Source organism: Mauremys reevesii, linkage group 10 (assembly GCF_016161935.1).
Source record: "Mauremys reevesii isolate NIE-2019 linkage group 10, ASM1616193v1, whole genome shotgun sequence".
NCBI classification, from domain to species: domain Eukaryota; kingdom Metazoa; phylum Chordata; order Testudines; family Geoemydidae; genus Mauremys; species Mauremys reevesii.
The window spans coordinates 66,423,001-66,634,617 of NC_052632.1; the positions used below are offsets into that span (position 1 = coordinate 66,423,001).

At 42.5% G+C, this 211,617-nt stretch overlaps 3 protein-coding genes and 1 non-coding gene across 5 annotated transcripts; 3 read left to right on the forward strand and 1 right to left on the reverse strand.

The window, feature by feature from the left end:
* Positions 1–3,031: 3,031 nt before the first annotated feature.
* Positions 3,032–95,057, forward strand: ABCC1 (ATP binding cassette subfamily C member 1). The gene is given in 32 exon segments (XM_039491803.1): positions 3,032–3,182; positions 39,867–40,043; positions 41,168–41,293; positions 42,684–42,821; positions 44,453–44,578; positions 50,926–50,987; positions 52,039–52,170; positions 54,463–54,690; positions 55,614–55,621; positions 55,624–55,790; positions 56,518–56,679; positions 57,570–57,662; positions 59,327–59,530; positions 62,645–62,791; positions 63,468–63,555; positions 65,731–65,800; positions 67,020–67,146; positions 70,206–70,382; positions 71,959–72,126; positions 72,907–73,084; positions 81,378–81,462; positions 82,456–82,594; positions 83,835–84,042; positions 85,028–85,338; positions 86,441–86,640; positions 87,098–87,224; positions 87,845–87,946; positions 90,190–90,336; positions 91,292–91,450; positions 92,787–92,953; positions 93,859–94,053; positions 94,946–95,057. Coding segments are annotated over 32 exon segments (4,575 nt in total). The 5' UTR covers positions 3,032–3,134; the 3' UTR covers positions 95,055–95,057.
* On the forward strand, positions 5,739–5,924 carry LOC120374168. Its single transcript, XR_005585908.1, has one exon. It is a non-coding gene; the product is annotated as a U2 spliceosomal RNA (small nuclear RNA).
* A 10,421-nt stretch (positions 95,058–105,478) lies between the features above and the next one.
* On the reverse strand, positions 105,479–153,794 carry ABCC6 (ATP binding cassette subfamily C member 6). The gene is made up of 31 exons (XM_039493082.1): positions 153,733–153,794; positions 149,017–149,193; positions 147,485–147,610; positions 146,846–146,983; positions 144,242–144,367; positions 141,364–141,425; positions 140,178–140,309; positions 139,209–139,421; positions 135,619–135,796; positions 134,948–135,109; positions 132,183–132,275; positions 131,433–131,636; positions 130,701–130,847; positions 129,470–129,557; positions 128,682–128,751; positions 126,897–127,023; positions 126,146–126,322; positions 125,534–125,701; positions 124,249–124,432; positions 123,748–123,811; positions 122,625–122,736; positions 121,200–121,407; positions 119,301–119,611; positions 117,634–117,833; positions 114,341–114,467; positions 111,755–111,856; positions 110,868–111,014; positions 108,781–108,939; positions 108,344–108,510; positions 107,526–107,720; positions 105,479–106,989 (listed from the first exon to the last, which is right to left on the reverse strand). Exons 1-31 carry the CDS (start codon positions 153,784–153,786, stop codon positions 106,881–106,883), a joined length of 4,527 nt encoding a protein of 1,508 aa, XP_039349016.1. The 5' UTR covers positions 153,787–153,794; the 3' UTR covers positions 105,479–106,880.
* A 2,875-nt stretch (positions 153,795–156,669) lies between these two features.
* On the forward strand, positions 156,670–192,390 carry LOC120373668 (nodal modulator 1). Of its 2 annotated transcripts, none has more exons than XM_039492392.1 (31): positions 156,670–156,897; positions 158,087–158,176; positions 158,814–158,859; positions 160,475–160,575; positions 161,546–161,652; positions 161,855–161,927; positions 162,545–162,697; positions 163,734–163,871; positions 167,311–167,400; positions 168,115–168,220; positions 169,005–169,155; positions 169,611–169,788; positions 171,424–171,565; positions 172,625–172,756; positions 173,554–173,690; positions 174,604–174,691; positions 175,613–175,676; positions 176,623–176,718; positions 178,725–178,934; positions 179,220–179,302; positions 180,453–180,612; positions 180,761–180,887; positions 181,808–181,921; positions 182,688–182,815; positions 183,342–183,483; positions 184,518–184,601; positions 187,009–187,119; positions 188,786–188,887; positions 189,119–189,238; positions 190,282–190,374; positions 191,217–192,390. In XM_039492392.1, exons 1-31 carry the CDS (start codon positions 156,766–156,768, stop codon positions 191,346–191,348), a joined length of 3,630 nt encoding a protein of 1,209 aa, XP_039348326.1. In that variant the 5' UTR covers positions 156,670–156,765; the 3' UTR covers positions 191,349–192,390. The 2 variants fall into 2 exon arrangements, with proteins under 2 accessions (XP_039348326.1, XP_039348327.1); XM_039492393.1 differs by lacking the exon at positions 156,670–156,897 and adding an exon at positions 157,157–157,175.
* Positions 192,391–211,617: the final 19,227 nt, after the last annotated feature.

Sequence of the window (211,617 nt, forward strand, 5' to 3'; positions counted from 1 at the left end):
TTTAAAGGGTGGGTCTGATGGTTGGTCACCTGAGGACAAGGAAGTAGGCTTCAAAAGTGATGACCAGAGAGGCTTTAAATTCTCTGGGAATTTTGAAAGTCCCCTTCCTGTTCGCTCAGCAAGGTGTGGAGTGCTCTCAGCGTGACCATGCCTCCATCAGTGTTTAGGGGGAGGAAGCTGTCCAGTCCCAACTGTGTCTAGAACAGGCATTGTGGGATGCTTCCTGGAGGCTGATCAGAGCGTTTTAATAGACCAGGGCATCCACACTGGCACCGCAACGCTCCAGCTGGGGTGCAGTAAGCTCCAGCTGCGGAGTCCGGGTGGATTACCAGGGGTGCTCCAGCTGCGGAGTCTGGGTGATCTACATGCCTTGCCAGTGTGGACACCTCAAGAGTTAAGGCGCCTGGGGCTGTTTTAATGTGCTCCAACTTGCAAGTGTAGCAAAGGGGCCTCAGACTGTACCAACTTTAGCGAAGATGGCATCTAAACAACCCATCCAAATATAATCTGGAAGATGAATGGAAATACTTTAAATTACACAAGAAAAAACAATAATGAATTTATCAAGAAACAAAATCAGAATAAGTATAGTACTAAAATAACTTCTCAGGTGTAGTAATAAAGAATCCAACTGTTGTAGGTTATTTAGCAGTATTGCAAAAAAGAAAATCCATCTATTTTGTCAAATTAGCTTGAAATTATCAGACCTATCTACCTGAATTCTCTCCCACCAAATACAATAGCACACCTGTTCCAGTTGAGAGGCTCGTGAAACAATGTACTATCAATGTCTGTGGGTTTTTTAATTAAATGTTTTGGATAAACTTTAGAACAAGAATACCATCAACTTTGGTCATTATCATTGGTATGATGACTGCCTGATGGTTAAAGGCAAATGGTCTTCATAAAATATTTTGAATCTTGAACTTGGGCTTTGAAACTAAGTTCTGTGGGTGCATCTTTGCATTGATGTTGTCTGGAGAGAAAGATGAGGAAAAGACAGATTAGGTATTATCCTTCTACTTCTGACTTCATACTAGGTTTCCCTCCCCGCTGCTTGGAAATGCCTGTCTCCTAGTAGGCAACTCCCTTTTCTTTGGAAGACCTGTCATGTCCATGAAGCATTCTGTCTATATCACCCTCCTTGTCTGTTTGTTTGTCCTGCAATGTATTGCTTTATATTGTACCCACATGTGCCTTTAGATTGTAACCTCTTCAGAAAAGGGACTATTATCTGTTCAGCATATTTTACCTATTTTACAGTGCTACTGAAAATAATAAATTACAAACTCCAGAACCTTAGCATCTTCAACTTAATCCTTATTAGTTGTCCGTATTATTAAGGTGTATATCCTTTGGGGCAGCCACCACAGGGGACACATCTAAAACCATTGTATGAGAGGATCGTAGTACACATACACATTAAGTACTACTCCATGCCCATTTTTCTGGATATCGGTCATGGTAGACGTGGAAGGGTTAAACAACTTCCAACTAGTTTTTAATATCTTAAAGAAAGAACAGGGTGCACGAAATCGGATTTAGAAATATTTAATTATATTAAGTCAGTGAAAAGTTTTACTATTTAAACATTCCATTGTAGTGGTGTGAATGGACCATTCTAGTTTTATTGTATAAAGTGAATAAACAACAAAAATTACAAGCATAATGAGCTATGTAAATTCTGATGTGAAGGAGAGCTACATATTCTAGCTTCTTATAGTCTGTTAATTCTTCTGCCTTGAGCAGCAGTAGGTGTGAGAGATCAATGTGTACTGAATGCAGTGCTGCCTCTGCCAGACTCTCAGCCCTGCTGAGGTGGAGTGTGTGTGTGTGTGTGTGTGTGTGTGTGTCTGGAGTCTATCTTGACCTTCAAACATGCTGCGTGGCACAGTAGTGTTCTATTGTCTGTGGTTATACAGTACATCTCTATTTCCCCCGAAGGGTTTTGGAGCTATCTAAGTATAAGACAAGTAAGGGGAAACCAAGATATGGTATGTGTTGCTGTTGGAGAATATGAAGATTTCTGATTAACTACAGGTAATACAAGTGGGGTTAATCTATATTCTTACACATCTCAAATTTATTTACCTTAAATCCATAAAACATTACAAGGGAAATTTTACCCATGAGAGCTTGTGCCCAAATAAATGTGAGTCTTTAAGGTGTCACCGGACTCCTGGTTGTATTTGTGGCTGTATAGTGTACATAAGGTAGCATAGAACAGTGGACATAGTGTGTGCTGTTCTACCTGGGAGCAATACTGAAGATGTTTGAGTACATAACATCTTCTTGCATTCACTATTAAAAACGTGGCAACTACAGCACTTGCTTACACTGAACATTTGGAAATGTAATGTGGAAAGTATGTGCAGATAGACGGGTTTTAGGCCAGTATTTGGTCTGTTTTGAAAAAAGTAAGGTATGCGAACTACACGGGTTCTTCATGCAGGGCCGGATCCAAATCCTGATCAAGCTACTAGAAAGACTTCCCCTAACTTCAGTGGGAAATGGCGTAGGCCCTTAATTTACTCCTTCCATCAGTTCTATTTCTCTCAGTTGAAAGTAGGGAGCACCAGCATCCTCTGACCCACTAGCTTAGGGTGGACCACCAGCAGGTGCTCTGCAAACCTCCACTGCCACGCTGCATCTAAGGGGCACTGAGGTGTCATCGACACCTGGTAAACGTACTGTATCGCTCGGTGTAGGGCGGGCTACCCTGGGGGTGTGCCCCATGGGGGGTAGTAATGAGGCCCCATAATGCTGCCTAATGAAGAGTGCATTGCTAATGGCATTTCCAGGCGGAATGAAGTCTCTTGACGCTGTAGCGGGGCGGCGCGTAGGCAGGGCAGGCACGCTACAAGCCGCACCCTAGGGAACCCTGTACCGGCCGCGTGCGCACTGCCCCCACCGGGCAGATACACCGCGGCTCCCGCAGCGCGTAGGGCGCCCCCAGCGGCCGGCCAGCGCGGCGATCTGCCGGCACAGCAGGCCCGGCATCCCCGTGACCGACGAGCCAATCAGGGAGCGTGGCAGCGGCGCGCCCGGCCGCCTTTCCCCACTTCCCTCAGCCGCCGCCGCCCGGGAAGGAGGGAGAGCGTGGAGGGGGACAGTCCCAGCCGCCGCCGCGCTCCATGGCGATCCAGGGCTTGTGCAGCGAGGGCGGCTCGGAGCCCTTCTGGGTAAGAGCGGCGCGGGGGTCTGCGGCCGCGCGTCCCTTGCCGCCGCGTGCTCTGGGGCCGGACCCAGCGCCCGGCGGGGGTCCCCCACAGGGGGGCAGGGTTCGCGCCCTCATAGAAGGGGCGCAGCCTTTCCCCCGGGTCAGGCCCTCTCTGGGAGGGTGCAGCCCCCGCTTCCCTTACAGGAAGGGAGTGCACGGGGGGGTTGCAGGGCCCCAACGGGAGCAGGTGCAGGGCCCTTGGCCCAAGAAAGGGGAGAGGCTCCCCCCACCCATCCAGCGGAAGCGTGGGGTATCAAGAGCTTGGCTGATGCCTGTTGTTGTTCCCTCGCCCTGTCAATAGTTATGTAAAGGGTTGGGGTGGTAAATGGGGTTGTGACTGATTAGTGTGCTTTTCTTGATGGCATAGGACTGTCTGCTAAACGTATTTACTCATTGCAAGATCTTGGTAATTTCACCCAGGCTAAGCCTACTTTCAGTTTAGGTAGCTCCTGGAAGGCCAAGGGCAGCTCTGGCCGCATGAGGTGGTGGTGAGTGCACTTGCATTCTCAGGCTTTGCCGGTAAAGCAGCCTGTACCATTCATCACATACATAAGGCTTATGGAATAACAAGCCCTCACCTAAGGAGATTGTGATGCCCAGAGCACATTTATTGAGTAGCTGCCTGTTCTGTGCTACCGTAATTGTGATATCTGTTAAGAGGAAAAAAGTGCTTTTAATTATTTCCTGTCTCATCGAGATTAGATTGCGTGTGTTAAGTATGTATATTAGAATGGGTGGCGCTTGGTGGTATCTCAAAAGTTAAGTAGCAAAGGTTCCTCTGTCTTTATTGCTGTGGTTTTCATGCCCCAAACTCTGATTCTCCTTCCACCTTTCTCTGTACTACTGTTTTATGTTGAAATGCACTTTCAGTCTGGATATTTGAGTAATTAGAACATGGGCTACATTCTGGTTCTCCAAATCATTACAATATGGTTGGTTACATGGTTCTCTGCTATGTATTGTTTTTTAAATATTAATATTCTGGTAGCAAGTCAGAATCGGGGCTCTATTGTGCTAAGTGTACAAACACTTATATGTACATGGTCCCTGCCCTTAAAGCTGCTGTTAATGAATTTTTCTCTGGTTTCGCTTTCATTTGGTCTCTTGATCTAATCAGACATGTACAGTTCACTTGCCTGATGTCACTTTGAATGTAATGTAAACAAAGCAACTTTGGGTGTGAATAGAAGTTTATGGGAATGTTCTCCTTTATACCGGCGATAATAAAGAAAACACTTGCTTTGTGGATCAAGTGAAGCCCTAATCCTGAATGGGGCTTTCAATTGCTACTGCAAATATAGAATCCTAGATTCTAGTGCAGGGTTTCTCAAACAGGGGTCTCTGCTTGTGTAGGGAAAGCCCCTGACGGCCATCCAGTTTGTTTACCTGATCGGCTCCCACTGGCCACGATCGCCGCTCCGGGCCAATGGGAGCTGCTGGAAGCTGGGCGGGCTGAGGGACTTACTAGCCGCCGCTTCCAGCAGCTCCCATTGGCCCAGAGCGGCGATCCGCAGCCAGTGGGAGCCTCGATCGGCCGGACCTGCGGACGGGGCAGGTAAACAAACCGGCCTGGCCTGCCAGGGGCTTTCCCTACATAAGTGGCTACCCCTGTTTGAGAAACCCCGTTCTAGTGGCACTTCAACCTATCTTTCTATGATTCCAATTTATGTGGTATCTTGTAGACTCAATAAGTATTCAGGGTACTAGCCACAAAATAGAGTGGTGTGTACATGTGGTCATTGTAATAACTGTTTCCTGCTTTGGTCAGATAAATCACAGCTTTGAATTCTCACCTTCAGTCATATAAATAGATATAACTGACATGCTTTTTGTTGAAGGTTTGTAAATAGTTAAGGGTTTACTAGTGTTGAACTTGTAGTTCATTGGGAGTTTGCAAGTTGGGAACTTGCCTTGCTTACTGAAAAACAGTTCTTGTGCAAGCTGGAGCAGTTGCTAAACCAACCTGCTTGAAGTGAGAGAGAGTTCCTGGGAAGATACACCCTTCTGAGGTAGTAATCTGTGTTACTCATCAGGTTATAATGGTAACATTAATGATTGCTGAAAATGTTACCAGTTTGCATTAAGTGCATTAGATTGTTTGTAGATGAGTTCAGAGGACTTTCTTTGGGCTGACTTGAAGTAGCTATTGAGCGTTTGCTTTTATTTCTACTTTTCCTGAAATTTTCAAGAGGTATTAAAATTGTGAGTGGGGCTTGAAAAAACCCTTCTCCCATGGCAAGTAGGAAGCTTTCCCTGGTGTGTGCCCTCAACTTCTGCAGAACATAAGTTTTCATTTAAAAAAAAGTCTCTAGTCCTTATGGTTGTGAAGGTAGCCTCCCACATGTGAGCCACTTGTGTACAATGCAGTGTGTAGGTATGGGGCATATCTTGATATATCTGCAGACATACCACTTCAGTGCCTTTTCTGCAGCTTGTAAATTTCCATTGCAGCAGAGAGTGAGTGGTGAGAAGGGTTGAGAAGCAGAGACTCAACACCCATGCCCTTGTAGTAGCTAGGAATCTACCTTGGAGCTAAGATAAAAGTGTAGTGTCTGTTCTTATCAGTTTAATATCTGATAGGTCCTTTATTTGAGGACTGTATGTTAAATTGATTTTTAAAACAAGGGGATGGAATAGGAGCTTGCTCTGTCCACCCCATGCATTGACCTGGTATTGCAGTGTCTCCAGGACCAGTGGGGAAAACAAAATATTGGCCTTTAGCTTTTGCTGTGCTTTGTTATTGCTATTGCTCTGGCTATTGGGTGTCTGGTAAAGTTTTCAAGCCCAATGCATGGATTTGATCAGAAAGGGTGGGAAAGATACTGAAGGGTATAAATTGGAGAAGTGAAGTACAATATATAGAGAATGTGGAAAGGTGGCGCTAGAATGGACAATGTAAGAAAATAAAGGGGGAGAGAAGTGGGAATGCAGGGAGAGACTAAGGAAAGAGGAAAACAGTGAAAGAAATGAAGGAAAATATATTGACTATTAAAGCAAAGAGAAGAGAAATATAACAAAAGCAAGATACATTAGTAAGTAGGGCTAAGTGACTAGAACTAAAATAAAAATCCATTAATTTCACATATTTGTCAACTCACGTATCAGCCAAATAGTATTTGAACAGATAATAAGCTGATTGGATACGTCAAGAGAGAATTTGTAAGATAAATAATTCAACAGTACTGATGAAATTTGTTTGTTCTCTAGTGGTGTTTGTCTTGCTCAATAGCTGTTCAAAAACTATTCAGCAAATACATTATCTATCAATACTGGCGATATTCAACAAATATCTTGTTTTGTTGCTCAGCTATCCAAACATTGTTACATTAGAAAAAGTTTGACATTTTTACAGTTAAGCATATACATAATAAACAGCACACAACTGTTTTGTTTAAATAGCAGGAGATGTTGTTTGGTGGCAAAGAAAGGGAGTAGCTGTAGGGGGGTATTTATCCCCCCCCATCTATTATATTTGAGCAAATAGATATTGGGTACATTTTTAGAGTTTGTTGCCTGATTTGGTTAGAAATAGGCACATGCATACAGTGTGTGAACTTTTTCTTTTTCAGGTTTGTAACTACCTGTTGACTTTTCTCATAACTTAAAATATCGCAAATGCAAAATGAAAAATTCAGTTATAGCGCTTATTTTCAGGATTGACGGGTATGCCTTTGTATCACTTTTTTTACTAATTAGTTGGGTAACATGCAATCACTTGGAGGATTTCAGACTCCCATGGTTCTTGGATTTGTTCCAAAGCATAAGTACTAGGACAAATTCTTTTTCTGCTTGGTCTTCTAAGCTGTGATCTGGTGGCCTTAATTAAAAAGGTAAAGGTTGCTTGTGATCATATCCTTTTTAGAGTTAAATTGCAGTCCTTTAAAAATTAATATTGATTTTAATGAATAATAAATTATGAATAGTTAAATATTTTTTCTTTTTGTGAATAAAGGCAGATTTCTTTATTGGTAAACTCTGCTGTTGGTATGTTTCTTTGGTGAGAATTCTGTCCATATTGTGAAATCCTTGACTTGAAAAAAATGTGCAGTCATTTCAGTATTTTTCAAAAAATACAATTGCCAGTGTGGAAAGGTTGATCCTTAGGGCTGACCATTAAAAAGAATCCTACTTGAATAGAATTTGTGGATCAGATAACTTTTTTAGGAAAAAACCTCAAAAGATTATAGGTTACATCCTTTCTGTTTGAAAACTCTGGTAAAACATGAGCCCTGTCTGTGCGCTTATCTGTTGTGAAACAGTCTGTCAAATTTTTTTCTTCAGTTCAGTTTTCACTCCCTGAAGTAAATCAACAGGTTAGGTGGCAAAGTGAGTCATGCCCCTTTTTATAAATACATTGCATCACCAAGAAACAAAAGATGTGTAATATATTTTTAAACAACATCTTTGTTCCATGGCTTTATATAAAAAAAAGTAGTTTTAAAAATGTCTTTCATACAAACAATTAGTAATAGCGATTCTGATTCTAAAGTATTTCAAACTGTATATGGAAGATCATACAACTTCTCTGAAATGTAGTCACTTCTTGGGAAGAAGAGGCTATAAGTCACTAGTGGATGCCACAAGGTATTGGAGGGGAATTTTTGTCCAAGCTGACGGATGCTCTAGAAACATGGAGATAGGTAGCTCATTACCATCTTCTTTCTTCCTGAGAATTAGAAATCCCTTGCAGTCTTCCTAACTTTGCACCATCCATTTCTGTGTGGTCACCTGCTTTTTGGATTCTTCTCATATAGAAGAACCTAATCATGCAAAGGACTATGTGCCCTCAGCTTCAGTTGACTTCAGTGGCTGCTGTGATGGGGTGTCCTCTCCACGCTTGCACTGAAAGAATTAAGGCAGGCCAGAGGGGCCAATTAGCCTATTAAGCGGCAAGCTTGGGGGAATAAAGACTCAGAGAGAAACCTTCATTAGAAGTAGCTCCCATCTGCAGGAACAGGAAGCTGACAACAGAAGGGGCTGCTGGGACAGGTTGCAGTCGGTCTCTGGGAAGAGGGAGGAGTATTTGGAGGCTGCACAGACATGTAGCTTGTAGTTGCTCCCTGGGAGGAGGGAGTGCTGAAGCTGGGAGACCCAGAGAAGGAAGGGAGAGCCAGAAGGTTAGGAAAGGGCTCGGAAATGCAGAAAGGTTCAGGGTGGATCAGACTTGCAGTGGTTCTCAGCCAGAGGTCCGGGGGCTACGAACGTGTTTCAGGGTGTCCTCCAAGTGTGGCCAACCTTAGATTCACTGGGGCCCAGGGCAAAAAGCCAAAGCCCCACTGCGTGGGACTGCAGCCCAGGGCCTTGAGGCCCAGCGCCCAAAGCGGAGGCTGAAGCCTGAGCAACTTAGCTTTGCAATGCCCCCCGTGATGTGGGGCCCTGGGCAATTGCACTGCTTGCTGCCACTTAACACTGGCTGTGGCTTTTATATGCAGAAAAACAGTTGTGGCACAAAGAACAGGAGTACTGTGGCACAGGGTTTTTGTAGCAGGTTGGGGGCGGGGGGAGAGGAGGGACTCTCGGAAAGAAAAAGGTTGAGAACCCTTGGAACCAGGAGTAGAGGGCAGGCCTGGGTTCCCCAACCAGCGACTGGGGAAGTGGCACGGGTGGGGCAGTGCATAGGAAGACTGCCTGAGCCTGTTTGGGAGAAGAGACCTCTTCTCCCCCCCCCCTCCCCTTCAGTTGAGGGGGGTGGAAACCATGATAGTGACCTAGCCTGTGGGCTGCGTAATGAAGAGGCCGAAGCAGCTCCTGGAGTGAGAGGGGGCTGCAGACAGAAAGACAGAGGTGCAGGGATGGCTTTGACCTGGTGAGCTGTTCCCCAGAATGACCAGGAGGAGGCGCCATAACGTGATGAATAGAGCACCAGTCACAGGGATATTCAGTACTCTTTGCAATAAAGCACATAGAATTCCATTTCATCTCCCTTTTGCACTTGTCTTCAGTAGCTATTTTCAGAAAATCTCTCCTCATTGCTACCCCCTGACAATAGTGTAAGACTAGGGTAGTCACTTGACGGGTATTTTCACTGCTCTGTTTTACTTCATGGTAAAAATGTCTGGGCTCTGAATACACTACTGTTGCCACCCATGAAGCTGAAATGGTGGTACAGTAGTGCAACTCTGGGAAACATCCCAAAAACACTAGTGTAGAGGATTTGTAAGTAACTGTTTCAGTTATTCATAGAATCATAGAATTCAAGATCAGAAGGGACCATTATGATCATCTAGTCTGACCTCCTGCAAGATGCAGGCCACATAAGCCGATCCACCCACTCCTAAGCAAGTGAACCCTGCCCCATGGGGGAGGAAGAAGAAAAAAAACCCAGCCACATAGCCAATCTTCCTGGAGGAAAATTCCCCCCACCCCAAATATGGCGGTCCCCGAGCAGCACATGGGGCAAGACTCTCTCTCTCAACCTCTGGAAAAAAAAATATTATATCATACCAGGATAACATTGACTAAATTATTGACTCTACTATATCATCTCCTCATCCTCCATCTTAGCTTATTTAATCTTAATCTTAAAGTCATGGAGGTCCCCCTTCCTTCACTGTTTCCCTGTTCTGTTCCCTATCTGATTCCCCTAGGAAACCTAGAAAAATTTATTGAGCAAACTGCACCTCTGATCCCTCTTGCTCTCATTGAATGCGTCCCTCGTAGGTCTCAATTCTTTATGGTTACATGTGCACAGCATGCATCAGCCTGTGTCAGTGAGTCTCATAGCGTGGGTCTACAGGCTCGTGCTTGTGTTGCAGCACTAAAAATAACTGTGTAGCCAAGACTCTGAAGCCTACGAAGGGGGGCTGAGCTTTAGATCACAAGCCTTGAACGTCTACACAGCTCCTGAGGACTGCAAGCCTGAATCTATAGACCCAGGCTCCAAGACTTGCTGTCGGGGCCCGTGCTTGCTGGTTAGACGTATCTTAACTGTCACCTGGCTCCAGATGAAATTACAGATTCTTCCATTCTGACTGTGCCCTGGGTTGCAGTCCCCTGGTACTAACTGTGATTACATCAGCAGGTCAGATTTAGGCTAACACCCAGTGGTTCTGTTCCTTCACAGAGCAATGACAGGGTTAATACAGTCGCCAGACAGACTCCTTAAAGGAAGATGTTGTTTATTTAGAACAAAAACATTTAACAGACAAGCAGATCTTAAAACAATAAAACATAATGTATGTATATCTAGCTTTTTCCTTAAGGCTGGCCCTGTGCTGGAAATGGGAAGATCCTACTTGTTTAGACTCACTCTGCCATGTCTTTTTTTTTTCTCTGTCAGTCTCCCTACATAGCGTTTGACGAGAGACCCCTTCTTCTGAAAAGCACTTTTTAAATCTTTAATGTTTGTTTGATCTCCAGGTTGCTAGTTTGGCAAACCAAACTTGCATCTTCCTTGGAGACAAGATCCTTGAAGCTAACAGCTTGTCCTGTTGTCTTTCAAGTGTATTGCTGGGGAATCCTTATCTAGATCTATTGTGTTGCTTTTGTCTACGCTAGCACTTGTGTTGGCAAAGCGTTTGTCCCACTCAGGAGTGTGAAAAAACACCCACTGAACGACACAAGTTTTGCCGGTACAAGTGCTCTTGTGCACAGCGCTTTGTCGGTGGGAGATGCTCTCCCTCCGACATAGCTACTGCTGCTCGTTGAGCTGGTTTTATGATGTCGACAGGAGAGCCCTCTTCCATTGGCATAATGCGGCTACATATTGATATAGCTGTGCCGCTGTAACCCTGTAAGTTTAAAGATGGCCTCCCTAAATGGCATAACTAAAGTTCTCTCTAACCATTGTTTAATTGCAGCTTAAATGATATTAACATATCTTTTTATCTTAATCAAGTTTATATTTCTGGCTCCTGGGAATCTGAAATCTGACTGTCCTAAGTGAGGTTTGTGGTTCAGTTGTTAGTAAATAACAAGAACTTGAGGGATGATATTACAGAAAATATTATGCATTAATAAATTGTAACTGCATTATTTTCCATGAAAGGTTGAAAGCCTGAATTGATTCTGTCAGGTTTTTAATCTTATCAGGTAGCCTACATATTCCTTGAAAATGAAGTAATAGAATCGCAAAGCTAAAATTAAAAAGTGAACATGGAAAGACAGATAATGGTGTATTGAAAAGATAGCCAGAGTCGCAAGGGTAAAGGATTACTAGAGGGACTTTAAGGTCAGTGCTAGTTGGAAGAAGAATATAGAAATATACTTTTACATGTGGTTGTATCTCCACATTTGTAACTCTGAAAACACCCTTGAAAATTGCTTTGAATACATTGGATATCTTAATGTTAAACAGTTCAGATAACTTTTACCAACAAAAAGACAGCAGATCATGAATCTTTCCCTCATAAAGACACTATTTAAGGACCTTGTTAACTAACCTGAAGGAATTTTTTTGTTATGTTGGTTTGTCACAACTTTGTCTACTCTCCATTTAAATTGGGTTAATGTGTGTTGCAGGCAGAGCTGGTAGTACCGGATAATAAGGTTATACAACACTTACCATTATGAAGCCATGTGTTTGATTGCTTTGCCAAACTTAAAATGTGTGTTGAAATTTTGCAGCTGGATGTCTGCCTCAGGCTGTGGTTTGTTTTTGTGTAGGTCCCAACATTTGCTTTCAGTTTGATCTGAGCAGTCTGAAGGCCTTTCAGGTTACAGCATTCTCTGTAGGGTATGCCTCAATAGTAAAGATGAGAGCAGCTGCAAACTGCTTCATTTTGTGGAAAATTAGGAGCCTGAGAGGAGTACTGTCAAGTTGCTGATGCAGGCTTTATTTCAGCAGTGTTTGCTTCTTTCTTAATAGAGGAATTCTGATCTAAATATCTTGGAATTTCTGCACTTTTAAGTAAGCAAGTGTCCTCCTTAATTTGCATGTTAATAATCCTTCTAAATCCTGCCAGATATTTTTCTGTACATTCAAGTAGTGTTTTAAACGGGATCAGTTTTCAGTTCATGTTCCATCTTTGAAACTTCTCCAGATCATACCTGTTCTTTATCTTCCTGTTTACTCTTTGCCTGTTTGTTATTTAACTCTTCTTTGCTCAACTACTCAGCATCTTAATTTTTACTTGTATCTAACTTAGTTTGCAGAACTCAATGTTTTTCCCTCATTTCCCCTCAGACCAAATTCCCTTTTCATAAGGGCACTGTTTCTTTCTCGCTCTCTTCCTTCAGTCAGCGTTTCAGAGCTCACAATGAATAATATAAGAAGGCAACAGATAATTTTGCTACTCATTTTATATAATTCTACACTGGAGTAAAAGGGTTACAGTACATTAAGAACTTAAAACATGCTTGGAGTGTGAATTTAATCAAGTTTCAGCTCAGTGTCATTTTTTGAAGGGTCCTGTTAAACTGAAAATCCCGTTTGATTTGAGATAGTTTTTTCTATAGTGTCATTAATTTATGAATGCAGTTTAACTTTTACTTCATAATGCAAAACAGCAGCTCCCCTTTGCTTTTAGATGTTCAATACCAGCAGTATTGTCAAAGCAGATCTAGAAGTTACTGTGCACTGTGTAGCCGCTGACCTAGCTCTGTGTGTATGGTAAGTGGGAGTTCACACAGTTGAGACAGCCTCAGTACAGTTACATTTTTAAATAGCTACTACACCTCTACCTCAATATAACGCTGTCCTCAGGAGCCAAAAAATCTTACAGCATTATAGGTGAAACTGCGTTATATCGAACTTGCTTTGATCCACCGGAGTGCACAGATCCCACCCCCCCAAGCACTGCTTTACCACGTTATGGCCGAATTCGTGTTGTGTCGCATTATATTGAGCTAGAGGTGTATGTTTAATTGCCTCCAAAATTATTGTCTCCAATTTTAGTTTAACACAGTTTAATTTTTCTTTACATTTTTGTTGTGATCTATCAAATATCATTTAAGTCAAACTATTTTACATTTTAAATCGTCTTGCATTTGGTCTGTGTGTATTGGAAGGGAAGGGTAAAAAAATTACCTCTGGCCTTCTCATGCCTGCCTCACTTTAATATTGTTTGAAAAATTAAATGGTGGATAGGGTGACTGCTAACCTGAGCCTTTCCCCAATATCTCCTCTTCTGCTTTTGCCAGGAACAATGCTGGAGTCTCAATTTATCCATCCTGAGAAGCTTTTCTGTTGGGAGGTAGAATCTGATAATTTGCTGATTTCCTAGGTTGAATTTAGGAGAGGAAAAAGGAAACATTGCTTATTTTATGTAAGGACTACTTAGGTTATTCACAGCCAAAAGTATTGCCTCTTTGATTAAAGACAGAAATTATTTCTAATTCTTCTTACTTTGGTGGGAACTTCCTGGAAATACAATATCTCTGAATATAGTGGGTCTTCCACCACAGTTTGTATTTTGAGAACTCAATCCTGTGCTGAGGACATCAGAAGCATGAAGCCTGCTAAGCAGTCATTGGGGTCACTGGATGATCACAGTGCTAAAGAAGCACTAAAGGAAGACAACGCCATTGTGAAGGAGTTAAGTGAATTCTTTGCATCCATCTTCATGGCAGAGGATGTGAGGGAGATTCCCACAGTTGAGCTATTCTTATTAGGAGACAAATCTGAGGAACTGTCTCAGATTGAGGTGTCAGTAGAGGAGGTTTTGGAACAAATTGATAAATTAAACAGTAATAAGTCACCAGGATCAGATGGTATTCACCCAAGCATTCTGAAGAAAATCAAATATGAAATTGCAGAACTACTAACTGGTATGTAACCTATTGCTTAAATCAGCTTCTGTATCAGATGACTGGAGGATAGCTAATGGAAAACCAATATTTAAAAAGACTCCAGAGGTGATCCTGGCCATTACAGGAGGGTAAACTTAACTTCAGTACCAGGCAAATTGCTTGAAACTATAGCAAAGAACAGAATGATCAGACACCTAGATGAACATGATATGTTGGAAGAGTCAAAACACAGCTTTTGTAAAGGGAAATTATGCCTCACCAATCTACTAGGGGGTCAACAAACATGCGGACAAGGGTGATCCAGTCAATATAAAATACTTGGACTTCCAGAAAGCCTTTGACAAGGCCCCATACCGAAGGCTTATAAACAAAGTAAGCATTCCTGGGATAAAAGGGAAGGTCCTCTCATGGATCAGTAACTGGTTAAAAGACAGGAAAAAGGATTGGAATAGATGTTCAGTTTTCAGAATGAAGAGAGGTGAATAGTGGTCTCCTCTGGGTATCTGCTGGGACCATAGTGCTATTCAACATATTCATAAATGATCTGGGAAAAGAGGGTAAATAGTGAGGTGGCAAAGTTTGCAGATCATACAAAGTTAGTCAAGATAGATAACTTCATAGCAGACTGTGAAGAGATACAAAGGAACTCACAAAGTGCATCACTGGGCAACAAAGTGGTCAATAAAATTCAAGGTTGATTAATGCCAAGTAATTCTTATTGTAAAACATAATCTCAATTGTATATACAAAATGATTGGGGTCTAAATAGCTATTACCACTCAAGAAAGGGATCTTGGAGTCATTGTGGATAGTTGACTGGATGTTTTCCGAGAATATGCGGTGGCAGTCAAAAAAGCTAAGTGTTAAGAACCATTAGGAAAGGGATAGATAATAAGGAAGAAAAATCATAATGCCATAAAGACGGCCCTACTTGGTCAGACCAAAGGTCCATCTAGCCCAGTATCTTGTCTTCGGACACAGGCCAATGCCACGTGCCCCAGAGGGAAGTGATCCATCCCCTGTCGTCCATTCCCAGCTTCTGGCAAACAGAGGCGCTAGGGACACCATCCCTGTCCATCCTGGCTAATAGCCATTGATGGATCTATCCTCCATGAACTTATCTAATTTTTTTTTTTTAACCTTGTTATAGTTTTGGCCTTCACAACATCCTCTGGAAAGGAGTTCCACAGGTTGATTGTGCGTTGTCTGAAGAAATACTTCCTTTTTTTTGTTTTAAACCTGCTGCCTATTAATTTCATTTAGTGATTCCCCTAGCTCTTGTGTTATGAGGAGTAAATAACACTAACTTATTTAATTTCTCCACACCAGTCATGACTTTATAGATCTTTCTTATATCACCCCTTCGTCGTCTCTTTACCAAGCTGTAAAGTCCCAGTCTTATTAATTTCTCCACATATGGCAGCCGTTCCATACCCCAGTCATTTTTGTTGCTCTTTTCTGAACCTTTTCCAATTCCAATACATCTTTTTTGGGGCGGGCAACCACATCTGCACATAGTATTCAAGATATGCGCGTACCATGGATTTATATAAAGGGAATATGATATTTTCTGTCTTATCTATCCCTTTCTTAATGATTCCCAACAGTCTGTTCACTTTTTTTGACTGCCGCTGCACATTGAGTGGATATTTTCAGAGAATTATTCACTATGACTCCAAGATCTTTCTTGAGTGGTAACAGTCAATTTAGACCCCGTAATTTTATATGTATATTTGGGATTGTTTTCCAAAGTGCATTACTTTGCATTTATCAACAGTGAATTTCATTTGCCATTTTGTTGCCTAGTAACCCAGTTTTGCCACAATAAGATTACACATTATTTAAGATGTGCGTGTACAAGTTCTGGTTGCCCCATCACAAAAAATATATATTTGAATTGGAAAAGGTACAGAGAAGGACAACAAAAATAGAGTATGGAATGGGTTTCATATGAGGATAGACTAAAGTCCAGGACTGTTCATCTTGGAAAAGAGATGATTAAAGGGAGATATGATAGAAGTCTATAAACTTGACTGGTGTGAAGAAAGTGAAGAAGGAATTATTATTTACACTTCACATAACATAAGAACCAGGGGTCAGCCAATGAAATTGAGAGGCAGCAAGTTTAAAACAAGCAAAAGGAAGTATTTCTTCACACAATAATCAACCTGTGGAACTCATTGCCAGGGAATGTTGTGAAGACCAAAAGTATAACTGGGTTCAAAAAATATTTAGATAAATTAATAGAGGATAGGTCCATCAGTGGTTATTAGATAAGATGGTCAGGGTTGGAGCCCCATGCTCTGGGTGTCCCTGAGCCTCTGATTGCCAGAAGCTGGGAGGGGTTGGGTGATGCAATAAATTCCCTGTTCTTTTTCTTCCTGCTGAAGCACCTGGTATTGGCCACTGTCAGTAAACAGGGTACTGATCTAGATGGACCACTGGTCTGACTCAGTATGGCTTCTCTTATGAGTGGGGGCTCTAAGAGTGATTAGTTGAAGTTTGCAAAGCTTCATAACAACTCTGTGAGGTAGGTGGGTATTGTTCCCATTCTTCATGTAGGGACCACTGGATAAGAGAGGGAAGGTAAATATTGCCATAAAGGAAAAATGAATGTCTTCAGTTTTTATCTTATTTAATCAGATTTCTTGGTGGATATAAATTGAAAATATTTGTTTTTGTATTTTGTAATAATTAATAGTTTAATTAGCTATGTTCAATACTAGGGTTCCAAGATAAGTGAGCTGCTCTTGGTTCATAGCAATAACCTTGTATTACTTGTAGAAATAGATAATGTCTGCCCATATCAGATAATAATGTTTGTTTAAGCAGCTATTGCACAGTGAAGCGTGTGAATGCACTCACAATAGTAGGCTGCCAATGTCAAACTTTCAGGCACAAAAACCCCTGTGGTTTAAAACAGCCATAGCAAATGCTGAATTTAAAATGTCCAAAGCAAATATGTGCACAGTACATGAAGTACACTTGGCTTTAGTCTTCTAGGAAAAATCAGTGTTTATTGTGGAATGGGCCACCCTAGTTCTGTGATTGAACCTGCTTCAATATAGCGTGGGAGGGGGAAGGGATGGACTGCACACCCCTAGCTGTTACCTACCCACCCTGTATGGGTATATGGGAACCTGTATGGGGTATTATCAAAGAATTACAACCTGATGGGGAGACTTACTCAATGTGGAGTACATCCTGAAATAAATCTTTCCCAAACTTCCTCTTTTGGCCTTCTCCCCAACCTCACCAAGCTCATAGTCAGAAGCAGACTCCCCAGAGACCATTACACACCAATGCAAAGTGGCACCAGACACTTCCATAACAGATGCAAAACCTGCAGCCATATCTCCTCAGCTATGATGATCAATACAACCCACAACACTCCTTTCAAGATCCATGGGTGTTACACATGCTTATCACAACATGTGGTGTACCTCATCCAGTGCATCAAATGCCCCAACAACTACTATGTGGATGAAACTGGACAATCACTACGCTCTCAAATGAACTCTCACAGAAAAATGACAAAAACGCCCTATTATCTGTGTGAACTTTTTTCACAAAACGATCATTCCATATCTTACCTCTCAGTCCTCGCCTTCCAAGGAAACCTGCACAACACCTTCAAAAGACGAGCCTCGGAGCTTAATTTAATAATTTTGCTAGATACCAAAAATTATGGGCTCAGTATAGATAGTGGTTTTGTTTCATTTCAACAATCTGTAACCCAGCCAACAATCTATAAATTCTTCGTCATATAACTGCAGGGGTGTTAATTGCCCACTTCATTTTGAATGCAACATGTGTCAACTCCTCATGCCTAAAAATCTCTTCCACTTTGTGTTTAGCTGTGATACTGATTACCTTTCCCAACCTGGTCATCTAGTCCAGTTCCCTGAGACAGGACTAAATATTGTTTAGACCATGCCTGACAGGTGTTTGTCTAACCTGCTCTTAAAAACCTCCAATGATGGAGATTCCATAACTTCCCTAAGTAATTTGCTCCACTGCCTAACTGCCCTTATTGTTAGGAAGTTTTTCTTAATGTCTAACCTAAATATCCCTCACTGCTATTTAAGCCCATTACTTATTGTCCTATCCTCAGTGGTTAAAGAGAACAATTTATCACCCTCCTCTTCATAACAATCTTTTACGTACTTGAAGAAATGTCATGTCCCCTTTCAGTCTTCTTTTCTCCAGACTAAACAAATCCAATTTTTTCAATCTTTCCTCATAAGTCATGTTTTCTAGACCTTGAATAATTTTGTTGATCTCCTTTGGGCATACTCCAGTTTGTTCACATTTTTTCCCGAAGTGTGGTGCCAAGAACTGGACACAGTATTCCACTTGAGGCCTTACAAGTGCTGAGTGGAGTAGAAGACTTGCATTACACTGTTGACTCAAGTTTAGTTTGTGATCCACTATAACCCCAGATCCTTTTTCCTTAGTGTTCCTTCCTAGGCATTAGGCAATGATTTCGCATTTTGTATTTGTGCAATTGATTATTCCTTTCTAAGTGTAGTACTTTGCATTTGTCCTTATTTGAATTTGAGTCTATTTATTTCAGACCATTTCTCTAGTTTGTCAAGATCATTTTGAATTCTAATCCTGTCCTCCAGAGCTTTAGCAACCCCTCCCAGCTTAGTATTGTTCACAAACTTTATAAGTGTACTCTCTATGTGATTATCCAAATCATTTATGAAGATATCGAATAGAACTGGGCCCAGGAGAGATGCCTGTGCGATCGCACTCAATATGCCCTTCCAGCTTGACTTTGAACCATTGATAATTACTGAGTACAGTTTTCCAACCAGTTGCACACTCAACTTTATACTAGTTTCTTCTAGGGTGGATATATTTTCTTAGTTTGCTTGAGAAGGTCATGGGAGACAGTATCAAAAGCCTTAGTATAGTTGAGATATACCACATCTACTACTCTTTCCCCTCTTCCTCCCCCCCCCGCCACATCCACAAGGCTTGTTACCCTGTTAAAGAAGATTAAGTGGCTTTGACATGTAGAGTCCTGAAAATCTGATTTACAGGACAGCTGCTTTATATCTGTAGACCATGTTTGCGGATCGGATGTGGATACAAATTTTGTATCCAGGCAGGGTCTATTGACATGATTTGTTATTGACTGTTGACTTCCATGTTGACAGTTACTTATCACCTTATTTTCTTCCAGGTGCTTACAAATTGATTATTTGCTCCATTATCTTTTGGGGTACCAAGGTTAAGCTGACGGGTCTAAAATTCCCTGGATTGTCTTCGTTCCCCTTTTTATAGATAGGTACTATACATGTCCTTTTCCAGTCCTCTGGGATCTCTCCTTGTCTTCCATCAGTTCTCAAAGATAATTGCTAATGGCTCAGAGGTCTCTTCAGCTGGTTCCTTAAGTATTCTAGGATGTATTTTGTCAGGCCCTGCTGACTGGAAGACATCTAACTTGTTAAAAATTATGGTACTTGTTCTTTCCCTATTTTAGCCTCAGATCCTACCCCATTTACCCTGATGTTCCCTATGTTAGTCATCTGACCACTGCTAACCTTTTTGGTTGAAAACTGAACCAAAAAAGGCATTTAACATTCTGGCCATTGCTCTGTTGTTGTCTTTCCCTTAACAATGAATAATAGGCCTACCCTGTCCTTGATCTTCCTCTTCTTGCAATGTATTTGTAAAATGTTTCTCTGTTACCTTTTATGTCCCTAGCTAGTTCAATCTTGTTTTATGTCTTGGCCTTCCTAATTTTGTCCCTGCATGCTTGTGTTAGTTTTTCTTTCTTTCTTTTTCTTTTTTACATATAACCTGACCCAGTTTCTACTTTTCTTGTATGACTCTTGAGTTTCAGGTGGTTGAAGATCTCCTGTTTAAGCCTGAGTGGTCTCTAACCATACTTACTGTCTTTCCTGCTCATTGGGCGCTCTGTGGAGTTTGAAAGCTGGTCTCTTCCACCAATAGAAGTTGGTCCTGTACCTCATCTCTCATATACTGGGACCAACAAAGCTACAACAACTCTACAATAAACTTGTTCGACATACTGGAACGATAAAAGGAGTCCTAAGCAAAAATACATGTAAATAGTAATCATACCTAGCTCTCTTCATCAGAATCATCTCCATATGCTTTATGCAGAAGGTCAGAATCATTATCCTCATTTTATAAATAGAGAAACTGAGGCACAGGTATTGAAAATTGACTTGCCAAAGGTAACCCAAGAGGCCATTGGCAGAACTGGGAATAAAACCTATGTATCCAGAGTGCTGGTCTACTTGTGTGTTGTGGGTTATGAAGGTAGACAGGTATCAAGGCAGAGGAAGAATTAGAGAGTAAAAGAGATGCATAAAGATATCTGAATGGAGAGGTACATGTACCTTTTTATAGACTAATATGTGATAGCTGTAGAGAACTCAAAGTGGAAAAAGAATTCACACTGATGTTTTCTTGACAGAATAATTGTATCAACTCATGGAGAAACTTCCTGTTCCTATTCACTTGCCTTTTTTTTTTTTTCCCCTTGACTACATAAAATTGGATTATATCCTACCGTCTTCGACCAGAAAATTTAGTAACTTGATTTTATTAAACTCTGGCTAATGTAAACAACACTGCAGATCTAGATACCACTAGTTAGTTATTGGAAACAAAAAATCATTATATGGAATGAATGGAAATATAAAACAATGGCTGCTAAAATTTGGACACTTTTTCTTGAGGGAACATAACCTGGAGATGTCGAATTTACTTTCTATATCATTATTTGGCAACATGGCTAAGTGAAATAGTAATAATAATACGCTAGTGCATTAGTAGTAATGGTCTGGAAAATGAATATTTGGTCTCAATTAGATTGTGAAAGGCAAACAGACTGGAAGAGCTAGTAATTCCACTTAATGGAGGCAATTCCTGCAAAAAGATGCCTCAAGGTTTTGTTTAATTTTAGTAATAGTAAGGTACTACTTACTTTGTACCATGGTGGTTCCTGTGTATGCTAATTTATGCTGGTTGCTTTCGTAATGTTTGATGTAAGAGGACATAAAGTAATGAGGGCACATAGAGATTGAGTTGGTGTCTCTTGTTTTTATTTGTTTTCACTTGTCTCAGTGATTTTTTTTGGTGTCATTTCGGTTCACACTTGTTTGCAGATGTCAGGGTTCCCTCCCCACTCTAAACTCTAGGGTACAGATGTGGGGTCCCGCATGAAAGACCCCCTAAGCTTATTTCTACCATCTTAGGTTAAAAATTTCGCCAAGGCACAAATTCTTCCTTGCCCTTGGACGGTGTGCTGCCGCCACCAAGTGAGTTAGACAAATATTCAGGAAAAGGACCACTTGGAGTTCCTGTTTCCCCAAAATATCCCCCCTTTTAACTCCTTTCCTGGGAAGGCTTGAGAGTAACTAAGGTGAGTACAGACCAGACCCTTGGGTTTTTTAGGACACTAAAAACCCCAATCAGATTATTAAAAAACAGAACTTTATTATAAAGAAAAGTAAAAGAAGCACCTCTATAAAATCAGGATGGAAGGTAATTTACAGGGTAATCAGATTCAAAACACAGGATTTCACCTCTAGGCAAAACTTTACAGTTACAAAAACAGGGATAAACCTCCCTCTTAGCACAGGGAAAATTCACAAGCTAAATCAAAAGATAATCTAATGCATTTCTTTGCTATTATTTACTATTTCTGTAATATTAGATGCTTAGTTCAGATATGGCTTAGGGAGATGTATTTTCCCTGACCTGGAGAGAACAAAGGAACACAAAAACCTTCCGCCACAGATTTGAAAGTATCTTCTTCCTTTATTGGTCCTTTTGGTCAGGTGCCAACCAGGTTACCTGAGCTTCTTAACCCTTTACAGGTAAAAGAGGGATTAACTCTTTACAGGTAAAGGAGGGATTTAGCTGTATGTTTATGATATGCCCCCCAAATCACAGATGGTGCTGGACAGCCTGCTCCACACTGGCTGTGATTTCTTCCAGGAGCTCTAGGAGAAAACAGAATTAATAAGACACATGCACGTCTAGATATACTACTGAGTATATAAAACCTAACAATATTTTCCACATTTCAAGGACGATTTTAACCAGTTGATTCTGGGAAACTTTCACGGGAGAGTGCATCAGCCACTTTGTGTGAAGCTCCTGAAATGTGTTGTATTTCAAAATCAAAATCTTAGAGAGCTAAACTCCACCGAAGAAGTTTTTTGTTATTGACGGTATGAAGCCACTTCAGCACAGCATGGTCGGTTTGCAGGTCGAAACGCCATCCCCCAAACATATGGGCGTAGCTTCTCCAGCACGTATACAATGGTGTAACATTCCTTTTAGCTGATTGACCAGTGGCTTTCCCTCTGTTTTTTTTTTTTTTTTGCTGAGAAACACGACAGGATGGAATTCTTGATCCAGTCCTTCATGCATTAAATCTGCTCCCACACCACACTCGGATGCATCTGTAGTTACTAGGAAAGGTTTGTCAAAGTCTGGGGCCCTTCGCACAGGGTCAGACATGAGTGTTGCTTTAAGCTGGTTAAAGGCCTTCTGGCACTCTTCAGTCCACTGATCTGCATTTGACTGTTTCTTTTTTGGTTAGGTCTGTCAGTGGGGCAGCGATTTGGCTATAGTGTACTGCTTGCTATGCCCTAACATGGGCCCTGGCTTTTAATCTGCTGGATATGCAGAAAAACAGTTGCTGTGGCACAGATGGGTTGTGGAATTTTTATAGCGGGGGATGGGGGTGAGGGCTCAGAAAGAAAAAGGTTGGGAACTCTGCTGTTACACCATTTACTTCAGCTGACCATGGAGGATCAGATGTGTCCATAAATTGTGAACAAGAACAAATACATGACATTATTTAAATAAAAAAAAAAAGGGGGGGGGAGAGAGAGAGAAAGAAAGGAGAAAGGAAGCTTTAAACAGTGTGGGGCTACCTTTAGCATAAATAAGTTTTTATAACCCCATTCTCATGACTCAGTTGTTGGTTTTTACAGTAATGAAAGCCAGAAGCAGGATCAAAGATTAGTGGGGGAAGGAAGCAAATTTAGGTTTAAATAAGGGAAAAGTTGAGAGCTATATCATCACCACACCCATCTGAGCAGCCTCAGCAGAGAAACCAAAGATTTGAGTGTGCAAAGAAATTGTTACCATAGCTCTGTCAATCTAGAGGTAGATTACTTCAGGACAGAAGTGGGGAAAGTGTAGCTTGATGCCCTTCCTCCATCTGTACTGTTTTAAGTAGAGGAGATCAGTCTTTATGGCCTTCAGTTCAAATAAGCACTTTGAAGCTCACTCCAAAAATGTATAAGGAAAAAACTTGTCTTGGCGTGGGCTCGCACTCGCGCGCGCTCTCTCTCTCTCTCTCTCTAGCTGCTGGTGCTGTGTGTGTTTAAAAAGCCTTGCTAATTCTGGCTTGTGTGAAGGTTAATCTAGGTTGCAGTGAAGTTGTTCTGGGACATGTCTCAAAAAAGCTTGCAACAAGGCCTGACCTTTTGCTTACTTTTGATGGGCTCACATTAGCATCTGTTGGAAAGAGGAGGGGAAGATAACACTGGTCTGGTAATAGATCATTTGTCACAAGAAGCTACAAAAACTTGAAGCCCTCTGTATAGTCTGACCTGAAGACTTGGTATCTTCGCTGTCACTTTAGTTACGATATCAGGGAGGCTAACACAAAAGACTGTCTTAGATGCAAAGTAATGAAGGCACAACTTAATTCCATATGTCTTTAATTGATCATGGTTTTAAAATCAAAGAGTTTCCCAGAATAATTAAAAGAAAGTCCTTTTGCTTCTAAAATATGGGTCTTAAATGACACATGAATGAAAGTGTCTCATCTAGCTGTACCATCAGACAGCAGGATGTGAGGCTGTTAAACTGTCCATAGATGGAGGATAAGTATTTATATTTTGAAAGTTTGTGTCTTTTTGTCACAATTTCCCTGAAATTAAGAACACACAATGAACCAGAGGCTTTTTGATTCTTGGATTACAATGGCTAATTTTAGTGGCATGTAAAATCATGGAAATTTGCTCTTTCTGGAACTTTTTAGGCATCTACTTCCCATTTTTTTTCAGCTTGGCTTGTTGCTCTGTTTACATTTAATTATTAGTTACTATTTCAGTGGATGCAATATTTTCTGTCACAGGAACTTTTAAATCCTTATTTCTTGGGCCCTACATCAGGATCAAAGCAGAGTACGAGGAGACCTTGATGTTTGGGATCTTCATGAAAGGAAGTATGGTCTAGTGGTCAAAGCACAAGACTAGGAGTCAGGAGATGCGTGTTCTATTCTTGGCTGTGCTGCATACTTGCTGTGTTAGCATTATGCAAGTCCGTGCTTTAGAGATCCTTTTGCTGAAAGGAGTTCTAGAAGTGTACACTTACATCTTCATTTATAATCTTCAAAATGCAATAAGGGAACCCATAAGGGTAGAGTCTGTTATAAATCTCCTGTTCCTTGGAGCACTTGTAGTGAAAGTAAACTGTAATAAACCAGATGGATTATTTTTTCTTATCTCTTGCCAAACCACATTTTATATTTCTGTTGGCGCATGGCTGATATTTATCTGTTTTCCTTAAGCATTTTAGTTTTATTTTGAAAGATATTAATGATGTCTTGTTTCTGTGTTTAGAGACACTCTGTAGTCAAGTCACAATATTCAAAAACAGTGAAAATAAACAATAGACGTCTCTAGACTTTGAGTTCAGAGTGACTCAGGAATGTGGAGGTGGATGGGATGAAGCTCATCCCTCAACACCTTCTCTCTGTCTGCGGCTCCTGAAAAATCGCACCCAACACGCCTATCAGTGACATTAGAGAATCAGCTGAAGGGCTTGCTCATAAGTAACACAGGCCTTGTCTTCGCTGACACAAAGTTGGTTTTTTGTTTTTGACGGTGAGATAACTATCACAGATTAGTTGCCTTATTACCATAAAACACTAAATGGTGACTTAGCTACCTTGCAGTAAACAGGACAAGTACCTAGGTAAGGCCAACACTGTACCCCCAACCATGGCTGACCTCACCTAGTTTTTCCTCTGGGTAAAACTACAGTGCCTTGTCTCCACTATGTTTTCAGCATGAGATGGCCAAAGTGCATTAGTTATCATGTGGCAAAAATGCATCTATTTTTATTTTTATTTTTTTTTGATCAGTGAAGACATGGTCTGAAACTCTCATGGAGGCCTAAACTTGAAACCCCCTGTGCCATTAGAGCATCACCCTATTTTTAATTACTTAAAATGAGAAACATTCATGGCAATCTCACTTGTTGGGAGCTGGCGAGTGAACAGGGAGAATTAGGTTTATCTAGGCAGGCTGTTACCAGCCTGATGAGCTGTTTGATAATTTGGTGTTAGTGTGGCACTCTGCGTGTGCGTGAGCGAGCATATGTGGAAGAAGCAATCTGCATATTTCAGAAAGAAAGGAGGGCCCTACAAAAAGTCTCTCACCATCAAATCAGCAGCTAATCAGATGGAGTGTTGGTCCACAGGTTTACTGTATGTGATCAGTGCTACAGTTCTACATAATTGATCATTAGTAATAGAATAAACAATACAGAATCTTTTGGAAATCAGGGAGCAAACTGTAGTGTTTGGGTGAATAGAATTCTTTTCTGGATGTTTTTAAAAACAAGAAGGATGCAAATTACTCCTAGCATCCGCTTCCATACCCTTCTTATACATAATATGTAGCTACAAAAATGCATTTTTAAACTGTATAAGTATCTTGAACACTTCCTCTACTTGTCTAGAAGGCAATGTCCATATGGGATAGGACTTGAAACAGAAAGTTTCAGTCTGTTGTATCAAAGGCTTTCTCTGTGTCAAGTGAGAACAAAATAAATGTCTTTTTTTTGACCAGGCATTATGGATGATGAGTCTGCAGCTGACATAAGAAACTGGTTTCTTATAACTGATGTGACCATGCATGTATCTGGCTTTTAAATTACTGACATAATTTGGGGTCTGATTTACATGTTGTGCTTTGCTGAACCCCAAACCCCTGTACTTTCCCATGAACACTTGGACATCTTCTCACAACCCAAAAGGTGTATTCTCCACCTCTGGGACCTTAACCCCCGTCCCTAGGGGTAGATTAGCATCTGATCATTTGAGTTCCATGGGGAGGATTTCCACAGAACCACTAAGGGATCTTCCTCATCTCTTTATTTTCTCCAATCTCATCCATCTCTCAGACTCTACCTTACTTTTTCCCCCCTCTACTTTTTAAAATACAGAACCTAGCTATCACAGAGTTGTGATCACCCCCAATTAAAACACACTTCATTCTATTTTCTTTATGACGTTAACATAGTTACTCTTTGCCTGGTCATTCTTGTTGACTTCCAGGAATTCCCTTCTAGTTAATCTTTAGGTTACTTCTCAGGTATCTTGAGTTCTCTTGTTCAGCTTCACTTCTGCCTTTGCCAGTACTGTCTCTAGAATCATTTGTGTTTTTTCTTTTTCTCTCTTCCTAGGTTTCATAGTCTGCCTAGAATTTTTCAGCAGTTTGTCTTTAGTTAACTACCTCTGGCGTATCCAAATGCATGTCTGAGATTTGAATTTATATTCAAAGTGACTGGAGTGTATTTTTTGCTTATTTAAAGTCTCTTACTGTATAATACTGATTTTTGGAAGCTGAGAGAGTGTTTAAGCCCCCATCAGTAGAGGATATTTGCCTTCTTGAGTGCTGCTGTAATTTCCCTCTGCTCTTTTTTCTTTTGAAGGAAGGACAGAATTCATGGAAAAATTGCAGCTTGTGGTAGCACTTCTCATGCTAGAATGCTCCAGAATGCCATTCTGGCACTTTTTTGGGGAATCAGAAAGGCCTTTATGCACTTCTGATGATTTGTCTTTACCTTTACCTTGTGGTGTGCCTGGCTGGCATGCTTTGGGCAGTGACTCGACCTGTCAGTCTGAAATCGTGTGTTCTGGCCATTCTTTTTTTAAGGACTTGAGCACTGGCTTGTGGCCTTTGAGTATGAGCTCTGAACGTTCTCTGGCTTTTTTTCATAATTAATTATTTCTGCTGCTAATCATGACATTTCACAATTAGATCTTTGGGTCTATTACAAGGCCAAGGCAGGGGAAGCACCCCCTCTATGTGCTTTCTCTGCTTTTACCTCTTCCAGAGAACTCAGATATATAAAAATTAACTATGGAGTTGTTACATCAGATTTTTACATTCCTCCTTCAGCATTTTCAAGCATTCCCTTAATTCTGATGATTTTCTCACTCCGTAAATTTAAAATTTTAAAATTAAAAATCGTGTTCAGGTAAGATGAAATGAGACACCATTGGCTTAATTCACACTATTGTCTTTAGAAATTTGAACTTCTGTCTGACATTTTAAGTAAAGCATGCAACAAGATTTTGCATGGAAGGCATGATCTAAAAAATGGCATCCTCCATGCAGTGTGACCTTTCACACACAGTCTGGAAGAAGCAATTTTGGTTTACATGTGTGTTTGGGGGCTTGATGGAATCAGATCCAGTCGGGCAACACACATTCAGTCGGGCATCTGTTGTCAAGGGCTTTCCAGTTGCAAGACTGAGAACATCCAGATCATGTTTGTTATGGCATTGAGGTCACTGCATTATAAGGTAACGGGAATTTTTGAAAGATCCTAGGGCCGTTAGGTGCCCAACTGACTTGGAATGAGGAACTTGTCTTTGTGTGTTAGTACCACACCTAGCACTGATTCTGGTGCTGCTGGAGGGAGCTAATATAATTGCTTAAGACACTTGAAAGATAATAAATCACTTTAACTTTTGTTGCAGTTTTTGTTGAATGTGAGCATTTTTAAGTGTCTATAATGACAACTGTACAAGAAAATGTGAAGGGGGGAGGGTGTGGTGGAGAGGAAAGAGCCATGGTAGTCTGTAGTGTGACATGCAGAGATTTGTGCTGCTTATGGGATGAATGTCTGTTTCTTACACATGAGTACTAGTAATGAAACAGCAGAGCCTTGGTAGGCAGCAGATATGGGTTAGCAAATTGTATGGAGTTTTTTCTCTTCTATGTCTGGGGCCTTTTCTATCAAAACATGTTAAATTTAATATCTATCCACCTGTAGCCTCTTATAATTAACCTAAACAAATAAGCACTTTAGGGCAAGGACTTTACTCTAGTTTCTAGCATCTTGCCTGATGGGATGCTGATCCTTAAGTGGGACCACTAGGTGACACTGTAATAGAAAGCCAATATTAAACCTCATGTGAATGTTCCAGCACATGGGATGGAAGCTCATGTCTTGGCCTTTCAGTCTCCCTGCTCACTTCCTCTTCTCACCATTGCTGCTGCTGCCCTTTGCACATTTGTGCTTCCCTGTCTAGTTTACTTATGACTTGTAAGCTCACGTTTTAGACACTTGTGTATAATTTTTGAAAGTGTAAATCATACACCCAAAACAACAAAACACTTAGGCTTAGAGCTAACGAAGAAAACTGAATGGGGGATTGAGTAGTGAGGATGCTGAAAACACCTGCTTGAGGCCTGGTCTACACAACAATTACATTGACCTAGCTATATCACTCAGAGATGGGAGAAATTTTGTGCCCTGGGCATGATGTCATTAGGTCTACCTAACCCCCACTGTAGACACAACTAGACTACTGGAAGAATTCTTCCAGCATCGACCTAGCTAGTGTGTCTCAGATAGGAAGATTATCTACATTGATGGAAAAACCCCTTCTGTCGACAAAGGAAGTGTCTGAACTTCAGTGGTACAGCTGCAGTATCGTAGCTGAGCTGCTGTAGGCATGGGTGAAGACTAACCATGGGTGTGTAAAGAAATGGATAATGAACTTAGATAAATGTATATTAAATAATCATGAAGTAGATATTATATATTTAATATAAGAAAATGTAAAAGGGAACTTTTCTTGTTGACACAGATTTCAAAGGTTGTGTTTTAAAAAAAAAATCTTAAAATTGGTTGGAATCTTATCTACTATGGATTCTTGGTCTGTGTAGAAAGCTGGGCAAAACAAACCAGACAATGTGATTTACTAGCCAGCTGTAGATCTCCTCCTAGGAACAGCAGACTAGGGAGGAAGGATACTGACTGAACAGAGCTAGCCAACCCGTAACTCCAAGGCCACAAAGAGTAGATAACTTAAAATAAGACAACTGTTGTAAGAAATAATGGAAAAATATGAAAGCAAATGAAAGGACAGCTAGATTGAATGAGGAGGAGGATAGCGAGGGTTTAAAAAAAGATAGAGGTACCAATTAGAGTTTTAGAAGGAATCTGTTAAAGGGATTTTGGATTAGGGGGTGTGTGAGTATATTTAGAATAGAATGTTTGAATAGTTTTAATAATCTGTGCCTATGGAGACAAGGTATAAAGGATTTGTGTTTAACAAAGGGAAGGTGAAGCAATGCAGGAACCCCCACCAGATCAGCATGGATTTGATGCTAGAAACAGCCTACCTGCCCCCAAGACAGAATCATTGATCCTGCTCTTTGTTTACTTATGTTTTATGCTTAATTAAGGTGATAAGAAAATTTTAGGACAATATGTTGTTAAAGCTTTAAACTAGTTAAGCTTAGTAGTTGGCGCAGACTCTGCGCTTCACCCAACAGGTGTCTGGAGTGGAGTTGTTCAGGAAGCGGGACTAAGGCAAGCTGTTGAACCAACCCACCAACAGTGCCAATATTCTTCAGGCAAAGGAGAGCTTTATCCAGTGTTGAAATTTATGTCTAGCTCTCAAAGCTTTTGGGTTGCAGTGTAACTGTTTCAGATCTTTGATACACTCACTTTCAGTTCAACAATACTATCATCTTCTATGCATGTGTTGGAGAGGATATAAGTATGCTGGTAGAGTGGAGTACGATGATGCTTAAATTGAGGTCTAATGCTTAAATTGGCATGGTGTTGCATAGGAATGCTGCCTTAGTTTAAAATGCCCTTTGTTTTTATTGTTCAGAATTAAACTTGAGGTATCAGAACTCAGATTTTGTGTGTGTGTGTGTAAATGTTTGTTTACAAAACACTGCATGTCCAGTTTAAACTGGCTTTAAACAGTGGTGGCTTTAGATATTTAAATCTCAATCTGTGTTCATCACAAAGATTTATCTAATGTGGAATTTCAGTAGTTTTAAAATGTTTTTTCCATTTAAGGAGCTCATGAAACACCGCATTGATAACGTACCTGGCAGCCTGCACCTCCAGAGCACTAGCTCACTTTCAAGCCTGCTGTGTGCAAGTTTAATTTTTTTCCCCTCTGACAATGGAAATCTTGAACCACAGCATATTTTTAAAAGGATTATTGACATGAGAACAGTAGGCATGTGGCTGCTCCTTTAACAGCAGCTATTGCATGCCAGGGATGAAGTCAGCCAGCTACAAAGTCAGACATAGTTTTGAATGTTTATTCCCAAAATTAGACGTTTAGGACACAACTTTCCTTAGTTTTTTTCCTCTCATCTATGGAGGCAGATTAACATTTCATAGGGCTTGTCTACACGGGCAAGTTTCTGTGCAGTAAAGCGGCTTTTTGCGCTCAAACTGCAGAATTGTACACACGGCCAAGCCATTTAGTGCACAGAAACTTCTCTGTTGCAGTGCTGCAAAAAAACCACCCTGACGAGAGTAAGGCTTTTTGCACAGAGGCTCCAGGGCTCTATTGCCAGTGTTGACACTTGATTGCTTTTTGCCCTGTAATTGGCCTCTGGAGCTGTCCCATAACGCCTCAAGTGACCGCTCTGATCATTGTTTTGAACTTGGCTGCCCTGGAGACACATACTCCTCCCCTTTCAAGCACCATTTTTGATAGCCATTGAGTGCTGTGCTGATCTGCTCCGGGACACACATATGGGGCATAAACCATTAATGTGGAATGTTCATGCTATTGAAAACAGGCAGGTGTGTGTGATAGAGAGTGCGCAGGGAAGGAGGCAGGGCTGATGTTGGGGTTTCCCCCTCTCCTTCTGCCTCAGGACTGGTTGCTTCCTGCCTCTGTCTGAACTTACAAGATGGCATGCTGACACACTGTCCCCCAAAACAGTTTTGCTTCCCCACCTCCATGCACACACACACTCCTTCCCCCCCCCCCCCCCCCTTCAGTTGAAAAGCAGCTGGCAATGTAGTAGGATGCCCATGGAACAATGGGACTGGGAAATGCTGTGCCTGCCCCATGAGGCATTGCAAACCCTTCCCAAAGCACCCTGCAGGCAGTTGCACAGTGGGGTAGCTACCACAATGCACTGCCATATGTGCTGTTGCAAGAGCTGCTAATGTAGATGCCGTCACAAGGAGCACGGTGTCGACACGCATCAGCAGTTTAATTCTAGTGTTTTAATAAGTGGTATAACTTGTGGCGCAGAAACTTGCTAGAGTAGACATACCCTTATGGCTTGGCTACACTTGTGAGTTAGTGCTCATTAAAGCAGCCCCAAGCCCACTAGCTCACTCCCCGTCCACTCTGGCAAGGCACGTAGAGCACTCTGACTCCGCAGCTAGAGCGTTCCTGGTACTCCACCTTGGCGAGAGGAATAACATTTGCTGTGCCTTGGCTACAACGCCTGGGTGTCAATGTGGATGAGGGGTTGCATTACTGCGCTCTGATCAGCTTCCAGAAATGTCCCATAATCCCCTTAAGTCAAGTGGCCACTCTTGTTGTTGTTTTGAATCACTGTAGAAATGCGGATATGCCCTTTGAAAGCTCCATTTCTGACATCCGGCTGCTTATCTGCTCCGAGACAAAGCAACCATTAGTGTGGAATACTGTGGGTGAGAGAGAGAGGTGGGGGAAAGGGGGAGGTCTGCTGCTGTCTGAACTTACAAGACAGCATGCTGACATGCTCTCAGCCCCCCAAAAAACCACTCCCTCCCACATACACACAACACACTCCCTGTTACGCTCCACCTCCCCATTTGAAAAGCACGTTGCAGTCACTTGCATGCTGAGATAGCCTCCCATAATGCACTGCTCCCAATGTCACAGCAAGTGCCGCAAATGTGGCCACGCCACTGTGCTTGAAGCGGTCAGTGTGGACAGACTGCAGTGCTTTCCCTACTGTGATCTACGAAGGCTGGTTTAACTCTACATCTGCAAGTGTAGCCATGCCCTTAGTCTTGCTGCCATCACCACCATCTTATCAGTCTAGGAAAGTTCAGACAGGAATTGCATTCAAGTGAGTTGGTATTATATGCATAGGCTTTATGGGGGAATCACCTATCAGAAGGAAGAGTTCAACACTCCATTCTGAATGGAAATACAGGACACTTCTGAGGAAATGTTTGACCCTCACCTTTTCCAAACCTTACGCAGTTCCAGGTTTGATTAGTAGTTAGTTTTTCAGTGGGTCCATGTGAATGCTGAGTACCTGGTGCCAGTTTTGTTCCTTGCAAGAGTGTTTTTTACTTAAATGGTGATTTTATTTATTTTATTGAAGCCTTTTGTGCCTGTGGAAGGAGCTATTACTTGGCCCCAAGACCTGTTTCAGTCTCCGCCTGCATATTGTGCTTGGTAACCATAGAGCTAAAAATGTAACCTCTTTTAAAACAAACTAAAGCTGAGATTCTGGAGAAATTGGTGGTAGACTTTTAAAAATCAATATATAAGCAATATTTATCTGCTGCTTTGCTGGGACATTGACATTTTATTAAAATAATACAATAAAAACAAAACCAACAGCCATCTCCAGAAAAACTGCTGCAAAATTCAGTGCCCAATGCAACCTAAAAAGTGAAGTTCCACACTAGACTTCCTTCTCCTGTGAACAATGGGTTCCTTCCGCCCCAAATTTTTCCATGGGACAATAATTTTAATTTGCAAACCACTTGCCAACAGCTTCTGTCAGAGCACTGCAATCTACGAAGTTGCTGTTTTTATGAAGTAGTAATTCAACATGCATGTGGAGCTCTTTGTTTGTTATGCTAACAAGATCTTTGGTGGTACCCGCATGTGACTTGTTTTTGAGTAGCTACTGCCTCATTGCTTTTCTGAATCCAGCAGTAGAAATGCCATTTTGTCATATTTCACCACGATTACTAACTTCATTTGTCTTTAACTTCAGTTTATACCACTAAGTTTTTTCTTTTTCTGCTACACTTTTCCTGACTTTCTTAGAGTCTTGATTTGTACTAAGGATGTGAAACTATGAAACTGACATGGACTGCAGGAGGTATAGATATTTTTTTTATTGCCCAACTAATCTAAATGTGTTGAATTTAAATCAGCTTCTTGCTTTCTTTTCATCCTCTTCTCCACATTATTAAATTCTCATGCTGTATTGCTCCCGTCCTCGCACCCAAGCCTTTAGCTGGCGGTATTGCAGCACTCGTTCACCCTCAAACCACAGTGATGATCTAGTATTAGTGAGGAAACTAGACTAGACTTACTGTCCCGGTTGAACCTCCCAAGTACTGGATGTCCCCAGTGATGTTATGGAGCCGTCCTTTTGCTCAGCTTTTTTAAAACTGGCCTCTGTATTAAGGACTTTCCTGATTTTTGTGGCCGGGAAAAGCCTTCAGGAGTGAAGAAGAAACAAATTGGGGTTTCCTTATTTCACAAATGTAAAGTGTTAAGATTTTCCCATAATCCACTATGCTTTGTTACACTTGTCTGCTTAGTTCCTCATTTTCCTGACTCCTCTGTGCCTTTTGCCCTATCTTTTTCTAAATCTTTTATTTTGCCTGTCTTGTATTTTCTTTCTCAACCAAACTGATTACAAGGGTTTTTTAATAGCCATATCCCTGTTGGATAATTCTCTGAAAATACTTTCATTTTCTCCCTCACTGTGGGCATGACGTCAATGGGAGTCTACGGGCTTTGAATCCAGCCTTGGAAAATGCATTGCTATTACAGTTGATAACTTCTAGTAGCAGTCTAGCTCTTTTCTGAACCGTCTTGTCTTGCCTACGCCTTTGCTTGACTCTCACCAACTGTATTTATCGCTAAAGTGGTGTTTACTTGTGAGATGTTCTGGGGATCACCCAACCAGTAAGGAGTTCTGTCTCTGCGTGCCATGTAACTGTAGGTGCCCTTTACTCTGCAGCTTTAGTTCAGAGTCCTGACACCAGTTGGCCGTCCACAAATGCAAGGTCTCACCCTGGTTTCCACCAGCTCAGTGACTCCTTGCAGGGTGACACTGACAGTCCCGCTGTTCAGAGTCTCCCCAAATCCGTCTCCCCAGGTTGTTAATTACCAGACAATTGAACATTTCCCATCTGGTCGTCACCCCCGAAAGCATGAAACCAGCCCCACAGACACCAGCTTTCTTTGGCGTGCGTACTCTGCTCAGTTTGCACACCAGAGACTGCTTGGGATATAAATAAACAAAAGGTTTATTTAATAGCAAAATCTGATTCAAAGGCAGAATAGTAAGGAAAACAAACATAAAGATGCAACCTTAGGCTTTACATCTCTATACTGGAGAAAATCCCTTTCTAATACAAGTTACCGATTGCCGTGGAACAGTTTTCCATCATAACCCCCTATCCTAGAGGAGATTGAGCACTTCAGAGGCAGCCCCCACCAAGTGAGTGTCCCTCAATTTCTGGATGAAGACCTCAGTTTCAAGCTCACTTTTTAAAAAGAGCTTTTTCCTTTTTTCCCTTCTCTCTCAGGTGGTGATTCATGCTTGTTCAGAGTGGGATATTTTAGCTATCCTGTCTATCTCTTTCCACTCACTCTAATGGCCCATCATTTGTCTACTCCTGGTTTGTATGATGCTAGGTGCTTGGAACTAGTCTCGTCTGGCTAGGGAGGCAGCCTGCCCTGCTTGACTGCACCACAAGTTTTAAGCACAGTTTTCTGTATACACAAACACATGCATTAATAATCAGTGTGTATACGTCTCATAATGACCAAGTTCAGACTAGTACAAGTTAATAAAATATCTTACTTGATATATTTTTATAGTAGAATAATGCAGTACACAATAAGTTGGTGTAGCTCAGGGGTTCTCAAACGGGGGTCGGAACCCCGCAGGGCGTCGCGAGGTTATTACATGGGAGGTTTGCGAGCTGTCAGCCTCCACCCCAAACCTTGCCCTGCATCCAGCATTTGTAATGGTGTTAAATATATAAAAAAGTGTTTTTAATTTATAAGGGGGGTTGCACTTAGAGGCTTGCTATGTGAAAGGGGTCACCAGTACAAAAGTTTGAAAACTACTGGTTTAGCTGCCTAGTTTTTGGGGGATGCACCCCCTGTTCTCTCCTTGGAGTCTCTGGGCTCTGATTGTCATACCTTGTATCCTTCTGCAAGGTATTTTGAGGTACAGCTATATGAAAGACAAATGAAAATATAAAGGTCAGTTGAACTGAAAATTACATGTATGATTTCAGGGTAACCTCCTGCCAGTTTATACAGCAATAATGCGTAGAGCACTTCTCTCTGTCTGTTCAGGGACATAGTAACAGTACAATGATTGGCTGCTAAGAAACCACTTTCCCAGTATGTTTTGTGGCAGGAGAAAGGTCAGATTTGTACAGATTATACCTCCCTCCTTTTTTGTCCCTCCACGTCATATAGTTGAGTATTGGTTTCAGAAATTGTGTTATTGAGGCATGAAGTAGATGTCAATGTCAGTTTTACATACTTAATCCTTAATTATGTAATTAATTCATGTAAATGTAATTTACATAATTCTTAATTAAACATACCCTTAATTAAAGTAGTTTATGTATGACACGTGCACAGAGAGCACTTCTAGAACTGAAGGGGTTTTCAGTAGAACCCCTATTTTACAGACTAATTGGGAACTGAAGAGTTGATAAAATGGAACATCTCAAAATTACAGTAAGCATGATGTGCAAGTGGTAGTCTAGTGCACTGCATCACTTTATTCTTGTCCTTTGAACCACCGCAAAGCGACTTCCAATACACAGAAGGCTTAAGAATGTGAAGGGATGTTGACTTGTCGTTCATCGGCATCACATAATAAAAGTGGTAGGTTTTATTTTTCCCCACTGGGAAAATGGTTTGTATAACTGATCACATGTGAGGTTGATGTTCATAATATCAGGTGCTGCTGTAACTGTGTCAGCTGTTATAAGGTCTGTAAATTGCTATCCAGTTTAATGAGAGATATTCTCTTGACTGTTGTATGGGGAGCAGCAAAATTGAAATCTTTAAAGCAGGAAACGATTGTGTAGTGGCGAAATGTAAGCATGACTAAGCTGAAAATCCTAATGGTATGCAGTGTAATTGTAGCCATGTCGGTCCCAGGATATTAAAAAGACAAGGTGGGTGAGGTAATACCTCTAATTGGACCAATGTCTGTTGGTGAGAGAGAAACTTTTAAGCCACGTAGACCTGAAGAGCTCTGTGTGGCTTGAAAGCTTGTCTCTCTCACCAACACACATTTCTCCAATAAAAGATATAATCCAGATGGGGTCCTTCAGGGATAAGGGAATGTGTAAGCATGCTAGCTCAATGACTTTCACGTATAGCAACTGCATTCTCATTATAGCTTCTGCAGAATCATCAAAGGAGTTGTTTGACTCAGTGGTGCAGGGAGATCTCTTAACACACACATACACACACTGGAAATATAATTAGGGATTCAGGTTTTCCAGTGTTGAGATTTTACTTATTGTCAAAACAACGAGGAGTCCTTGTGGCACCTTAGTCTCTAAGGTGCCACAAGGACTCCTCCTTGATTTTGCTGATACAGACTAACACGGCTACCATTCTGATACTTACTGTCAGTGCCTGTTCTTTTCAGATACTTCCTAGGAAAATCTTTGTTTTGTTTATGTATTTGATCAGAAACCTTTTATTTCACTGCTAACAAGATATAATTTTTTTTTAATTGTTTTATTACTTGTATCCTATAGTCCTGCTGTGTGACAGCCAAACATATCACTTACTTTGTGTAACCAAGAACTGAACCCTGAAAAAAACAAAATCTTGCAGGCTCTGACTTACAGCAGACAACATGAAAAGGGTACAAATGTTGAATGTCTTTCAAAAGAGCCTTGCTTCCTTCTGCTCTCTCTCTCTCCAGCTCCATGCTTGGTTTGTTGGTTTTTTTTGTTTGTTTGTCTTTTTTAAACACTAGTTCCTGAAGAATTAGGATAATTGTTTTTGGTTTAAACTGGAATACCTCTATGCTTCATTGGGTTCCCCCCCCCCCCCCCCCCCGTAGAACACTTCCTGGAGGAGTTGAAAGTTCATAAAACAGCAATATAATATGTGACACGGCACTTAAAATGATAGAAACTAGAACACTGTCAACCTGATATCTAGCTAGTCTAAAAAAGATTAACTAAAAATATTTCCAAGGTTACATCAGCCTGTTTTCCTTCTGCCAACTTTTGTGACTGTGCAACCAAGTTTTCTTATCTTTCAGAATGTATTTATAAATTACTGTCTGTCTGCGAGACACCTGTGTGGATAGGGAAGAATTTCAAGGTGGTAGTGTGGGCTGTTGGATAGAGGCCTGGGATTCTGGAGGGCTGAATTCTGTTCCCAGCTTTGCCAGTAGATTGCTTGGTGGCCTTGGGCAGGTCACTTCACCTCCCTGTGCCTCAGTTTCTCCATATTTTAGGAAGGAGGTAAAGTGCTTTGAAATTTACAGATAAAATGCTATGCGTTGTTATTGAATGAGACTATAGTTACTTACTTTCTACACAATGCTGTAAAATGTGAAGTCAACAGAAAAAAGTGTTTTTCTCTAAACATTAGTTGTAATAATCTTAAGTGTTAAGTTTATTTCACACATCTGATTTTTTTTTTTTTAATTGACTATGGTCCTTAAAACTCTAGAGGGCAAGTGTCTTTTACTGTAGCATACTCTGCTTTACTTTTGGCATAAGCATTTTTATCCTGCTATATCATTCTATATATGGAAAAAAAATCAATTTTCTAAACAGGAAGTAACTGGTCTCTTCAAATATTTGAAGAGAAACTATTTGCTGCTGAACTACATCCTATTTTCAGTTTTATAATGCTAATGTAGCTATTTACTATCCCAATACTTGATTTTGATTAAAATTATATTCTCATCTCGGTAGTGATAATCATGTATGATTTCCTGCATTGTAGTCTCTTTTCCTTAATTCAAACTAATGAGTTCTCCTGGGATAGGATTTCCTTTGGTAGTGAGTACGTGTCGCTGTATATAGCTTTGTGGCCAGTAATGGAAATGGTGATTATACTTCAGATACTGTGATAGTCAGTATTCTTTTGGCTTCTGTACATGATAGCTTTAGATTAGACTTGGTTTATGCACCATGTTCAGAGCATAGGAAAAGTAACATCAAAGTGCACAACAGAACTTTTAGCACACTGTAGCAGCCATGTAGTAGCCACCTGAGACATTACTATGTGGCAAGCTAGCACACTGTCGATTAACACTCTGGCTTGTGTCCCATGTGGACAAACTCTTTTATGTATGTCTACACTGCGAAATTAGGTTGAATTTATAGAAGTCAGTTTTTTAGAAATCATTTTTATACAGTAGATTGTGTGTCCCCACACAAAATGCTCTAAGTGCATTAAGTCGGCAGACTGCGTCCACAGTACCGAGGCTAGTGTCAACTTCCGGAGTGTTGCACTGTGGGTAGCTATCCCACAGTTCCCACAATCTCTGCTGCCCATTGGAATTCTGGGTTGAGATCCCAATGCCCGATGGGGCAAAAACTGTGTCTTGGGTGGTTCTGGGTACATGTTGTCGGGCCCCCTGCTCCCTCCCTCTGTGAAAGCGACGGCAGACAATCGTTTCGCACCTTTTTTTCCTGGGTTACCTGAGCAGATGCCACACCATGGCAAGCATGGAGCCCGCTCAGCTCATCATCACCGTACATCTCCTGGGTGCTAGCATACGTGGGACTGCATTGCTACACAGCAGCACCTCATTGCCTTTTGGCAGCAGACAGTGCATTACGATTGGTAGCCATCATCGTCGTATTCCTGGGTGCTCTTTTAGTTGACCTTGGTGAGGTTGGTCAGGGGCACCTGGGCAGACATGGGAGTGACTCAGTCATCTTCCCGAGTATCCAGGAGATGACGATGGCTAGCAATTGTACTGCACTGTCTGCTGCCAGCCTAAGATGTAAAAGATAGATGGAGTGGATCAAAATAAGAAATTGACCTGGCAATGTGCACATCATGCCGATAAGCTCTGCATGGTCACCTGTGCTGATCAGCTCGCCACGCTGTCCAAACAGGAAACGAAATTCAAAAGTTCGCAGGCCTTTTCCTGTCTACCTGGCCAGTGCATCTGAGTTGAATGCTGTCCAGAGCGGTCACAATGGAGCACTCTGGAGGCCAATACCGTCGAATTGCATCCACACTACCCTAAATTCGACCTGGCACGGCTGATTTCAGCACTAATCCCCTCGTCGGAGGTGGAGTAAAGAAATTGATTTAAAGAGCCCTCTAAGTCGGAAAAAAGGGCTTCGTTGTGTGGGCGGATCCAGGCTTAAATCAAAGTAATGCTGCTAAATTTGACCTAAAATCGTAGTGTAGACCAGGCATCAGATACATCAAGTTTGATTCTCCTCCTGTTTAGAAATTGTCAGCTTCATAGCGGGAGCAGGAATCACGCCAAAAGGGGAAGGCTCTTCCCCCTTAGTTGTGCAGATTATCTTGGTGAATTCTCAAGGATTGAGAGAATTTTCATGCTATTTAATGATGCCTCGTGAAGCTGGCTTTACAACAGCACTTTCAAGATTTCTTCTTTAATCTTGGATTTTTAATCTTTACATATCTTTTTCACACTAAATATTAAGTAACATTTCTGAAACAGGTGTAATGGGGACAGGAAACTGCAGCATTTTTCTGCAGAGATACTTTTAAAATAACTAGTTAGTGAAGTTAAAGGTCTCAGTATGCCAGTTGAGTGAGAAGATGGCTGTTGTGAAACCAGCACAGAGAACAATTACCTGTTTTTGGTTGGTTGGTTTGGGCTGGGCTGGTTTTGGGTTTTTTGTTTTTGTTTTGTGTGGTGAATTTTGCTTTTTCATTCACTACTTATCCATTTTGTTTCCTCAGGATTGGAACCTGACCTGGCACACAGAAAATCCAGATTTCACGAAGTGCTTTCAGAACACCATCCTTGTCTGGGTGCCTTGCATTTACCTGTGGGTTTGCTTCCCAATATACTTCCTGTACCTCCGTCATCATGACAGGGGCTATATCCAAATGTCACATCTCAACAAAGCCAAAACAGTAAGTGACTTTTACTTCAGAGTCTGTGCCATGTATTTGGATTTTTTTGGTTTTATTTTCAAATACACCTCTACCTCGATATAACGTGACCCGATATAACACTTATTCAGATATAACGTGGTAAAGTAGTGCTCCGCAGGGCGGGACTGCGCACTCCGGTGGATCAAAGTAAGTTCGATGTAACGCGGTTTCACCTATAACACGGTAAGATTTTTTGGCTCCTGAGAACAGTACTATATCAAGGTAGAGGTGTGTATACTAAATTGACTTTTTGTGTTTTTAAATGGTTTAACTCCATGAAATGTTTGTATTGGGATGGGATCCATACATACGATTCACTTGAATTTAATTTCCAAGTATTATGCTGTCATGTCAATGGGCTGCCTGAGAATAAGTTTGTCAGGTGTAAAAAAGCACATATCCTTCAAGGTCCTTGCGTGTGTGCTGATACATGTTACTGGCCCTTGAATACAGCCCCCACAGCGTGCCCTGTGCCTCGAAGTTGGGAAGTACCACATTGTGTTGGCCAACTGGATCCTGAAGCTTCAACCCTAGAAATGAAAGGATTTTATTAAACTAATCAGGTTTTTGACCATCTCTTAAAGTATGTGAAATAGTCTCTCTTTTTAGAATAATTGTATGCATCCTGTTCCATTTCTCTTGACCAACTGGCATTTAACAATCTTTTAACAGAGTTTGTTCCTCTGTAAAACAAGCAAGAGCCTTTGAGAGGAGTTGTGGTACTTTAATGTGTATTTTTGAGGATTTCTGCCCAGTTTATAAACCTTCAATTTAAGAGTTTCTTCCAGCCTAAATTGAGATATACGCCAATCTTTTCTTCATAAAATGTTAGTGTGTGATATGATATTTAGAATAAATTTGAACTATATAACACAATCTAAAATTCTCTCTCTTCATCGGGAACCTACAGAGAGAGATTATCTTTTTACCTCATGTACTACGTATGTTGTATACAGTTGGACTAATTTTAATTGCCTAATAGGACCACACACATGGGGCAATTGCATTGGACTGTGTATGTATTAATTTGTTGTACCAAAAGACGTTTTGTTACACATGGTAAGAGTTCACTTTCAATATTTATTCATACTTTTATGTTCCAGGCCTTGGGCGTACTATTGTGGATAATCTGCTGGGCAGATCTTTTCTACTCTTTCTGGGAAAGAAGTCAAAATATTTTCCGACCTCCAGTTTTTGTCATTAGCCCTACAGTTTTGGGCATAACAATGGTAAGTATAAATCATTCTACTCAGAGTCCTTCTGTGATACAAAAACTCGACCACTAATCTATCTTTCTCAACTGTACATATTGCCTTTTTTGTGGCTGCTTAGCATTTTCATTCCATTAGGTACAATAATCATTTACAGATTTCACTTGCTGCGGAACTGAAATGCTGATTTTTTTATTTATGTCAAGCACACTTTGTGCTGAAAACTGCATATCAGCATGTTGAGACGCATACAGGCTAGTTCTAAGACATCTACATTTCTTTGGAGGTTAGAGGTTCCATTTAGTCATGCACATGCTTGAGAACTTGATTTAATTCTGTGGACCAGTAACTCCTAAATAGAAGTTCTTAAAACCATAAAATAAGTCAAGAGTTGCCAACATTACTGAATTTTAAAAACAAAACTTCAAATTGTATGCGTATTTGTAAAGACCCTTGAGTTCTCTGGGTCTGAGTGAACTACATGTGGTGTTTATGCTCAAACTCTTGACGCTGTGATGGAAAGTGTTAAAAGTTAGTTTTCTGTGGACTAGGTGCTAGATGTCCCAGACTGCCTGCCTGCTGGGAAGTGTAGGTACTATCCTGTTAGCTTTTCTTAAAAGCTGCCTACATTGTTCTTCTTCAGGAAAACCTCTCTTCAGTAATCAGCAAGTTGATTTTTTTTTTTTTTTCTTCAGCCCAGGTTAGAAGTAATACAAACTTAAAACCCAGTTAAAACAACACACTTGAAAAGAATAACCCAGGCCCATACCTGACCATAATTTCATGCAAGGTTAATGATGTGACTAAAATGAGAACCCCTGGACCCATTGTAAACGTGCTTTATGCCACATGAGGGCTACATGAGTTTCCTAAAATGTACAAAAGTTCTTCTAAATAGAGCGTGGAAATGGAAAAGACAAACATAAATCACATCTGTTAGTGTCACTTTATTTTAAAAAGTGTGAAAGAGATGATTATTTAAAGATGAACTCTTGCTAAGTCAGCTTTCAAGTGCTTAGCCCTGGGAAATCCCTTGGAAAGGTTAAAAATCTTCAAATTAGACATGGCTGTTAGTTGATTTGTGACACCCCCTCCCCCCTTTTCCCCCCTTAAGGAGGCTTTGAACATATTTTGTCTGGTGCTCTGCTTTTCCCCTCTCTGTATTGTGCTTTTTAAACTGATGCCCTTTGGAGTAGGAACTAGCTTCCAGTTATGTTTGTTGTTTTTGTACAGGACCGAAGACATTGAGACATAGTTGGAACTTCTGGGTGATACTGGAATAGAAACACTAAAACATGGTTTGGGATAGACATGCTTGTGCTTCGTATATTGCGCTTGCTTTGTGTATCATTTTATTTTTTAACCTTTATGAACATAACCTGCTTATGCTATCTTTTTATCTGTCTAGTTGCTCGCCACATTTTTAATACAATTTGAGCGAATGAAAGGAGTCCAGTCTTCAGGCGTAATGTTGATTTTCTGGTTCACTGCACTGTTGTGTGCCACAATAATTTTCAGGTCCAAAATACTGCACGCCTTAAACCTGGTAAGTGATTACTTTTCAATTGAGGTGAGTTAAGTGCTGCAATAGCAGGGGCTACTTGTTTAATGATTTAATCTGTAGTGCCCACCAGTGCTGCTTAAGACATTGAGTGAGTTGATGATCCATTAAATGTACCTTCATTCCTGAGCTTTTAAGGGCCGTTAAGTCCATGCTTTGTTTACTTTTTATTTAGTTTTCCATGTTTGAAACTAATCAAAGGTTTGATGGTCTTATAAATGTTGGCAAGGAAGTTTAAAAGCAAAACAGTTTTACTGGAACGTCTAGAAACATTCAAAACCTATTTGAATAGAATGAAGGAATGTATGGTTACATCTGAAACAATGCAGGCTAAAGTTTAGTTCTTTTTCCTGTTGATTATACAGAGGATTTCCTGAAGCACTTGCTTTGATGGTCGCTCTGTTTCATACGCCCATTTGGTCAAAGTGTTACCTTGTATAGTTAGACTATTTTGAATCTCGCTGGGGTTGGGCTTTTAATAAAGAAGTTACCCTTGGCTAATTCATTAAATTGTAGCACTGGCTGAAAATGGAATGTAACTTTCTTGAAAAAGTTTCTCAACTTTGTGAGGTTTTTGGAAAACTTTTGACTGGCGCCTATTAAATTGGTATTGGGTTTAGTAGTGGCCCTGTGCTTTCTTCAGCCTAAGTTGTCTCTACTTTCTTTGAGAGTGTTGGATTGAGCTGTTTTGTGCACAAGCATAGGAAGAGGAGGCTGTGGTGTCTGAACACAGCATCGTGTAGTGGACTAATTTTTAATCCGGGCTCTGACACTTTCTTCTCCTGCGGGCTTGGCCAAATCACTTACTACTATGCCATGAAACCTCTGGTGACTTGATCCTTGCTTTAAACTGGAGTGAATTGCACAGGTGCAGGTCATGGCTTAAATACCACATGTGTACTAGGGAATTGTACGTGTGGCTACACCAGTGGCTGAAAACTCCAGTGTAGACAAGGCCTTGGAAGAAAAAGAGTGAGAAGCTCAGGAACTCTGTTTGTGGTGTCCTCAGATTAACCTGGTGCAAAAAAGCTCCCCGCTTCTCCTCCACAAAGATGAAACTGTTTCTCCTGTAATGTTTTGCATAGATATGGAGAGACAAGGTGGATGAGGTAATATCTTTTATTGGCCCACCTTCTGTTGGTGAGAGAGAGGCAAGCTTTTGAGCTTTACACAGGTCACCTGAAGAAGAGCTCTGTATAAGCTTGAAAGTGTGTGTGTGTGTGTGTGTGTGTGTGTGTGTGTTTCTCTCGCCCCCAATCTCCCAACAAAAGTTGGGCCTGTAAAAGATATTACCTCAACCACCGTGTCCCTCTAATATCCTGGGACCGACATGGTTATAACAACAGAGCATTGCATAGAGATGGCCAGACATTCTGTTTTATCCAGGCGAGTCCTAGAATGTTGTCAGCAATGCATTTAGCCTAGAATGCCCAATACTCTCCTGAGGAATGCTTGCTGCACAGAACCCACCTTTTGCTTGGTTGATAAGAATATTTACTTCTTCTGATGCTTGGATACTTATTTCCAAATAAAGGCATTTGGTACATGGTCACTTGTTGTACATTAAGCAGTTGCTTTACATCTTCTAACCAGAATATCAAATCTTTTTTTTTTAGGGTGCTGAAGTTGATGTATTTCGTTACGTTACCTTCTACAGCTACTTCGTCCTGGTGCTAATACAGCTTATACTGTCCTGCTTCCCAGAACGACCGCCTCTGTTTTCTGAAACCGTTAATGATCCTGTAAGTGTTCAATAATGTTTCTACCCAGGAGGAATAGACTGGAATTTAAAGTGTCCTACCTGTAATACTGTTTACAGTGAGTCATTGGGCCTGATTTTGGAAGATGTTGATTAATTCAATTCCCATTGAATTAAACTGCAGTAGAAGGCACTTGCTGTTCACTATTGAGTTGATTTGTGAGTGAGGGCATTTGACACCATGCAGGATTAGGTCCACAGCATGCAAAGATTAGATGGATTTTTGTAAACCATGTCAAAAGTTTGAGACAGGCTGGTGGTGGTGATGGCTAAATGGGAGGAGACTGCTTTAGCTATCCTGGAACATGGATGGTAGAGGTAATATTTTTTTCTGGTAGGCACCGGGTTTGATTCTAAGAAAAATACTGCATTGACACAGCTGCTGTGGTGTAAAGGTTTATTTACTTTTTATCTTTTGTATGATAAGCCTGCATTCTGCCTACAGGAGATAAATATTCTACAACGATGTGTAAAATGAGGTAGGTGAATATAGGCGATGAATGTATTTGCATCTGTTGCAGCACATAAATTGAAAGATTCCTCAGTTTAAAATGTCACACCTCCATGGAAAGAGTAGATAAATATAGTTGGGGTGGTCTGTACTTTTTTTAACTCTACCCAGCGCTTGCTTTTTGTTACTTGAACAACAGTTTCACGTATGTTTAACTCTGAGTCTAACTCTACATGTCAGCTACGCAAAATGGATTTTCAATGATAAAAGAGCATTTTCTTCCTTTTGCTGCCCTGGTTTTGGCAGCACTTTATGTGGTGACTCTGAAGATATAGGCCTACTTGAGAGAGGGAGGAGGTAGGTTACTGTGTGGCTCCAGCTACTGGAGACTGTTATGTGTTTGTAAAGTGGAAATACTACGGGCCTCTTCTGTGAATGGAAGTGCTGCAGTCCTTGAGCTGGTAATGGCTGATGTAGTACGTCTGAAATTGGTGAAAGAAGGAATTGATATCACAGCTTACTATTTTAGTTGCAAACTACAGCAGTTGCCATCTTTAAAAGTTGCCATTTACCAGGTTACCACAATTACTTTTTATTTTAAATGCAGGGTGTAACTGGTATCTCAGGTACCACCCTTGGCAAGTGCCGACTTCATATGTCTTGATGGGGGACATGCTGCTGATCTTTTGAGGTCTCCTAAGCAGACCAGCTATCCAGGTCTTTTAGTCACTGTGACCACTTCAGAAAAAGAGATCAGGATAGAGTAATACAGGTGGATTAAATGTCTGTTGCCATTAGGTTTTGTAAAAGGCTGAAATTGTAGCACTAGATGGTGAGCATGAATTGTGTCTAACCGAAGGACTAAATGCCATCATTTTGTTCTCTTGTCAACTTGAATATCTGACAGACTGTGCTTTGGAATTGTGGAAATATTTTCTTCTCTGCTTTGGTCACAGTTGTCGTGTATAATACTTTCAAAATCTTTTCTCATAATCCAAGCACTTTAAGAATGTACATGGTAATTAGTGTGCAATAGGTGTTAAAACGTAAACCTATTTTTAAAGACGATTCTCTTTTTGAAATACTGTAATGCATTGTGCATATAAGTAAATCACTTCCATCTTTATACAATATGTATTTCTAACTGTCCAGCATTCATTGAAGGGAAAGGTTCGTAAGTCCGTTGAATAATTGACAATACTGAAATTGGAAGATATCTGTAAGCATGTGTAGTGGTCCCTTGCTCTCAAATGGGGGAGGGAGATGACTCTGCTTCACTACAAGCAGACAGTAAGTCACAGTTTGTAGGGGAAACACTGCCCCTTTGGGAGGGGCAGAGCCACAAGCACCCTTTCTGTCTGGGGCCAACGGTAATTAAGTCTATAAGGGAGCTTCAGCTCGCTGGGCAGGGCACACACTAGACAAAGCAGTCTGGGGTCTGGCGTTCTGGCTCCAGTGAACAGACGAACACAGGCCTCTTGAGCCTCAGGTGGGGAGGATGCCACTCCAGATGTGGGGTGGCAGCGGGTAGGGGGACATGGTCCCAGCCCAGGGCCCTAACAGTGGCAGAGTGTTCCGCCCCGGGTCAGCCTGGATCCACCTGCAACACACTGACTCACACTCCAGCAGCAGAACCGTACCAGATTATGGTTCCCCTGGGCTAATTCCTACTGCAGTCTGGGTGTCGGGCTCTGCAGTCCAAAGTCCTCTGTCTCCTTGGGGGTACTCAGCCACCGGCAGTCCCCACAGCTCCTAGGGGCATTCATCTGACAATGGTCCTGGTAGCTCCTCAGGGCACTCTTCTGTCTCCTCCGGCTGCAGGGCACAATTCCACTCGGGGCCTAGTTCAGGATCCTGTTTGCGTTGTCTGCTCCCTCCGGTGCTTCAGCACCAAATGAGTGCCGGGGCTCTCCTTTTATACTTCCTGTCCTACCCTGTGACTTCTGGTGAGGGGGCGGGGCAGAGTGGATTTAGTTCCGCCTACCAGGGGGAGTGTAGTGGTCCCTCACGCTCCTGCTCGGTGGAAGGCCACTCTGCCTCACTACAGCATGGATAGCAAAGTTTCTTATAAAATATTTAGCTGGTGAAACGTTGGAATTGATTTTGCTATATGTTTGGTCTTACAGAAAAGTCACTCTGCTACATTTCTGTGTTTGTATAAATATTTGTCATTTGGAAATATATAAAAAGACCTGAAGCTAGCTTTTTGGTTTTTTTGGTGGGGTGAGGTGCATATTTATTAGAAAAACTCAGTTGACTACTGAGCATTTTTACATACCTTGTTCTAATCGTTGATTTATACCTCTCTGTTCTATTTGGCGGCAGAAGGCTAATTTTTAAAATTGGATATAATTTAAGACTTCAGAGACACATGTGGGTTTCTCCAGTAGTCTGTGACTAGTTTAGTTTCCTCCCTGTTTGTGTTAATAGTATACAACAGAGCCTTGCCAGTTAAGACTAATGGTTGAGAGTGTGGGCCCAATCCTGCAAATTGCTGAGTGCCTTAGCTCCCATTGGCCTCAGTGAGAGCACTGAGCAGTCTGAGGTCCTAGTACTTCATGCACAGAATTGGGTTCTGTGAACAAGCTTGGAATTTGGAGGTGGGGGGGAGAGGGGGGATGCAAGGGTAGCACATACAATCACAAATGAACTCTGGAAATCCATTTAACAATTGAAATTTAGTTGTTACAGTGCTTGTATATTATGTAGTACAGTGGCTCTCAAAAGTTGGCAACCTGAGGACCCCCTTTTTGATTTAAAATTTTGCACGGACCCCGAAGAACCCTGTTCAGCTCCAGGCCCCACCCCCACTCCACCTCTTCCCGCCCTGCTCTTCCCTGCCTCTTTCTGCCCCCTCCCTCCCAGTGCCTCCTGTACACCGCAGAACAGCTCTTCTGCAGCGTTCAGGAGGCACTGGGAGGGAGGGGGAGGAGTTGATCATCGGGGCTGGCAGACCTCCTGGAGTAGTTTGAGAAACTCTGCTATAGTAGCAAGTTATCCACCCATTGTAACAGTCCTTGGGGGTGCTTTATATAATTCATAATGCATCATCTGCTCTCACAGCCTGGAATGGTTTTGAATTTAATACTAAATATGAAAAAATGTTTTAGGGCTACTAATTTCATCAATACTCGAATGTTTATATTGTGTTCTAGACTTTTCTCTCTACAAATCAAGTTCAGCACTTGATAGCAGGAGACCTTGTTAGCTGTCTAATGCAGAACTTCCACTTACACGTTAGGCTAAGATTTTATCATGGACATTTTTAGTAAAAGTCACAGACAGGTCACGGGCAATAAAGAAAAATTCACAGAAGCTGTGACCTGTCTGTGACTTTTACTAAAAATATCCATGAGAAAATGAAAAGGGACTGGGCATCAGCAGAGTGGCTGGAAACTCAGGGGCTCCCACAACCCCATGTGGGCTCAGAGCTCTGGGGTCCCCCTGCCAGCAGCAGCGAATGGGAGCTGCAGAGTCCCCCTTCCCCAGCAGTGGGAGGGCTGCTAGAATCCCTCTTGCCCATGCTCCTCCACTCCCCCCTTGTGTGGCATCTGGGGGCTGCAGGGGTCCCCCTGCCCCTCCCCTGTGGTAGCTGGGGGCGGCAGAGATCCCCCTGAGCGCCCTGCAGCCCACTGCCTCAGGTGGTGGGGGAACCTTACAGCTCCCTGTCACTGTGGGAGGCAGCAGGACCCTGAAGCTGCCAGAGCTGAAGTCACAGAGGTCTCTGGAAGTCACGGTGACTTCTGCGACCTCCGTGACACAACCGTGGTCTTACATATAAGTAGACTGCAGAGATACACAGAGAAAATCTGATACTTTCTATATGCTTCCTTTAAAACTGCCCTTTTTCCAGGAATGCAGAGTGCTTCAATTGCTTGCAAGTATCATTGTTTTTGATCTGGCAAAGTGCTAGAAGTGTTTAATACTTGGGAACTGTCGAGTTCCTTATCCCTCCCCCAAATGCTGTCTGTTTCATACATAAATATGCTATTTTATATTTCTGTCTGTGTGCTTCTTAACAGTATTAATTTTTCCTGTGTTAACTTCAATAGATTACCCCCCCCACCCCCAAAGGTTAGCTGCTCAGTCATTTGAAAGGGAGAAGAAATGCAGTTCTGTTTCATGCTACTTTGTTCTAACATTTTTAGAATTCAATTTAATGGAAAAGTTAGTGAAACAAACATGAGACAAATATTAATCCTGAAAAAATTCAACTCCTGTATTTTTACATCATCTCTGTAATGGTGACAGATGACTTCGTAGCTGAAAGTGCATGAGCTGCTCTAATTTTATAATACACGTATAATATAATTTTATAATTATGGTTATTAGTTACATGCGCCAGAGGAGTGGCGGACTGTGCATTCTTGATACGCTGATGCTTGTGTGTGTGTGTGGGGGGGGGGGAATAGAGGGAGGGGAGTGTATAATCTCCTCTTGAATCTTGCACTGAATCCACAATATTGCCTTTGAAATTCTTCCAAGATTCCTTTTTAACTTAATCCAATTTTTTTATAAAAAACTAGCGAGGGCTAATGTTACACTTAATATAAACGGATAGAAAACCCAAACTAGGAATCTGGTGCTGACTTTGTGATGAGTTAGAGAGTGGAGACCAGCATAACTCCAATTGTGATATTTCTATTTGGAATTTGCATATGTGGTGTACAAGAAAACTTTCTTCATGGGTAACTTAATTTTCTCTGACCAATTGCCCTCTTTCATTCCTCAGGCTTGGGCCTTTTGGGGGCGCAAAACCATGTTCTAATGTGGTTCTCATTCTAAGAAGCCAGCCCTTCTTGTTTTCACAGACTTAATGAAAGTCTGCTAGCTACTGGAGGGCCGTGTGTGTATGCAAGTCAGAATAGTTGACTTTAAAATGGCCATCCTCCAGTGACTGCCTTAGTTTGAAAGGAGTTGATGGGTTTCAGACCACATCACCAAAATCACCATCACAAGCTGGATTGAGCAGTACCCTAGTGGATAGTCTTAGAGACTAAACTCTCAGCCCTCTAAGGGCAAATGTCAGGATTCTGTGCTGCTGGCCAGTGCTGTATGTCTTGTTGATTAAAGGCCTATAGTCTCTAGGGCAATCAGTTTTGACACCTTTTGCAAACGCTGCAACTGCTTAAACATACACTTTCTCCTTGTTTTCAATTAAATTTGCCTAATTTTTAAAATGTGTTTTTTAAAAATGGAAGCATCTAAGCACCACAATTCCATCATTCCATTGTAGGTTTTCCCTACAGCTCCACCCCGTCACCAGACTGTCTAAGCATTAGGTAGCCTGTCTTCTGCTAGTTACTGAGAAATAAAATATAAGGTTCTACTTGGTTATCTAGAGCAGGAGTTCTCAGCCTTTTTCTTTGAGACCCCCCCAACATGCTGTAAAAATTCCATGGCCCACTTGTGCTACATCCACTGTTTTTCTTCATGTAAAAGCCAGGGCTAGCATTAGTGGGTAGCAAACAGGGCAGTTGCCTGGGATCCCATGCCCCTGAAATATGTATGCGGCACCCCCACCAGGGGGCCCCAGATCCCTGGTTGAGAACCACTGGTCTAGAGGTATGTGTTGTGAAGTTAATGCAACTTCTTGATATTGTGCGAGTGTATTTTGCATTCGTCTGCATCAGTGAAATAGGGTAATGCTATTGTGCTCCATTCCAGTAAACCATTGGCATCCTTGATGTTGTGCTGTACCCTGTGAAGAATAACCTGCTTCAGAAAGGATGTTTAGGTTAAGAAAGGAAGACATAGTGGTGCTGAGGAATTCTTACAATAAAGTTATAAATTTCATAATGATAAAAGTAGTATTTTTTTTAATTGTTTCAATAGGTTTTATTTACATGACTGTCATCTTTCTCCCTCCTTTCCTTTAGAATCTCTGCCCAGAGTCTAGTGCTTCGTTCCTTTCCAAAATTACATTCTGGTGGATTACAGGGTAAGAGAATAAGTCATTGTATAATGCAGCTATCAAGTGTCAACCTATTGTGCTTTCAGAAGATACTCAAGGCTCTCCTGACCTGTGGAGTTTTACGATTGTTCAATAGACACTTAACTACAGGAAACTGATAGGTGGATAATTACTTTTATTTTCTAATGACAGGTCTCTTCAATCTCTTGAATTCTGCTGATGTTGCATATTTAGCCTCATAAACATATACCATTAAATGATGCATTTTAATGTTTGATGCATAGGAGTGGTGGAATGGAAACAAACGTATAGTATCTGTGAAGTATCAGAGGGGTAGCCGTGTTAGTCTGGTTCTGTAAAAGCAGCAAAGAATCCTGTAGCACCTTATAGACTAACAGACGTTTTGCAGCATGAGCTTTCGTGGGTGAATACCCACTTCTTGCATCCGAAGAAGTGGGTATTCATTCACGAAAGCTCATGCTGCAAAATGTCTGTTAGTCTATAAGGTGCCACAGGATTCTTTCCTGCTCTTATAGTATCTGTGTCATTTTGACTGTTGGAAGATTAGTCTATAATCTTCTTTTAAAAAATTTCTCCTGGTTATCTGTAGTTGCTTCGTTTTATTTATCTTCAACTGTGCTTCCTTGTATTGTGATCAAATCCGCTATCTCAAGCTACATGGTATCGCTATTTGGATGGGAGAGCACTAAAAGCATTATAGGTGATTAAGCAGGTGGTAACTTCTTTCTTAATCAGGACTTGGCCAGTGTCTCAGCATGGTCTTTAGGTGAAAGTATTGCCCTTTAGGTAAGAGTAAAATGAATTCTGTTGTTCAGTTTGAGTTTTAATTGCATTGCTAAATTCCAAGTGGGATAATTTCATTCTGCTTCCTAAATTCTCCATGCAGTTTCACTTAAGCATTATATTGCTATTTATCCTAATTACTGCATCTCACTTCGCAGCTGGCTGCATTTTGAGGGTGGATAAACAGTTCTCTGTGTTATGAAATTAGATATACAGGGTATAACTTGTTTTGGCACTCTCTAAAAGATGCTGATGCTGATTCTTTCCAATATAGGTTGATGATTCAGGGATATCGGCGACCATTGGAAGCTAAAGACTTGTGGTCATTAAACAAAGAGGACACATCTGAGGAGGTAGTGCAAGGTTTGGCTAAGTACTGGGAGAAAGAGTGTGCAAATACAAAAAAGTAAGTTCAGTTATGCTAACAGTTATTAATACAAAGTGGTAGCTAATAGAATATAGAAAACTTGGATGGCGTTGGTCAAGATCCATTTTAGTCAGGAAACTTTTCCTGAAATTTCATTTATGTCAAAACTGAATATAAACGGGAAACTATTTTTTTATTTTATTTATATGTAAAATAATACGCGTGAAAGTAAAATAAACCGTTAACACTGAGAAATAGTAGTGAAGTACAACCGATTGATTACACATTATGCTAGTGTGCTTTTATCCAGTTGGTTAATTCCACTTGTTATGCATATTATGAACATGTTACAGAAGTCCTTGACAATCAAAGTATCATAAAGGGCCTAATGAATCCGCTTGTCCATTAATGCCTCAAGGATACCAGTGGCTAAAATCTGAGATTTAATAATCTGAGATTATTAAAGCTCATTAGACGTTTTATTGAATAAGGATCGAGTATGGACCTCAGGATTTGCCCTTAGGTGCATGGACACGGAGGAGCAACCTTGTGAGTGTTTGTTTCTCAGCTTGCAAATGGACTACAACCTTTGCAGTATTCTATTTTTGTTTAATTTTCAACCAATGTTCATTTTGTCTACAAATTTTTCTCATACCTACGTCATCACTGAAGTGACTGGCCAGTGAAGGAAAAAGCTCTAAATTCATATGTTGTTCTCAATTTAGTTAGGTGTATAACAGGAGTGCTGGAACAGTTTGTATAGTGGTGGTGCTGAGAGCAATTGAACCAAACTATAAACAATGGAAACCACTTCAAGTCAGGGGGTGCGACAGCACCCATGGTAGATAGTATGCACAGAAACATAGTTTTGCATACAGCCTCTTCTCAAATACTGGGAAATATGGTTTGGCATACACCAGATGCATCAACTTAACTATAGTTTTGTTCTACTCATTAGGGATGATTTAGCATAATAATTATTTCTTAGGTTGTAAACCCTTAAGAACAGGAACTGTGTCTACCAACTCTATTTGTACAGTGTCTAGCACAGTGGGACCTTAATCTTGACTAGGATCTAGGGCTGCTACAGTAATATAAATAATAAACTCATGTTTGACTTTGCAACTCACATATAATTGTACACCTGAGTATTCCATAGCTGTAGGATGTGGTTTTTAGAAACATTTGTCCCAAGGAAAAAACAAACAAACTAGGCTTCTGAAGTGCTGCTCAATTAACCAGAAGCTAGTAGCTTCTGATAAACAGATCCCTCCATAACATTGTGAAACACTGGGTTACCAGTCCCAAAAGTGGCTGGTAAACTACCATCTCTGATGCAGGGACACTTGGAGCTACTGAAAGGAATGATGGCAAATATCATGATGACTGCAAATCCCTGTGGTGGTGAGTATCTAAGGGCTTGTCTGCATTACCCGCTGGATCGATGGGCAGTGATCGATTGAGCGGGGGTTGATTTATCGCATCTAGTTTAGACGCGATAAATCGACTGCCAAGCGCTCTCCCGTCGACTCTGGTACTCCCCTAGGGTGAAGGGTGGAGGCAGAGTTGACGGGAGATCGTCAGCCATCATCCAACCACTGAGAAGACACCACCCTAAGTAGATCTAAGGACGTCAACCTCAGCTACATTATTCATGTAGCTGAAGTTGCGTAACTTAGGGTTAGGTTAGGATTCCTCCCTCCCTTCCGCCCTCCCCCACCCCTAGAGTGTAGACTAGGCCTAAGGCTATGTCCACACTCATTGTGACATGTAGAGTACATGCACAATTACATGCTGCAGTGGAAAGGCTTCAGCTGTAGGGAGCTGCCAGAGCATTTCCCTGCTTGCTTCCCTGCCACTGGAGCCTTCTCTGCTGTCTCCCCTGACAGAGCCTTTCCCCATTGCTGGAGTCGTTCACTGCAGTGGGAAAGGCTCCAGCAACAGGATGTTATGCTGCTAAAAAATAAAATGTTAGACATGGGAGGCATGCCTTGGGCAAGTAGATAGTCTGTGTAGGGTATATACCCTGGGATTCAGCTGTGTGGGGCACTCTACTCTTCTGTACCCATCTAAGTTACACCTCACTTACTACACTGCTATTTAAACCCGCGATAGCTGGGCATGCAGTGTTTGTACTCTGGATGTCGCACTAAGAGTAGACATATCCTAAGCTACTCTTTCTTGGCAACTGGAGTAGACTTCTTATTTTAAGACTCTGCATTCTTATGTTCAATTTTACAGAAGACTCACTGTCATTAATTTTAAATAGCTGTCAGTGCAATTTAGTAGAATGTCCTAACGATTTAAAGAAATGTTTCTTTATTATTGTAGGCAAGCCATAAAAATGGTGTATTCACCCAAAAAGCAAATGAAATCAAGCAACTCAAATGGCGATGTGACAGAAGAAGTTGAAGCTTTGATTGTAAAACCATCTCAAAAGAACTCTGCCCCTTCTCTGTTGAAAGCGTTGTATAAAACGTTTGGACCGTACTTCCTCATGAGTTTCCTGTTTAAAGCCTGTCATGATCTTATGATGTTTTCTGGCCCGGAAATCTTAAAGTAAGACTTCCTTTAATGCCTTCTTCAGTTTCTCTATTTATACAAAATACCTAGGTAGATCTTTGATTCCTTCTCGCTATTATCATCAGGCTACTCTTCCTTTAGCTGCGACAGCTGACAAGTTGCTTCCTTTTGCACTAGTGTTTCCATGCAAATGACTTTGCTTCGCTGGTTTCCCATTTGGGATCTAGCATTCCAATTCCCTTCTGATGCTCTGAGAGTGACCTTTCTAACTCTAGGAAGGTCGGACAATGGAAGTTTAGATGCAGCAGGAAACTTGATTCATCTAAGCTAATGTTAATCTGTAACAGTTCATGGGATCACAGAAAAGGTCAAACGGCTCCTGAAGCGAAAAGTAATGCTTAAAATCAGTAGCTGAAGCAATGAAAGGGTGAGGGGAAAAGGTGTGCTCGTATAACGTAAGGGAAGAAGTGGAACGCTAAGAGGAAATGATGATGTACCTTTAGTTTCAGTGGTGATGAAACAATTCTGAGGCAGTAGCTCTGAGTCAGTGCTGTATTCTGCTCATTCTCTTTTTGAGATAGCCATGTGCCTTACTAGTGATACCTTCTAATATAGGTCATCTCGGATGTACTGACAGAAGTTTCTGAGAAAGTTTGGTAATTCAATATTCCAGATTATAGCTACGGACACTCGGGAATGGGGTCCCCCATGCTTGTGGGATAGGGAGGCGGTGTGAGGAGGGGGAGTTCGGGGGACCTCTCCAGTTACAAAGTCTGGGTAAAACTCTTGTGATGTGACTGAGGCCACACCCTAGTGTTCCTGTGTGTTTGCTATTACCAGTTTGTTGCGTTCTGTTGCGATATCCTGTGACCAATATGTCTGGAATAATCTAGTCATTGTTTGGAAATTTGATCAGCTCTGACAGTGTGCATTAACCTTGCTAAATCCTCTCTTTGCAGGTTGTTAATTAATTTGTGAATGATAAAGATGCCCCCAATTGGCAAGGCTATCTGTACACAGGGCTTCTGTTTGCATGTGCCTGTCTGCAGACTCTGATTCTCCACCAGTACTTCCATATTTGCTTTGTTACTGGAATGAGGCTTAAGACAGCTGTCATTGGTGCAGTCTATCGCAAGGTATGCATGTTTGAAATGTTATATCATCACCAGAGTAACGGTACCTCTGAAAATTGAGGCAGGGGAGCTGCAATAAAATCTTAGTGATGAACTTGAGTAAATTACATAATTTTAACTAGTTAGTACGCTTTGCCCAGGCTGGTATCTAATGGTAAACAGAATGTCAGAGACCTCCTTCAGCCCACAGCTGTAAATTAAAGATCCTTTCAGTTAAGAAGCTGCTTTTATTGATCATGTACAACAAAACCCCAACCTATTTCACATCTTATCTTGGAATGGGAACTAAACTTCCATCTGCACAGAAGTGGGACAGACGTCAGTAAAATGAGAGGATTATTAGCAACCAAGCAGGCACCAGTCTGCACAACCTCAGCCTGAAACAACCTGCAACTATTTAAAAAAGCTTTAGACTAGCTGCTCTGCAGGAGGTGAGGCAGGAAAACACATGACAAGAAGCCAGCACTCAACCCCCGGCACTAAAACCAAACAAGCCCCAAACAAAAACAACTTGCTCATGTTTTTAACCCTGATTAAAACTGTGTATTCAGGATACAGTGCTTTTTAGGCATGCAGGAAAAAAGAAGTACTGTATGTAAGAGAAGCATTGCCTGTGACCACAAATTAAACTAGAGGAAAAACCTGTTCATGCTGCAGTACGAAATAAAGGCAAATTGTGAAGCTGTTTTGCCTACTATAGTCCAGTATCTTCCTTTTTATCTACACACAGGCATTGGTTATCACAAATTCTGCAAGAAAGACGTCTACTGTTGGGGAGATTGTAAATCTAATGTCTGTGGATGCTCAGAGGTTCATGGACTTGGCTACGTATATAAACATGATTTGGTCTGCGCCTCTGCAAGTTATATTAGCATTGTATTTATTATGGCAGGTAATTATGTCATGCTTCTTGTTTTCCTGTTTAATTATGGTAAGTGAATGCAGCTAGTGGCCAGGTGTTTTCCTCTGAAGTTCAAGACTATAGATAGCTAATGTCAAACCATTGGAGAATATAGAAGAGGGGAGAGGGAGAGTGTGCTACTGCATGGAGAACCGTTGAGGGCAGTATGCTGCCACTGTGATGGAAGAGAGGGAGGCAGAGGGCTCTCAATTGCAAATCTAGCCCAAGCCTTCTCAAGTACCATGCTGGGACAAAGCCTTCTCTTAGCCATTCCCTGTGTAGAAAGTTGGTATCCTGTCAACAGCCCTTCCTCCACTCAGCAGTCTTGGGCCCCAGTGGCTGGCCAGCTAAGCAACCCTTTCATGTGCCATGTGAATTTGGGCGTCCTGTGCTTCCAGAGCACCTAGTTAACTGTTGGGACTCTGCTTACCCTGTGTCACTTGGTGGAAAAGTGGGCAAATGAAGGATCTCTTTGTTTGATTCATCATCCCAGCACCCATCATGCTGGGATAATGCCTGCTGTTTCTAGTCCAGGCACTTATCAGAAGGGCAGCCCCGGTTCTGCTTACAGCCAGGAAGCTAAGGCAGAATCTTAGAAACTCATCGTCCTATATTCTACTTTGAAAGAATAGCACCAACAAAAAGTTGAGAGGCATATGGGGAAGGACTTTGCATTTTAGCTTTGAAGAAGCAAAGATAATAATTATCTGCATATGTCCTTAGTCAAAAAAGGAGGGGGGGGAAAGGGATAGAAAAATTATATATATACATAGGGTTTAGACTACATAGAATGCTTTGATATAAGATCTTTAAAGGTGTATACTAACATTTTCTAAATAACAAGTGTGTGTGTTTATAAATGGGTTTTTTTTTTCTCTTAGAATTTAGGCCCTTCTGTCCTAGCAGGTGTGGCTGTCATGATCCTTTTGGTTCCAGTAAATGCTGTGATGGCAATGAAGACAAAAACATATCAGGTATGACACTTCATGTTTGTTTGTATGTGTATATGCTTTAAGACATGTTACTATTTTACTGTTCTATGTGACCCATTCAATTCATGAAAGTTTATGCTTACTATTCAAATTCTTGTCCTGTGTGCCAGGGTGTTTTTATAATGGGTATGTGCTCTCTGACAGTAACCTTCCCACCAGTGACTAGCAAAGCTACTGCACAGAACTCTTCCAAAATAAAAATGCACCAGTGTCCTGCAATGTTGTGTTGCAGTGTGGTTTTTTTAAGCCACATCTAAAATGCCTGAGATGATGGATAAAATGCGTGCTGTTAAGTGTTTAAACTGGCTTTTAGCTGACTCTTCTAAGAAATGTGTACACCAGAGTGTTTGGATCGAGTGTATTAATGAATTTGGGACACCTACAAGCATCCCAAAGTTAAGCTTAACAGAATTGCAGAATTACTCTTCTTATGTTTGTTGTCAGTCTGTTAACAAACCTCTTAGAATACCCACAAAACTCCTTGACTCTCTGTTTTGGTTTTCAAACTAATCAGGTCAAAGAATACAGATCCATTTGATTATGGTTATTTTTTTTTCTGTGAACTATAGTTTGAAAATTTAAGCCCAGAATACGAAATAGCTGAGATTTCCCGGGTATCAGAGTCTGGTTACTGTGCCTAAATGTTGACCCTTAATAGGGACCATTGCATTGAATCATATGACCCTGCTGCCACCCAAATAAAGTGAAACTCCTTTGCATTTTGCACTTGCATAATGCATTCATCCAAGCCTCTTCAAGTGCCCCATTCCACGGATGAAGCTTCCCCACATTCCTTTGAGGAATAGTAGATAGATATTTTCCCCATTGTATAGATGGCCTTTATAATGAAAGTAATACCTGTATAATGTACTTATAAATAAGGCACAGATGTGATATGTGACTGGCCCAAGGTGACATAATATGAGTCAGTGGCAGAGCTGAGATTAGAACTCAGAATTCCTGACTGTTTTATACTGAATCACACTTCATCCGTGCCTAGAACTGTACATCTTTTCAAAGGTTCTTTTCCTTAATTTGGAAAGGCCTCGAGGAGGAAGGAGGCTTCTGGAGTGAACATATAAATGTAGCCTCATGGTGTAGTGGGGAGAAAAATGCTCAGAAGTTTAAGTAACAAGAAGGGAAGGTAGGTTTGTTCCTGCTGCTGAATGGAAGACATGAGCTATGAGCCAACAGGAGTCTGAACAGAATGAAAAGTGTGTGGGGTGGCCAAGGGCTAGATACAAATCGTATATCATTGGTGCTCAAGAGTATAATGGGGTTACTTTTTTTTAAACTGCATTTTGTACATAAACGCATAGACTTTTTAAGGCCAGTAGGGACCATCGAGTCCCTAAACTCTACAAAGATGTCTATGACTTTATTGGTGTGAAATTGTTTTTTGCCTTTCCTCAAAACCGCCCCTAATTAGTTAAAATGTTTAATTCTGCAGTTCCGTATTTGTTGGTAAGGCGGCACTTTTGTTGTTCGCTTGCATTTGTAAGTGATCTTTCCCAATAATAATTCACCAACACAAAATATACAGTTAAGAAATTTGTATGGGCTAAATCGGTTTATTCAAACGGCTTTGTAGACATGCCAGGTATTGTGCTATGCTAATGACCTGTTTCTTTGTAATGGGATTTTAGGTAGCCCATATGAAGAGCAAAGACAACAGAATTAAGCTGATGAATGAAATTCTCAATGGGATTAAAGTGCTGAAACTTTATGCTTGGGAATTAGCCTTCAAAGAGAAAGTATTGGGGATCAGACAGGAAGAGCTGAAAGTGCTTAAAAAGTCTGCTTACCTTGCAGCAGTGTCTACATTCACTTGGGTGTGCGCTCCTTTTCTGGTAAGTAAAACAGGTTTGAAATAGTGCTTTGCTGGGTGGTAGAAGCCCAAAGAAACAGTGAGAGCGAAGTCCTGTTTTCCTGTTAGTTACTGTACTGATCTTTCACTGTTCAGAGAACTCAGTCTTGTAAACAGAACTCTATCCACCGCAAGATGTAGTTCAACAGTCAACTTTTCAGCACTTTTTTAGAAAAGTTATTTCTCTACACTTTTTTTTTTTTTTAATATTAACAACCTCCTCCAAGTTAAACATTTCCTGACTTTAAGGACTTCCCTTTACATTAACATTTATACTTTTGTAATTTTTCTGGAAAAAAATTACATTATAGAAGTGCATGCTACACAAATTCACAAGTGAGTGTTGATCAAAATGAATATTATGCATTTCCATGCCTACCACATACTATATAGAGATGTGTGGATGCCTCTTTTCTCCCACCCACACTGGTAAAGCTGATTTGGTGGAAGAGGGCTGTTCTGTAGCCTGGGATCATTCTAACTTTTTTAAAGAGATTTTGTTCCGCATTTAAATATTGTCTCTGACTATTTGTGGCTGGTTTGAATTTACACGGAAAAGGAAGAGAGGAGACAAATTGTATTAAAATTGCTTGTGGCCCTAATAGAACAAAGCGCAGTTGTTATCGTCATCTGGCAGAAGCAAACAAACCATGCCTACATTAGGGTAAAATATGTATGTTCCGTTTGAAGGTGTTTAAATGTTCTTTCCATTCATGGATTCCTTCCCTCCAAGTGCTGTTCATGTTTACATGACATTATAGGTATGAGAAAAGGCAGAAGATGCAGCATCCTGTGTAGGAAATGTCAGAAGCATTCTTTAGTGAACCTTTTTTTAAAAAAAAAAAAAAAAAGCTAAGATGGCTTTTTAAAAAGTTGATTTACTAGGTTCCTAAATACAGCTCCGCAGAGGGATTTTCCTTATTTCAATTTAGCTCTGTTGAAGCTAAGATGATTAATTTCTGTGGCCAACTCCCTAAACGCCTGGGTGTTACGAATGTTTGTCAGTGGGCCTGCTCGCATACAAGTTAAAGGGAGAGATCCCCAAGCTTCTACAAGAGCAAGATTTGACTCTTGAGGGAGGGGATATTTTATAACTTTCTCTTTCCCCAATTTTTATCAGTCAGGATAACAACTTACGAAGAACTATAGCAAGCACAAAGGATTTTCAAATTGGTTCATTTCTTTCTCATGCACCCTCTTCCTTTTTGCCCTGCTTTGTAGTTCTTCTGGCCAGGGCTCCTTATAAAATCGTTCAGTATCTGTTTCATGACACTGCTCGCTTCATTGTACCTTTTTGTGGCAGTGTGTGCTGATAACACTGTATTTTAGTATAGATTCCAGTAACATAGGAACGTGCAAACTTTCTGCCTTTAAAGTTATTGTTTGAACCCTTCTTTGTTTTTCATTCTCTCTGCAGGAGGGCTTTTTTCACTGTAGTAATCTGTCTGAATAAATGAACATATAAACAAGCTACTTTACCATGCACAGTTGAGTCAGCAAGCATAAGAAAAACAGTACATGCCTTCATAGCAGTTAAATAGGCTTTTACATAAGTTTTTAAATAGACCTCATGCAGAACTAAGAAAACCAATCCATTCACTGTGCATTAGGTAAATAACGTGGGGTTTAGTCTTGCCAATAATCTTACATTTATTTAGAACTTTCATGCCTCAAACTGGATAGCAGGTGGTGATTTTGCTGGGAAATCGTTATTGGGTCCTGCTGATATACTGAGGCACATGATTTATTATACCACTTTGGTATAAGGCATGTGGGAGTGGCTGTCAGGGAGAAGAGGAGCTAAAAGGTGACCTGAGCAGTCTTAAGGGAGGAATTTTAGTAGCAGCCATGCCTGGCTTTGTGCTAGTCTTTGTTATCTTATTGTTTTCTTTGTCGGTACATAATGCCTTGGCCATAGTGTTTTAAATGTAGTTATTGATGACCTAGTCAAGCATATCGTTTCTTTGTTAAGTATGCACACGGGTGCTGGAACAACTGGTATAGTGGGGGTGCTGAGAGCCATTGAACCAAATGGCAAAACCTGTATATGATGGAAACCGCTTCAAGCCGGAGGGTGCGGCAGCACCCTTAGCACCCCTCGTTCCAGCACCTATGTTTGCACAGTGATTCTTTTCCTGAACTGGGTGGGGTACTCAGAGACTTTAAGGTCAGAAGGGACCATTATGATCATCTAGTCTGACCTCCTGTACAACTCAGGCCACAGAATCTCGCCCACCCACTCCTGTAACAAACCCCTAACGTATGTCTGAGTTATTAACATCCTCAAATCATGGTTTAAAGATCTCAAGGTGCAGAGAATCCTCCAGCAAGTGATCCGTGCCCCATGCTGCAGAGGAAAGTGGAAAAACCTCCAGGGCCTCTGCCAATCTGCCCTGGAGGAAAATTCCTTCCTGACCCCAAATATGGCGATCAGCTAAACCCTGAGCATGTGGTCAAGACTCACCAGCCAGCACCCAGGAAAGAATTATCTGTAGTAACTCAGATCCCACCCCATCTAACTGTAGAGTTTTATTTTCTAGTATACTTAAGAACACATTTCTTAAATGATTCCTCTGCCCCCAGTTATGGAAGGTATGCTTGTGAAAACCAGGCTTGTTGGTAGCCTTCTACAAAATGTAGTGTGGGCAAGATCTAAGTCATCTTAGTTACATTAGCTGTGTGCCCACCTTCAGAGCTGTTCAGAAGTGTGGTACAGTGCAGTGGTTGTAACTAGCAGAGGGAAAAGGGGTGATTAGAAGGCAGAGGAAGCAAAAAATAAACATGCAACCTGGTACACCTGAGTTAATCAGCATATTTTCTTTTTCTGCTTTGCCATGTCTCAACTTTGTTCTGTAAAGAGAGTGAGACACTTTCTCAAAGTTTTCCAAGAGAAGCCAGCAGCTGTTGAATAACAAAACTGTTAAGACCCAGTATTTGTTTAGCAAAGATTATTTTCTTAAGAATGTTTTGGGTTTTTTTGTTTAATTGCCTTTCAGTGTGTAAATGTGGCTCTAGTTATTAGAGAAGGCATTGTCTTTGAATTTAAAAATGTAAGAGTAAAGAATACAGACCGTGATTATTCCCTCTTTGTTTTTAGGTTGCTTTATCCACCTTTGCTGTTTATGTACTGGTAGACAAGAACAATGTCTTGGATGCTCAGAAAGCTTTTGTTTCCTTAGCCTTATTCAACATCCTCAGGTTCCCACTGAATATTCTTCCTATGGTCATCAGCAGCATGGTACAGGTAAGATAATAATATTAGTGACTGATTAACTCAGTGATTATTTCTATATATAGTGGCTTTTTTGACGTCTGTGAATGCTTTAAAGCCTTACAGTCCTCTGTGCACATAGAAGTCTCTTCTCTCTACTCACCACTGAAATGCAGTCACCTTAGAAGGTAAAGTTTTTGGGTCTCTTATTCTCCTGTGTGTTTTGTCTTGGTCTGCACTTGAAAGTTACATTGACATAGCTATGTTGGTCAAGAGAGCTGTGCCAACATAACCCCCAGTAGAAGTGTAGCTACATCGATTGAATTGCTTCCATCGAGGTAGCCAATGTTGTTCAAAGAGGGGGTATTACTACACTGACAGAAAACCACCTTCCTAGGTGTAGGCTGCATTTTCACTGGAGGCAATGCCAGCGTAGGCATGCTGGTATAACCTCTCTAGCATAGATATACCCTTTGTACAGCACCTAGCACCATCAGACCCCAATCCTAGTTGTGCCCCCTGCATGTTACTGCACTACAAATAAATGCCTGTCTGTTTTTTCCACTCTGAGGAGGGGGTGGGTGAAGTGGCTTGTGGTGGCTGTAGTGGGAAGAATATACCGGATTTAACATCTAGTTAACAAAGCAAAATGAAACAGGATTTTTTATAAGCTGTGTGTAAAATAGTTTTTCAATTGTTTCATGTTTAGGCAAGTGTTTCCTTAAAGCGGCTCAGGTTATTTCTCTCGCATGAAGAGTTAGATCCAGATAGCATAATCAGAGGTTCTATCAAAGATGGTAAGTCCTTATTTTGTATAGTTTTTATTTGCTTCTAGTTAGTCGTTAATTTCCAGTGCTACAAACTATAAGCCCAATAGAGCATTTTTTGGGTGGGTTCTAAAGTGTCTTTGTGGGCCTTTGTAATACATAACTCTCACAAATTGCAAAAATTTATCTGGCAAGAGAAATCCGGGTTTTTTCAGTTCAATTTTTGTGCAATTTCTACGAGTTTTTCCCCCCCCCCTTCCCTTTTGTCTAGTATAAAATGCTCATGTCCAGTGTCAGTAAGAAACAAGGAAGGTTATTGTAATGTAAATTAACCAGCTTTAAATAGACACAGTGGACACCTTGCAGAAAAGTAGTTTTCATGTAGCAGTTAGTGTAGGTCAGAAGATAGCAAAAGCACTCCCATACAGAAAACCCATAGTCATTTTTGTGGAGAGCATCTAAACCCCACTCCTGAGGCCCAGAAAGAGTCAGCACAGTGACACATACCTCTCTTAATTTATGGAATTGCATGTAGTCATTCAACTCTGCTTTAAATACAATTAATACTGCTCCAGTCCTCCAGCCTCCCATTCTACGCAGGGACTGTCATTCATTACATTTGTGCAGTATCTAGCACAGCAGGGCCCTATCTGATAGAGATCTTTAGGTGCTGCTGCAATATAAATTTATATGTCTGTGGATTTATCACAGAACTGTAGGGTTTTGTAGAATCTTAATGCCCCATGTTGTAAAATGTGCTGCTCTTATAGCTGGTTTAAACCCTGATAAGTGATTCCCTAGTCACCCTTTTTTATAAAGGCAATACGATATTCTCGCTCTCATGCATTCAGGTGAGTTCTCCATTACTAGATCCACTTGGTTTTCCTATCGGCAGAGTTTCTTGCTATGACCATTATCTACCTTCTTCCTTTTTTTTTTTCCTTCAATTGAATCGCATGTCCGAATAGACTCCAGTTTCCTCAACTGGATTCTTTGTTGGCTTTACAGTGGTAAAAGGAGTAAATAGTGTAAAAAAAAAAAAAAAAAAAAAAAAATTCCCACCTGCTCCGCTGGGATCGGTAGATATGAAAGTGTGTCCCTCTAAAGCAGTGCTCTCCAACCTTTGTACAGCCAAGATCGCTTGTTGAATTTAAGGGCAACCCAGGATCAGTATGAGGTGCTGGCTCTGGGATGGGGCTGGGAGTTGGGGTGTAGCCTCCCATCGAGCGGCACTTACCGCAGGCAGCTCCTGGTCAGTGGTGCGGTGAGGCTAAGGCAGGCTCCCTGCCTGCCCCAGCCCCATGCCATTCCCAGAAGGGGACAATGTATCCCTTGGGGGGCGCGTGGCTCTGCGTGCTGCCCCTTTCTGCTGGCACCAGCCCCTCAGCTCCCGTTGGCCACATTTCCCGTTCCTGGCCAACGGGAGCTGCAGGGGCAGTGCTTGCAGGCAGGAGCAGCATGGCTAAGACCCCTGCCCACCCCTCTATGGGACCACGCTGGCCACTTCCCGGAGTGGTGTGGGGGTGGGGCAGACAGGGAGCCTGCCTTAGTGGCACTACCATAGATCGCGATCGACTGGGAGAGTCCCCAGGATTGATCAGTCGATCGTGATTGACTGGTTGCTGACCACTGCTCTAAAGTCTGAAAAGTGAATGTCCAATGTGGCATTGTAGGAAAAGTGCCTCTTGTTGATTTTCAGATCAAAATTGCTCTGTTTACAAGTTAGGGCTGCTTTTTCTAATGTCAGTTTTGTTAACTCAGCCTTTAGTGCTTCCTTTGAATCGTAAGTCCGAGTAGAATCCAGCTTCCTCAACTGGATTTTTTTGTTGCAGTGGTAAAAGGAGTAAATAGTAAAATCTAATTTGTTGGGAAAGGAAGCAGATTGACTCCCTATGTGTATTCAAAGTCCTGTCAGTTGCGTATCAAGGTAGTATTTTGATATACTTGCTTTTCTTGCCATACCTGTGCCATGGCCAGCAAATGATTGTAACTTGAGAATCCCAGCCCTGTTCATAGACTCAGTCAAAATGGAGCGTGAGCTATTAACGAAAACAGAGTGCTGGAGTTCTGTTACTAAAATAGCATTGGACCTGCCTCTGTGTGTGTGCCTGGATTTACTTCCCACGTACACTGCATTGTGCCATCATACAACTGTTTCCTTACTGATCTGTGTCTGAACATAATTTTTCTTTCATTATTTGCTAGCTGAAGGAAGCATTATTGTGAAGAATGCAACATTTAGTTGGTCAAGAAATGATCCTCCCTCACTGAATGAGTAAGAATTGGTATCCTAATTAGTTCTGGCCTATAATTGCACTAAATCTTTATCACTTCTTTAATTGTTTCTGTAGAGCTTGAAGTGTGTGCATCACTGCACAATAAATAAGCTCTGCTGAAATGGTATGTCTGTGCTCCAAAGAGCTTACAACCTTAAAGGAACAGCGATACAAACACATTTCACTTAGTTACAGCTAGGATGTTTCATGCTTTATAAGGTGTGTGGGTTTTGTTTTGGGGAGGGGTGGGAGAGAGACTATTGAATGGGAAGGGAGCTTTTGTATCCTCTAATTAGGAGTCTCTCTTTCAAGCATATAGGTTGGTATGAAAGAAGACAAAGTTATTAGTGGGGTAAGGAGTCAAAAGGAATAGCCAGGAGAAAATCTGGTGTAGAGCATATGCAATGGGCTAGGGTAGAGGAAGAGAATAAGAGAAGATGGAGGTAGGAGCAGAGTTCTCTGGAGGCTCAAAGTGATGAGAATAGCTTGTAGTTAGTAGAAGCTGTGAGCTACACAACTAACCAGCCCCTTTCTTGTTTTATGACTTCATCTATGGGGCTCCTTACACCTGTATATCCCCTTCCCTGCCATGCTTCAAAAGTCCTGTCAGTCCTATCCTCCAAGTCTCCCCCTTAAACATCTTGTCTATAGCCCTCTTCGTTCCAGTACTGGGGATGGGTAGGAGAGGAACCTTACAAAATCCTTGGGATGCACACAGTGCTAACCAATGCACCTGCAGGATGTTGCAGCTGAAAGCCTTCCCTTCTCCCTAGCCTCTCCCTTGTTTTTTATCATATGTTCTCTGGGACGCAGACATTGCTGGTGTTTGTAAAAAACAGTGCATATTTATAGTGCTGCATAGACAATATGAGTTAAAGCTGGTGCAAAGAGTTTCAAGAAAGGGTGAGAGTATCAGACTGGTGGGCAAGAAGGATGGTCTTGGCAGCTGCTTTTTGGAGGCCTGATCACATACTGAGACTATATGATTGTTTACGTATAGGCAGAGCTGAGCACATTCTGCATATAGAAGCTTGAATTCTCAGACTCATGTTCTTGTTAAAGAACCAATGGACTGTATTGCAATTGTCAGCAGCTATAGAGCAGGTGTTCTATTTGTATCTGGTATTTCTCTGTATTTGATACTACAATAAAATGCTCACCATTGTTTGTGTGTGGTACTGTATCAAGCAAGGCTGAACTGTGTGTGATTTATTTCAGCATTAATTTCACTGTTCCTGAAGGCTCCCTGATTGCCATTGTTGGACAGGTTGGCTGTGGAAAGTCTTCATTGTTGTCTGCCCTTCTAGGAGAGATGGACAAGAGGGAAGGATATGTGGCTGTCAAGGTAGGAAATGTCTGGATAACAGTTCTGTTGTTTGTGGGTACTTCTGAGGTGATAACACTTCCATAGCATGAGGGGGGATAAAAGCCTCTCAAATTAACAAGTTTTTTTTATGGGTGGAAATGGGGGAGGAATTGTGCTTGTGCTGCATTATGATGTACATAGAGGCCTGAAAGTGTGCATGGTGTTTAAAATTTTGTGTTTATCATAGAAATATCAGGAATATAAAATCTTGTTCCTGTTTTTGCAGGTCTTTGTGGAGGACCTAGAGAAATGATTTGGAAGCTCTCTCAGCCCTAAATTGAAAGGGAGAGGGCAGGGTTGACTCTCTTACAAAGACCTTTTTTTCCAGCTGTACATTTGTTCTTAATACAGATTTCAGTCAAAAAATCCAACGTTCTAAAATTATCTGAAAAAAAATCACTTCCCCTCTCAAAAATTATTGACTTGCATTTCCTTTGTGCCTATGATGGCGTTTTATTAATTCTGTCATCCTTTGAATCTTCCTGGAAAAACAAAGTGGGCAAGACATGAATTCTCATGTTGCAACCCCCATTCTCTTCTCTCCCTTCCCCCCCACTTTTTTTTAACAGAAAAAATAGTCAACACAAGCTATCTTTTTTTCCTTACACCCTGCTGTATGTGACGGGAAAGGGGGGAGAAATACTCCAATCTTTCATTTAGTCATTCAGCGTGACACAGGCATTTCTGAAGCATTCTTAGTCAAGATGTATGAGCCTGAATGTCTTTTTAGTAGGGCTATTGATTAATCGCAGTTAACTCCTGCAATTAACTCAAAAAAATTAATCGCGATTAAAAAAATGAAACACAATTAATCACAGTTTTAATCACACTGTTAAACAATACCAATTGAAATTTGTTAAATATTTTAGTTGTTTTTCTAAATTTTCATATATATTGTATTCTGTGTTGTAATTGAAATCAAAGTGTATCTTCTTTATTACAAATATTTGCACTGTAAAAATGATAAACAAAAGAAATTGTATTTTTCAGTTCATAGAATCAGATGGAGACCTCAGGAGGTCATCGAGTCTAACCATCTGCTCAAAGCAGGACCAACCCCAACTAAATCAAAATTCACCTTGGACAAGTACTGTAGTGCAATCTCTGTCATGAAAGTGCAATTTACAAATGTAGATTTTTGTTACATAACTGCACTCAAAACCAAAACAATGTATACTTCTACCCTGATATAACGCCACCCGATATAACATGAATTTGGATATAACACGATAAAGCAGTGCTCTGGGGGGGCGCTGCGCGCTCTGGCAGATCAAATCAAGTTCAATATAACGCCGTTTCACCTATAATGCGGTAAGATTTTTTTGGCTCCCAAGGACAGCCTTACCTTGAGGTAGAGGTGTAATACTTCAGAGCTACAAATTCACCCAGTGCTACTTCTTGTTCAGCCAATCGCTAAGACAGACAAGTTTGTTTACATTTACAGGAGATAATGCTGCCCTTCTCTTATTTACAGTGTCACCAGAAAGTGAAAGCAGACATTTGCATGGCACTTTTGTAGCCAGCATTGCAAGATATTTACATGCCAGATATGCTAAACATTTGTATGACCCTTCATGCTTCGGCCACCATTCCAGAGGAAATGCTTCCATGCTGATGTTCATTTAAAAAAAAAAATGTGTAAATTAAATTTGTGACTGATCTCCTTGTGGAGAATTGTATGTCCTCTGTTTTACCTGCATTCTGCCATATATTTCATGTTATCGCAGACTCGGATGATGACCCAGCACATGTTCTTTATGTTAAGAACACTTTCACTGCAGATTTGACAAACACAATGAAGGTATCAATGTGAGATTCCTAAAGATAGCTACAGCACTTGACCCAAGATTTAAGAATCCGAAGTGCCTTCCAAAATCTGAAAGGGATGGGGTGTGGAGCATGCTTCCAGAAGTCTTAAAAGAGCAACACTCCGATGTGAAAACTACAGAACCCGAACCACCAAAAAAGAAAATCAACCTTCTGCTGGTGGCATCTCACTCAGATAATGAAAATGAACATGCGTCGGTCTGCACTGCTTTGGATCGTCATCGAGCAGAAACCATCATCAGCATGGAAATGTCCTCTAAAATGGTGGTTGAAGCATGAAGGGACATATGAATCTTTAGAGCATCTGGCACATAAATATCTACAACTGTGCCATTAGAATGCCTGTTTTCACTTTCAGGTGACATTGTAAACAAGAAGTCGGCAGCATTATGTAAACAAACTTGTTTGTCTGAATGATTGGCTGAACAAGAAGTAGGAATGAGTGGACTTGCAGGCTTTAAAATTTTACATTGTTTTATTTTTGAATGCAGTTATTTTTGTACATAATTCTACATTTGTAAGTTCAGCTTTCATGATAGAGATTACACTACAGCACTTGTATTAGGTGAACTGAAAAATACTATTTCTTTTGGTTTTACAGTGCAAATATTTGTATTAAAAAATTATAAAGTGAGCACTGTACACTTGGTATTCTGTGCTGTAATTGAAATCAATATATTTGAAAATGTGGAAAATATCCAAAAATATTTAAATAAATGGTATTCTGTTTAACAGTGCGGTTTTTAAAAAAAAAATTAATTTTTGATATTTTTATCACGCAATGGATTTTTTTGAATCGCATGACAGCCCTACTTTTTAGCATGCACTACTTCTATAGAGCATGTGTGTTTGCATGGAGAATTCAGCAAGGTCGATGTTGGGGGAAGCATGTTCCATTTGAAGCCCATTCCCCAAAACATACTTGCAACATGATTGCTGTAGAAGAGAGGGCATGGCTAACCTGAGCTGCCACAGCCATGTGCTATTTTAGCATGAGAACTAGTGCATCTGTCTGCCTGCACTGGGAACCACGCTCTCAGCTGCACTGTAATACATACACTATCACTGTTTCCCCAATTGTACGATGGGCATCGTACATATCTTACAAGGATGTTGAATGTGATTATTGTTTGCATGGTGCTTTGAGGATGTCTGTGAGATGTTATTTAAATAGAGTGAAATACTGAATAGCTAATTTTTGTTTCTTATAGGGCTCGGTTGCTTATGTTCCTCAACAAGCCTGGATACAGAATGCAGCTCTGAAGGACAATATTAGCTTTGGGAGGGAGATGAAAGAGAGCCAGTATAAACGTGTGATTGAGGCTTGTGCACTTCTACCTGATATAGAGATTCTTCCTAGTGGAGACAGAACAGAAATAGGGGAAAAGGTATTGATACACCCCGTATCATAATGGATGTAGTCACTGGAGTTAGATACATACTTTCCATTCTAACTCTCTTTTTAGAATTGTAGAGAACTTGAAAATCTTTTTGGTAAAAATCTGTCAGGTCTCCACCTGAAGGTGAATTTTCTTTATCTTTTTATATAATATATAGTTGAGCAAAAGTGGTGCTTTTTTAATGCTAGGAAAGCTGGGGAAGAAAGCCTGTCCCCATTAGTAGATTGATGTAATTAAAAGGATTTTCATTATTATTGTTAAGCAGTCCAAGAGCTGAACCTTGACAAGCAGTATGGAAATCACCCTCGTTGCTGAATGTTTAATTTAAGTGCTGAAAAATGTAAAGACTTATGAACAGGGACTGAGATCACCTATGCAATTGGCCTGGAGACGGCTTGATGCTTCACTGGGCAGACTCTTTCCAGCAGCTGCCTCATTGGCCCCAAAGGCCCCCAGTGCCTGTACAAATCCACTTTCCAACTAAGCTAAGCTCTCATCCAGGTTCAGCCACCCCTCACCTGAAAGGAGCAGGCAGCTAGGTGAATTGGGCTGTTTGTCAATGGGGAAAACAGGAGGAGAGCCCTTGAAAAGCCGTTAACTAAGCCCCTGCACAACATGCAAAGCATACAGCGGTGGAGGGAGGGCACATGCGTGCTTTGTAAGATGCACAAAAGGAGCTCCCATACTGGTACATCCTGGGAGTGAGAGTGCCTAGGGCTCACAGTTCTGGTGGGTGCTCTAACCAAATAGCTCCAGATTGTGCAAGATTGCAGAGCCAGAGTGCCAGACCACAGAGGAGTTGTTCTGCACTTCTGTCTCTGAATAAGGCCCTTGCAAAACCTAGGGGTAGTCGTGCTCTGTCTTGGCTTGCTCTCATGATAACCCAGCTGCAAACTCATGTCTGTAGTTATATTTCAGAGTGTATTTATTAAGCATGCCATTTTTCACTTGTAATATGAAATAGCTCCTATACAATCAAGAACTCCCCTTTTCACCATGGAAACTAAATGCTTGTTTATCAGTACAACACTGAAGTGGCTTCCCAGCTTAGTAAGAAAACTAAATACAATCATGTCTAAGATGCTTTCCTTACACTGGGCAAAATGTAGGAGGTGCATTCCATTCACAGAACTCCCACTTTAATTCATAGAAAGCCTGTGAATGTAACAAGTTACAGGACATGCAGTAGAGATGATTGTATTACAGTGGTGCCAGAAGTCCCAGTCTGGAACTTCCTCTCCTCTCTCTTGTGGGAGGTGCTATAGAAACATATAGATAGATATGGTCCCTGCCACTCTATAGTGTTTCATGTGTTTAGAGGCCCGGACAGACGTTGATTAATGTCTAGATTTTTCCATACATACCAGAAAAGAAGGCGTTGGCCCGTGATTTTTAACACTATTAAGCTACTGAAATAATGTTTATTATTTGGAATGTTTATCATGAAGCTGCAGCTCCTCTAATGCCTTCACAGAAGCCTCCTATGACTTTTACCCTCCTTCACAAACTGAAACAACGTATTTTACTGTAAAACCCAGCAGCACTTTATTTCCTCCTTCTCCAGGGTGTGAATCTCTCTGGAGGACAGAAGCAGAGAGTCAGCCTTGCTCGGGCAGTTTACTGTAACACCGACGTCTATTTATTTGATGATCCTTTATCTGCTGTTGATGCCCATGTTGGGAAGCATATTTTTGAGAAAGTTATTGGACCAAAGGGAATCCTGAAAAACAAAGTAGGTATTTTTAAATGATACTTCAGATCAGGGTGACTTTTTCATGGAATGATCCTTTCTGTGATTTAAGCTTGGTTCACAAGGTTCCAAGAACTAGAAAGCTCCTTTGAAACAACTTCATCCATTTTACTTCCCGGTTATCATCATTTTTATTCCTCAATTCTATTTCCAATTGGATCTGACTTGTTACATGATCTTGTGAAAGTCACATGAAACACTGGACTTGGCTTTACTCATTTGTAAAATGGAGAAGTGATGTGAAGATGTAGTCCCAGATATTAAAAAGTATTTAGGCGTTACTCATCTCAGCATTGCAATGCCTAAACCTTATTTTCAAAAGTGACTTACGTGCTTATGTGCCTAAGTCCCAATGACTTTCAGTGAAACTTAGGTGCCTAAGTCACTTTTGAAAATGACACATGCTCCTAAGTCAGTCAGATGTTGCAATGTAGAGCAGAGCCAGAGCTTTAAAAATCTGGGCTTAGTGTTTATAAAATACTTTGAGCACCTCTGATGAAAGGTACTGTAGCATCTGTACAAAGTATTATGAGAGTGTTCAGTGACTCCAAAGGCCTAAGATGCAGGTCAGCTGGAGAAAACGACGATTAAAAAATGAGAACTAATTTTTTTGTAACAATTACCGTGTGCCTGTTGCGTGTGTTGTTATGCACATAATTAAAATCTGCTGTGTGACACTTACTGCAAGAATTTAACACTTAGTTACTGTTTAGAGAGAGCCTTGTACTCAATATATATCTATTTATATTTTTTAACATCTAGACTCGGGTTTTGGTAACCCATGGGGTCAGTTATCTGCCTCTGATGGATACAATTATAGTGATGACTGATGGTAAAATATCTGAGATGGGCTCTTACCAAGAGCTGCTAACGCAAGACGGGGCCTTTGCCGAGTTTCTTCGTACATATGCTAATGCTGATCAGGATGTGGAGAATGGAGGTAAGCTTACAAAGAAACTCCACTGAGCTAAGATGATGTGCTGCTTGCTAGTCGGTTTGTGGTAGCATGCTTCCTTGAGTGCCTTTCCTTCCCCGTGGTAGATCAAAATAGGCAGGGATCCTTGTTTCATGAAGGTATCCATGATTGGCTGGTAGAATTGAAAACCAGGTATTCAGTATTCAGCATAATAGTGAGGTCTGTTGGGCTGTAGAATAATCTCCTGTGGAAGCCCAATCGTTAATCCTTTCAGATTGTCCAATACAGCTCTGAAGTCAGTCTAAGGCTGGGCATCTGTTTACTCTAAAAAGATCTCTAAAAGTCATGGAATCTCTGACTTCTTATCCACAGGGCTGGTGAGTCCCTCACATAAACGGGACCTTATTTAATCTGAAAGCAGCTGTTCTTTTCCCAGCTCTTCCTGTTACAACACAGCTGCTTCCACACTTAGAGAACGCGGGGAATCTTTGTAACTTTCTGGTATTGCACCTTGTCTGCAAATCGTGGAAGAAGGTCCAATGCCTCCCAGTCTGATTTCTTAGAAGACCTGCTCAAATTGTTTTCTGGCTCTGTTCTCTGCATTAATGCTTGGCTGGTATGCTTGGCTGGTGTTACGCTGATATTCCCTCTGTGTGCACTTAGGATGTGTGCTTTGGCATGCACCCTCTGCTGATGCACACAAATGGCAGGTTTTGCAGGAAATGGATTGCTCCTGCTGACTTTTTGCATAATTCACACCTATCCCCTGGAGTGCTGCATGGGTGTTTGGTGCTCGACACTCCATCCTGCCTGAACATTACAGGTAGAACATGAGCAGTTCACTGAACCGCAGAATATGAATGAAGCTGTCAGAGGAGCCAGAGAACTGTACTGAATTGCTGCCTGTCCTCTCAGCCAGGAGAGAAGTGAGAATAGTATTTTGCCCTCTACCATGGGCCGGGAGAGGGAAGTGCAGTGCTTGCATCTGCCTTCTGGCAATGGGAGAGGTGAGTGGGAAGGGAATCACAGGTGGAGAGAGGCTGACAAAGAGAATGACTAGGGAACAGGGTGGAGAGTGAGGCCAGGTGAGAGGGTCTGTAAGGTAGGAAGCAGAGTTGTCCTGTTTAGCCCCTGTCCTTCCCAAGCCATAGAAAGCTATGACAGTCCCCCTCTGATTATTGGAGAAAGCAGAGCAGAATGTGCCTCCTTGGTGAGAGCTTGTATTAACATGTGTTGTAGAAGAGCTGAGCTTGTCTTCTGAATGTGCTTGTTGAATCTGCTCCACTTAGGTTTGCCAGGTGTCCGGTTTTCAACTGCAACGTCCAGTCGAAAAGGGACCCTGGCGGCTCCGGTCAGTCGCTGACTGGGCCATTAAGTCCGGTTGGCGGGGCTGTCAGGCTCCTTACCTGGCTCCGTGTGCTTCCCAGAAGTGGCAACATGTCCTTCTGGTTCCCAGGCAGAGGAATAGCCTGTGGAGCTCTGCACACTGCCCCTGCGCTGTGTGCCAGCTCTGTGGCTCCCATTGGCTGGGAACTGCAGCCAATGGCAGCTGCATGGAGGCAGCGCACACTGCGTGGAGCCACCTGGCCACCCCTAGGCCTAGGAGCCGAGAGACATGTCGCTGCTTCCAGGGAGCCCCCCAAGTTAAGCATCACCCGGAGTCTACACCCCACTACCCTCCCACTCCCCAACCTCTTGTCCTAGCCCTGAGTCCCCTCCCACATCCTGAACCCCTCCTTTCTTGCCCAAACCCAGAACCTGCATCTCCAGCCCAGAGCCTGTACCCCATCCCACACCCCAACTGCATGCCTGAGCCTGGAACCCCCCACACACTCTGCACTCCTTGGCTCCAGCGTCCAGCCCGGAGCCCCTTCCTGCACCCCAAACTCCTCATCCCAAGCCCCATCCCAGAGCCTGCACTCCAACCCCCTGCGCCAGCCCGGAGCACCCTCCTGCATCCTGAACCCCTCTTTTCTGGCCCCACCCCAGAGGCCGCAGCCCCAGCTGGAGCCCTTCCCCACCCCTGTCCCAGCCTGCTGAAAATGAATGAATGAGTGAGGGTGGGGGAGAGCGAGCGACAGAAGGAGGAGGGGGGATGCAGTGAGTGGGGAGGAGGCCTCTGAGAAGGGGCGGGACCTTGAAGGGTGTGGCAGGGGGTGTGGCAAGGGTGTTCACTTTTGTGCTATTAGAAAGTTGGCAACCCTAGCGCCACTGGACCTTTTGTAGGCACTGGCATTCTGGGAGAGGTATGGTCCTCTCAGCTCAGCGAGTTAGCCAGACTCTGAAGATCTGTCTCCTGACCCTGTCATAGGCTTCCTGTATAATCTTGGTCATATCACTTAATCTCTGTCTCAATTACCATTCTGCAAAATGGAAATATTTTCCTACTTCACTGGGAGAGCTGTGGGGCAAAGTAAGGATTGTGAGGTTCTCACCTACCACTGGGACAAGTGCCACAGAAAAGCTGTTACAATAGAAGAAATATGATTAACTTGCACACTGTATAGAATTAAAGAAATAATACTTTGGGTTTGGAAGCAGCTAGATGTACTCTTAGATAAAGGATATCTGATACGGACTTCAATGTATGAGCAGACTTCAGAGATGTCAGAGAAAAACAGAGGTCTCACTCTCAGGTTGGGTGCAGCAAGTCAGATACTTTATTTTCTCTAACAATTGCGTGGAGGGAGAGAGCAGAACAGGTCTCTCCCCAGGTAAACAATTACAGCAAGCATTTATACCTTTTGTTACATACAATAATGGGCGACAACTGCATTTTGTTTATACATATGTCCTCCTGATATCTAACACAAGGTCACAACAACTTCTCAGACAGTTCTGTCCCACTCGCCTCACACAATCCTCGCTTCTACAAATCTCCCGTTATTAAGGTTATATCTAGCCTGACTCTTGCTCACACAAGGGGACTGTTTGAATATGAAATCTCCTTCAAATCCCTGTCAGTTCTTTCTCTACTTCCACAGAGAGAAGGATTAATCTGCCTTTTTCTTTTGTAGTCTCAATAAAATTTAATACTTTGCAATTTGAACAGGTATTTATTTCCTGTAAGTTGCCTAGTTGTAGCCTTTGTCAGCTCACCTAGGTGGTTTTGTTCGCTTTTTGAAGGCTTTGTACATGTAAACATGCTTGACAAGTATGCCCTTGCTTTTGTTTGAAAGTCTTTTCCCATTGGTGTGCTGGGTATCTTGTTTTGGAAAGAAATCCAGTGTTTTGAGTATGCTGCACTTATTTGCCATGATTGCATGTAATTCTTCTTAATTACTGTGACCCAGATGAACACTGGGCACCTTTGTTGTTTACTTATGCAATGTATTATCTTAGTGTTTGACTACTATTTGCCCTTTCGTTTTGGGCAAATCTCTTTACCTCTGCTTTTATTTTTCCCTAGCCGTAAAATGGGGGTATTGCTCTCTCTATCTAGCTCACATGGACTAATTTAATTTAAAGGGGCCATATAAATGAGAAGTCTTTGCTTCTAAAGTCAAATTACTGTGTGCATCTATATCTATAGTCGCATAAGCAGACTGTATAGTCTATGGAAACTAACAAAAAGGAGTCACCACTATATTAAACAAATGTCCTAAACTCCCCCGGCCTCAGTATGCATCTCACACCTCCAAAGCTCAGTTTGGCTGCCTGTCCTCCCATGTCATCTTAATGCTATCTCAACCGTACACAGCTTTCTGTCCACCCTCCCACAGCTTTTTTCCAGTTTACCTGTTTCCTTCTCCTCTGTTGGTGCAGTCATTGGGCTATCCATTAGTCTAACCTCATCACTTGTTTCTTCCTCCCAACTTGATTTAGAATAGCATAAATGTCTTGCACTTTCAGCTGAACATATTTATGAAGGGTTCCAGCATTAACTTCTAATTTTTCTTTCTAAGTCTGGAACTACATTTGGCAGATGTGGAGGGATGGGGGGCAGCTCTCTTAGTAAACTTTCATAGCAAGTAATCATTGGATTTTTTTTTATCCCACACTTTACCATTCTCTTCTTGCTTCCATTAATATACAGCTGCAAAGAAAGGAGAAGGAGGTTTGTCACACTCTTAGCTGATAGCCCTTTTCATTTGAATTCAATTTTTGTTTGTCTTTAAACTGTTTCATCACCTTCTTCTCCCTTTCTCTCTCCTTCCGCCCCTGCCCCCCTGAATCCTGAACACAGATCCAAAGACAGGAGAAGACAAGGAAGGTTTGTGTTGGTTTGCTCAGGTGCTTTTCTGCATGTAGATAGTGGAAATAGTCAACTATGTTATAAAAGATGTGCATGGTTTTGGAAAAGTCAGTGTATACGTTTAAACTCAAAATATTCATAATAATTTACCATTCCTCCTTCACTGGCCACAGGTAACTCCTTTTTTGCCACATTGTTTTATACTCTTCGTATTAAGGCAATAGACATGGCTGCGTTTTGTTCGCTCATGTGGCTTCATCATTGGCAGCTGAAGTTTCACACTACATGAAGAATGGTGTTGGTTAGCTTCTTGCTTCACAACAGTCGAGAGAGCACATTGCTTTTTAGTACAATGCATGAAAATAGTGGCTTAAACTTCAGCATTTGGTTCCCTGGCTTTTCAGTAATAGAATGTATGACAATAGCGAATCTTCATCTATAATAATTTTAAGGTTGGACAAAATGTCCAAAAAAGCTGAACACTTTCCCTGTAGCTGTTCAAAATGTAGAGGTTTTTATACGATGTAGAAACTTTTTCCTTGTGAAACTAATATTGCCCAGTTACTAAAGTCACTTGTGGAAATTGGAAGCCACAAAAGCAATGTTCATTTTGACACTGAGAGGTTTTATTTTCTTAAATATTATATTTAAAATAAATTTTTATGGCAACTGAAAACTTGCAGAACAGTTGACTACATTCTATTGTGCAGTAGGTTTTTCACAAGATGTGATATTCCATCCCAAATGGGACTGACTCAATTGAGATCTGCCGGTGTGAGATTCAAATTAGTATTTATTGAGAAACTTGCCAAAAAAAAAATGTAATGCAAGAAAAAAAAATTCTGAAAAATTCTCCTGACTAAACCAGTTGTCCTGCAGTGTTGGATCTTCAGTCTTCACCCTTCCAGATGTTAACATCCCTTCTTAGTCCATTTCACAGTGAGGAAGATTGGTATGTTTCTAGATCTGGTGAGAGTAAACACTGTAAAAAGTCCTGAAAACTTTTACTGATAGGTTTTAAGTTTAGTTCAATGCAGCCTAATTTTTTGGCAGGGTGGGAAAACAAATATGAAAGATGGAAATCCTTAATGAATATCCCATTGACAAGGTGAGATGGGTCTTCTCTCTTAAACATCAAACCTGTCAGGAAGACAAAAATTGAGGGCCCAATCTTGCAGGTGCTTATGCATGTGAGTAGTCACATTGAATTAAACGAGACCACTAACATGCCTGAGAGTTTGCAGGATTGGTGCATTCATGATTCCTTCATTTCCTTTCTCTAATGCCTGTTTAGTGTTATAACTATACGACCTTATGATTTTAAAAGGAATTCTTCAGTGGTGATACTAAGATATGAAATAAGGATAATTGTTAGTGAGTTTGCATCCTCACTGGTATGATGCCAGGTTAATTATACTTCTGAGAGCTTTCCTTGTTTCTCAAATACTGTATTCGGCATGTGCAGAAATATTTATCGCGTACAAAATTAAATCTGACTTTGAAGAGCCGTTTGGGAGCTGCGGGCTTTTTTAATGTGGAATAAGGGTTGCCATTAAATTCAGTGTTTGCAGTTGAAGAGAATATTGAATGCTTGAAGTTCTTCATCTGGAAGTTTTCCTAAAGAAATATTGTCTGGGTAAAAACCTAAATATAGTTTCTCACTTTTAATAACTTATTTGTAAATTTCTTAGTTTTAATAGTGTGATGTTTTCATTTATACTGTTTTATTCACTGTTTGCACTTCACTCATCATGGACAATGAAACAGCACCGATCAGTTTAGCTTGTCTGAGTCTGCAGCATTAGCATGATGCGTCTGTGTTTCATTTGCAAATGCAGCAGAGAATGCCTTAAGTCAAACAGTGCAGTGGAGTTTGTTGGTTGTTCAGAAAAATAGTTCATGGAAACATTGAACATCTTTATTTTTAACAAAACAAACGTTTTTAGGTCTAAACAAATAATTGTCTCCCTGTTTAAATGCTATTTTTTTTAATAGATACAAACTGACTATTTTTGGCTGTATTCAGCCTCCTTAAGAATGTTTGTTTGTGTGCAGAATTCCTTCTGGGTTAAACACTGAACAGCTCTGCATACATGGAAACATTATTGCCCAGACTAAGAGAAGGTACCTCTTTAAGGGGAAAAAATCATTTGATTTGTGTGTGGAAAACTATGAAATATAAATGTCAGGGTCTGATAGCCACACTAGACACTGTTTCATAGAGTTTCATTAAAGTGCCTGGAGAAAGCTTTGAATTTAGTTCTTCTTGTTTATCTTTACTGTTTCACAAGCTACATAAACTTCAAATTTTGATTTGGTTTTCTAAGCATTTCGGGTTAACTTGCCTAAATGCAATACTGCCTCTTGTTAATCGAATGGATTTATATAGATGTATTAAGGGGGAACATAACACCTATTTTTTGCTTAATGTTAGATTTATAGAAAGGCCTTTCTAGTTACTCAGCCTCAGTAGCATGTACTTGATTAATTCTATTGGAAAGTTTGTTGTTGTGTGTTTTAGGGTGCTGAAGGAAAGCCAGCATTCTCCAAGTTATTCTGAACGTATCTTCTACCTTTGCACTAAAAATCCAGAAAAAGCTTTTTCTGGTGGTTTCTGGTTTGCTCTAAAATAAAAATAACTTTTTGCCTTTTTAATGAATAGTCAAGGCATGAATTTTTGAAGAGTAGAAAAAGCGTAGAGCATCCTCTAAACTAGCCATAGCATGTTCTGTGCTATGAAGTTGATGTGAGCTTCAGTGTCAAACAGATCTCATAACTCTATTTCAAACTACTAAAATTAGTGTGCATTGAGTAGGGAAAGGAGCATCATAATCTATTGTCTTTGCATTTGCTCAGTAAGATTAAGATTCAAACTAGTGCTAAAAAGTATGATTGTTGCTGTTAGTAGCTGCCGGTGTGGTGCTTTGCTTTTATTTGATGATAACAGTCGGCTGCATGTGTGTTCCCTCTGTGTGCTGCCCCAGTTCTGCGCAGATAGCTGACACAGCAGACCCCGAGAGAACCCCCCAAAGACCACAGAGTTTAGTAAGGTACGAGCCAGGTTTATTGTCAAACGAAGCACAGTAATAGTGTCCCGTAGACTTTACAAGACATACTACGAATTTGTGCCCCCTGGCAATGGACTGGCTCAGCCAGTGGCGGGACTTTCCACTGCCCCCTAGGCCAGACAAAGATGTGCACTTCAGGACCTACTTTTATACAGTTACAGGACAGATTACTTATTCCTACTGACGTATTGAAGTACAGCCCCTTTGGCCTATTAGGGTGCTATCTCCTCTTTGATCATGTCGGTTCAAACAAATCTATCCATCATGTTGTCCTTTTGACCTTGTCTTTAATATGCACCTGCCTGTTCCTTGTTATCTCTGTGGTGTGTTCTGATGCTATTTTGGCACAAGTTCCTCTTATTAGCACATGTGGATGCACCTGCTTGTAGCAGCCCTCTTCTTGCCAGCTTTTGTGAGGGAGGCCTGCCTCTGGCTCACAGCCCAGCTTTTGCTTAGCAATGCCTGGAAGTACTTTGGTTCAGGCTTCAGGCCTCAGACTGGGCCTCTGACACAAGAGTTTATGTTTCAGGGCTCAGGGCCGGCGCTTCCATTAGGCAACCTTAGGCGGTCGCCTAGGGTGCCAGGATTCGAGGGGCGGCATTTTGTGCGCTCCCCACGGGGCACGTGGGAGCTTCCGGTTCCGCTCCTGTCGTACCGCCGAAGGAGGACCTTCTGCCGATGTGCCGCGGAAAACAGCGGCAGGCAATTGAGCAGCTCAATGACTGCCGCTGTCGCCTGCGGCATTTTGGCGGAGGGTCCTTCTTCGGCGGCACGATGGGAGTGGAACCGGAAGCTCCCGCGCGCCCCATGGGGAGCGCACAAAATGCCGCCCCCCGAATTCTGCCTAGGGCGCTAGAAGCTCTGGCACCGCTCCTGTCAGGCCTTCATCTTACTACAATTGTTAAAACCTATTAGAAGTAATTACCATATAGAGTATTAATTGCTTAATTGTGTTCTCCCCTTTGGGAGCAATTTTGGTGTGCAAATATTTAACTGGGTTTTGACTGACTTCTCTAGCTGTGGCTAACTTTGTTCATTTTTGCTTTTCCTACAGATGCAAACAGCCCAACTGTGAAAGAAGGCAAGCATATGGAAAATGGTGTTCTCGCAAATGAAGCAACAGGAAAACCGATACTTAGGTGTGTAGTTGTTTCAAAGCAGAGTAGGTCAAAGTGCACTAGGGAACTGTTAGTGCACGGTAGTGGGGTCTACACGGACAGTTAGTGCGCAGCACACTAGTATGCTATACATTTACAGCCCAGTGTTCTCTGCACTTTCTCTTCACCTAGACAAGCCCTTAGTCTTTTCCTTCTGCTTTATGCTGGACAGTTTTCAGCCTACTCTTACCGTTCAAAGTACAGTATTTCTGCTCCTCATGAGAATGAGTTTCCTTAAATGATTAGAAGTCTTAAATGTCTTTTGACCTGAGCAAAGACTTGGAAAATAAAGTCTCTCTCCTTCATGCTTCCCAAAGAGAACATCTAAGGCTGTTTTGTAGTTCCATAGTGTAAGCTTTGTGCTAAGGAAGTTCACATGCCAGCAAAAATTGAATATCCCATGAAAATCTGAGCCTGTTCCACTGCATGAGTTTGCATTTTGTGGGGAGGCTTCAGTTCAGGATACCCACAAGTCAGTCCATTCCTTCTTTAAACATCATAGAGATGAATATGCCCATTTCTGGAAGTAAGTTGACTGCAAATTTTGAAGGCTGATGAGTCATGTATTTAATTTTCCAATCCTGCTGCTGATGGGAATACTCTTGAGTCCCTGCATCTGCTCAATACAAGGGCAGGATCCCGAAAGGCAGATTTTTATTTTATTTTTTTACAAAGGAATCATTCTTCCTTGTGTTTGATTGCTCAAGCAAGAACTCTTCTCTGGCTTGGCAGTCCATTGTGTACTTACTCTGAAGCATTTGTCTTCAGGTGCTAAGGAAGTGCACTCAGGCAGAGAAGAGCGGGTCGTTGGTGAATACTCACATGCATTCTCCTGTTAGGGATGTTTCTGTCTGGCTCAGCGAAGCACAGAGTAAGATTGTGTCCAGACTTGTAGATCTGGGTCACAGAAATCCATTTGCCAAGGAAACAACTGGTCCCTGTTCTGATGGCTTGCTTAAAAATATGTTTTTTCAGACAACTCAGTAACTCATCAACTTACAGTGGAGAAACAAGGAAGTCTTTGAACCAGACTAGTACAACAGAGCTTCAGAAGGCACCAGCAGAAAAGAATGCTTGGAAACTCACGGAGGCTGACACAGCAAAGACCGGGAGGGTGAGATTTCATTATTTCTTTTCATTTCCAATTTTTAGCTTATCAGAAATCCCTATGATTCAGGAGAAAATGGCATTCAAACGTGGGAGCAAAGTGACGTAGGTGCTGGAACTAGCGGTGCTGGGGTGCTGCAGCACCCCCTGGCTTGAGGAGGTTTCCATCATATCCAGGGTTTACAGTTTTGGTTCAATGGCTCACAGCCCCCCTACTATACAAATTGTTCCAGCACCCCTGCAAAGAGCAATTAACTACTTTGGGGAAGGAGGTGAACACATTTTTGAGTTGACAGACCATGTGTAACTTCATTAATTGATTGTTTCTAGACTCTGTGCTAGTAAACCTGCGTCCCAGGTTTGTTTGTAGGTGCAGGAAAGGCAGAGAGGGATGAATTGAGAGCTTCACTTACACTGGTGTGTCTGGCACTATTACCTGGCAAGCTGGAAAAAATGAGGTGAAAATTTCAGATGCTAATTATAACTCTATTGCGGTCACTTCTTGGAAAAAGGCTACAAGGTTGTGACAAGCTCTGTGACCCGAGCCACACTCTAGAGGGATTGGAATTGACAACTGGATTAAAACCAAGTTTCCACTGTCAGATCTAAGTGCTGAATCCCAGCACACCCAAGGGGTTTTGTAAGAGATCTGTGAGCTAGTACTTTGAGGGGAAAATACTTCTCTGCTGCAGTATAGATGTCAACTATTTCACTTGACTCTTTCTCTAAATGTAGCTTATAACATGAAGTCCTATCCATACGTATTGGGCAGTAACCTTGGGCTCAATTTTTCCTTTGGTTGTAGTACCCCCATCTGCCTGTGGTTGGATCCTCCTGTTAAAAGATGGTAGGATCTTATGGCTAACGCTCAGAAACAGAAATTCTATTTCTGGCTCTGCCATAAATCTCCTGTGAGCTCATGGAAGTCGCTTAATCTGTCTCGCTTTCTCCATGTGTGTAAAGGCAGCAGTGCCTAACAGCATCCCAGGGCAGTTGAGGGTCACTGAGCTAATCTTTGCAAGGCATTCTGTTAAAATGTGGCACTGGTGTTGCCAGGCATTATCTTTCTGGGACAGGACTAGTAGGTATTTTTTGTGGCCCACCATAAACATGTAAACTCTGTAACTGGTATATTGACTTCACCATCCTGTAGGTGGTGGTTTTATTTATATATCTCTATCAGTGTTCTAGGCCTTACACCTCTGGTGTAAAATGACTGGGTTTTTTTTTTTCTCTTGTATCTTTAGGTAAAGGCGACAGTGTACTGGGAATATATGAAATCCATTGGACTCTTCATCTCTTTTCTGAGCATCTTCCTTTTTATGTGTAACCATATAGCCGCTCTGGCTTCCAATTACTGGCTAAGTTTATGGACCGACGATCCCGTTATTAATGGGACTCAGCAGCACACGCACGTCCGGCTAGGAGTGTATGGAGCACTGGGAATGTCTCAAGGTTTGCCTGAAATTATCTGTTAAACTATTTTAAAACTAACTGACTGGTTCAAAATATGAAGCCAAATGTTAGAAAGATCAGTGACTTGGTGTGTCCGGCACCGTACAAAGGCTTCCTCAGGAGTTTTTTATTGCCATGAATTTTATTTTGCTTTTTATGGGAAGGTTTAAATAATGGCAATAAACTATTCAGTTAGTGAATTTAGTTTTCTTTTAACGTAAGAAACAAAGCTAGAATGCATATGGTTACGGGATCTGGAATCTTTAACCTCTGGGTGGCTGGTTCAAATCCATCCCAGGTCTGTGGTGACTGAAAGTTACTGCCATCTGATGGCTCTTTGACCTGTATGAAATGAATTGAGTCTCAATCCAGTTCCCAGTGGTCAGGAGCTGCCACCACACCTTTTGATCTTCTTTGGCAGCCTTACTGGCAGTTCTAGAGCAGCAGCCAAGGATTGCCTGATCCATGTGGACTACTAAGCTATCCTCTCACTGCTATATGGGTCCTGCCACCTCAGGATTCAGACATGCTGACAGAGTGTCCAGGAGAATCTTGCACAGTTGCTGCCTGTTAGGTCTGTTCTGTGTATAAATAGGGTTTGTCTGACCTGAAATTAAACACACAGTATCCCGCTTCTCTTCAAAATTGACACGTCCAGTCTTGCAACAAGAAATAAACAGCTTTTTAAAGTGGAGCAGTGTGTAAGCAGGCCACGTGTGCCAAATACCCTGAAATCACATGTTGAAAGGCTAACACTTCCTTCAGATGAGCGTACCTTTTTCACTGAAGAATCTTTTACCACTCAGTCTGACTAGTTCAGATCACCATCTGCCTTCTTCAGTGAGGATTGATTGATTTTGAATTTGTGTTGACTAAATTTACTATGGTTTAGATTTCATTGTTTGTTCTTTGTTTGTAATCATAATTAGGAAAAATGTTTCTACTCACTGAGGAAAAATGTTGTCAACTCTGTTTTCTCTTTCAGGTATTGCTGTGTTTGGCTACTCAATGGCTGTGTCAATAGGGGGGATATTTGCCTCACGACACCTACACGTTGGCCTGCTTCACAATGTCCTTAGGTCTCCAATGAGTTTTTTTGAACGAACACCCAGTGGGAACTTAGTGAACCGGTTCTCTAAAGAGATGGACACTATAGACTCTGTGATTCCTCAGATAATCAAAATGTTCATGGGCTCACTGTTTAACGTCATTGGGGCCTGCATCATCATTCTCTTGGCCACGCCAATAGCTGCCATCGTCATTCCACCGCTGGGACTTGTCTACTTCTTTGTGCAGGTAGGGAACGTTGGCCATTGAGCTCTCTCACCAGACTCACTCTCTCCTCTCCTTTTGTTACTTCAGTTTTAGATTTTAATGTGATTGTGACTTGAGTCCATGTTTGACTGACCATTTTCGGATACTATATGAAGTGCACTGTGCCTGGCACGCCCATCAGCTTGCTGGATTTCCAGTAGCTGAGTATTCTCTACTTTGACCATCTGAATAGGACACTGTGTCAAACCATGAATAATTTTTGCTATCATGGATCATTTAATTGTAACTACTACATAGAAGATAATGGGAATATTTTAATATAACTGAACTTAAAGAAAACCTCCTTAGGAATCTAAGGTACATTACACAGAGTATTTTTCATTCAGCACTCAAATATTGGGGAAAGAAACTCCTATAATTCAAACAATGAGTATGCTTCGGAGAGGCACAGATGTAAAAAGTGCAGGTATAGTCAGAAAAGTGAGCCTAAAACAGGGAGAGAATAGGATTGACAGCAACCTTTTTACTCTACAGTCTTGCTCTGTGTGTGTATTGTCATGTCTGCTTACTTTAGTGGCTAAAAAAGACTTCACTGCTTTACTCTGGTGATCCCTGCAGAGCCAATACAGCCCTGGGAAAGGGAATTGGCTTCTCTTTTTTTGGCTCCTGTATCAGTGCGTTTGTCTACCAAGTCCGGTTATGGGATCTTTTTTTCCCGGTGGTGGTGGCTGATCCAAAGAGAACTCAGCATGAGTCTCAGATCTCAGACTGAGCTTTCAGGACCGGCATTTGAGGGGAAAATACATCTTCCTGATGGGAGGAAATGTGATCTTCAGCCATTTGAAGATCATAAACAGGAGCACCCACAATGCTGTTTTTACCATGCTTCTTAAAAACATAGTCAGACTAGATAATCATATAGTCTCTTCTGGTTTTAAAATCCACGAATCAGTGAATTTTCATAAAAGCAAATTGGATTTCTCTAAGTGATGTGTAGTACTCTTATCCAGAGTAAAAGTCTGAGTGAGAGTTGGCTCCCTGTAGTTGTTAATAATAATTGAAGTCATGTCCAGGCTGTGCTGCACCTTTGAACTCATAGTGTTCTACTCAACTTGATTTCCAGAGATTTTATGTGGCCACCTCTCGCCAGCTGAAACGTCTTGAATCTGTCAGCCGCTCTCCAGTGTATTCTCACTTTAATGAGACCCTCTTGGGTGTCAGTGTCATTCGAGCCTTTGAGGAGCAGACGCGTTTCAAACTGCAGAGCGACTTAAAAGTGGATGAAAATCAGAAAGCGTACTTTCCCAGCATTGTTGCAAACAGGTAGATGGGCATGAGTGTTGGGTCAGCACATGGAGAGCAGTGGCATAGGGAGGGTGCAGTTCTGCAGTCCTCGCTCCATTACTCAGGTACAACCCATTGATTTCAGAGAAGGTTTTGCTCCTCCTTCACTTTCTCTTCAGATTGTTCATTTAGCTGAACTGTGGCTGTGTTGGGTACCTGAGAACCAACACGTTCAAGGTTAAAACAGGATTTTCTGCCTCTCACAGTTAGTTTCATGTGCTTCCGCACCCCATGCTTCTGGAAATGATCAGACTGCTCCAAATGTCAGTTCCCATGTCATTGGCAAAGAAGGGGATGAGTAGATGTAAATGCCTCAGTATAACCATATATTTTAAAAAACCAAAAGAGATGTGAATTTAAGCATGTTCACCCTGAATTTTTGTTTGTTTTAATCAGATATTGCTGGAAAATTGAATCACTTGTCTGTGTCTTACAGGTGGCTGGCTGTCCGGCTGGAATGTGTGGGGAACTGCATAGTCCTCTTTGCAGCGCTGTTTGCAGTGATTGCTCGCCACAGCCTCAGCCCTGGCTTAGTTGGACTCTCAGTGTCCTATTCATTGCAGGTAATATACTTCAGAAATCTTTCTGCACTTTAAGACCACATCCCAGTATCAGGATATAAATCTGTAATGGAATTAGAGTTGAGAATTGATCTGTCAACTATAGTCATAAATAGGCTTTGTCACTACAAACTGACTCCCCAAATACTTCAGGAAACTAAACAAGTCTTGGAGAGAGAACTAATTTGCGGAGCATGTGATAGGGAATATGTTTACAGATGAGATTTGAAAAGAGATTGAGTCCAGGTGGGGTGATAAAGGGCTTTCCTATGTGGGAGGGGCTGTAAGGAGAAACCTTTTGAACCAATGAAACGAAATTGTGATATGAGACACTGACTAGCAGGACAAATGGGGAGCTGCTTTAGGGGTCACGATAGTGGCCAAGTTCTGCTCTATACTTACACAGCTCCCACTGCACATGTTTATCTGAGGGTGGAACTTGGTCCCAGTTGTATTTGATAATTGTAGGAGGTGGCTCATCCCATCCCAGGTAAAGCGAAGTGCTGCGTTTAATGAGCAGATGGCGCTTTGGGTTTTCATCTCGGTATTGCATGCTAAATGTCCTTGTATATGTTGATGTCCATTTGTATTGTAAATGCTACATTTAGGAATTCTTTTTGCAGGTTACAACATACTTAAACTGGCTGGTTCGCATGACATCTGAGCTGGAAACGAACATTGTCGCTGTGGAAAGAGTCCAAGAATACTCTGAAATGGAGAAAGAGGTACATTGTGACTAGTAGGTTCTATACTTCTGTCTGAAGGTCTTCCTTGCTATTAACCAATGCTGCAGGCTTGCATTGTACAGTCATTGTCTTTCTAATGGGACAGGAGGGGGACTTTCCTTCAAATCAGTCAAGCTGCCTCCTAACTGGCTAGACTATAGTATTGGTTTCTGAACAAAAGAATTTACACTAAGGTGTTTCTTGCCATTCCTTAGTGGGCTGAATTTGCTTAGCCCTTACTGACAAAGGAATTCAGAGATACTTGTACTTGGACTTTGCTTTTTAAGAGCTAGTTGTTTTCTGCATACTTAATGCTGAGATTGCCCCTTAGTGGCAGAATGTTAACTTCGCAAGTATTTTTCTTCACTTAAAGCAGTGGTTCTTAACCTGTACTCTGCAGCCTGCACCCCTTTGGTTCTCAAAATATGTTCTCGCACCCCTTATCAAAAATCATTGAAGTAGGTCAGTTCTTTAAACCTAGATATATTTTTGTTTGTATATTACAGTAATAGTTAAAAACCCTATAATAATAAATACATAGGTTTGATGAAACAAAGTAGTTGTACTTACGTGCCAGTGCTTAATTTGTGTTTTCGATGATTTACCTTCTAAAAAAAATCTGGCATGTCTCACACTCTCAGAAAGGGCATCTCGCACCCCCAGGGGGTGTGTGCACCCCAGGTTAAGAACCGTTGACTTAAAGCATTTGTTTCCTCTATCGCTATTTGCACTTAATTTGTGGGAACCCTTTGTCTTCTGTCTAGTCCGTACCAAATTAACAAATGGAGCTATGCAAAATTCATTTTCAGTCTGATGATGACTCATGTAAACATCTTTTGGTCGTGTGTTTCTCCTCTTAACCTTCTTCCCCCACATTATTTATTTTCGGCAATGTGTTCATAGGAAGCCCAAACCCTCAAATCAAAACCCAGCCCACCCTGAGTCATGTCTAGGGTGGGGTACAAACCAGTGAGTTCCTCCTCACTCCTTTCCACTTGTGGTTCCTCCAAACTAAAATCTGTTGGAAAATTTTCCTAATTTTAAGAATGTTTTAATTGGATCTAGCAATGAACCCACTGGGAACTCTGCTTTTAATAAAACTGCTGATTAGGGTGAAAACCCTGTTCTGTTTACACACCCACTGAAGTCTGAGTCAGAACTCGTTCATGACCACCATGCAAAGTGTTCAGTGTTCTCTGTCTCAGGCAAGCTTCTTATAGTTATAAACCCGCAGTGTGTAACTGTTGCATGACCAGTTTGTCATAATATTTGCTGTCTGCAGGGCCGGTGCAAGGATGTTTCGCGCCCTAGGCGAGACTTCCACCTTGCGCCCTCCCCCATCCCCGAATCCCGGGCTTAAGCCGCTTCCCCTCCCCCTCTCCCCCCGTGGCAGCTTCCCTCCTCCACCCTGAGGTGCCCCCCACTGCGGCAGCTCCCCACCCGCTGCCCTGAGGCACCCCCCCGCCTCAGCTCACCCCTGCTCCATGCACGAGCACCCCGAACACACCGTCGCTGCTTCACTTCTCCCGCCTCCCAGGCTTGCGGCACCTAAGCTGATCGGCGCCGTAAGCCTGGGAGGCGGGAGAAGTGAAGCAGCTCACCCCTGCCCCACCTACTCCCCGAGCACGCCGTCGCTGCTTCACTTTTCCTGCCTCCCAGGCTTGCGGTGCCAAGAGAAGTGAAGCAGCCACTGCATGCTCAGGGAGGAGGCGGGGCAGGGGTGAGCTGGGGTGAGGAGTTCCCCTGCGTGCCCTCCCCGCTCTCCCCTTCCCCACATCTCCCTCCGCTTAAATGCCGGCGGCGACCCAGGCGGCCGAAGATCCAGCCGCCGCGGTCGCTGCTGAAGAAAATGGTGTCCCCCCAAATCCTAGTGCCCATAGTGACCGCCTAGGTCGCCTAAATGGTTGCACCGGCCCTGGCTGTCTGTCATTCTCACATCAACAATTGTAGAGAGACTTATTCCGGGAGGTGAGGCTTGTTTTAGTCAAGACACAATTTTTTCACAACTTTTGAGTCAAATCTTGCCCTTGATTATACCTTGTAACCTCATTGTCTTCAATGCAGCTCAATTTGCCCCTTTTTGATTTTCCAGTACAGCCCTTTTTGAAAAAGACTTCTGCCTCTCCTTCCTTATTCAACCCCTGGTGGAGCTATTTCTTCGTTTGCTTAGGCAGATGGGTCAAAAAGGGTAATAGATCTGTTAATAATGATCTAGCTGAATGGCTGGGCAATTGTTCTTTCAGGCTCCCTGGTGTATTGAGCAAACTGCTCCACCAAACAACTGGCCTCATGAAGGCAAAGTGGAGTTCAGAGGCTATGGCTTACGTTACCGTGAGGACTTGGATTTAGTTCTGAAAAACATAAACGTTACCATAAACGGAGGAGAGAAGGTAAGTAACATGGCTCGCTGTTTATACCCACGCTTCATTTTATAAGCTAGCAACCGCATGCTTCAGCTGACAATGAGATTTGAGCCCTGAGACTTTCAGCACTAAAAGGATGAGGTTCTACCATCGGAGCTAAAAGAATAAGTCCTTTAGTGGCTGGTCTTTAAGAGCCCACTACAGCTGCCAGCTAGAGAGGGACGACCTCTGCTGTGCGTTGTGGGTTACACGTGCTCACTGTTTTCCTGCGCATTTGCTCTTTTGGTGTAAAAATACAAACGAGTGTACTGGAGAATGTGTGACCTTAACCAATTTCCTTTTTTATTCAACACAAGCAAAATGAAATGGCAAATTTATGAAGTTCAAATTTCACTTACTGCTAAAAACCACATTTTTCTGACTTTTGCATCCTTTTTTATGTAGGTTAATAAAATACAGGGCAGTTTATATACATATAACCATACAAGCACAAATACAAAGAAGGCACATGGTTTTTATAACTTCCTAATCAGACCTGCAACTGAGTATTATGTTAATGAGCACAATTGTATCCTAAATTCAGGTGGAAAAACAAGATCAAAACCTAGAGCTCCACAACTTTAACTACAAAACACATACAAAAGAAAGGAACAGGTGTGATCTGAACTTTGTCAGCACTTCTCTACTACACATTTTCACCACAATTCCATTTTCCGGTCCAGAAAAGTCCCAAAACTTTTCCAGGTGCATTGGAATTTTGATGTGCCGTTTGAAGGATATTTTCATTTTCGGTATATAGGCACTATCGGTTGCTTGTGCCAACCTAGTTCTCCATTTTCTTAACATAGTTGCTTTGCACTGGGTAGATGTATGTATTACGTCTGAAACTCTGTCCACTTCAGGAGATTCTCGGTGGCACTTTGACTTTATCCTTTCCCCAGAATTATTAAATGATAACTTCTTTCTGTGTGCCTTCTAATAGGTGGGAATAGTTGGAAGAACAGGTGCTGGAAAATCCTCCCTTACTCTGGGTTTATTTCGAATCAATGAATCAGCAGAGGGAGAGATTATTATTGATGGAATTAATGTTGCAAAAATAGGGCTCCATGACCTGCGGTTCAAGATCACCATTATTCCCCAGGTAGGTGCAAAGTTCCTGCCAATACCATAATTGATTTCTTAAGGCTATTGAGGCTTTAATCAGCTGGATGCGTGTTTTATTAATATACTTTATTAGGGTCTGATTCCACACCCGGTGGTGTCAATGGGACTCTTTCCATTGACTTCAGTTGACTTTGGATCAGACTTTTGTGCCGGCTTAGGCATGTTTCCCTTGCTTTATGTAACAAGTCAAACTTGGATCTGAATTGGTTGGCTGCCATGGAGGCAGGATCCAGGGCCTTCTGAAATTACGAACTCATTTAGTTAACTCCTTATAATAGATTTCCAGTAGTCACCTAGGTCCTGATGCTGCAGATTACTCAGCATGAGTGCAGAGGTCTGACCAGGTAGTGCAGCTGGCATCATGTAGACCTTAGTGGGTTTAGGAGCCTCGAGCTCTTCTGGACCAATAGAGGGCATATATAGACTGCATATTACAGGGTGGAGACGTCTCACTGGAATTACACTGAGACTCAATAAATTTCACACTGTTTTGACAATAACTTGGCAGATCAAGTCTGGTCTCTGTGGTTCACTTATGTTTAGGAACAGTAAGAAACAACATTAATCATATGGGGATATGGCACAGGGCACTCCAGTTTTGAGGGTTTAAGATCATGTTATTGTTTTGGGCTTGATGTCTGCTTATCAAATTGCCACATGTCTGAGTCACTTCCTCACCCTAGGCTTGGTGGTCAAATGTCTTTGAATTCAGTTTTTAAAACTATTGGGTTTATAAGTTACTAGCTTTTAGTCTACAAGCTTTTCTGCCTATGTATAGTAATGCAAGAAGGAACTGGGTTTAAATAATTGCAAAAGGTGTTCTGCAATTCATCTCTCTCGGATCTGGGTAATAGGTTTGACGTTGGGATTATATTGCTTTTGTCCTTTTTTGATCATTCCATATTAGATTTCGGCTTCGCTATCACTAATTGCCATAAGAGGAAATGGAATAAGTAGATTGTAGGCATGATGCATTTACTGATGCAGCCAGTTTGGACTTTGAATCTTGTGGGAGTGTATTTTGAAGTTTGTTTTTCACATGCCGTTTTATTTGAAAAAGATGGTTTGGCATTTAAATTGAAGATGTTTCTATGTATTCTTTGGTATTGCAACTAGGCTGAGGCATTTTCCAAGCAAGAAATGAGTCACCTTTATTTAAAAATAATTAAACTCAAAAGATCTTTTGCTATAATTATTCCTTGGGTTGCTTACAAAATATACCATTTCCTTTGCCATTTAAATGAAATCTCTCTTAAACATTTGCCATATTCTTTGTATGTGGAAGTGTTGAGTACATGTTATTTTCTGACTAGGATCCAGTATTATTTTCTGGCTCTCTGCGTATGAATCTTGACCCTTTTGACAAATACTCTGATGAAGAAATTTGGACATCTTTGGAATTGGCTCACTTGAAAAATTTTGTTTCATCTCTTCCCGATAAACTTAATCATGAGTGTTCTGAAGGTGGAGAGAATCTAAGGTACAGTAAAATGCCTTATTTTTCAGTGAAAATTTACTGTTGGAGCTAAAACTTTTGACAGCATATGAGAAATATATGCTTGTATGTTCCTCCCACTTTACCTCAGACTACAGGGTCAATATTACTACTTGTGACGTGATTTGGTGCAGTACAAACATGAGAGATCCCTGACCCATGGATCTTAAAATCCATCTCAGACATCAAAACAGACCTAACAATATGAACACACATAGTTTTTATTCACTGCATAAGACCCGATTATCTTGAGGAAACAGAGAAATTGTAATGTGAAATTGCCAAACGAGACAATCAGGTGTTTTTGAAAATATTTTAAGCTTTAAGCCATGTAAGTGAAAGTACATACTTAAGAAATAGTAAGTTAAATATATTAGATTTATATTTATTGGCTTGGGCAATCGTAGGGAAAATTTTGGTTAACTTCAAGCTGCTGTAGTTGCTTATAATTTGGAGAGAAAATTGTACCTAACAAATGCAGGTTTCATAATGCAGCTGTAATATAAGTGCGATACTAATCCTAAATAAACACATTCAATCTACTGATTGTAAATTGGCCACCAAACCAGTTCAAATACAAATCTTTGTTACAGTCTGCACTGTTTAAATGCTATAGTCTGATGTACTTACATGGAAACTGTTTGTAATGTTTATCTTCCTAAAAACGAAAGCTCTTAAAAAAAAAATTACCATTAAGAAGCTGTAGTAAGACACCCTCTGTTTATAGAGAAGAAATCACAAAATTTGAAGTTAATTCCATATCTAAAGCTTGCTAGACTCTTGGCACCTAAAATTCACAAAAGATTGTGCAGGTAACAAAATTAGGATGTGAAACAAAATAAAGTTTCTTCTTGCAGTTAACTTTTTCAGGTTTTTTTTTTTTTACAAAGTGTCGGACAGCGTCAGCTGGTGTGCCTCGCTCGTGCTCTACTTCGAAAGTCCAAAATCTTGGTTTTAGATGAAGCCACAGCTGCTGTTGATCTTGAAACTGATGACCTTATACAGTCAACAATAAGGACTCAATTTGAAGACTGCACTGTTTTAACTATAGCACATCGTCTAAACACTATTATGGACTATGAAAGGTAAAGTGTTGCAAAGGGAAAATGGTCTTTAGTGTCCGTATCTTACATTGAATAGGAATCGATATTAACCAAAAATGGACACTGATCAACTTATTACAAATATTTTTTCCTTATATTTGCTAGATCTGTTATCAGCTGAAATTCATGAGTTCTTTGTGTGTGTCCGTATCGTCCGTAAGCATGCTGAGGGTCAAGTTCTGTCCTTGGTTATGTTGTGCAACCCCATTGTCCACAACCTGCTTGCACAGATGTGGCTGATGGCAGCGCTTGTTCTTACAATTGAAATGTAGATTCATAATGTTCCCTCCTTCTCTGAGTTGGGGTAGGAATCAAAACTTGATAAGCCCCTGACTCAGGTGTTTTACTCTTCCACTTTTTCTGTGACTCCTGTAATTGGATTGGGGAGCCACACTGTTGATGGGACAAAGCGGGAGAAGTGGGCATTATACCCCCACCAAACTTGCAGGGGTTCAGCACCTCTGTTAACAATCACTCAGTACTAATTCAGGCACTCCAGCCATTCGTGCAGCGGAACCCCCCCCACACACACATTTGGTTGGTGCTCCCTCTTGGGGGCATTAGCAGTATTTTTCTCCCAGCTGTCAGCGAGTTGGGGGTAGCATTTCGACTCTGAACGCTGGGTTTCCTGACTTTAGTGCTTGCTTTCACAGCCTTAATGTTACAGTAACACTGTTGCTTTGCTTAGGCAGTCTAAGCACAGAGTAAATCTGTGTATCTGCGATAGGATTAGTGAGGTCGGGGATAAATTTTGCCTTTTGTGAAAGCTCTTGCAAATAGCCTGCATTATTTCCTGGTGGCTGAGGTATTATGCTAAGATTGCTAAAATTCCAGAAAAGTCAATATTTTGACCATTTTTTTTCTTTTGTTTTAGAGTTCTAGTCCTTGATAAAGGCGAAATTGTGGAGTGTGATTCCCCAGCCAGTCTACTTCAGAAGAAAGGCATTTTCTATAGTATGGCCAAAGATTCTGGCTTGGTATAATACCAGAACTTAGCTTGTACAAGTGGGGAAGAGGGGTGGAAATTGACTGACTATACACATTGAGAGGATTTTGAGAATTCTGACTTCCTTTGTTCTGCTACTCAAACCAAACGCTTCCACCTCAGACCTGGAAAAATATAAGTTTAACATGAAGAAGATAAAAGTAACGTAAATGCAATGCCTTTTTTTTCCTTAAAGATTTATTTTGCAAGAAGTAGAAGTTCTGAATGTACTATGCTAAAGACCAAACTTAGACCTGTTTGATAGATTTGAGGCAAAAGATGAAACTGCAGTCCAAAAATGTTTGTCTTCTGAAAGCAAGAAAAATCCTTTTGAGTTGCTTATGTTCTGAAGATCCTTTTTGTTTGAAAAATCTTAGGTAGTATTTTACAATTTGTTCAGTTGAGATTTACCATTTTAAGAGCTATCTGCTGTGGGATGCACTCAGGACATTTTATGGAATAGCAATATGAGTCAACGTTTTTATTCCTTGAGAAATACTGTCCTGTACCAGGTCTTGTCTTGGCACTTATTGTATGTGGTCAGTGCTTTTATGCATCATGTTAAAGTTTTCATATGTGTTTATACTTTATAGCAGCAAGTTTTCAGAAATGTGTCCATCTCATTGATGTGAAAAAGCACAATCATCAAAACAGTCACTATAAGACCAAACTCTTGCTTGAATGCAAAAATTAATGTATTTCAATATTAAGTACCCAATTCTGTACTCTCTTCACTCAGTGGTTCTTATTTATGTGAAAAGTACCAATGGGGGGACGGGTTATTCTTCTGAGTAACAATTTGCCTGATTGAAGGCTTCAGAGTCAGTTATCATTTGGTTGTAGTATTATTGGTTATTGTATTTCACTGTCTCATATTTCATTCAGAAGCCCTGCCATATCCAGGACTGTTAGCCCTACGGAAACAACGAAACCACCTTTAGAGGCTGCTGCTGCTACTAATTCTTAACTGTTGTGCAAAATGCTCTTACTGTTCCCCAAAATATACACAGTTTTATTAATGCGTGGATCCCAGAGTAGCCTGACAGAGCTTAATTCACAATGGAGTCTAGTTCCAAGAAACTCAAGTGTTTTCTGTTTTTTACTTAGTAGGAAAAAGAAAAGAAGTTCCATACAGTCTTTTTTTATAGAAAGATTGCTGAATGACTGCAGTTTGAGTTCAGATGGACCCAGATATCTACCACTCTGGAAATGTGGACTGTTGGGAGTTTTATGTTGCCGACCTTAAAACTAGACAAGTGTCTTTTCTTAGAATAAAAGCTATTTATTTTTTTGTAAATTATGATTCTTTAAAATTCAGTAAACCTGAAAATGTCATTGGTATTTTTTGTAATGACTATAATGGAAGAACTTGGAGTAAACTTTCTTTGTTTGAAAATGATTGTCCCAATTTTTATACTCCTTTGTCATCTTTTAATGACAAAAGTGTTTGCGCCATTATTGAGAAAGGGCCTAAAGCCCGGAGAACTGTGGGATTGGCTCCCACATGTGGGTGCCCAAGATGCCCAAATGATGTTTGCTGCTCTTTTCAGGAGGCGCTATCACTGGGTAGCTGTTCCATGAAAATAACATTTTAACATTTGCAAATAAAAGTGGTTCTTCTGGTTACCAAGGGCCAACTTTTAGATTAAGGGATGTGGCTATTGATCACCAGGTGTAGCCTTCAAGGGCCTCCTGGATTTTTACCAGACCTCCCTGCTCCACAGCTGGGGAGCTGTTCTCCTGCATGGTCTGCTGGTGAATTACGCTCTAAACACACTCTGGAAATCTGTAGCATAACTAGTCATGATGGAGGGGCCGCTGGGCCAGACATGAGTGGTGTTGCCACCCCATGTGCCAGGTCACTACAATATTCGCTCAGATTTGGCCCAGCTTGCCTATCTGTCATGAGGGAGGAATGGCTGGGCCAGATCTGAGTGGAGCTGCGACCCTGTACCATTTGGAAGTAACTCTGAATCCAGGAAACCCCCAGATAACTGAAATATCTCAAAGTTCAAGAGTTGTACGGTCTGAAAGAGGTGAAGTGTGACTGGTGGGAGAGGCCCTTCACCTTAATCTTTCTGGTCCCTGTCTGTAACTTGCTCCTTATCTGCATGAGTTATAAGATCAGCATATTGCAAGCACCATTCCTTACGCCTTTCCCTCTCCAAAGTCAATTCTCTTGTACCTACATCTCAGCAGTATCTAATGACGTCACACGCTTTAAGACTTCATCACCTATTGGAGTGTCTTGCACTCCAGACCTGATGTTAATTATGACTAGAAAGGAGTGTTGTAAATGTTGAATCATACAGCACTGCTTAAAAATGACTTAAAAATAACTACATCCCATGTCATGTCTAACTTTCTCTTGTTTCCCTTTTTTGGGGTTTACCGAATGTTTTGTGTGTTGTACGCGCAAGCCTGGCCTGGGTGAAAGGTACATTTTCCCACTTCACCGCCTCTTCCTTTTGATGGTGGTTGGTAAGCAGACACAGTCCTGACATGCGGGGGTGAATTAGAGTACTGTTTATTCTGTTCCCTTGATTCTGAACGCCCCCCCGCCAACTTTTGTTTCTGTGTAATGCATACCGTGTTTGGTCTCCTCCTGTGGGACTGCTGCCTTGTAAAAGTCTCATCAAATCTCAACTCTGTTCTCTCCTGGCAGCATATAAATTCCACTACAGCCACTTCTGTTTGTTGTTTGGATCCTGTGCAAGACCTGTTGGCTCCATGGAGGAAGAGACAATCCTATATGCAGTTCTAAAAAGGCCCAGTCTTGTTGCAAAGTTATTAATGCTAACTTCTTTGGAGGGGGGGAAGGTTCTCCGTTTCTAGGGGGAGTTTTCCTATTGGTGTGCATTTTGATGGGGCTGGGAGCTCTCAATATCCCCTCTTTTTGTGGGGAGCAGGGGGAACCATCCCCTTTTGAGGCAGACGAGTCACCATATCAAGAGAAGTGCAGGATCTAGAGGATAAGTTGCCATCTGAACCAGGAGTGTCAGTCGGTATTGTGCAGTGATAAAAGACAAACCAAAATCCGAATAAAACAGAAGTTAATATCTTTAGAGGTTGGGATCCATACCTACAAGAGAAACTCAATAAAAAGACCCATAGATGTTTCTGCACTGGCTGCTCCAAGAGTGAGACGACCTACATAGAAGTAACGTTTACAATATAACCTATTGTTTCGAATTTGTCTCCTAAATCCACAGCACCTGTGCAGTGTAATAAGAAGAAAAAAAAAGAATTCCAGCTCCATGCTGCCCTGTCAAACCCCTTATAATCTTGCTTCTTAATTCCTTGACTTCTCATACACAGAACTGCAGCAGAACATGGTGGCATCTTCTGCAGAGCTGGGATTGGGGCACAACATGTGGGGGGTAGCACTTAAGTAGGGTGACCACATGTCGTGATTTTATAGGGACAGTCCTGATTGTTGGGTCTTTTTCTTATATAGGCTCCTATTACCCACCACCCCATCTCGGTTTTTCACATTTACTGTCTGGTCACCCTACACTTAAGGTATTTTTTTCTATGAATTCATGAATTCTGCTGCATGCAAGTACCCTTCTGAGTTTACACACTCTCATTATAGCATGTTAGTACTCTTATCTGTGTTCCACAACCTCAAAGCAGAATTACACACCGTAATCTCTAAAGCCCTATCATATTGCTTGCACCCTGGGTACGAACCACTGTTTATTCACTGCTTTAACAGCTGAGATCAAATGGGGGTGCTCCTGATTTGAAAGTGGGAGCAGGAGCCTTGTCCTCTGGAACTGGCTTCTCGTACAGCTCCAAGGAGTTTGCATCAGACCTTTGGGGCACATTTCAGACATTTGCTAGAAGGGATTGATGAGGTAATGTGTCAGGTGGGAGGCTTTCAGGTTGTGTTCTAAACATCTCTTGTTGGAATGGAACAATCTGTTTAGTGCAAGCTCTTGGAACATCTTTCTAGGCTTAACTAATTTAATAGAATTTAAAGCCACGAAGGATCAGCAGTTCATCTACTCTGACTTTTTGTAATATCACAGATCATCCATGCTAGCTGTCCATTCACCTTAGGATTCCTACCAAACCATCTCCAATGCATCTGTGAAATTTGTAGTTTCACATGCAGTTGATTAAAAAAATTAAAGGAATACAGTACGGGTTCTATGAACTAAGTACCAATGGCCTCTTAAATGCAAGTTTTATAGTAAGAAAACTATCTTACCTTTCAGACGCACACGATAATGTGAATGTATAGGAATAATATGAGATAGGGTCATGTTAATGCAGGCCTTTGCTCTGGCTATTTTTAGAGTTCTTGTTAACTACTAACAAGTAAACCTCAGATGAAAGCCTGAAATAAGACAAGCTTTGAAAAATAATCCTTACAGATCTTGTCTGCACACGAATCCAAAAGCATTTTGCATGTAAGTGAATGGCAATTACTTTTCATTATGATGGCTTTGTAGCTTACCCACATTTTTTTTCTGAATCATTTGTTAGTTTTGTTTGTATTTAATGTTGAAAAATTAATTCCATAGTTTGGCAAGTTACTTCAGGCTTTCAACAAGGGTTAGGAGTCTGATAAAGTCCCGTTACAGTTTCTTTTGTACTGAATCCTTGTTACAGAATAACATGCATTGCTAAAAGAAATCTTACACGTAGTGAGGGTTGACTTTTATTTCATCTATTATGTATATAGTTCATTCTAGTCCACATTTCAAAGTTACTTGGAGGTGGACTGACTTGCCCTGTTTTCCTTTGTATGTAATCCTTTTGTGTACTTCTGAGTAGAGAAAGCCACGCAGTCTCAACCCTTCAATATTTTAATTTAGGGCTTGTCTACACTGTCCTGTGGTCCGTACTGTGGAGGTGTGAATAGAAGTGTGCGCCCAAGTGCTAGGCTGTAACTGTGGGTGTGAACTAAAAAGGTTCCTAGTTCACATTGTCCTCTTCAGACAGGATTACATTTATGTGAACTTTTTAGTTTGTGCCCTCAGCATCCACAGGGGGGAGTTACTTGGGTTTTACGCATAGTCCGAACTACGGGGTAGTGTAGACACAGCCTTAGATTGTAAGCTTCTGCCATGGAATGAAGTGCATTGGGACAGAAGGGGGGGAAATTGCATTTGCCTGTGCTAAGCACAGGGGAGTCTGCAGCTCTTGTGGTGGGACCTGGCTGCTCCCTTGGTGCTGGCTCCCATCGGTCTTGCGCACTGTCCAACTACCCCATACATGTTCTCCTTTTGAAGGTGTCCTATAGTGAGATGTTTCCTACTTTTGGGTGGGCACTTTCCTATGGCATTTCCCATTAGAATTGGCCTTTTACCACTTTCATGTTTCAATGGCCTGTCAACATGGGACAATGTAAAAAATAGAAGGCCGTGCTCTTGGACCCACTGGCCTAACTGGGTTGGGGGAATGTAGCTGTTCAGTGCTAATAGGATGCCAGCCACTACCGTTTTAAGAGTCACTGAAGTCATTTTGACTGATTCTTGCCCTAAGAGGTTAGAATTGGGGTTAATGGATGGCATCGAGACCTATTTTCTGTACTTCCTAAAATACATGCAGGTATTTTGTCTATGCCTTCAGAGTGGTCTTGGCTGGTCTGAGGGGATGTTCCATATAGAACTTGGGTGGAACATTCCACACAGGAGTATAAACAAACTTGGGTTCTGATGGGCCAGTGGTGAAAGCTAATTCCAGGGACCCATGAATACCTTTGTCCCCACATTGCAGTGAGAACACCCTGCCTCCATCCTAGGAACTGTTGGCAAGTGGCTGTCTGCGGATCTCTGCTCTCAGGATGGAGTGATGAGCAAAGAGGTAGTCTGTAGTTCAGCTTTGAAGGGATCCTCTTCTTTAATTCCCATGACCGAACAGCAGCCCAGATGAAGGGTATGGCTACACTTGAGAGTTGCAGCGCTGGTGGAGGCTTTCCAGTGCTGCAATTAGTAACTGTCCACACCTGCAGGGGCACATCCAGCGCTGCAACTCCCTGGCTGCAGCACTGGCTGTACACCTGGGTTTGCTTGGGGCATAACAATCGCAGCGCTGGTGCTACAGCGCTGCTCATAAAGTGTGGCCACACACCAGCGCTGTTATTGGCCTCCAGGGTATTAGGAGATATCCCAGAATGCTTTTAACTAAATTACTCTTTGTTTTATGATGCCTCTTTGTTTTGTTGTGAACTCGGGGCTCCGGGAGCTGCTTATCTTAAAAACAAACACAGCTCCTGTTTGCTGTGATCAATCTGTAACTGACTGTGAACAATCAAATGAGATAACCCACTACCTTTCTGTGAATGAGGCAGGCAGGGGGATGAGTGTTTGCTTGAGGAGAGAAACAGCGGGGGTAGGGGTGAGAAAGGGAGTCTGTTGGAGCAGCTGCTTATCTGGTCTGCAGGCTGTTTGCAGTTAAGAGTAAGAGGTCGGGAAAATTTTCTGATTTTGCAAGGCAGGGAGCTGATACAGTGTCAGCTCAAAATCCACTCTCTCTCTCCCCCGGTCCCTGTCACACTCCACCCCACCCCCCTCTTTTGAAAAGCACGTTGCTGCCACTTGAACGCTGGGATAGCTGCCCATAATGCATCACTCCCAACAGTGCTCCCAAATGTGGCCACACTGCAGCGCTGGTAGCAGTGAGTGTGGCCACACACCAGCGCTTTTCCTACACAGCTGTACGACCAGCGCTGTAACTCCCAGCGCTGCAACTCTCAAGTGTAGCCATACCTGAAGTGTCTTACCACAGAGCAGGAGAAAGAAGCTGATGAAGCAGATTCCCCAGAAAAGCCAAAGGGTGCAGTTGGGGTCTATTTTCACTCTTGCAGATCCTGTGTGAAGTATTCAGAGCTCAATACCTGAAGAGCTCGCTCCTCATGGCACTATACGTGTGCTCTTGTTTTGCAGCCTGTATTTGAGGATGTAAGTCACGCAGGTCAGCAGGCCACAAAAAAAATTCTGTTTTAAGGAAAAGGAAGTAAAAAGGTTTTACTTTGAGACTGAGTCAAGTTCTCAAGCTTGGAGACACCGATCACACTTCTGTTTTGTGGGGATGAGTGTCAGGTCATGAGGAGCCAATCCCCACCCTGTGAGGAGTTGGAGCCATATTTGTACAGTTTATGAAAGCTGATTGATATTGTGAAATTGTATTATGAAAAAAGTTGACGAATAGGTGTCATACATAAAATATGGATCCACCATTGTTGATAGGACCCCAGATAAATACTATCCAAAAATTGTACTTAAAAACTGAGTATCTTCTCCAGACTATATTAAGCATAGTGCAGAGATCTGAAATCACCACCAGGGCCACATGAGGACTAGTACATTGGCCCGAGGGCTGCATCACTGAAACCTTTTTCATACAATGATACAAAAGTATAGTAAAAAATGAAGAGTAATAGTGTGCTATTAAAAGTCAATGTATTAACTTTTTAAAAACTGTAATGTGAAGAGGGGGTTTAATAAAATATAAACACTCAGTAATGCACCTCACTCAAATGGCAAAACACACATTTACTTTTAGAATTACTTCAGTTAAAGCCTGGCCCCACGCCTGTCCTGCCTCTTCCCACCCCTTCCCAGCCCTCATTCCAACCCATTCCCCAAATCCCTACCCTGGCTCCGCCTCCTCTCCTGAGCACACTGCGTCCCCGGTTCCTCCTGGGAAATCCTAAGCACTGGGAGGGTGGCGGAGGAGTGGGGACCTGGTGTGCTCGGGGGAGGGAGGACAGGGGCTATGGGTTGCTTGGCTGCTGGTAGAGTTGGCACCTATGGCGGGCTGCAGGAAATAACTCTGCGGGCCAAATGTGACCCACATGTTTGAGACCCCTGGCGTCGTGCTTTATCAGCGGCAACTCGTATTTTCTTATGGTTAGAGCATTCATAAAAGTCATCTCCCAGGCATAAAACACAAGTCAATTAATCCCTGAAAAAATTCCATTGGCCAGGTTGATTATGGTATGCTTTGGTCTCACCTGTCATTCCTGTCAGAAAAACTCGTATTTCAGAAATAAGCTGAACAGGTGGAATTCTAGTTGCGGATCAATACTTGGACAGCTCTGCTAAGCTTAATGCAGCCATTTAGCACAGGATTTAAATGGTCCTATAGCTGAGATTGGAATTAATCCTCATTCTCTCTGAGTAGTAACCCACAGCCAGTAGAAACCCCCAGTTGAAAGATCAACCTCTACATTTTAAACCCCCTACCTAGCAACCCCTAAAAACTCAATTCCCATGGAGGCAGGATGCACACAAATTAGGCCACCACCAATAGAATCAGCATCTTGAAAAAGGACATTGATTGTCCTCACCTGCTGGAGCATCTATAAGGCACCACAAGAATTCATCAGTTTCTGCACATCAGAGGAGATCAGATTTATAATCTCCCCAGAAAGTGAAATCTATCTTGCTGCTTTTATAATGACCAAGGACTGCAGGAAAATAACTTGTGAGGTAAAATTTAAAAAACAAAGAGCAACCCTAAATGCATTCTTCATACATCAGACTAAAGCTTTTGTGCACAGGCTACATAGCTATCCAGTGGATATCCATGGGTCATTCATTATCCTGAAGGATGAAGTGTCAGCTAGTTATGCCACTGCCGATTGTTTCTCCCTGACCCCCTTAAGCACTTCGTTGGCCAGAGCAAGAGCACAGTGGGCTAAGAGGGCAAAGGCCAAGCTATTACCTCCTGCTGCTGAATTTCTTTCTTTGTGACCACATTTCTCTTGCTGTGTTTGCAGTGCACGTCTATAGCAGAGAACAGCATATTGGATACAGAAACAGCCTTCGTAACCCTATTGTTTGAGTCCCCCATGCACTTCGCTGCAGTTTACTAAAAGTTTTATACATGTACAATGGGTGCTCACAATGCTACGAGTCCCTGTTTTCTTTTTGAGGTTTCTATAATGTAACCTGCTGGCACAATTCTTTTCCCTCCAAGTCATTTGTCTCCCTGAAGTATCCGGCTGAATTTGTCTTGCATATGGTGGATAAAGGCTTCGATGTGGACAGTGGGTATCACAGTTAAATAGGAGGGAAGCTGCTCTGTTTAACTGTTCTCAATGGCCCCAATCCAGTAAAGCACCTGCACTCCTGCTTAGCTTTAAACATATCGACTTTGAGCATGTGAGTAGTTCCACTGAACTTAAGCACATGCTTTGTAACCAAATCTTTGAAAACCTATTTCAGCAGCACAAAAATTTGGGGACAAATATCTGAGAAACAACTGGATAGTACAAAAGGGTGTCTGAATGCCATGTAGTTGACATGGAGGGATGCAGGCTCTTTCAAAAGACACTTTAAAATGGGTGTGATGTCTACTTTTGCATGATGGTAGGATTTTTTGGCAGAATATACTTTCAGCCTAGTGCCCTCGTTAAAAACAAACAAAATTACTTTCCTTGCCCTGCTTTTGAGCTGATGTTCTGCCGGGCTGCCCTCCCCTTGTTCACCCCAAATCTGGTAGTATGCAATCAATAGGTAATAGTTTGTAAGGGGCTTTGGAATCCGTGGGGGTAAAAGGCATTGTATGTTAATGTAAAAGCCTATTGTTACTCTAAAAACCCTGTTCTCCATGCTGTGCTTTTATTTTCCCCTTTGACTGTTTTCGTTTGAACAGGTGAGATTGCTATAGAAGATGGGACATTCTCTTGGTCGTCTTTGGATTCTCTGTGTCTCAGAAAGTACTTACGTGCTGTCACTTAAGGAGATCTCTCTCCCTTAGTTACAGGCAAAGAGCAGCTACTAGCAATCATGGAAGTTGTGCACCTGCATATAAATGATTTTCAGCCCAGCAAATTGTCAGGCAGATGTCAGACTTTCTTGGTAAGATTAAGAATTACAACTAGGGCCCTACTAAATTCACGGTCCATATTGGTCAATTTCATGGTCACAGAATTTTTTAAATCATACATGTCATTATTTTGGATACACTTAAATCTGAAATTTCGTGGGTGTTGTAATTGTAGGGGACCTGACCCAAAAAAAGGAGTTCTGGGGGGGTCATAAATTTATTGTAGAGGGCAGTGGTGGTACTGCTACCCTTACTTCTGTGCTGCTGCTGCCAGGACCAAGTACTGATTTTGCCCCAGATCCCTAAATAGCCCCCTCAAGGATTGAATTCACAACCCTGGGTTTAACAGGCCAATGTTCAAACCACTGAGCTATCCCTCCTGCCTGTAAACTACTCTGTAATCAGAGGAAATGTAACAATATAGCCATATCTCCAGAGCAATAAATATTCATACAATTGTTTAAGCTGAAATGGTAAATTAAGGTTGTGCTCACGAAGTATAGTCCTAGTCACACTGCAAGGCTCTGAAAGAGCTTTATTAACCTGTAAGGAAGATAATTAGTCTAAAATGTCATTGTTTATTAAATGTTAAGCAAAAATAAGCAATGCATGGAATCCAGTTTTTTGTTCTCCTGTTAATTAGGCTGTTCTGGGGTTCAGCACAGTAATACACTTAACTTTTTTATTTCTTTTAAAGAAACATTCCATTTGTGAAATCCTTTTGGTAATTCCTGGGTCACTGAAGCTATTCTAGATAGTGCTCAGCACAGAAATCTGTTCTGAAGCTGGAAAACAAAACAAAATAACTCAATTTTCAATCTCTAGATCTCTCTTAGTTATTTGCCTGAGACATCTTTCTTAGGCAAACTTTCCTTCCTGCTTTTTCACGCAACCTTCAAGCCATAATCAAATCTCAGTAGTACATAAACTGCTTTATACACTTTGTTTAACTTTTGTGTTCAATAGCTTTGAGTTCCTTATTTATGTCTAGGTAGTGGGGTTTTTTGGTTCACATCATCAGTGGGGTCATAAAATCAGGCACTTGTATTTATCTAAAAAATGGTGTTTCATCACCATGATCAATCCCTTTCCCAAAGTCTCTTCATTTTCAGCCTTTCCTTACAACTTAGACTCTTGAGACCTAGTGGTATTTTGTCCTGCTGCATCGGCCAAACCAGTCAGAATATCTGTTCTGTTTCCAAAAGTCTGGTCGCCTCTGTGATTCACTGGGTTACAAACCTGCACAGATTAAAAAAATTACAGTTGTGAAAGATGAGTTTTTATTTCATATGGGAGAGTGTTAGGTGAGCAGCTGAATCCACCTTATGGACATGTTTAAAATGACTAACATTCATTAAAATGTGCATGGGATTGAAAACACTTGTGTATTAATTTACTAATTAAAATGCTATTCATTGTCGATTAGAACATTACCTGTATAATATGATTTCTTTGGCATTCCTAGGAATCCACAGCACTCCCATAAATGTTGCAAGGTGTATTTTACCATTATTTATATTCTAAACAGAGCTGATTGGAAAGCTCAGTTACTTTGCCATAACTGCATAAGATGTGAGTACGTATTTTTTTATGCTTACTCCAGATTTCTAATGGGCTCATCTGAGTAATTGGACAGAACTGAGTTTTTGGTATTTCATTTTGAAAACAAAGCCAATTAATTTGGAGCTGCATAAAACTTTATACAGTGGTCATCACTCCGTCAAGAGTGACCACAAACTCAGTAACTAACATTCAGTTGCAACCATAATTTAATATATTCCAATCACTGAACATGAAAACAAGACTCATTCTCTGTAGCCATCATCTCAGCTATAGCATGTGATATGCACAGGCATACATGTATCATTCTCCAAATACACCAAGGCAATTTCCCTTCACATATCCAGTGTAGTTTGGGGCTCAGTTTCAAATAAAATTTGAATAAGTATCAGGCATTTTCTAGCCAAACCGATGTAGCTGAATTAAGAACAGATCTGTTCTCTCAGATGGTGCTGGTGTCTTCCTTGGGTGACAATCAGACACAGCCTGATTCTTCAACCAGTCTGTAGAATAATCCCTTCTGAGCTATTAATTTCTCTGGAGAATCAAATTCAGCAACCTGACCGTTTTCCAAGACTAAAATCCTGTGAATATTAAAAAGAAATGTCAGCACTAGGATATACCACAGTCACACTGAACTCAAACAATATCTAAGCTACTATTATTAGAGCATGCCTCAGTTCCACCCCTCTGAAGAGAGCCACTACTTATGGGATACTCCCTTGGAGAGACTAGGAATGGAGTAAATCTGGTCTTTAATTCTTTGGTTTAACTCCAAATCACTGAGTAGTATCCGAGCAGGGGAGAGGGGCTCCAATGAGGAGACATTCAGCAGTAATGATTTATCTGTGAGTGGACAAAAGAGGGGTTTACAGAGCATGAAATGGACACAGATCTCATTTTCCCTCGGATTAACCCAGGGTTACTGGTGAGAAGGCCCATCCTAAGGCAGAATCTTGAGTGGGGTAAACAAGAAATAGACAGAAATGAGATGTAAATGGTTCCAAGGAGATGTCACTCTCTAAAATGCTATGGGGTCTGTCCAGTTTATAAAGCTTGCCTCTGTCTTCTGCTGTCCTTGTGAAAATGAATGTGAACAAATACACCAATGAAAGGTTACCTGTCGTAATCTAGGATGGTGTTTATACGGTGAGCTATTGTTAACACGGTCCACTCTTTGAACTGAGTCCTTATGGTTGATTGAATCTGAAGATCAGTTTCCAGATCCACCGCTGCGGTGGCCTCATCTAGCACCAGGATTTGGGCTTTCCGCAGGAGTGCCCTGGCCAAACAAACGAGCTGCTTCTGACCAACACTGAAAGCAAGAAGGGCAGTTGGTGAACAAACAGGCTTTTGGGTTTAATCATAGAAGATTAGGGTTGGAAGAGACTTCTAGTGCAACCCCCTGCTCAAAGCAATGATGAGTCTGAAAGCAGCACAGCAGCTGATGGCCTTTCCCCAGCGAGGAAGGAGGGTGGAAATGTTAGGCGTGCACCTGGTCTGGGTCTGGGGACAAGAGCGAGGGGCCAGACGTGCAACACGTGTAGACACCATACTACCAGCACCGTCTGAGAGAACAGATCTGTTCTTAATTCAGCTATCTGGTAGCACTGCAGATAGCAGCATGAAGCAAGCCAAAGAAACAAGGGGACTATTTGTATTGCAGTAGCATCCAGGAGCCCACGGCGCTAGGTGCTGTACAGACACTGAACAGACTGCCCCTACCCCCAAGAGAATTTATGATCTAAGCAATTCCACAGTGCTAAGAATTATACTGCTACCGCAAGTTTGCTCTGTGCTGACTATTGCTTTGTACTTTACTAAATTAGATTTTTCTGTTTAAATTTATTACCCTCATTTAGGAATGTTTACTAATTGTGCACCCTCTGACCTTCAAACACAATGTGCACTGCCTTTCTCTTTCTGTATTTATGGTACCTCAGGTTTTCCCCTCGCTCCGAGCACTCATGGTTCAATTGATCAGGCAGATCCAATACAAAGTTCTTGAGCTGAATCAGTTCCAAAACTGTCCAGATGGCTTCATCCGAGTACTGGTTTAAAGGATCGAGGTTCATTCGTAGAGAACCAGCAAACAAGACTGGATCCTGGGTATAGAGACAGCACAAAAGATTCCTGAAATGATTGTTACAAAACAACACAGCTCCTTAACTTCCTACCACTGCAGGAATCCCAGGGTGAAATGCTACAGCCAGTGTTATGTGGAAGACCAGACAGTGTGCTACAGTGGTTACTTTTCCCTTTTTAAAAGCAATGAATTTATTTCTCTGTGACCCACTTAAGCTTTCCTGCATGTCATGGACATTAATGGAAATATGCTGCAGAATTGATAAATGCCTTAGAAATTAACTTCATACCTGGGGGATAATAGTTATTTTGGCTCTAAGGTCCTGGAGGCCTCTTTGGGCAATATTCACTCCATCAATTAAGATCTCGCCTTCTGCAGCTTCCATTAATCTCAAAAGACCCATGGCAAGAGTTGATTTCCCAGCTCCAGTTCTTCCAGCTATGCCAATCTAAAAGAATACAATGAAAATTTAGGCTGTATGTTTTACACTATTTGTCTCATAACCATAGTTAAATTTTAGGACCCTGGAATTGACAGGTAACAAACCACTGGTTAAATTTGTCCAGCCTTTGACCATATCTGTCAGAGAAAAACACCCCATTAAGCACCTATTCCTGCAGTTCGACGCCCTGGATACAGTGGTGGTGGTGACACATGGATTTATAACTTTCCTGTGCATTTTCAACTACAAGCTAATCTCCCTTCATCTGCTGTTCTCCTTTGAAAGCCATCCAATATCTTTCATCAGATTACAAAGTAAAGGCACTATTCCTTTGCGTTAATGGTGGAGAAGACAAGTGGATCTGTGATTGACAAACAGCCTATCCTATGCAGATCCTGGGTGCAATATCTGCCGATCTTTCCAGTCCAAGGCCAGGGATTTAATTCCTTTCCACTGCAGCCTCATGGAATAGCTGAGGAGGATGGGCAAGAATTGGCATCGCGTTTGGTTATAGTTTGGTTGTACACATGATCAGCCACATGGATTCCAGCATAGTCATTAGGACTGGGACACGTGTGACTTGAAGGGATCTGACCATTTCTCCAAGAACCTTTGGCCTCACGTTGTCATAATATTCACCTAACATTCTTGGAGTTGGGTAACAACCCATAGGGAACTTTTACATTGTTTAATTACAGAGGGAAATCATTACAAGCCTTAGATCAGGGGTCTTAAACTCAATTTACCTTAGGGCCAGAACCAGTCCTCAAATCCTCCCAGCAGGCCAATAATGTCACTGAAGATGGTGCTCAGAAAAGAAAACATTTATATTGTGTTTTTTTTATTTTGAATTTCATAGGAATAATAAAACTGCCATACAGCTTTATACAATTCTTCTTCGCCTGCCAGAGAGCTTTTAGTGTTTGCCAGACACCTGGCAACGCTTCAGTTTTGTTGATGTTTGGCCTCAGGGACTGAGCAGTTGAAACCTTCAGGATTGCAGCAAGGTGTGCATCAGAGAGCTGTGTTCAGAATTTTGACTTGTTTTTATGCATTGTGGGGAAAAAAGTGACGCTGCCTCCATGGCTGACTCTGCCTGGCAGTTAATGATGCTGACTCTGCCCGGCGACTAGTGATGGTATTATTGTCCCTCTTCCCCAGCCAATGGGAGCTGCAGGGGATGGCACCTGCAGCAAACATTGCCAACAGTGTGGCTGCATGTGTCTCTCCTCCGCGGGCTGCAGTGGGGAGGTTCTCGGGCTGCAGATGGCCCACGGCCGGGACTTTGAGACCCCTGCCTTAATGGAGAAAAACCAGAATAGCTGCCAAATATAAAGGAGCTTTGATGTTACATTAGATTAAAATAAACATCAAATTCCTTTAGAGCTGCTCTGCCAACCTCCTATAAAATAACACGATCTGACTCGCTAGAATTCCTAACACACAGTATCAAAACTGAAAACAAAGCCCTATATTAAGAAGGGGTTCCTTAGTGCGCTAGGAGACTGTGAAGGCCAAACGTACTATATGTTTACCTCAGTGTAGCTTTTGTGTCTTCAAACCAGGGGCGGCTCTACGAATTCGGCCGCCCCAAGCAGGGCAGCACGCAGCAGGGGGCGCGCTGGCGGGCGCCGGTCCCGCGCCTCCACAGGACCTCTTGCAGCTGGTCCGCGGCTCCGGTGGACCCTCCACAGTCATGCCTGCGGGAGGTCCGCTGTCCCGCGGCTCCGGTGGACATGACTGCGGAAGCTCCACCGGACCCGCCTGCCGCCCTCCCGGGAAAATGCCGCCCCACGCGCGCGCTTGGCGCGCTGGGGTCTAGAGCCGGCCCTGCTTCAAACCTTAAACTCTTTGAGACAGGGATTAGCAACGGCTGCCTATTCTAAAGCACTGTTCACACATGCAGCTCCAAAGAAATAAATGGCGTTGCTTACCTTCTCTTGCCCGTTTATTTTTATATTGATGTTCTTTAGTGCAAACTCTAAATTTGGCCTGTACTGCACACCATAGTTTCTAAATTCAATTGCTCCTTCAGTTGGCCAAGCCTGACTTGCAGAATTACTGCCAGGAGTCCAGGGAGCCTGTGTAAAAGAGAAACAAACAGCACCTTCTTAAGCTGGGTTAAGTCATCAAGTAATATGGCTATAATCAAAATGGAAAACTTCTCAGAGCATGTGTGCAAAAATTCTTTCTGGATCCCTCTCTTTAAAAGTTTCTCTAGAGGCAGCATTTATTCTTCATAAAGGAATTGTTGAAGTTGAAATTAGTTGCTTTATACAAAGATCCAGATTACTTTATTAACTGAAGTTTGGAGATAAGCATTTGTATGCATGTCAGATTAATTACATTATCAGGAAACCATACTGAATGTTCTAATTATTTGCTCTGCCACGCTCAGTTCAATCTATATGGTGATATGATCAACATGAAGAGATAGTACCTGTTCATTTTTATTGTTTATGTAGCATAAAAGAAATGTCTCAGTCATTAAAAGGCCAGCAACTGTCAACACTTATAACATCAGATATGAGATGCCACAATTAGTCCCTATTCTAAACATGGAGAAAACCTTGCAGTGCATTCCATGGGTGTGGTAACTGTTAATAAATTATACTTTTTAAAAAATGACAACTACAGCTTCACTGGTTTAAGAACATAAACTGAGCAGAAGTTATAAAGAACACCTAGTTATTTTAAAGTAACCTAACCGGGTCTCTGGGAATTAAAACGGGGAGGTGTTGGTCCTTAGAATAGAAAAATTGCTGATCTGGTTTGTGACAAATTCCAGTTCAAAGGGTAAGAACAATGGTTGGCTAGTTACCTCTTTTGGAGTTTTTGAATACTCTCTCACTCTCTCCACAGAAACAATGTTGTTTTCTATTTCTGTCCAGGAGCGCACCATCCAGTTCAAAATGCCCGTTATCTACAAAAGGAAAGAGGACTGGCTAGAAATGAAATACCGACTTTGACCCTGTTCTTACAAAGTACTTGGCACTTTGTCGGATCAGGCCCAGTGTTTTCACAAGGGGCCTCCCTGGATAAGGTATTAAGAGATTGTCTGCAAATTGTTTTGCAAGATAAAATAAATCCTCCTGACACCAGGCCTTTCTGGAAAATTTTGCCAGGCCACATTGGAGGAGCCTTGCCAGCTCACCCTGAGGCTACCTCGGTGCCAAGTTACAAAGAATTAAATGTTGCTGCCTGTCTTATGTTAAACTTCCAGCTCTTAAAAGTGACATGAAAACCGTTCAAGATAATCTGCGACTAGTTACATGAACATGGAAAATAAACACTGAAGAAAACCATTTGGCTGTTAAACTACAGTGACCATTTAAGCTTAAATTCAAAGGAACAAGATGGATGTTGCATGTATTTGAGACTTGTTCTCTGTAAGGTCCTATATTCTATAAATAACAGTGACAGAGTTACTGAGGTTAAAAAATAAGGAAGTCTGGAAAGGAATAAAAATATTTCCAAGCTTTTTTTCAAAAGTCAGTGGAAGCATCTTGTTTAAAATAATAAATTCCCTTCCAGTATTTGCAACTCAAATGTTGCACAATTGTGTGGGTACTTGAGCCCTGGTCTACACTACGAGTTTAGGTCGAATTTAGCAGCGTTAGATCGATTTAACCCTGCACCCATCCACACGACCAAGCCTGTTTTGTCGATTTAAAGGGCTCTTAAAATCGATTTCTGTACTTCCCCCCCCCCCCAGTGAGGGGTTTAGTGCTAAAATGGACCTTGCTGGGTCAAATTTGGGGTAGTGTGGACACAATTCAATGGTATTGGCCTCCAGGAGCTATCCCAGAGTGCTCCATTGTGACCACTCTGGACAGTACTCTCAACTCAGATGCACTGGCCAGGTAGACAGGAAAAGCCCTGGGAACTTTTGATTTTCATTTCCTGTTGGGCCAGCGTGGCGAGCTGATCAGCACAGCACAGCACAGGTGACCATGGAGTCCCAGAAGCACAAAAGAGCTCCAGCATGGACCGAATGGGAGGTTCTGGACTGACTGGTAGCTGTCTGGCGTTGCAAGCTTCCAGAGGGCTATCGCCACTAGCTTCTCAACTGTGAGGGCTGCTTTCATCTTGGTATTCTTGAGCTTCAGGGCAGGGGAAAGCAAATCACAAAGTTCCATGAAAGTGTCCTTATGCATGCGAAAGTTTCGCAGCCACTGGGCATCATCCCAGACCTGCAACACTATGCAGTCCCACCAGTCTGTGCTTGTTTCCCAGGCCCAGAATCGGTGTTCCACGGCATAAACCTGCCCCATTACCACCATGATGTCCAAATTGCCAGGGACCGTGCTTTGAGAGAAGTCTGTGTCCATGTCCTCATCACTATCGTGATCGCGCTATTGTTGCCTCTTTGCCTGCTTTTGCAGTTTCTGCACCTGCTGCAGGATAATGCATGAGGTGTTTACAATGCTCACAGCAGCAGTGGTGAGCTGAGCGGGCTCCATGCTTGCCGTGGTATGGCATCTGCAGGAGAGCAGAGTTGCAGCGGAAGCGGTGGAGGACGATGGTTACCACCGTGTATATTTCCCGAGGAAGAACACATGTATCCGGGAGCCCATGACAGAAAACATGGAAAAATTTGCTATCGAGGCAATAGCAGCAGAGCAGAGTTGCAGCGGAAGTGGTGTATGATGATGGTTTGCAGACCTACTGCACCGTCTGCTGCCAGCAGCACCCAGGACACAACAGCGGCGGTGTCGGTGAACTGAGCAGGCTGCACACTTGCTGTGGTATGGCGTCTGCATGGAAAAAAGGCACGAAACGACTGTCTGCTGTTGTTTTCACGGAGGGAGGGGAGACTGATGACATACCCAAAACCACCCGTGACAGTGTTTTTGCCCCATCAAGCACTGGGAGCTTAACCCAGAATTCCAATGGGTGGCAGAGACTGTGGCAACTGTGGGATAGCTACCCACAGTGCACCACTCTGTAAGTTGATGCTAGCCACGGTAGTGAGGACACACTCCGCCGACTTAATGCGCTTAGTGCGGACATATGCAATCGACTGTATAAAATCAATTTCTAAAAATCGACTTCTATAAAATCGACCTAATTTCGTAGTGTAGACATACCCTGAGAGTTTGCTATTGCCTAGGAAATCTTAAAAATAGGAGGCTGGCTAATCTATTCTCATTGTCCAAGCTGAGAAATGTCCAACATAAACGGCACAACTAGTGGAAAGGAAATTAGTCTTTCTTTAAAATTCTTCCAGTTTTAATTCTCTAGAGCCTGATGCTCGCAATCTATGTGCGAATCCAAATGAGTAAGGGCTGCAGAATTGGACCCATAAAGTTATTTATGATACAGGTAAGGATTTTAAAAAATGATCTGTAACCTGACAGTCCCTTCTCATGAGATGGTAAAATCACGCACTGCTGCTTTGAGTTACCTGAAGAGCACACGAAATGGAAAAGCCAACAATCCCTGGACTAAGATGTGCTTTGCTAAGCACGGCGAACAGGGCTGCAAACAACACGATGCCATTACCTAGAAACTCCAGGTTTGTAGCAAGCCACCTACAAGCAGAGAAGAGAGGATTTAGCCCACCTCCATTTTCTTTATGTTCTCGTTTCCTCTCAATTACATATACTGCCTGCAACTATTTTTGTAAAATGTATTTGGAGCCTTCTTGGTAAAGGGTGTTAAATAAGGTCATTATGATCATGGGGTTAGCTTTTTTACATAACCGCTAGGGTTGGCTTTTTTACATAAGCCTCTGGAACTGACAGCAGTGCTGGTCTGTAAATACCCCATGCACTGTGCCATGGCTCTTCCGCTGTAGCCTGAGTCTATCACAGGGGTAGGCAACCCATGGCACACGTGCCAAAGGCAGTACGCGAGCTGATTTTCAGTGGCACTCACACTGCCCGGGTCCTGCCCACCGGTCCGGGGGCTCTGCATTTTAATTTTAAATAAAGCTTCTTAAACATTTTTAAAACCTTATTTACTTTACATACAACAATAGTTTAGTTCTATTAGAGAAAGAGACCTTCTAAAAATGTTAAAATGTATTACTGGCACACGAAACCTTAAATCAGAGTGAATAAATGAGGATTCGGCACACCACTGCTGAAAGGTTGCTGACCCCTGGTCTATCATTTCCACCAGGTGAGCAGCTTTGGTTCAGAGCCTGAAATTGTTGCTCTGAGCCTGGCACCAGCAATGAATGGCTCTTCCCTTGGTGTTAGTTCTGATGTAAGCTGGGTCTGAAGGAGTTCCCTCCCCCACCCCACCCCGACATCTAGTGATGCACTGCTGGGGTGGAGGGAGGAGGGAAGACTTCAGGAGCAGGGCATGTTTGCATAGACATGGCTGCTCTGCCTCGGTGCCTAGCATGATGGAGCTGCTTTGCCAAAATGATCCATTTTGGCTGGTTTGTGTTACAAATCACTGTAGTATTCAAATGCAGGGATAATGAAATGTTGTTATCCTTATTGTATGAGTAAAGGGCAACTGAACTGTGCTTAGCATGCCCTGATTGAGGGGGTCACCCTAAACTGAACCTCTCTTGCTAAGCAGGGGGGTAGGATGCCAAATTCCAGTGATGAGTGGACGAGGACAAGTGTTCCTAACTGGTACCGTGGAAGCTGCCTCGAGAGTCCTAGACACTTTTTGACCTTCCCCTCTCCAGCGTTTAATGACAGAGCTTAGACTCAATTAAGAGTCCTTGTTTCCAAGTGGTGATTCCTAAAGCTTGTCCTCACTGCTGAGCAAGGCTAAGCCTAAGCCTTGGACCTTGTGTGGAAACAGGTAATAGCAACACAGAAACTGCCCTAGCAGTGAGGTTCCCTGCTACCTGCTGAAATCACTGAGAGCTGGGTGAAGTGGTAGAACCTCAGAATGTGACATTGCAGAAGCTCAGCGGCACCGAGACGGCAGACGGGGAGTGGTGGGACAGTGGGAGTGGTGGCAGAGAGACAGCGGTAGCAGTGGGAGGCGACTAGCAGCAGCAGCAGCGAGTGGTGAACCCCGCCTCATGAATGCACCTCTGAACTCTGGGTCTTCGCTAACCAAAGACCACCAACTATGAGTGGGGCGCTAGGGAGGGAAAGGGAGTGGTGTGTTAAGGGACATTTGTTTGTTGGACTTTGTGACATTATCTGATTAAAATATGACCATGCAAAACCATCGTTGCTACCACTGTTATATAATTGCAACAGATCTTATACCAAGTGTGACATGTGGCCAGAAAGGATTAAGCAGCTTGCAGGATAAATGGCCCAAAGTCAACCATTAGAGACGTGTTAAAAAAGTATGTGAAAGGTAATTAGGGCCACTACATGCTAGATAGGCTAGAACTTTGAAATGCAAACCTGTATTGTTAGAGAATTGGAGGTGATACTAAATGTATGTGTGTACTTTTTTCTTGTAGGATGTTCCTGTCTGTCACTATAGCTATAGATTCAGAGATCAAAAGGATTTAAATGAACTGTAAACATAGTAACATCACTGTATTCATCTCTCTTTGAAATGTATAGCAAGTAATCTGCGAATGGTGGAAAAATGGGCAATTGCCTTATGTTAATCTGTGTACCTAATTACCGGCAATGTTTAAGAAACAGGTGTACTTCAAAATATCCATGATTGCCTATTGTTCGCCGAAGGACTCCGACCTGTCAAAGAAGGCTGGAAACTGTTTAAATATGCCTTGGGTCCCAATCCTTTGGATCTCAAATCTGCTTGATGCTTCATGCAGGGGAAGTTTAAACCCAAGATTGATATTTCCAGTCTTAATCTGGAATCATCCTGAATATGAACATTGGACTATAACCTATGGACTATTTCTGAAAGAACTCTTTGCAACTACAAAGTTCACCATCTCTGCTATGAATTTAATCTCAAGAACTGTACTCGTCTGTATGTATACTGATCTTTTAACCACTACTCTCTCGTTTCTTTTAATAAATTTTGGTTTAGTTAATAAGAATTGGCTGTAGCGTGTATATGGGTAAGATCCGGAATATTCATTAACCTGGGAGGTAATGTGTCCGATCCTTTGGGGTTGATAGAATTTTTTTATATGATGAATAAGATTTACAGTAATCCTCATCATATTTGATTTGGGTGTCTGGGTGGAGGCCTAAGGCTGGGTTGCTTTAAGGGAACCGTGTTGTTGGCTTCTGGGTAATCAGGCAGGTATTATAGAAGTTGTTTTGTGCTGGGTTGGTGAATCAAAGCATTGGAATATCCACCAGCTTTGGGGATTGTCTGCCCCATCCTTTTGCTGTTCATCCTAATTGAGTGACCTCAGTTGTCTCCCCTGGGACTCGGGTCACAGACTTTCACACCACAAGGGGAGAAACTGAGGCAAAGGATGCTGCCAACACACTGTGGGGTGAGTGTTTGTGTATGGTCACATGCTTTTGTGTTTAGGTTGTGGTGTTTTCCCAGATTAATGTTGGCCTCTCTTTTCCCTTTTAATCAAAGTTGTATTTTGTTGTACACAGACTCAATGCTGGCGAGAAGGGAAGTACTGCCACTTAGAGGCACCAACGGGGGGAGGTGTTTAGCTTTCAAGATTACTGACTGGAGACTCCAAGCTGGTTCTATTGTCTTTTGTTAAGAGAAACCCTTAGACACTGAACCCAGCCCTTGTTGCTGCCGACTCCACCTGGCAGAAGGGCTGCACTTAATCTATAGCTTCATGAGAATAACATAATTGAATCCCCTATATTTGCATACCTGTCAGCGACGACCCCAGGGAAGCATGTTCTCTGGTTCTCATCCACTCTGGAATCATTCTGTAAAATAAATCTCGGTTGCTCCTTGTAAGCACGAATCACGCTGCTCCCTTGGAACGTCTCTGAAATATGGGAATAGATGGGCGAGCGACTCGCAGCTTCCAGGCGTCTCAGCTGGCAGGAGGTGGCAACGTAGAAGTTCTGAGACAGAGGGAAATGGAAAGGGTATGTGACTACCAGTGTGTTTCCCCCACTAGGCTAATTTATCAGGGGAACCGATCATGTTCAGAAAATTAGAAATGATGCAAAAAAATACAGCGGTGCACATTAACCTGATGTTATAAAACCTAATGTGCAAGCAGCATGTGTTTGTTGGGTGAGATACTGTGGCGCAGAACTTGTAGCCTGGGTGAGATATAAGGAGGCCTTTGAGCCCGTGGGGACATTGTCTAAATTCCGGCAGCCTCTCCAGGTTGCCCTATGGGCTGCAGCATTACCTGGAATCTCCACCGTGCTACATGTTACAATCCCATCCCTGGCACGCCCCCATGCCAGGATTTGCGAAAGAGTCCTTGGAGAGCAGCTATAGGGCTGTGCTCCACATACCTGCATCAGGGGAATCTCGGGGTCCTAAAAGCCCTGGTTCTGGCTGTTTTAAGCGGGAGCAGGGGTCAGGATCTCACCCATCGTTTCTATACTTCCTCCATTTTAAAATCTCTCCTGATCTCTTAAACTTTGTCTCTAGTTCAAGACAGTAGCTTAGCAACCTACAGTTTAGGAGAACCATTCACCTAATACAACAAGCTATGCCCGAGAGCAGGGTGTCTTGCTGCAGACTGTGTGTGCCAGGACAAGCAGAGTTCTCCAGAAAACACAGTCTGTTGTAGTGGTGCATAGCACTGTGACGGGCCAGATGATTTCCTGCCCCATTTCATTATGTCCTGTGTGACCGGTACACTGATCACAGAATTCCATGGTGTGAACGGAATTGCAGAGTTGTACTGACTGCTTCAATCCCATCCTTCCATGCTCAGATGGGATTTCATGAAGAATCCCTTTTTCTTTACCTGCCTTATTCATTAAAGTAGCAAAACAGACTGATCTTAATTTTCTGTAACAAATACTGTACTCAAGACTTTTGATATTCCCCCGACCACCCTCCTCCTCTGCCCCCAGTCCTCCCGGCAAAGTTGTTTGACATTTCAGAGAACCAGACTGGGAGAATAAATGGGTGCCTTGAAAAGCATCTGCCTCTCTGGCATGTTTTATGTTAAAAGTGGCACAGGAAGACTGAAGAAGAGGAAAAACACTTCGGGCCTTAGTCTGATCTCCTTTACACTGACGTCAATCAGGAATCTCCACAGAAGTTCCACTTAAAACCATCATGATATCTCAGGCCTTCTAGTAAGGCTTCGGAGGCAGCTACTGGGAGCCTGGATTCTGTGGGAAGACTCTTCTTAAGATTAGACACTGGTGGTTTTGATTCCAGCATGAAATCAGAGGTGAAAAAACACTGACTGAAAATCTAAGCCCCTCAAAAAGGTCTGGTTCAAGTTAGTCTAAACAATGGGCGACAAAATGAGGCAGCTTGCTGACACACAAACAAGAGCACAATGTAGGAAAGGGTGTGGCGGGTTCTTAGATCAGCCACATATCTCAAAATCCTACCTGGAACACAGCATACAGCGCTGTCAGTGGCAATATCGCCACCACTGCTATTGGCGTGGCCACTGTAACAACTATGTAGATCTCCAGTAAACTGAACAAGAAGCCCAGCAGGGACTTCAGTTTATCGGGGATAACGGAATCGATGGCATCGGTTTCTTTGGAGAATCGGTTCAGCAAGTTTCCGATGGGCGTCTGCTCAAAGAACATCATTGGGGATCTGGCAACATTCTCCAGTAACTGCTGAAAGAGCTTGTGTGATGCAATCACTCCTCCTAGCAGGACGGCTGCGGTCGATCCGAATTTGCCAACGGCTGCAATGGAAGGGAAGGGAAGTGTGTCAACCTAGACTCAGATTTCTCAGCTGAAAGCATGTTGAATGTGACTTTGGTGCTGGTGGAAGGTGCTGGTCTATTATTATTGCTTTTTTTATTTATTTATATTGAGTTGATTCCTTGGAGCCCCAGTCACGAACCAGGAATTCATTGTGCTCATCACCGTGCAAACGCAGAACAAAAAGACAATCCTTGCACCAAGCGGTTTACAGTCTAAGGCCTGGTCAACACTGCGGTGGGGGAGGGGAGAATTGATCTAAGATATGCATTTCAGCTATGCTATTTGCATAGCTGAAGACAAAGTATCTTAGTTTGACTTATCTGGCCGTCCTCATGGCGGCAAGTCGACCACCGCGGCTCCCCCGTCGACTCCGCTTACTCCTCCTGCTGAGATGGAGTACAGGCTCAACTCGGGGATCGATTTATCATGTCTACATGTGACACGATAAATCGATCCCCAATAGATCGATTACTACCTGCCCATCCGTGGGTAGTGTAGACATGGCCTAACAGTCACTCCAGAGCCCGTTGTATGGCTATTGTATCTGCAGAATAGCCATAGAATGGGCATCAGCACGTGTAAATTTGATTGAACAGTTAGTTCTGTCTCCTACCAAACAGCCCTGAAGATTGAAGCCTTCTGTTCTCCAGTGAATGGTGCAAATAACTTAATTCAGAGTAATTCCAGTTAACTCTCTTGAGTTGGTAGACTCCCATAGATTCACTATTACAGCAGGGACTGCGCTATATTTAAGATTGCCTAACAGTTTCTATTCTAATCCCCTGTTTTAACTGGTTCAAAACTTTCACCATTTGGGTTTACATTTTTCAGATTTTGTTTCTGCCCTAAACTTATTTTTTGTTGTTGAAAGTTTCAGCAAAACATTTTAGCTATTTTTGATTAGGAGAAGAGTTAAACAATGTACACATTTCAAATAATACACATTTTGGCAGCCTTTTTCTAACAGCTTTTTAGATCCAAAAGACCTAGGGTGGTAAAAAGATTAAATCTGGCCCTCATTGCGAAGTGAGATTTTAATTTGGCTAAGTTATGATTTGAGTGAAGAGAGCATGGGAAGGGGTAAGAGGAAGAGAGAGGAGGGGGATAAAGAGGGAGTAGTGAATAAAATTGGGAGAGATGGAAAAGTGAAACTGACATCATAATCGCCCGCAACAGGTGAATTTTTCATGGGCACCAGATCGTACAGTTCTGACAAAGAGAGGCAAGATGGCTAAAGGTGGGGGAACCACCCATCATGCTCAGTTGCAATGCACATTAGAGAGAAGAACTCAGTGCACACACAAGCAAGCCAGAGTTTTATGCAGTGACACTGGGAATATTGTTCAGATACCATAACCAAAAAAAAACCACCCCAAAAAATCAGTGTACCCTGTGCAAATTGAGTCAGAACTGTTTTTTAGATCCCATGCCAAGCCTTTTAGTTTGTTGCCAAGAGCCCAGCACCCGTAAGACAAGCCAAAGTTGGAATGATGGGAAAATTTCCTGGGAATGGGAAAGAGGGAGGCAAATGATATGCAGAAGAATTAGTGACCAGGTCAAGCAAACCTTGAAGGACTCCAAGAACACCGAAGACTCCAACTCGCAGCTCTGTGTGCTGCTGCGTTCTGTTATGAACAGGGTCATCTGCCCACATGCTGAGCCAGTAACCGCGACAAAACGAGGCAGCTTGCTGACACACAAACAAGAGCACAATGTACAAACAGATCAGAGGCCCTGTGGTCCTCAGGTAGTCCAGATAAATGGAAATATTGACCTGGAGTGAAGCAATCAAAAAGAAGGAGAGAAAGAAGGGTCAGGCTTGTAACGCTGTCTGTTCCTAAGCAAAGAAATGCTGGATGGTGTATGTTCTATGTTACGCATCGCATGCCATGGAGCCTCATTAATCTCTTTGTCCTATCAATGCAGGATGAATAATTTGAAGCCATGTTGACCAAGCTCAAGGCTTTAACCAGTGATTGCAAACAATGTACAAATGCTTATTGGGTTGAAAGTGTCATTATTTGCAGTAATTAATTTTACTATCCCTTTGAGCGATATTATGATCCACTGTATTCCCATTGGTGAGTGATTACTTGACTAGTCATGTGAGTAACTGGTCACCAGCAGGAGTGCAGGGATCGGCATCTGGCCCTTAAGGTGAAAGCAACGTCTTTTGAATGTGCTTCCCTTGGACACAACGCTTCTTAAACAACTTCCCCTCCCCCACCCCAAAAAACCCCTCTTTGGGACTTAGACCTCCCATTTACCTCTGTTCTCTGTAACTGGGTTTACACCTTTGATCCTGACTATTCTTTTCCCTCCCACATCTCCTAAGTCTCCTCCTCATCACCCCCACACAGCCTGGGTATACTGTGCTCTGGACTCCACTTCTGTTGAAATCCTCATCCATGCCTACATCCTCTCACCTGGGTTAACGCACATCCCCTGCTCTTGACCTCCACAAACCCCATCTCTGCCTTCACTCGCAGCCATGGGAGAGTAACAACAGCACTTCTAACCACACATTTCAGGACAGGGTTAAGCTGTCCTCCATGAACCTTATCCGACCTTGTGTGTCTCCTGTCACTTGTCTCACCTGTCCCTTCACACAACTTCCCCCCCAGTTGACTCAAAAGACTTTCCCTCTGCAGCACAAGCCACTTGAAACAGTCTTGTATCTCTCCACCCATCATAATGGAAAGACTTTCCTCCTCACCTCTACAATTTTCTCTCCCTCTGTTGCTGTTTTATTCAAATTTTCTAGCTACACTTTAGCTCTATAAAGCATTTTTGGGAACATGGTTGGTATGAAAGATGCTACACGAAATAAGGTTGGATAGGACCAGACCTTCAACTGGTGCAAATTGGTGTCGCTCTGACTTGCGCAGTGCTATGCTGATTTACACCAGCTAAGGATCTTAGTGTAAGTTCCTGTTGCAATGACAGGTTTATTTTATATTTCATTACTCTAAAAGGAATTGCTGCAGTTACCCTGCTTGTCTGAACTTTCTCCCCTTCTGTTAATCTTCCTGCATCTTTTGGGGCTGTAGCAGCTGTGCAGTCTTGATTTATGGCTTTGGCTCCATCTCTCATAATAGAAGATCTGTCGATTTATAAAAGCAAAACAAACGCTGTTATTTTTAAATCCAAGACCATGAAGTTTTTAAGCCTTAGTTAAAGGGCTGTGGTTTCTGTGGTTCACGGAATTACTCAGAGCATTCCTTGCATTCAGGGCACACCTCCAGCAATGTGAATCCGGAACAGATTGGTGATGAACAAAGCTTCTTAGCATCCAACTGTGGATTGGATGAAATGTTTGGTCTCAGTCTGTTTCCCAGTGGACAGATGTTCACATTCCCCAAACTGGCAACAATTATGGCGTCTCAGCAGAGAGACCAAGGATTAAATGGGTACAGAGACTGAAATACCGTCTCACGCAGGGAAGTGGCACATTGGCAGACAGAAACTTGCAGTGCTGCTGCCAGTGCTTTTACTGTTCTGAGGATAATCCACAAGACTTCAGCCTTCAATGCTGTCAGTCCAGCACCATCCAAAAGCAATGACGACTCAGTTAACTATGTGATGCACCGCACAAGTGAGGGCCAATAACCTTGATTAAGCAAACTTTACTAATAACAGTTCACTTGTTAATGGGTCTGAACCTGCCTCTTCTGGGAGCTGTCTGTCAGTTACTGTGATTGACAACCCATTATGGCTTCGGTCAAAAATGTCTACTCCTTGTTTACCTTGCGATCTCTTACCCATTTTCTCTCTGGCCTGACAGGATTGCTTACCCCCCTTTAACTGCTACTGGTTGATCTGTGGTTCTAATACAAGAGGAGTGACTCTATCAATTTCATGGTATGGAAGTCCCTAGCATCTGAACTCTGGGGAGGAAACTTACAGCTCCTTGGGAAGTAGAGAGAAAATATTATTGAAAGTACTCGTAGGTGGTGGTGCCTGTTCACGGCCCTGCATTCCATCCATGGGCACATCCTATTCATTTACAGCCCGGTCCAAACTCCACTGAACTCAGTAGGAATCTCTCCATTGACTTGAACGGGCTTTGGAGCAGGCGCTTGTGCATTGGTGTCTGAGGCAGGTCTACACTCACCTGCAGAGCTTTCCCGGGGCCGCAGCATTTCTGGAAGCGACGATGTCCTTGGTGCTTCCTGCAGCTGTGGAATAAATATTCTTGTAATACCTCACATCCTCCTTGGCTCTGTTTAGCCTCTGAGAGAACGAGGGATCATTAGAAAGAACTCCCGATAAAGGTAAGTGTTTGAGTCACCTCAGCAAAGCTGCAGTGATGGCACAGGCATTGAATAACGTGTGTTAATAGCATTCTCCTTGCCTAATAAGATGGTAGCATTCATGCATCGTGCATATATAGCCCCATTTAGTGGGATGCATCACAGTATGGGATCTCATGGGAAAATGCCTGAGATTTCATGAATAGAAAAAAGCTAATGATTATTGATTGGCTCTTCCTGAAATGGTCTTTCATTTGCTCTTCCCCTGTGTGAACAGCAGCGGATTCCCACTGAGACAACATTCATTAATCAGAAAACACATGAATCATGAAACCAAAAGGAGAGTTATTCAGTTGGTGTACCTTGTAAATCACAGCCCGCTTTCTCTTCTGTATTGTTATATGACTGGAGAAAGTCTGCAAAAGCCCCGTTTCTCTGCAAAAGTTCTTGGTAGGAGCCAGTTTCGGAAATCTCTCCATCCACCATCAGAACAATATTGTCCACTTGGGGAAAAATGTTGATTGCATGAGTCACCAGAACACGAGTCTACTTTAAATAAATAAATAAATAAATACCAGTTATAATTGCTCCAGCCTTCTGCTGCCCAGCGTAGCCTCTTCTGTCTACTGAAGGGACTGCACAGGTGGGTGCCTCTGGCAGTGCCATTGATCTAGTCAGTTTTCACCATTGATGTTACCACCAAGGCTGAACCTCTCAACTTGGATGGCATTCCTCGGATTCTAGGTCAGATTTATTGTCACTAACTTGAATGTCTTAGAGCCAAATTCATCCCTTCTGCAACTCCATTAACTTCGGTGAAGTTACACTTGGTACAAAGTTGCCCTTTGATTTGAAATTCCAAAGATATTTCTACACAATTGTATGTGGGAAGAAAGTCAGTAAAGATTTTTCAAAATAAGACGTGAGCATGTCTCTATTTCTAACATACAATCAAACTCTTTGCAAGTGCTGATTACGTCTATAGTCAGTTCTGTGTGTCTCTTTCTGAATTTCAATCTCATAATTATATTGACAGGCTGATAGACAATCTAATTGTGAATACAAATTTGACGTCTGTAAGCACTGGTTGCTTGTTTTAATGTAGCCTTTTACTGAACTCTTACCCATACATCTTACACTAACTGGACTAATAATCAGCACTTCCAGAATCCATTCTACTTACGCATTAATGCTGGACTTGAATCTTGGTTTTGTCCGAATGCTCTGCTCCATACTTGTCAATTACAAAAGAGTGCCAACTAACAAAGTGCAGGCACTTAGAACTTACATGCTAACAAAACAAAGCCCGTGCCACAGCATAGATTGCAAAACTACCATACAGCCGACCAGTTCTCCACTCCACTGCACTGAGAGGTGATGCTCAAATTGTTTCTGACAAGAATAAGGACTGCAAAGAGCATCCTTCAGGAAGGAGAAAGCGAAGAGAAACACTTGGGATAGATATTAGGACAAATTTTTTTTTAACGACACAAATCTGTCGCTGCAGATATTCAACAAGGGCAGAGAGCAGACCGATATGATGTAGTGATTATTCCTCCCAAAGGCAGGCATTGAAAGAGGCTGGATGACCAAAGCCATTTTTTTCATTTATTATTTATGATGGGGGATATGAATTTGTTTACGTACCCTGTCCTTCAGTAAGCCATTGGGTCCAATGACGTGTTCAAAAATATGCTGTCCAACCTGGGCATCCACGGCTGAAAGGGGGTCATCCAGTAGGTAAACAGCTGCCTTCTTGTACACCGCACGAGCTAGACTCACTCTTTGTTTCTGCCCTCCAGATATGTTTATCCCCTGTTGAAATACGATGATGTATTTCATACGCTCTGGTATGTGTTTTGACCCTCTTCACTATCTTACACTGAGACTTAACGAGTATAATGGCACTTTATACATTTGCTGTATAAAGTTTCACGTAGCACTGTACCCTCTTCATCCCAGAAGTGCTTTCATTACTAAAGGCAGAATCACTCAGCTCCGTGTGATCAATTTCTGCAGCTGTGCGGGAGGGGACCCTATAACAGTTTGGAGTTATTGATTTTGGTTCTTTTCACCCATTTCTCCTAGTTTGGGGTGCCTCAATTTTCAAGTGGCCAGTCTGACCCCTTTAAATTAGAGCCTGATTTTTCAGCAAATGCTGAGCACTTGCCCTCTCCCTTTAACGTGTTTCAAGCTGGGCACCCACAGTCACTAGGCATGCATGGAAAGCTTGGTGGGGGATAGTAGCTGGTCAAATACCTTCTCTCCTATTTCGCTTTTACTTCCTGCAGGGAAGCTCTCCAGGTCTGGCTGCAGTGCACAAGCATCAATCACTCTATTATACCAGCTTTCGTCCATCTCTTCTCCAAAGATGATATTCTCTTCCACCGAAGCATTTTGTATCCAGTCTTGCTGGGGGACATAAGCTACTGTGCCCTATACAATGGAAATGGGTGAAATCACTAATACATTTGTCTCTTTTATAAGCCTCTCAGAGGCCAAAATATATGTGGGAATATATATATATTCTATAGAGCAGAAATCTGGTGTTTTACAATCACCTCCCTAGATTTACTTTACTGCCATTGTGTAATGCAAAAATATGAGAGCCCAAGGACTAACAGTAAGTGGCTCTTATAGAGTGCTATTTCCCCATAGATCTCAAAGCACTTCACAAAGTAAGGGAAGCGTCATTAGCCACATTTTACAGATGGGAACACTGAGACACAGAAAGGTGAAATGACTCACCCAAGCTGTCACAGAAGGTCAGTGCCAGAGCAGAGAATAGAACGCAGCCCCCCCTAGTCCCAGGTCATTGCCCAAGTCACTGGAGCAAGATGGGAGCAACCCTGCAGCCAGCCCAGGGCTCCTTGCTCAGCTGCCCCTCCTCCCTCAACATTTGGCAGAAGAAGGGTTTTCACCAAATATCAGCGACTCCATGTGCAACTTTGTCAGCATGGTAACTGCTCGTACGTGCTAATCAAAAGCAAACACTCAGGGAGAGCTTTACCTTAATAGCTGCGTAGCCATCCAACTTCTGCAGCTCACCAAGTAACGCGGACAGCAGGGAGGACTTTCCAGCTCCCACCTGGCCAACCACAACAAGTAGGCAGCCTTGGGGAACGGTTAGATTTATCCTGCAAAGAGAGTCCCGCATCTCCCCAGGTTAGTGCCGTCAGTACATTTTAGATGCAGCATTTGCAAGGGAAACTAGCAACATTTTTGCTAATGTCTTTTAAAGAGAGAAGAAAAAAGTTGCTTCCCTTTCCTTCGGTCAGTTGTCAGGCCCCGTTATATGGGACAAACGAACTATCTCCTTCTGCCACAATGAGGGTACGTCCAGACTACCCGCCCTAGCGGCGGGTAGCGATCAATTTTCGGGGATCGATATATCGTGTCTCATCTAAACGTGATATATTGATTCCCCGAACGCGCGCCCGTCGACTCCAGAACTCCACCGGAGCAAGCGGCGGTAGCGGAGTCGACACGGGGGCCGCGGACGTCGATCCCGTGCCATGAGGACCCGAGGTAAATCGATCTAAGATACTTCGACTTCAGCTACGCTATTCACGTAGCTGAAGTTACGTATCTTAGATTGATTACCCCCACCCAGTGTAGACCAGCCCTAACTTTCCGTTCCTTTTTTCTGACAGCTCAAAACTCATCCCGTCAAAGCTGTCTCTGGCCAGGATGCCGTTGTCCCATTCTGCTTACTGTTGCTTTTTATCATCTAGAGATGGGCTCTTCTAAACAAAACCCCAGATCTAACCCGTTTGAGGCTATCTGAAATCTAGATCTAAATGTTGAAACAGGCCCATCTATTTGTGTTTGGTCTAAACCAAAGTTGTTGTCGTCATCAATCATCATCATCATCATCATCATCATGTTTCCATTACGCCTCTGGCGTTTAGGGCAGTGATGAAGCTCCTCCACTCCTGTCTGTTTCTGGCAAGTCTTTCAGTGGTTCCCCAGCTGCGCCCCAGGTTTTTCAGCTTAGCCAAAGTACTGGATCTTAATGGCCTTGCACTTTGGCATGCTCAAAATCAGGATTCAGATCCAAATTTGTGACTTGAGCCTGTCTCAGGTACTGTCAGCTTCCTACACCCCCCTCTTCCACTGCATACTCTTAACTTTTTGTTATTGTGTTTCATAATATTTTGCATTTCTGGAACCTGTGTGCATTGCGAGGTCACAAGAATGGACCTCACATATGGAATGGCATAAAATGGCTTGCACTGTAAAGGAAAAACATATGACTGTTCCAGTTTTCAAAGGAAGCTATCTTACTAAAGAGACAAGGTGGGTGAGGAAATATCTTTCATTGGCCAACTTCTGTTGGTGAGAGAGAGAAACTTTTGAGCCACATGAAGCTCTTCTTCAGGTCTGGGAAATGTACTCCGAGTTTCACAGCTAAATGCCAGGTGGAACAGATTGTTTAGCATGTTGTCTAATTAGGACACCCGAAACTCATATTTGGACAACTGGGTGTTTGGGCCGACAACTGCCAGTTTGACATACCCATGTGCCTAGTTGAGAATCCAACTATAGAGTTGAGGCATCCTACTAGTGTGTCCACATTTGGACTGGACACAGGTACAGTAAATGTCCTGCATGGTTTGATTTTGCAATTTAAGCTGAAATATGTTTAGAAAAACAAAATGTAGGAAATTTAGCTCAGAAATCCCTCTAACTATCCTGTACTGACCTCGCTGGATTCACTCTGCAGGGCTGCTGATCAGCACTGGTGGTGATCACTGAATCGCTGGAAATATTTATTTGAAACAAAAGCCTGTACCTTTTAATGCAAGGAGAGCTTCCTCTGCACCAACTGAATGTTCCATTCCTTACGGTGATACCATTCTGTACTAACATATAAAGAGACATGAAAGGCATATATGGGTATTTAGAGAGGTACATAAATGTACCTGTTTCTATTTGAAAGATTTATTACATTGCAGTAAATAATTAATGTTCTCAATAGCTTAAAAAAGCTTCATGCAGTTTAATTATCACCAAACTGAGTGCACACAGTAGAATGTGTATTCATTAGCAACTAGAGCGGGATCACCAAACCAACAGATAAAGTGACTTTTGCGCAATATCTGCCAGTGGCTAGATTTGTCCTAGTGACTTAGGGACAAACTTTTGCGGGTCTGGTCCTCAGCTGGCTAGCTATCCCGATTCACACTAGCCGAGGATGTGGCCTGCAGGCCCCTCATCACTTCCTTGAGTTATTCAGTGACCCTTATGGGCTGCATTCTAGGAAGTTAATTATTATAATTAAGAGCATTTTAATGTTAATGCTATCAAATCTTCTCTGGGCCCTCCTCTTAAAAGCTTAACTGACAGCAGTGGATTATTTCTTTTGGGGGGAAGAAAAATACACATAGAGGATAAAAATTGTATCTGTCAAATCATGAATATACAGGAGAGAGAACCAAATGAAACTAGTGGCTATAATGGCGATACAGCCACATGTTACATGGTGTACTCTCCCTGTGCTGTGCGTAACTAACATGAGTGGAAGCGGAGTGCTATGCTCTCCTCACCGAGGGCAATCAATCACCCTAGGGCAATGCTTACAGTGGTCCGAGGTAACTGTGCTCACGTTGTTCGGATCCAGCTCTTCAAGACTAAGAAAGGCAGCTAAACGGCTTAACGAAACCTTGGCCTGAAATTTAAAAACACACAAACCAGCCAATGGATTTAAAATAGTAAACGGTTACAATTCAAGTGACTGCCCAGCTCAGGTCATTTCCATGGCAACAGTATCGTCTGGGTGTTTGCAGTTTATTTGTGGAAAATTAAACTGACAGTTGAGCGTTCTTGGTGCTTTAGGCAGCAATGGGTGTTGGTGCCCTTTCTCCATACCACTTGCCTTTGTTCCCATCCAGCTCTGCAATACCCAGTCGTTCCCTGTCCTTTCTTCCTCTTTCTGTTCGGAGGTCTGCGGTTGGCCATTGTTTCCCAAATATGTCCCAGAATCCTTTTTCACTGGCTCTAATGCTCCTTCAATGAGGTGCAATGACAGTCATCTTCGGGGGCAGGAGGGAAGCCCAGCTTCCCCACTTCTGCTAGAAGCAGCAGATGTTCCTCCTCGTCTCCCTGGCTTGGGTGAGCAGTGCTCACTCACAACTCCCCCTCTTCTCATGGGCTAGTGCTGAGAACCCTTCCCCTTCTGTCTCAGTCTGCTTTAATCACCCCGCTTTGTATAATGGAGCCTGGAGCCACGTCCAAGATCTAGTGGTGCCTTCTGCACAGGAATGAGCCAGAAATAAGAAAACATTTCTGAAGCAGGAGTTTGGAGCTCACCCTCTTCCCGGCTGGAGAAGAGTGGATTGGAATCGGCCCATTGCTGAGTCTGACCATCACAATGCTATTTTGTCAGACTCTTAGATGTGGCATCCTGGAAGATACGGTCCCATCTTGCTATATGGGATAGGTGGCAGCCTACTTAGGGATAGGTTAAGACTGCCCCTGATCTTAATACATCCTTGTTGTTCCATGTGAATGAATATAAACCCAAACCATTAACATTACGTTTCATGATGACAGCCAAAACAAACAGAGTGAAGAAACTTGCTAGCCCCGTCAATACACTATGGAGCATTGACTGCACAGTAGTACCCAGAAGGCTCCACGCATCTGGATGACTGCATGCCCTCATGCTCCACTCCCTGATTCCCATGGCCTTCCCCACATGACCGAAGCTAGGAGTGCGCCGCTCCTTAAGAAATCCCTACATTCACCTCGGACCAGCGATGGGCAAAAGAAAGTAATGACCAAGCAAATGAGAACGGAGCCTGCAACTAACCTGTATAGCGGCATTTATGGAATATGGCAGGAAAGAGTGAGCAGTGTTGAGAATGTTGATCAGGGTCAAAGAAACGAAGGCTTTCTGAGCATCTAGGACGTGCTGCTCGTCCACCAGGGTGTAGACCGCAAACATGGCAAATGCAATCTGCAAGGGAGCAAAGGGAAAGCAAACTAGTATTCACAGACCAGCAAAGCAGTGCTCAGATGGTGCGTCATTCTCCCAGGACTCATTTTGTAAAACCCAAGTGGCATCTGCCACACACATTTACGTTGCCCTGTGAGTTCTAGAAGCAAAGTTTTTATAATCTGGTGACAGTGCAGCCAATCTGATTGTGCCACTTATTGTGCTTTTGAGATCATTGCAGCACTGCAGATCCAGTGAGTTAGTGACATGAACATTCCCCTCCAGAGAGAAGGCTATCCTAGATAATGTATTTTGCTGGGCTGGGACAGCAGCAAAGGCAACAGTGCATTATAAAAAAAATATTGAGGCCCTGATCCTGCAGTGAGCTTGGTGTGGGTGGACCCCTGGATTTGCACAGAGCCTCAGGCCCTTGTGGACCCTGTGTGGGTGTAGGGATCTGCCTGCAGGGGACCCATATAGGCGAATAGACAATAAATTTCTCTGTGCAGGCATCTGTCTATTGGATTTGTCTATAAAGCGCCACGCACAGCTATGGTGCTAAGGGAATAACAGGCCGTGTGCTGTAAAAGAGAGTGAACTGCTCACCAGGAATGTAGATGAGTGGAAGGAAGACAGAGACAGCGAGAAGAGGATCTGAGAGCTTTTTAAAGCTTGAAGCTCTTGCTTTCGGATACCGAGTACTTTCTCCATAAAGGCTTTCTCCCAGCCATAGAGTTTGATGATCTTAATGTCACTGAGGATGGCATTGGTGAGTCTGGCTCGGTTATCTTTATGGTTCATCTGGTCCTCCTAAAATAAAGGCCCATTGAGGCTGTCATTAGGAATGCTGAAAATGTCACTATTCCGTCTTTGTGAACACCACCTTGAACCTGGCTGTAAATTCGGAATGGATCTCCGGGCAATTAAGTAGCATGTGGGCCCTTTGCTTGTAGCTCTGTAAGGTTGGATATTTACTTTTGTAGCTTCTCGCAATTTAATTGTTTAGTAGTAGCAGAAAAACATTAAAATTTTGGTCTATGAACCTGCAAAATATAATCCTATTAGAGAGCTCACATTAAATCTATAAGCAATCTTCAGAGGCTTTGAATGTCTGGGATCCTTTCAAACATCAACGATCAGCATGGACAACAAACACTGAGCTATCACTTAGTCACATCTCAGTGCAATTACAATATACCTACATGTAATCACCTCTGTTTTGTTCCTTATCCTTGGGCTCCATGGGGTCCTTACTTGGGTGAGAATGATGGGATTTAATCTGTGATGCTAGACCTTGAATCCCAGAAATTCACATGCCAGTGATAACATTTTGCATTTTTAGGAGGCAAAAAGTACCTGAAAGTGACTTCTCTTCTTGGTGATCACGAAATTCAGAGGCAAAAGAATTAAAAATACACCAATTGCAGTCAAGGCAGATGGTCCCAGGAGCTGCCAGGAGAGCAGAGGTGAGATTGCCGTAGAAACACAAGAAACATTGGTGAAATATTTGTAGAGATGCTAGTTTTCCTTGTTCTTTGCCTGTTTTCCCCCTTGAGGCTTGTGTCTAACACCCTGTAGTGGGGTGGCTGCCCCACTTTGATAAGCAGGGGTTAAAAGCAGCCAAGCTAGGCTGATTGGGGTAGCAACTCCAGCTGGGGCCACGCCCCAATCAGGACACAACTGGCCCTATAAAAAGGCTGTGAGACAGGAGTTTAGGAGTCTCTCTCTCCAGCCTTGGAGGGAGAAGGTTTAGCTGCCTGAGAGGGAGGTACCTAAACTGGAGCAATGCTGGGGAATAGGGCAAGGGAGCTGGGGAGCTCCAGCCTGGTAAAACCCCAGGCTGCAGGCCTTGTTGAAGGTCTACAGGGGTACTGGGGCTGCAGAGATACAGCCTGGGAATAGGCAAAGGCAGCAGGTCCTAATCCCTTGCCAATGATGAGTGGCCATTACAGACTGCAGTCTGCCCCAGTGAGCAGGGCTAGATGATGGGTTGGAGGTTCCCCAGGGAGGGGAGTCCCAGAGCATGGGGGTACTGCTGGGGCAGAACCCCGAGGTAAAGGGAACTGTGGTCCGGGAGGGACACAGGGCCAGCGGCAGGTGAGACACCGGCCTGCAGAGGGTGCGCCGTATGCTGGAAAAGAGCTAATTCCCAGGACAACCAGCAGGAGGCACCGTGCCGGTGAGTCATGCTTCACTACACACCCCTTTGGGTAATCCTAGAACCTTCCTCCTCCTCCTCTGCCTTCAGGAGTATTTTGATGAAGACACCGTGACCAATTCATCCTTCTGCTGCCTCAGCCTTCCATGAGAATTCTGGAATGATCATGGGCCTTACTCAACTGTGCTGATGCAAAACACCTGAGTACTGAATTCAGAGGCAAATCCTCCTCTCTCATACCCTGGGGTAAGCCCATTGAAGCCAATGATGTGGGTGGAGACTTGGCCCAGTGATTTTATTTTCATAGACTGTCTTATCGGTGGTAATGTTTTTTATTGATGAATTATGTTTATTTCCCTGAAGGAACAAAACAAAGTAATGTCTATGAGAGAGCAGAAACATGCTTGAGAACCAACACTTCACTGCTATTTCCTCTAGCAGCCTTTGGATGCATTAATGGAGACATCTAGTGGCTGGCTTAGGAAAGTCACACGGGCCAATGCTGCAGGGTCTGGCTGGATTTAAATCAGCTAGTAAAGTGCAACAGCAATGTTTTATTGCACTAGCTTTGGACTACTGGATATATGGGTGCAAATTTGATGTGAATGGTAAATTATAAATGTTTGGCTTTCTTGGCGTAGTCTCTGCTCCCTTTACAAATCACCTCAGTGTGCTGGAGAGGCCAGCACTGGAATAATCACAGTGATGCATGCCTGGGGCAGAGGTATGGTAGTAGAATTGGCACTATGCCAGTTTGCATTACTCCTGGCTCTTGCTGATTATACCAGTCTCTGATGTTCATGTGAGCACTAATTACTCCCAAATGAAGAGATGGACCAACATCTCTATATTGGTTACCTGCAAGTAACCCCCAAATCCTCTCTGCATTCCCCCAGACAACTAGCAACACCATCTCCAGAAAGGTGGTGATGCTCAACATGACATACAGCAGTTGCTAATTCACTTTCCGGTGCTGTAATGCCCTTCCAGGTGCTAACAAGAGCATGGGCCATCCTAGTCCGAAAAGCAGAGTAATGCAAGCCTCTCAGGACCCTAGTCTTCAAAGCTGCCTGACTTTACAAACATGATCATCCCACCCCACAGGGTGCATGATTTCATCTGGCAAAGAACCAAATAGGCTGAAACAGAAATGCTCGTGATTCAAAACTGGGGGTTTTATTCTGCAGAAATATAATACACTCCTCATTAAATGTAGAGATGGAAAGGTCACTAGCATTATCTAGCTCATCTCAGTCTTGCACTAATTCAGGATCATTTATATCCTAACATTGGCACGTAGTACATCTAGTTTATACAGTAAGCCTACAACAAACATTTCTCATAACAGTATCACAATGATCTCTCTCATCAAATTGTCTCACTGACTTCATGGGAATCAGTCTTTAGGATAAAGTGTAGGAAAGTTCACATTGCAGGTCATACTGATTGTTACGTTTTAAGGCTGTGCCAAATAACTGAACACCAGAACCCTGAAAGTCAGAGAGCTGAAAACAGTTATAGTATTGATTGTGAAAGGACAACATATTTTTCTTCTAAATGGCACCACCAGAAGGAGAGCCAATGCTACAAGACCCCTTTTTTCCATGAGCTGGTTGTAAGAACAGTCGCAGTCACTGTCTTTATCTAGGAGATCAGACTGAACACTGGAATCCTGAAAATTAAGCCAAGAACTGTGTGTTGTGTGGGTGGAAGGATGAATCAAAGCAAGGCATCCAGTGAAGAATAACAAACAACAATGAGAAGACATATTTAAATGTGTGGGGAAACTCATTTTTCGTGTGTGTGTGTTTGCTTTATACCACAGAGCTCAAAGATGGATGGGAAAGGAGACAGATGGAAATATCAGGTTGTTCTGGGCAGCAAACTTCACATCTGACTCTTGACAACTTCTCTTTACCCTTGATCTCATGAACAGGAACAGATAGATGTGACCATCTCTTACCTGCCACAGGAAGACAAAGCAGATGATGATCCGAATGGGAGCAAGCCAGGTCCCATTAAAATATATAATGAGATCCATTAACCTTTGCACATCGACACAGACCAGATTGACAATTTCTCCTACAGTTGCTGCTCTCCTTGCTGCATTTGACATGACCAAGATCTAGGGGTGGGAGAAGCAAGAGCCCAAACAGTCAAAATCAGCTTCTGTTCAGAAAATAAATAACCAACATTCATGCTGAGGTCAAAGGGAAGAAGGATCAGGCTCATAAAGAGGCCAAGTCCTAGTCATTGTAATATCAAGAACGAAAACAACATTCAGGGTCATGTGACTTCACCCTGTAGATGAGTCTATTCATTGCCCAACAAGAAATGGAATAATGTCTAGCTTGCTCGGCAAAGCACAGCTTTCACCCCCTGCTCTTCAGTCCTTTTTTTTAGATGTAAGAGCTACTCCATGAACCTCACAACAGCAAACGGGTCAATGCTTTCCCCAGATCTCATGGAGATTTATGCAGCTGCCCTTCACTTGCCGTGTAACCACGGAATTATTTGCTAAAAATAGCTCTTAACTATTATTCATATTTGGGGTAGCAGTTATTAAATACCATCGCATCAAAAACATTAGTGGTTGATAAGAAAAACAACTCCCAAAGGGAAAAACTGGCTTACCTTCCTATACACTAGGCCTGTGACTGCAGTCTTCAGCCTCATTCCCAATACAAGACACACGTACATATAACGTTGTTCAAACAGAGTCTGGAGGCAAGCTAATAGGAACAGTAACGTTGCATAGAAATAACCTTTCCAATTTGGGGCGTCTCGGTCCGTGATGAACTCCAGGAAAAGGCTGCAAGAGAACGTTGAGCGGATGGGTACAAACTGAGATGACAAAATACATGGCCCTTACAGCAGGCAGTATTTTTAGAAAGGCCTAATGTTGTATCAACAAGGCAAGGTACTAACAAACTTCAACAGGACTTCATTTTTACAATGGAAACCTCTTTACCAATCTGCTGCTGCACCCTCTGTAACTCTCACTCAGCCCCCTCAACTCCTCCCCCCTGTCCTTTCAGACTCCCAACAGCCAGTGCTCCCAGTTCTAATAATACACGCAGCATCTAAACACCACACCTAAATAGTGGGGATTTTTTGTCTTGTCTTTAGCAAGGCTACAGGCTCTGTAACCCTTACTGGCTGATATTTGTGAGTAAAACAATAGAAGGCTGGGCAAACAGCTCAGCATCCAAAGTACGTAAAATGGCAGCACCCAACCTAGTTTTTGTTTTACTTTACTGCAGCTCAGAACATTCAATTGCTCCTCCTCATGCTGGAGCAGAGATTCCTAACTTAACGCTTTCCCAGCACGGTATGGTGCAACTGCCGTGTAAAATGATCTACTGCGTTTAGGGCTCTTGATTAATCGCAGTTAACTCACGCGATTGACTCAAAGTTAATTGCGATTTTAAAAAATTGCCATTAATCACAGTTTTAATCACACTGTCACATTTCAATTAGGATTCTATTGTTTATTAAATACTTTTGGATGTTTTTCTACATTTTCAAATATATTGACTTCAGTTACAAAACAGAATACAAAGTGTACAGTGCTCACTTTATATTATTTTTTATTACAAATATTTGCACTGTAAAAATGATAAACAAAAGAAACCACATTTTTAATTCACCTCAAACAAGTACTGTAGTGCAATCTCTTTATCATGAAAGTGAAACTTACAAATGTAGATTTTTTTTGTTACACTGGTTTGGTTTTGAGTATATTTATGTAACTCTTTAGAGCCTACAAGTCCACCCAGTCCTACTTCTTGTTCAGCCAACCGCTAAGACAAACAAGTTTGTTTACATTTACAGGAGATACTGCTGCCAGCTTCCTATTTACAATGTCACCTGAAAGTGAGAACAGGTGTTCGCATGGCACTTTTGTAGCCAGTATTGCAAGGTATTTACGTGCCAGATATGCTAAACATTCGTATGACCCTTGCTTCGGCCACCATTCCAGAGGACATTCCATGCTGATGACGCTTGTTAAAAAAATAATGCATTAATTAAATTTGTGACTGAAATCCTGGGGGGAGAACTGTATGTCCCCTGCTCAGTTTTACCCGCATTCTGCCATATATTTCATGTTATAGCAGTCTCAGATGATGACCCAGCATATGTTGTTCATTTTAAGAACACTTTCACTGCAGATTTGACAAAACGCAAAGAAGGTACCAATGTAAGTTTTCTAAGGAAAGATACAGCACTCAATCCAAGGTTTAAGAATCTGAAGTGCCTTCCAAAATCTGAGAGGGACAAGGTGCACAGCATGCTTTCAGAAGTCTTAAAAGAGCAACAGTCCGATGCAGAAACTACAGAACCTGAACCACCAAAAAAGAAAATCAACCTTCTGCTGGTGGCATCTGACTCTCATGATGAAAATGAACATGCATTGGTCTGCACTGTTTTGAATCTTTATCAAGTGAACCTGTCATAAGCATGGACGCAAGTGCTCTGGAATGGCAGTTGAAGCATTAAGGGACATATGAATCTTTACCGCATCTGCACGTAAATATCTTGCGACGCCAGCTACAGTAGTGCCATGCGAACACCTCTTCTCACTTTCAGGTGATGTAAACAAGAAGCGGGCAGCATTATCTGCAGCAAATGTAAATGTTACTTGCGGCAAATGTAAAAATTTTGTTCGTCTGAGTGATTGGCTGAACAAGAAGTAGGACTGAGTGGACTTGTAGGTGCTAAAGTTTTACATTGTTTTATTTTTGAATGCAGGTTTTTTTGTACATAATTCTACATGTGTAAGTTCAACTTTCATGATAGAGATTGCACTACAGTACTTGTAATGGAGGAATTGAAAAATACTATTTCTTTTGGTTTTTTATAGTGCAAATATTTGTAGTAAGAAAAAAATATAAAGTGAGCACTGTACATTTTGCATTGTGTTGTAATTGAAATCAATATATTTGAAAATGTAGAAAACATCCAAAAATATTTAAATAAATGTTATTCTATTATTATTCAACATCGCAATTAATCGCACGATTAATCACAATACATTTTTTTAAATTGCTTGACAGCCCTAACTGCATTTCTTTTTGGGCTGCATGAGTTGATTGGAAATATCAGCGAAATCAATGGCCACATTCATTGCTTGTATAAATTATATATATCAATATCATTTATACCAGCAATGAATGTGGCCATTGATTTCTCTGATATTTATATATCAATATAATTTATACCAGCAATGAATGTGGCCATTGATTTCTCTGATATTTCCAATCAACTCATGCAACCCAAAAAGAATGAATATATATGGTATAAATGCCACTCTGCTGCAGTCAATAGTGTTTCAGGCTCTTATTCCACCTGTGAATTGGGTTTGACTTGTTTATAATACATTTTGGTGCTGAACCAATATTGTTCATACAACAGAAAAAGACTTACCTGAAGAAGTATTTTTTAAAGAACTGTAGGGGGGCATTATTCTACTGTTTATAATTTATCATCGAATACAGTCTTTCAATTCTACAGTTACAAGTGCGTTGTCTGCTCTCACGGTTTTATAGGGAGTCTCATGATATCCGATGTGTTCCTTAAAGCCCCAGCTCCTGGAGTCATGCAATTAAGAGCCTCGGCTTTCATTTTAAAAACAAGTAGTAAGTTTCTAGTCCTCTGGTCACAGAGAGAAGCTTTAAAACATGACCTAGGTACACTGCACCCTAAAAGCACAAATCCCAAAAGAACCCCAAAGATATTTTTGATGACAATTTCCTGAAATTTAGGAGCCTGACTCATGATATTTAAAGACTTGGATTTGGCAATGCTGCAGCAGTCTGAGTCTTGTTCCCAACAGGGTTGATGGAAAGTCACGTCTATCTGCTGGCTGTTTGGCAGCCTGTGTGAAATGACTTTTGTGATGTGTATGTACTATACTGAGGCCATTATACTGGCCCTAACTGCCACCTTTGGTAACAAAGAGACCAACCATTTTCAGGACTTGGAGGTTTAAGTCTCTCTCTGTGTGACAGAGATTGGAATACCCTGGCCGAGAAGAGCAAGGAACCTTGTGTTATGTGGCCAGTACCACATTTGCTTAGTGAATAAAGAGAGGATTTAGCGATCCAAGAATGCCAAATCTGACACCTTTCAACAGCACAAAAAATGAACGTAAGGAAAAAGTAGCAGTGTAAGGATATGTACAGCATTTCTTTCTAGACAGTCATTCCTGAATGTGCATGTACCTCAGTATCTTTGGGACAGAAAACAAGAAGACGTCACAGATGACTAAGCTGAGGGTACCAAGCAGGAAATAGGTTCCAAACATGTTCCAAAATGCTTTCAGCAGTGGCTCACTCTGCCTCTGTTCTGGCTGCAGCAGAACCTGGGTCTCTTCTGTCTCAACCAAACCAGCTCCACTTTGTTGATCCTTCTTGTATTTGATGGATTCTGTGTTTCTAAAGAAATAAACACAAAGAAAATTGGCTGCAATCCAAAGAAGGCCTGAAGTGTTTGACTTGGGCTGTCAACAGCACTATAAACACCCCACCCTTGGAATTGGGGCTTCCCAAGAGTTATTTATTTGTATTGTGGCAGCACTTAACAGCTCCAGTCATGTAAAAATACAGAACAAAAAGATGGTCCCTGCCCCAAAGCAGTTCTGGATATTTGGACATTAAAGGATGTTCCCCCACTGAATTTCAATATAGTTGAGGTCAGATGTAGGATCTAAATGATAAATGGCCAAAAGATCACCTGGCAGTGGAAAGAGTCCAAGGGAAGGGGAAACGCCACCAAGTTCTCCTTGCAGAGTGTTCCATCCACAGGGGCTGCCTTCCCCCTTCCACTAGTTGAATGAGTTGAGGTTTCAATGGCAGTGACTCCATTGCCCATTCTCTTGTGCAAATAGGGAGTACAATGGCCCTGGGGCTGCCTCATTTCCGAAGCTGCAGAAACAGCAGCGATGCAGCTTCCTTGGCAGTCTACCACACTCAGCCCCCACGGCGATCTCCAGCACACAATCCCTCACATGGGCTGAGCCCTGATGTCCAGGATTTGGCCCTATCGGCATAAACCCCATGATCTAGTCTTTAGTGAGAACTAGATGGTGTCAAATGGGGCTCTGAGGTGGTGTGTTAGCACCTGGGATGCTGAACATGCTCGCTCTGCACTAGCTAGAGGAGAAACTCCCACCCTCTGGAACAAGTACTTACTGCTTGGCTTTGTTACAGTACTTTTTCCATTCTCTTTCGAACTGGGAAACAATTTCCTCTGAGGAGTTTTCTTTCGTCAGTGACCATAAATCGTCTGCTTGTAATGGCTGCCGATAGCCTTTCCAGACTAGCCTGTAAAATAAATGGTTAACACCCAAGCTAGGATGACCAGTCAGCAAATGTGAAAAATCAGGACGGGATGGGGGGTAATAGGAGCCTATCTCGGGACTGTCCCTATAAAATCGGGACATCTAGTCACCCTAACCCAAGCACAGAGGGATGTGTGTCCAAGAAAAATGTTCCGTTAATTGGCCTTAAATTAGTCCTACATATTGAGCCTAATTCTCAGTAACTCCGTTCTTGAGCTTGGGGCAGGAACAGAAAGGTGAGAACAAAGGTGCCTTTAAGCCCACTTTGCAACCTCCATGTTCCTGGGGCCATTCAGCGGCCCTGTCCCCCCTCCCGCATAAATTAGATCAGCCCGGAGGTTGTTCAAACTTGCATTCTGCTTCTCATGACTCCTGTGAAACAGAGACAGGGCCTTGGCATAACTGAGAGCGGGCACATTGTATGTGTGCATCTGGCACTGTCCTGCCATTCTGCATGGTTGCTGGCTGCCCCACCCCCTAAACAGGCCAAATGTTAACATTTACAAGAATATTTGAAGTCTTCTCAAAAATGTCAGGAACCACTTTGCTCATGAAAACTAAGCAGCAGGATGGTGCAACTTCACGATCTCTAGTACCCTGGGGCCCTGTAGCGATTGGAAGAGGCTCTCCTGGCAGAAAGCTGGGACGTTAGCAGGGTTGCAGTGATCATTTTTGAAGGGTGGCTGGATTTTTCCAAGTCCCAAAGTTACCTGGGCAAATTCTACACTCAAGTCCCCTTCCAGGTGTGAAAAAGGCCTCTACTGTGCTCAGAGCACAGTTTGAGCCATGGGGAGTAACACATAGGTGTCTGAGGAAAGAATTAGTCTTGTTGCAAGGAGCTCTGAGCTTGTCAGCTTTGCCACTGTCCCGTAAACCTCAGCCCAGATCCGCAAAGGTATTTAGGCGACTATCTCCCATTTAATTGAAATGGAGCTAGGTGCCTAAATACCCGTAAAGATCTGGGCCCTTCTGCCTTAAGCTGATGGAGCTTATCTGATATTTTTAGAGTAAAGGTCTCTTGTCACTTGTTTTCTTACCCAGAGAACCACCAGAAAGTGATTTTGGAAACAAAAGAGGCACCAAGTTCTGGACACGGATTCTGTGAGAGGAAAAACAGACAAGTTTCATACGTAGAAATAGCCAAGCTCCCCTCTCCCCGGCTTCTTCCCCCAGCGTGCTGCCTTCCTTCGCCACCTCCTCTCCTTCCCTGCGCCGATCAGCTGATCGCCCTTGGGAGGGGGAGGGGGAGCGGAGCCGCAGCGTGTTCGCTGCTCCGGGGAGGAGGCAGAGAAGAGGTGGGGACAGACGTGGCCCTTGGGAAAGTGGGGGAATTGGGCATATCCCCTCCAGCCATTGCAGGGGGCTGGGAGCACCCCCATGAGCTGATCACCTCAGCCCTCTGCCCTGACACATGAACCCCCCCCACACCCAGCCCTCTGCCCTGACCTCTGAATCCCCCCCACACACCCAGCCCTCTCCCTGACCCCTGAACTCCCCCCCCACACCCAGCCCTCTGCCCTGACCTCTGAATCTCCCCCACGCACCCAGCCCTGACTTCTGCACCCCCCAAACATACCCAGACATCCCACACCCTGACTCCCGCACCCCCTCACACACCTCCAGACCCTGTTTTGACTCCTGCACCTCCCCACATACCCAGCCCCCATGCCCTGACTCTTGCACCCCCTGAGAACCAAACAGGAGCTCCTGCACCCCCCCCCCCCACATTCCCACCTGCACCCCTGGTCTGGGGTCCCAGCTGCCAGCCCCGCTCAGCCCGCTGCCGGTCTGGGATCCCAACTGCTGGCCCCTTGCCAGCCGGGGTCCCGCAGGCCCCACTCAGTCCACTGCTGGCCTAGGTGAACAGAACCCCAGGCCGGCAGCAGGCTCAGTGGGCCAGAGGCGTAAAATCAGCATTTTAATATAATTTTAAATTAAGCTTCTTAAACATTTGAAAACCTTGTTTACTTTACATACAACAATAGTTTAGTTATATAATACAGACTTGTAGAGAGAGACCCTCTAACAAATGTTAAAATGTATTACCGGCACGCGAAACCTTAAGTTAAAGTGAGTAAGTGAAGGCTCGGCACACCACGTCTGAAAAGTTGCCGACCCCTGATCTACAAACACTAATTTCATGCAGGAGTTGGACTATGACTTGTTTATAAAAGATCAGGTAGGGACAGGGGCGGCTCTAGGAATTCTGCCACCCCAAGCAGGGCGGCACGCCACGGGGGGCGCTCTGGCTGTCGCCGGTCCCGCAGCTCCGGGGGACCTCCCGCAGGCATGCCTGCGGATGCTCCACCGGAGCCGCGGGACCAGCGGACCCTCCGCAGTCATGCCTGCGGGAGGTCCGCCGGAGCCGCTTGCCGCCCTCCCGGCAAAATGCCGCCCCAAGCGCGCGCTTGGCGCACTGGGGTCTGGAGCCAGCCCTGGGTAGGGAGATGCAATGCTGGCTGCGCTGGGAAGGCACATAGCAAATGTCAGCACAGTATGGTAACAGCCCTGAAAACGGAAGTGAGGTGTGTGGCTAGGGATAGGTCACTAGTTTTTCAGAATGTACATATGAAGCATCAGTATGCCAGGTTCAGCACAGGCAGAGACATGGTCCTGTGGCACTGCTTATATATTCTGTCTGGTCATTTGCACTGTAAACCCTTTGTCCGATTTGTCCTGTGCAGGGCAAAACGGAAGCATGTTAAAAAAAAATACACTTGATTCTCAGGATCAACTATTTCTGGGAGTGACTTTCCATACTCTCCCTTTGGAGAGATCCACTTACATCTCTCCCTGTCATCTCAGATCTTCCTGAGCAAGGCAGTGAAAATAACAATTTGCCATCAAGATCTAATTTTGCACTTTTAGTAAGAGCTGTTGTTTCTAGATAATTGCCTCTATTCCGATACATTAACCTCACATGTGGGACTACATATCGTATTGGTTAAAGCCGCTTTATTTTGGCTGTCAGACACAAAATGGAATCCTTAGTCATTCTCAGACATATGATGCTAGTAGGAATAACACTTGAGGCCCATTTCTGTCAATGCAGGCTGACATGGGACCTTCTTACATCAAATAATGTGTTTAAATTGCCTCATTGGCCAGTTCTGTTGTTGTTGTTTGTAATATTTTATTACAGAACTACTTAGGAATTTCATGCAAGTATCAGGGCCCAGACCCAGGGCAGAAGTATAAAACCACAATCCTCACCCCAGTGAGTTCACAATGTGGGTGTCAGTCAGGAGGCAATAGGTGGGAAAAACAGACAAAAGAAGGGTTGACGAATCAATAAAATAAAGAGCATTTAGCAAAAATTTTAGACTTATGTTTTCAACCATGTCCCCTGCCTTAGACTGCCTCTGTCTTTGGTACCAAACTGAGATAGCTCGGGACTGCGTCTCAGAGCTGCAGAGCACCTGCAACTCCAATTGAAGTCACTGGGAACTAGAGGTGCTCAGTTCCAAGGGCTGCAAGTTCAAGATAGACAAATTTAGGCTAGATATAAGGTGGAAATTTGTAACGGATAGGTTAATTAAGCAGTGGGACAAATTACCAAGGGTGGTGGTGGATTCTCCATCACTGGAAATTTTAAAATGAAGGTTGGATGTTTTTCTAAAAGACACATTCTTGTTCAAACAGGTATTAATTCAGGGAGGTCCTATGCTCAGGGCATTACAGGAGGTTAGATTAGATGATCGTAGGTCCCTTCTGGCCTTCTAATCTATGAAACCTCTGAAAATCAAGCTGGGGACCCAGAAACCCTGGCATGCCAAGTTACTAGTTTTTTTTAAAAAAATACTGGTCTATATATAGGCTGCCATGTTTTCATCTCAGACGCTCATCTGAACTGCCCATTTCCAATGGGCTTTAGACAAGGGACTGATGAGCTTTGAAGAAGTCAAATATACTTACAGAGTCATTGACAGTTTTTGAGAAGAAGGGAGGCCAATCGGTAAAGAAGAACAGTATGACCTCTACTAGCAGCAGGATAAAATAAATGTAAGAGGTGACATGACGGAAGGGGTCCTCTGGGAAGCCCTACGAAAAAGAGAATTGCTGAGGCTGAGGTAAAATACTTAATGTGAAATCACTAAAGAAAGGTGGAGTCACACACTGTATAAGCCATAAGCTCTGAGTGTTGCTGTGGATGTGTGCCATGTGTATTTCTTGCACCAGTTTCTTATAGAGTGTGCTATATAAGAGTTAAATTACTAACAAAGAGTCCCGTGGCACCTTATAGACTAACAGACGTACTGGAGCATAAGCTTTCATGGGTGAATACCCACTTCGTCAGATGCATGTAGTGGAAATTTCCAGAGGCAGGTATAAGTATGCAGGCGAGAATCAGTCTGGAGATAACGAGGTTAGTTCAATCAGGGAGGTTGAGCCCCTCTTCTAGCAGTTGAGGTGTGAACACCAAGGGAGGAGAAACTGCTTTTGTAGTTGGTTAACCATTCACAGTCTTTGTTTAATCCTGAGCGGATGGTGTCAAATTTGCAAATGAACTGAAGTTCAGCAGTTTCTCTTTGAAGTCTGGTCCTGAAGTTTTTTCCCTGTAGAATGGCTACCTTTAAATCTGCTATTGTGTGGCCAGGAAGGTTGAAGTGTTCTCCAGGTTTTTGTATATTGCCATTCTTAATGTATGACTCGTTATCTCCAGACTGATTCTCGCCTGCATACTTACACCTGCCTCTGGAAATTTCCATTACATGTGTCTGACGAAGTGGGTATTCACCTACGAAAGCTCATGCTCCAATACATCTGTTAGTCTATAAGGTGCCACAGGACTCATTGTTGCTTTTTACAGATCCAGACTAACACGGCTACCCCTCTGATACTTGACACCATGCAAGTTAAATTACTGTTATTGATACGGAAAACTCATGCAATTTGAAAATCACAACACATGCACTAACAAACCACTGGAGGGAGCTGGAGTGTAACTACAGTTTAGACTTGAGTAAAGGTTTCAGTTTGGGGTTTTCCAAGGAGCCTAAAAGAGCTAGATGCTGAAATCCCACTGTAATTCAGGGGGATTTGGGTGCTGAACTCCCTTAGCCGGCTTTGAAAATGGCAGTGTCAGGCTTTCACCAAGCAGATTCCAGTAAATGTTTATAGCTGCTTAATTTAAACTAATGCAAGGGGTTGAGTTCTGTGAGGGTATAAATTCCCCATTCACCTAAAGCTTTGGGTAAACTTCAAAATGGAAAAAGGCTATTCCCTGGTTTTATTCTAAATAGTGTGTACTGGGGAACCTCCCCTTGGGCCTCATAATCAGCTCTGTGTCTGAGACAGGCAAGCAGTGTGGAAGAATGACATGAGTGGGAAATTATATCATGGCAATAAAAAGAAGATGGCAATGTCAAATGCCTATCATGTCCCTACAGTGTGGGACCAATTCACATTAATTAATTCAATCAATATTAATTGAATACAATAGTGAGTTCCCACCATCCTCATCTTGCGGGAGTGTATCATTCTTCTATCCGTCAGTGAAATATAGGTGCTGATTTGAACTTCTGATCTTTCCCTATTGTCACAGAAAGATTCACCTGCGGGGTTTATCACTTAGGAGAATGACCAGTACTGATAAATATCAGATCCATAAATCGATACAGTGAATTTTAACATATAGACGCTCATCCTAATGAAACCAAAACAGCTGGTATAAAAGATCTACAGCAGAAGTGGCTCTCTGAAATCAAGTTGATCTGCCTGATCTTGTCTACATGCACATGTTGTACCTCTTTAATGATACCAGTATAGTTAATGCAGTACAACTCCGTAGTATGGACACTGGTATAAATGTGTTTATATAGGTATAGCTATTCCCAGATGGGAAAGGGAATAAACTTTAATAGTATAAGGCACCTTTATACTAGTAAAACTGTATCCACCCTAGAGGCTGTACTGGAATTACTATGTTGGTAAAAATCCACCTGCCCTAACTGACACAGTTCGACCAGTAACAGCACTAAAATTCAAACAGCATTTTTCCTTTGATTTGTATGTGAATCGGGTGCTCAGAAAAGCTGTGGGGCCTGGAGATTAAAGTGCTCTTTTCACCCATAGAACAGATGCAGCCTGGGTAGTGGCAGTGCTCATTTCTTTCAAACTGCCTGGCCAATGCTCCCCAAGCATAATTCAGTGTGGCTACTTGGAGAGAGCAATTCAGTCTACTGGCCTCTTTAGTTCTTGGCTGAATGGCAAAGACAGCAAACAAGAGGGCCAAACGGAGCCATGCTGTTGTTAAGGCTATGTCTACACTGCACTTTTGTTAGTAAAACTTTTGTCGGTCGGGGTGTGAAAAAACACACCCCTGACTGACAAAAGTTTTACTGATGAAAAGCACAGGTGTGGACAGTGCTTTGTTGGCAGGAGACGCTCTCCAGCTAACCGCCTCTCATTGGGGATGGTTTTATTTTGCTGGCAGGAGAGCTCTATTCTGCTGGCAAAGAGCGGCTACACGGGAGACCTTATCAGAGGCAAACGCTAAAACTAGAAAGTTCTGCTTACCCCTTCCAGGACCTGTTGAATTTTAGAACTAACAGTCACAGTAGCAGCCAGGAATGACAGCAGCCAATAAATCAACAAGATGCCTGAAGACTGAACACCCTTCAGCCTCTCAAACTGGGTGAGGAACACTGCAGGGATCTGGGAAGATGAGAGAAACAGTGAACAGTTTCAAGTTAATGGTCAATAGAGGTTATTGTCTGCTGGTGTCAGATCAGTTCTATGTTAATGGGCTGAACTATTGTTCTCATTATGGTAACATTTAATTCTACCACATGTCAGCTGTGGGAAATGGAATCCTCTCTCCTGATTGCCTGGGGCCACTCTGCAGTCGCTACTGCAACCTCAGGGATGCCATAGCCTCCGCTGCATCAGCTCCCACATGGTGTTTTGGGTCAGTGGAGCCATACAAGTGCAGACTAAGTGACCACACCCCTGTGCCAACCCTGGCCTGCCACCACTTCATGCAGCACCACAGTGCACAGGTTTTTGCAGACAAAACCAGTTCACCTATAGGACCCCATCAGTCCTGCTGTCGATTGGATCTTCTGCACCTACAGAGGGCGAGGGGGAAGAGGGCCAAGACCAGCTTTGCCCTATAATAGTTAAATTGAAACTTACATTTAAAAAAAAGGGAATTACCATTGTGATCCCCAGAACTGCTGGGCTAATGAAGAACACTGGAGCTCGTAGGGTTCCTTGATTTATTTCCCAAAGGGTATAGAATAGGTTTGAAAAACACAGTAATATCAATATGAATCCAAGTACCTGGGATAGGGAAACAAACATGTTGGCATGGACTGTAAAAGGACAAGTATGATAACCATAGTCTGTGTACTGTAAGGTATCTGAGTGTTAAAGGGGCAGTTTGGGGCACACTGATTGGAAATGGGGGCAGGCTAAGATGGAGAGCGCTACAACGATTGTTATTCCGTTTTAGGCCAGATCCTGAAATCCTTACTCACTCACTTCTCGGCTCGGGCGTGAGTTTACCTGATTAAGAAGAGAGTAAAAACTAAGTAAGGCTCTCCGGATCTGGCACTTATATGGGAGATCCACAATCGGACAAAGACAATGTAACCTACACAGTCATACTAACCGCCAAGCAGGAGGAGGACTGGGAGATTCAAAGGAGATTATCAAGACAATTTTAACCACTTAGAACAGGGGTGGGCAAACTACGGCCTGTGGGACCATCCTGCCTGGCCCCTGAGCTCCTGGCCAGGGAGGCTCGCCCCCGGCCCCTCCCCTGCTGTCCCCCAGCCCCCGCAGCCTCAGCTCGCTCGCTCCGTCGCTGGCGCAATGCTCTGGGCGATGGGGCTGTGAGCTCCTGGGGCAGCGTTGCTGCAGAGCCTGGCCTGACCCAGTGCTCTGTGCTGCGCAGTGGCGACGGCATGGCTGGCTCCAGCCAGGTGGTGCGGCTGTAGTGCTGCCAGCCACCGGTGCTCCGGACAGCGCAGTAAGGGGGCAGGGAGCAGGGTGGGTTGGACAGAGGGCAGGGGAGTCCGGGGTGGTGGTGGTTGGGGAAGGGGTTGAATGGGAGCAGGGATCCCAGGGGTCAGTCAGGAAGGGAGGGGGGGTTGGATGGGGCAGCAGGGGGCAGTCAGGGCAGGGAGAAGGGGTGGTTGGATGGGGCAAGGGTCCTGGGGGGGCAGGGGGCTGTCAGGAATGAGAGGAGGGGTTGGATGGGGCGGCAGGAGTCCGGGGGCAGTTAGGAGACAGGGAGCGGTGGGGTGTGGATGGGGCAGGAGTCCCAGAGCGGCCGTCAGGGAACAGGGGGGGTTGGATGGGGCAGGAGTCCCGGGGCAGGGCCACGACCCCCTCCCCTAACTGTCCCTCTATACAATTTAAGAAACCCGATGCGGCCCTCAGGCCAAAAAGTTTGCCCGCCCCTGACTTGGAAAAATAAAGTCACAATAAACTTAGCATTAAATACCCAGCCTCTAATACTAGCTAGTGTGACCCTAGAGGAGCAAGCACCAGACAGGGGTTCAGGAGATCTGCCTCTGCACTGGCCTACTTAGTGACCTGGGTCAAGTCCCTTTACCCTCTGTGCCTCAGTTTCTCCATCTGTAAAATGGGAATAATGACACTGACCTCCTTTGCAAAGTGTTTTGAGATCTACAGATGAAAAGTGCTATGTCATAGCTAGGTATTATTTTTATTATTATTACCATTTTAGTTTTGAAGAGGTGCGACATTCTGATATATCCTCTGCTGTGGTGCTCAAGAAACAGGTAATAGAATGGAAAACAGATCCAAAGATAGGCACAGGGAATCCAAGCAATGACCATATTCTGAAAGCACTGGGTAAAGCTTGGGCTATCTGTATACCACGTCTGATTCCAGTCCTGCAACAACACACACAGAGAAATGGTTTAGCACAGCCACAGCCTGCTATCAACCTTACCCCTATCTTGGACTGTATGGAAAAACAGAGAGAAGGGACCAGATCCTCAGCTGGAGTAAATCACTGTAGGTTGGTTGAGGACTACACTGATTTACACCAGCTGAAGAGCTGTTTTTAAACATTTACAGTTTAAAAGGAGTTTGAACAACAGAGAGATTTAAGGGGGTGTGTGGTCGGGGGTGTGGGAATGATATGGTTAAAGAGATGGGAGAGAGAGGTAGATTTAGCACTTTGGATAAACTAGAGAGGGGAGATGAGGGAAGGCTAGAAAGGAGAAATTGGTAAAACTGGGACTTTTCAGCTTGGAAAAGAGACGACTAAGGAGGATATAATAGAAATCTATAAAATCATGACTGGTGTGGAGAAAGTAAATAAGGAAGAAGTATTTACTTCTCATAACACAAGAACTAGGGGTCACCAAATGAAATTAATAGGCAGCAGGTTTAAAACAAACAAAAGGAAGTATTTCTTCACATAACGCATGTGAAGGCCAAGACTATAACAGAGTTCAAAAAAGAACTAGATAAGTTCAGGGAGGATAGGTCCATCAATGGCTATTAGCCAGGATGGTCAGGGATGGTGTCCTTAGCCTCTGTTTGGCAGAAGCTGGGAATGGGTGACGGGATGGATCACTTGATTACCTGTTCTGATCATTCCCTCTGGGGCACCTGATGTTAGCCACTGTTGGAAGACAGGATAGCGGGCTAGATGGACCTTTGGTCTGACCCAGTATGGCCGTTCTTATGTTTTTGAGAGAGCTCCAGAAAGCAGAGTAAGAAAAAAGCAGGGAATGGCCAGGGATTTTAGCAGTAGAGATAATAAAGAAAGGACTGTGGAAAACCTGAGAGGATTACGGAAGAAACTGGATGTGGAGGAGAAAGAGAGATTAGAGTCAAAGATTACTCCAAGGTTGTGGACCAGGGAGACAGGAAGGCTAGTGGAGAGTTGTCAATTGAGAAAGATAAAATAGGCTAAGGAGAGGGATTAGATAAGAGATAAAGTCTGTTAAATTCAGTATATAAACTGCACTCTACTTCCTTTCTCCCCACCTACTGAAATCTTTAATGTATAATCTCATGGAATGTATTTTAAAAAATGCCATGATCATATAGTTGGATGTAGGGTGTTAGCATAATGAAACTGACAGTACAATGATTTTTTTTATATTTGAAAAATGTTAAGTAAGTATGTGAATTACAGAAATTACAGAATAACAGCAAAGGTTCCTTCCCACGGGGATCTACAGGGGGAAATGACTACCAGGCACACTGGGGACAAGTCTGAGCATGTGGTATCTGAAAGGGGTATTCAGCAGGTAACTGCTATGCTAGTCAGATGCTTACAGTGAATAATGCTTTGGTCCTTACTTTCATGGGCCCTGGTGTTTGTACAGAAATTGGGCCTGAAGGTGGGAGGAAGACTTTACACAGAGAAATAAAACCAAAACCTTCAAACCTCAGTGACTGAAGTGACTGTATTTAGGCACCTAAATAAAAGTGGCCTGATTTTCTAAGTGCCGAACAGCTGCAGTTTAAGGTTGCCAATTTTGGTTGGATGTAGTCCTGGAGGCTTCATCACATGACAATCTTTAATTAAAGATTAATCTTTCATTCCTGGAGATTCCAGGATGATCCTGGAGGCTTGGCAACCCTACTGCAGCTCCCATTGACATCTGAGAGATTTGTGGGTGTTCAGCACTTCTGAGAATTAGGCCCCTTTTATTAAGATGTTTAAAGATGCATTTAGGAGCCTAATTTTAGACAGCCATGTTTGAAAATCTTGGCCCACATTTCTTGAACTCTTCCTTGTGGTTATCATCAGGGTAGAACAGATAGGACTGGGTGGATGTTTTTGGTTCTCCTGGAGCTTTTAGGGAGTAATGAATAGGAGGAGAGAGAGTTACGGCGGATTCCAGGCTGGTGCTCAAGTGACCAAAGGATTTAATGTTGAAGCTTTCGCTGCCAGATATGTCTCGGGGATTGATAACCCAGCACTCACCTGCATTGCTCATATTCAGTGGATTGGTTTCAGGTTGCTGCCTCTGATTCCCTAAGCCCCTGAATGGTCTTGGGTCTTGATCCTGCATTGTGATGTGCCCAGCTGGATGGCCATGCCTGCGCAGAGCCCCACTGACTTGACTGGGATTCCATGTGAGCCCAACAATTTGTTCGTGTAGGTCACAGTGCACAGTTGGGGCATTGGCTATTAAGAGCAGCCACCCGCACTGGTTGGACCTGTGCTTGGGTCACTTTCAAAAGACCCGTGCTAGGATCATTTTCACAGGATTAGAGAGACAGGTGTGGATATAGCTGGGAAATCACATACATTTGTTTTAGCTCCATGTAAGTGGAGTCTGTTATCGTTCCTTTAGCAGCTTGCTAGGGTGGTATCGGTGCTCTCATCAGATAGGGGGCTATTGACACCTGATGTGGATCTTCCTAGCAAGGAGACTGTAAAGTGTCCCCCTTTAGGTTTCTATTCACCACAGCCCTTTTAAAAGCATTTCTCTTATGAATACATAACATTACAGGTGAATATTGAAGTAAAGTTAACATAAGGAGGGCTAAAGCCATTTTAATATCCTTCCATCATGGGCTCCATGGAACAAGTTCTACTCTAGTTAAGCCCCACTGAATGCTTACTGTAATTCAGAAAATAATTTGGCCCATTATATATTGAGAGTGAAATCCTGCCCCATTGAAGTCAACTTCAAAAGTCCCCTTGACTTCAATGGGAAAGGGTTTCATCCTTAATGTTTTAATACTGCTTTTTGTAATATTAATGTCTTTATTTCCAACCACCATTATTTCTTGCTCAGACACATAGTGTCAGTTGGAGGAGCTTCTTTCCCATACAAAAATTATTGTGGTGCCTGTAATGGCTCCAGTTAACAGTAGTTTTAGTGTCTTGGGCCACTACACAGTTAGGTCAATGTAAACTGCCTTGCATCAACCTAGCTGTGGATGCATCCGACAAAGTGGGTATTTACCCACGAAAGCTCATGCTCCAATACATCTGTTAGTCTATAAGGTGCCACAGGACTCTTTGCTGCTTTTCTAGCTGTGGAAGTGTCTTCACTTACATTTGGCTCCCACCCATGCCAGTGCCTCTACACACTGATATCAGAGGGGTAGCCGTGTTAGTCTGGATCTGTAAAAGCAGCCAAGAATCCTGTGGCACCTTATAGACTAACGGAGGTTTTGCAGCATGAGCTTTCGTGGGTGAATACCCACTTTGTCGGATGCAAGTCTACACACTGACTTAATAACATCACCTCCCCGAGTGGTACAGTCATGGTCAATGTAATTAGGTCAAAGCAGTGTCAGTGTTGACAGTGTATTACTTACATGGACTGGTACTGGCTTTCAGGAGCTGTCCCATAATGCCCAAGGCTGACAATACAAGCAGGGGAGCTGAGAGCCATTGAACCAAACTGTAAGCCTGGTATAGAATAGAAATCACTTCAAGCTCGCGGCTGCGGCAGCAGCCCCAGCACTCCTAGTTCCAGCACCTATGAATACAAGTGAGCCTAGTGTCAGCTCACCGCTGATCTAAGGAGCCTAGTGTGTGCACGCTCAAGTGATTTAATAATTGCAATGGCTGTATGCCAAGGTAAGTTAAGTTGACAATTTTGTGGTGTAGACATGGCCTTATACACTAAAAGGATTACAAATATTTTTACCCCTGGTAATAGGTGGAGACAATGTAAGATGCAAAAGTATCCCAACCAGCATAGCAATTTATTACAGACTTTGACTGCTTTCCACCTATGTGCTTGTAGCTTATATTTTCAAATATTAAAGTCCAGCGTGGTGTATTAGCTTTGGGCTGTGCCAAAAGATAAGGGCTCATGGGAAAGGGTTTCAACTTCCACATGAGTCCAAAGTTTCTTGAAGGAACAAAGGTCACTGAAGCAGAGAGGTGCTATCTATGAATAGGGGGGAGCTCTATAACACTGCTGGGCAGGTGTGGGCTTTCCTTCACTCTGGGCTCTAGTTCGCCTCGTTAGATCTCTTCCCCCCCCCCCAAATCCAACAAGGGGTGATGAACCATTTGGCTGCAATGATTGAGAGGAGAAACGGCTGGAGAGGGGGCAAAGCTCCCAAAGGTCTGGACTCTGCAGGTGGAGCTAAAGTGCCCTGTCATGTAACACTGCAAACAGGAAAACCCGAGCGAGAGAAGTCAGCGGGCACTGAGTAGCTGGGAAGTTACTGCAGTTATTGCGTGGCTAGGAAGAGGGAACGGTCCCCTTCTCCAGGCCCTAGGCGGCGTTTAAGTGCCCCCTCCCCGCTGCACAGACCCCAGCGCTGGGCTATGGACAGGCCCTGCGAGCGGGGTAGCAGATCCCAATCGTGCCCCGCGGCGGCGCGGGGCAGGGAGCAGCCGCTGCGATGCCCCGCTGCCCCGCGACCGGCTGCCGCCCGGGGCGAGGGGGTGGTGAAAACGCCCCCACAGCCGGGGACGCGGGCGGCTCACTCACCCACAGGCCAGCGAAGCCCTCCCGGGAGCCGCACAACCAGCCGCCCCCAGCCATGGTGCGAGCTCCGGAGCCCCCCGCGCTGGCTCCAGCCGCGCGTGTGGCTTCCTGGCCAGGGTGGTTAATGTGTGACGTTCCCGGGGCGGGGGAAGGGGTCCGGGGGCGCTGCCCGGAGCCTGGGCCTGTCTGCCTAGCAAATGGCCTCTGGGGTTGGGCCTGGACGGACCGGCCCCGGACCTGGGGTGGGGAGACTTTGGAGCGGAGGCCGCATCCCGCTGGGAACGTCCCAGCGAGTCTCAAAGCGCAGATACAAGCGCCCAGCTCCAGATTGGGAGGGTTGGGGTGCGGGTCTGACCCCATTCCCTGCTCCATTACACCACCCCTGTATCTCTGCTGACTGCTGGGGAGTGAGATCCCCAAACTGCCTAGGATTGGCCCCCACGGTCAGATTTCCCAGAGCTTAGCTCACCTTGGCCCAGAGAAAGTTGCATCAATTTCACTAATTAACACTAATGATCTCTTTTAGGCCTGGGGTACCCTGGAAAGCAATAGCAGCATAGGCATGTGGGTCAGGGCCCAGAGTGTGGAACAACCACACCCCTGAATGACTTTGCTATGCTGCATTAACCCCTTGTATAGATGCAACTATGTCAATGAAAGAGGGCTTCTGGCAACTAGCTAACTTCATTCAGCAAGTTGGTGTTGCTACACCAACACCTCCTTCTGTTGGTGTTAGGTAATAAAAGGAGAAATACCAATCTCCTAGAACTGGAAGGGACCTCGAAAGGTCATCGAGTCCAGCCCCCTACTACTTAGGCAGGAATTTTTTTTTCCCCCCCCCTAAGTGGCCCCCCTCAAGGATTGAACTCACAATCCTGGGTTTAGCAGGCCAATGCTCAAACCACTGAGCCATCCCTCCCCTATTGTTGGCTTTGTCTATGACACCAGGCTATGCAGGTATAATCTCTGCAGTGTAGACATACCCTTAATTAACTCAGGAAGAATCAAACTAAATTGTTATAAGGCACTGTTAATCTGAAATCCATGGAGGTTGCACTGATTAAACTAAATCAGTTACTAAGGGATTGTCTACTACAGTTAATATGCTACAGCTGTGCACTGTAGCGCTCAGTGTAGACATTGCTATGCTGATGGGAAGCATTCTCTTGTCAGCATAGGTAATCCACCTCCCTGAGAGATAGTATCTAGGCTGAAGGAAGAATTCTTTTGTTGATTTAGTTCTGTCTACATGGGGTCTTGGATTGGCCTAACTATGCCACTCAGGGGTGTGGATTTTTCACACACCTGACCGATGTAGTTAAACCAACCTACTTTTCTAGTGTAGATCAGCCCTAAGCAAGTTTAGTTAAATATGTACAATTTTCTTGTGTAGACAAGGTTTGAGACACCTGCATGAACTGACCAGATTTTCAAAAATGCTCAGGGAGAACAATGAGAGCTACAAGGTGCAGAGCTCTTGAAAATCTGTCCCTTAATGTAAACCACAGAAAATATCTATATAGGAGCTGGAGAGGGAAATGCATTCTTTAGCTGGAAAGTTACTGAGGGCCTGCAGCCCTAACTAAATTCACTGGGAAGGGTGGCTGCTCCGCACCAAAGAAAATTGGGCCTTCAGTATTGTTATTAATAATAATTATTAATTTATATTACAGTAGTTCATAGGGGCTAATGGATCAGGGTCCTATTGAGCTAATCACTATACCAATACATGAAGAAAGATGGTCCCTGCCTGATGAGTTTACACGCTAAGTAATGTCTAAGTCAGGGGTTGGCAACCTTTCAGAAGTGCTGTACCAAGTCTTCATTTAGTCATTCTAATTTAAGGTTTCACGTGCCAGTAATACATTTTAACATTTTTAGAAGGTCTCTTTCTATAAGTCTGTAATATATAACTAAACTATTGTTGTATGTAAAGTAAAGAAGGTTTTTAAAATGTTTAAGAAGCTTCATTTAAACTTAAATTAAAATGCAGAGCCCCCCTGACTGGTGGCCAGGACCCAGGCAGTGTGAGTGCCACTGAAAATCAGCTCATGGCTGATAGGTTGCCTACCTTGGGTCTATGTGCTTAAAGCCAGTGAACAGATTGAGAGAAATTTTCTAGGCTTCCCCTTATAGCAAATCCCTGGCTTCTGTACATCTTTTCATGCCTTGTTTTAGCTGGAAGTAGAGTGACAAGACAGCAAGTGTGAAAAATAAGGACGGGGTGGGGAGTAATAGGAGCCTATATAAGAAAAAGACCCAAAAATCGGGACTGTCCCTATAAAATCAGGACATCTGGTCACCCTCGCTGGAAGATTTCTGCAGTGTCAGTGGCTCCATCTAAAACATTCTGTCTCTGCTTTGGCACTGGGTTGCATGAGGTTATCCAGAACAAAGTAAAATAGAGCTCAAACATCAGCTTTTTTTTTTTTTTAACAAAATAACTATAAATAACCTGGGCTGGTAAATTATTTTTCTAGGTGATGATGTTGATAACAGGCAGAGAGAGCACAAAGTTAGTGTAAACATAGGAAATAAGCAGGGTTTAAAATGGCCTTAGAGAGGTGCTGGGTGTCTCATTGCCCAGTATTCGAATTTCATTAGTTTGTAGCAAATGTTAGGGCTTGTACCACTTGCTTAGATGCAGTTATATGACAAAACCTTGGGATGGAAGCTGGGGCTATAGGAGAAATGGCACAGACTATAGGAGCTGAGGGTATAGGGGCCTGGAGTGGAGGGGGGTGGGGTAGCTTTTAGGAGTATGGGTGGAGGGGGCTGGGGCAAGACACGGGATTGGGGGCGGGTATGGATGGTCATGGGGAGACGGGGCCCGATTCGGGGGAGGGGCCGAGTCTGGGCTCTCAGGTGTGGGAACCCTCCAGGCCGGCAGATGGCAGCAGGCTGCGGTTTCAGCTCCTTCGGGCCCTCTCCGCGAGCCGCCCGTCGCCGGGCAGGCAGAGCCCGGCTGCGGTGGCCGAGCCGCGGAGGGAGCGTGACTCAGCGCCTGCTGCCGTCCCGCGTGGGCAGCCGGGCGGGATGCGGCGGGGCTGGGCGGCCGCGTTCTGCTGGGCCCTGTGCTGGGCCCTGGCGCGGGGCTCCGAGGACATCGTGGTGGGCTGCGGGGGCTTCGTCAAGTCCGACGTGGAGATCAGCTACTCCCTGATCGAGGTGAGCGGCCCGGGTCCCCGCGGAGACCCCGCTCCGGGGCGCCCCCTGGGGCTGGGGCCTGCCCTGTGCCCCCTGCTTCCCGGCGGGGGAGTCCTCCGCCGCAGCCCCGGTTCTCCTCAGTCAGTCCCCGGCTGGGAGAGCGGCTGGCACGTGCCCTCCCTCTTCCTCACAGGGGCAGCCAGGGCCCCCCGGTTTGTGCGTGTCACGCTGGCGAGCCTGTAGCTGAGCTCGCCCAGAGCTGGAGGGGGTCTGGGTCAGGCCCATTGGGGGTTTGAATGGTGGGTTTTATCTGCCCGGCCAGGTTTTTTTTTTTTTACAAGGTCACCCATCGCTCCTGGGTGTCAGCAGCGCCTTCCATGGAAAATAGTCCCCAAACGAGCCCTCTCCCGAGTTAGTGTTAGGCTGTTTTTGAAAATGGGAGGGTTTGAAAGGAGTGTTACTATTATGTTTTAAACTGGTTTTGTTGTCTCTAAACCCCATGTGTTTCTGCTGTCTTTAAGGTCCATCTTATGTTGCAGAGGATTGTGGGGGTTTTAAATGCCCTTTTTAAAGGGAGGCTGTCAACTTAAAAATCAAACTTTGCCTGAATGTTTTTGCCTACAAGAGTTAGTAAGATCTAATCTTATTTGAACTGGCAGCCTACAGAGAGAATATTTTTTCCATTTTGTGCATTTGACAGCTTTTTGTGTTTAGCGAGGTTCATTGTTTTTCCCAGACTAGCCAGTCACCTCAATTTCCATTTTGTTTGTCAGTTTTGTATCGCAATAGGAGAGGGAGAGAGAACAATTTAAAAAAACAAAAACAAAAAAACACCCTGAGGAAAATGTGATTGTAAAACCACAAAAGAGATTGCGTGAGCATTTGGGAATTTGTGTGAAACCACTTTAACTATTTTTTTATGTTTGACTAGATTTCAGGTTGACAGTATTCCTTTAATGTATTTTGCTCTTAAGTTGCATTCTTTTAAAAACATTCATCCATGTTTTCCCAAGTCTGAGATTCACCTTTTTGTGTGATTCTTTTCCTTCTCTCCTTCCCCCGTCCCCCCACCCCCAAATTTCCCTCTCTTATCCCCATGGAACTGTGTGATGGTTTTGAGGTGCAAAATTCACTGGGAATTCCTCTTTCAGACTTCACTTACATGTGAGTTTTTCAGAGGCAACTTTTCATCTTTTTCTCTTTCTTGTAGATAAAATTATATACAAAGCATGGGACTCTGAAATACCAAACAGATTGTGCCCCAAATAATGGCTACTTCATGATTCCCTTGTATGATAAGGTAAGAAGCCAAAGCTGTTGTGTTCTCTCTACCATGCAATAACACAATGGGCTAATTTAATTTTCAGTCCTGTTTGCACATGAAATGTCTTTTTAGAGTTTGGTGCAAAGTTACACTGGGAAAGCTGATGCTTACATTGGAAAAAAAAAATGGAAATCAGCTTCAAATGTTCTAATAATAGCTTATTGTTTTTTTTTAAATTGGTTAATTAAATTATACTCCTCATAACTTGGAGGCTTTCAGACTTCCAGTGCTTAGGCCCCAGTCCTACAATGAGCACTGCACAGGCGGATCCCTGAGTGCCTGTGGTACCCTGTTGACTTCAGTGGGGTTCTGCATGGATATATGGGCCTATTTGCATGGAGCTCATGGCAGGACTGGGGCCTTAGTATCTTCCATAGGCCTCCTGGGGATATTATCACTGAAATGGAAGTCCCTGTTGAGAGAGGCCCCTGACCTAGTTCCTGAATGGAGATACTCAAGAAGTCACAGGGATTTGAAAATAATGCTTTGGATGTTTTGAATGTGTTCTTACATCCAATGCAGTCTAAAACACTGAAACTATGCACTGAATGTTTTTCTTTAAGCTGGATGATTCCATTTAATTCAACAGATCCCCATTATTCTCCTTTTGTAGGGGGATTTTGTTCTTAAGATTGAGCCGCCCCTTGGCTGGAGTTTTGGTGAGTACTTGATCTGTTGTAGAAATGGTGCAATTGCACATGCAGCCGTTCCATTGCCTCCTTTAGACTGGCTTTGATTTGTAGGCAGGAAAAAACAGTTGTTTCAAATGAGATAAGCTCTACCTAGGTATGTCCCAATTATGGTTTAAATGTCTAAAATGTACCTTTCTTTGAAAATTAGTTTGGTTTCATCCCAATCCTTATTGTGCACATAACAAAAACCACTAACTGGACAGTCTGGTCACCTGTATAGGCTATACTGCTTTAGGAGAGTGGGGGTTATGGATGGAAATTAGAATGGTCAGCGGAATAGGGTATTTTTAAGTTTGACTTTTTTGTGGTTTGCCTTGGCTAAGGGTTAGGCTGCTGGATTTGTTATATTGTGCACTGGTTGAAATGCGTGGACTGACTTTCAGAAAATGCTGAGTGCCCATCAATTAACTGAAGTCAATAGGAGCTGTGGATGCTCTGTACCTTTGAAAATCAGACCGTGTCTGTTTTAAAGATGTCAGAAATGTCTAGAGATTGGGATAGGAGCTTCTTATTTGTATATAAATACATTGTAATAGGGCAATTGAGAGTGCATTGGTAGAAATAGTGACCATTTTAGAGTGTTTCTGGCATCTTGAATGTGTTCAGTGTGTCCTGAAACTCTTTTAAAGCTTAACTGTAGAAAGCGGGAACTACAGAACAACAACACATACCGTGTTTTTTAGTTCTAGTTTTTAAAGATGTTACCCTTCCTGCTTCTGGAAAGAAAAATTTCTCAGAAGACACCGAGATCTTTAATTTTATAGAATTTGCATGGAGTTTTGGAGCTTGTAATAGAAGTTTGAATGAACTGTGGGTGGGGGGAAGGGGCTCATGAGGCTCTTACTATGGGCCATGCTTTGGGGTGGTTACGGCTATGGACTCCTTCAAATGTGGAAAATGGTTGCTGGAGTATTGGCACTCCGGTGAAACACTGAATTGTAGGTTGAAGAATGAACATAGAAACTAGCATTAAGGATTTTCAGAAAACAAAATAAGTTTTGTTTTCCTGATTAAATATCTTTCTATCTAAAATGAACTCCCGGACTAAATCACCAGCCACAAGACTTTCCCCTTTTACCACGTTATAGGAAAAAGTGCACATTAACTTTAACTGTATTTCATTGAAGAAACTTAAGTCGCTAGATGGGGGAGGGAAGAATACCTACTAGCTTGACTCTAATGTGTCTGTGAGGTGGATATTTTCAAGGCAACTTCAAGTGGTTGACAGTGGTGGGTCTTTATATTCCAGGACCTCTCTAATGAGAACATTTTCTGACTTCATTATTCAGTCACTTGTTTCTGAATTTAAATGATTTGCTTTTTAAAGACGCTTACAACTTTTCAGTAAAATACAATCAAACACTAAAAATAGTGTACAGAATAATGAGGCGATTCACTCATTTGCCTGGGGAAAGTAACTTTTTGATTGGTGAGTTAAACATCAGTAGTTTCTTCATATGGTAAGGGTTGGCAAGCTGTTACTGTGCTCGGGCTAGTAAATTTCCATGATGATTCTGCAAAGCTGCAGTAAAATAGACCCACTAATGTAGTTTGCAAATTCTTTTTTTTTTTTTTTCCCCAGAGCCAACTAGTGTGGACATCCACGTGGATGGTGTTAATGACATTTGCACAAAAGGAGGAGATATTAACTTTGTGTTTACAGGGTTTTCTGTGACTGGAAAGGTTAGACTTCTTTTATGTTCTTTTGCCGCATCTCACTTTAACAATGCATGTCTATTTCATAGAAGCAGTACACTGCTGCTCGGTAAGTTACAGTAACTCCTCACTTAAAGTCCTCCTGGTTAACCTTGTTTTGTTGTTATGTTGCTGATCGACTAGGGAACATGCTCGTTTAAAGTTGTGTAATGCTCCCTTCTAACATCGTTTGGCAGCCGCTTGCTTTGTCTACTGCTTGCAGGAAGAGCAGCCGTTGCAGCTAGCTGGTGGGGGCTTGGAACCAGGGTGGACCCCTATGTTCCCTGTGCAGCAGCTGCCTGCAGTTCAGCTGTGGCTCCCCCCCATTGCCATGTGCTGCTCCTGCCCTCTGCCTTGGAGCTGCTCCCTGAGACTCCTGCTTGCTGTGCAGGGAGGGGGACGGAAGGAAGAGGGGGGCTAATGTCAGGGTGTCCCCCTCCCCCCTGCTCCTGCACCCTGATTATCCCATCTTCCATAGAGCAGGGGGGACAGACCAGGACTCAGGATGGAGGGAGCTTGCAACCTCTCAGCAAGCTGATCTAATTAACAAGGCAGTGTACTTAAGGGAAATGCGCACATCTCCCTCCATTCCTGCTGCCTTGTGTAGAGAGAGAGATCATCATTTAGCAGTAAGGGAAATATCCCACCCTTTGACTCCTCCACCTCAACCAAGCTTCACGATCATCATCACTGCATACCAGAATTAAATTGTTTATAACTTACACTTTGTGTGTGTGTGTGTCTCTCTCTCTCTCTCATTCATATATATATATATATATAGAAAGAATGTCTTTTGTCTGGTGACAAAAATTTCCCTGGAACCTAACCCGCTCATTTACATTAATTCTTATGGGGAAAGTGGATTCGCTTAACATTGTTTCGCTTAAAGTCACATTTTTCAGGAACATAACTACAACGTTAAGTGAGGAGTTACTGTACTTTTTGTTCATCTTGACAGGTGCTCAGCAAGGGTCAAACATTAGGTCCAGCAGGAGTCCAGGTTGTACTGAGAAATCCTGGTGCTGAAGTAAACATACAAGCTACTATGACCCAAGCTGGAGGAAAGTGAGTTTTGTGTGTGCATGCGATTGATTGATTAAGTTTATACTGCATTAGTAGATTTGGGAAGAAAATATTTTAAATTATTTGGGATTATTGCTAATTTTGTTTTTTTGCTTAAATATTTTTTTTGATGTGTACCGCTATCTGTTTGTTCTATGAATATGCTGGAAATGCTGAGAAAAATAACACATTTCATATTGCACAGGTTTGCTTTTTTCAAAGTGCTTCCCGGAGAATATGAAATCTTTGCATCTCATCCTACCTGGACGTTGAAAGAGGTTAGTGCCCAGAAAGCATTGGTAAAAAGGAGGCGACTTTCTGTTTGTTGTGAGTGTATATTGATTAGTGCACTCTGTTTTAAGTAATTAGGAATGAACATGAGAGAAGATCTGAATCAGTGAAACAAGTTTAGATCAGTGTTTTTTGTAAATTTCAGTTGGGGGGGGTGGGGAAACTGCCTTGTCAGGCTGGGCTTTAAAGGTACAAGGCTAGCAGGCTGAATGACTATACATCATCAAAAATGCATGTGCAGAGCCTGCACCTTCCTGCTTGTATTTGTAAACAGAAAGTTTGCAGTCCAGTCTTATGTTGAGATGGCCAGTGGGTGACCAGGCCTTTGTAGTAGTGACACTTACTTCCCATGGACTTCTGCCCATCCCAATCTCCTGTTAAAGCAACTTAATCGTAGTTTTTCAGCGGGGTCTTCTGTCTGACACATTGCTTGTTGCTGTGTTGAATCACCCTCACCCTGAAAAATGATGCTGTGGATTATAAATCCTTTTTGAATATTATGTATGTAGTTGCATTGTTTAGCTGTCTTGCTTTTGTTTAACGGTATAAAAGGCATCCTATTATTATTATTTTTGATTGAAATGTATCGGCTTCTACATTTCAGGCAAACACAATGGTGCGAGTGACCAATTCTAATGCCTATGCTGCTGGCCCTCTAGTCGTTGCTGGCTACAATGTTTCAGGCTCTGTGCGGAGTGATGGGGAACCCATGAAAGGAGTCATGTTTCTTCTTTTCTCCTCCTCAGTCACCAAAGAGGTAGTGACAGATCAGACACGTTTTATTAGTAATAAGGATGTAAATAGAGAACATTTGTAGTTTGATAATGAATAATGTTCCTTTAATTATTCTTTTACAAAAAGGCCCTGATTTTATGAACACGTCTGCATGTGTTTAACTTTACTCACATGAGCTCAGTGAGATTAATCATGTGCGTGAGCTCTAAGGTTGCAGTACATGTAAAACTAAGTGTTCATGTTTATGTCAGAGTCATACGATTTTTGTTGGCAGGGCGAGAAGGGGGATTTAATCCCCTACATTTTTCTAAAGTCATATTTGTCCAGTTACCTGTCCCTGCATGCTAACCTCTGGGTCACAAATCTTGGGTTTCTCCAGCAACGCACAAGCGCCACAGAGGTCAGGGAAAAACTTCTGGCGCAGCATTGTGCAGCACTAGGGTTTTCATCTTCCTGTGAAGCATCAGATCCTGGCCTCAATTGGAGGCAGGATACCACACTTGATGGACCTTGATCTCATCTGGTATGGCAACTCCAGCACCCACCCACTGTAGCACAGGACTAGGAAAATTAATGTTCTGGTTCAGAAAGCATTTGTTCTTAAGTGTTTATTTTCAAGTGCTTATTGCTCTTTTATTTGTGCGGGGGGGACCAAAACACACCTCTAGCCTAAAATATTAATCCTGTCCACAGTATTACAAATAGTACTGTACAGACATGCAGTGCGGCTGTTAGATGTTGAATTTATTGATTCTTGTGCCTTTAAACTTGCTACCATAACATTTCATTCATGTGGTTTTCTCTGGTGTGTACACACTTTCAAACTCTGCCCCTAAAGGCACACACAAGTCTGCCACATCTAAACATTTGCCACCCCCCCCACCAAAAAAAAAAAAGAAAAGCGTGCACAAGAACTCGTGGGTGCAAATTTGCAGATTTAATTTTAGAGGCTGCTTTTGAAAATCTGTCCCTCCTTGTGAAGCGCAACTGTTTTTTTCCACTCAGGAGGAGACAGAACATATGGGAGAAAGAAGTAATATTGCTTTTTATTTGCACAGGACATTATGGGCTGCAACATTTCTCCAGTTGATGGGTTCCAAGGAAGAGACGAGTCTCTTTCCTATCTGTGCAATGTTATATCAAAAGAGGATGGATCTTTCACCTTCCTGTCTTTACCGAGTGGGGAATACACTGTGGTAGGTAACTAGAAAGTTCATCCCTTCTTTGTATACTAGATTGCTGTTGGGTTGTTTCTTTTTTCTAAACCAGAATTCATCATTTTCTAGCTGCCAAAACAGCACTAATGGAAGCTTTCTGTATTGGATGAAATAGCTGGAAAAGAGTTGTGCAGTGTAAAAAGTTGGGTGCTGAAGTAAGTTAGGGTGGAAGAGCTGTGTGGTGTGGTTTCTGAGGCAGTGCTTATGAAGCAAATCAAGTTCTCATCTGGATAGCTCAGTCAGTCACAGACCTCCCCTGGGGGCTTGTACTGGACTGGAAAGCTGCAGATAGCTGCTGCTGGATTGTATCCTTAAAGTTCTCTTCTTTCACCACCTCTCTTTAGTTCACTCACAATTCCTAATAAACATATCCACTCTCAGCCAGGGAGGAAAAGACCTTGTAAGTCTTCTAATTAGGTCTCATGCAAGGGCCTGGTATAGAGCATTTTGGCATTGCAACCTGTAGAATGGTTTGAAAGCACCAGGCATCCATTCCCTTGGCTTTATCTAGTGTTGCAGAGGCACCTGCAGCTATGATTGCACTAACATTATACTTTCCTGTCAGCACATATAAGTGAGGCAGCTGCATCAGTGCATTTGATCCTCCCATTGAAATCCCAAAGCATTCCTGCCCACTGATCAGTGATTGTTCTGACCAGCATCTGTCACCTGGCAACCCTCTCCCCCTTGGCACAGATGGGTGAACTAAGCCCTGGTCTACACTACGAGTTTAGGTTGAATTTAGCAGCATTAGATCGATTTAACCCTGCACCCGTCCACACGACGAAGCCATTTTTGTCGACTTAAAGGGGTCTTAAAATCGATTTCTGTACTCCTCCCCGGCGAGGGGATTAGCACTGAAATCAACATCGCTGGGTCGAATTTGGGGTAGTGTGGACGCAATTCGACGGTATTGGCCTCCAGGAGCTATCCCAGCATGCTCCATTGTAACCGCTCTGGACAGCACTTTGAACTCAGATACAGGTACACAGGAAAAGCCTCGGGAACTTTTGAATTTCATTTCCTGTTTGGCCAATGTGGTGCACTCAGCAGCACAGGTGGCCATGCAGTCCCCCCAGAATGTTTCTGCGCTCCCCCATCATCTCCGTCCCTGAGGTTATTGCAGATTAGAAGGTGAAAAAAACGCACTCACGATGACGTTTTCTGAGCTCATGCAGTCCTCCCGTACTGATCGGGCACAGCGTAATGCATGGAGGCATTCAGTGGCAGAGGCCAGGAAAGAATTGCTGTTTTTGCTTAACGGTGAAAGTACCATGCCTCACTAGCGATCCTGCTTGTGGCAGATCGCTGTGTCACATGCACTCCACACTGTGTCAGCCTTGGGCGGGGGCATGACCGCTTTATGAGCAGAAAGGCTATAGATATAGACATTGCATTAGGTAGCTTCTGTAGCTAGAGAAATCATTCCTGTGCATTCGGCAAAGTCAGTAGCAAAAAGAGAGAAGCCTTTAGTGTAGTGGTGATCACATTCACCTAACATGCAAAAGCTCCTTAGTGTAGTGGTTATCACGTTCACCTAACATGCGAAATGTCCCTGGTTCGAAACCGGGCAGAAACAGGTCACTGTTCCTTTTTCTGATTCCCCTCCTGAATTTTAGTCTTAGAACAGACGGTGCTGTGAAATTTTACTTTGAATTATATCAATTATAAGTTAAATAATATGGAAGCTCTCTGTAAGTTTTAGTCCCAGGTTCCTTACCCTTTCAGCTGCTCTGATAAATTAACATTTTTGTTAGGGGCGGGGGAAAATTTCCATGAAGCCTTTTATAGGGACTAAATGCTATCTAGGACTCTGAAATAATCTTAACGTGGCCCATAGAGTGCAATCCTTTGTTCTGGATTTGTCATTCCACAAGTTGAACTGCTCCTTACTACTGTCCAGGCTTCATGAGCCATGGGAGCAAGGGGCAGGCTGGGGTAGGTGCGACCGTGCGGTGCTGCTGGCTGGGAGACGCCTCCAGCTGGCATGATATTCTGGGCAGGACTGAATCTCCACGAGATGAAACTTAAAGAAGAGAATGACCTGGAATCACTCCCATTTGGTGCTCTAAGAGGAGGATAGCCATGTCTGTCCAGGCACCCTTGATCGACTTCACCGAGGTCTGCCAGCTGAGCGGGACCCCGGCTGGCAGGAGCCGGCGGATGGAGCCCGCTGCCGGTCTGGGGCTCTGTCCGCCGGCCCCGCTCAGCCTACTGTCTGCCTGGGGTTCCAATCATCCAGGCAGGCAGCGGGCTGAGGAGGTGTGCTGGATGGGACCCCAGAAAAAAGGCATGAAACGATTGTCTGCTGTTGCTTTCACGGAAGGAGGGAGGGAGGGGAGCCTGACGACACATACCCCAAACCACCCGCAACAAAGTTTTTGCCCCATCAGGCATTGGGAGCTTAACCCAGAATTCCAATGGGCAGCGGAGACCGCGGGAACTGTGGGATAGCTACCCACAGTGCACTGCCCTGTAAGTCAATGCTAGCCGCGGTAGTGAGGACGCACTCCGCCGACTTAATGCGCTTGGTGTGGACATACGCAATAGACTATATAAAATCGAATTCTAAAAAATCAACTTCTATAAAATCAACCTAATTTCGTAGTGTAGACATACCCTAAGACATGAGCAGTCAAGTGACTTGGGTGAGGTATACAGGGAGTCAGTGACGGAGTTGAAAAATAGGATGCAGAGGTCCTGGCTGTTGTCATCCTTTTACCACTAGAAATTGCGTAAATCCATTCTTTGTATAAAACCTGGGAAATCTTCAGTGCGTGTTTCATTGTTATTCACTAGATAACTTCTTGAAAAGATGTAGAACTGAGTACTAGGGTAAGACCCATCTTAACTTGAGGGAAAACAATGTGCAAATGTATTTCCTCTTTCCAATGGCTGCTTGCTTTGTAGGTGGGTGTGTTAGCAGGAAACTGCAAGCAGTTGCAATGAGGCAATCTTCTCAGTGTGTGCTGTAAATCCTCCTCTGCACTAGATACCAGGACTACTAGTGAAACTATTTTGGCTTGAATGCCAGCTTTTACATGCCTAAGAACAGAGTATAACATTTATATAACCGTTTATATTTGCTGTTCTTGATTGTGTGGACAACGCTTACTAATTCCCTTCTATGTTTGTTTGCGTATGACTCTTACAATGGAGCTTGGGTTGCCTGATTTAATTTCTCCTCTATTATGCTTAAATGTAAGTCTGCCAGACCAAAACATTTCTGAAAGGTTAACTCGTTCCATTCCTCCATCCCTCTGAATTATTTCTCCAGAAAATTTTCAACTCCATTTCAGAAAGGCAACAAGGGGTGCCAGATTTGTGCAGCATAACTTTGTCTAATGTGCCACATAGGACACAATGCCTTGATTATACCACAGCTGCTTAGGACTCAAAGAAATGCATCTTCTTCCAGATCCCATTCTACAGGGGAGAGAGAATTACCTTTGATGTTGCTCCATCTAGACTGGACTTCTTGGTAGAACATGACAGTCTGAAAATTGAGGTAAGGGGTTAATTGCAGATATTTACAGAGAAAAACTTCCCTGTAAATTTATACCTGTAACAACTGCATTTATTTTAGTAGAAAGCAGATTTGTTCCAACAGAGTTTTCTTCCTAATGATCAGTGCTAAGCAAATTCCTAATCCATGTTTGGGAATGAAGCAAACTGTAAAGCATGTAAGCTGATAATAGGGGAAAATCAGGCATGTTTCATGTCTGAATGCTGTGACATGGTGCTTTGACACTTGAGCCTGGTTTTAAAGCAAAATTGGGAAAATAGTCCTACAGATCAGTGAACTTGTTCTCTCCTCATTGCAAATGCATAGTAATCTTTTAAATTGGTTCTGTGAGCTCCTTAGATTGTAAATTCTTTGGGCGGGGACTGTCGTTTTGTTTGGTGTTTGTACAGAGCCTAGTGCAGTGGGTCCTGCTCCATGATTTAGGAGCAATACAATAATACCAAGAATGAGCTGAAAGCTATCCTGCTTCTGCAGCTGTTGATATAAGCTGCTTTGATTTTGATCTTGATCTGAATTTATGTAGCAAACACATAAGAGAGATTTAGTTCTAAAAGTGAAAAGAAATTTTTCTTTATAAATTTCCTGTGTTTAAAAACAATGTGTTCTATATGCTCTAACTACAAATGTACAGCCAAACACTGTTTAACATTTGTATCCACCACATATAACAATTTTTTTTTTTTCCCTCCCCAACAGCCTGTTTTCCACGTAATGGGCTTCTCGGTCACAGGCAGGGTGTTGAATGGCCCTGAAGGAGAAGGTGTTGCTGATGCCACTGTGACACTGAATGACCAAATTAAAGGTGCACAGTGATCTTGACCTATGGTGCTAAGGGAAAGTCTAAAGTAAGACTGAACTAGGGGAATAGGGCCTGAGATTGAACTAAAGACTAGAGAAGGGGCAGGCAACCTATGGCACGGGTGCTGAATGCGGCACGCGAGCTGATTTCCAGTGACACTCACATTGCCTGGGTCCTCGCCACTGGTCGGGGGGTGGGGGGGGGCTCTGCATTTTAATTTAATTTTAAATAAAGCTTCTTAAACATTTTGAAAACTTTATTTACTTTACATACAACAATAGTTTAGTTATATATTATAGACTTATAGAAAGAGACCTGCTGAAAACATTAAAATGTATTACCGGCACGCAAAACCTTAAATTAGAGTGAATAAATGAAGACTCGGCACACCACTTCTGAAAGGTTGCTGACCCCTGGACTAGAGGGCAATAAGACACTTTCATTGTGATTTATTTGGCAAGTTAAAGGGATTTTCAGTCACTGGATTAATTTTCCATTTGCAGTCTGTTGTTATGAGAACAATAGCGCTGTAATCGTTGTATTGTTTTACTTTTCTAAAGCTTTGTCACAATTTCTCTTTTAAAGACTTGCCAAATCAAGGACAGAGCTGTAAGAAACAGAAACAAAAGCTGTATTAGTAAAAAAACCCTTTAACTATATCTTGCCACACAATGCTCGCTAAAAGTAACCTGGAACTTTGAAGGCCATCTCAGAATTTTTTTCTTAACTCTGACAAGAAAATGCACTTTACACACCTTTTCCTCACTGTCTTGTCTTTTTGTTATAGTAAAAACAAAAGCTGATGGCTCTTTCCGCCTCGAAAACATAACAACAGGCACGTACACCATTCATGCACAGAAAGAGCACCTCTTCTTTGATACCATTACAGTGAAAATTGCACCGAACACACCTCAGCTGGCTGACATCATAGCAACAGGGTGAGTACGACGTTAAGGGTAGAAATGTGAATTGATTAAAAAAAACAACCTTTAATAGACAGGTTTAGATTTTCACAGTTTTGAGTGCATGATCTATAGTACCAAAGGCATAGATACTACTTAGCATTGTGCTAACAATGAGCTGTTGTAGCCAAAGAGAAATGTGTTCAGTGTTTAGTTTTGGGAAACACTTAGCTTATTATGAGATGGTGTAGGTCAATTTAAAACATACATGTTGGGCAGTAACTGCATGGTAACTCCATTAATCAACGTTATTCTTATACAGTAACTTGTGTTACTACTACTGGATTCTTTTGTGGTAACTAAGAGGAGTGCACTGCACTGAACATCTGTCTCTCCAACTTAGTGATATTTCTTTTTTAATGGGGTTTGAATGCACATACTTTACATGGGATCTGTGTATTCTGGCTAATGGATGGCAATCTCATTTGTAGATTCAGTGTGTGTGGTCAGATCTCGGTAACGCGCTTCCCTGACACAATCAAACAGTTCAATAAATACAAAGTAATCATGATGCCACAAGACAAGGACAAAGCATCTTTGGTTACAACAGAGACAGACCCTCATGGAACATTTTGTTTTAAGGCAAAATCGGGCACATACAACATCCAGGTAAGAGCAAGCTTCAGTTTCTCCTTCTCCAGTGAAAAGCTGAGTAATTTTCTAGACACTCAAGAAAACTAACATTTTAATGTTTTACTTTGTGTTTAAGAATCCAAAAAGGTGTCTTCCCCAGTATTTTATCCCCTTTACACTGGGCAAAATAATGTTTGCTGTATTCTAATGGAGTTAAAGTTCCTATGCTCCTTTCTGCTTACAGCTGGCAAAAGTAGGAGACCAGGCTACACAGGATGAATGTTCAGTATCAGAGGGGTAGCCATGTTAGTCTGGATCTGTAAAAGCAGCAAAGAGTTCTGTGGCACCTTATAGACTAACAAACATATGAAGGATGAATGTTGTTTTTCATCTGTGTCTTTGGTTTGAAATCCTGTCTGCCGTTCCATCTTGTCCTATTATATTGCCGTGTGAGTAAGACTTGTCAGACAACTTGTTGCAGTCTGCCTGCTCTCTGTGGCCTTGTCTGTGCTGGTGATGGTGTGTAGGGTACGTATAGCTACATGCAGCAGTGAAAGACTGGCAGCAGGGAGGCAGTGGGGAAAGGCTCCAGCAACTCCCTGCTTTCACTTTGGCAGGGAAAGGCTTCAGCAGCGGGACGCTACACTGATAAAATAGCAGTATAGCTGTGAGAGGCACTGCTTGGGTGTGCAGAGAGCTGTGTAGGGTACACACCCTAAGGTTCTGACATGGCTTTATTTGCCTAAACAGTACCTCACTGTCTACACTGCTATTTATACTTGTACTGGGGGAAAGCAGTGTATGTATGCCACACACTAGCATAAGTGTAGACATAGCCTAAGTGTCTGCTTGAGGCACAAGGCGCAACTAAGGGCAGGTCTACACTAAGGGCGGGGGTCGAACTAGGGTACGCAAGTTCAGCTACGTGAATAGCGTAGCTGAATTCGAAGTACCCTAGTTCGAACTACTCACCCATCCAGATGCCGCGGAATCGAAGTCCGCGGCTCCAAGGTCGACTCCGCCACCGCCTTTTGCAGTGATGGAGTACCGGAGTCGACCGCGGCGCTTCCGGAGTTCGAACTATCGCGTCCAGATTAGACGCGATAGTTCGAACTCCGAGAAGTCGAACTCACCGCATCGACCCGGCTGGTAAGTATAGACTAGCCCTAAGGCTGACACACACGATGATCCCCTTCCAGCTGAGAGCTCAGGAACTTGCAACTGTTTCCCACTGGAAAAGGATTAGGAAACATGCTTTTAGGAGATGGTGGACCTCACAGAGCTGACACTTACCAAAGTGGTGGTTCCTATCAGTTGCCACTTGTGGGATTGGCAGGTCATCATGACTAAACTGTTGGGTGGATTCCTGGTGCACAGGTATCTCAGCAGCTTTTAGGAGGAGGCTAGACTGGATAGTGTAAGAAAGAGGAAGCTTCCCTCCATCCGTTTTTCCCAGGGTGTGGCCTCCCTCTCTCACACCTGTCTCTCTGTAGAACTATATTTTTGCAGTAGTGACCAGATAATCCTGAAAAGCAAATGCACCAAAGGGCAAGTTCTGTTTTCTCTAAGATATACAGTAAATTTCCAGCCACTAATCCCTGATAAATTGTGTGCAGTACAATTATTGTAGCATTTAAATAAAAGCCTCTGGTGATGTGGTGTACCCTGCAGGTAATCGTTCCGGAGGCTGAAAGCAGAGCAGGTCTTGCTCTGAAACCGAAAACGTTCCCTGTTACTGTTGCAGACAAGCCAGTGATGGATGTGACCTTTTCTCAGTTTCTAGCATCAGTTTCGGGGAAAATCTCCTGTTTGGGTAAGACCTACCTTGAAAGTAAAAGCGCGGGTGGTGACTTCTTAGCAGTGTACGTGGTCAGTGTGATATCCCTGCACCTGAGGACAACGTGAGCATTGTTATGATCAGTACTAGTTACCAATCCGCAGGCAGGGCTAACCCAGGTAAATGCCGACTTCTTACTGTGTGGTGCCAAGGGGGTGCTTTATGTTGTGCAAAACGCTGACAGAAATAACCTCTGCTCTGAAGACCTTACAGTCCAATAAGACTTTTCTTTGTTGGGGGCCATTGGGGTGTCTTGCATTAGTAAAACGATGTATGTACTTAAGTGTGTGCAGGATCAGAGGCTCTTTGTCTGTGTGTCCTGTACTGCACCAAACACACTGCCAGCACTTACTAACTACTTTATCTTTTACTGCCGTAACCCCACCAGCTGATGGATAAGTCTTGATTGCAAGTGTGTATCTTTCCGGTGCAGGGATAGTGTATTTAATGTAAACGCTGCCACAAGAACAAACTTCACAAATAGTTACTTGTGCACATGAGTGTTTGTAGGCTCAAGGCCTAAACCACCAACAAGCGTACTTACAGAGTACACTTGTTTGACTATGTCCCCGTTCCTCCCAGCGAGTCCCTCAAGTTGCACGTGGTGTCCTGAGGTTCCCCTTGCCCTCCACCCTCACCCCCAACCGTCTGCCGACTCCAGCAGAAAGGACTGGGGTCAGAATTCTGTGGAATTAGTCATAGTTGCACCTAAATTGTTCCCCATGTGCCTTTTCCAGGGACTGAGTATTCTCTCTCGGCAGTGTTTCTAGGCCCTGCAACTTGTGTATAGAGGATGAACCCAGGAGTCTAATCTGGGCCTCTGCTTGTCAGCTCCCAGTAGATCACCAGCTGGTCCCCAAGAATATATTGTGGTTTAATGAACTAAAACTCGCTAAAAAAAATACAGCAGAGCTCTGGTAAATGATTAAAAGATTTATTTCCTGTAGTCATAGAGCTCAGGATGTGAAAAACGGGTTTGGTCTGCAAACTAGAAGTCCATTGAATTCCTTTTGTCTGTCTTACTTGTTTTTACAGACTCCTGTGGTGATCTGATGGTGGCTCTGCAGTCTGTGAGCCGCCAGGGAGAAAAGCGCAACCTCCAGCTTTCTGCAAAGATGGACTCTGTGGCTTTCACATTTGAGAATGTGCTTCCTGGCAAATACAAAAGTAGGGATTAGAGAGAATTTCTCAATACGCTAGTTCAGTAACTAAATTTGTAACTGTAATCTGCTTCCTTTCCTTAAACTGGCTTTAGTCCTGCTGTACTCCAGTACTTGCCTCACAAGTCGGATACATGCTGTTTGAGAGTAGTTGGAAAATATTACAAATGAATATCCTCAACTTCTCTTGTCCTTTGTATCCAGCCCTGAAATCAATCTACAATCAAAGATCCATAGGCTCTGGGAATTATACATGCAGGCCTGGATCTTTAGCTGGTGTAAAGCAAAGGGCCATTTACGTAAATGTAGTTATGCCAAAACTGATAGCATTGATCGGGCCCTAATTCTTCCACCTGTCATTCTCTCAACTCCTATAGTAATTGAGTGACTACCATTAACAGTGTTTTAGAAACCCTTACCAGGCCACTGTAAAGTGTTTGCTCTCTGAGATTTCCCTCTTAAACCTGGCAGTGAAACGTAGTCTTATAAGGAGAGATTTTCAAAGGATCGCAACTCCTCTAGGCACCTTTCACAGTGACACACCCACAATGAGATCAGGAGATGGGAACAGCTTGAAGGTTTTGCTGTTCAGTTTTTCAGTTGCAAAATGTGCTTGAATTAGCAGTGATTCTGCGTGGCTATTGTCACATCTGTATTCAATGGGTTTTAAATTGTTGAGTAGCTGGGATGGGCAAGTTTTTGTTGGGGAGCAATCAGTCATATGAGACATCCATGCAACAAGGACAACCTTTGTTCCCACCATTATAAATCACAAAGAGTTTCTCTGTCCTGCATGTTTTCTAGTAAGCATTGTACATGAAGACTGGTGCTGGAAGAATAAATCTTTGGAGCTGGAAGTTCTGGAGGAAGATGTGTCTGGAGTAGAATTCAGGCAGACTGGGTATATGCTGAGGTGTTCTCTTTCCCATGCAATTACACTGGTATGTACGTGACATGTTCTCTTATGTTTTCTTACAAGCACAGTTTAACACAGTCTGACGTGTACACAGTTTGGAATCTCTGCAGTTATCCTCCTGGTTGAAAGCTCTGTCCAACACATTTCAGAGATGATAGAGTATTACGTAGACTTGTGTGAGGGTCACTGTGGAAAAGGGAAGCCCCCTGCCCTTTGCAAATGCAGCAGCCGAGGTCTGCGTGAACCCATTCTCTTTTGATCACCGATCTGCAAGCACACTATTAGAGAGCCTGGGTTTGCAATGGAGAGTGAACTGATCAAGGCTTTTGCAAAGTGGGTGGTAAAGTTTTCCCAAAGTACACCATGGTCCTATGGCAAGAGTGGCCACATTTCGGGGGGTGCTAGGAACTCTGGGATATGGTTACTTTGACTCGGGTCTGTGCACTTCAGTGGATGCCAGATCCCTAGGTTTGAGCATGAGTTAGAAAAGGCTTAACGTAGGGTTAAAATGCAAAGTAGACGATGCTCAAATCCAGGGTTCCCTAACCATGGGTCCCCTGACTTGAGTCCTACTAACCTTGGGTTTACATTGTAGTTTACATTGTAGTGTAGACATACCCATAGTTGCAGCGCTGGAATGGGAGTCAGGAGATCTGAGTTCTGTTCCCAGCTATGCTACTGACTTCATATGTGACAATAACAAATGATCTGTCTGCCTGTCACTGCCCCTCTCCCCTGGATTGTAAAATAAGGACCATATTTAATTCATAAGAGTATTTAGGCTTAGAGCTCTTTGAGATTTGCCTCACAGCATTTGTAAAGGGCTTAGAGATCTTTGGTTGGAAACTGCTATAGAAGTGCTGTAATTAGTATTTGCCATGTAAATACTGTTTGTTGGTACCTGCTGATAATCTTTTGTATTGGGGTCCCTCATTCAGGAATTTTACCAGGATGGAAATGGACCAGAGAATGTTGGTGTTTATAACCTGTCCAAAGGAGTTAACCGATTCTGTCTTTCAAAGCCAGGTAGCTTCTTTATAATGTTGATTTAAAACATTGCTGGAAGTTGAACATTTTTTAAAGTAACTGATCTTCTGGGGTCCCTTAAATCTCTGAATGGTGTTTGCTGTAGTCCTGTTCATATAGAAATACCTTGTAAGGCTTATGCAGTCTCTCATACTATTTAGTTCTTCTGTTAGGGGTAGTGTATTCCTCACAAACTAACTGAGGTAAGAAACTTTCATTGAATTGGATCAAAGGCACTGATCTTTGACCATTTAAATTTAGCAGGCTAAAGGTTCATATATTTTGTTCATAACTGGGCTTTCCCTTTCTAGAATATGACATCACAAATCCCACAGGTCTGATTGCAGTCCAGGGTTCCTTCTGGGATAGATTTGAAATAGAAGATACCAAAGATTTTTCAAAGCAGAAAAAGGAACTTCAGAAAGTTGGATTTAAAACTTTTCTGTGCTTAATGCCCCTGATAGCCTGCTTAGTAGGGACATCAACACACAACTCTGGGTTTAACTCAGTGTTAGGCCTTGATCTTCAGTTCATTGTTAAATTCAGTTGTCTTATTGATACTGCAGGGGTCAGTAACCAGTTGGAGACTGGTCACCTTAATGGGTTACAAGTAACCCTGTTCAGTTTGTGTCCACACAAGTATCACAACAGACAGTGCATGTCCCCACCTGCCATGCTGCCTAATTTTGTTTGTATCAGTGTGGTCTGGGAAAATCTGGGGACTAGCCCATAGTGCCTCTCTAGTGACTGGTATTCAAGTGAGGTAAAACTATTTGTTAGTGCCCACAGAAGGGGTTGCACTGATTTAACTAAACTGCTTTAAATGGCACAAATTTTGGCCATAAGCTGTCGTTAGAATTCCGCTGAATGTTAACATAGAAAACTTCAATCTTTTCGGTGCTTCTGTCTTTGACCCTTCAGGTGTGTATGAAGTGACCCCACGTTCCTGTCACCAGTTTGAGCACAAGTACTACATTTATGACACGTAAGAACAAATGTTACCCAATGTATTTGACATGTATCTTCCATAATACGCTTTCAAGATGCTTTCTTCACTTGAGACTTTCATCAAATCAAGCTTAAAATATTGACAGTGAGTCATTTTAACCAGTAGAGGGAGTCCTTATCACAACGATGTTAGAAAGAGGAGAGAGACATTCATGTTCATTAGATATGGCCAAAAACTTCTCTCATCCATATTTTAAAACTAGTAAGCTTTCAAAATGTTTTTGTCATTTTAAACTGATATTTTTGACAGCTTTGTTTCTCTGAATAATGATTTTTTTTTCTTTGTAGCAAACAGCAAAATGGCTTTTTACATAGAACATCGATCACTTGTCAGGATTGGCATGCAAAAGACTTGTAACAAAGTGCACAAAGATGAATTGCACTCTGTGTAACTACCCTGTCTAAATTCCAACCCTGGTAGTTACATTCTAACTGCCTTGCTTTTGCCTGCTGTCTTTATTGAATAAAGTATTCACTTTAAACTGCTGTTGTGCAGTGGTGAGCTACCTGAGCAGGTTATGCCTGGCTGGTGGGTGGAGTAGTCTCACTCTTGTATTCCACTCAGAGATACTAACCAAGAGTGAGACTCCATTGTGTGAATGCATAGCAGGAGACCTTGGTCCCAAGAGCATACAGTTGAAATAGACAAGACAGTCAAAGATTGGGAGGAGGAGCAGAGGCCCAGAGTAAGGCAGTGACTTGCTCAAGGTTATAGAACAGATCAGTGACAGCCCTATGAATAGACTTCCAGTGCAGTGTCCTATTAGCTAGACCACACTGCCTTCCTTATATAATTTGTATTTCCAAGTTTGTAAAGTGCATGGGACTCTTGGGGGCAAATTCAGCTAAATGAGATGCTTTTGTTTCAATTTTTTTAAAAGGAGGAAATACTTAGTTCACCTCTTTGCTGCTCTGATTTTCAGATCTTCTCCCAGTATCCTGACACTCACTGCAGTTCGACACCATGTCCTGGGAACAATAACGACAGATAAACTGATGGAGGTGACTGTTACGATTAAGTAAGAACAAAGAAATCTTGGAGTAAAAAAAAAAAAAAGGGACATCTATTGCATAAAGCTTTATTCAGCTTTTTAATACTGCAGTCTATAGCACAGCTGTATGACTGCTTCTTGAGTGATCCCACTTTTAGCCACAGCATTCTTGAGTGGCAGGTCATGCTGTGTGCTTGGGATTCTCTATGGATGTATAAGGGTTTCTTGATGATTGTTTTGAACGTTGTCTCCTGATTCCCATTTAGCCCCTTTATACTTATTTGTACCAGGGTAAAAAAAACAACAACCCCGGATTTTGTTTTTCCAAGAATTCATATTTTTTAGTGACTTGCCCCTTGGCTGGAATCTAAAGGGGGAATCGACATATTAGCCTGTTCTGAACTCTCTAATCCTGGGATCTGTTTTTTTCTTTTAGTACTTCAAAGAGAGAGTCTTCTGTTTTAGAGGCCTGTTACTGATGTAAAGAAGCTATAAAAAGAGAACCATGCAGAGTGATTACACACTAATGTGCCCGTTTATGTTCAACTAAACACACAGCACACAAGGGAGCACTGATTTGTGAACATTGTAATTGTTTGAGGTGCCATATCTGGCTGGATGAGGCTGCTAATGATCAGAGCTTTACTAGAGCTTTGCTCATATTCACATTTTCTAGTCTGGGGTTCTTAGGCTTTCTTACAGTATGGAAATCATCTTAACAGAGAGTGCTTTTCCCTGCAGGGCCCTACCTCTCTTAGCATAACAAACCTGTGGCAGCTACAGCAACTACTAACTTGGAAAAGTAACAGCAACGAATTGTTAGCTTTTTTAAATACAGTTCTTAGCAGCCACAAACAAGGAGATACAATACCATGCAACAACCAGCTCTCCACAGACCACCAGCAAGTGCTCTGCATACTACTGCTGGTCCACAGAACACATCTGCTCTAGTCTGTTCCAAGCTTTCTAGAGAAAGTGCCTTTTATGAAATGAAGGAAAACATGTCCCAGATCTTAAGGGACAGTTCTTATGTTAAAAACCATCTATTTGTTTTAAAAATTCCTACTTCCTGGGATCTGAAGCATGGGCAAGACTATTATAATGGAACTAAATGTAAAAGAAGGAATTAACTTTTCACAGTTATGGTTTGCTTTTTCCTATGTACATTTTCTTCATCTTGGAAAATAAAAGTAGACTAGCCAGGTCAGCTTTCAGTTCCAGCTCATTTTCCCCAAGAGAATGATCATATATATGTGTATAGTCCTAAAGCACCACCATATGCACCCAGAATGCTGTATAAATGATAATGCTACAGTATTTGGGATTCAGGTGCTGCAGGGAAATGTTTTGTTGCTTAAATATATAGTGCACGTATATACTGTCTAAATATAAATGTTTCTATTGATCTTAATTTCTGCCAAGTTTGTTTTCACAACTTGAACTGGGGGCCAAACCTGACCTGAAACGTTGTTTTTGTTTATGGAGACTGGTGACTTGAAGTTTGTCCTTCAGCATCAGCACTTGGTCCCCTTGATTTTATTTTTGTAGCTATTTTGGCCATGCAGGCTTTGCACCTCTAAGCAGGGCTCTCACTGAGCTTTTTAAAGTTTCAGAGCACTGGCAAATAAAATATGAGCTCTCACGGGCTTGCATTTGTTTTGTGTAACTGAGCTGCTGTGGTCAAGTAGCTTCAAAACGTGAAGCCTCAATCTTTCCCCATTCTAGAGTAAACCAGGCAATTTTCCTCTAGGCTAAGTTGATGGTAGGCTTTCTGTGTCTTCTGTGAACATGCATTTCTGGGACTAGCTGGCTGGTATGCGGGAGGGAAGTTGCTTCTGCTTTTGAAGTTGCTTTAGTTTTGTTTGCACTTGGAATAGGTAGTAGCATGAAAGGAGGATGGATAAAGAAAATGAGGAAACCGGAGAGATTTGAGCAATATGGAACAAGGAGAGAGGCTTGTGTCATTGCAGACGTAATGAGCACGTAGCCTCAGTTCCAAAGAGACTGTTTTGTTTTCTCATTTCCACTTTCAGGTCTTCAATTGACAGTGAACCTGCCTTAGTTCTAGGACCCCTGAAGTCACTGCAAGAGTTGCGCAGAGAGCAACAGCTGGCAGAAATTGAGGCTCGCAGGCAGGAGAGGGAAAAGAAGGGTCAGGAAGAGGAAGGAGCAAAGCCACCAGTACAAGAAATGGTGGAGGAACTTCAAGGGCCATTCTCATATGAATTTTCATATTGGGCAAGGTACTATGGCATACAGATGTGCAGCACCATTTTCTTGGTGCTGTTGTCTAATGTTATCCAACTTGCATCCTCCCACCACTGTCATCTGGGTGGAATGTGTCCAAGCTACCTTAGTGCCTGTTGTAATGTTCTTTGGCTGCAGCCTAAAGAGGAAATTGTACTACATAGTGTCAGTGTTTAATAGCTTACTGTTAGTTGATTTTTTTTAAAGTCTCTTGACGGGCATTATAATCACTAGGCAGTGTTATGAGAGCTGCTAATCTTGGTCTTGTTTGAGTTATCTAGGTCTGGAGAGAAAATCACTGTGACACCTTCATCAAAAGAGCTGCTTTTCTATCCGCCCTCTGTGGAAACAATTGTCAGTGGAGGTAAATATGTGTAAGATAGTAAAAAAACGTACAATGTAAAGCCAAGTCACATTCCCACAGATCAATTCATAAATTGTTCTTCTAGGGTTGTTCTGGCATTACGTTGCCAGTTTCTGTATGGCCTAATTTCACTTATTAAACATTGAAAATGTAATGTTTGGCTGCAGGATAATAGAGAGATGTTTTCCCTCAGGAGTCCTTGTTCATACCCACTAGGCACTATAACAATATCAATAATAATAATAAATTGAAATTTTTTTGTGCAAGATGTGTTGTAAGGTAGGGTTACTAAAGCTATAGCTGAATGGTCAAGTCTTTTCTTTCATTATACAGATGAAGAGAGTACATCTATAGTGGAACAAACTTGAGCTTTTGATTGTGATTAGCTCTATCAATTAGCTATTGGGATAGATTTCTATTTTTGTATTTTTTTGTTCATCTTACAGTTCATCTGGCAAATCTAGGTTTCTGTTGCCAGAGATTTTTTTGTAATGAAGTAATAAAAAATAGTCTGCATGAAACAAATTAGTTTATAATACCTTTGCCATCTACAGATAGTTTGCAGTACAGTTACAAATTCTTTGCCTATGCCCAATATGCCATTGGTTCTTAGGTGAATGCCTTCTGATATTTGATGCCTCCAAGAAAGTGTTGGACTGCCTGTGTGTCTCATACACATTTGAATACTGTCCCAGGCTGTACTGTTTTTGATTCTTGCACACAAATGGTTTTAGGCTTTTTTTTCTGGATAATGTCGTTAATGTGGCATGAGGTATCTCCCTCCCTCATGCTGCCTCCTCCCTCGTCCCCCTTCCCCCCAGCTTTGAAATACTAAAGTCACTTGTGGGTGTATTGTGGCCTTTTGATTCCTCTCCAAGCCTGTATAATACACAGTGCTTTATCTGAGAGTAAATCTAGAACTTCAGTGTTGGGTACATGTGGGTTAAGTTTTGAAATTCAGTTGACTGATTTGAGCATGGGCAATGTTAATAGATTCTAAGGCCAGAAGGGACCTTTATGATCATCTGGTTTGACCTCCTGCATAACTCAGGCCAAAGAACCTCAGTCAGTGACTTCTGATGATGCTGAAATGTTGCTGTAGAGCACAGGGTGAGTGTATTGATACCGTCTGTTTTCTTTCCTTTCCAAGAAAGCTGCCCTGGGAAGCTGATAGAGATTCATGGAAAGGCAGGCTTATTTCTGGAAGGGCAGATTCATCCTGAGTTGGAGGGTGTTGAGATTATCATTGGCGAAAAGGGAGTGACTTCACCACTCATCACAGTTTTCACTGATGACAAAGGTGCCTACAGGTAAACAGCACAATTGTTTCTGTCTTTTGGGTTGCCCTAGTTTGAATGCTGTGAGGACTATAAACTTGAAACTGTGTGTACTGTTTGAATGCTTCTTGGTAGATTTTTTTTTTCTTTTTAACTGGTTCTTGTTTCCTTTTATTTGCAGTGTTGGCCCTCTCCACAGTGATTTGGAATATACCATTACTGCACAGAAAGAAGGGTTTGTTCTAACTGAAGTAGAGGGAACAGTTGGGGACTTCAAAGCTTTTGCTCTTGCTGGAGTGACTTTTGAGGTAATGTTCTTCACGCTTCAAATTCCTCACAAGAGAGTATGCAGTCAAAGCCTCAAGAGCAAAAAACCCAAATGCAGAGAAATAATTGTGGGATATGGGGAGATTTTGCCCTGGAATGATTTTGGTGTCACTAATTAGTGGAACAAATCTCCCTGGTGGACCGTGACTTGCTATGCAGAAATTCTTTCCCCTCTATTCAGCACTGGTGAGGCCTCATTTGGAGTACTGTGTCCAGTTTTGGGCCCCACACTACAAGAAGGATGTGGATAAATTGGAGAGAGTCCAGCGGAGGGCAACAAAAATGATTAGTGGGCTGGAGCACATGACTTATGAGGAGAGGCTGAGGGAACTGAGATTGTTTAGCCTGCAGAAGAGAAGAATGAGGGGGGATTTGATAGCTGCTTTCAACTACCTGAAAGGGGGTTCCAAAGAGGATGGATCTAGACTGTTCTCAGTGGTAGAAGATGACAGAACAAGGAGTAATGGTCTCAAGTTGCAGAGGGGGAGGTTTAGGTTGGACATTAGGAAAAACTTTTTCACTAGTAGGGTGGTGAAGAACTGGAATGGGTTACCTAGGGAGGTGGTGGAATCTCCTTTCTTAGAGGTTTTTAAGGTCAGGCTTGACAAAGCCCTGGCTGGGATGATTTAGTTGGGAATTGGTCCTGCTTTGAGCAGGGGGTTGGACTAGATGACCTCCTGAGGTCCCTTCCAACCCTGAGATTCTATGTATTACAGTGAAGGTATTAGAATCGCTTACAAAATACTGGCTTTGTGTGTGTGTTCCTAATTTAGACCATTGTTTTCATAACTACTTTGATACTGTCAGTAATTTCCTGACGACGTTAATGCCTTATAAAGTAAATTGCAGAGTTCAGTAGCATTGCTAGTGTTCATTGATCATTGCTGCTTTTTAAAAACAGATTAAAGCTGAAGATGACCAGCCTCTTGCTGGAGTTCTCTTATCCCTTAGTGGAGGGATGTTCCGGTCTAACCTCCTTACCCAGGACAATGGCATGCTGACCTTTTCCAACCTGGTAATGTTCATGCAGTTACGATTTTCTCTATTCTGGAAGTGTATATGTATGTCTATGTTCAGTCGCACCTTGCCCTCCAAAATGGAGATGTTAGCAATACCCCTCAGTACTGGGAGCCCATATTCTCTCCCCACTCATCTTACCCATCCATGATAGACATGAGTCCCCCAGCAAGTGTTGTGTTAGTTTTATAAGCAACACCCCACATTTCAGTGAGTGGAAATGGGAGAAAACTAACCAGGAAAGACTGTGCTTCTTGACTCCTACTCTGACCCTCCCCGCATACCAGGCAGACTAGGCTGGCCTGCAGTTCTAGATGCAGCTTGTAAACACAAAACAAACACATTAGTTTGTAATACTCTTGGATTCTTTGAGGATGGAATCCAGTTAGAGTATTGTTCACACCAGTATTTACACACACGAGCCATGTTTCCTCCCATGAATCTCTTGTTTCCTGGTCACTCACCTGTTGTTGAGGTCTTGTAATAAAAGTGACACTGCAGTTCCCTCGCCCTTTGTATTTCACGCTCTTTCCCAGCAGAGCTGCATTGGTTTACGGTCCCATATGTTCCCTGTTCTTCTCAAGTGCTTCTCACATTTTTCTTTTTTTGTTCTGAAAGACAGCGTGGCATGTGGCTGTTGGGGGGCGGAACCTTAGCCCATATAGCATGGAACTCTTTAGGAAATGCAACTGGTAGGAGCCAGGTGAATTATTATGAGCATATTAATGGCAATTAAACTGAAATTGCTTGATGCCTCTTTGCAGAGCCCAGGGCAGTATTACTTTAAACCCATGATGAAAGAGTTCCGCTTTGAACCGTCATCTCAAATGATTGAAGTGCAGGAGGGGCAGAATCTTAAAATCACAATAACCGGTCACAGAACAGCTTACAGGTGAGTAAAGCTAAGATACTTCACTGTCCCACTTAGCTTGTGTACCCAAAACTACCCCCTGGTCTGCATGGATGGGCATTAAGCCAAACTTTCACATTTTTTCCTGACATACCTGTATACCAGTTGTTTATGGCGGCTTTTCAAGGTAGAACTTAACTTCCTTACACCGTGCATCATAAAAGCAGTTTTCATTTAAAAATGCATACTCCGTGGACGTGGTTTTATGATTGAATGAGCATGGGTTGAAGCACTTCTAGAAAGGGCATTGCTTTGAAAGAGCTTTGGTAACTACACTGAGTCGGGTTTGAGTCGGGTTTGCATCACAGCCAGTGGGAGACAGAGATTTGTCTGTTAAACCATTTCCTTTTAAGATGTGAGTCCCATCAAGAAATCTGGGACCAGCCAAAGTAAATGATACACTATTTCCTTTGGATCTTTGTATCTGTTGTAATAGTGGAGTGTCTTAATGTGTGTGTCAGCAGCAGCCACATAGAAGTAGTAATGGATCCATCTTTTCCACCCCTAGCTGCTATGGTACAGTTTCTTCTTTAAATGGGGAACCTGAACAAGGAGTTTCAGTAGAAGCTGTGGGGCAGAAAGAGTGTAATATCTATGGAGAAGACACAGTAACAGACGAAGAGGGTAAATTCAGACTTCGTGGACTTCTGGTAAGGATTGTAATGCATCCAGCGTTGTTTGCTTTTTTTAGTGTTGTGTGTGTTAACGGAACTATAAAATGCATTTTATAGTTAGTCACAGTTTAGTATTTTCCCATCACAGTTGCCTGATCAGACTCCCTTGGGTCTGTCTGTGGTAGGAGACATTGAGGTATAGTAATTGTTAACTCCAGTAAAAGAGAAACATTCATTAGTGTACATCCTACAGAACTTTCTGTCAGTATCCTGTGGGGGTCTGGGGAGAATCCTTTTGCACTTCCCTTGTTCAGCTAGAATAACGCACAGTAAGTGTGATCTATCTAATGGGTATGAATATACACATGAATAGTACTAGTATCCTAGGCAAAGAGGAGTTTGGACAGTGTTTACTTTCTTGTGTGAAATTATTACCACAGTAACACATCTGTCTTATCAGGCAGTTGTGCATGCCTGTTTTAGATACAGTAAACAGTTCTGGATGAAGACCTGAAGCAGAAGTTTTGGACTAGCTTGTCTAGGATCAGCTATAGAATACTGGATCATAAACAGAGCCCTTGCTTCCTGCATTTTGTCATGCTTTGCACAGCTATGGTTTCCTGCCTCAAGGTGTGCTGTCCTTACTTCATTGATGGCAGCTTAAATTAACCTGACATAATTACGCTTTTCAAAAGTCCAAATTGCAGAGTGTTTATTGAATATTGAAAGGGACTGTTTGATTTGTTTTTAAACCTTGTTTAATGCATTTTCTGTGTAAGTAAAACGTTGCATAGCAGACCGTTCCTTCTGATAAACCAATGGAAGTACAGTCCTGGCCCTTTAAAACTTCTCTTGTCTCTGCAGGAAGGGAACCTCTCTTTTTAGATAGTGTTAGTCAGTGACATTTTTGTTGCAAGGCAGGAGAAACTTTCAGTGAATAGGGTGGTGGTGGTGAATTATGAACTGAATTGTGCTCAACTTTTTAAAGCCTTTTGAGTATCTCGGTTCTGTTAATGATAAAGGTTCTAACATAACTGAACAATGGGATTTGTCTGAATTTTGTTTTTTAGCCTGGTTGTGTTTATCACGTCCAGCTCAAAGCTGAAGGCAACGATCATATTGAAAGAGCCTTACCACAGCATCGTGCAGTTGAGGTAATTTCTTCTGGCATCTTTTTAAACCTGAACCTTTTATTAGAATCATAGAATATCAGGGTTGGAAGGGACCTCAGGAGGTCATCTAGTCCAACCCCCTGCTCAAAGCAGGACCAATCCCTAGACAGATTTTTGCCCCAGATCCCTAAATGGCCCCCTCAAGGATTGAACTCACAACCCTGGGTTAGCAGGCCAATGCTCAAACCACTGAGCTATCCCTCCCCCATCAGAATTGCTGGTTGTGTCTGCTAGGTTTCATTTAATGTTGGATATTTCAATGGGAGCTAGAGTCTTACCCTGCTTAGATGCATTTGAAAATACCAGTAGGGCCTATCTACATCTTTGGGCACCTCATTAACTTTGAAATTCTGGCCCTATACCTGAATTTTAAGATGGCACATTGACTCAGACCGAGGCAGTCAGCGAGGGATTTTATTCAGGGGAATATGGTTTATAACCAGAAATAAAAACAAAGTAACAAATACAAATAGTACCTGAAGACTCCTCCATCCCTGAAGTTAAATGCACCCCTGTGACTTTGGATGTGGAGCTCAGCCTTCCCAAAGAACCTCTCTCCCCTCTGAATCCATTGTAACCAAACTATAGTCCTTCCCTTCCCCTGAGTATCTGCATAAGGAAATAAACAAAAGGTTTATCTTGGCTCATTCGGGATGAGGTGGTACCTTGGTCACTATACTAGGTCATATTAGAATAACAGCAGTGCCAGGAGAATTCTTTGATAGCTCTGCACACTGATCTGGAATCCTGGGTCTGTCCTTGCTTGTACTTTAAGAAAGTTCCGATCTCTGTATGAGTTGTACACATCTTGAGTCTGTTTTGGTATTTGGCATGTCCTCCATCATCAGTGGAGTAGCTGAGTGGATTCTGTTTTGAACCAGAGGGTTCAAACAAGGTACCTTCACCAAATCCATGTCTTCATGCTGGATATTAGCACTGAAGCTTAAACTAAATGAAGCCCCAATAGGAACCAAGTTTGAAATAAGTGATCTTCAGTCACCAAGTATCTGAGTCTAGGGAATTAACAGGACACTGTTTCTGGATTTCCCTTACCCCACAGACAATGAAACATTAGCTAGCAACTCTGAAGGATTTTGTTTCTTAGCATGTGCAAGTCTTTCAATTATTTATAGTATACTTATATTTTACACTTAATTACACATGGTAGATATCTTTTCGGTTGTTTTTGTTTATATGGTCCTGATCATGAAGTCCTCGTGCAGGCAAAATTACTGGTTCAGCTCTGTTAGGGTGACCAGACAGCAAGTGTGAAAAATCGGGCCAGGGAGTGGGGAGTAATAGGAGCCTATACAAGAAAAAGACCCCAAAATTGGGACTGTCCCTATAAAATCGGACATCTGGTCACCCTAAGCTCTGTAGATCTTCATAAAATTTAATAAAAACCTCCTGAACTTAAAACTTATCAGATTTCATGAATATTCCTCAATCGTTAGAGATTCTGATTAGTTGCCTCTCATTTATCTCTTGACATCCAGCAAAGGTTAATTAGCCTGCCATTAGTTGTTTAAAATCTTTCTGTGGAGATGGTCATTACTCAAGCTAAAATGGATGCCTGACCAGGCTTTCCTTCACTGCAGCAAAAGAAAGGAGCAGAATTTCTTCAAGCATTTGCACTCTTCATGCTAATTATGCCTGCTCCTTAGGTGGGAGGGAAGAGGCCACCCAAGTTACAGAAAACAAATCAGTGCCAGTGTGCTATGAATGATAGCCTATGTACACCAATTTGTTCTACTCTCCTCTTAGCTAGCATGCTATTTCCTTCCAGCTGGAGAGGGGTTTTGGGTTCTTTGTCTTTCAAACGTATAAAACCCTCCAGATTCAGCCTACTCATGATATAGCTAGTTTTGAGGTCTACCACCCCTTGACCAGTGTCCCTTTTTAATACAGAAAACCAAGAAGCACCCATTCCAGCCACAACCACTTTTTTTAATTAGGTTATTTAGAAAAATATTCTTGTCTGACATCAGTCAGCATCTGGTCTTTAAATATGATGTGCTTTTAATTTTAACTCTGCTGGAAAGGCCTGGTGGAGAGGTCAGGTCAGGTCTTGCTTCACTGCTCCTTTTCCCCCCCACCCCCCAAGAGGTTAGACTGTTTCAAGGATGGTGGTCTTATAATTTAGCCTACATGTTCTATACTTCTCAAATGTCTATGCTGGTCCTAGCCTAGTAAGACAGTGCTTGTCACCATGGCACCAGGCAGCCTTATGCTGATAATGCACGGCCCTGTATTTACAAATCAGATTTCAAGTTTCCATGGGACTATGATAGTAGGAAAACCAGTGTTTGTTTAAAATTCTGAGCAGTATCTGTGTTCTGTTAATTTTCCCTCCTAGCAATGTAAATGTTCCCGTGCTTGTATATTGTAGGTTGGTAACAGTGACATCGATGATGTGAATATTATAGCATTCCGACAAATTAACCAATTTGATTTAAGTGGAAATGTGATCACATCTTCAGAGCATCTCTCTACGTTATGGGTAAGTGTAAAGCCAGCCCTTTCAGCCTACTCCAGAGTATTTTCCTTCAACTCCAAGATAACTATGTCTTAGGTTGCTGGCAGTTGATCAGTAGCCAGACTATAAATTATATTCAGATTAGTAGTGACTCTCTAACTACGAACTAAAGCTGAATTTGCATTCTAGTTAGAGTTGAGATTTCAGTGAAAGTAAAGTTTTCTCAATGGAACAGTCCAGAGCTAAGGAGTAGTGATCTCTTTTGGACTGGCTCTCTGATCTAATGGTTTGTTCTCCCATTGGGAGAGCCTCTCTGGATCAGAGAACTGGATTTGACTCTAAAACAGCTACGCTGCTAGAAGTCTTGACACATGGTTTTGTCAGGGAAAAGAGATCACATGAATGAAAACGTTTTGTAAGAATATGCCCAGATAAGAATACAGTTGCTTATGGCAGTATAGGAAATGAGTAGCATGGCTGAAATTTTTAAACTCGAGCGCCTGAAGTTAGGAGTTAAAATAATTTGGTCTCATTTTTAGAGGAGGAGCTGAGCCACTCACATTCACATTGGTTTCAGTGGGTGATGGGAGTGCTGAAGGCATCTGAAAATCAGGCCAAATTGTTTCAGGACCTGAGTATAGGATTTAATGCTGTGTTCCCCAGCTTCAAACAGTTGCTTTATTTGGACTGTTAATGTGTTAATGGCAATAAGGAAAATATTAAAGTCAAGGTATAGGGTTACAAATAGATTGTCTCTTCCTCCCCTCAGTTACCAAGACCTTAGTTCCAGGTCGTTGGCTTTTACAGGAAACCTCAAAAGCACCAAATGCACAGAACAGGAGTGAAGGAAAAATGCCTTTCACTAGGGCTGTGTGTGTGAATGATTCTCTGCTCTTTCAGGGGAATTCATAACCTACAAGTTAGCCTGGGAGACTAAAGCAGCTTATTCTAGAATGAAATATATTTTCAAGTTTTTAAGCCTGCACGTATGTTCTGTTATTAATTTTGATCTTACACACCCTTTGATTCTTGCATGCATCCTGCAGGTGTGGGTGAGCTCTTGTCTTTTAATGCAGAGATTTTTATCCTGGAGAGAGATGCATTCAGGAATGGCATAAACATTAGTGAGAGGTTTTGTGACCTCAGTTTAGCCTGTTGTGGATGCATAAGCTGACAGAACAGCTGGCAATCGCTGTTCTGGTTGGAGCCGAAATCTCAGAGATACAGGGCAGAATTGATGAGAATTAGCTGTCCTGCATCTGAAAGGACTATATGTGGCCCTACCAACTGCCTGGTCAATGGAAAAGGAAGAGGTTATGTTTGAGCATGCAAAATTCATTAAATTGTAAGGGGAGATATAGAAAACACATTACTGTGAAGTTGCTGAAGTAGCTTTATAAAATATATAAAAATCCAAAGCCCTGGTAGGTACTTGGGAGCAGATGAGTTTTTTTACCAGCCCAGAGATCTCAGGTTACAAGATCCCAAGCCAGTTTGTGGGATTTTAAACTTACGTAGTTTGACAGTGCCAGGTGTTCTAAATTGCCAGGTTGATTTCAGTATTTTCTTTTAACATTTGTGCACTGTACTTTAAAGTGCTGTTCTCCTTTATATAGGTGACATCTACAATATTTATTACAGTACATCCTCGTAACTGTCCTTCTCTTGTGCGTTTTCCCCCCTCTCCCAGGTGAAGCTTTACAAAAGTGAAAATCTTGACAACCCAATTCAAACAGTCTCCTTAGGCCAGTCCCTATTTTTCCATTTCCCACCACTGCTCCGGGATGGAGAGGTAATATTAATGATTAATTATTGGTTTCATTCATTTCAATTTTTTTTTAAAATGTTAGCGTTATTTGCCGAGTGCTTGTGGCACAAATGTGATCTGTATTTGTGCTGGAACAACAGGTGTCTCGGAAAGCTTGGTGCTTGTTAAACTGACTATTACATTTGAATCTTCTCCTCTCTATGAACCTGATATTTTCTATTGGAGCTGGCAATTGATTTTATTTTTTACACCCAGAATTATGTGGTGCTCTTGGACTCCACACTGTCCAAATCCCAGTATGATTACACCGTACCGCAAGTTTCGTTCACTGCCACTGGATACCACAAACACATCACTTTGGTCTTCAGTCCCACTGTAAGTATCTAGTGTTCTAACTTGTTCATTTTCAAAGTTGAACTTGAAGTATTGTGCCTGGTATTGTCGCTTGTATGCTTCTCTAGACTTCCATTGAAGCCTATGGCAAGACTTCCATTAACTTCGTTGTCTCCCGTGGAAGTCTTGCCATTGATTTCAGTGCAAGCTGGATCTGGTGCACAGAGGAACATGCATACATATGAGGCCTCAAACAACAAGTGACCTAATCCTTGTCATATAAGCTGCCATACCTAGCTCCTGTGGAGTAATTGGTGGCAGTGGCATGAAAGAGCTGCGGCCATGACACTGTAATTCAGATCTGCTAACGGCTAAAATGTGTTGGGGTTTAAAAGGGAAAGAGGTTGCCATAGTAATTCCACAATGACTCTCCTAGTCAGGTAAGGAGTATCACTTAGGAGAGTCCTTAGTTACCACTGGTAAAGAATGAGACTTGGAACCAAGACTGTCGGTTAAAGTGGGGGGATTCTCCAAACTAACATGGAGTAAAACTTCCACCCCTCCCGTGAGGGAGATCTTAAAATATATGATCATGCTCTGCCTCTGCCAGTGTAGCCATGTTTTCTGTGTGTGGCACTTAAATGGATGGTTTCTTTTCTGCTTCAGTGCACATCTAGACCCCAGTGGAATAGGAGGGAAACGTGAAATGGCAGTTTTGGGTGAAGGATGCAGGTGTGCCTGGATGCTCCTCTAGGAGTCCATGCGACTGGCAATATTTAGGTATCATGTCAGGTACATCACAATGTACCTTGTTAAAAGCAGTATAGTGACTCGCCTTAATGCATGAACTTTAAAAACAAACTACCTAGCTAACAGGTGAGCTGAGCTGAATGAAGATTGCTTCTACAATGGAGGGACGTAGTCCTCCTACCATTTCACTTGAACAGGAATTGGTCACATAGTAAGTGGTGAACATGCCACACAACTCTATTGTCAATCAGTTTTTAGTCATTTAAAGTTCAGAGATTTTAATAGGTAAAACAGCAAGAAACGTTCTGAAAACCAGTGGCCGTTGTTGTTTGCAGAGAAAGTTGCCTGAACAAGATATTCCCCAAGGATCCTACATCGCATTGCCTCTGACACTGCTCCTGCTGTTAGCTGGTTACAATCACGATAAGGTAGTAAAAGTTCTGTTTTACTATTCTAATACTCCTCAGAACATTTTGTACTGTGTTGCATAAAATGAGGGTACCACCAATGTGGATGTCTAGATAGAAGTAAGAAAATAGGGTTAAATGTCAGTCAACAAAAGAAACAAAATGCTTTAGTGTTTCTTAAATACCCTGCATATTTAATTTTAGTGTTAGTGTTTTAGTCCCTATGCTGCTTCTGTGTTTTGGTCAGCTGGTCTGATGATGGTCCTGGAAAGAACAGTGCCAGATAACCAATCACAGCTGTCATTGATGTAGGTGTATTTAACTTCTTCCATAGTGACCCAAACCTCTCTTCTCTTTGGGATCATAACACCAATGCCGTTACATGTTTTGCTTGCTGGAATTCAGAGTAGGCATTAATTATTTAATTTCAATCAGACAGAAACAATATTTGAGCATTTAAGATTTCCAGGAGGTTTGGATTAGACCGTTTCCCATTTAGAATTTACCCTCGGGGGAGGGATAGCTCAGTGGTTTGAGCATTGGCCTGCTAAACCCAGGGTTGTGAGTTCAATCCTTGAGGAGGCCACTTAAGGATCTGAGGCAAAAAAAAAAATTGGTCCTGCTAGTGAAGGCAGGGGGGGCTGGCCTCGATGACCTTTCAAGGTCCCTTCCAGTTCTAGGAGATTGGTATATCTCCAATTATTACCTTTTTTATTACCATGGTCCAGTCTTTGAACCTGTTGCACAAAGGGCATGTCTACGATCTGTTTTTAAAAATGCTTGGCTGAGAATTACTATAGAGTGTTATAATTCTAAATGCATATACCATCATAATAATATCCTGCTTCCCCTTTCTTTCCCAGCTTATTCCCTTGCTGTTACAGCTGACAAGTCGACTGCAAGGAGTGCGGGCGCTTGGACAGACAGGTTCAGACATGGGTGGCCCAGAGGATGCAAAGAGACAAGCGAAAAAACAGAAAACAAGACGGACGTGAGATGAAAGGAATGATTGCATGAAGTGACACTTCTGTCAGGTTGGAGCCCAAGGAGTTTTAGAAGCCTGGCTACTAAACCATATTTTTGATGAATCTGTGGACTTTATTGACTTGAAATTTTTATTATACTATGTGAGCCCTTTGTCAGAGTGACTACATATTGGTTGTAAATTTTCTATGGCATCTACAGATTGTCTTGTTTTAAAATAATGAATTGAATGGCTCTGTTGTCACTCTGAACAGCTCTTCCATGCCGAAGACAATATTTGTCTCCTTATTGGAAGCCTCCTATTGGTCTAAAAATGTAACACATTCATCTTCACAGATAACTTTGCAGGGACAGTTCTAATAAAAATGGTTTTGATTTACCTCTCAGCCTTTATTATTGGGGGAGGGGGAGGTGTCTGCTTCCTTATCTTTCCAACCATCCACTTAATTCTATTAGGTCAGCCATCAGGGAGTTCTGTTAAATCAATAGGTCCATGAAATATGAAGTTTATATGGATCTGTGTGAACTGGAGAACTATATCTTGGGTGTGTAAATAGTTCAAAAACTCAATTTAAGGTTAGCTATTGTTTGCACAGCAATGTAATCAATGCTTCCCAGTGAGTAAATTATCTTTAGTTAAATGCCAAATATTTGCCTGACAAAGATGAAGACCGTCCTTGGCTTGATGACTAGTGTTAATGTCTAATATATATGCCCATGTTCCCACTGCAAAAGTTGTGTAAATCTCAAGTTTATGTACGTAATGTGAACTCTGTAGACCTCCAATTTTCACAAAGTGGATGCAGCAAGTTATACCTTCCTTCCTGAAGTTAAAATGCATCATAATTGCAATATACATGGCCTGTGGTCCTGCCTTTTCTGGAACTCTCATGCCACGTGTGACTGTTTTGCCCTCTGGAGGGCTGCCTTTAAGTTGTTGTAATTTGTTTAATTTATTTCTTTGTTTTAATTAGCAGAAATTTGAACTGTTGGAATTCTCAGACAAATGCAGTCCTAGTAAAACAGAGCACAATAATTAACCCTACTCCTTGATGACTGTCTCTTCTGATTCTTGTTTGAGGTGGGCATATAGAGTTTAAATGTTATTAAACTTTTAATTGACAGGTACCATAAAGGGGCTTTTTATTGACAGGTACCATAAAGGTTTAGAGCTTTTGAAAGATGCACATAAACATTTCTGAATTGTGCACTGACATTGCTGTTGCCAGTGAGTGGCAATGTTCCTCTTTACAGGATCTGAAAGAAAGTTAGGTTACATTAAACATTTAAACCCAAAAGACATTACCATTGTCAGAAGAAGAGATCGGGATGCTAAAGGTTTCATGATAGTTTTGTTAATACTACTTACATTAGTGTGGGCCTAAATAATTAAAGTTCAGTACATTCAGTGAACATTCTCTGTCAGCAGCTGTCATTGCAGCGCACACACAACCTCTCCTTTGGAGAGAACCTTTGTTAAGAATATAAAAATGAAGAATGTTGGGAATGCAACGGGAAAGTGTTCACAGCATTTGAATTTTAGGGATGCATTTGCAATAAATTATGCTTTATTTATTGACCTCTTAATTTATATTGCCATGATGAAATACAGATATCTTTTGTTTTCCTATATAATTTATTCTAAAAGCAAGCTTGAATTGTTAACATTTTGATTTTGTTTTTAGTGCAGTAAACGTTGACCTACGAAAGGCTGGTCTGGGGAGGACAAAGATGCAGATTTTAAAAATACCCGAGGGAAGTTTTAAATGTTCTAATTTTGGTCTGGTGGAATTTACTGGTGGATTGACATTTTAAGTAGTATCCACTTGCCTCAGCCAAATAGCTCTTATTGTAGGGTAAATCTACACATGGGATTGTAGCACAGATAGGCATCCCCGTCCTAGCTTTTACCTAGTTAGCATGGGTAGAAACAGTAATGTAGGTGAGGTGGCACAGGCTTCCGCGTGGGTTAGCAAGCAAATGTACCGAAATTCCCTGCATACTTGTATATCTGCAGCTAGCCCATGCACCATGTTTTCACTACTGTTGTGACCCATGTGAGGCAGATTGAAGCTGGCACAAGAGTAACGACCCATGCTATAATCACATCTTTACTTGTAGTCTAGACATAGCCTTAGGCTCAACTCTGGCAAAAGACTTTCATTCAAGGTTCTAGGATGCCATGAGGAAGGCCATGTGAGCGCAGTGTATGGGTCTGTCTCTACACTCTACAGGCCTCTTCCCAGGATTGGGCCCACACTAAGTCTATACATAGATCAATGTGTATCTTTCATTGTTGGGAACTGTAAGAAAAATCTGAATGCAACTAGCGTTCTCCTATTGTATGAACACATCTTAGAAGGGCAAACCTGAGGTTGAGAATACAAGACTGATGAAAATTACAGCTTCAAATCCAAGGAGGCGTCATTCCTTTAAATGTATTCTGTTGGGGAAGGGAGGGGGCGGTCTTTCAAGTAACTCCTCAGAGAGGGGCTGTCTGTTCTGTTTAGATACTGTACATCATCAGGTTCTCTGGCAAGAAGGGTTATGCCTCTGTGTCTGTGACCAAAATTCCCTCTCCTCTTCCCTTCTTATAGCACATCAGCAGCCTATTCAGTTTAAAGTGCTTTGGAATGGAGGGTGCAGCACAAGTGTGAAAAATTAATTCTAATGAGGATCTAGCTCACTCTTTTCAAGTTGGCAGAAAAGTCAGAATATATTTGCAGAATGGGGAAAAATAACGCATGTGCTAAGAGCTAAGACTATTTTCAGAAGCTCACCTGACACACTAAAACCAAGGTACTGGTGCCCTTGGTCAGTGTCCCCAATTCCACTTGGAAAACCTGCCATCAGATTTATAACCAACCCAAGGAGAAGACTGTTTTCAGTTGAGTGTTGTGATCAGGGCCCTTTGCTTATTGACTCTCTGCATCTCTCTCATTTACACTGTATGAACATATTATAAGGCTTTTCAGAAATTCACAATTCAAAGCAGAAACCAGTGCTTCAGTTTAGGAGTATACTTTGCATCTGAGTGCTTAAATAGATTTCCATTGTACCAGGTCTGCCTCTTTCTGTACACTTAAATATGGGTTGGATTGGACCTTTGCCCTTACCATTTATTGAAAATGCCAGTGTTGCACATGGGTGTAAGCTCCCAGTTTGCATGTAGCACCAGTGCATCAATTTGCTGGCTACTATGTCAGATTTCATAGAATATCAAGGTTGGAAGGGACCTCAGGAGGTCATCTAGTCCAACCCCCTGCTCAAAGCAGGACTAATCCCCAGACAGATTTTTACCCCAGTTCCCTAAATGGCCCCCTCAAGGATTGAACTCATAACCCTGGGTTTAGCAGGCCAATGCTCAAACCACTGAGCTATTTGTGTGCCTTTCAGGTGGGTCATGTACTTAATCGGCAGTAGGATGTTTGAGCATATTTCACTTAGGAGGTATATCTTACTAGGAAAAAAGTCATCTGTTTTTCTCAGATATCCAATAATCTAAGACCTAGCTAATTTATTCAGTCTGGTTACTTGAAATATGGCAAATGTCTGAGTCCTAGTGGCAATGGGATTTAGAATTAGAGGTGGTTGTCAATTTTGTTTTTTTTCATAACATTTTTTTTCAAATGCAACATTGGTTCCTGTATATTATTTGTGTGATTCTTCAACAGTGTAGCGCATGTGCTTAAGATTCTGTTGTTTAAAAATGAAATGGATCATTGAGATTGAATGTTTACAGTGTATTATCTCAGTGATTCAGTTTAAATCATAATGCAGCCTTTTTATTACAGATAACAAATCAAGGCATATTCCAAAAAATACTTTGTTTCAAAAATAGCTAATGTTGATTAGTAACACCTGTGTAGTTGTGACCAATAGGGAGATTTCCTGTAATATCCTTGAAAGACTTTATTTCATATAATTTATGTATTAGGTGGGCCAGGATTGTATGTAACTACTCTAGGGAGGACATGAGACACCCGGGAGTTGAAAAGACTATATTGAAAATGTGCCAGAAATTATCCCCAAAGTCCATACTAAGTGTTAAGTGGATTTCCTTAGGGAGGTTAAAATACCCCAACTTGGATTATGCAAAAATCCAGCCCTTTGAAGGCTGAGGACAGAGTAGTTGGCTGCTGATTACCTGTTACAGAAGACCAAGATCAAAGACCTGAGCTTTATACAGAAATGGCTGATCTGCCCAGCCTTTGTTCTGGTTCTGGGTCTAAGAGGGATGAACTTATAACCATAGGGAAAACTCAGTTGTGGGGTTTGAAGGACTAAAACCCACCAGAGCCATAGGTTAGCGTTAAGGGTGACTGTTGGTAAGTGTTTTTTAGCATGCATGTAGGGGTTTTTTTGTCCTTAATATTGTCTCTGTAATGCTTTTTACCTATAGAATAAATATGCCTAGAAGAAGCTATGTGGTAAAATCACTGTGGGCAACACACACTGGTCATAGCCCTCAGAGAGAAAGCAAAGCACAGGCGCTGGCTTTTTAGGCAGTCTGGTTTGCTGGAGGATATGACAGTATCAGGCAGGGAGCTGTGCAGCTTCAAAACTCCCAGTCAGATGGTAGTGAGACACAGGTTTCCGCCCAAGACAGGAGGCTGGAAGCCACTGAGTGCCCACGAGGCAGCACTGAGAGGGAATACAGGTGCAGTTACCCTGAAACTGTGATCGATAACTGCTATAGTTATTTATAAAACAAAAGCATTTTAAAAGCAAGGTAATAAATAGTTAAAGATGTCAAGTCTTGTAATGTCCACGAAATAAGCATACATTTTAATCACCTATAAAGAAATATGTATTTCTTTATAGTCCAGTAACCTTAACTCCAACCTAAGGACTTTTAATGTACTTTCTTGATCCGGATTTCAATATCAGAACGTTTTCTAAATGAGTTCTCATTGACTAGGAGAGAAATACATTTTTCAAATGACTACATTTTTTGGATAGCAATTTTTTGAATTTTATATATGGCGGTCAGGAGGAAAAGTAAGATTATTGATTTATGCTCAAATTCTGTAACTAATTCTGAAATACAGGGTAAAGAGCTGGCTCTAGTGATTGATACACGATGGGACATCCCAGCTTTACCCAGACTAAGAGATCCCAAAGCAGGAAATGAGGGATCCATGCAAACCTGCCAAAATGGGAGAAAAATAAGGTAAGAAATGTGAGGCCAGCCCAGGTTGACCACAAATGCCATATGTGACATGGATAAGCCAGCGTTGTCCTTAGGTGTTCTGATTTCTGCTGGTATGTGAACAGGAAGGCTTGCTGTGTTAGTGCAACACCCTCCTCCATTTATCTAAGACTCCCATTTGAATCCTGCTGTACTTCTCTTCTTTCGTTCCATGGAGCATATGCTCTGCATAGTCCTAAGTGTAGCTAGAAAAACTGCATACATTAATTTGAGAAATTAAAAAGCTCCTCCCCAGCTTCAACCTGCTGAATTCAGGACTAGATCCCATACTACTGGTGTTATAAGATTCGGTAGAATTTCTTCGAAATCAGTGAGAGTTAGGTACCTAGACAGTTTTGAAAATCCCTCTAGGCACCTATTGGCATATTTAGGTGCCTAAATACCTTTAAAAATCTGGGTCTAAGAGATTTACTCAAGATCAATGAGAGTCTGGGGCAGAATGGGGAATGAAACCCAGACTAGCCACCTAACTACTGAAACATCCTCCCTCCACCAGTGTGGGAGTGTTCCCTCCAGTGTGTTTTGCCTGTACTTTTTCAACCTTTAAGTAATATGAGCTGGGTGAAATTTTGTCATTTCAGGAGGTCGGTTTAGATGATCTGGTGGTCCCTTCTGGCCTTAACCTCTATAATTTGTTGAGATTGATAGGTGTGAGCTCATCTTTCTGTTAACCTAACTGTAGGGATAAGCCCACACATAGGACAAAAGAAGTGTGTGAACCTGCCTAGGAATTTTTGCTGCGTATTGGGGCATGTGTGTGTAATTCCTGTATATGCATTATGTGTTTATCGCCTAGCTCCTTTGGCTTCCATTATCATTTTTAACTCTTTGTTTTTACTGGAATCAATATGGCTGTATTATTGCCCTCTGTTCTTTATATAATCTTCCCCCTCAGTAGTGTGTGGCTTTTGAGCTCATTTGAGCCTAATAATTTCATATCGCTTGACAATTGTCTCAAGCCTCCCCCACCCCCAATAGTTCATATTTTATGTTCCTTTTATAGCCTAAAACTATGTTTACTTGAAACCCAGTGATATATTATGATAAAACATCAAACACTCACCAGAGGTTATAGAATTTATCATATCCAGACGCTCACTAAACAGTGAAAGATAAACCTGTTTTTTATTGCCTCCAGGAGCAGGCCCCGTGTCTCTTTCTTTACTACTTATTCTTGTCGACACCAGTGTAATTAAATCCCCGCCACCAAGACTCTAGCTCCTTTGCTTACCACTGTGAGTTTAGTCACTTAGAATTTATTAAAAAATGTATTTTGTAAACCATAAACCATTAAATTCCTTCCAAAAGCTACCCTAACATCTGGCAGGGGGAAAAATCACAGGCATTTTTATTTAAAAAGGCAATTATTTTGGTTTTATGGTCTCTAGTTTTTTCTACATTATAGAATATCCTGCAGATCCTAAGATTTCAAGTAAAGGAAGTTAAGATTCCCCCCAGTTCTACAGTGGGAGGCATGGGGGTGAACCCTCTTAGAGGGTCTCAACAGGGCTTCACCTAGGCACAAGGATCGGCCTCTGCACATCTTCTTGCAGGATCAGGGCCTGGATTTCTTTCTGCTGTGAAGATATGCCTGCCAAATGTAAACCAATGGCCAATTGGCTCCAGCCAAACTAGTGCAGCAGCACTGTCATTAGGTGAACTGGGACTATTTACATGCAGACTTTATTAAGCAAAGGCACGTTCTCTTTTTAAGAAACAAGGAAATCAAATACGATGTCAGAAAAAGTGTTTGCATTCTGCCCACAGCTACTGCTGTGCACCCCATTAACCTTCAACGGGCCTTGGATTGGATTGTACGATAGTAAATAAGGGCAAAATGTAGCCTCCAGAATCTTTGTTACTGGTGATGATGAATGGGAAGGAAAAAAAGCCGGCTTGACTATTAAGCCTCAGTCCTGCAGTGAGCTGCATGTGACGCCTACTGATATTAAATAGGCTCTGTGTAGACACAGGTCCACCTACGTACGGCTCATGGCAGAATAAGGGTCTTAGAATCTAGGAGGACTTTGCTGTCACTTTCCAAGTGGAGAGGATGGCTTCTCAAACGGAGACAAGCCATGTGTCAGTGACACACAATAAAACTGGAACTTTGTGATGCCACTTCGCAGAGGAGAAGCACACTTTAAACGTTGTAGTTATGTCTTTTTTCACATTATATATAAAATCTGCGAGGGCGTGGCTCTGTCTATATTTTCCCTCACCAGCTGTCTGCTGATTATTTCCTTTGTGCTTCCATAACAATTACCTGCCTGCAGACTCCCTTAGAACTGGGTGAGTCACTTCGGGGGCCCACTCCATCTGCTAGTTAGAAACATTACAGCTGTGATTTGTTTAGGGCTTGGTATAGTTTCATCTTTTCTATAGATGAAGTCCGATCCTCCATCATCTGTGTGCTGTACCGCTGTGCAGCTGGGTATCTCCATCTTTCACATCTTCCATCTTGCCTCATCCACAGTAAGGGTACGTCCAGACTACCCGCCGTATCGGTGGGTAGCGATCGATTTTTCGGGAATTGATATATCGCGTCTCATCTAGATGCGATATATCGATCCCTGAACGCGCTCCCGTCGACTCCGGAACTCCACCGGAGCAAGCGGCGGTAGCGGAGTTGAGACAGGGAGCCGCGTACGTCGATCCCGCGCCGTGAGGACCGAGGTAAATCGATCTAAGATACTTCGACTTCAGCTACGCTATTCACGTAGCTGAAGTTGCGTATCTTAGATCGATACCCCCCCCCAGTGTAGACCAGCCCTAACTTGTCATTCATCTCTGCAGCCCTGTTGAACAGTTTGAGCCTCCACTTATGTCTGTCAGTAACTCTAAATGTAGCACTTCATTTTTTTATATTTAGATACCTGAACCTTATCTTTAGTTTATGGAGGTGATGGTATGATGGGACTGCCCGCAATGGCATGTAGCCAATCTAAGGCTGCTAGCAGCAAATATCTCCAATGGCTGGTGATAGGACACTAGATGAGGAGAGCTCTGAGTTACTACAGAGAGTTCTTTCCCAGGTGTCTGGCTGGTGGGATGCTCAGGATCCAACTGATCACCATTTAGGGTTGGGAAAGAATTTTTCTCCAGGTCAGATTGGCAGAGAACTTTTTGGAGGTTTGTCTTCCTCTGCAGCATGGGGCCTGGGTCACTTGCAGGTTTAAATTAGTGTAAGTGGAGGATTCTCTGTAACTTGAATCATGATTTGAGGACTTCAGTAACTCAGCCAGCGGTTATGGGTCTATTAAAGGGGTGGGCGGGCGAGGTTCTGTGGCCTGCAGTATGCAGGAGGTCAGACTAGATAATCATGACAGTCCCTTCTGACCCTTAAGTCTCTGAGAAGTTGCTGCTCATTTGCATTTCTTTCTATGTGCGCCAACAAACTGAGTGCTCTCATCATTTCGAATTAACATGGTTATCCTTTTCCTGATGTACTTTACCTTTCCAGCCAATAATTAGCAAAGCAGATTGGCTGCAAGGAGTAGCAGAGACTCTATAACTGCTACGTTCCCTGGCTCTCACTATTGGTAGCCTTTTAACTCTTATTATTTCTATTCTACCTGAAACATTTGCCTTTATCTGCCCCCCTCCCGCTCACCTTGTCTGTCATCACATCTACGGCATACAGCACTGCTCTTTTTTCACTGAGCCTCAAGCTGCTCCAGAATGCTTTTGTTTCTGACAAGAGCCAAGTGGCTGAGTGGACAAGAAACTGGCTATGCAACAGGATCATTAAATCTATCAAAAGAGGGACACACATAAGGTGTCAGCAGGGTAAGAATAAGTGTACTAAATGTGGCCACAAAGAAGTGTATGGCTCCAGTCCCTGAAAGAAACGGCTCCTAAAAATGCTCAGAGATGGTCTCTGATTCTGATTAAAGCCATTCTCTGTTGACCTTGCTTCTATGATAAGGCCATGTTTCAGCAAGGTACTTAAGCATGTGCGTGATGTTAAGCACGTAAGTAGGCTTACTGAAATCAATAGGATTATTCACATTAAAATTAGGCACGTCTTACGACATTACTGACTCTGGGCTTAGTAAGGAGGCGGCTGCTATTTTTGCAGGACTGCACATGCTTTGCTATAGGAAATGGCACCTATTTGGTGAGGACACAAGGAAATACCTGTCAAATTAGTTTGATAAACTTTTTGAGGCCAGACTGCTGAAGTTGAAGGATGTGATTCTCAAAAGAACCCAAATGATTTAAGAACACCAGTCCCATTGGCTTTCAATAATGCTTGTGCATCCGAGTCACTTAGGTACTTATGAAAATGTCACCCTAACCCATTAAATTAATAGGATTCAGACTCTAGTGGGGGTACTGAGAGCTTTTTGGTGGTGTCTTGATTGTTTAGAAGGGTGGATACTGCCTGTTGGATTGAAAGGAGAGCGTGAACTTTATTTTTATTGGTTGTAGGACCTGAGGAAGAGACAATGTGTCTTTCCACGCATACCCTTGCTTCTCTGTGAACTCCAATGTAAAGAGAGCCAAAGTTCAGCTGGTAGACACTAGCTGTGCTTTGGAAATAATGTCTTTATATTTATCTGTGTTATTTCTGAACTATACAGTTTCCAGAGTATGAGTCCATGAGCTTACTACACTGATTGGAGGGTGGCATATGAAAACCAGTTTGCAGGATTAGGTCCCATGTTTAAAAAAGATCAAGGTATTGCAAGGAAGAAAAATAAATTCTACCCACTCACTTCCACATTAACATTTCAAAGAGGAGCAGTGACAATGAATAAATTTATAATAATATGTAAATAATATGTGAAACAATAATATGCACCAGTAATTGTCAAAGTATAATAGGGTAATATTTTCAATGACTCATCACTGAATGTGATTTGCATGCACATATGAAAGAATCTAGCTTAATAAGAGCCAAAGGAATTGTTCCTGTGCTTCTCCAAAATGATAGTTTCTTACAATTTTAACCATTTAGTCTGGGATTTTCAAAGGTGTCTAAGGGAGATGGAGCCCAGCTAGCACTGAATTTCAATGGGAATTGGGCACCTCGCTTCTTTTGGTTCTTCTGAGAATCTCAACCTTATTTGTCCAGATTTCCCTCCCCTGCCCCCTCCTCCATCATGAAAAAGGAGAGGCTCTTTGAGGAGCTGGCTATCCAGCTAGCTGGACGCTGTGCTACCACACGCTGGTGCTTTATTAGCCTGGCGCTTTATTTAAAACCAGAACAAAGAGTAGGCTCTTAACTTTTACTATAGCAAGACTTCCTGGAGCATTGAGGGCCAGATTTTTAAAGGGATTTAGGCACCTAAAAATGCAGCTAGGGCCTTAGTGAGATTTTCACAAGTGCTTAAACAGGAATGGGAATAACTCCCATTATTAATAATGCTTAGCTCTTATAAGTCTTGATCCTGTGCCGTTGCAATCAATGGGAGTTGTGTCATTGACTGCAGCAGGAGCAGGAGCACTTTTTGGTGATAAGTCTCAAAGCAATTTAGAAAGTGATGGCGTTAAGCTCATTTCACAGATGGAGAAAGTGAGGCACAGACACTTACCTAAGATGACAGAGCAAATCCATGGCAGAGTCAGGTTCCCCAAGAACAGCATCACTCTTCAGTGGCAGCATTAGGCACATGCAGTCGCTAGGGCCCTGAGGGAGCCCCTTGATATGGTGACTCAGTTACTTGTCCCTGGTGACAAAGAGTTGTAGTGGAGCCAGAATGTGCATTACCTGTGAGGAGGAGACCATTTTGCTCTCCGTTTTCCTCCCCACAGATAGGGACCCCAGAATTGAGCTGTAGGGGACCCCCACAGTCCAAAGGCCACCACTGACACTCCCTCAAAAAGAGGGAACAGGAAACGTATATGTGGAGTACTATAAGATAAAAATAGGATCCTCAGCGTGGCATAAAAATCTCCTCAGTGGTCCTTGAAGCTCCAGCTGGCTTCCCTGGTCTACCATTTTATTTCACACCCATTTATTACCTTTCTGGACAGGAGGGCCAGATGTAGCTACCTTTGGACTTAGTCTTGAATCAACCAGAAGTTTTTTCAGTGCTTTCATCCCGCATGGGACAGCCTAAGGGCTTCACTCTATTTAAAACAATGCAGCGGCACTGCTGTAGCGCTTCAGTGAAGACACTCCCCATTTGCTGACAGGAGGAGTTCTCCCATCGCTGTCTGTACTCCATCTCCCCAAGAAGAGGTTCTCCCTTCGTCTTGTGTCTACGTAACACCAACAGACCCTGGTCGTTGGCGGAGGGGCTTGAACCTGGGACCCCTGGAGCTTAGTGCATGAGCTAAAAGCCAACTGGCTATTAAGCAAACTCATTCATCTCTCACTTTCTATGTGATCTTGATGCCACTAGAGGAGACAGACCACCACACCCAGGAGGTGTGTTGGTTTCATACTTCCCCTAGCTGAGGAAGTGTGTCCCAGGCTTCAGAGACTTCCCTGTTGAAATCCTGGCCAAACCCCCACTTGTAACACTGACAGACCCCGGTCCTCAGTGGGGGAGGCGGGGATCGAATCTGGGACCTCTGGAACTAAATGAGCCTCTACCGCATAAGCTCAGCTTGCTGTAGGGCAAACTCCTTGTTTGTCCGTCTATTGCCCTTCCCTCTCCTCCCATGGGACAGAACACCACACCCAGGAGGTGTGTGTGCGTTACATCTACACCAGGGGTTAGGTCGGTTTAAGTGCATCACTTAGGGGTGTGGATTTTTCACACCCCTGAGCAACGTAGTTATGCCAACCTAACTTTGTAGTGTAGACCAGGCCTGAGAGTAAAAGTTTCCGATAGAACCTTATCCTCCTCACTGTAAATCTCCCTCATGTCAGTGGAAGCGCTTCTGGTTCCTAAACTCATATTGCCAGGATGCTGGCACAACATCTCCAGATCACTCAGGGCTTGTCTACACGGAGACATCCAGGAGAGTTTATCCAACTGAACTAAAGGTGTGAATTTGAAGTGGATTAGTTAAACAAGTGGCTCGCAACCTTTCCAGAATACTGTACCCCTTTCAGGAGTCTGATTGGTCTTGCGTGCCCCAAGCTTCACCTCACTTAAAAACTACTTGCTTACAAAATCAGACATAAAAATACAAAAGTGTCACACTTCCTCATTTTTACCATAGAATTATAAGATAAATCAGTTGGGATATAAATACTGTACTTCCATTTCAGTGTATAGTATACAGAGCAGTATTAACAAGTCATTGTATGAAATTTTTGTTTGTACTAACTTTGCTTGTGTTTTGTACGTAGCCTGTTGTAAAACTATCAAATACCTAGATTAGCTGATATACCCAAGGAAGACTTCTGTATCTCCCAGGGGTACACGCTGAGAGCCAGTGAGTTAACCACAATCTCATTCAAAATTAAAGGGGTATTAATTTGGTTTAGTTTAATTCCAAAGTGAATTCAATTGAATTTAATTAAGGCCACTTTAATTCCGAATACCCGCCTCCACACAGGGATTTAATGTGGTTTAACTCAGCCACTTCACACCTTTCGTTAATTTGGATTAATTTTCCTGGATGTCCCTGTGTAGAGAAGCCCTGAGGTTCTGATCCAGCACTTAAACACAAGCTTTAAACTTGTGCTTAAGTGTTTTGCTGCACTGGGGGGGGGCAGCTATGGCCATTTGTGGCTAATTAGGATGTCAATCTCCAAGGTTATCAGGTTGGTACCTTTTCTCAGCACATAGACAGCTCTTCTACTACAGAAAATACAAACACTTCATGCAGCCCAGTCTTTCTGTAAACTGAGGCTGGACTATGCAACCAGAAGCTTTCCCCCGCGGTTTGCTGTCTTCATTCGTTCAAGTACTGGGCAAATAAATGGAGAAGAGAAGTGACGTGCAAGTTAGAAAGGCAGAAAAGACAGAAATGCTCTTGGTTATTAGTTTTTATTCCATATTGTACCACGTAACATTTTTCTTCTCTGTCAAACTAATTAGCAAGAAACTTCATCCATAAAAAGTGCCTGAGCTTTTTGCTAGGTCACTGAGTACATGTTCTTTCTGGTAGCAAATGCTGTCTGTGATTATTGTGTTCATTAATTTTAATAATGGAAATAATACCCTTGTGTTGGTATATATTAGCATGTCAATTTCTGTCCCAAATAGAACTTCCTCCATGTCCTTTGTCAGTGCTGGGCAGCCACAGCAGCTAATGCAATGTCAAATCAACCTTAAAAAATGCAATTTTATTTTAACTGAACAACAATTTAGTGTCTGTTGGGATATGCAGGCTGAACTAGGGTAATAATGGTGCACTGTTATGTTTTTAATGTGATTTTTAGGGCACATAAAACATTTAAAAAAATCAGAAAAATTGTTAGGCTCTGAAAGCAAGATATTGAATATGTAGCCTTGTAACTTTGGTTTATGTCTATATACCTGGGTTCTGTTCCATAAGCTTAAAATGCATTATTATATTGTTGTCTTATATGTCAGCCACACATGTTTTGGTAGCACCAAACATCGTAGATTCTTCCAAGAGACTGCTTCAGAATTAGGGATTAAACTCCATGATTAGTTTGTTTAGTGCCTATTACCCTGTAATGAAAATAAAGCTGGTTCCGAGAGAACTGCCCACTCTGCCAGCAGAAGGGTAAAGCATAGGGAATCCAAAACAGGCTTGTAAAATCATCTGACCCAAGTACAACAGCCAAACCAGATGAACTAAGCCTTGATGATGACATCTGTGCCAAGGAGAGGGTTGCTGCAGCAACGGGGCTTTCCTGGAAGCAAACTATACAAACTACGGTACAAGCTACAATACTACTGGGCCTACTTCGCTCCCATGAAGCACCACTGCAAGAGGAATCTAGCTGCATAGGCCCTTGAACTTGTGTGTCCTGAGGGATGAAAGGACCTCTGGGCAGAGAGGAGGGAAGAGGAACTGGAGAAGAATTGAGCAGTGCAGAGCAGGTGTAGCAAGGACAGGAGGAGCTGGGAAAGGATTAAAGGTGCTTCATTACCTGATTTCATTCCCATGGGGTTCTAGCTACCACAGAACTTGTCCATTTTTCCACACTCACCTGCTAGGGTGTGATCCAGTGCTGTCTACTGACCCACCTACTGCAGCATCAGAGAAATCTTGCTATAAACAGTCCCCCTTCCCCTAAATCCTACAGCATGCTCTCTGCTCAAGAGTGAAAGGTAACTCAGTTTGTGACCGTGCTAGAAGTGGGATGCAAATCATATCACAATCAGTAGCAGATGTGGTTTAAGAGCCTTCTTGCTATTGCAGTCCTTTAGACAGCAATGGGACCAGGTTCATTTTGCTTTCCAGCCATTAGAGACTCACTCTGAACTATAAACTGCAAACTATGACTTCCTCAGCTCTGATATGGATCTGCTTAGGAGATGCTCTTCCATCCTCTTTTTGTGTATTTGTCTTTAATTGTTTAAACCTGGGATTGACTTAATCATACAGCTAGCAAGACTCCTGCTGCTGGTTCTGGTGAGCCGAATCTAGATCTGCAGCTGAAATAATTTTTTGCTTAACAAAGCTCATTAGCTAAATTAGAAATTATTGTGCCATATTAATCTTATTAGTTTGAATAATTTCTCCAATAATTATATTGTGTCAAAGTCAAAATTCTACATCCAGTAAATTTAAAATGGTTTTGCATATTCTACGTGCCCTGAGAATCATCTGCATTTATTTGCCTGGTATCCTCCCATCTTTAAGGGATAACATTGTCATGGGCAATGGAAAGGCTACTTAAGAAGGATCTTTGACGTCACTTTTCAGGATGAGGTCTAGTCATGCTCGGGAGGGAGTAGGAGGAGTGACCTTTGCTTTTCAGATTAGGTCTTTCAAAAGACCATGGCCCAGATTTTTTAAAGGTATTTAAGTTTTGCTGTGCTCAACGTTGTGACACCTAACTGATCTAGGAGCCTCTATCATTTTCAAAAGGCATTTAGGAGCCAAATAGCCTATTGAGAGGATTTAAACTCCTAGGTGCCTAAATCCTTTTTGAAAATGAAATATAGGTTTCTAAATCAGTTGGGCATTGCAAAGCTGAGCACAGCAGTGCCTAAATACCTTAAACATTGGGATTTATTAAACATTAGATTTGTTTCTTGAAAATATTGGTTTGCATTTAATTAAGCTAGCAGGGAGCTGAGACCCGTGGCATAAATAGTGTTTCATTATTATTGTTATTTAGTATTTGCAGTGGCCCCTAACAGCCCCAACCGTGATGGAGACCCATTGTGCTAGTCTGACTCTGAGGCCCATGGGTGGTTTGTTAATCTGTATCAACAAATCTTTTCAGGCCTGGCAAACTCATTATACCCATCAGACTGTTTTCAAAGTGCTTATCCAAAAATGTGTCTTGTAAGGTATGTAATGAAAGCTGGTAGCACATTGGTCATTAATATCCCTGTGCAGTGTATGCATTACCACTGTATGAGGAATTATGCACACCTATTAACATTATACTTTAAAGTCTGTAACAGGGCAGAGTGGGCAAACAGGGATTCTGCCAGACAAAAGCTTGTCTATGCAACTATCTCTGTCTATGTAAATTAAGCACTGTGAGCCAAAGACAAGGAGAGTTGCGTCTGCAAGTGAAGTAAACAGGAAAAATGAGTTAACATGGGGACGTGAAGGTAGCAGGGCACCAACACACTGCAGAACAAGTGACCGGGGAGAAGAGTCTTTCTTGGTGATACGCTTCAAAAGGAGACATTTCAAAGGTTTACTGGACTATAAGAAGGAAAAAGAACCCCTTTGTTACCCATTTACTGAAGAAACCCCTTGTAGTGTAGAGTGGAATCATGAAATCTGGATCCTGGTCTGACTGAAAACCAGCCAGCTCTGCAGGAAAGCTTTGGTGAGAGACAGTTTTAGGCAAAAGATTGTACAGTATCTTGTTAAGGTTTAGTCTCTCCAAAGTGCATTATACTTCTGTTTTATTTGTAACCTGTTGCTCTCATTATTCTTGCTCACTACATCTTGGATTCTCTGTTCTTTGTCACTAAACTTATTCCCTTTTTATTATAAACAGGAGTGCTGGAACAATTTTTATAGTGGGAGGTGCTGTGAGCCATTGCACCAAACTGTAAATCCTGTGTATAATGGAAACCACTTCAAGTCGGGGGGTGCTGCAGCACCCCCTAGTTCCAGCACTATGATTATAAATTCATCTCTCTGCTGTGGTATTAAGTAAAACGGGCATCCTCAGTTGAATCCAGCAATCTGGTGTGTACACTGTCTCTTTGGAGACAGTGGCCTTGGTAATTACCGTGAGCGCCCAGTGGCTGGACTCTACAGTGAAACACTTCTGAAGTGTTTGGGAACTGGAGTTGTTATCCGGGGTTATCTGAACCCACAGCTGTGGTAACTAGGCTCTGTTTTCCCAGCCGTGTTAGCAAATAAATCAGTGGGGGACACAACAACTCCATCTGATAAATGATCGGTACACACACGAGAGCTTCCACCCAAAAATCCTTATTTTCACTGAAGACAAAGTACACATCTAAAATAGCAATTGGGCTACAGGGCCACAAAGAAACTTAGTTACCCAAAGTCTGAGGTGGTGTTGAATGACAGCAACAGGGTTCCAGTGGCCAGTCTGAGGTGGTGTTGAATGACAGCCACAGGGTTCCAGTGGCCAGCCTTCCACCTGGCTGCTGTGGAGTTTTTATGGCAGTGACTCCTTGCTCGTAGAAAATCCAAACTTCTCCAAAGCACAATTTCTAACTAAACTCCTGATGTGCTTTGTCCGCAGAAAACTTATAACTCATAATAGCCCCAATAGGCTAACAATTTCCTTTGCAACAGCCAATAATAATTCATTATTCTACTTAGCGGCAAAGCAGCTTCAGCCCAAAAAACAAAAACAAATAAAAAACACCACCACCATCCCACACTTAAAACAATCAGAATCAAGGAAAGTTTTCTACCCCCCGCCCCTTCTCATGAATCTATTCTTTCACTCTATCTATCCCAGTCAGTAAAATTGCAGCTTGCAGCTGTTTGTGTTCTGTCTGAGCCCAGGCCAGATTATTCCTATGTGCCTAGATGCTGGAACTGGGGGTGCTGCCACACTCCCTGGCTTGAAGTAGTAATATTCCAAACACGTGGTTTCCAATTTCAGCACCCACACTATAAAAATTGTTCCAGCACCACTGCCTATGTGGTGTTCTTGCTTCCAGCCCATGGGGGTTAAGTGCACAAATTGGCTGTGAGTTGCGTCAAATCCAGTTTTCTCACAACAGGGTACACCAAGTGTTACCTGCAAGGTGGAGTAAAGGCTGGCAGGGCTTCTGAGGAGAGTGTTTGGGTGGCTAACAGACTGGGGTGAGGGGAAGCTGACACCAAATTTAACCCCAGCAAGTCTCTCACTCGCTGAGGCAGGGGGTTATCAAGTTGACTCTTAGGCTTGGCGCCCCAAGAAAATGTCACAGCTAGGCATGCTACATACACATTGTAAGACAAAATCCCTGCTCCAAAGATCGTACAATCTATTCACAGAATCTGAATATTGTCCCCATGGTACAGCTGGGGAACTGAGGTATAACAAGATTAAGTATCTTGCCCAAGGTCACACAGGGAGGCCGTAGCAGAGCTAAGAACTGAACTCAAATTTCCTGAGGCAGCGTCCACAGCTTTAATCACAGATCCATCCTTCTTGTTCTGTAAAGGATTGTTGCCTAGTGGGTAGAGCAATTAAATGGAAATCAAATTTTTTCCCTGGTTTTGCTACTGATTGGTCATATGCCTTTGGCCAAGTGCCTTAATCCACTATTTTCAGACATGGCCTGTGACTTTGTCTGCCTGATATGAAACACGCTGGGCTTGAATTTTAGAGGTGTTGAGCACCCCAAATTCCAACTGATGTCACTGGGAATTGCAGGATCAAAGCACCTTTGAAAATGAGATGCAAGTTGGAGTCTCAAAAAACGGATGCACCAAAAATCAGGGTCCAGTTTTAAAAATGTGGCTTATACCTCTTTGTACCTTAATTTCCCTTTAACAAAGGATGTGATGATACTTAATTCTGCCTCAGCTAATGTGTGTGCAACTCTGAGTGAAACCAGGGGGATTTGTGTGTGCAGATGGGAAGGCTCTACTTGGCGCTTTATGCAACTCTGTGAGATTCTCAGATGACAGGTGCTAGGTACGTTCAAAGTGGTGTTGTAATTATAAACAACACATTAATGTCATAATCACCTAGCTAAGGTATCTCTGACCACTATAAACGATGTTTAGAATGAAACCAATTTACAATGAATTACCCTGTGATGGAAAAAGTAAAGAAAAGAATGCAGGAAGGACACTAACAAGGCTTGGAAATACAGTTTGATTTATATTAAAAATTGTGATGAGGAAAGTCCTTCAGATAATAAATATTTAGGGCCTGATGTGGAGTGGGGCAGCTGCATGTCTCATTGACTTCAATGGAAGTCATGGGTTCTTAGAAAATCAAGACCTTAATATTAAAAAAAAAAATCCACTTCATCATCTAGAAATTTGCCCCCAACACCAATGTTATAGGCCGCTGTAAAACACAATCTACTGTGAAATGAGAAGGTGCTAAGAACTAGGCTGTTCTGAGTCTTGTGTGCCTCACTGCATTTACTCGGCATGACAGAAGTGCTGTGGCTGGCTCCTTAACTCACAGAGCGCCTGATCATCAGCTTGTTTTCCTAAAGCAGAATCTTAAATATTTCCCTTCCTATTAACCCCATCCCTTTTCAGTTGTGTTGACTTCATCCTTCACCTCACAAGAGGAGAACAGCAACAGATGAATATCCTGCAATTCTGCCTTTCCGTTCTCCTCACGGTCTTTTCTTATCTCTTGCCAGGGGGCTGTTTGCTAGTTTCTGGTTTCTTCTAATTTCCTTCTGTTTGACAGTAAAGGGTATAATACGAAGGGCCATCTGCACAGCTGTACCTCTCTGCTGAGGATTATTTGGTTTGTGGGAAGCTCAACGGAATTCTGAAGAATCAAGTCTGTTTTTCATTGTAGGGAATGGGCTTACATTTCTGAATTAAAAATCCAACTAGAAACCAAAATCTATCCAGTGTGCTCAAATGCTTGCCCAACCCCAGAAAAAATGCATTTCTTTGATCTACTGGTCCTTTTGCCATTTATAAAACAGACCCCAAAATGATGGCTTTATGATTAAAACTGAAGGGAAAGAGTCCAGCTGAATCACCAATGTGTTCTCCAGCAGGTGTTAATATAATGTTTGTTAAGATGCCTCTGTTGAGAAAGGTTACTTCCATTTATACTTTAGATGAAAATATTTCCTAGCTTTATAGCATGTAATCACCAGCCTACATAAGTTAACCTCTGAGGTTTACAGCTGTTTGGCATATTTGACCTAATGAGGATGGAATGTTCTGCTGTTTTCTTTCAAAACTACTTTTTGTTTCCAAATGAATTTGATGATATAAATTATAATCTAAAACAAAAATTGAAATTAGAACAAAACATTTAGATTTTATCAAGATGGGCCATTGTGGTTGATCCAAAAATTTTTTTTTAACAAATTTTGTTTCGCAGGAAATTTCAAAAGGTTTTGGTTTTGTCCCAACAAACTTCAAAATGTCAGAATTTCCCACAGAACAGACATTCCAAATCTTAACCAACTCTGAAAAAGAGTTGGGGATTGTGGTCGGTAAGCAACTGAACATGAGCTGCCAGTGTGATACCGTGCCCAAAAGAGCTAGTGCCGTCTTGAGATGCATAAACAGGGGAATCAGGAGTAGGAGTAGAGAGGTTATTTTACCTTCCTATTTGGCACTAGTTACACCACTGCTGGAATACTCTGTCCAGTTCTGGTGCCCATAATTCAAGAAGAATGTTGAAAAAGTGGAGAGGGTTTAGAGAAGAGCCATGCGAATGATTAAAGGATTAGAAAACATGCCTTATAGTGATAGACTCGAGGAGCTCAATGGATTTAGCATAACAAATAGAAGTTTAAGGGATTTAATAATGGGCTCTTTAATGTAGCAGAGAAAGGTAGAACACAATCCAATGGGTGGAAGCTGCAGCTAGATGATTTCAAACGGGAAATAAGGTGTAAATTTTTAATGATGAGAGTAATTAATCA

Excerpts from the sequence above, each read along its gene's own strand:
- LOC120373668 (XM_039492392.1), top strand. The coding sequence starts at position 156,766 with ATGCGGCGGGGCTGGGCGGCCGCGTTCTGCTGGGCCCTGTGCTGGGCC. Across the intron at positions 174,692-175,612 it reads ATTCTGTCTTTCAAAGCCAG|GTGTGTATGAAGTGACCCCA; the intron begins GTAGCTTCTTTA and ends TTGACCCTTCAG. Across the intron at positions 183,484-184,517 it reads TCAGACTTCGTGGACTTCTG|CCTGGTTGTGTTTATCACGT; the intron begins GTAAGGATTGTA and ends TTTGTTTTTTAG.
- ABCC6 (XM_039493082.1), bottom strand. The coding sequence starts at position 153,786 with ATGGCTGGGGGCGGCTGGTTGTGCGGCTCCCGGGAGGGCTTCGCTGGC. Across the intron at positions 129,558-130,700 it reads CCATAAATGCCGCTATACAG|GCCAAGGTTTCGTTAAGCCG; the intron begins GTTAGTTGCAGG and ends TTTAAATTTCAG. Across the intron at positions 106,990-107,525 it reads ACCATCCTAGATTACGACAG|GATTTTAGTCTTGGAAAACG; the intron begins GTAACCTTTCAT and ends TAATATTCACAG.